The sequence below is a fragment of the Myotis lucifugus genome, unplaced genomic scaffold (genome assembly GCF_000147115.1).
Source record: "Myotis lucifugus unplaced genomic scaffold, Myoluc2.0 scaffold_36, whole genome shotgun sequence".
In the NCBI taxonomy this organism is placed as follows: Eukaryota; Metazoa; Chordata; class Mammalia; order Chiroptera; family Vespertilionidae; genus Myotis; species Myotis lucifugus.
In genome coordinates, this window is record NW_005871084.1 from 2,223,565 (window position 1) to 2,480,005 (window position 256,441).

The 256,441-nt window shown below is 42.8% G+C and overlaps 2 protein-coding genes and 1 long non-coding RNA gene across 11 annotated transcripts; all 3 read right to left on the reverse strand.

The window, feature by feature from the left end:
* Positions 1-7,560: 7,560 nt before the first annotated feature.
* On the reverse strand, positions 7,561-24,028 carry NARS (asparaginyl-tRNA synthetase). 4 transcript variants are annotated; one of them, XM_006087135.3, is made up of 15 exons: positions 23,852-24,028; positions 22,750-22,832; positions 20,664-20,729; positions 20,477-20,569; positions 20,301-20,390; positions 19,251-19,329; positions 18,224-18,294; positions 17,362-17,448; positions 15,382-15,603; positions 15,080-15,279; positions 14,547-14,682; positions 13,658-13,771; positions 10,269-10,400; positions 9,185-9,316; positions 7,561-8,657 (listed from the first exon to the last, which is right to left on the reverse strand). In XM_006087135.3, exons 1-15 carry the CDS (start codon positions 23,892-23,894, stop codon positions 8,526-8,528), a joined length of 1,680 nt encoding a protein of 559 aa, XP_006087197.1. In that variant the 5' UTR covers positions 23,895-24,028; the 3' UTR covers positions 7,561-8,525. The 4 variants fall into 4 exon arrangements, with proteins under 4 accessions (XP_006087197.1, XP_023608394.1, XP_006087198.1 ...); XM_023752626.1 differs by having other exon boundaries at positions 22,750-22,919; positions 23,852-23,989; XM_006087136.3 differs by having other exon boundaries at positions 22,750-22,829; positions 23,852-23,980.
* A 9,416-nt stretch (positions 24,029-33,444) lies between these two features.
* ATP8B1 (ATPase phospholipid transporting 8B1) lies at positions 33,445-143,095 on the reverse strand. Of its 6 annotated transcripts, XM_023752627.1 has the most exons (29): positions 142,063-142,433; positions 115,120-115,255; positions 88,028-88,230; positions 79,174-79,271; positions 77,540-77,653; positions 75,376-75,474; positions 75,198-75,259; positions 73,146-73,218; positions 72,972-73,042; positions 71,220-71,302; positions 70,946-71,104; positions 70,687-70,775; positions 68,448-68,638; positions 65,361-65,569; positions 63,692-63,735; positions 62,907-63,063; positions 56,631-56,819; positions 54,215-54,327; positions 52,132-52,296; positions 51,287-51,398; positions 50,210-50,285; positions 47,284-47,416; positions 46,352-46,640; positions 42,041-42,264; positions 40,699-40,782; positions 39,460-39,705; positions 39,007-39,145; positions 36,633-36,763; positions 33,445-35,118 (listed from the first exon to the last, which is right to left on the reverse strand). In XM_023752627.1, exons 3-29 carry the CDS (start codon positions 88,206-88,208, stop codon positions 34,894-34,896), a joined length of 3,756 nt encoding a protein of 1,251 aa, XP_023608395.1. In that variant the 5' UTR covers positions 88,209-88,230; positions 115,120-115,255; positions 142,063-142,433; the 3' UTR covers positions 33,445-34,893. The 6 variants fall into 6 exon arrangements, with proteins under 6 accessions (XP_023608395.1, XP_014309889.1, XP_006087199.1 ...); XM_014454403.2 differs by lacking the exons at positions 115,120-115,255; positions 142,063-142,433 and adding an exon at positions 142,949-143,095; XM_006087137.3 differs by lacking the exon at positions 115,120-115,255.
* A 41,259-nt stretch (positions 143,096-184,354) lies between these two features.
* On the reverse strand, positions 184,355-187,634 carry LOC111825665. Its single transcript, XR_002828850.1, has 3 exons — positions 187,511-187,634; positions 186,993-187,095; positions 184,355-184,596 (listed from the first exon to the last, which is right to left on the reverse strand). It is a non-coding gene; the product is annotated as an uncharacterized LOC111825665 (long non-coding RNA).
* Positions 187,635-256,441: the final 68,807 nt, after the last annotated feature.

Here is a 256,441-nt window from a genome sequence, read left to right on the forward strand (position 1 = left end):
CCCGGTCCAGCCCCGCCCCCAGGCTCAGGGCTGCGCTCGTGGCCCCAGCCCACCCCCGCCTCCACCGCAAGTCCGTGCCCTAAAGTCCCGCTAGACTCCGGGTCGTCCTGGACGAATGCCCTGGTTGCAGGCACGTGCCAACCTCACTAAGGCAGGAGCCATAGCCACAGCTAAGGACTTTCTAGATATTTCCATTACTGTTACATAGGTATTAGGATGCTTCGACTCAGTTCTCCAGTTTGCTTGCCCGGTTACAGCACAACTGTGCCGACCTTGTTTTGCCAACTTTGTTTTGTTTTGCTTTGTTTTCAAAATAGGCAAAGGAATTCTTTTATACTAGAGACTCATGTCATGATTATTCAGTTTCAAGATTATACTGCTAACATGAGAACATTACGAAAAGTGAAAGCCAGTAAGGCAAATGCAGTTCTTAGAGGTATGGTTTGCGCAGGGAGCACAGGAACCTCCCTCATTTCTAGCCATTCCCACACCTCCGACCCCCCCCCCCCCCCTCCAAACCGTGCCCAGATGTTCAGCGCATCGTGTAAAACGAGACCAACAACCCTTATAATAGAAAGCTCTCGGGTATCATTCGTTCCATTCATTCATTGAACGAGCACTTCATTATTGAGCACTTACTATGTGCACTGAGAAAACAGCAGTGAACAGAACAGACAAGGGCTTTACATGGGATTTAGGGGAGAGACAAAATAATAATAATATGTACTATTTTGGGTGATGATGAGCATTAGAAAGAAAAAGTAAGCGACATAGGGAGATGGGGGACAGAAGACTAATGTAATTTGAAATAGGCCAGAAAAGTCCTCTATAACATGTGGGCAAAGTAAGGCCGCAAGCCAGGTGGAACATTCCACAAGATGAAGTCTAGATTGGGTTGAAACCAATTTCCTGTAGTTAAAACGAGTGCTCTTGATTGGTTTAGTTTATTATTGAAGTTAGCCCTCCTTATGGATGAGCCCAGTGTAAAATGTCTCATTACAGAGATTGCCTTTCCTATTACCTACATGACCTTCAAATCCAAGCAAGAGATGTTTCTTGAAAAGCAGACAGTGAAACTTGCTCCAAGTATCAACAGCTTTCCTATATATACATTTTGCTAGCTCTACTCTCATAACAAGCATTAGTTTAATTTGCCCTTTACAGAGGTGATAATTATAGATAATATACTTCTCTACCTAAAGCCTAAATCTATTTCTTTTCAATAAACTACACAGAAAGACTCTACATTTTGAAATGCTGTGCTGGATAAAACTGTAGACAACACCAGAGAACTAGAAAAGGCCACGGGTTTCAGATGTCTGAGCTACATGGGCTCTTCTCAACCACCTCAGGGAGCCTGGACAAGCCACCCCTCCATGGGGAAGCTGTGCCCCTCCTGCCAGGTGCAGATAACCAGGGCCTTCTGGCCCCTCCCAGGCCAATGCTGGTGATTAGTGACAAGGCATGAAGGTGCCACATCTCACATCTTCAACAGTTGGGAGGGGCTAACTTTGTATCTGACCAGAAAGGAGAAAGAAGCTCACAAAACATACTTTATTAAATATATCGACATAATAACATTTTAAAAAGTGAATTTGCACCATTTCATACATTTTACTCACATCTTGCATTTTCATTTTTACTGACTTAAAAAGCCCAGTCAAAATTCCTCATGTGTAAAACCTCCTGGTTGATGGCCATGTAAAGTACAACATAGGAAATATAATCAATAATATTGTAATAACCCAGCCGGTGTGGCCCAGTGGTTGAGAGTCGACCTATGAACCCGGACGTCACAGTTTGATTCCTGGTCAGGGCACATGCTGGGTTGTGAGCTCGATTCCCAGTGCAGGGCATGCATGAGGCAGCCAATTAATGATTCCCTCTCATCATTGATGTTTCTATCTCTCTCTCCCTCTCCCTTCCTCTCTGAAGTCAATAAAATATATTAAATATATATAAATAATAATATTGTAATAACTATGCAGGGTACCAAGTGGGTACTGGAAATATTGGTGGGAACACTTTATAAAGTATATGATTGTCTAACCTGACCACTATGCTGTACACCTGAAACCAATACAAATGATATTGAATGTAAACTGTAATTGGAAATAAGTGATTTTAATGAAGTACTGATACAAGCAAAATGTGGATGAATCATTATGCAGGGAGAGAAGTTCTACACAAATGAGTACATATTGAGAAATTCCAAATAAATAAATAAAACCTGGTGTGCATATAAAGACTCAGAGGTTATAAATGGAAACAGAACTTCATTATTTTTCCCCTACAGAGAGTACCATAGCAATCGGTATTTCTAACCTATGATTTATTTCTTACAAATATCAAATATAACAGCTTTCCAACGAGTACTTTTTTATCTTTTTATGAAATGAAAGCACATAAAATGTGCTTTATATCGGCTCTTTTCAAAACTGATTAGAAAACAGCCCTTTACCCAGAAATTGTGAATTCTAAATATGGGTTTACTAAGAAAACTAGAAAGGAAGGCCCTTGAAAGACGAAAGACATTTACAAAATTATATGAGATTTATATATATGTTTGTGTGTGTGTGTGCGTACATTTTATTTACATATTTATGTTACATAAGTGCATTTTTTTCTGGCTTACATATTTGTAACAAAATTATACACCACTTCCCTTCGCAAACAGAGGGCCAAAGCAGTCTCTGGACCAACTCAGATAAGCGGCACCCCCACCTTGTGGAGGTTGCCTGAGCTGGTGACTTAATTAGTGAGGAAAGCACTGTCCTGTCACAGACAGCGCTCCCAGTTCAGCCCGTGGTCCTCAATGAAATGAACTTGTTGGTTTCAGCTCAATGCTTCAGGGAAGGGGGGTGAGAGGAATCGCCTAATTCATTATGTGCCGTGATTGGCACCTCTGAGCTACACAAACTAAATTTAGATTACTCAATTCTGTTTCCTTAATCAGAAAAATAGAGCAAGTGGGGGTGATGTTCAATGCAAGAGAAACAGTGGCTGTGTGAGGCAAACAAATGATTACTCGGAGAAATCTGATCGATTGTCCCCACAATTGTTTTATAGCAAAGAGGCCACCTGACCAGGCCAATGTGTTACACATGTTTACTCCTCCCTTAACCCTACAGAGCCTTATGCCCGCTAATGGTGATGGGCTTTTTGGTGCATCTGCACATATTTACTGAGAGTCTACTATGAGCAAAGCAAAGTCAAGGCTATAAAAAAGCAATAAATAAACCAGACTGTCAAGTAGTTCATTCATTTATGAAACAAATACAGTGTGTGTGGAGAGCCTACCTATATCAGGCACATAGTAGGCACTGAGCCTACAGCCATGAATTAGACTTTCTTTCTTTTTTTAAAAAATTCATTTCAGAGAGTAAGGAGAGGGAGATCAAAACATCAATGATGAGAGAGAATCACTGATTGGCTGCCTCCTGCACACCCTACACTGGAGATCCAGCCTGAAACCCGGGCATGTGCCCTTGACCAGGAATTGAACTGTGACCTCCTGGTTCATAGGTCAACACTCAACCACTGAGCAACACCGGCTGGGCTGAATTAGACTTTCATGACACTTACATCCTAGAAGGTCAGGCAGACAATAAACAAAAGCTACACAATATAATATCAGGTATGGCTAAGGAACCACAAATAAAAGTAAATGAGGCCAAGGAGTGGAGAGAGGCAGGAACTGCTAGTTTTGGTGGCATAGTAGGACGTGGCCTCTGCAAAGGTGGGATTTGAGCAGGACCGGTGGGGAGTGAGGGAGGCCCTCTGTGGAAGGGCTCTGCAAGCAAAGGAACCACCAAGCGTGGGTACGCATTTGAGACTTGAATTAGTTTCCTAGGGCTGCTGGAACAACGTACCACAAACCAGGGGGCTTAAAACAACAAAAATTATTGTCTTCCAGTTGTGAAGTCTGAAATCAAGGTATCAACAGGGCCATGCCCCTCTAAAATCTGTTGTTTTTTATACTGTTTTGTTTTAACCTGAGTGTTTTATTTTTATTTATTTATTTTTAAATATATTTTTGATTTCAGAGAGGAAGAGATAGAAATATGATGAGAGAGTAATCGATTGGCTGCCTCCTGCACGCCCCCAAACCAGAATCAAGCCAGCAACCTGGGCATGTGCCCCTGATCGGACTTGAACCCGAGACCCTTCAGTCCACAGGCCAATGCTCTATCCACTGAGCCAACCCAGCTAGAGCTTTACCTGAGTGTTTTATGTTGCAGGAGGTACAGCTACAGCTATCCAACAGGAAGTTTGAGGGGTCATCTATACAAAAACAATTTCCAGAGAAGTCATCATTCCCCTCACTAATTTGTCCTTCCCAATTGCTAATAATTGCGCTTTTCCCCCTTTTTGCTTCTGTCCACTCCCTTTTGCATTGTCTTCAAATACAGAGTAAAGACCTTTGGGTAAAGACAGGGATTCCAAAACATGAATATAACTTCACTCCCTCCCCCAGACCCGACAAAAATATAAAAATATAAAAATGTTGTTGTTGTCAGTGGTGTTTTCAACCCCAAACTTAAAAGAATTGGGGCGGGGGTGGGAGGGGAAGGGAACCATAGCAACATAATTTTGGAAGCTTTTAACGAGTTGGTTAAACAGTTCATGATTTAGCAGACACAAGAAAACTGAGTGCTAAGCTGGCCATCCTAAGACAAGAACCATCCAGATTTACATGATAGATTGGTACATGGTTCGGGGTTGGCAGCACCAGGCACCTCTGGAAGTGAGGATGAGAGAGGAGATGCGAGAATGAGATGGATTGAAAGCCTGTTACAGAAGTAGTCAGATTGCCTAGGTTTCCCCACGGCAGTGGGCGACTGCCCCCACCTACCCAGCAGCAGCCTGGAGGTTTGCTTCCTGGAGAGGAAACAGAGGGCTCTGGACTGAAGATACCAGGCACAGTTCACAGCAGAGAACCACTGAAAAGAACGAAGGTGCGGGGACCCAGCCCTCTTCTCCTTTTCCCCACAGGAACTGGGAAGAGTCTGGAACCCGACCAGCCCAAGGAGACCCAAGGACATTGATATCGGGTGGGGCCTCTCTGACGAAACGGCCCGGGCAGCTCACTGGAAAGAGGTACACATCTCTTACCCACACACTTTGAGCACTTTAACCTCCTATTTGGCATTCTCAGCAGATAACCAAGCACCACCTGACACCAGAAGAAATCCTCTAACAAGCAGAACAGAGACCCAAACAGAAAAAAACAACATGGAGGACACTGGGATGTGGCCATGGCTGCAGGACACTGCAGAGGGAAAGTGAATACTTGTCACTTGAATTGCTACAGATTAGCCTCCTGTCTGTCTCTGAATCTTGGAGCAGGTCTGCTACATCAGCACCGAAGGTAGAGAGGGTTTTGTGTGACCTCAACTTAAAGGGCCACATCAGGCTTCAGGGAGCAGAATCTATATATATATATAAAAGCCTAAGCAGCCCTAGCTAGTTTGGCTCAGTGAATAGAGCGTCGGCCTGTGGACTGGGGAGTCCCAGGTTCAATTCCGGCCAAGGGCACATGCCCGGGTTGCGTGCTCGATCCCCACAGGGCGCGTGCAGGAGGCAGCCAATCAATGATTCTCTCTTATCATTCATGTTTCTATCTATCCCTCTCCCTTCCTCTCTGAAATCAATAAAGAAATATATATATTTTAAAGCCTAAGCAACTGAACGACCTGTCGCTATGATACGCACTGACCACCAGGGGGCAGACGTTCAATGCAGGAGCTGCCCCCTGGTGGTCAGTGCACTCCTACAGCCAACCTCCCATGGCTGGCCAACCTCCCGCGGTCCCTCCCCCTCACCCCCACCGACCCCGATCGGCCCCAATCCTGGCCAGGCCAAGGGCCCCACCCGTGCATGAATTCGTGCACCGGGCCTCTAATTGAGAAATAAAAGCCCAGTGAGAGGAGAGTGCCACGAGAGCAGGGGCTCAGAACCAAGGTGTCTGTGTGCTGGACACTTGGCAGGGATGTGGGAGTTGTGACACCTGGACCACAGCCACACAGTGAAGGGAATGAAAGCCCACCTCTGTAAGGTTTGCTGCTCACTGGGCTCAATTCATTGGCCTGATGTCGCCATGACCTTGACTTCCTACCTCATCTAACCCCACAGCTCTCCCTCAGTACTTATAATTCTCAATTAATTTACACAATTAAAATTTAGGACAATTGAATCTTACCCCTCCACCTAAATTGTGATCAAATGAATTGCCTACTTGAATCCAATCATTCACATTCTTACAAGTATTTTTTATTTAACGGTATAGGCCAAATACACTGCAAATGCCACATTTCCTTCTGTCATTTCACTTACTGCAGAACAGGATACAATTTAATGTGTTCAAAAATAATGCACACAAAAAATTATAAAAAGATGTAGCTAGGACCTACATCTAATTTTTAAAAATCATTCCTTTTCACCCTAACCGGTTTGGCTCAGTGGACAGAGCGTCGGCCTGTGGACTAAAGGGTCCCAGGTTCGATTCCTGTCAAGAGCATGTACCATGGTTGCAGGCACATCCCCAGGAGGGCGTGTGCAGGAGGCAGCTGATCGATGTTTCTCTCTCATCGATGTTTCAAACTCTCTATCCCTCTCCCTTTCTCTCTGTAAATAATAAAATATATTTAAAAATAAATAAATAAAAATCATTCATTACCGCAAATATTAGCAATACCTACTAAATTTAGTAATATCTAACTTGGTATCATAAAATTATACACACACGAAAAATCCTATATAATAAAAGGCCAGCCACCATAAGCATAATGACCGGAATGACCAGAGACCAGAACCACCATGGCCCCTCACTGGGCTGGCCCCACCCCCAAGCAAGTGGTTAGGGGTGATCAGGTAGGCAGACCAGCAGTGAAGGGTGATCAGGTAGGCAGGCAAGTGATTAGGGGCAATCAGGTAGGCAGGCCAGTAGTTAGGGGCAATCAGGTAAGCAGACGGCCACTTGCAGGGCTGGCCCTGCCCCCAGCAAGCAGTTAGGGGCGATCAGGCAGGCAGGCAGAGTGGTTAGGGGTGATCAGACAGGCAGGCCAGCGGTTAGGGGCGATCAGGTAGGCAGATGGCCCCTCACAGAGCTGGCCCCGTCCCCCAGCAAAGAAAGAGGGAGGCCCAGGCCACTGGCGGTGACTCTATGGCAGGTGTGCAGCTGGCCAGCGATCGCCCAACAGAGGGAGGTCCAGGCCTGCCAAGCCATTGCACCCCACGCCTGTCGCCTAGAGGGAGGCCACCAGTGGCAGGGGAGTGGGGGGAGCAGCGCTGCACAGAAGGAAAGCAATGGCAGTGGTGGGGGTGGGGTCAGCTGCCTGCAGCCGGGGGAAGGAAAGCCCCAATAGGCCCTGATCTCAGCAGGCTTAGGGACCCTACCCGAGGGGTCCTGGATTGTGAGAGGGTGCAGGCCGGGCTGAGGGACCCCCTCGAGTGCACGAATTTTCATGCATTGGGCCTCTACTAAAAGATAAAAAAATGCAAACACATGAACTAATGTGAGACAGAAATGTTCAGCTTTAAAAAAATTAAGCCAGCAAAGAGTTTTTATGTGTATCCATTTATTGATTGCTGAGAATACAACCTGAGAATACATGACATGCATTTTGGGGGAGAAATTAACCAAATCTGAAACAAAGCCATTCAAAAAGCCTGCTGAGAGTTAATAAGGGAGTACAGATGAGATATGGGGATGACTCAGTCACTTAACAGTTGTAAGATTCTATGTGCAAATTCTTTGGGAACTTATTCTTAGTTATTTAGGAACTACCAGGAAAGAGGGAAGACCAGTCTCCCTTAATTTAAATTAATGCTAGAAAGGATGCTGTTCACTGAAGCATTGAAAAAAAATTTTGCTCTTCAAATTAAGACAGTTCCATTTTTACAAGTTCTTCCATATCAATCCGTATGCCTCAGAATTACAAGCAGCTACACGGATTTAGAAAAGATTAATAATGATGCAAGAGGCTATTCATTTGATTCCAGCATCTATTGTTAAATTATACTCTGTTCTAATACTAGCAAATTTTTACACCATAGTGTCAATCTTCCCAAGATGTTTAACCCATTGATACAATAAAATGATACAAATTAAAGAATTTCAGTTATAATTAAAAGGACAAAAATCTTAAGTAACTGGAATGTCTTAGACCATAATTAAAAACTGTTTAATTATATATATGGTATATAGGTGCAAAGATTATAACCTATAATTACATAAAATGCTGAAATATATTCATAATAGCACTTACATGCCACGTATTTCTCAATTTTGTAATGGATATTTTTTCTTAAAATGGCAACATCAATGTCACTTTACTGTATGTTCCAGTGTTTTGGATTGCTTTCTGTGGTAGCAGGAAAACAAATAACAAAAGGGGAAAACAGAACCAGACATATCCCCATAGAATAAAAAAGGGAAGATCTTGGCTTTTTGTTCTTTTGGACGAGGCAGTCTGTTGCTCTCAGGAACCATGTGCTGGCCTTCGTGCTTCAGGAGGCACCGGTTACGGCTTGCAGCGCTGGACAAAGCGAGGGTATAAGCATACATCTCGGATGTGATACCTATTCAGAATCCAGGTCAAGAATCGTTCCAAGCCCAAGCCATAGCCTCCATGAGGGCAGGTACCATATTTTCTCTGTTTAAAAAAGAGAGAGGAATATGCTTAATTTACAGTTTTTCCTAAAATAGTTAAAATTTTCTACTGTGAAATGAGTTAGCTTATTGTGGTTAAGAATTCAACCCTTAATCTAAATACCTTCATGGAACACATGTGAAGAAATAATTTGGTATGGAAAATAAAACAGGGATTAAGTGCTACCTTGGAAAGAAGAGATTTCAAACTTTAAAGCCAAGTCAATGTCTTTGGTTATAAGAGGAAAATGAAAGATAGCACTAGATATTGGTCAGATCCAATGACAAATGTTTAAAAGCTCAGTAGCGATGAGCAAGGCCAGCAGTTAAATAGGGTTTCAAATGAAGTTAACATATTATTAGCCAAAACCAAAACTAGCAATATTCACATGACACATTGTTATAATCATGAAACTGAATAAAGTTCTTTAAATCCTAAAGTTCCATCCTGAATCATCACCTTTTAAATTTCAATTTATACAAAACTACTACAATAAAAAAATGTAAAGAGTATTTGAAAATTGTTTCTACCTGATCTGTGTACCAGTAATAGGGTGTGGGGTCAATTCCTTCCCTTTTATAACCTGCCAGCATTTCTTCACTATCCCAGATACGCATGGAGCCTCCCACAATCTCGCCAACATTGGGCATCAACACGTCGACCTTTAACAACAAGTAAATCAAATGCAGTTACGACAGGCTATCAGTCATGACACTGCTCTACAGTTTAAATGAAAATCACAATTAAGCCCTAGCAGGTTTGGCTCAGTGAATGGAGTGTTGGCCTGTGGACTGAAGGGTCCCAGGTTCGATTCTGGTCAAGGGTACATACCCGGTTGCGGGCTTGATCCCCATTAAAGGGTGTGCAGGAGACAGCTGATCAATGATTCTCTCTCATCATTGATCTTCTATCTCTCTCTATCAATGTTCTATCAATAAAAATATATTAAGAAAAAAGAAAAAGAAAATCACAATTAAGCTCCTATAGCAGGGGTGGGCAACCTTTTTGTGAGTGCGTGCCAAAACCAGCAAAATCTGACTCAAAATTCTTCTGCGTGCCAACCCTAATTTTTTGAGAACATATTACGCCTACTTGATATCTCTTAAGGTGTATGTATGTGAAGAACCTTGAAGAAATAATAAAATTCATTCGAGCGACAAAAACACAGTATGTGATGATGAAAAATACATTTATTTTTTAATGTATACATGTTATGTAAACATGTATACATTATTTATTTATCTAAGATGCACGTACACTGAATTTATCTGAAAAATAAAAAAGTCGATATTAAGAAAAAAATTATAAATGGAAGATTATAAGAGAGGGTTTCGCGTGGCAGCAAAAGTTACTGGTGTGCCATGTTTGGCACGTGTGCCAGGGGTTGCCCACCCCTGTCCTATAGCTGAAGGAGTACTATGATCATGCAAAATGCAAATATTCAAATTCCGTAATTTAACAAAGTAAATTTATTAGAGGACAAAAAAAACTTCTTAAAAAAATGTCATTCTAGATTTATAATCAAGTATTTGCCATGAGCTGTATATTATCCCAATAACAGTCTCCACCCCCTTAAAAAACAAAATTATTAATACTGTTCGAATCACAACTGACAGATTCAGTGAGGCGGGAATCCTCAGGACAGCGCTGCATATAGAAGGACTTGATCTCCACAGGAAATCGACACAGCAGGATGGGCTCATTAATGGTGTCCGTCATCAGTCTCTCAGGAGCTTCAGGGATATCCTGAGGTTGAACAAGACTTTATTAACATTTATAGCTCTAAATGCAACAAGACAGAAGCAGCTCTTTCACCTAGTAGCTACCCTTCCTCTTCTTAATGCAACACAGGAAGAATACATACCCACCATCACCCAGACACACAGGGTAAGGGACAATTTCTTTAAAAAACAAATAAATATATTTTAAAAACCCAGTTATTAAATAAACTATAAAATGATCTGCATCCTTCTACAACACAGCTCATGTGCCATGCTGCTTGAGGAATGAACCCCCCCAAAAACAAGCAAAAACCCCCACCCAAGTCATTATCACTGTGACTAGATATTGCTCATTTTGTCAATGGCTAGTTTTATCTAGCTCTGAAGCAGACATGGTCCATTTCATCCCATAAGACACATGATAATTAGTGAATGTTCCAGAATACACCGATATACACACAGTGTATGTTATTAATAACAACAATCTTTTGCCTGGCTGGAGAGGCTCAGTGGTTGAGCGTTGACCTATGAACTGGAGGTCACATTCGATTCCCAGTCAGGGCACCTGCCCAGGTTGTGGGCTTGATCTCCAGTGTGGGGCGTGCAGGAGGCAGCCAATCAATGATTCTCTCTCATCATTGATATTCTTATCCTCTCTCTCCCTCTCCCTTCCTCTCTGAAATCAATGAAAACAAACAAACAAAAACAATAATAATCTTTAAACTCTCCTAGTATCTGCACTTCTTTCCTATAATAATAAATCTGTGTACCTTCAATGATAGTAAGACACCATCATAAGACAAATAGCCAATGTCAAATTTTAAGTGTAACCACACCTGGAATAGTTAGCAAGATTTGTTAGATGATGATGAATCACTTTCTCTCTCAAACATCCTTCAGTAAACCACACATAAATACCACTGAAAACTCCTGTCCCAATAAAAACTGAAGAAAGAACTGGACAAGATGCACTGATTTGTTTAGTGTAGGAACTGAAGTGGAGCTTAGCAATCACCTGGCCCACCTGTTTCCAAGCTCTAGTCCCTCGAGCCCTGTGCCCTCTAAAGTACAGAGAGATGGGAGGTGAGTGGGAGAGCTCTGGTTTCTCAGCTTTTAGCTACTTTGCACCCTAGAGTTCTGCATAAGATTTAATTGAAGGAAGAGGAGTCTTTTCCAAAAGTCTTTAGAATGTTTATCTACTGTAGCATCCTCATGTGTATGGGTGTAGAGTAAGGACTGGCATGTCCTTAGCACTTCCTGTGCCAGGGACCCTCTAGGCCAGCGGTTCTCAACCTGTGGGTCGCGACCCCTTTGGGGGTCAAATGACCCTTTCACAGGGGTCGCCTAAGACCATCGGAAAACACATATATAATTACATGTTGTTTTTGTGATTAATCACTATGCTTTAATTATGTTCAATTTGTAACAATGAAATCGGGGGTCACCACAACATGAGTAACTGTATTAAAGGGTCGAGGCATTAGGAAGGTTGAGAACCACTGCTCTAGGCATTTTGCTCACTAAATCTTCACGACTTTGCAAAGTGGATGTTACCTCCACATCAGAGGTAAGGAGCCAGGGAGCAGGGTCACTGGCCTGCAGTTATACAGCAGTGAGGACATAGGTGGGAGCTAAGCCCACCTGGGAAGCCTTCTTACTCCAAAACTTGTATTCTCTCCACTCAGTCACACCGCTTGGCTAACAGTTCTAAAGTCTTCAGTACAAAATTCTATTATACACCATCAATTGAATTCATGAAACATTAAGAGTAATTTACATAGGTCAAGTCTACTGTCTGTCCTCTCTATAAATTCCTTCTAAAAACAAACAAACCTCTAGCTAGCAGTAGTTACATTTCCTCTGTAGAACAGTTGGATTTGCAAATATTATGCAAGGAATGGTTAAATGCACAGGAAAGAGGACTTAGAATCATGTTAACAATTTATACCCTCACCCTGGCAGCTCAGTTGGTTAGAGCACTATCCTGATATGCCAAAGTTGTGGGTTCAATCCCCAGTCAGGGCACATACAAGAATCAACCAATGAATTCATAAATAAGTGGAAAAACAAATTGATGTCTCTCTCTCTCTCTCTCTCTCAAATCAATAAATAAAAAATTTAATAAAAAATTTAACAAACAAAATATCCGATACCCACTCAGTTTACCTGTCAGTTACCTGGGCCTCAGGCCAACTTCCTTATCAAGGCTTCTCTTGGTTTTGCAATTTAACCAGCGGCTATTTTCTTCTTTGAATCCCCTCTACGTGAAGGAGTTTGATTTACTGTTTTGAGGGGAAGGGATCCTTTTTGCGAAGCCAAATACTTTCTCCAGACAGACAAAAACAAAATATATATACACTAGAGACCCAGTGCCCGAAAATTCATGCAAGGGGGTAGGGGGGGTAGGGGTGTCCCCCCGCCGGTTTAGGCCCGATCCCAGGGACATCCTTCTCACAATCTGGGGACCACTGGCTCCTAACTGCTTACCTGCCTGCCGGCGTGATCGCCTCTAACTGCCCCCCCTGCAAGCCTGATCACCCCTAACCACCTCTGCCTGCCTGATCGCCCCTAATTGCCCCCTCGCCGGCTTGGTCGCCCCCCAACTGCCTCCCCCTGCTGGCGTGTGAGCCCCTTACTGCCCCCCCCCCCCCGTCGGCCTGGTTGCCCCCAACTGCCCGCCTGCCGACCTGGTCGCCCCCAACTGCCCCCGCTGCTGTACCGGTCACCCCACGCAGCCTGCTGTTCAGTCGTTTGGTCGTCCCTCACTAACCCCCCTGCAGGCCTGGTCACCCTACACAGCCTGCTGTTCAGTCATTTGGTCATCCCTCACTAACCCTCCTGCTAGCCTGGTCACCCAATGCAGCCTGCTGTTTAGTCGTTACTGTGACGACGTCCTGGACAACTTGCATATTCCTCTATTATTAGTATAGATGCTAACATTTTGCAGTAAATTTACAGTTTACAACTTTCTGAGGCATCCTGCCAACCTAGAGAATTACAACCAAGCCCATGACTGATCATGGAAGAAGAGAAGAGAGGCAACGGATGAGGTGTGAAGGCTAAAAACTTGCTAATATTTATTGAACACTACAGAAAGGCACTGTTCTAAGGCTTACTCTACATCTATTAAGTCAATGAATCATCAGCGATCCTAGAAGGTTCAGTTACCATTGATTTGATGGCAAGCAGATGCCTCCGGCATCACTGGTTAATTAAGCAGAAGTAGCAATCCACTTAAGCACAATGCCGCCTTTGAAACAATGATTAGAAAGGAATACAAACCTCTCCAAACTCATAGAAAGTTCCATCTTCTTTCTTTATATTGTGTTCTTTGAGCCACACAATAGCATCTGAATAGTTCATCCGTTTGAAAGGTCGTTTGGGGGGCTTGAAGTTCTACAGAAGGAAAAATACAGTGTATAGAAAGAAACCATTAACACTAAAATTCCCATTTTAAGAAAAACTACTTAGTATCATTGTAAAATATTATTTCAGACTAAAAATCAATGTGGACATTTCTAAAAAGAAAAACATATGAACTTCCTCCTAAGTTAAAATGTTATTAAATTATTGACAATTATTTTTTTAATGCATGAATATAAAAACACTTTAATTTTAAATACTTCCACTTTTAAAGTACTCTCTGAAAGGGATGTCAAAAAAGCATTAGATAAAAGAGGTTTCAAACGTTCTGCAGGGCTCTGATTGAGGGGGAGATGAGTGGAACTGACTACTGGTAATTACATAACTGGAATCTTTGTGGTAATACACATGAGAGTATAAACTAACTCCAGCAAACTCATTATTCCCTGAAACCATTGGTGTGAAGTTATATATTGTTGTTATTTCCAAAGGTGATTCTACTTTTATTGAAATGCAGCAGTCACTGAGCACCAACTATGTTGCTTATTACGTAGTCCAGTTAATGTGTCCCTAACAAAAAAAAGCCACAGATGATCTTATCTCTTCTTTGTGTATGTACCTGTATGTTTGAAGCTGTTTGCACATTCTTGGTTACTTACTTTTGAAGTAGTGTGGAGAAATGGCAACTATTAGCCATTTACTTCAAAGCTCGCCAACCCATTTAACCTATAAATACTGAGGGTGAAAACAACATTGCCTTTCAGAAAAGAAATCATAATTTTGTATTTCCATAAAACTCTAGACCTACCGGATTGAGGTCATACACTATGCTTGCTGCGGGTGATTTCAAGACTCTATCTACCACGTCACAAACCAAGTCCTCCAACCGGTTCAGGAGCTCCTCAAAGGTCAGGAAAGGGCACTCTGCCTCCACGTGAGTGTATCTGAAGAACGAGACACTAGCTCAGAGCTGTTCTTCGTTTCTACTAAGTTTCTCTCATACAAGGATTTTAACATTGGGAAACTGTCCAGAAAAGTAAAATTCCATCCTTGCTAAATCTGCAAATTAGTTTTAGCACACACCTACCTTTCCCCTTTAAATAATTAATGTTTGTTTATTCCTTAACACATAAAGGATCAGGGCCAAGTAAAAGGAAGGCCTTAGCTAGCTATGGCCTAAGAGGCAAAACTTTTTACATGGTTTCAATTAATTTATTCAACTGCTCTTCATATATCCTCTTAACATACCAACACATTTACATAGGCATCCTTTGACTACATAAAAATTGCTTTCCTAAACAATTATTTTTAAAATTTTTAAAATAAAAAGACAATTCATACTCAGCCAGGTGCCTTCTTGTTCTGGATTGTTCTGCCCTGTATGACTGTGCAATACAAAAAACATCCCCCAGAGCTGGAATGCAGGTCTCCAGGTACAACTGAGAGGACTGAGTCAAAAATGCCTCTTCTCCAAAATAGTCAAGCTTGAAGAGTGTAGCACCACCTTCCACTTGAGTTTGCACTAAGGTTGGAGGAGTAACCTGTTCAAACGGAAAGGAGTAAAGAAAGCCCACTGTGAGCACCTCTATTCAAGTTGAAGAATGGCCAAAGGTATCATTTGCAAGAGATGAGTGCACACTTACTTCACAGTACCCCCTATCAAAGAAGTGATCTCTAAAGCACCTGGTGACCATGGAGCGAGCTTTCAGGATTTTGGACATGTTTTCTCCTCGGATCATCATGTGTCTGTTGTTGAGCTGGACGTCAACGTCAGACTCTTCGTTGATCAAGTTATCAGCTCCTCCAGCAGGGGCCAAGCCAACCAGTTCCCAGAAGTCGCAACTCAGCTCATGGCCCCCAGGAGCCTACATTTTTTTAAAAAAGAAGGGGAGGAATGAAAGGAAAGGAGAATGAAACAAAAAATTTACAGTAGTAGTAAAGATTTTAATTTATGTCAAAATGTAATAGATTCTAATGATCTTTCTGACACCACATTGCTCGAACCTGCCAGGTCCCATGACATGTGGGTTAGAATCTTCTGCTTAGTCCTGCACACAGGTATGCTAATCATTCAAGGATCTAACCTGTAGCCTAGAAATTACTCAAACAACCTCCCTGCTTGCCACAACTTCCCCAAAGAGATAAGGAAGGTATGTAAAAAAAAAAAAAAAAGTTTATAAAAAAATTGACAGGAATCTTGTGAGTGGGACCAAGATAACTGAAGTTTGCCGAACAAAAGCAAAGAATTTTCACCACCCCCTTGGGCCCTTCTTGGCATCCAGGCGTCTGCAGTCATCAACCACCTCTTGACTTTAAACCCCTCCTGTTTTCCCCTGTCCCCTGACATAAGATGACTGAATTCTGTACTTTCTCAAGATGGTTCTTGAGGACGCTAGTCTGCCTTCTCCTCTGCTTACTGGCTTCCGAATAAAGTTGCTTTCCTTACCCCAATTCCTTGTCACTCGACTTACTTGGTTGTCCTGCAGCGAGCACTTTGAGTTTTTACTTGATTACAAAATTTTTGGTAAGCTATTTCTAAAAATCTCATCATTATTAGCCTACCCTTCTAACAGACCCAATAATTCAATTTTATATTGATATATTTAATATTCCTTTCGGAGTTAATTCACATACAAGTTTTTGAAAAATTAGAAAGCACAAAGTAAAAAATAAAACTATAATCCCACAACTTGGAGTAACTACTAACTACTACTAACATTTTGGTATATCTTTCTAGCCTTTACCAATAATTGAAAGTAACACAATACTCACATTGAAAAGCTCTTTAAATGCAAAGATTTTACTACAAGCTGTTTCTCCTTGGAACATATATATTGTAAAAGTTCAAATTCTCCCTGATAATTCCATTAAAAACAATTCATTTTAGAAGCCACAGATTAAGGAATACATAATTTTCTTCGTGCCAAACATTGGACAGCAAGTAGCATCACAACAATCACTCCATTTCCCAATCACATTAATTCCAAGGAAAATCCAGGGAACTTGGATCAGATATTCACTCTAAATACAGGTTCTTCTTTTACATGAGCTCTGACTCTCTTTAATCAGTATTTCTAGTCTAGTAGGTAGAATCTAGGGGCTCCCTCTGGTGGTTAGTATGTCACCTTGGTTTTCTTTCCCAGCCAAGGAAAATAACCGCAGTAATAGTTACTTGAGCAATAATTACTAACAAGTAACTGTAACTGGTACAGGTTATGTGCCTGTTGGCTAGGGAACAAACATCTTTCTGCATATCAGTTATATTTAACTTTTCTAAGAGGTTCTCAAATTCTATCCAAAAATTTTCGATTTAGATTACTGCTCTTTCCTGAAATTTCTTGGATTAAGTTTTTATTTCCACCTAGCTGAAAAGTTATTCACACACCCACAGCAAAGTGGCTATATTATGGTCCATGAGGATTATTCAGGAATTCTACAAGGTTGGATATCTCTGAGTTTGTTACATCTTCTGAGCTGTACAGTGGGATTTCACAGGAAAAGGAAAAGGCATACTAAATTTAGCAACTGCATCATATTTGTGTGTTTATATGCCAAATACCAAAAGTACGAATTGGAATACAAGCAAACAGCTATTCACCCAGTGAGAAAGTCAATCCACTCACCTGTTTGCCCTTTGGGGTAAGATTTAGCATTCCGTACACTGCAACACTACTCTCAGTGGACAAGACTACTCCATTGTAACACTGACACTATAAAAAGATCAAGTTCAAACTTAGTTATTCACATTTACATTAAAATATTCTAACGTATAGAAAACAAAGGGGATTATTTACAAATTATCTGGTCCAAAACTAGTAAAATAAGATGGCCATCAATTTTTAATATTAATACAGAATAGCTATTTTTATAAAAGATTTATCTCTATATAAATATACACATTTATGTAAATAGATACTTTACATACATACATAGGCATAAATGACATTAGCCCACATCTCTTAAAAATATTTGAAAAATTCATTTTTATTTGAAATTCAGACTGTTAAAATAATACAGTCAATATGAGCTATGATCACCAATACTTGTTAAAATCATTAGAAGAAAGTGATGGGAAACTTCGTAATGGAGGGAGGGACCAGGCTACCAACACCTGAGCCCACAATTCATAAAAAAAAACACACACAAAAACATAAAAACAAAAAACCAACCAGACATTATGTGTTTCACAATATGCAATTGGAAGAGCTTTGCCCATGAAATAGTGGTGCCAAATATCTATATATCTATATAAATAACACATATATATATATATATATAAATTATATAGATAGATACATATGATTAGACTTAACATCCAGCGTATGCAATTGACCAAATCCAGAGAAATTCCACAGGACAAACAACCAGTTTTTCCCCAACAAATAAATGTTTTCCATAATAACAGTTAAAATTTTAAAAACTAACAATAAAGGAAGCTACTGAAAAAAATCGAAATTTTAACCACAAGTAAGAGAAAATATTTACCAAATCATCTGACAAGACACACTGAAGATACCCTGTACCATCCCGCAACACCAGAAACATTAAGTTCTTTCCTGAAAGGAGAAAGAGAAATGTATTGAAAGTTCAGACCTCCCAGGGGCTGCCCTTCCTCTGAAGTGTCCCTGGTTATATCACTGCTCAGTATTTGTAAAGCACATTATCTTCTTAATTGTACTTTCAAATCCCATGTGATCCTCATGACCCACGCAACCAAGGGAAAGCAGACAGTAAGCAACATGAGATGAGGGATTAGTCCTATTAGCCGCTGAAGCCCCAGCAATGCCTAATGGACTGTGCACTAGGCGCGAGGTGCAGAAACACCGTGGTAAAGAATCATTTTTTCTTATTTACATCTCGCCCTTTTTAAATGAACCTTCACCGGAGGATATGTCTTTAGAGAAAAAGAGAGAAAAACATCGATGTGAGAACATTGAACATTGATTTGTTGCCTCCCCTGCACGCTCAGACTAGGGATCGAACTTGCAACCCAGGCGCAACCTTTTGGTTTTCAGGACGACGGTCAACCAATTGAGCCACCCAGCCAGGGCGAATGTCCCATTTCTTTTTACGAAGGATTTGGATTTGATAACCACTTACAATAAAACACGTGTTATAAAGTTATAAAAATAGAAAGAGAAAACAAAATATCAGCAGAAGCAGAATGCAAATATACTAATCATAAGTGTCACGAGTTCTACCATCAGTAAGTTTCAGATTTGGCTCTCCACTTCCTGCTTTTCATTAAAAAACTAAGTTCAACTACACAAATATTTATTGGACACCTTCTGATCACTGTGATTGCTTACAGGTAAAGAGCATTTAAATTTTTTAAAAACTTTTAATAGTCATATTGAATAAGAACAAATTTAGGATATAAGTCACTATCTCCTCTAAAAAACTAGCATCCAAAAATCGAAATATTTCCAAGTAAATGTTTTTACATTACTCTTCATCTAAGACCAGGGATATTTAAAAATAAAAGAGAGAAAAGGAAAGCTATGCCATTTACCTTGCCTTCGCAGCCTATGGACCCAGCCAAACACTTTAACTCTTTGGCCTCTATATCCTTCTAATGCATGAATCTTCACCTGTCAAATTAAAATAAATAACATTTCACTAACTGTGTCATTTATCACATATCAATTTTTCACTAATATTAGATGGATGACAGTAAAGCGTTAAAATTTCAAAAATGGTGCAAAACTACAGATTAGTAACTTTACTGCAGGTTAGAACCAGAAAACTTCACCATACTGCGTGGTTAAAAAAAACCTCTTTCTCTTAGTGCAAAACCAACTGTGAGAAACACCCAGAATTTCAGCTATGGCTACAGAAAATCAGTGAGTACATGAATTCACAATAGCAATAACCCAAATCCACACAGAGCCCTTTCCCTGACCTCACAGTCCCTCCAGACATTCTGGGAGGTAGAAGTTAACAAAGGCTAGCTAGCTTTCTGTTTGGGGGATGAAGGAGAATAGAGAGATGAGTAAAGGGGATGGTGAATACAGCCAAGAAAACAGCTTCCTCACTAAGAAAACAGGGAAAATATGGCAGTTCATCAGCAATCAGAACTGTCTGAAATCTAAGCATGCCCAGAGGCCAGCATCCTGTTCTAGAAAGAATAGAGAAAGAATCCAATTTCATAAAATCACAAAACTTTGTATTTAAAAAATCCTGTCTGACTGGCATGGATCAGTGGTTGAACATCAACCTATGAACCAGGAGGTCACAGTTCAATTCCTGGTCAGGGCACATGCCCAGGTTGTGGGCTCGATTCCCAGCATAGGACTTGCAGGAGTCAGCCGATCAATAATTCTCTCTCATCATTGATGTTTCTCTCTCCCTCTCCCTTCCTCTCTGAAATCAATAAAAATATTTAAAAAAAGAGAAAATGAACCTCAAAAGAACCACCAGCCGCAAAACTATAAAACATTACTTCTCTCCATCCCTTCTTGTACAAGGAAAGACGGACAATGCAAAGGAACAAACCTCGCGGCAGGGCCCTCAGACACAAATAACAGTTTGCCGTGTTTGTGACAACACACATCACACTTACACATTTTGGCTCTGGAAGACTTGGATCGTTTTCAATGGTAATCTTCTTTGCTTCTTCCAGGTTCTTTTCTCTTCTCAAATTGTCTTCTGCCTAATTTTAATGATAAAGCAATTTGTTAACACGGTTCCTAGTGTTCTAACTTTTCAAATGTTCTCAGTTGTGAGTTCATTGCTCACCTCTTTCTTTTCCCGGGATTCACTCTTCATTTGTTCCCTATGCCACATTTTCCTAATGTTCTTCATCTGTGATTTAGAAATAACATCCCACCGCTAGAGAGAAGAATAGATATTTAGTTTTTCAAGACCTCTAATTCTGATGAATACTCAGAAAATAAAATTCTGCAAAGGTTTTCGTTCACCCTACCTCATTTTCTTTTTGTGAATCTACGTAAATGGTAGGAAATGGTTCTTTTCCCACTGTCATCAAAGCCTTGGATGGGGAGAGAGAAAAAGAAAATATCCTTAACATTGTACAATATTTGAGATCAAAATAACACGGTAATTATGAGGCAACTTCAACTGTCTAGAACAGTGATGGCGAACCTTTTGAGCTCGGTGTGTCAGCATTTTGAAAAACCCTAACTTAACTCTGGTGCCGTGTCACATATAGAAATTTTTTGATATTTGCAACCATAGTAAAACAAAAACTTATATTTTTGATATTTATTTTATATATTTAAATGCCATTTAACAAAGAAAAATCAACCAAAAAAATGAGTTTGCGTGTCACCTCTGACACGCGTGTCATAGGTTCGCCATCACTGGTCTAGAACATAATCAAGAGCCAAGAAGAGACCCCAAGAGTTGAAAGTCAATATTGATAGATCGACTGGTTGAAGTACTAAGAACATTTTTTTTTTAGCTCTCGGGTCCTTTTGCAACAATTCTAACAAGTTCAGTGACATGGTATAGAGTTTCCCAGCCACAAGTAGACTAGAAGCAACAGATTTTAAGTGGCGCAGGGGCCAGAGGGAGTTATGCTGACAATAGAGGAGACAGATGATAGCAAAAGCCAGTTACAGATCACATCTAAATGATTAATCCTGGCTAAGGAACAGATAAGCCAATTCTGAAACTCTAGCAACAAAATAATGGCTAAGAACACAAAGGGCTAAGTTTCATTTAATTTTAAAAATTACTCTTATGTAGAATACCTCTTTCATTAATACTGGAACACATCAGCTTTGAGGTTATTGAATACTAGAGGCCTGGTGCACGAATTCATGCACAGGTAGGGGCCGGCCGGGGGAAGGGGCTGCTGGCCGTTGGCGACAGTTCAGCCCCCTAGTTGAACTCCGGTTGAACTCCCAGTAGAGGGGACAATTTGCATATTAGCCTTTTATTATACAGGATTTTATAATTCATATTCTTTTTTTAAAAAAATAGTTGAAAGTATGTAAAAGATAAATGTTTTATTAACTACTTCAAATTTCTTCCAAGTTGTTAAGTCAACCAAGAAATAATTGTAAGGAATAAGATCTAAAGCTTACAAAAAGCTTTCTAAAAGTATAGTTTCCAAACCTAAAAAACACCTTTCCTCCTGTTTTAACAGCAGTTCCAACTCAATGATTGGTACAGAGGAGGGGGAAACCTGGACCTTTTAAAAAACACCCAAGAACTCATGTTTTTAACCATCAGACTTTGTAGGGATGTTTGCAAATCATTAGGAATTCACTTAATACCTGACACTCTCTACTGATCACTCCTTTTTTATCACTGAAATTGAAGGAGCCAAACTGTAATTCCCCAAATCAGAATGGCATGCTTTTGCTAACAGGGACATTCTGCAAACATTCACCTAAACAGTGTTGTCAGTTTGGGGAGCTCAAGTCACCCCAACAGCCCAGAAATGAGAGAAATATTTCCCCCTAAGAGTTAAAAAGTAAGAACTATGTACGACACACCAAAGCATAACTAGAGAGAATGCTCCCGGGAGAGGAACACTTGATCATAACCTAAATAGGTGTTGCAACATAGCTAACACAAAGGGGGATTGGCCAGGTATGGACACAGAACAAAGTGTCAGGGCAGTTTTTCCTAGGGCTGCCCAAGGAGGGAGCTTTAACATTTCGTTACCTGGCAGGTGCAGACATTGCAGTTCAACAGGCAAACCCATGGCTACCTACGGAGGGATCTCTCGACCCACACCTTAACCTGAAGCTGAATATTATTTCAACAAGAACTGAAAAAACTGGCCATCTGACTCATTGGAGAGACACATTCCAAGATGCAATGCCACATAAGGAAAAAAGACGACATTTTTAAAATGTTCAAATAAGCTTAGACTTAGATCTGTTAAAGCTACATTTCTATACACAATCTTTACTTTCCTTTTTCTGAACACTCTCTTCAAAACCCAGTGCTTGAAATGAATTATTGACAAATCACGTAATAATTGACATAAGTCACTCATACACGCAAAGCTGCTCTGCTAGGAGAGGGGACACTACCTTCAGACCGGTTTTAAAAGGCTTCTCCTTGGTTCCGTCACCTGTCGCATCATTTCCCTCTCGATCCGAGACGTAGAGCTCTGCTGTTTTACAAAGTGAGAATGAGTTACACATCTGGACAATAATTATCAGTCATCTCATACTGCAACTACTTCATCCATTCTTTATTTCTGTGAACAGAACAGGCAGCTGAGTTACTATAGTGAAAAACTGCCACAGCCCAAAAGAAGATGGATCACAATTACTTTCCCAGGCCCGTTCCCATGAAATCCATCTCATAAAAACATACGGGTTGCACATGTAGCTTTTCAAAATGAACTTTGATCCCGTGAGTGACCCGTGAGCCTGCTTCCATCTCCCCGGGTTCCCAGTCGTGAGGACGGGCTGTGAAGCGGGCCAGACCAGCCTGGGGTCCTGGGATGTTGCACCTTCACTTCCCAAGCCCATTCCCTTGACGGTAAAATAGGGGAGGAAACAACGCCCGCCTTGACGGCTGCACTGAGGACGAAATCAAGGCACACAGACAAGTCCGGTCCCCCAGCGTCGGCGCCCAGATGTCAAACAGGTACCAGTCCCTTCTGGTCTCTCAGGGAACCCGAAGCTCTGGGGTGAAACACGGTGCAGAAGGCCTCGCGGCCAGGAAGTCTGACGGGGAAGCACGTCGGCTTTTCCCTTTGCTGCCGCTCCAGATGGAGGGCCGGGAAACCTCAGCACAAACGGGGGCTGGGAAAGACGGTTCGAATTCTAAAGGCCTTCCTGGCGATCATTTGGAAGAGTGATGTCGATGAGGGGGTCCCCTGTGAGGTTCGCCAGTGCCTCCCTCAGCCGCATCACGGGATGTTCGGGGGGCAGGGCGGGAGCGGCCGCCACACCCGGCCCGGGGCCCCGAGGGCTGGAGGGAGGCCGGGGCGAGCCCAGCAGCCCGGCCCGGCGGGCCCAGGCCCTGCACACCCTCCTGCGATCGTCTCTGTCTGAAGGGTGGGGGCACGCCCACTCTGCGCCAGGCCGTCTGTAAGTGCTGGTCATCGGCCTGAGCGAGGTTCCCGCCCCGGGCAGAGGCAACGCGCCCCTACACACCCGGGGGTCCCCGAGCCGCACTCACCTAGTACCATCCCTGCGGTCGCCCGGGTCACCTCCAAGGACATCACCTCCCAACACGCCGCCGCCTTGTCACCGCAACGTGCACCGGCGGCTTCCTCGACTCCAACGTTGCATCATATAACGTCGAGCCTAGGTCGCCTCAATGAGTCACCCGAGCATCGCGGCGCCATTGGTTACAGGAGCTTAGGCGACAAGGGCAAGTGTGGCTGCGGCCGCCATCTTTGGGCCGGGCAGAGACAACTTCCGGCCCGGCCGGCGCCCCGCCCCCTGACTCGCCCCGCCCCGCGTACTCCGACATCCGGGGCGGGACTCCTGAACCATCGGACTCGCCCGGGGCAGCTAGTTGCTCCCTTCCGTCTCCTCCTCCCTACTTTCTGCTTTCTCTGGCGAATTTTACAATTCTGCCCCCAGCGGTGGGCTCCAGGGCCCTCTGGGAAACAGGATTCCGGTCCATATCCCCAGATGTGGGCCTGCTTGTGGAATTAGTGTCTTTGTGACCAGAACTCCAGTGGTTTTTCCTCGAGCCTGCCTGCCTGCACGCACTGGCCCAAGGAAATGCACGAGCAGGAGTTTGCAGTATAGAAGGAAAATATAGTTTAATATTGAATTGACCCGTACGGAGGCGGGAAGCTAATGCTCCAAACCACACTCGCTGGCTGTAGGTACAGATTATGTAGGGCGAAATCACAAGACACCGTGAGTCAGGGCTTTGGGTCATGTTAGGAGCTGATGGGTGGGAGGTGAAGGAAGGGTGATGAGTCATTTCTCCGGGTCTTGAGGACATCCCTGAGGTCCTTTCCAGGGTCCCTCTGTCTGGTCTCATGGGAAAGGAGCCAGGGGTTGTTCCGCCTTAGGGCTCCGGACCTGAAGCGAGATGTTATCTTCAGGCTGCCAGAGGTCCGGACTGTGGGACCAATGCTCAAGTCCCAGCCACTGTCTTCTGCTGCCTCCGGATTGCTGATTATCTGGGGGAAACTCTGGGTCTCTGAGGGGGAGAGAGAGGATTTTTAGAGTTAGGATTTAAAACTGAATTTAATCAAAATCACAGGGACCCTCAGTTTCTTCCTCATTAGATGTATTGAGCACCAGCAATAAGGTGGGGTGGGGGTGGGCGTGAGGAACATAGATAAGAGTAGTCCTTGCTCACATGCATTTCCTGTTTTGAAATATGACACTTTTACTTTCTAACTTAAATTAATGAACTTATTTATGACGTGGACAATGGTATATATAATTATAATTTTAAATTGATTTTTAGAGAGAGAGGAAGGGAGAGGGAGAGGGAGAAATGTCGATGTGAGAACAGAACATTGATCGGTGGCCTCCTGCACCCCCATGCCTGCATGTGCCCTGACAGGGAATCCAAAAGGCACAGGATGACACCCAACCAACTGAGCCACACTGGCCAGGGCTGTGGTATATTTTTATTTAAAGTTATAAGGATCACTATAGGGAGGCATAATAATGTTGTGAAAAGAACTAGGGCTTCAAACCTGGTTGGAATTCTTGTTCTGCCTTTAAATATTCTCAACTTAGTGAAATACCAGAGTTTGTCCTTGAGTCAAAGGAAAACATATTTTTCTCATTAAAAAAGTCTAAAAATAACTCTATACACAGGTTCAGAGTCTATCAAGAATATGAACCAAATATTTTTCTTCAATAATATTTCACTTGATTTCATAGATTTTCCCTTCCATCCTTCCTGAATTTTTTGTTTTTGCTTGCTCACATATTAGTTATCTATAACTACAAAGCAATTACCCCAAACTTTAGGACCTTAAAACAACAAACATTTATGACCTCACATACTTTCAGAGAGTCAGGAATTCAGGAGTGGCTTAGCTAGAGGTTCTGGCACAGGGTCTCTCTAGATTGCGATCAAGGTGTCAGCAGGGGTTGCAGTCATGGAAATTTGAGATTCTTAAGTCTCACCTGGGGTAGGTCCTTTTCCATGCTCGCTCAAGTGGGTGTTGACAGGAATCAGTTCCTAATGGTCTGTTAGCCAGAGGTCTCCCTTCATCCCTTGTTATGTGGGTTTCTCCACAGGGCAGCTTGTGTCATCAGAGCAAGCAAGACCTCAAGAGTCTCTTGCAGCCAACTCTTAGAAGTGATATCCCATCACTTTACCATGTCCTCTTCATTAGAATCGAGTCACTCGGTCCAGCCAACACTCCAAGAAAGGGTTTTAAACCAGGGCATGCATATTAGGAGGCAGGGGTCATGGAGGCCACCTTAGCTGCCTGCTATAGCAACCTAATAGGTAAAGTGGCATTTCATCATTTCTGCTATAGTCTACTCGCCACAAAGACCAACCCTAGTGCAACATGACCAAGGACTACACAGGGGGTGAATACCAGGAGGTGGAGCTCAGTGGGAATCATCTTAGGGGCTGCCTACCACAGCCCATCCAGATGAATTTCTCCTCTTCATCCTGTTCTGTGCCTCTAGAGGCTGACTTCTGTGGACCACATCAGTGGGCTCTCTGGGTCTGGTCCCATACAACCCATGGGGAGCACTGGTAGAAGAGTAGAGGGAGGTGGGGAAGTCGGTACTCATTACCCCAGCTCCCTCTTGGCAGGCTGGCTGCAGCTCCTGTCAGGTAGCAATAAAAGACTGGCATTTGAACGGCCCTTCATGAATTTAGTTTTACCTGATCCATAAAATTGGATGTATCGTCCCAGGTAAATGTCCATTAGAAGGCATTCAACATGGAGCAGGTCTCTGTAATCTGTGGACATTGGTCTCTGTCCCCAAACACCCCAGTGTTTGCTCAAAGAAACCACGTGCAAAGTGGCTATAGTAACAGGATGGAGGTTATGCATGGCTCTGACCTCATGGACTGCCCTTCATCAGGCTGATCTGTCTGGCTGCTGCCACTGCAGAGCACCCAACTGGCCAACAGCAGAAGCCAACTTTGAGGACCTGATAGGACACCAATCTTTGGGGGAACCAGGTGGCCACCTGGTGGGGGTGGATTTTTTACATTAGACCCCTAGAGGAGGAGGCAACAATATGCCTCTTGAGTATAGTCATAGTCCACGTAGAGGTGTGCCCTCCCTGCCTGCAGCACCAGCACCTGTGGACTTACAGAATGCTGAGTCCATCTCCATGTACATACTACTTTCTCTAGCCAGGGAACACATTTCAGGGAGGGAAGTGTGACGATGGTTCAATGGTCTAATCATGGGCCTTGTGTTAAATTAGGTTATTGTTTTAAATGTTCACACATGCTCCCCTTTCTAACATGGGAGAAATATACTTCCCTGCTTCATTTATGTAGTGTCTGGCCATGTGGGTTTTCTTTGACCGTAGGATATGTGATGCAATGAAAGCTTTCAACTGTGCTTGTACAGTTGAGCTTATTTTCCTGCTTCTGCCATCATCATGAGAACATACCCCAATCGACCCACTGGTCCAAGGAAGGTGAGAATCTGCAGCTTGGAGGCAAGCCCAACTGAACTCAGGCCAGATCAACTGACCCCTAGATGTGAGAAAAAATGATTGCTGTGCTGCCTCTGAGTTTTGCAGCATTTTGTTACACAGCTTTATTGTTGCAACAATAGACTGATGCATGCCCCATTACCCAGAAGCAGTTGGCTTAATAGAGAACAGCTGCTATTATTTTTAGTTATGACATTCAATGAGTGCCATCTATGCCTTAAACCAGTAGCCAATGCAAGGTGCAATCTCCCTCATAGTGGGATGCATATTATTTTTTAGTATGTTTATTGGCTTCAAAGAAGTCTCCAGGTATTTCATTTACATAAAATAACTGCGATGTCTTTGACCTGCCCTGAAACTAATAGGCAGGAATCTTTAGGGAACACAGCTCCTGCAGACCATCCTCTCTACTCACCACCCTCAGCCTTTACCCTCCCCCGCTCCTTCCGTAATAAATAAAAAGTGGTGGGGTTGCACCGCCTCTTTCCCAGTGGGATTCTCTCCTTATCTGCCCACATCCCGCATGTACTTGCCTGTGCTCACTGGGTCCCCCAGGCCCTTACATGTCCCCACTGGATTGTAGGTAAAATGCGTTCCTGGCATCCTTTCAGGGCATTTAGCACAGAGCCTCGCCCTCAGCAAGCGATTGATAACTATCTTTTAGTCTCCTTTAGTCCAACCTCCCTCTGGAAGCAGAACTTGCCCTACAGCGTCGTTGACAGGGTCACTTCCAAGAACAAACTGAAGTTTGTAGGTGCCGATGAATGCATGCACACATGGAATGAATTGCATGAATAGCTATTGCTCTTCGGTCTCCTCCTCCGACTCTGGCCAGCGCGGGGCGCCCTCTTCCCGCGCTCCTTTGCGCTCCACCTCCCCGCCCACTCAGGGTTGCCCCAGTCTCGGGGTTGATGCCCCTTTGGCTCCAGCTGGCGCTGGATGCGAATCGCCGTCCTAGAAGCGTATTGACTCCCAGGGGCTACCGTAGCGGCCGCCGGCTTGAGCTCAGGTGACGCGACGCTGCCGCCGCCATGTTTTCTCTGGGCAACTTCCTCGCTCCCCTCCCGGTCCTGCCTTTCCGGCTGCCTGGTCCCCCTGCCGGTGAGGAGGGGACCCGCAGGCTGTGCGGGTCGCCGGACCACGGCTCTCTGGGCCCATCGCCTAGCAAGTCAACAGGTGTCTTTAGAGCTTTTTCCAGTTATTTGCACCTCAAAACAGTCTCTGGAGACAGAAGAGGCAAAAATCACTAAGTTCCTCGAGGGCTCGCTCCTCTGTATCGTATCCCCCGGGCCGGGAACGGGGGTGGGTGGGGGGCAGCCTAGTGGTCGCTTAATTAGCGAAGACGTCCACATGTCCAAAAATCTCAGTAATATTTAAACCCGGCTTGAGGCAGCAAACGAAAGTGGGACTTATAGTTACGAGGTAACTATTAATTTAAGGACTTGAAAACGTAACTTTCTTCCCTGTTGTAGAGGTCATTGTCAGCACTTAAGTTTTGCTGGTTAATTTACTTCAGTGATTTCGGGCTCCTTTATGTTTGTGCACTGCTTGCTTGTAAGCTCTTTTTCTAGAATCTTTTCCAAAAAACAAAGATGAGTGAGATGTTCAGGTGCTGCTGCGTGCCCCCCATTAGGGAGGTTGAATAATAATTCTTCTCAGCTGGGCTTGTCCTCAAGCTACCTCGTTTCATTGCACTTGGCTTTATTGCGCGCCACAGATGTTGCGGTTTTTAAACAAATTGAAGGCAAGACCCATCAAGCCCCCCCCCCCCCCCCCCGCATAAAGATTAAGGCGAGCTTTATTGTGATACTCACTGTATTGATCTGGAACAGAACCCACAACATCCCTAAAGTATGCCTGAATATCACCATAGGACACAGGGCTCCTCGACCTGCTCGGGTTCCTTAACCTAAGCCACAGACTTCTTTTTTTTTTTTTTAAATATATTTTTTATTGATTTCAGAGGAGGGGAGAGGGAGAGAGAGAGATGGAAACATCAATGATGAGAGGGAATCATCGATCAGCTGCCTCCTGCACACCTCACACTGGGAATCGAGCCCCAACCCCAGCAGGTGCCCTGACCGGAAACTTATGGTGACCTCCTGGTTCATAGGTTGGTGCTCAACCACTGAGCCATGCCAGAAGGGCACCACAGACTTTTTTTTTTTTTTTTTTTTTACTGTAAAATGATAATAATCCTTCTCTGGAAAGGTGGTTGTGAGGTTGATAAGAGATCAGGTATGCAAAGATGCCTCGTATGTGCTTGGCATCTAGTGAGCCTTCTGAATTAGGATATAAATTATATTAATAGTTAATTACTGTTATTCTTTTGTTCCTGCATGAATCAAACCTTTAAGCCTTCAACCGAACTGCTGAGGGCTGCTGGTGCACCGCCCCATTCCCCACCCTCACCCCACCCCTTCACCTTGGAGAATTCTGGCCAGAATCAGAATGTCTAAGATTCCGCAATCTTTTCCTCTGCTCCAGCTCTCAGCAAGTGACCGGTCTCCTCCATCATGCCGTTAAATAGGAGCTCTCTGACAGCCCTCCCTATAAGCCCTCAAACTTTCCTGCTTCAATGCCCATCCCTTCCTTCTACTACAATGCAAGTAGTACCCTCCCTCCCGTGTTCCGGATCTCTCTCTTCTCTCCAGTCTAATCTCTACACTCCAACCGGGGCGAACACTTACAAACACAAACCCAACCATTCCATCCTCCAGCTGGCAACCTCCCATGACTTCCTTTTGCTCTCTGGACCCACCCCAATTTCCCTACATGCTCAGCAGGCTGCATGTGCCCTGGCAAGTCATTGCTTTCTGAAGACACAATTACCATCAGCCTGAGCTAATTTCTGCACTGCATTATCCTGGTTACAATGTGGGTTTTGGGATAACCTTCAAGAAAGTTGAGGGCAGTCAAATGGAGGAGTTATGTCCTCTGAGCAAAGAGGAAGAACTCGCCCAGCTTAGTTTGAAGAGCACAATCATTGTATCAGTTTAGCAAGAGATGAGGCCCGAGGGTCTCCAAGGCCCTGCTGCTGATTTCTTGATTTAAGAGACTTTTTGCTGTTGGAGCAGGTCATTAAAGTATTTTCACCCCAAGTCACAAAATCCTAAGGAATGTCTCAGTCTTGAACATACGCAGATAATTGAAAAGAGCTCTTCTTGGTCTGCATTTATTCAAGATGTTTGCAATGATAAAATCTTGATGCAAGTTTTCCCAGAAACTTGAACCAAAACTCTACCTTTAGAAATAGTCCTTAGTGATACTTTATTACACTTCAATAAGCATATATCTTCATGTTGGTCACACAAAGTTTAACTAAGGAGCTGAAGGCAGGTGGAATCCCAAAGCGGATGGTAACCAGAAACCTCCTGTAGGATTTCCATAGACTGGCTTATTCATTATGCACCTTGGCTTAGCAGAACCACTTTAGAATGAAACTGCAAGATGACTCCCAGTGGGCAAATCAACCTCTTTTCTAAAGGTTGAGCACCTAGGAGAATTGATTCCTGATGAGAAACGCTAGACTAAAGAACTCTTCCATGTTGGCCTCACAAGCCAGATCCAATATCTTTAATCCCCGGGTGGAAAAGACACAGGGAGACATTCCAGGGTTTATGACAGCACTTCCAGGATGATACTGCTTAACAGTATCAGGGCCAAAAGGAACATTGGTAATCTCTCCAACTGGAGATCCTGAACGGGTTATCTGGAGTGAGTAACCCATATCCTGAATTTGGCAGGAGCATCCTAAGTTTTAACCACCATCCTTGGTTGAGCAGTTTGGATTTCTCTCCATGTTAGAATTTCCCTTCGTCTTACATTTATTGTAAACAGCTGCATTAGGATTTTGTTCGTTTTAAGGCCAAATTCCTGATAATTTTTAAACAGTGATTTCTTCCTGTGCATCTTACTATTACCTGGGTAATCTTAGCTGATGTTTGGACAGCATCAAGACAAATCTGTACTGGTCTTTCAAGCTGGAACATTCTCTCAAATACTGTTGGAGTTTCCACTTCTGCGACATGACCTTAAGATGTGTTTCCCAAGCTTTTTCCTCAGAAATCAATAAAAAAAAAATCTATCTATTTATATATATATATATATATATATATATATATATATATATATATATATAAAATATATCTATATATCTATATACATATATCTATATCTATATCTCTATCATCTATCTATCTATCTATCTATAAGCCTTAGCAACCATTATGACCAAACAACCAGAACAACCAGAATGACCAGTTGCTACGATGCACACTGACCACCAGGGGGCAAGATGCTCAATGCAGGAGCTGCCCTGTGTTGGTCAGTGTGCTCCCACAGGGTGAGGGACCCTCAGCCAGAAGCTGGGCTCATGGCTGGCTAGCGCAGCTGCAGCGGTGGGAGCCTCTCCTGACTCTGTGGCAGCACTACCGAGCAGTGGTGGCTGCAGGTGCAGCAGGCTGGGATGAGCGCTAGCAGCATGGCGCCCAGCCCGGGCTTGGCTCCTCCATGGCCGCCTGCCACTTGGTGCACTCTACATCCCCCGAGGGGTCCCAGATTGCGAGAGGGCACAGACCAGGCTGAGGGACCCCCTCTCTCCCACACGAATCTGTGCACCGGGCCTCTAGTATATATATAAAGGCCCAGCTGGGGTGGCTCAGAAGGTCACGGTTCGATTCCTGGTCAGGGCATATGCTGGGGTTGTGGGGCTCCATCCCCAGTAGGGGGCCTGCAGGAGGCAGGCAATCAGATTCTCCCTCATCATTGATGTTTCTATCTCTCACTCTCCCTTCCTCTCTGAAATCAATAAAAACATACTTTAAAAAAATGTTACCCAGGCTTTTCTTTTTTTTTTTTTTAATATATTTTATTGATTTTTTACAGAGAGGAAGGGAGAGAGATAGAGAGTTAGAAACATTAACATCGATCAGCTGCCTCCTGCACATCTCCCGCAACCCAGGTACATGCCCCTGACCGGAATCGAACCTGGGACCTTTCAGTCCGCAGGCTGAGGCTCCATCCACTGGGCCAAACCGGTTTCGGCTACCCAGGCTTTTCTGAAGGCAAAGAAAACCTGTTTGCATATAAATGGCCTAACAAAGCCCACTGCTCAGTCTATAACCATGAACAGGATGCTACCCAGGTCACCCAAAGGGGCAAAGTAGAGAGCTATGGGTTGCTGCTCTAGAAATTTGTGGGCTAGGGAGATTCTAAGTTTGAGAGGATTTGTAATATTAAGTGGGGAAAATACCAACTCAAACTACCATTTTTTTTTTGGCTTAATAACCATTTTTATTGTTATTTAATTTTTGGAGTTGGTAATATATTCATATGGTTCAAAACTAAAAAAGTTTAAAAAGAAAATTCAATTTTTAAAAGTCTCACTACCCACATATCTCTCTCCCTCCCCCCCCCTCTCTCTCTCTCTCTCTCTCTCTCTCTCTCTCTCTCTCTCAACAGCTTCCTTTGAAGTATAAATGATACACAGGCCTCCCTTGTTGATAGTACAGGCTTGGTTCCAGAGCACTGTCATAAGAAAGTGTTACAATAAAGCAAGTCACACTAATTTATTGGTTTCCCAGTGCATATAAAAGTTATGTTTACACTATAATGTAGTCCATTAAGTGTGCGGTAGCATTATAGCTAAAATAAAACAAAATAATATACATACCTAAACTTAAAAATGTTGCTAAAAGAAGGCTTACCATCACCTGAGCCTTCAACGGGTTGCTTGTGGTGGAGCTCTTGCCTCCAGGATGAGGGCTGCTGAGTGATCAGGGTGGTTGCTGAAGGTTGGGTACCACATCTATTGACTCTTCCTTTCATGAGAGATTTCTCCTTATCAAGTGATGCTCATAGCATGAGACCCACAGTAAATTTTTTTTTTAAATTGGAGTTAATTCTCTCAACTCTGCCATTGTTTTATCAACTACGTTTATGAACCCATACCCTGAGACTTTAAAGTCTGATCACCTTTTCTCAGTCACTTCTCCCCTAACACCTAGTTCTCTGCCCCTACCTTTATTTCTCACCACCTGAGGACCCCTTAGTTCCTGTAGAAATTTTGCAGGCTTAGATTCTTATGTCACCTATACAACTGTAAAAGAAATAACCCAACTTAAAAGATATTTTAAAAGATTATATTTTCCAAAGATTTTACTAAATCATTTATTTTTTAAACAAAAATATACATTAAATCTCAGATTTACAGAATGTAGAAATAATTTATCCAAAGCAATTTTAAAATTGTTAATATTGCACCCCGCAACATAAGTCTTTGACACATTTGCATTCTCAACCTTTCCCACAATTCACAAAATGGGAGAGAAATCTGAAACAGAATTACACAAGCTAACTTCTCTTTACAAACACACACACACACAAAAAACCACTTACAATTTTTTAAAAATTTACAAGATAAAGAGAAGTTGTAAACTTTCAGAAATTTGCTTTCATAAAGAGCCATACATTCTTTTATCAAACCTAGAAAGTGAACGATGTACATGCTGCGATTTCCTCATAGGAATTCAATGGGACAGGTACTGTGAATGTTCACAGCCTAACAAACAGAATTACTGAAAACACTTCTGTGTCTTTGCGAAAATATGGAAACTGAAAAACAGAATGAGAAAAGCTTCTGGAGAAATAACTTTTGCCTCGCAGTCTTAGAAATGTAGCTACCAACAGCCCTTTTCTCTCAAGATCTAACAAGTGTAAAAGAATGAGGTCTCTGTTAAATACTTTACATATCGTAAAGTCTCTTATAAAACACTTTACATATAGGTAGGCACAAAGTTTGCTTTTCAAAAGAAAGCTTTGCAAAATATTTTGCAATTTATCACTGATATCCTCAGTTTTTTTAAACTTTTTTTTTTAAAAAGCCCATACATATTTAAATCCTTTTTTTTTTTTTAAGAAAGTAGGGGACAAACTCACCCAGAACTACAGGAAGTGGCTAAAGTAATATGGAATAGTAAGAGTAAAGGTATGCAATGTGCTATTTTAACCTCGTAGTAAACTAAAACAGACTAAAACGTTGTACTTATGAAATCTGAAGTAATTTTCTTTGATTGAATTATTAAACCAATTTGAGAACATGAAACCATTAGCCCCTTGACAATTCTGAAAAAGCCTTGGACCACTGAGCTCCAGGTGATGAACATTCATGAATCTTTTGTCACTACCATCATAAATGAAAGATCTTGGTTAAAAGGTGGCATATATATCCATCCCTCAGGAAAATTCTCGTTGAAGATCCCAGACTGAAATATCGAATTCAAATTTTATGATGCAATACCATTTGAATTGAAATACAAGACCATTTTCTAATTCTGTTCTAGATTGAGACTGGCTTACAAATTTCCCTTTGAATCCTAATGAACATAAACAGTTGAACAATAGGACTTTTAAAAAGGTATTCTTGGCTTTGCTATTGCTTAATAGTCCAACCCAAGTAGTTTGTCAACAAGATTATGTCTTCAAAATCCTTGTGACAAGTTCAGTTTTTTAAAACTAGTCCTGAGAGTTTCATACAAAAACAAAAAACAAGACATTTCCTCTGGGTGATTGTTTTGCTCCAGGCAGTTTGAGGCCCGTGCATCAACTCTCCACAGTTCGCCTGTACTCTGCCGTCCCATCAGCGATTATTGCGTCCAGGGGCGAGCGCTTCTTGCGGATGCTGCGCCCCGTGGAGATGAGGTCCGCGTAACCCCGCTGGTGGGAGAAGGCGTAGGCCGAGCGTCTGGAGGACATACCACGACGGAACACATACGGCCGCCGCTTCCACTGCTCTTCTGCTTTTAATCGTTTGCGATGCTTCTGAATCTACAGAGGGAGAGAGATGGGTCAAGGCTAAACGGAACGGGCTGACGGAATGGAGATGAAGGCAGAAGAAGCCGGGCCAACAGGACAGGGACAGGATCAAATGTTAATGGAGGACCTATAACAGGCTTTCCCACAACATTCTGAGGCGGGCATCACCACCCTCACTTTATAGATGAGAAAATGGGGAGGGAGGGAGGGAGGGGAAAAGGGAGGGGGGGAGGGGATAGATAGATAGATAGATAGATAGATAGATTAGAAGTGTTATGTGAGGTTTAGATCTTGGAGCTAGAAGATGGGTAACCTAAGCTCTTAAGCTCGTGCTCTTTCCAATTCCTAAATCAGACTGCTTCGGGTTCAGGAGGAAATTCTTTCCCTCGTTGCTACTGCACACACTTGTCGTGGAAAAGGGAGATCCAGGGGTTATGCAGGTTGCCTACCTAGCACCTACTCTCTGATGGAAACTGAATTCATTCAGGTACCCTGTGCTCCATACAGCCGCATTCCTCCTGGGACCTGTGCCACTCCCAGGGCTGGGACTGACTCATCTCCCTTGCTCGGTACAGGCCAGGAATGAGCATGTGGCTTAATTCTGGCCAATGAGACTGGAGGAAAGTGGGCCGGCCCTTCCAGGAAAAGTCTCCAGGCTCCTAAAGGGAAAATGATAGAGTACTTCCCTGGATATAGACATGTCAGGATGCAGCGATGCTGGAACTGCTGTAGATCCATCCTTTCACTTCAAGATGAAAATAGCAGAGGGGAGAGATTAAAAGAACCCCAGTACTTTTTGATGGCATTAAATTGCTCATCAACAGAGCCCAAAGCCAGCTAATTATTATGCGAGTTGTTCAGCCACGTTATTGTTCAGCCACAGCTTTCTTGTATCTCAAAGGATCTAGCTACAAGGTGACATTTTTCTTTAAATGAAGAAAGAAACCCGAACCTATTTGCACGGCAGAATGTTAGTAGTGTAATTGTTAAACTGAGACGATAGATCTATGGGGGTTCTATGCCATTTTCCCTTTCAGGTTTGATGATTTTTGTAACAAAAAGCGAGCAAACAAAAATGCCTACCCCAAAGGACTTATTTGCAAGATGGTGTTAAAGATATAGTAGTCATAAAAAATGTTCATACCAAACTTCAGAAAAGCTTAGACTTGTGTAGGAAAGCTGTTTTTAAGTAATGCTTTTTTCTTTTAATCCTCACCCAATAATATTTTTTCCATTGATTTTTTTTTAGAGGGAGTGGAAGAGAGGGAGCAGAGGAGAGAGAGAAACATCGATGTGAGAGAGACACATCTCTTGGTTGCCTCCTGCTCGTGCCCCGACTGGGGCCTGAGATCTAACCTGCAACTGATGTATGTGCCCTTGACCTGGAATTGAAGGAATTGAACCCAAGACCCTTCTGTCTGCAGGCGGATGCTCTAACCACTCAGAAAACCAGCCAGGGTAGGAAATGCTCTTTTGATTTTTGTGAGGGGCACTCAGAGCTAGGACAAAGAGTATTTTTTCTGTACCTTATCACTTTCTGATGGCCAAATGGTCATGGACAGGAAGCGGATGGCAACGACGGGCAGTAAGCACACTGCCACGGTCAAAATGATGGTCAACCAAATGTATGGCTGTCTCAGAGCATTTGAAGCTGTGCCTGTAAGAAACGTGGAGAAAGAGTCACAGGGGTCCTCCCATCCTAAGGACACAGGTCCTGTTCCATAGTCCATAAATGGATCCCCTGTTGAAGTTTTACAAGAAGCAGATTACCCTTCCAAAACGTCCCATCACTGCTTACGGAATCAACATTTTAAAATCAGATTACCTACCAAATTTTGCTTTGCTTAAAGTCTCTGGAACAAGACAAATGTGCATAAGTGAACAAATAAGGGGAAAAAAAGTGCATTTGTTGACAGGGTGCATTGATTAAAAATACAGAATTAGGCAATCTACACTTCTGAATTTTTTCAGGAACTTAAAACAGCACTTTCCTATTTACAGTTTTGGTTTGAAACTCCAAATACTAACTAATATTGCCACTTGTGTGCTAGGCTTTATCTTAGGTGTATGACACAGATCATGCCATGTAATCAGTTCTGAGAGATGAATATTCCCTCTTTGCCATGGAAGGGAATTGAGTCATGAAGAAGTACCTTGCCCAAGATACCTTGCCCAAGATAAGAGAACTAGCTATGGCAACTCCCGAATTAAGACCCACATCTGACTGACGAGATCCAGGCATTTTCCAGTTGATGTCAGAGGAAGTAACAATTCATTTCTATAATACAACCAGATCATCACAGATACTACTCAATTTTAAAACTAGAGCCAAATTTTTCACACAACATTGTACTTACACTGTAAGTTTCTAAAAATAATGGTCTTTTTTAAAAATTTATTTTTTATTGAATATACGTATTGGGGTGACATTAGTTAATAAAATTATATAGGTTTCATGTATAGTTTTTTAAATGTGGTTTCTACACTGAAAAATGTGTCTGGGTTTAAAAACGAATCCCCATGGGAATAGTCTAAGTCACTAGATACTAACATTTTAAAACCAAGTCACTAAAGAAAAATGTAATCTTAAAAATGATCTCAATCCCAAGAAGAAAAGGGTTACCACAGCAACGGTCTTTTACAAGCCAAAACTGGTTGTAAAAAAAGAAACAACTAATCTTTTACAGGAAACCGAGTTTATGGGGATTTTTTTGCCATTGTAAATCCAAGCTACTCTATTCAAAATAAGAAGTTCATAATTTCCAATTCATGATATTTATTTATAATATTTATATTTATAAACTCAAATTCATTCCAGCATTTGTCAATTTGTCCTATATTTTATACAGCTGTAAACTATTGTATTTTCTGTAACTGTATTTATTGCTCTGAATACATATCTCCAATGTAGCCCACTTAAAAAAAAATTTTTTTTTTAGCCTTAGTCAGTTTGGCTCAGTGGATGGAGCGTCGGCCTGTGGACAGAAAGGTCCCAGGTTCGATTCTGGTCAAGGGCACATGCTTGGGATGTGGGCTTGATTCCCAGTGGGGGACATGCAGGAGGAAGCCGATCAATGATTCTTTCTCATCATTGATGTTTCTATCTCTCTCTCCCTCTCCATTCCTCTCTGAAATAAATAAAAATATATTAAAAAATAATTAAAAAAATTTTTTTTCAGCGAGGAAAGGAGAGGGAGAGATAGAAACATCAATGATGAAAGAGAATCACCAATTGGCTGCCTCCTGCACACCCCTCACTAGGGACCGAGCCCGAAACCTGGGCATGTGCCCTGACTGGGAGTTGAACTGTGACCTCCTGGTTCATAGGTCGACACTCAACCACTGAGCCATACCAGCTGGGCAATGTAGCCCACTTTTGAGTTCTGGAATTCTATCATATGAGATTTGTACTTGGATTAGCTGATTTTATATTCTTAGGTCTTTGGGTTATTTCCATTTTCAAAACATAATTAGAAATGTTGCGATACAATGTTTGTACAGATTACCTTTCCAAAATTTGATGTGTTTTACCTTAGAGTATTTTCCCCAAGTGGAAATACTTGTCAAAGTGTACAAAAAATTGAATAGTTCATTTTTTCCCCAGATAGTGTTTTGGAATAATTAAACTGTATTATTGTGCTACCAGCAATACAGGTATTCTGTTCCCCAATAAGCTACCAATATTAGGTTTTACTGGGGGCGGGGAGCTTTTATCTAACTTAGCAGATACACAATTATATCTTAAGTTTATTTTAATTTGCTTTCCTCACATCACATTACCACCCTTCCAAACTATCACCATTCAATTTCTTCTCAGGACATTAATTTTCCCTAGTAATAACTTAAAATTTGATATTTTTCTGTACATTTATTTTTGGAATTTAGAAAGAAAATACCAACCTGTAAATTTAAATGCAGATGGAAAGAGAACATGTATTCCAGCACTATGTAAGTCAAACATGATGCCAAAATAAAGTGCAATGCTTCCAAAAATTGAAAAAGCATTCACAAAAGTCCAGTAAGAAGTATCCAAGCCAATCTGTTGGGAAACCAGAGAAAAACAGAGCATTCACTTTGTGGAGTTAACAAGAAATAAAGGATCTAAGGATTCTGAAAAACAGAATTCAGCAACTTAGGCATGATTTGACTGGAATACTGACCAATTAAACTATCCTTGGCTCAAGCAAGAAGTAGGAAATGTGTTTGGTTATCAGGAGTGAAAACAGCATTCATATTGTGTAAAATGGCAGAGGCTCAGTTGGAGGGAGAGTGGGAGCTAGCTGGACGTGCACACTGGTCTGTAGAAACACAGGTACCAACAGATACTGAAAACAGGTGACTAAAACCACATACCTGGAAATTGACTGTTATCACGAGAGCAGAGGCAATTGTGACAGCAAAAGATTGGTAATCGGAAGGCGCCTCTCCATCCTGTCCCACGGTTTGTAGATAAGCTCCCAGAGGTATGAAGAAGAGGATCATCGATGTTAAAACCCCATGCAATAAGCTTACGAAGAATCTCTTATAGTTGAATAATAAATCTCTTTGTCCCACTACATATAATCCAGGGAATCGGAGACTCAGTTTGTCACTCACATCCTTAAGGGGGAAATACAAGAAGAGTTGTGTACTGTCCATCAAGAATCAAAGAGCTCAGAGAAAGCTTACATGCTTACATGTCACAAGGTATTTATTTATTTATTTATTTATTTAATTAGAGAGAGGAAGGGGGGGAGAGAGAAAGAAACATCGATTTGTTTCACTAATCTATGCATTCATTAGTTGCTTCTTGTATGTGCCCTGTGACTGGAGATCCACCCAAAACCTTGGCATATGGGGACAACACTCTAACCAACTTAGGATTTCTGAAGGCAAAAACTAAACAAGATAAGTCATGAATAGTTTCACTGTACAGAGATCAACATCATTACATTAGTCTAAGGAAGTATATTAATTTGCTATTTATGGAAAGAAAACAAATCAGTAATGTCAAAAAATGTAGGGAGGCTATTTTTACCTCCTCAGAGAATATATTGTTTCTAATTATTTGGGAAAGTATTTTCAAATAAAAGTTGATGAGCTCATTCCCAATTATTCTTTTTATTAAAGTACTTTCTCTAAGAATTACTACTAGATAAAATGTACAATGTAGTAATCTGGGAATTAAACACATAAGATTTAGAAAGTTTTAAAATAATTTATTTTAAAATGAATAGGTTATTATAGAGATATACTACTAGTATATTGTCAAGTGTCTTATCGAGAAAGTCTTAGTGTCCAAAGGAAAATGATCAACTCCAGTCAGTGATTCAACCCAGGCGCAAAACTTCTCTTTTCTTACCACTCAGCAAGAAGCACAGCAGTTACTCTTGTTGCTGGACACCAGAACTATAATAGGGTTTACTCAGAACCAAGTGAAAACCAAAAGAATGCACCAAAATATTTGCTTTGATTCTCTCTCATCATTGATGTTTCTATCTCTCTCTCCCACCCTTCCTCTCTGAAATCAATAAAAATATATTTTAAAAAAATATTTGCATTGACCTTCTTTAAGAGGCGTACAGAGTATCCCTGTCAGCACAAGGCCCCTACCTGGTCGAGCAGCCCCATGAGGAGCACAGGCAGGCTGGAGTACAGCACGTTGTAGAGGGTGATGAACCAGTCTTCATACGCAGTCTGTGGGGAGATTACAGAGTGTGTTACCAACCAGGAAACACTGGCAGCCTAGTCAACATGTATTCATCTGCTCTGTCAAAGCAGGGATATTCCCAGGTTGAGTGGGACTTCTGCCCTACATCTACACCTGCAGATGGCATAAGTCTGTTTCTATGTAATGGGCAGAATAAAAAACCATTCCACAGACACTAACTTCCCCCTAAATAAGTGGGGAGATGTACCCCAACAAATTTTGGGAAAGGAGTCTATTCTATTTTAATAAAGTTGGAAACCAAGTCAGTGTTTGAATTCTTTTTATGTTCCTTAATGAATGAGAATACATAAAACCCGTTCAAAAGCACATAAATACCATACAAATCTTCTTTACTCTTATCTTGCAAGTCCAGTATTGCCATTCAAACACTTTCTAAAACAGAATTCGGCTGAATATAAGAACTATGCTTCTGAAAGGGATAAGTAGGGCTGTGCACACACCCATCCTCAGGGTGGGACAGAGGAAACCTTACTCAGCACCAGCAGTTGTATATACCGTCCTGCATGGAAACAGGAAGAAGGCCCCAGCCCTGCTCAAGGTCACTCCTGGCCTGGGTTCCTGAGGCTGTTCTGATAACCATTTGTCTGTGACATAGCATCAAAGAGGTTTGGACAATCAGAGACACTGGCTTAGGTTCATTTTTCACTAATGATATTTAACACGTTAAGTGCCCAGCCTGTTTTGTCTTCCGGACGGAAAGTATAGTGTCAGTCACCAGTGACTGACTGGGCGCTTAACGTGTTAACTGCTGTATCACTATTTTGACATATTACATATGCCCACCATTCCTGTTACAGCAAAAACTAAAACTCCAAACAAATGGAGACATAATAGATCTATGGTCATCTAAAATTTGCATAATGCCTTTAGCCTTGGTCATGATATAATTTTATACTTGCAAAGTTGAACAAATTGTTATCACTGTTCTTTAATGGCAAGGTAACTTAGAAAAACATTTAGGGTGAAGGCATAGTCCCTGTCCCCTGTATTAATCACTTCCTGCTTAAAGGACCTCAAAGGGTCTCTTTCCTGTCCTGCACCCTGACTGACAGAAAAAAAAAGCCAACAGACCAGGAACAAATTCTGCCCCTTTAAAGGCAAAATAAGACATTGTTAAAGCACCAGAAACACTTTAGAAAAGTAATCCATATCTTAATCTGTGCCTCAGCTATTAAGAGACAGAACACCAAAAACTGCCAATCATATAAATAATAATGATATTACCTGTGCAGAGTAACCGTTGAAGAAGGAGTACCAGAAATGAACCAAAGTAAATGCAAAGTTTTTATAAAAGAAGTATCGTAGGAACTTGCACATCCTGATGTAAGACCACCGGCCATGCACCAATAGCAGTCTCTGCAGGTATCTGAACTGAGCAAAGGAATAGTCACTGGACATGACAGCTTGCATGCCTTCTTGTCCACTTATTCCAACACCGATGTGAGCAGCTATGGGGCAGAGGGAGAAGATACTGTTAGTCATAAACCTATTTAAAGGCAAAACGTTGATGTGATAATGTTTCCATGGCAAAACAAAAAACTGACATTCATGGAATAATAAATATGAAAATTCTTGCTCTCTAGCCTCCACTCCACCTTCTGAACTAATTTCAAAGTCAGAGGTAGTAGTTATCAAATAGTGCACATGGTTGGGCCTTCATGAACATCTGTGAAAGGATCTCAGGTGAATGCGGAATTCCAGTCAGATTATCTGCCCAGCTCATAAACCATCCTTCTCACCCAAAGGGTGAGCCCTAATGTGTCTCTGACTCCCCAGCCATAGCTGAGTCAGCCATGGGCAGACACATAATCTGAGGTGGATACTATGAATTGTTTCTCAACCTTCATTCCATCCTGTTCTAACTGAAGATGGGAATGCCAATAAAAACCCTACATTGCCCAGACTCCCTTACCACTAGGTTCTTTGTGAATTAAGTTCCACTGTTTCGACCCCCTTGATACATGGAAGAAGTGAATCAAAGCCCAGCATCACTTCCTATTTTGGCATTTCTACAACAGAGTTCGTGTCCATTCTCCGGCTGTCAGATGTTGACTGAAAGAGGTTTGGACAATCAGAGACCTCTTAGGTTCATTGAAAGCTGCAGAGGCTTCTTATTTGAAAAGCTCTGCAGAGGATCCTCACAGTAGAATCTCCTCTAGTGAGGAATACTAGATGTTAGACATGCAGCCTAAAACCAGCTTTTTCAGTCCATCTAGAGCTTTTTTGAGTACTCCGACCCCTGTATTAATCACTTTCTGCTTAAAGGGCCTCAAGGTGTCTGTTTCCTGTCCTGCGCCCTGGCTGACGGAAAACCCAAGCTGGGCCCATCTGTCTCTGGGCATTTGGAATTAGGATTAGGATGTGTTTGTGTTTAAAACTTTAACATGTAAATTCTTGAGGTGTGAGATGGATATATTTCTGAGGGGTTCTGAAGGCAGAGAAATGTCATTTAGAGAGAGGGAGAGACAGACAGACACGGGGTTCCTGGTGAGGCTTCAGGTCCTGGCTCCAACATCTTCTGAGGCCTGGCCTTCTTGGGCAGCATGAGACATCTTTGTATCTTTTAAAATAAATTTCTTTTGTCTTAAGCTAGTGTTAGTTATTCCCCAACACAAGTAATCAAAAGAGTTTTAACTAAGTTACTATTAAACTTTCAAAAACTTATTTATAGCCTATCATTACCTTAAGACACTCTTTTTTTTTTTTTTAAATGTAGTGGGGAAGGTTTCCGGAATAGATAAAAAACGAGTCACAATTTTATCCATCGTTCCAATAGTCTTTAAATTGTGTATTCAATGTAGAGAATTACACATTTTTTCTAGGTCTCAGAAGTCATGAGAGGAAAGACAGACAGTGAGATCATTCAAGAGAACATGTGTTTGGAGAACACAACCTATTACTCAGACCCTGAGAAGTGACTGCCAACCCAGCAGGGTTTCCAACTAAAAGAAGCTCCAAAAAATCCTTCCCCATTTGCAGAACACAAGGTCTGGCAAATTCAAAATGGAGTCATTTGTGCAAACCAAGGTTTTCAACAATATTATGCAATTCTAAAAAATAGAATAAATTGCATCTCATTCAATATTTATGACCTCTTTCAACGCATGCAAATAGTTCACTTGACTGATCATGATTACCAACTACTCTTTCCTATCCAACCACGGCTTTCTTTCCTGAACAAGCCACATAGGGAAATGTTGAGATTATGCTGGAGCTGAGGCCGAGGAATGCCTGCCAAACTTTATCTTCTGAGCAGACCAAGGACAGTGTGTGAAATGATTCACAGGGTGATTCAAGGCAACTGAACAGATGCACTTCATAAGGCCACACTGGCTTTTCCCCTAAAATCTAAATATAGATTTTTCTGAAGTTCCAAATATGGTTTTAAATGCCTCTTCAAAAGACTCCATGATTCCTTAACAAACAGATCATTTCCTCAAGCTTTTTCATTCTCAGGGTCTTAGACCAAGAAAAACCACCCACCAGTCAGTAGACATCTTTAGGCACAAGAGGAGAGGGCAGCATATGAGAGTCCTAGGATCCTTGCTAGGGGAAGAAACATGGTGGGTTGCAATTTCCTCTGCTTCTACTGTACTTACTGCTAAACATGAAACCTGTTAGCCAATGGTCAGATTTTTTCTGACACTTAAATTTCACTCTACTTTTTTTATAAACAACAAATATCCCCCTCACCACTGTATATTGTTCTTGATGCAGTTGAAAGAAATTAGTTTTCTGCAAAGTACAAAAAGGCACTAAAAATACTTGGATAAAGCTGATGACTTCCAAGGAGACCTCAGAGTTTCCTTGATTTTTGTTGCAAATGGATGCTCCATAGGTTATATATAAAAGCACCTGCCATATAACAGCTTAATAAAATTGGTAAAACAACTTAAGAAAAACAAGTCTCTATAAGATCTATGTTGACTTCTGTGATCCCTTGGCTATCAGTTGGTGAACTCAGAGGAACAAAACATTTTCAAGTCTAAATCGTAAACCAGAGGGTAAATCTGTAAGGTAACCCTTCCCGCCTCCCCAAACATCTAGGAGTCTGCAGTATAACTGAATACAAATCATGTTTGAGTTTCTTGCTCTTTTTGGCGCAGCTAGTTGAGTTACTGATATATAATGGAAGAGAAAGAGCTAGGTGCAGAGAAAATAAATCTAATTCAGAGCAAGAAATGCCATTTGCATGGTAGCACAAGCACATGCAAAACACAGTACAGAGGAATTAAACTGGTAGTGGTGACAGACACATAATAAAAAAGCAAGAAGACGTACATCATACAGCTGACTCCTGTTGAAGAAGATAAAGTTGGAATACCCTTAGTATATGTCAAGGAGGAGAAGAGACTCTAAGAAAAGAAAGACAGATTCATGAGTCACAACACAGGCTGAATATAAAATCTAGTTATACATAATGCATTAAGATACCCAGCACAGCAGGATGTGCATATACACATCTATAATAATAAAAATGTAATATGCTAATTAGACTGAACGTCCTTCTGGATGAAGCTGGGGCTGCAAGGGAAGCCTGGGTCCCAGGTGCCTGCCAGCGGCTGGAGGAAAGCCCAGGTCCCGGGTGCCAGAGGGAAGCTGGTGCTGGCAGCTGGGGGAAGGAAGGCCTACTCTTGCACGAATTTCGTGCATCGGGCCTCTAGTGTAGCCATATAATCGCTCATCCTAATAACATCACAAAGCTGGAGGTGACATCAGAGATAATTTTCTTGTTTTCAGATGAGCATGTTGGCAGTAGGATGAGAAGTATTCAAGTCTCCCTAGTTTGGGTATTTTCATTACAAGATCACCCTGAAGTAATATAGGGAGGGGAAAAAGGACCAGGATTCAGACATGTTGATGAGGTTTGGTTCCACATCCTTTAATACCCACACAACTGTGTTTCTCTGTATGAATCCTTTAATTTATGGGAACCTAGGGTCCTACAATAGCAGGAGGACCGTTGGCAGTCTTTCAGGGAGGTCAAGAAGCTGGTGAGACCATTTTGGAGCTTTGCTTCAGTGCCAAATGTGTTACTCTGAGCTCACTGCAGGTCTCCCAATGGTGAAGTTCTAACAGATTTATCAAAGGCAAGAAGAAAGCTTAGGGGAGGGAGAATAATCTCAAAACAAATACAGAAAGAGTTCAACTATGTATACCAAGCTTAGCAGAATTTTTAACAAAACTGATTAAATAGCAGGACTTTTAATAAGCCCCAAAGAAACATGGGAGAAGTTGAAGGAGAGGAAAAAAATCCAAACACATAAAAGGAAACAAGGATAAATTCACCCATATGGAACTTGTCTTCTACTTGGCATTCTGCAAGGAGCATTGTCATGCCTGCTCTCTCCTACTCGATGGGCTGTAAACTACCTGAGGGCAGGGTCACAGGTGTAGCCATCCTGGTAGGGCACCTTTATTAAATATTTGCTTTAGGAAAGCCCGAGCAATAAGATTGGAAAAAACTACCCTCAAATCTGTTCCCGCCATCAATTTAGTAATTCAGGTTTCATTGACTGCCTGTGTAAGACTCACTTTTGATCATGTTTACATCATTGGCTCCGTCTCCAATCGCCAACGTGATGGCTTTCTTGTACCGCTTCACCAGGTCCACCACCATGGCCTTCTGCTTGGGGGTGACCCGGCAGCAGATGACCGCACTGCACTCGCAGGCCAGGTCAACAAAGTTCTTCTGCCTCTGTTCTTTTTTGGCTTCCAGCCTCCTTTTGCTTTGCGTCCGCATTCGTCTTTCTTCTTCTGTCCTTGGGAACTTCAGCTTCAGAATCTTACTTGTCTTGGTCTTTTTCTCTAGAAGAATTTCATTCTGTGAAATCACAAAGGGAAAGAATTACTACCATTTTAGTTTTTATATCAAGAGTCCCATTTCCTGCCCTGGCCAGGTAGCTCAGTTGGTTGGGCATTATCCCATGCACCAAAAGGTTGCCGATTTGATTCCGGTCAGGGTACATGCCTGGGTTGCAGGCTTGGTCCCTGTTAAGGGGCATGCAGGAGGTAGCCAATTGATGGTTCTCTCTCACATCGATGTTTCTCTCTCTCCCACTCTCTCTAAAAATCAATAAACTATTCTTACCAAAAAAAAAGAGTCCCATTTCCCAAGGTTTTGATGATGGGAAAGGATAATTCTTGGCTTATATTATTGATTACATTGTTCTATTTATTGAAAATCTACTATAAACAATTAGGAAATAGAAAAATGTACAAAGAAGAAAATTTAAAATAACCATAACCATTGATTGATAAATCAGGTATAACCACTATCACCAGTTTGCTGTAATTCCTTTCATGTACCATAGAACATTAAGTTTCAAACTTGGGAAACTGCATTTTCATTTATTGGCTAAAAGATTTATGGGCTGGTAGTTAATATGGCAAACCATCTAAAATTGGTCCATAATGAACTGCTTTAGTTTGAGCCAAAGGCACAGACACCCTAATGATATACGTACCAACCAAGAGCCAGTGATTATTAAGGCACGGTTTCCGCCGGGTGGAAAAAAAGGTTCCTGCACCTGGGGTACAAATTTTGCATATACTCCACCTTTATTCCTCTGGTTTTCTATTCTTGTGTTAAGAAGAGCACTGGGGGAAAGAAATTTAAGTGTTTAAAGTACAAGGCTGTAAACAGGCCCTTCACTGTGAGATAATTTTGGCATACTAATATAATCTCTTTTTAACATTTTGGTACAAAAACATAACATAAAATTTATCATTAACTATTTCTAAGTGTACAGTTCAATAGTGTTAAGTATATTCACATTGTTGTAGAACCAATATCCAGAATTTTTCATCTCTCAAAACTGAAACTCTATACCCATTAAACAACTCCCCAATCCTCCTTCCCCCAACCCCTGCTACTCACCACTCTACTTTCTGTTTCTATAAATTCGACCACTCTAGATAACTCATATACATGAAATCATACAGTATTTCTCATTTTGTGACTGGCTTATTTCACTTAGCCTAATGTCCTCAAGGTTCATCTATGTTGTAGCATTTGTCAGAATTTCCTTTCTTTTTTAAGGGTGAACAACATTTTGTGTATCCATTCATACATTGATGGACATTTGGCTTGCTTCTACTCTTGGCAATTGCAAATAGTGCTGCTATAAATATGGGTGTGCAAATATTCTCTTTGAGTCCCTGCTTTTAGTTCTTTGGGATAATACCCAGAGGTGGGATTGCTGGATCATATGGTAACTTCATTTTTAATTTTTTTGAGGAACCATCCTACCATTTCCATAGTGACTGCACCATTTTACATTCCTACCAGCAGTGAACAAAGAGTCCCAATTGCTCCATATCCTTGCCCACACTCAATATATATAATAGCTATCCTAATGGTGTGAAGTGATATCTTATTGTACTTTTAATTTGTATTTCCCTCATAATTAGTGATGTTGAACATATTTCATATGCTTGTTGGCCATTTTTATATCCTCTTTGGAGAAATGTCTATTCAAGTCCTTTGCCCATTTTTTAATGAGTGATATACAACCTAACTAAGTTTTAATTCCTCCACTATGGGGGCACCATGTTCTTGGTGCTTCATTATTTGCCAAAACAGCACAAGAAAGATAAAATTGAAAATATATTCACAAAAACACAGAAGGAAGACAATCTTAATCTGAATTATAATACCGGGGTGAACCCTACTGTATTATGAATGAGGGCTGTTTGGCAGAAAGAAACTGATTTCCACATAAAGTCTGGTTTAGAGAAATGCTCAGTGCTTTCTACCAACACATTATTGAGAAGACCACATATAGCACATTCATGTGATAGCAAAATGAGCACAGGATTTTGGAGTGGAAGGGACTGTGATTATCTTATCCAATCTCTTCATGTTACAAATAAGAAAATGAAGCCTGGCAGAGATGATATGATTTGCCTGCAGCAGGTTGATGGGAAAACAGGAATGAAGACTCAGGTCTCCTAACTCTCAGCCCAGGGCTTTCCTCATTACACACACTGAGCCATTATTTTTCACCTTCAAGAACACCTTTCTCAGCCTTGACACTATTGCAGTCTCAGGCCAGATCATTCTTTGTTGAATGTGGCTATTCATCGGACTGTAGGATGTTTCGAGCACCCCATTGTGATAACCTGACTCCAGACATTGCCAGATGTTCCATGGAAGGCAAACTTGCCTCCCACTGAGAACCACCGCACTAGGGGATTAGTTATCTATCCATTTTCCACATTAATTTAATTTTTATTTTCAAGTTGAAATAAGGAGTGACCCCTAAAAGGCTGGAAGAGAAAAATATGAAGTTACCCATTCAAACTATTCTATAGGATGGCGATCTAGATTCTAGAAAGATGATTCATTTCTGTAAAGGTAAATTGAGCTAAGAACATGATCATAAAATCTGCTTCTTGCATTCACTTTATCTTCTAATTTAGCTCAGAGCCCAACTTTCAACACTTTTAAAAAAGAACAGAAATATATTAAGTCTCCTATCTATAAGAAATAAACAAAACCATATGGTAATTTAGTCAGATTACTTGAAACCAAGAAACTACTTAAGTCAACATATTAGTATTTATTTGTCCATTGCTATTTTTAAAGACCTAAAAGCACAAAGAGGCATGATTTATATACCTCTATTCAAACAGAACTGATCTACTTAAGATTATAAGGCTACCGGTTTTGTTTGTCTAATTTAGCAGTGTGCCTAATACACTGAAAGAACTCAGAAACTCTATCATCATCATTAGAAGGAAGACTAATGACAACCATCAACTCCCTCATCATCTTAACAGACTAGGCTGTATGTTAAGAGCTTAGTTAATTGGCCTTGAGGCATCGTAAGGAAAAGTCTGGAGGAATAAAAGGAAGTAACTCTCAAGCCAGAGGCAAACACATCCTGGTAACTGTGTACAGCACATGTGTAGCTTCATAACAAGTCAGGGTTTTTTCCTTATACATTTCCAGGTCCGCTGCACTCTTATTTAGGGCCAATGAGATACTTCAACTTTGAACTATCAGGCCTGCCCAACTAGACAAGACTACAGATGTAACCAACCCAAAAATTTCCCTCCAGGCAGGATTGTGGGGGCTTTCTTCTATTTTCCCTCGGAAAGGTACAATTCCTAGAAAAGACAATACGTGAATGTAATTCACTTTAATTTGTATCAGAAGACAAGTCCCGAGGACTTCGAAGGAATGGGGAATGATGGCCCCTACAAGGGCAAATAATGTGGTACAACCATGGTAACGCGGAGCTGCCTGTGGTTCTTTTGCTTCATGTAAACAGAGGAAGCTGCCTGCAGTGACAATCTAGCTCCCATCTCCGTATCTGTGTCTTCTACACCTAGTCCTGTGTTTATAAAAACGAGACATTATTCTCATCCTGTAGGCTTGTCACTTACTTTATATCTTCCCCATAGCAGATAGTAGTTTCTTCAGTAAGAAGTTCACAGGCAAATCCTATATTTTCAGCAGTTTCTACAGCAGAAAAAAATGAAGTCAGATGTCATTCCTACTGATGAACTTAATAATCAACTTTATCTAGTAATAATGATTTTTTTCAATTAATAAAATAGGCAGATTCAATCAACTATGCTGTTTTTCCATAACAATGTATAGAAATCACAGTTTAAAAAATCCCTCTTTCTGTAATAAAGTAAGTATAACTCAAAGTCTGGTTTGAAATCTTTTTAATAATAAAATGTGCTATAGCATCAAATACATTAACTGATTATTTAATAAATCATTGTTCACTGAAATCCTAAACACATTCAGTTCATGTGGTTTAATCATTCTGTTATGGGGGGTGAGGAGATAACCAGTTCCATCAACCTTCATTCACACAAGGCTCCTATTGAAGCCTTTTTCCCCTTTTGTATTACCATCCATTGGTATTTTTTTAAGGTTGGGACTGTGCTTCCCGGAGCCTAGCAGAGTGTGGGACCCACTGCTGATGTAAATCAAAGCAAGAGAAATTATCTGGTTTCCCGTGGAATGCTGGGGATTAAAGTATCAGCCCCAACCAACTCTGTTCATTTCTAAATTTAAAATCTTCCCTTGTGTATGAAATTTTAATTATAATTTATTTTCAAGCAATAAAACAAGCAAGAAAATAATAGTTGCTCACTGTTTGTTATTCTAACCCATGCCAACAAATGGCAGTGCTGGGGCGGACAGAAGGGACATGAAGGACGGCCCCTCAGGACAGCAAGCCATGTCTGGCTGGAGAGATAAGACTGACCACAATCAGCAAGATTCAATCAGGAGCTCAAGTATAAGGAATAAATGAAGGAATATGGGGAAGGACACAGGGTGGGCTGGTATAACAGAGAAAAGTTTCTTAGGGAAAGTGTTCATGTCCCAAAGAAAGGCCAGTGTTTGTGCAGGATGGAAAGTCTGAGAAGGTCATCTCGGGCACGTAAACAGGAACTCTGAATATTTGCGAGTAAACAGACATGCTTCCCTACACAATGAATTACCCTTTTTGTCTCCAGTAAGCACCCAGATCTTAATGTCTGCTTTTGCAAGTTTTGAAATGGTTTCTGGGACTCCGTCCTGAAGCTTGTCTTCAATAGCTGTAGCTCCCAATAGCTGCAATGAACATTAAAAACAACAACAACAATGAATTAGCAAATAAGCAATATGTTCTGTAATAACAATTTGCCAACCTACATAGAGAAGAAGGGCTAATTATGTACCCTAGTCGGTTCTCTACTGGAGTGGATGGCTGGCATTAACAGGGAGGGTTGCTGTGTTTCACACCCCAAACCAAAATAACCAAAATAGTTTTTCCTAAAGTAATTGACCAAGTCAACAATGCAAGAACAAAATCAAGGACAATAAAAACACACTTTCATTATGTATATGTTACTTTAAACAGACATAAGTCAATTCTTGCTAAAGGTCATTACTATTTGCTGAACATTTTCCATTAATCTAAACTGTACAGGCAGTGTTTAACTCTGAAAATTTAATTTACAAATGGTATTTTTTTTCTTGTTTCAAGAGTTTGCAAAATAGAAATTATTTCAGTAATTCTCACTATGTACTAAGTATAGTCTGGCTTGTTACTGTGTAAAAATCATAATTTTAATAAGTGATATAATAATCAGAATAGAACCTGTTTTAATGCTTTCTGTTTCTCATAATGGCAACTTGTATTTTGCTTGCTGAGGAAAAAAAACACTCAAATGACCTAATTTCATTGTACCAGTTTCAAATGCTGAAGTTAGACTTATCTTTCAAGAAGGAAATCAAAACTTAATTAAAATTTCCAATTTTGTTTAGAATATCAAGGGGAAAAATTATTAAGGTTAAAACTCACAATTAAGTCTTTTTCAATCTCCTCATACACTTTATCCAGAGCTTCATCCCGGTTGGTTGAGGCCACACTGGCAGCCATGAACTTTTTATTCCATTCTTCAAATTCGTTTTCTTCAATTTCCTTGTAGCAAAGGCACAGGGTTCGAAGAGTCTCATTTGCAAAGACCTGTTTTATTTAGAAGACAACCATCCACACAAAGAATAGTTAACTTTGTGTAATTCAAGATCAAATTTGAGATCTTACTTAAAATAATACAATAAGAGAATTTAAAAAGAGACCATGAAAAAAATGATGGATTTGGACAAATACACTTTATAGAGGAGATTAAACAAATACTTTGTTTTTCCAAGTATCTGTAGGACCCTAAATTAGTTATTTATTTCTAGTTCCCAAATTATTAAAGGGAAATGTAAACCTTTCTTCTAAATCAAGTCACTAGAGTAAAAAAACACACACACACAAAAAAACCTTTTTCTTTTCATGACTAAGAAAATAACAGCCAAAGAAAGATGCCTTGCGGGTGTTAATGAGGTTGTAAACACAGGACTGACAACTTTATAATCTGTTCCCACAAACTGTGTTACAAGCCCAACCAACTATGCGCTCTCAAGTAAGTGTTATTACCTCAAACCAATTCTGAAATACACGAGCCACTGTTAAAGCTGACATGAAACATTTTAATGAAAAGGAGTGTCTGAAAATGTAATCATAGAGAGCAGATTTAAGCTATTTTAAATGGTTTATATATGAGCAGTAAAAATGTTTCATTATTTCACACTAACATGGGTCTAGCCAAGATGGCAGAACTGGTTCACCCAATTAAGTGTCTGCTTTCTAAGGTTCTTTGGAAGGTTCTGCATTTGTTTGATTAAATTTATATCCTCATGAGAAATAATTACCCACTGTAACTGCTTTAATAGCATATCTAATCTCCCCCCCCCCTTATTTTTATTAATTTCAGAGAGGAAGGGAGAGGGAGAGAGAGATAGAAACATCAATGATGAGAGAGAATCATTGACTGGTTGCCCCCTGCATGCCCCCCACTGGGGATCGAGCCCACAACCCGGGCGTGTGACCTGACCGGGAATCGAACCTTGACCTCCTGGTTCATAGGTCGACACTCAACTACTGAGCCATGCCAGCCGGGCAACAGCATATCTAATCTTAAAATGTGACCCCAATTAGTAAACAACATATTCATCAGGCTTCTTTCTGAAGGATCTCTGGGTGGCTTTCAAACTGGACCAGACCCTTAAAGTAAAGGGAATAAACCACCCTTTATTAAGCACTTACTAAGTGCTGGGAACTGTGCAAGATACTTTCCCTTGCAACAACCCTCTATGATAGGAATTATCCTCTTCCTCTTTCACTCGACAATTAATGACTCATCTGAGACATCAACCACCTTCCTTCCCCAAGGACATAAAACAAGTAAAGAGAAAGAATTGGAACACCAGGTCTGACGGAAATCCTCCATACTTCATTGCCATCCTTATATAGAATCAAAAAAACATGAAGATTGGTAGGCAATTCCACAAGAGAATTTCCAGAAGCATTCTGAATAATTGCATTATCACTGGACTAAGTACATAGTCCTCTTAGATAACAAGTTTGAAGGAATGAGAACCAAACCAATTCCCTAACCAAGGTATCAGAACTCAGTCATCCAACACATGGCTTTGTCATGCTTTGTCACACATGAATGCTTTCTTCCCTTCAGTATATACGAGGAGGCTGGTGGAGTTCTTAGGATCCACACAGATATTAAGACTACAGCTCAGTGTGGTTGTGCAGCTTGTTCAAGGCCACTGGAAGAGAGACCAGTCATTCCTGTGGGCCAATCTTGCCATTCCTGCTGACCTGAATATTGGGAAAGGGCATGGTCCATGGTCATTTCCAGGAAGTCAGCAGCAGGGGCAGAACAAGAGCCACCAAATGTTCCTACTTTGGTGTTCTTTCCACTCAACCACACCAAGATTAGGGAAGGATCAACAGTTAACATACAGCTTTCACTTGTGCTTAAGAAACAGTAGCAGAGAGTGAGTTTGGAACCTGTGGCATAAAGAGCGAAGGTGAGACTTACATCCAGGGCATCCTGTGTCTCCTGTTTGGTAGGATTCATTCGATGTAACCGCTCGTAAATCACAGTGTCAGCACCTTTACAGTAAAGCCTGATACTGCCTTCAGGGGTTCTTACTAGTAGCAAGGAAAGGAAAAGCAAAGAATAAAGTTAGGTTTGATTTCTTAATAGAACACTACATTGATAAAGTTAATTTAACTATCACTCTGCTAATAATGCACTATTAGTTTAAACTCATCAATGTACCTGGAAAAATGTTGCTCTCAACAAAGTGGGTAAACCACTACCTACATAGAATGTACTAGTGAAGTAAATATGAAAAGATTTCTTTGGTCACTTAGCTTTCCATATCCTTATTCTTTCAGCAAATACTTACTGACTCCATGCCCTGTGCTAGTTTCTTCCATAGAAGCTTCTTTGTCCATGCTAACCAATAGGACTCTTTCTTGCCTGTAAATTCTTATTGCCTTTGATACTCAGATCATGACATGACTCCTCATGACCTTTTTTTTGTTGTTAATCCTCACCTACGGATATTTTTTTTCCATTGATTTTTAGAGTGGAAGAGAGAAAAGGAGGGGAAAGAGAGAAAAAGAGAGAGAGAGAAACATCGATGTGAGAGAGAAACATTGATTGGTTGCCTCCTACATACACCCCAAACAGACTGGGGATCAAACCTGTAACTCAAGTATGTGCCCTTGACCGGGAATCGAACCTGGGACCCTTCAATGTGTGGGTCGATGCTCTAACCACTTAGCACACCAGCTAGGGCTGTGACTATTTAAAAATTTTTTTTAATCTATGCAGTAATTTAACTATAGAATGTGCCTCACAGTTAACTAGATTTTAAGTTCTCCAAGGTAGATGCCAAGCATGTTAATCAGCCCAAATCAGTGCTAGCCACACAGGAAGTACTCAGCAACATATGCCTAGTCAGAGTTCAGTAGGTAGTTCTGTGTCTTTTCTTGGTTGCAAATTCAGTCTCATAATGGAGAAATCTTGTGGCACCACCTTACAGAGTGATCGAAAGCTAACATCACCAATAACTATGTGCCTTCTGATATGATATGCCGGGAAGGACACAGCATCATCTATATATTCATCCTACCAACTATGTGTAAGCTGAATCCAATCATGGGGGAACATCGGACAAACCCAAATTGAGGGGCTTTCTACAAATAACGAGCCTGTACTTTTCAAAACTGTCAGTGTAGGAAAGATCAAAAAAAGGGAGAGCAACTGTTCTAGGTGAAAGGAAACCAGAGTAACAATCATCTAAGGTAATGTGTGATCTTGGGTTGGATCTTGAATACAAAAGACAGAAAGACAAAAGAAAGGAAGGAAGAAAGGGAGGGAGGAAAAGGGGGATAAGGGTGATGGAATGAGGAACATTTCTGGTAAAATTTGAAAACATTCCATAGATTAGACCAGGGGTCCTCAAACTTTTTAAACAGGGGGCCAGTTCACTGTCCCTCAGTCCGTTGGACTTGTCCTTAGGAGATACCTACGTAAGTATCTAGGGGAAAAGGCATTAGAGCTGCAATTTGCTCTCAAAACGGGAACAAATACAATATTTGTATTTGCAGGTGGCCCGCGGGCCATAGTTTGAGGACCCCTGGATTAGATAATAACATGGTATTACATGAAATTTTCTGATTCTGATCACTACTGTATATATGAGTGACTGTTCTTGTCCTTAGGAGATACCTACGTAAGTATTTAGGGGAAAAGGCATTAGAGCTGCAATTTGCTCTCAAATGGTTCAGAAAACCAGAACCTCTGTAAAATGCAAATGACAGGGAAAATGTGGCCAATGCTAGCAGTTGGTGAATATGGAAGAGCATAAAGGAGTTCTTCAACCATTCTTACAATTTTCCTATAAGCTTGAAATTATTTCAAATCATGGCTTAAAAAATTTCACTATTAGAAAGCAAGCTTATCTCCATTTGACAGCCTATTGTAATGTGCCTGGATTGGAGGTATGATTTTTTATTCCTAAGCACATCCTTGCTGTACTCAGAACTCCTCTCCTGCTGAGTTCTTCCTCCTCTGACATCAAGTGCAGACCAGAGGGGTTTGGAGAGGCTCACACGGTAAAAGCACATGTGGGCCATGCTGCCAGCTGGGCAGCTGCCACCCTGAGCACGCTGCATCTGCCACCCCAGACTTGGCAGCTGCCAGCCCGCATCGTCAAAGAGTGTCAATCAACACTTGCAAGATTCAGATCTCCTGCATTGTCTCTTGGGCAATGGACATCAGCAGAATGAAGGAAAAACACTGGCTTCAGTAAGTCTGCGGAAGTCTTCCGGGAGCCTAGTCCTTCATTCATTGGCTGCTTTCTCCTGATGTCCTAAAGAAAATGTGTGACAGGCAGCATCTGAATGAGAGATTCACAGACATACCCTTGAGAGAGACCTACCAATTATAGACATCCGCTTCCGGTCACTGTTGAAGTCTAAAATGGCAAGAACCGTGTAGGTCCTCTCGGTGCCCATTTCACTGATGGTGATGGTGTTTTGGGTCCGGGCGAGGAAGGCAAAGCCAAAGTCTCTGGCGGCGCTCACCAGAGCGCCCTCGTCAGGAGAGGCTGCCTGGTAGTTGAGCTGACCTAACAGAGGAACAGGGACAAAACCAGACAAGCCATAAGACCCAACCTTTACCGCCAACAGTTCACAGTTCACCTCGAGGTGTACATTGTGGGGATGAGCTGCAGAGCCCAACATTCCCCAAGAAAGGAGTGTGCCAACATTAACACTTGTTAAACTTTCATGGTTTATTTCTAACTATAAACAGTAACATAAACTAGAAGTTTAAAAAAATTGGCCAAGAATAGGAAAAATATTCCCATCATCCCACTTAAATTAGAGGAAAAACAACACTGACATTTTATTACAATTCTTTCCAGTTCTTTTGAAAAAAGCCTATTTCTTTTCTTTCTTTTTGTTTTATTATTACTATTATTATATTTTTTTAAATCTTTATTGTTGAAAATATTACATATGTCCCCTTTTTTCCATCGACCCCCTCCAACTCACCCCAGCCCCCCACCCCAGGCCCTCACCACCCCACTGTCTGAGTCCATGGGTTATGCATATACGCATACAAGGTGAAAAAGCCTATTTCTGTAATAGCTTCTATCATTCTGAATATACACTTATATCCTGAATATTTTAACATTATATTCGAGGATGTTACCATAGCTTTAAAAATTTGCTCTAAACATTATTTTAGTGAAAGTTAACATGTCACCATATTCTTATTTCAGGTACTTAGTTTACTTTCAAAATTTTTTCTTCTCAAAAATAACACTGTAATAACCTTTTGTATGTATGTATAAAACCTCTGGCTTTATATCCTAACTGAGCCACACTTAGTATTTCTTAGCAAAATACTGAGCTAGACAATATTGATAATTTTTAAGCCTATTAGTATATATGACTCAGTTGTTTTCCAAAAGAGTTGTTCACATTTAACTTCCCCTCTAGAAGAGTGTATTTATTTCACTTTAGCTATACTCTCATATTAAAAACACACACAAAACCTCACAATTCACCAATATTTTTAGTATCTTTATGTTTTAAAAGTTACATAATGGAGCCCTGGCCGCTGTGGCTCAGTTGGCTGAAGCATCGTCTAGTACACTGAAAAGTTGTGGGCTCGATCCCCAGTCGCGGCACATATGGAAGGCAGACGATCTATGTTCTCTCTCACACTGATATTTCTTTCTCTCTCTCTCCCTCAAATCAATAAGCAAATCCTTGGGTGAGGATTTTTTTTAAGTTACAAAATGGAAAACTGCCTTATAGTCACAATACATTTTAATAATAGAAGTCAGTCTCCCCATGTGGAGAGAAAGAAGCCAGATGTGCAAGTGCATACTATCTGGCCCCATGTACACAGACCACAAAACTGACCAGGCTAACCTGTGCTATTCAAAGTCAGGACAGTAGTTACCCTTGGAGGGGCAAGGACCGGAAGGGAACCCAAAAGGAACTTCTAGGATAGTGATAACATTCTGTTTTTAAAAATCTTGAGTATTTGTGACAAAAGAGTATTCAGTTTGTGAAATTTCATTGAGCTATACATGCTTGTCTCTGTATACATGTTGCACTTAAGTAAAAAGTTAAAAAAAAAACCTCCATTACTCTGCCTATGCAAGAATTTCTACTCTATTTTTTCTTTTTTTTTCTTTGAATTTATTGGGGTGACATTGGTTAATAAAATTACACAGGTTTCAGGTGTACAATTCTATAACACATCATCTGTATATTATATTGTGTGTTCACCACCAGAGTCAAGCCTCCTTCCAACGCCATTTCCCACCCTCAATACCCTCTTCACCTGCCTCCACCCCCTATTTTTCTACTCGAGTTCTTCTGCCTCAAAGCAGGAAAAAAGTATTTCTGTGGTCAGATGAATTTTACAGAAAAAGGCATTTGGTCTCCAAGGTTTGCCCAGGATGCAAGCCATGGGTGGATGGGCAGCGTTCCCCACCATCAGTCCACGTGGAAGGGGAGGAGGCTGGGGCGTGAAGGGCTGGAGGTAGAGCTGAACACCTCTTCCCTCCCTCCTTCCTTCACAATGCTGCACAGATGGTTCCCTCTAATTAAGTCAGTATTAATCACTTCCCAATTAGTAATTAAAATGATACTTTAGGTTCTCTCCCTCTCTATTTGTTCACCCAGAAAGTCATACAGCAGGAGTGACGAATGCCACTTACTAAATCCAGCCATTCTACAAACATACACACACGCCAGAGGGCATATTTAACCAGAGCTAAACAAGCAGCAGCGAGAACACAGCACCGCCCCCCACCTCCTCCACCAAGCGTAGCAGGAACGAGATATGAATATTGCATCATACGGATGGCAAACTTATTTCCAACAGAGGAAAGAAACACAATGATAAAAGGTGGTAAAGTTCCCAAGAGTAAGAATAATATCTGGAGCAAACACTGATATTTTTATCATTAAAGAAAACCATTCCATTTTGTTCTAGCAATGGAACCACAGAATTACAGACTAAGAGAGGGAGGAACTTCAGAGACCTGGTCCAAATTCCAATTTTATGTTTGCAGGAAGCAACCAGGACTAAAAAATGATCCTCTGAAAACTATTTACTGGACACTCAGAGTCAACCAGAAAGAACTTTTCTTTTTTTAAAAAAGGAATGTTTTTATTGATTTCAGAGAGGAAGGGAGAGGGAGAGAGAGTTAGAAACATCAATCATGAGAGAGAATCATTGATCGGGTGCCTCCTGCATGCCCCCCACTTGGAATTGAGCCTGCAACCTGGGCATGTGCCCTGACCAGGAATCCAATCGTAAGAACTTTTCTTTTAAAGATGCAACTGATGGAAATAAAAAAATGCTCACACTACACAAATCCCATTTCTCATGGCACCGATTTCATAGCTTCCTCCGGTTAGTAACAGCACTCCCAGTATTCTGGTCTCCAGCCTTGAAACCAGTCACCTTTCAGATGACTCTTTCCCCTCAATCATACCTCTCTCTTCAAATCACTTGTCAAGTGTCCCCCACTGTCATGGCTTTCTCATCTTTCTCAAAGCCCCACACTAATCCAGGCCTTCAACTTGTGCATCAACTTCCCATGTCTCCCCATCCAACCTCCTAAAACATAGCTGTCAAATCCTGGTGCACCCAACTTAAAGATTTTTGGGTAAGGAAAGGCCTCCAATTCTTTCACTCTCTGCTCTTATGTGGCCTCTGAGGGAGGCAGGAATCTAAGATGGTCGCAAGGTTCCACACACCTTCTTCCAATGATTTAAGCCAGTGGTCGGCAAACTCATTAGTCAACAGAGCCAAATATCAACAGTACTTCTTCAAAATAGACTCGCCCAGGCCGAAAACCGACTTCTGCGCATGGGCCACGAAGTTTCAATCGCACTGTATGTGCGCCCTCACGTATTTTGTGGAAGAGCCACACTCAAGGAGCCAAAGAGCCGCATATGGCTCGCGAGCCGCAGTTTGCTGACCACGGATTTAAGCAAACACTAATGTAGGTACTGCTGGGAAGGGATTTTGCAGGTATAATTAAGATAAAATCAGTTGACCTCAAGATAGGAAGACTATCTGGGTATTCCCAACCCAATGAGGTAAATCATTACAAGTGACAGGGCACCTGGCCAATGTGGCTCAGTTGGTTGGAGTGTTGTCCCGTAAACCAAAAGGTTTTGGGTTTGATTCCTGGTCAGGGCACATACCCAGGTTGCAGGTTCCATCCCTGGCTGGGCACATGTGGAAGGCAACTGATAAATGTTTCTCTCTCTCTCTCTCTCTCTCTCTCTCTCTCTCTCTCTCTCATCATTAAAAAAAATAAACTACAGCTTTTCTTAGTGAGAGAGCTTCAAAGCATAAAGGGATTTGATGGAAGGGAGATACTTCACTGCTGGCTTTGAAGATGGGGGAGGGAGACCTCTAGGAGCAGAGAGCAGCACTGACAGCCAGCAAGGAAATGGAAACAGTCCTACAACCACAGGAACTGCAAGGTATCAATGCCAAACTAATTATTCTTTTAATCTTCAGGAAAGCCAACTTGTCTCCATGCTCAGTGGCTAGAGCATTTGCCTATCATCTACTGTGTGAGGGAGGATTCCTCAGGATGCAAAACACTCTGCCTTAGCAGAAAGTGGGACAGAGAGCTGCACAGTGTTAGGTGGGAAGAAACTTTGAACTCCTGCCTTCTTCCTGCAACACAGAGGAAGCTGGTGCTCAGACAGAGACCCTCTCTGTACTAAGTGTTATGACAGGAACCCAAACTGGGAAAGCCCATCTCCAGCACACAGTCCAGGACTCTTCCCATTATATCCCGGAGGGAGGGGAAGGAGGAGAGGAGAAGAAAATAGAGAAGTAAGATTAATGCACAGTTGCCTAAGTTGGCTGGTTGGTGCTGAAAATGACACCACCACACACGCAAAAAACAAACAAAAACAAAACAAAACAAAACAAAAACCAAAAACCCTCAGAGAACCAAGCTGCTTAACAATATCATACTTGATCCCCATTATAGGAGTGAAATGTGCTTGGCTAGTCAAACAGACTTTGACCTCTGCTTTGGTCACCGGATGCCATCCCTCTTTATCTACCCCACGTTGCCTGCTAATAGCCCTTTCCATGAATCTACCCCAATATGAATTCTACTGTTATCTCTCTTTATTGCCCTATTAGATTCATTCTTGGAGAATGGGTTCCTTAGAAACTTACTGAAAGATACTACAAATGGCTTCTATACATTTAGTCTTTAATGCATAGTCCTTCTCTGGAGTTTTAATACCTGCTACCTATAACACCCCAGGGCCGGAAAACAGAAAGGGACCTTCCTATGCTGTGCTGATGAAAAGTGGAGAGTTGACAGGCGGACATGCCAAAGGGTTCCTTTTGCTCTTTCTATAAGGTACATGTCTTTCCAGATAATTTGTCATACATTCACATGTGAGAAAACGACTAGTTTTCTTAGACTCTGGACGAATTTGCTGAAACAAAGCTGGCACAAGCTGCATTTCATGCATTTGAGAATTCTGCAAAGGATTTATAATTTATGTTTAATATTACAGGGATCTTTCTGAACTTTTTTACTGGAAGTGAAAATCTTGGGTCCTGATTAATTCTAATACCAGCATTACTATCAGCAATAAAGTTAACCAGTAAAGTTTTAAGATTTCTTTGCAGTAATTTTTGTTCTTAGAATAGATTCCATTAAGGATGTACAGATGGAATATTATAGTCAACATTCACTTGGAATACTTTTTTCCTCTGTATGGATCTTACCAATATGAAGTAGAAACAGGCCTTTTAATTAAAAAATGTAAACACAAGCAGTGTTAAGAAATTGTGTTTAGACTCTTAGACACTAACTGTTTTTATAACTATATTTGCAACAATTTTGTAGGTAAATATCCTTAAGTATATGTTTGAATTTTTAATGTAGAAAAAAAGCTGTTGCTTCTTCAATTTAGTGCATAAAAAACAAAAATTGGTTAAATATTTTCGGGGAGCACAGGATACATTTTTCTTTTGTTACTATACAATAGTAACATATAATCATCATACAAAAATAAGACTACAGAAAATAAAAGTAAAAAAAAAAGAAGAAGAAGAAGGATTTCTGCAAAGGAGCTTATAAGTCAGCTTTGCTTGTTCCCGGGCAAATGCACATTCATTATGCTCCTTCAAATGAGAAACAGGCACCTTAGAGAGGGGCTCTGACTGGTATTATGTTTCAAACCCTAAACATATCCGAATCTAGAAAAGTCTGTCTCTGAAATTATCGTGTAGAAAAGATCGTCCATGTTTAAAGTCCACTTATGATCCAGATAAGATTTGACTCTTCATTCTCAATAAACCATGTAAGTAGTAATACAGCTAGAAGGATTTTGATCCTCCTATTATAATTCAAGAGTCAACCATTTCTTCCAGTGATAAGATTTCATTTACAAAGTGATAAGCACATCTGGAGCTACAGCTGTGGAGAAGATGCCAGTTCTCAGAGGCCGTGACCTTGTTTCATGCTTTGCTACCCCATCTACCATCTAGCGGCAGGTGCCCCTGAGTGCTTACTGCTCGAGTGTGAGACAAACTTCTCAAACTGCTTCATACACATTTGAGTCCCAAAAGCACGAGTTACCTGTAAACTAAAAAAACTGGTCTTTAATATCTGAGGTGCAAAGAAAACACCTACCATCAATTCTATCCACCATGACAGTGTGGCAGATTGCAAGCAGGAAGAAGAATTGTCGCACTTCCGGCTCCTTCCCTGACTGGATTTGCTCGATGAGATAATGGTCATAAAAGGCGAGCTTCCCATCTGCATACGTGTTCCAGCTAAAATCAACTTGCTAGAAGAAAGAAGTGGAAAAGGAAAAGAAAATGTGATTTAAAAAACACACACAATTTGGGCTTAGCAAATGATATGAACTTTTATTTGAAGCTAAGTCTTTATGCAAAAATCACTGTAGGATTTCAACACATTCTTAACTGTCAAAGGTTCACACCTGTCTTAAAGCTAAAAGATACCTTGTGGGTTGGAACTATGGCTCCCAAAAGCTATGTTGAAGTCATAACCCCTGCTACCTGGGAATGACCTTATTTGGAAAGAAGGTCTTCGCGGATGTAATCCAGTTAAAACGAGGTTATATTGAGTTACGGTGGGCCCAATCCAAAGGAAGGACATTGGGACACACACAGGGGGAACACCGTTTGATGACAGAGGCAGACATCTGCAACCCAAGGAAGACCAGGGATTGTAGGCAACCATCAGAAGGTGGAAGGGGCAAGGAAGGGTTCTTCCCTAGAGCCTTCTGAGGGAGTGTGGCCATGTGGACACCTTGATTTCAGATTTCTGGCCTCCAGAGCAGTGAGAGAAGACATTTCTGTTGTTGTAAGCTATCCATTTTGTGGTATTTGTTACAGCAGCCCCAGGAATGAATTCACACCACCACCGATTCCTTAAGTTAAAGGACTCACCTCTATTTTGCTATGATTGTGTTGAGAAGCATCCCGATGGTCTCCTGAAAAGCAAACAGAACAAAACCAGCTGAGTCTCCGCCTATGTCCAGAGTTCCCTCTTCACCTTGCTTTGGGTCTATATTGGTGGTGGTTCTATGGGTCTCATAGCCTGTTTCTGGACAAACCTTGAGTCAAAAATGGTTTTTATTTATATTTTTCAAGAATTGTAAAAAACAAACAAAATATAACAAAGAAGAATATTTGATATAGTCTGCATGTGGCCTGCAAAGGCTAAGGTATCTCCTATCTGGCTCTTTATAGGAAAAGTTTAATGACTCCTGGAAGTTCAAACAGGGTGCCTGTGTCCTCTACACTGCAATGTCCTCTGGGCCCAGACCATGTCCTTTCAAGTTCTTTACCTCCCCCAGCTCACAAGGCACTGTCAGTGGGCACACGAGAATCACTTCCTTAGCGCCCCCCTCCGCCCCCGTGTCCCACCTTTCTTATGGATGCTCATTAGTAAGAACACATTTCCAGTATAAAGTTTGCTACAAGTGGAAAGCATACAGTGTTCTTATTTTTTTTTTTTTTTTTTTTTTTTTTAAATACATTTTATTGATTTTTTTACAGAGAGGAAGGGAGAGAGATAGAGAGTTAGAAACATCGATGAGAGAGAAACATCCATCAGCTGCCTCCTGCACATCTCCCACTGGGGATGTGCCTGCAACCCAGGTACATGCCCTTGACCGGAATCGAACCTGGGACCTTTCAGTCCGCAGGCCAATGCTCTATCCACTGAGCCAAACCGGTTTCGGCATACAGTGTTCTTAAAGCTTTTTTTTTTTTTTAAAAAACTGTATTAAATAAAAGAGCACTCTAATTGAATATAGTATTAGCCTTAATATTTTTATAAGTATACAGCACATTTCAAAATATTAAAATGGAAATCAACTTAAAAATAATTGTGGTGAAATACGGTACACATAACATAAAATTTACCATTTTAACCATTGTTAAGTGTACAGTTTGGGAGTATTACGTGGTAAACACACTGTTGTGCAACCATCACCACCATCCATCTGCATAGCTCTTCATCTGGTAAAACTTAAAGTCAGTTCTCATTGAATAATAACTCCCTCTCCCCGGCAACCACCATTCAACTTTTTGTCTCTAGAAATTTGACTACTCTAGATAAGATACCGCATATAAGTGGAATCATACAGTATTTCTTTCGTGACTGGCTCTTTTCACTGAGTATAATGTCCTCAAGGTTCATCCATATTGAAGCATGTGTCAGAATTTCTTCCTTTTAAAAACTAAATATTCCATTGTGTATATATAGCACTCTTTATCTTTTCATCCATCAACTGACACTTGGGTTACTTCCATGCTTTAACTATTGAATAATGATCCCATGAACATCGGTGTGCAAATATCTCTCTGCATCAATCCCTGCTTTCGATTCTTTTGGGTATATATCCAGAAGTGGGATTGCTGGATCACATGGCAATTTTGAGGGATGTGTGCCTATTTCTGACTGCTGACCTTGCCCACCATGTGTTCCTGATGCCACCAATGCTCTGGCTTCAGGATTCAGCCTAGGATGAGCACCGGGCTCTGCATTGGGAGGGCACTAGCAACGCTGGGAAGGCAGGCTCTGAGGGGCTGAGGAACGGCTTCCACTCACCATATATTTTTCCATTGATGCAGCACTTTTTAAAGGTCATGATATTTTGTGTGAGAGTCCCTGTTTTATCAGAGAAAATGTAATGGATCTGCCCAAGCTGTTCATTCAGCGTAGTGGTTCTTGCCTTTGCAGGCGTGTCCTTCTCAAAGTAGTACATCTGCAGGTCCCAGTTTATGAAGTAGCTCTGTCCAAGACGGATCACTTCCACACTAGGAAGACAGAAGATTACTTTCAATAGAATTCTCAGACACGAGTTGGCAGATGGTGGATTTTATCCTCACTTGTACGTACAGGAGTGAGCTGCTTACCTACAAAGACACAAGCCAGATGGTAGCCCATGTGCCCAGCTTCTGGGTTCTCCTGACCAAACATACCTTTCTCTAGGTTTAGGGCCAAAGTGCCCTTCTCATTCCCACTCACTCCTGAGCACATCCAGCCATGGCCACAGTGCCCCATGTTCCAACACAACCCAGTGGGGCGGGTGACATGGTGGCATGCAGAGGGCACCATGTGGCTATTCTCACTCTCTTTACTCTCATTCTCCACTGTACTTGGGCACAACCGGAATGGCCATGTTTACCATCACCCCAATGCTAGAGCAAGTTCACCAAAGTTACAGACCCAGCACTCTCTCCAGAAGGGAAAAGGGCTCTTGGCAAATAACTCCTAAACTGTGATTCCACACTCTGAAAAAGCACAGTTTTCCCCTAAATTCTTACAGGGCTATTGAAGGTCCAAAATAAGATATTCTAAGAGGATCATCTCAATTCTAAAACCCTAAATGATTACATACATCCAGTTATAAGGAAACTGTTTACATATCCAGCAAATGTTAAGTGGGCAAAGATGCCGTATAACAAGTTCAACAGATGGAAGGATAACTCCCTTCCTCCTTCCATATATGCTTCCTGAGTGCCTGCTCTGACCAGACACCATTCTAGGTACAGGGGACGCATTAGTAAATAAAGCAGACAAACTCCCCACTCTCGAGGAGGTTACCTTCTACTGGAATCAGATAAATAAATAAAAAGACAAGTAAACACATATCAGGTGGTGAAATTTCTCTGGAGAAAAATCAAAGCAGGGTGAGGGGAGATGGAGACCAACAGGAAACAGAAGTGACATTTAAGACAGAGTGGGTGGAAAGGCCAAGTGATCACATGTGGTAAGAGAGCAGAGACCTGAAGGAAATGAAAGAGGAATTATGTAGATACGGACTGAAGGGTGTTCCATAAGAGCAGGCATGAAGGGGCTGGCACCCCGGAGCGTATCAAGGAGGCGAGAGTGGCGGGAGCCCAGAAGGTTTCGGTTGGAGGTGGAGAAGGGCAGAACCTCAGATCGGCTGGGCCTGTGGGTTATGGTGTGGCCTCACTGAGTTTGTTCTAAAGGTAACAGAGCTACTGCAGGTTGAACACAAAGCAGAGATACTATCTGGAATTACCTGATCTGACTCATGCCTTAAAAGGACCTTTATTTCCAAGAGAAATAAAGAAATCCCAGTAGTCATACGACATGACTTTTTTAAACCAATAACTACACATACAGCTTATTTTATAAATTACATTTATAGTTTTAGACAAAATAATCTGTGTATGAGTTCCCTTGACAAAGGTAAAACTCATCTCAGAGTTTCTTTCTTTTTCAAAAAAAATATATTTTATTGATTTTTTACAGAGAGGAAGAGAGAGGGATAGAGAGTTACAAACATCAATGAGAGAGAAACATCGATCAGCTGCCTCCTGCACACCCCCTACTGGGGAGGTGCCCGCAGCCAAGGTACATGCCCTTGACCGGAATCAAACCTGGGACCCTTCAGTCCACAGGCCGACACTTTATCCACTGAGTCAAACCGGTTAGGGCTCATCTCAGAGTTTCTTAAAGCCATCTGCAAACAGATGGCTCCCCTGGGCTTTACTTCATGTTAAAAGGACAACAATAACTACATGTAATAAAATTAAAAAACACACAAATGCACATGTAATAAAATTAAAATAAAATAAATGCTTCTAATTACAGGTGTGTATCTGACCCTGTGTGCCTCTGGGCTATTATCTACTGGAACTAAAAGCAGACTCTGGCTGCTGAGTACATTTCAAGACACAATCCCTCTCCCCAAGGTCTAAAATCCAACTAACCAGTGACAATGAACTTGGATATTAAAGAAGGAAAAAGTAGCCCTCAATGGCATTGCTCAGTGGTTAGAGCACCAACCCACACACCAAAGGGTTGCTGGTTCCATTCCTGGTCAAGGGCATATACCTGGATTGCAGGTTTGATCCCTGACCCCAGTCAGGGCACATGAAGGAGGCAACCAATCCATGTCTGTCTGACTGTCTCTCTCTCTTCTCTCGCTCTCCCCCCCATTCTAGTCCCTCCCTCCCTTCCACTCTCTCCAAGACAACAATGGGAAAAATATCCTCGGGTGAGGATTAACAAACAAAAGAAAGAAAGAAAAAGTAAAAAAGGAAGAAATAGCACAAAACCAGGAAGTTACCATTTGTCAGACGCATGAGTCTGCCCCTTATTGTGGCTGGGATCAAGATTAGGAACAAAACATTTTGAGAGGCTTAAGGGGGACAGGGAGAGTGGCATTCCCATGGGAAGATCGTGGACCGGAAGTCCAATGAGTTTTACAAGGAATGGACGTGGCAGCGGCAATAGGGGAGGGGAGGGTAATAAGGAAGAGGCAGATGAGACCTTAGGACGGCTCCTAAAAAGGAAGCAATTAAATTTTCCCATGACATCCTAAATCTTCACTTTCTCCCAGGCTCTTTCTGAAGCTTGGGTTTTGGAGTCCACAGAGAAGGGATCTTACTAAGCGAGTGATTACAGGAGGAGGGTTCGATCTCTGAACTCTAGTAGTCTTATCGGTAAACAGGCTGAGATACAAGCTGAGCCTGGCACAAAGCAGACAATCAACTGTTCACTTCCTTTCCCTGCATTACCCCCCATTCTGAAATGAAAGTTATTTTCTTACTTGTTGCTTATGACCTTTGAAACAACTATTGCTAGAAAGAAAGGCACCAAGTTGCAAAAACGTACTGTGTTCTTCCTTAAAAGCAAAGGCCCAAGTGTAGACAGCCTTACCTGACATAGAGAGAGATGGGCACCATGGTGTTCAGAACAATGATGTAGCCCCAGAAATTGAGGAACCCACGTTTGGAGGGGCTAAAGTTTTCTCCATCATAAAGGTACCAAGAATGATTGCCAACTTGAGCGTCCCAGTAAGCATGGCCAATGGCAAGACCAGCAGAAATCAGGCTCAGAAGAACAAAGATCTACAAGAAATACAACATTGAAGTGTAGCATTCTGCAGGATTTCCCACTCGGTGCATTTCATAGATACTAACTACTTTACATATTTATGATAATTTAGTAGCCTGTAAAAACAACACAATTAAAATAGAAACAGTGCCATAAGAATGCTTTGAAAGTCTATTTGATTTCTATGAATGATTGATTTATCCTACATTCCATATATGAGGTGAGGTTTTATTCCAAAATTATATTTCTGAAGAGAAGATAGTGTCTTACAGTCAATCCTTAAACACCCTCATATTGTACCACATTCTCTCAGTTACTTTTATTTTAAACAATAACACACTGTTTGGGGAAGATACCTTACCTTAGTATGAAAGATTTTCAAACATTTAATTAGATGCTTATAGCTAATGTTTAATGGGAATGATTTTTTTTTAAGGCAAGGAAATTTCACCCAGATATGGATAATTATTCTTGAAAGTTTAATGATCACGTTATGTTTAAGATCATTTAAGAAACAATATAGTAAGTATTCTGTTGTGGAAATTATGATTATATATCTAAGGGATGAATAAAAAGTCAACTGTTTAGTAGTATTTGGGTACTTGTGGTAGTAACAAAATTTCCAGGGACAGATTTAAATTTCTGGACAGATTCCCAAAGTCCTGTATCTCAAAACAAATTGCCACAGAGGAGAGATGATGAGCTCACTGTGAGTGCTCCAGCCTTAGTCAAGGCAAGATAGTGAAGATGCACATGAAACATTCAAATCAAGTTTTCATGAAATGTGAGAGCAGGGAAAAAAAGAATTGTTTCTTAAATTAATATATGATTTTTATGATTTTAAATATGTATATGCAAGTAAAGTATTATAAGTATTATTTCTTCCCTATAAGAATATATATTCAAATTAAACAAAATCCTATAAAAAATTCGTTCTCTTTGGGAACCTGGAGGAGCACTTAGTATTTGGGGCCACCCTAAGGAGCAGGCCTGCTTGCAAGCTTGGTCTTAGCTGGCATCTGGGAACTTGGATATTGGGGAAGTTTTCTGATTCCTTAATTCTTTCTTTTTTTTAATTAAAAAAAATTGATTTGAGAGAGAGAAAGGGAGAGGGAGAGAGAGAAACATCCATGAGAGAGCACATCGATCAGCTGCCTCCTGCATGCCCCCGAATGGGGGTAGGCCCACAATCTAGGCATATGCCCTGACTGGGAATCGAACCAGATCTCCTGGGTGCGTGGGTTGATGCTCAGCCACTGAGCCACACTGGCTGGGCCTGATTCCTTATTTCTTATGCTCTGATAAGAATGGCTCATTATGCCTCTTTGTGTATGATTTATGCTGACCACCGCTCTCCTTCGGGGAACCTGGAAGTCTGGTGATCCCAGGCTGACAGTGCCTACGTGACCAGACCCCAGTAAAGCCCCAGGCACGGAGTCTCTAATGAGTGTCTCTGGTGGAGGCAACATTTAACATGGGCTGTCACCAATTGTCGCTGGGGGAATTAACTGTGTCGTGTGTGTGACTCAACTGGGAGAGGACTCTGGAAGCTTGTGCCTGGCTTCCTCCAGACTTTGCCCCAGGAGGCTTTTGCCTTTGCTGATCTTAGAGTAATAAGTTATAATAAGTCAGAGCTGGGAGTACAACTATACGCTGAATTCTGGGAGTCCTCTTTGTGAGTCATCCAACCTGGGGGTATGTCTTGTGGATTCTCAACACACCTTAGATTTAGGCTTGCCTTATATTTGGACTTATACAGTGTATGTTGGAAAAAAGTTTGCTTTTAACAGAACTACCCTTATGGGAAACTAACTGTGAAGTCAACCCTACCTTGACTTCAGGAGCCCAGACCCACTAACTTATCTAGCCCCCTGGTTTAGAATGTGGCCTTTCTGAGAAAAAGTGAGGGAAGCCTCTCTCCCCACTCCAACCTTGAAGTGACTCATGCCTTTTCTACCTGGCCTACAGAGGTAGGCTTTCTTTGTATTAGAAAAACATACAACAAACTTAGAACACAAGACAGCAATCTAGCCTCTCATCCACAGAAAAAGAAAATAAATACCGTATAAACCATGTAGTTCATCAAGTAATCAATTTTAGTTCTTTTAAATCTGGTTTTCCCACTATTCTTCATTATTTTAGTGTCGGCACCTAGAAATGGAAAATTCAATATGATCAATAATTGGAAAAATCAATGCACTGGCCTGTGGATAAAATTACTCTTCCTTTGGTTTCCATGGAGAAAGAACAGAAGAGCAATCCCCTACTTTAAATCTTGAAAGTACCTATCATATCAATTTCCCAAGAAACTTCGAAAGTACCTGCAAAAATGACCAATCCATGACAGAAATCGGTGTTCCTAATTACACAGCCACGTAACAAAATTTTATCAGCATCCAAAGAAAAACTTGTGTTTCTCCAGAAGAGTGTTCCTGTAAACTTATCTAGTCGGTTATTGGGTTCTTCGCATTCAATAAAACCTTTAAAAGAGATATGATTCACATAAATACTCACACAACATTTTCTAACTTTAATGAATAGGGACCGAATCAAGCAACTAAAATTTAAAACAAAGGAAGACGTGTTTTCACAAACCATCAAACGTTGCCAATGAATTTTCTTTTTGGAGATATTGGTGTGTGGTTTCAAGTGCCATTTTGAACTTTAAATTGGTTTCTCTAGAGAGAGGGGGGGAAAAAAGAATTAAACAGACAAATTTTAAAGTTCAAACGGGAATATAAAGAAAATTGTTCAAAGTAACATTAGGCAATCCTAGAAGCAAAAGCTAAATAATTAGCTTTTTTTTTTTTTCTTCCAAACTTTTTGATCATCTTGGAACTTCAGATTTGGACAGAAAAACTCCTGACCTGGGGAATGTTGCCAACATTCCTACCAGACGGAGGCACCAGAAATGCTCCTTCCTCCTTCTAACTAAACTCTTACACCAGCCTAAACTATCAAACTGCTGTTTAACAACTTAGCTTCTAATATTTAATCACACTAAGGTGATTCTACAAAACATATATTTTTTAAATATTTTATTGATTTTTCACAGAGAAGAAGGGAGAGGGACAGAGAGTCAGAAATATCGATGAGAGAGATCGATCAGCTGCCTCTTGCACGCCCCCCACTGGGGATGTGCCTGCAACCAAGGTACATGCCCTTGACCGGAATCGAACCTGGGACCCTTCAGTCTGCAGGCCGACGCTCTATCCACTGAGCCAAACCGGTTCAGCTACAAAACATATTTTTTACAGAAAGTGTCTAGATTAGTTGTTCTCAACCTTCTGGCCCTTTAAATACAGTTCCTCATGTTGTGACCCAACCATAAAATCATTTTCGTTGCTACTTCATAACTGTAATGTTGCTACTGTTATGAATCGTAATGTAAATATCTGATATGCAGGATGGTCTTAGGCGACCCCTGTGAAAAGGGTCGTTCGACTGCCAAAGGGGTCTCGGCCCATAGGTTGAGATCCACTGGTCTAGACTGTCAACTTATTGTTTTCCAGAGTAAAGAAGTGGATCCCATGTCTTTGAAAAATAGTCCTCTCTTTCTAATCCCAAATCTTGGCATGTTCTACCCGCTCACTATTCTCACTCATGGGAATAACAGCTGTTTTATAGTTAAGATGGAACATCCTCTGACTGGCTTATAGAACAGAGGAAGATCTAGGTTTTACTCAGCAATTTCAGCTCTCCTTAAAGAGGCATATGCACAGCTGGGCTGTAAGGAAAGGGGTTACACCAGCGGCGTCCCAACTCTGCCACTTACTGTGTGACCTCGGACAGGCTACTTCACCTCCTGGCCTCAGTTTCCTCATGGGTAATGTCAAGGTAATAATATTACTTGTCTCAGACAGTTGTTGAGGAGATTAAATGAGCTAAACCATTAATCTAATGTAACCTAGTAGGCCCTCAATAAATGTACTGAAAAACAGGCCTTTACTCTCTTTCAAGTGGAAGCATAATAATCAAGACTAACAAAGGGAGAATTCAAAACTATCTACTGGCAAAGACTTTAACAACCTGTTCTTTTTTTCTAAAGTAGATTGCATTAATCGTCATTCAGAGGTGTCCGAACCCTGCTCAGCAGTTCACAAAGGGCTGGGTGCGCATTTGACCCTTTCACCTTCCCTGAAAGGTGGGGAAAGGCAGGCGTGACAGCACCACTTTATAAACGGAATCAGACAGGGAGGCTGGTCGATTAGGGACACTGCTGGCCAGAGAGGATGTGGTAGAGGCCAGGCCAGCTCTCAGGGCTTCCATTCCAGGCACGGCTTTCAACGTAGCGGACTGAGCCTTCCAAGGGGAGCTTTAACGCAGGCCCACCTGAGATCCACTTACCCATCCAGTTCGGCCGTTTCGACATAGCAGAGGCTGTTCGGTTCGGAGCTGGACAGCAGTAAGATGTCAGCCTGTTCGAAACCAAACACACCAGTGACACAGAGACCCCAGACCAGACCGAGCGCCAAGTCAGATCTGGGAGAACAGGAATGAGATGCGAGCTTGTTCACTTACTGGAATAAAATCATTTTTCCTCAGACGAATGACATCTCCAACTTGAATGTCCTTCCACTTGGTAACTTTGAATCTAAACATTAAAAATACAGATAGGTTATGGGTGTTTTAAAAAGAGCTACTGGTAAGAGACCTGGCATTATTCTTTCAGGAAGCCAAAGGTTCTGGGAGAACATGAAAATCACAGGAAAAGTTTGGCAAAAGGTTCAGCCATTTCATGACGTAGCCCCATTAAATGGTCATGAGAACCATGTAATCCTCTGAGGAAGCAACAATGATGGTGATGATGGTGATTGTCTTCTTTCCCTCGTCCGTCATATAATTAAGGCTTAAAGGGGGCTACTTAAATGTGTGGCCAGGAGACACACGCCACCCATTTTTTGGTTTTGCTCATGTCCTGTGTTCCCACCACTCCTGTCCTCTCTCTTTTTTTTTTTTTTTAAGGGAAACTATTTTTTGTTGTTGTTGTTGTTAATCCTCACCCGAGGATATTTTTCCATTGGTTTTTAGGGAGAGTGGAAGAGAGAGGGAAAGACAGAAACATCGATGTGAGAGAAACACACTGACCAGGGCCCGGGCTGGGGAGGAACCTGCAACCAAGGTACATGCCCTTGACCAGAATCGAACCCGGGACCTTTGGTCCACAGGCCAACACTCTATCTACTGAGCCAAACTGGCTAGGGTGAAACTATTTTTTTTATTATTGATATTTGAGAGAGAGAGGGAGAGAGAGAAGAAAACATCGATGTGCAAGAGAAACATTGATTGGATGCCTCCTGTATACACCCCTACCGGGGATTGAACCTATAACCTAGGTATGTGTCCTGACCAGGAATCGAACACGCCACCTTTTGGTGCATGGGACAACGCTCCAACCAACTGAGCCACTCGGCCAGGGCTCTCCTGTCTTCTCCATTATCTCCTCAGCTGCAGGTCTGGGTGGTCCCAGGACAACAACATATTATGGCTCCCACATGGGGCCACCAGGAATCCTCATGGAACTTTAAAGTTTAAACTACCTTTTTAATGAGTCTATATCACTTTTACAGTAAGTCTAATAGGGGTATTGATAAAATGTAAAATAAATAAAACGATGACTACCTTCAGCAACAAACTCCATAGGCAATACCCATTTAAATTTCTAACAAATAAAAATTTAAAAAGTTTTAGAATATAGTCTGTTTTAAAGGTTTTTCATATATAGAAAAAGATATTCCCAACAGATATTATGAGCCTACACAATGAATAAACTTAACTTTTTGGAGGCAGGAATTCAATTACTATGTTTGTCCTCCAAGAATTTATGGATTAAAAAGACCTAGAGATTTAAAATACATTTTAGATACATGCTAACATGCTCGTTTCCCCAGTTTTATAAGAATTTATCACACAATTCGTAAGCCCAGGATTTTTTAAAATTGGCTTTCAATAAATAAAATTGTAATTAGTTTACATTTCAATATCTCTAAAATTGTGAATTAGCAATTTGCACATGGGTCTCAAATGATAACTAAACAAGTTAGCACCTTCTTGCCACAGCTCTTTGCAGGGATAGAGGCAATTCCATTGGACTTTTCCACTAGGATGTTCGGGTCCCCTTAGGAGGCCCTTGTTGCCCTGCCCCATCTCTGCTGCTGTTCCCTAACTTCTGCTGTGCAGGGCTTTGCTCAGATGCCCAACACCATCCCCAGTTTTCCAGCTAAAGCGACTCCTTCCTTCACTGAACTCTCAGAACATCTTGTTTTCATCTTTCTGATCTGAATCTCATTTGAATTATTTGTGTGGGCATCTCATCTTTTGTCCCCAGCAGAGACGGGAGCAGCACATTCCAGACTGATGAAGTTGTGTAAACATAGAGCCACGCAGCCCAATCGGCAACCTCCCATAATGCAATTTGGGTAGAGCCTCCAGGTCACAAAGGGAGTATAAAGTCGTAGAAATTTTAGAGGGTGAAGACACCGCTAGACTTTTCTAATGGTTATCTCCAACTATGTTTCTAGACGTATTTACACATTAGAGCCTTGTAACTAGGTTACCATTGACAGACAGTACCTGCCATCCTTAATGACTTCACATGTCCTGTTGTTGACTTCGTTATCCATTTTATGGCGAGCCTTTAGAAGAGAGATGGAGAAAGGTTATATTAATAATCTCAAAATGTAAAGTGTTAATGCCAAACTAAAAAATAAGCTTGCAGCCATGAGGGGAGAGTCTCACGGGAAATCCTTACCACATCATCCACCAGGTCTTTTATCGCCGTGATGCCCAGCACCAAAAGCAAGGGCACCAGGGTGGTGTACCACGCCAGGGTTGTGATCTGAGGGATGGCCTGGAAGAGACAAAAAGGCATACATGTGTGCCCATGAAGGCAAACACACAGGTAACTGCTAATTCTAAGCTTACTGATTTGAAGTCTCATCTTCATCATCACCCACCCAAGCCTGCATCCTGCAGAAAACAGAGAAAAGGCATCTACGCGTCCAGCCAATCTTCCTCTTACCACCTGCCCTCTCTCTACCCTCTGGCCTCCCAGAACAGAGCCCAGAGAACAGTGGCTCCTGAAATTCTCCCATTGTGACCTTAACTGAACACCAAGGAGGCTTTGTAACATGACCCTAGAGAAGTGCTCCACTTTTTGTGTGAAAATCCCAATTAACTGGGAGGGTAGCATGGGGTGTGGGTGGAAGGAATCCTTTCACTTTGAGGGAATGCATAAAGCAGGCTCTTCACTGCTGGGGGCTGAGCCTGGGGGCTCGGAAGCAGGCACAGATGGCAGCGGGTAGTGGCTGGCTCTGAAAGCTAGTGATTGCATGGGGCATCTCTGGGGGCACTAGAAGAAAGCACTTCCTTCAGTGGCATTGCTATTGGTCCAGGCAAAAAAGAGGCTGGCCTTGCAGGAAGCCAGTCATCCATCAAGATGGCATACATTGGAATAACAGATTGGAAACAAAATTTAGTGAAGATCTTTTGTTACTATCTAATTGATCTCTGGGCCATACGTACTGGTTAAAATGGCAGGCCTTACAGTCAAGCTCCTGGACCCAAGTCCTGCCCAGTTCTACCACTATGGGCCACCAGACTTGGAGCGAGTTCCTTAGTCTTGCCAGGCCTCAGTTCTCTGCAAAATGCACGTTACAGTAGTATTCAACTCAGAGCACAAGAATCAAGTGAGGTAACAGTGCAAGGAAAGGGCTATCTCAGGCTGTTCCTATCACCTACATTGGATTGCTGTACTTGAAAGAAATTGGAGCCATTGGAGGAGACGAAGATCATTTTCCACATTATTGTCAATATGTGTAACTAGCCTTTTCCTGCTAGAAGGAAGTAAGAGGAAAGTCACCCACTCATCACAGTGGTACTTTATAATTTGTAGTTTATCTCTCCAAGCCTATCTCAAAGGTCCTTCGTGATAATGTGACCATCTGCACTGTAGAATCAGCAGGTCTTACATTCCCCTAAATCTGATGAGTATCTATTTCTCTCTGTGTGTGTTTCTCTCTCTCTCTCTCTCTCTCTCTCTCTCTCTCTCTCTCTCTCACTCTCGTGCGTGTGTGTGTGTGTGTGCGCGCGTGTGTGTGTGTGTGTTTCTCTCTCTCCCCCATTCTCTCTCTTTCCTTTCCACTCCACGCATCCTCCATCCCCACCCAGACACACCATTCTCACAAAACCTTCCTGGGTGAATCCCAGCAGATGAGACTATTTTCGAGATCCCATGGTTGGTATAAAGAATGTGATAAAACCAAGAAGATGTGCCTTCCTCTGTAACCTGTATATGAGATGCTAACGGGTGACACTCCCAGTGGTAGAGTTCCTGTGATTATAACAGCTCCTAAACAAATAAAATTAATGCTCTCCAGATAAGGGTGGGGTTTTTTTTTTTTTGGTTTTTGTTTTTGGTCACAATAAAGAAAAATTAAAACTCAGGAAAAAATTGGCCTTTTCCAGAGTAAAACAACTTCACAAAAATAATTTATTGAGATTTATGACTAAAATATGAATGGAAATCAATAATATACTTGGGGAAATTAGGCATTTAAGTAAAAAATAAAGGGGAAGCATAAACAATAGATTTAATTTTAAGGTACAAATAATAATTTTACAACGTGAAGATTTTAACTGGATTCATATTAGGGAAGCCAGTTTTAACATTCTCATCAGTATAAAATAGAATGTTTAAAAATACAGAATTAAAATAACATTTTCATTTGCTCCTTTTCCCTATCCATTTAGCACCAATGGAGCCAGTTCTGTGCATAAAGCATATTCCTGTACGAGCATCGCCCTGACGTTAATATAAAAACTTTCAAGGTTAGTAGAGATATATGCGTCCACAACATAAATGTTACTGAGTCACCATAATTCAAAATAGATTTTAAGATATCAAAGGGCATTACCTGTAAGATAAGAAGGACCAGGAAATAGAAATTGGCTGCTCTCTTAAACTGCTCAAACAAATTCATTGGTAGAAAGGTAAAGGCATTATACTTGTACGTTTTAATTGCATTGCTCTGTTGGAAAAAAGAAGAAAGTCATTCTAAATCACGCCACACATTTATCACAATGTACACACATCTGCGAAAGCAGTATAGCCAGCAGTGACACAGAGACGTCATTTATCCCTAAGGAAGATACTGAGATTTCGATTTCCTTTAAGCTTCTAATTCTAATCAGGCCTCAAAATGACTCCTTGGAAGCCTAAATCAGACATTTCACCCAGAAGTCTCTGGCAAATCCAACTGTGACCAAATGTGCCCCGCAATATCCTTGACCCCTAGAGCCTCTTAGAAAACAGAACAAAGGGAGATGTCAACATGGGCGGCAAAGCAGGAGGGGAAGGAACACTTTCTGTTTAAGGGGAGATGGAGGCTGCTATGTGAGAAAGAGTAACAGATACCATTGTGGGCTGAACTGTGTGCCCCAAAAGTTACACTCAAGTCCTACCCCTGATACCTGTGCCATCACCTCATTTGAAAATAGGGTCTTTGCAGATATAATCAAGTTACAATGAGTCATACTGGATTAAGGTGGGCCCTAATCTAATACTGAAGGCCTTAGAACAGCATTTCTCAACCTGTGGGCCAAGACCCCTTTGGGGGTCGAACGACCCTTTCACAGGGGTCGCCTAAGACCATCGGAAAACACATATATAATTACATATTGTTTTTGTGATTAATCACTATGCTTTAATTATGTTCAATTTGTAACAATGAAATTGGGGGTCACCACAACATGAGGAACTGTATTAAAGGGTCGCGGCATTAGGAAGGTTGAGAACCACTGCCTTAGAAGGAGAACTGGGACACAGAAAAAACAAGGGAGAAGTCCATGTGAAGACAGACACAGAGGACAGGGATGCTCCTACAAGCCGAGGAATGGTGAGAACGGTCAGCTGCTGTCAGAAGCTGGCCAGGTGCTTGCAACAGACAATTTCTCAGATCCTCCCGAAGGAACTAACCCTGACAACACCCTCCTTTGGGACTCTGGTCTCTGAAACTGTCGGACAATGCCTTTCTGTTGTCTTCAACCACCAGTGTACGATCCTTTCTTACAGCAGATCTAGAGAGCTAACAGACAACATTTTAGCCCATGCTGCACACGTGTCCTTTAGCATATTTCAAAGGTAATAAGCATTTTTGAGGTGAAAATATCTCCCAAATCTCTAAATTTATCATAGGCAGGAAAGGGAGAGAAAAGTTATTAAGATTCCTTTCAATTTTGCTTACTTTCGAACATAAGGCTTTTGTGATATGATTGTATATTCTGTCATAAGACACGTTAAAGAGAATTTTGCAAATACATAGGGAAATTTTCAATCTACATAATTTTGTTTTGTTTCAAGCCACCCCTAGACAGCCTCAGGGCAGCCAAACTTACTGCAATGACATTCTATAGAGCTAACAATGACTGTCATGGCCCCAGGCCAAGGGTTATCTAGAAGGCAGGTGTCACATGAAGCTGGCAAGCAGGTTGGCCATTGGAGAAAACTGGCTTTTAGTGAAGACAACTTAGGCAGTTAAAATCAACTTACCGCATATTTGCTCTCCTTGATACAAAAGAACTTGGTGTTCATAAAATGAGGCTGTTCATGGAAGCTTCGGTCATTTGCTTTGACTTGCCATGAACAATCTTTAAAAAAGAAAGAAGAAAAAGATCCATGAAGTAGTCAATTAGCATGATGTTATGGGTTGATTTGTGTCCTTCTCAGATTCACTTGCCAAAATCTTACCCTCCACCCCTACCTCAGAATATGACCTTATTTGGAAATAGGATCATAGCAGATGGAATCAATTTAAAGTGAGGTCATTAGGATGGCCTTTGACCCAACATGACTAATATCCTTAAAAAAAAAAAAGTAAATTTGGACACAGAGATACACATAGAGGGAAGATGATGTGAAGTTACAGGGGAAAGACCAAGAAACCAAGGAAAAAGGCCTGGAACAGATTCTTCCCTGAAGGAATGAACATTGTCAACACTTTGGACTTAAACTTCTTGTGAGACAAGAAACTTCTGCTGTTGAAGTTCCCCAGTTTATGGCACACTAATGAACATATTGTAACTTGTCCATAGAACATCAGGATTCTAAAAGAGCAAACTTTGTTTAAATACCCAAACAAAAATCCCAGAGCCCCAGAAGGTTACAGCTAAATTAAATTATTTTTTTGAACTCATTTACTTATCTTTAAACCACCAGTTTGTGGTACTCTGTTATAACAGGCCTAGAAAACTAATTTATAACATTTATAACCCATTATTTAGTGAACGAATAAATCAAAGAAAAAAGGCATAACCAACGAACTCAAACTTTTGAGTTCTGATCATAGGTTAATGTTATGCACTGCTTTATCCCTATCTGAAGTATCTGTCATCTTTATAAGTTCATTTTATGTACTTAATGTCACATCTACCATTCAATCACCACATCTAAATTCCAGGGCACTTCAGAAAGTCCAGCCCTAGCCGGTTTGGCTCAGTGGATAGAGCATCAGCCTGTGGACTGAAGGGTTACAGGTTCAATTCCGGCCAAGGGCACATGGCCCGAGTTGTGGGCTCGATCCCCCAGTAAGGGGTGTGCAGGGGGCAGCCAATCAATGGTTCTCTCTCATCATTGATGTTTCTGTCTCTCTATCCCTTTCCCTTCCTCTCTGAAATCAATAAAAATATTTTTTAAAAAAGGAAGTCCACAGCTTCTCTGTTACTGGGGGGAACATTTCTCACCCAACAGGTTATCTCTTAAAACACTTCTCCCTAACCCTGCCCTACACTAACTCTTTCTAACCTGATTCTCCTTGGGGGTAGTTTTTGCCCGTTATCAGAAGATGTTTCCTGTTTAACAGAACATTTCTCAACTCTGTGGAAGTCTCTTGTGTGTTCCTCCCCCACATTTTCCTCCTTTCTACCCTTCAGCCAACCACATTCCCAACATGTGTGCTCTTCATTCTCTTGTTTTTCCATTCACGTTTACCAAACAAGAGCCCCAAACAATATATTATTCGGGCCTGTTTTTGAGCTATATCATGTGCATTCTGTGAATTGCTTTTTCTCCCTCAACATTATGTGAGTTTCATTCATGTGAAGAACTGCTATTCATTTCCACTGTTCCCTACTATCCCATCATATGCACATACCACAGTTTATCAAATCTCTGTTAATGGGATTGGGGTGTTTGGCTATTACAGATTATTTCACTATAAATATTCCTGTGGTTGTCTCCTGGAACTCATAAGATTTTTTCCCAGGTATCTACTTAGGAGTGGAATTGCTAAGTCTAGATGATGACTTTCATCTTTTGGTTGCCCATGAATCTTGATGTGCCCTTTCTCCCTCTCTTGAATGTCCCCTGAAGGGATATGAGTTCAGTCATCATTGGGGGTGAGGGGAGGGGTGAGAAAGAAAAGGAGAGAAAAGTGGTGATGGTGGTGGTAGTGGTGTTGGTGTGACTTTCAGCTACAGCCTTGGGGAACCAAAGCCAGGAAGGACTGAGGCAGGGCAGTGCCCTCATACAGCTCTGATGAGCATGAGTGTGAGGTGGGGTTGCCTGACTGAAGACTGGGGACTCAGCTTGCAGTAGTGACATCACACAGTTCCCTGGCCACCTTCTGTCCTCTCTATGGTGTCCTCCACTGGCTTTAGACATAATACCCACCTCTCTATCTCATGGCGACCACTGTTTTGTGGTAGGGTTGGCTTTTTGGAAAGGGATAACCCACAGTGGGTCTCTTACTTCCAGAACCTGATGTAGCAGGGGAGGGCCCCTTCCTTGATTTGTGGTATGTCCTAGGATCCTTTGTGGTGGGGCTGTGGCTACTGCCCCTTGGGCTGCTCCAAACTTGTTTCTTTTTGTTATGTCCAAGGGGCCTGACAAAGCTGCCCTGACAAGGGGCAGCTGATAACTTTCTTCTGGATAAGAAACCAAGGGGGGGTTTCATTAAGTGTTTTTAGGATGGGGAGACTGAAGGAGCCAGGAGGGGTGATGGTTAGAAGATAGGAAGACAAGGGGATGGCTGATGGAGGGGAGTGTGGAGGAGGCGAGAGGGAGGGCTTCTCCACTGGGGTGAGGGGTAGAGAAGGATGAGTGAGGGAGGGTATGTAGGGCCTTGAGTTTCTCGAGTGATAAAGCATGAGGTGGCTCAAAGTGGGCACCTACAGGAGAGTGTGAAGGTCTGATCAGCTTTTGAGAAAATGGGAAAGGAGGTAAGAGGTTGGAGTCAAGAATGTATCATGTCTACCTGCTTGATTGTGTGGTTTTGGAGCATTCAGCTCTGTTGCCTAAACAAAAACAACTTCACTCCTTGTTCCTGGCCCTTTCTATACAAAGTATGGACAAGCTGCATCGCCTGAGATCTCGTTAGAAACACAGACTCTCAGGCCACACCCAGACCTCGGGCACCAGAATCGGCATTTTCACAAGATCTCAGATGGATTCCTATGCACCATGACTGTGGGATTAGCTGCTCTTGATCCTAATGGAATCCCCAAGGTTTTTTTTAAATCACTTCCCAAAGCCCTGTCCATCCCTTCTGCTTTAGTCTGGGTGAGCCCAGCAAAGGTCCCAGGTGACCCTGATTTGCAGGTGACGTTGTGATCCACTGCTCAAGAGCAGCATTCCTTAGCCTTTCTCCTGCCTCCAGCACACCTGACAGTGACAGCCCCTCCCAGCAATATACTTTGTCACTAAGCAACACACTGCAGGGTTTGAGCAAAGCAGGACTTTGGGGGTTCAACTGCCTTTTGAAATAAAGGGCCCTCACCCTCATTGGGGATCTTGTTAACAGATCCTGATTGGCTGGTCTGGGAGGAGCTGGAGGTTCTGCATTTAACAAGCACCCAGTGATGCTAGTTGGTGACCACTAGGCTTTGAGGAGCAGGTGTGCTAAGTAGGGCATGAGATGCATTATTCTACTGATTTGAGGTAGAAACTGGTGAATTCATTTTAAAATATGGATTCTCCCCTTGTCTCACTCCAGACCTACTCTATCGGCATCTCCAGGGACTGGGCCCAGGCACCCATAGGGTTTTAAAAGCGCCACGTGATTCTGATACACCAGTAAGATTGAGCACCCCCAGTTAGAGAGAGGGGGAGAGAGAAGGAGAAACGAGGGGGGAGAGAGACTCAGGATCCAAGCAGGCAGTACGAAAAGCACAAGCCATGTTAGGTCTCCATGAGCAAAAGCTCCTCTCCTAAGCTTCAGTCATGAATGACATTACTCAGAAGCAAGCTCCAGAGAAGGAGGTGGCACAGTCTCACAAGCCCTCCCTCTTGCCTCCTCTACACAGTCTCCCCTCCCCCTTACAAATCATTGGCACAGGAAGATCCCCACCCCCTCGCTCACACACCCTTTATTTTACAAGCTGCCAGTTACTGTGGTGTCTTAAGGCTAAAGAATAGGCAGGCAGTTTACAGCCAATTAGAGAAAGAAATTAAGTAATCAGAGTGGAATTTCCACATGTTAGGTAAGTGTCGAAAACTGATTGAGTAGAAGACATCGATCCTCAGCATGCTCCAAGGATTTCCTAGGATTCATTCCAGATAGAAGAGAATTCATAGATGCTCTAGAGAGCCACACCCCTCATTCCCATTCTTCTCTGAAGACAGCATTTCCTCGGGGTTTGCAGCTGCTCTTGTTCTGTTGATGCCACACCCAGTCTGAAGTCACAGGCAGCACACTTCCTCCCTGTGTCCTGATGGTCTCTCTCTCTTTTTTTTAAAATATATTTTTTTTATTGATTTCAGAGAGGAAGGGAGAGGAGATAGAGATAGAAACATCAATGATGAGAGATCATTGATCGGCTGCCTCCTGCATGCTCCCCACTGGGGATCGAGCCCGCAACCCGAACATGTGCCCTTGACTGGAATCGAACCCAGGACCCTCCAGTCCGCAGGCCAACGCTCTACCCACTGAGCCAAACCAGCTAGGGCCTGATGCGCTCTTGGTGATACCTTTAAACCCTCATGATTGAACATTGCATCCTAAAGAGTCAAGCAACACAACATAAAATTCACCCCTACACAAAATTCTGAGTTGGAAAAGGCTTTAAAAGAAGTGCAGTTTTATATTTTCAAGTACAGAGAGCAACCCAATGAGTCAAGAAGAAAGGACTTGGGGGACTCCCTGTACAGTATTATTTAGGTTAAAATGAATGAATGAATGATGTTGAAGCTTTTGTGTGAATCATCTCCAGTTCCAAGTTGTATAGTCAGAATCAGTCAGTTCTAATACGAAGTAGTCACACCTCTTAGAATGTATGCAAATGTGAAGAATGTGTGGATGGGGAGTAGGGGTGGGAGCACTTATGGAAGGAATGGGGGCAGGAACTCACGGAAAAGGCTCCTGTCCTAACGCCCTTACCTGGACTTTCCTCTCCCTAAGAATATGCAACTTACATGGGTACAGCAAAACCCCAAAGTCAGCCAACTCCTCTAAGGACTGCATTCTGGAAACTAAAGCTCAGTGCTGTTTATTACATTGTGGTTAAGCGTTTAAAATTCTGTCACTCTCCAGGTACAAGGCTGCACCATTCTTGTTCATTTCTTACTAGTTTATCCTATACTTCTAATTGCCAGCTAGCAACACAGGTGGCTGTCCCATAAATATATCCAAGTAGTCAGGTTCAAAACAGACCTCTCCTTACCTGCCCCCCCCCCCTCATTACTCATCCCCACAGATGTCTCTGTTATCCACTGAGGCAGAAGGCACTTTCCAAAGGTGGCCACCGCAGTATCTCCCATCCTGCAATGTGACCTTGTGACTCCCTCATCAAGAAGTAGCATCTAATTTCCCTCCCCTTGAATCAGGGCTGGCCTCAGTGGCTCTCTTACACCCAAGAGAACGTAGCACTCATGATGCCGCCTGAATTCTACAACCGGCTTCTGCTTTGATCTCTTGGCACGATGATCCCGCTTAGGACACTCCCATGGCAGCCCGGCGCCATGCCGGGAGAAGCCCAAGATGTTGGGGGTGCTTCCTCCAAAGGCCCAGTTGAGCATTTGAGTTATCCAGCTCAAGGGCCAGACATTGGAATGAAGAAGCTTCCAGATGATTCCAGACCCCAATGGTTCAAGTCTTCACAGCTGAAGTCCCAGATACCCGAGAGCAGACACAAGCCACCCCCACTGTGCCCTGTCTGAACTCCTGACTCAGAATCTGTGAACATCATGAAATCATCATTTTATGCCACAATCTCCATCCAGGGTCCTCCCTCCTCACCATCACACGAGTTTTGTCTTTGAATCACGCATAGAGGTGTGGTGCCTGAAGCAGATGAAAGTGATTAGCTCGCCAAAGGAAGGCCTGTAGAGGGAGAACAGAGGATGAGCGGAAATGTGAACATTTTAAAGGTGCGGGGAGAGGAGAAACAGGAGTGCTGGGACAGGAGGGTATCACCTGCCAAGGAGATCTGTGTTTCCTGAAGGAGAGGCTGTTGAAAAGGTCAAGTACGTCAGAGAAAACAGAGGTTGGGAATAGGTGATTGATAAAAAGCTCACTGGACTTGGCACTGGGGTTCTTGGTGACCTTTCAGAAAGTGTTATCCATAGGCAGCCCACGGAGGGGAAGAACCTGAGAGAAGAGGAGTATGTGGAGGTAGATAAACGGGTTTCCAGAAGCGTGGCCATGAGAACAGGAGACAGGACACCGGCCCCAGGGAGAAAGCAAGATTCAGGTAAGAATCTGCTGTAGCCGGGAAGCTGTGGGTGTATCTGTGAGCCAGCCAGAGCGAGACGATGGGAGAGTTCAATAATAAAGCAACGCTGCCAACGAGGCAGGAGACAGCCTTTCCATTCCATCCCCAGCTCAGAAGAAAGGGCCGATTTGTACTCATCCAGGGACCCCCTCCGGACTACTACCTCTTCCCAAGGACTTCCTCTCTAAGCTGGTTCCCAGCTGGCATAGGGTCACCCACAGAGCTAACCAAGTGACACCAGGATGGTAAACTAAAGAACAAACAAACAAAAAGACCCAGCATTCTAGCGTCAAGGAATTTAAGGAAGCTGTGGCTGAATAGAATTAAACTGGTTTCTTTAAAGCCCAACCTTCCTGGATCCCTTTATGCCAATGGACAACCTTAAACTCCAAGACAAAGATAAAGAATTCTGAGTTTCCGGTCACAAGCCACAGAATCTTGGTGCCCTGGAGCATTCGGTGGGACTGGTATTTCCCAGAACACATTCTAGCCAATACTGTTCTGTGCTAGTATGTTTGTTCATCATGAACAGAGAGTGTTCCAAGTGAGAATAGGGAGGGAAGCAAAGTTAAGAGAGGGGGAGAGAGGGGTGCAGAGGAAGAAGGGAGGGAGAGAAGGGGAGAAGAGGAAGCAGACTGGTTGGGGGCAAATGCCAGGCAGAAGGAGAAAGGAACGGGGAAGAGGTCTAGCACTTACTGAATGTCCTCTGTGTGTTTGGAAGGGCAGACAGAGGTGTCAGAATAATAATATTTTTAAAAGTCACAAGCAAAGTTATTCAAAAGAGGTTTTGAGAAATGAGAACCACCAAATTCTTCTAGAAATATAAGCCCCCATTGGAAAAGACTATGAAGAGACAAGATCAAGCCTGAACTCCCTCAATGCCTGTATTCTGTGGGTAGAAATCGACAAGAAATAAGACCTGCCAACTCAACCATCAGGAAAGAGCCCGGAGCACCAGAATGTGAAGGCAGAGTTGGAAAAAACCAGGGGTGAGAGTTGCCACCCACTACGTGCTTGTCTGGCATTTCTGCAGGCACCCAATCCCAGGTCCTTTGCTGTGTCCTCAACCACAAATCTGATAGCGTGACACCAAGCACCAGCAGCCGAGTTCACCCTTCACCTGTGGAGCCAGCTCACCAGATATCTCTATACGGTAGAGATTCCGAGGTTGTGATATGAAACTTAGAAGGGCAGCGGGAAAGGAATGAGGAAGAAACAGGTTGTGCACTATTTGGGCAACCAGCTAGAACTCCTCGCTAACTTTCCTCATCTGAACTCTACCCAGCCTGGACCTGTTATGACAGAAGCCACATTCCTGTTCAGCTTGGCAGTGATTCCATTTTCATTCAGCTCAATTATCATGACTTGTACTTAGAGGCAGAAAGCACTTAAGCTTAATACTCAATATCAACCAGAAGTCCAAAAGAAAGTCTAAAAACTATACTTAAAAAAATATATTTTTTATTGATTTCAGAGAGGAAGGGAGAGGGAGAGATAGAAACATCAATGATGAGAGAGAATCATTAATTGGCTGGCTTCTGCATGCCCCCTACTGGGGATGGAGCCTTGACCAGGAATCTAACCGTGGCCTACTGGTTCATAGGTCAGCACTCAACCACTGAGCCACACCGGCGGGCTACAAGTTTGATGTGGAAAGCTGAGAAACAGGCAAGCGATATACACATATTGATGGCCTCCGCAGGTTTCAGAGCTGCGGTGGGAGGGCCCTGGTGGACATATGCCCTCCCTCACACTGAGAGCCTCCCCACACAGAAAAGCAGAGGCGCCGTCTGACCAGGAGGAATCACTGCAGAAGTGTGAGGGATTTCATGCCGTGCCACTTTTTCCTCTGGGTGAAAACTTTGAAAAAAGACCAGTTTAACAGGCAGCAGAACGCTGGAAGGAGAGATGAGGGGGTAGGGGGTGACATGAGGGACGCAGGCTTCTGGGAGACCTTGGAAAGGCAGACTGGTGGTGATGGAGACTTTGGAGAAACCAGATAAAACCAGAGGTCATTCTGATGGAGGCTGTGGAGAGGTGTGTCTGGAGAGTCAGAAACAGATCAATTTCATGGAGATTTCTGTGAATAGGAAACCACAGTCATTTAGATGGAATTCTAGGAACCTGGAGGAAACGGTTTCAACCTGGAGCAAATCTGGGGTCCAAAGAGAAAAGGATCAGCTTTGGAAGGGAGAACCAGCAGGAAATGAAATAGAAAAGCCGCGACCAGAAGAGATTTGCCAACCCTCTTCTAGACCCTACCTCAAAGCTGCTGTATAACAGGCCCCACGTGGCAGTCAGAGACCCATAAAAATTTTCCTGGAGAAATAGAGAGCCAAAACCATTTTATAGTCACTAATGACTGAACAGAAGGTATGGTAACTCGAAGGTCCCTGGGCTCAGTAACAAGCAAATTCTTCCACATACAACCCCCTTCTAACAATACAGACACGAAGGAATACTGAAGACCTCCTGTTTCTGGGCAGTATATGTCAGAGAAGGTAGACTAGCCCTATATACTGAGGACGCTGTGCACTTGTCCAAGCCCATCAACCACTCTCCCAGTTGCATCCTGAGATAAGAGAAGGAAGGTGACTCCTGGACCATCTAACACGGGCCATCCGTCCTTTGCAGCCAGTGCCACTGCTCATGTGAGGATGACAAGGATGGCGCCTGGTCCCCAGTCCCAGAGCGGTTACCTTTTTTTAATGTCTCCCGTCTTTCCTCCACTTCTCTGTTGACTCGATTCTGTGTCGGTTCAACCTCAGGCCCCTGGTCCTCAAGTTCATCTTCTGTTTCATCGTCACTGTACGGTACCACTTCATCATTGGGCTGAGAATCCTCCTCAAATGTCGTTTCTGAGTCTCTTTCTGTACTCATTCTGCTGGCAAACTGGAACTACCTGGTTTAAGAGAAAGGGAAACCAGAGTGAATTATGACCCGTGCCCAGTTTTTGGTAGAATTCTGTCTACCTCTGGTTACAATGCCTTTTAACAGACTAGTATCTGACTAACATATAAATACATCTGAATAATGACCCCAAAGTTCAAATTCTTATGCAAATAAGAACCAAACCATTCATTATTGGTGAAATGCTTGGGTGAGAATTAACAACAAAAAGATGGAACTGCAATTTTTTTTTTAAGAGGAAGGATAGACAAACTTTAAGGCTGTATTTCAAGCCCTAACTGGTTTGGCTCAGTGGATAGAGCGTCGGCCTGCGGACTGAAGGGTCCCAGGTTCAATTTGGGTCAAGGGCATGTGCCTTGGTTGTGGGCACATCCCCAGTAGGGGGTGTGCAGGAGGCAGCTGATTGATGTTTCTCTCTCATCGATGTTTCTAGCTCTCTATCCCTCTCCCTTCCTCTCTGTAAAAAGTCAACAGAGTATATTAAAAAAAAAAGGTTGTATTTTAAATTGTGGGTCTTTACCCAGCAAAATCAACTTAACTGGTTCACAACCAACATTAAAAGAAAGTGAAACCGATTCTAAAATCTCAGAGTACAGCACACACAGTAAGAATTAGTACTGCTGGCGAGACAGTTTTACAAAACAATGCATATACACATTTATTTGCATCGTGAGTCTTCATGGAATTGAATTTTGTACTGTGTATTGCTCACAAAATTTAAAAACCATTGCCCTAAGATATCTGGTTTCTGCTAACACTAATATTTTGAGTCTTTACTCCAATACATTAAATACAAGCTTAAGTCCTCAAATTCTGCTAACGACTTCCTGGGAGCACTCCCTAGCCAATTTTCCTAACTGCCACCACCCACTGCCTGTATCTCGATTTTGTATTTGTGTATATGCCACTGTATAAAATGACCGTCCACAAGTAACAAAGACAATCTTAGTTACATTTATATTAGGAAAATATTGACACAAATACTTCAGGACAGACATACAGCTGGGCAATATTTACATAAGCATTACACTGCTATGTGCTCAGTATTGTCAATAGCACCTCACATTTATTTAGTGTTACCAGCACACCAGGCCCTGCCTACATGCATTATAGACACTGACCTTTGAAACTTCCCATACACCTTGGTGAAGGTATTATTGCTATTCCTACTCAACAGAGGAGAAAGCCTAAATTCTGTGAGGTTGAATAACTTGCATGATAATTATTAAAAATTTGCAGCAAAATCATCTGCTTCCCAAAGAGAGATTTTCCATATTCTACTTTTACGTTGCAGTTTGTTATAAATTTTAATGGGGTGTTGGTTGCCTCGTGTGGAACTATTCAGCTGACTGCATGGCTTTATACCAAATCTAGCCTCTTGGACATGTACATATTTATAGTCGCAAGTGTACATCCAGGAACTGTTCAGATATTTATGAGGCTTTTGTCCAGTGTTATTTAAAATGGTAAATTGTGGCCTTTTCATACTATGGGGACAGATCTAAACTAGTTAGATAGTGATCACAAGAGTTTTTAATGACATTGCAAACGTCCAAACACATGAAGTTGAAAAGTGAGTTACATTCCCTATGTACAGCACAGTCCCAGTCATTCACACACACATTTACTCATTTTCTGAATTTCCAACAACTGGCATGCGTGATTTTAAGTGAGATGATGCATGAAGTGCTTGATTCAGGGTTTAGCCTACTGTAAGTACTCAAACATTAGCCATTGTTATTTTTAACAATTATTCCCATAATTATCAAAAAAGTTATTTACAATAATAAATGGGACCATATGGGGATCTATCCCTTTAGGCTTTTCCATCTCTGAAGTTCACTAAAATGCACCTGCCCATCACTTAAAATATTAGGCTATCTATCTATATAAAAGCCTAAGTGACTGACCGGTTGACCAGTCACTATGATGCACACTGACCACCAGGGGGTAGACGCTCAATGCAGGAGCTGTCCCCTGGTGGTCAGTGTGCTCCCACAGTGGGAGCACCGATCAGCTGACCAACCTGTCCCAGCAGCCCACCAGCCCACGGCAGCCAGTCCCTCCCTCAGTAGTCCTGCAGGTCCAATCTCTGGAGAATGGGCCAGGCACCACCAGACCGGTGCCACCGGCACAATCCCAGCAGCGCCGCCAGCCTACTGGAAGTCGGCCTCGCGGACCATGGTTGCTTCCCTCCCTAGACATAAGCAAGGAAGAAACAATATAAAAGTGGCCACCAGGTGGCTCCTGACAACCGGCGCGAACGTCAGCGGGTTGGATCTGGACCCCAGGCTGGCACAGGATGGGCACCAGGCGCATGGCTCATGGGGGGCGAGTGCTGCTGCTGCAGTGTGAGCCTCTCCCAATTGGGACTGACTGGGTCTGAGCCTGCGGCAAGTGCAGTGGGGCCGGGATGAGCAGGAGCAGCAGGCAGGAGTGGCAGGTGGTGTTGGATTGCAGGTTTCAGCCAGATCCCTGCAGGCCACCCGGAGGGACCCCACCGGTGCACGAATTCGTGCACTGGGCCTCTAGTTATAAAATATGAGTCTACTTAAGCATAGACATATTCAGCTATAAAACCTCTTAATTGCAGAGTGAAACATTTTCCCTCTTTCCCAACTGTGGGTTTGTAAATGGATATTTCTTGGGACTTCACAAGTGTTTAATTGGCCTTTTGGTGGTTTCGTAATATAGTGGCATCAATGCTTTAGCTAATATTTAAATTTAATACAGTGTCTTTTTAAAATTCCCAAACTCTGAGAGGCAAATCTTATACCAGAAGTCTTTTAGAACACAAATAATAAAGTGGTTACCACTTACTAAGCACTTACTATGTCAAGCAGGACTAACCTGGGAGGTAGATATTATCATCCCATCTTACAGATAAGTAGACTGAGGCTCAGCTGGTAAATAGCAGGGTCAGGATCTAACCTCTCCATTATAGGGGCATATAAAATATCGTAAAGTCTGAAAGCACTTATACAAACATTTTTTATTGTAGTAAAACATACACAACATAAAATTTACCAGTTAAACCATTGTTAAGTGCACAGGTCAGTGGCATTAAGTGCATTCTATAGAAGCATTTTGTAAGTGAACATATCATCACTTCTAAGCATCTCCATGCTTATTTCGCATATTAAGACTGAGTCCAGTCCTTGAGGTAGGGGGAGGAGGCAAACACACAAAAAGAATGGATTTGACAACCACAAGTATGTAATCCAAAGTAAGCAAGGCCTTGCATAACCAACCAGCTCCCCGCCCGAGCACACACACACACACACACACACACACACACACACACGCAGGCCAGATCTGTGCAGGCGACCTGGTAAGCACGGCAGGGAGCTCAAAGCTGCGTGGGAAGTTCTCTGATGTCTGCATGTGTGTGCAGTCCAGACACAGCCGCACGTGGGGCTACTGTAGCTGTGTCACTTTAGGGCAATGAAAGAAAAATAAGGAAGAAATAATTTCTTTGAAACCCTAGCCAAAGCTTTCCAGTTCCAAACCATGATCCCTACAATGCAGGCACTGTGTACGCCATGGCTTTGGAAACGGGTAACATTCTCACCACCACTGCAGCACACTGCAGATACCTGTGTGTTTACTCAGCCTCCTTTAAGCACCCGCTTGGCACAGGCTACTACACGAGGCCCTGGGAACAGACCCCTTAGCAGTGGTTCTCAACCTTCTGGCCCTTTAAATACAGTTCCTCATGTTGTGACCCAACCATAAAATTATTTTCGTTGCTACTTCATAACTGTAATGTTGCTACTGTTATGAATCGTAATGTAAATATCTGATATGCAGGATGGTCTTAGGAGACCCCTGTAAAAAGGGTCATTCGACCGCCACAGGGGTCGCGACCCACAGGTTGAGAACCACTGTCTTGGAGCAAGCATGTCAAACTCAAAGGCTAACACGGGCCAAATCAAAGAGGCATGCGGCCCATGGGCTGCGACTTTGACATGCTTGCCCTAGAGACTTCTAGGCTATGGAGGAGTACAGATAAATGAACAATGCCTGACAGCTATGAGACATAGTCACTTCTCCCCAAAGACACACCTCCGATCCGTGCTCTTCTACTTCCACAGCCACCACCCTAATGCAGACAACCATCCTCTCTCTCCTAAAACACTACAAGTGGACTCTTAACTGGACTTCCTGCGATGACCTTCCAGGAGGCCACCAGAGCCCTGCCATTCTCTGCAGGCTGGTTCCCACCCCTCCTTCTCAGTGCTCATGAAAGACATAGATTTTCAAGACAAAGACTCAAACTCTATCCCCCAAGGCAGACAAAACTTTTCAGCCCCTCCCATCCACCCCTTACCTGCTCCTCCCTGAGGGAGGGCCCTGAGCTTGCAGCACTAAGGGGGGTCATGTTACTCTATCACCTGTTCAGGCTGCTGTGTGGGCTATTTCCACCTGACAGCTCCAGGTGGGCAACACCCCAGGAGGGGGTCTGCCTTCTAGTACTAACTCCAGTGTCCCTCTCTTCTCTGTTCTGTCCCCAACCACGCAGCTGTCTGGTTAGTGGACTCTAGACCTTTCTATAGGCTTTCTAAAACGAGTCTGGGGTGGGGGAAGAAGGAGAGGGATGAATAGGAACCACAAGGCCTTATTTATACCAGAGCTCGATTAGGGGTTTTTCCAGCATTTAATACAGCAGTGCCTTGTTTCCCATCCTGCCTCCTATAGTATTCAGCACTCTTGGTCATGAACCCCAGATGACAGGAGGGGTAAACAGCAGGATTTCCAAACTTGAACCCCTAACATCCATCATTTGTCATCTTCAAATACTTGGCTATGAAATCCTCTGTCTCCTTTGTGGAGGGAGAAGGTGCTGAAGGAGAGAGAAAAAGGGAATCCAGGCAAAAGGAATAAACTTTCTGCCTTTGCAATAAAACTCTGAAGTTAGAAGGAATGAAAGCTCAAACTTTCATTGCTAACACAGGTTTCCAGATTCCAATAAAGGGAAAATGGGGACAAATATAGTTGAGTTTTTTGGATATAATCTGTGTGCATACACAGCAACAACAAGAACTTGGGCTGGGAGAGGCCAGGAGTCCCTGATCAATGATATCTTTGTTGTGTAACTTGATTTGTGTCCAGGGAGACCCAAGTAAGATTCACAGTATTCATTTTTGTTCGTTCTTTGTCATCTTTTTTTTTTTAACAGCTTTTAAAGTCCTCAACAAGAAAGGATATTTCTGAAATGTGTTTTTCTTTTTAAAAAAAGATATATTTTTATTGATTTCAGAGAGGAAGGAAGAGGGAGAGACAGAAACATCAGTGATGAGAGAGAATAATTGATTGGCTGCCTCCTGCACGCGCCCCCCTACTGGGTATCGAGCCCACAACCCAGGCATGTGCCCTTGATCGGAATCCAACCCGGGACCCTTCAGTCCACAGGCCTACGCTCTATCCACTGAGCCAAACTAGCTAGGGCTGGAATGTGTTTTTCTTCCTTTCATTTGCTTATTATTATTAAAGATAATACAAATATATAACACACATGATATAATAAATTTGTATATTTTTATATTTTCTAGACTCTGCATGCTTTTTATCATATGCTCTATACTAAATATAATAAGTTACAACTCTAGTAGGCAGAATTTAAGACACCTCCCCTGATCCCACCTCTTTCTGTGTAACCCCTCCCCACGAGATGGGGCTGGACATAATGCCTGGCTTTCATCCAACAGAAGAGGGGATGTCTCCTCCATGATTAGGTTACGGGAGGCTGTAACTCCCTTCTTGGCAGCCAGCTCTCTCCCCTTCTTGACTCTGAGAATGCAGCTGCTCTATGGAGAGACTTATATGGCAAGAAACGGAGTGAGCATCCAGCCAAGAGGCAGCAAGGAACTGATTTTCTTCAGCCCAACAACCCTCAAGGAAATGAACTTTGTACATATACAGCATGGTGACCATAGCTGGCAATGCTGTATTGTACATTTGAAAGTTGCTAAGAGAGTCGATCTTAAAAGTTCTCACAAGAAAAAAATGTGTAACTATGTGAGGTGATGAATGTTAACTAAACTTATAGTGATCATTTTGCACTTTATACAGATGTCAAATCATTATGTTGTACACCTTAAACTAATACACATTTATATATTGACTAGAGCAGCGGTTCTCAACCTGTGGGTTGCAACCCCTTTGGCAGTCGAATGACCCTTTCACAGGGGTCTCCTAAGACCATCCTGCATATCAGATATTTACATTACGATTCATAACAGTAGCAACATTACAGTTATGAAATAGCAACGAAAATAATGTTATGGTTGGGTCACAACATGAGGAACTGTATTTAAAGGGCCAGAAGGTTGAGAACCACTGGACTAGAGGCTCAGTGCACGAAATTCATGCATGGGTAGGGTCCCTAGCAGTTGTTGACCACTGGCCGGGGCCTTCCTTCATTCCGTGCCACCCCTGGTGGTCATTCCATGTCATAGCAAGCAATCGAACTTCCGGTTGGTCGAACTCCCGAGGGAACACTTTGCATAGTAGGCTTTTACATATAGACTAGAGGCCTGGTGCATGAAATTTGTGTAGAGGAGGAGGTCCCTCAGCCTGGCCTGCACCCTCTCTCAATCCAGGACCCCTTGGGGGATGTCCGACTGCCGGTTTAGGGATCGGGTCTAAACCAGCAGTCGGACATCCCTCTCTCAATCTGGGACCGCTGGCTCCTAACTGCTTGCTTGCCTGCCTGATCGCCCCGAACTACTCTGCCTGCCTGCCTGATCACCCCTAACCACTCACCTGTCTGCCTGATCACCCCTAACCACTCGCCTACCTGCCTGATCGCCCCTAACCACTCTGCCTGTCTGCCTGATTGCCCCTAACCACTGGCCTGCCTGCCTGATCACCCCTAACCACTCGCCTGCCTGCCTGATTGCCCCTAACTGCTCGCCTGCCTGCCTGATCGCCCCTAACCACTCGCTTGCCTGCTTGATCTCCCCTAACCACTCGCCTGCCTTCCTGATCGCCCCCAACCGCCTCTGCCTTGGCCCCTGCCGCCGTGGCTTCCAGAATGATGTCCAGTCGTTTGACTGTCCAGTCTAATTAGCATATTATGCTTTTATAATTATATATTATATCTCAATAAAACTGGGAAAAAGTAAATATTTTTTAAAGAAAAAAAGGAAATGAATTTTGCCACCAACCACATGGGCCCTTCCTCACTCCAGCCTTCAGATGAGACCCCAGCCTGGGCTGACACCTTAATTGTAACCTTGGGAGAGACCCTGAAGCAGAGAACCCAATTAAGCAGTGCTCAGGTTCCTGATCCACAGAAACTATGAGATAACAAATGTGGGTCGTTTTCAGCTGCCATGTTTTGAAGTAACTCGTTATGTAGCTACAGATAACTAATACACATATCATTAATCATAAATAATAATAACTCCATAGTAATAATAATTCTATGGCCACTATTGTTTCTAAGATATTCTAAAGAACAGCCCCATCTAAGAAGCAGCGGGAACCTGTTACCCGGACACATGCCACACCCTGTTTGGAATCTGCCCAATAGTCTTGAGAGCATAATCTGACAAGCTTGATGACAGTTGTAATTAGACAAAGAATCTCATGAAGCAATAGTAATAAAACATATCTAGGATCTAGATTAAATTTAAACTTTATACTGTTATAGAAACAACGTGATTACTGTTCCCAGGACAAAGAGGGTTATATATTTTATTTCCTCCCAAACTGAAGCCTAGGAAACTTAGAAGCCTGGGATAACTAATGTGAACTAAGCCCAGACCTTTACTCATGATTGAAAAGGCTCCACTGGGTCCACAGCTCCATCCTCTGTTCCTCCGAAAGTCCACCCCGGAACCCTCAGCCACAGAGAAGACTGACCACCATTTCACTTCTCACAGCCTCCATGGTTACCATTGGAAGGCACAGGGGAGTCTCAAATTTGGACCTTCCTGTTAAACTGAAAGGATTTCTGGGTAATGTGGTCCACCTCTGCTGTGGGCTCCCCATCACATCCTACTAATGCTGCTGATATTTCCCGTCAATGTCAGGCAGCCCTTAACAGTTCTCTAAGTATTTTTCACACGCATCATCTCACACAATTATCACGGAATTATTCTGAGATGTGTGGCCAAGCACTATGATGGCCATGTTACCAATGGGAACAGGGAAGGGGTAAGCCCCAAGATTGTTTGGGATTGGATGCGGGCACCTCACACAGAGCTGAGTCTGTCCAGATGTGCACAGTGAACGCATCTGGATTCAGCCTAGAACTCAAGCTCTGTCCAGGGGGCATCAGGGCCTGCTCCACAACTGCTAGTGTCAACTGCTGTCCCCTCTCCATACCAACTTAAAGCCCCATTAGTCACAAGAAAAACTTAAGCAAAGGAAATGGAGAAACTGATAAGCAAAATAAAGTTACCTTTGTAATCTACAGACAGGTCCCTCCTATGAGTGCCCAAATCGTAAATGCTTCCCAATTTCTATCACGATAGAGTGTACATAAGTCAATTTCCTAGGTGTTTTGAGCTGGGTAATACAGCAGTCACAGGTGTGAGCAAGAATTCAGAGGGGATGAGAGAGAGCTTTTCAGACAAGACACAGGAGCAGGAGGGTACGAGTCACCCGCCCAGCTGAGATTTATGGGTACACGAGCTGGTGGAGGCTGACAGGAGTCACTTTCCCTGGTCCATGAGGCCTTGGCAAGGCTTTGTTCCAGCAGCCAGAGGAACCACTGAAGGCGTCTGCAAGGAAAGAAATATGATCCGAAAGGTGCTTCAGGAAGATGAACCTGATAGAGGAGGGAGTGCGGGAGGCCAGGAAGGTGAGAGTCAGGCAGGGAGACCGCCCAGAGGTCACAGTGGACACTGAGAGTCTCCCAGTCACCACTGTGTCATCTATAGAACCTAGCAGCTCTGCAGCGGGGCCAGCAACAACACTCAGTGGGCGCAGCTGCAGCAAGAAGGAACACAGGCCTGAGTTGGGGTGGTGGCAACCAGGAAAATGTGTTTAAAATGAAGACCGGGTGGGGCTGCCATTCTTTTGTCTGGAAAACTAAGAAAAGAAGTAAACAAGAGACTGGAACTGGTTCCCATAGGATAATAATGCCAGAATTCCCAGATGTTTATTTTGGAGACTCAGCCTCAATCCACAATTATTTTTTTTATAAGAATCACTGAAAGTTACCAGGAGAAAAGCATTGTTATTTCCACATTCAAGCTTCATGCTTACTTGTTAGGGATTATGGCTCCATTTTTACTTCATCACTCCTGCCTCCCTGATTAGGCTTATAAATTTTATTCATGCTTAAATAATATAAAATCATAGGGGTTTTACAAGGGACAGCTGCCTAGAAGCAGAACCTCCAAGGTAAAACAATTCAAATTGAATTAATTTTAATGTTTGAAGAGTAACCAAGGCATTGCTAGATGCACTTAACACAGATGACACTACAGGAAAACACAGGAATCAGCATAGTTCTCCAGACCTGAACATGAACCTGGAAATTTTCAACCTACAGAGTGACCACTTATATGCCCCATTCAGATTCAATAGCAGCGGCTGGTTGGAATAAATGGGTAGTAGGAGGGGCAGATGTGATGCGTAAATGGAAACCATGAACACATCTGGGAAAGATTACTTTCCCTAGCAATCAAAGAAAGACAGACGGATGAAAACATCCGATCTCCTTTTATGCCTATTAGGTTAACAATATTCAGTGACAGCATCGAATGCTGGCGGTGGCCAAGTGAATGAGTGTTCACACACACAGACACACACACACACTCTGCTGCTGACATGGAAGCTGCTCTTTCCTTTAAAAAGCAATAGAGCAACACTTTATGTACCAAGAACACTACAGATATTTATAACGTCTGACCCAACAATCTCATCTTCAGAAATCCTTCCAACAGAAATAAACAGTGAAATAACTATTCATGCAAAATGTCTGATTGTCATTGTTAGCTTAAAAAGCAGGAATAAAAGTCACCCAAAAGTCCAATAGGATAATGGTTTTATAAATTATGATGTTAATATAGCAACAGCCATAGAAACAATATTAATATGAAAAGGGGGAAAGACAGAAATCAGAATTGGGTCCTATTACTGCAGCTTTGTAGATAATATGTATGCATACTTTAGAACTGAATGTTTGCTCTGAAAGAAGAGATCCAATGTGTGTTTCTCATTCCAAAATAATCAACAGTTAGTAATAACTCCCCACCCCTTGTTGAAGACTACTGAACAGTCACTTATATGCTGAGCTTACTTTATGGAATCCTTACAACATTCCCAAAAGGAAGGATTACCCTCATTTGGTGGGCCCTATAGAGGTCAGGTGACTTCTCCAGGGTCATTCAGTGAAGTTTCAACCAATTCTGTTTGCCCCCAACTCCCTTAAAACTTGTCACAGAGCTGTTTGAAGGGGAAGAAGAGTTGTATCGGGGTATTAATGTCTTTACTGCCATGCTCACCCACACTTAATCTGCTATCACCCTATCTCTTTGCAAGTGACTGCAAAACCAAAAACAGTAGCATGAAAGCTGGTCCGTTTCACCCAGAGGCCATCTCTGAGCACAGAGATGGGATGGTTTGCATGTCAGGCAGAGCAGGAGAGATGAAACATACCAATTTTTGTCCTTTGATCATCGCTCTTTCCCAGTCCATTAGTACACCTCAGATTCCAATTCTCTCCTCAAGATCACGAGGTGCCTGGAATCCAGTCTGCGTCCGTCTTGTCCTCTAAGAGCCGCTCTGACCTGTACTATGTGCCCGTACAGACACCAAACACTGACTTTCACTAAACCTCTGTGTGTCAGGCACTAAGCACAGCGTTTTGCAAATACTCACGGGTAAATACCTTTCAAGGTCTACATGGCACCATGTCTGATTGGCATATCGAGTATACTTAGGACAACTTCTAGATCTTTTCTAGTCACTGCCATGGTCTCATAAACGCCTCTGATTGGTCACAGAGCCTTATTTCTCATTCCATTTGAAAGTTAACACCTTCACAAATTCTGGGTCCCAGAAGTTGAGGAACAAAAGCCACATCTGATGCTTAATGCTCTCCTCTCTGCTGTATTTAGTCAGCTTAGAGGACTCAACTTAGATTACAAACTCTTCCCAAACAGGTGAATTCACACCTGAAGTTTTGGACCAAGACCATAGAGCAAACATGTGATTAATATTGTATATGTCCCTTGGAAGCCCTGGCATTTGGCTCAGATAGCCTCCAGGGTTTCCTACAGACAGTCACAATGCTAACTGTTCTGGCTGTCAGATTTTGAACAAGTCAATTAACAGGAGTGTCTAAGTTTCCTCAGCCAGACCTGCCCCAGCAAGGGAGTCCCTGGGCTCATCACTGGCTGCAACCCTAACCCATGCTCAGAGGCTTCAGATCTCTCCTCTTCCTTCACCCAGGAGATCTGACTATGGTGAATTTGCAGCTTAGCTTTCCAAAGTCCAAGCCCCATGCACAGAAAACAATTTTGTCCTAAGGATGTTTGCAGATATCACAGGAGGATTTATATATTATTCAAGCTTGTCAGGTTCTAAATACTTAGGCTATCAATAAGGGAGGAATTATTTGAATGGGACGTATGTTTTGCTCTCTAGAACAGGTAAAATACAATTAGTGTTCAATATATTCGGAAATGAATCAATGACACTCAAGTGGGGTTGTGGGTCAGGTGGGGAATCTGAGATTACTCGGTTGTCTTCAAAAGCTGGTGACAGATGATTTCGGACGTGCTTCATTATGGAAATTATTGGAGTTTCGCATCTATATTAGAAATTAGAGGCTCAGGGTATCTTCTCTGGCTCCACCCACCACAGGCTCCTCCCCCTCCATCCACCTCCCGCCTCCACACAGGGGCACACAAAGGCCACAGGCACTCTCATTCTTTTCCAGATCCTCAAATCCCCAAGCAATGGTTTTTTATTTGCATTTGAACAAGTTACTTTCTGCCCTGCCCATTCTCTGTATTCTGCCTTGTATTGTGTTTTTTTAATTTTTTGTCTTCAATAGAGTGTAAATTTCAAAAGCTCAGGACCAAGCCCTGTTTCTCTTATTTCCCAAGTGAGGCAGAACCAGGAAATGGTTAAGGGCTCCCTGTTTGAAGACAGACAACAAGATAGACAGGGCTAAAATCCCAGCTCTACCACTTACAGCCTACAGGACATTGGGACAAATATTCTAAGACCCTTCACTTATTAAATGAGGATAATGCCTACTTTGTAGGGTCCTGTGAAGCTCAGTTTTGATATTATGTCAAACCAGAGTGATCAGTACTGAGATTCAAGATACGTATCCATCCACCATGTGAGCAACTTCGTGATCTATTTCATCAGAAATGCAGCAAGACAGCATAGATATGATAGAATGAGTGATATCTTTCTCTTCAATGAAACTTAAGTAGTTTATTATAAACTAGAGGCCTGGGGCACAGATTCCTGCACCGGTGGGGTCCCTCAGCCTGGCCTACGGGGATCAGGCCAAAACTGGCAGTCTGACATCCCCCAAGGGGTCCCGGATTGTGAGAGGGCGCAGGCCAGGCCAAGGGACCCCACTGGTGCATGAATCCATGCACCGGGCCTCTAGTATGCATATAAGATCTTTGGTTAATCTCTTCCCCTTCTCCCTCCCACCTTCCCTCTGAGATTCATCAGTCTGTTCCATGTTTCCATGCCTGTGTGTTGAGCGTCTGCCCCCTGGTGGTGAATGCGCATCATAGCTACCGGTTGAACGGTTGAATGGTCACTTAGGCTTTTATATATAGAGATTGTTATAAGCCTAGAATACTTGGGAACTGAAGTTTTCAAGTGAAAAGCAGAGTAAGAAAATAAGGGTAATGGTAACCTTGATATTTTATTTCAGAATTTGCAAAACATTTTCACATATAGATCAATGTACTTGATCTATACAATGGCACTGAAAAGTAGATTCTTTTTGTTTTGTTCTCTGTGATATCTTCAAGGCTCAGAACAGTGGCTGACACACAGCAGACCTTTCATAAAGAATTACTAAGTGAATGAACATTATAAATGAAGCATCAAGCTTCAAGGTCAACGTTGTATCCAGGTTCTCAGAGTTCAACAGGGAGAGGACCAGAATCAGGTCTTACCATCTGAGTCCAAGTCCTGCATCCTTTCCCCTCCACCGCCCTGGCTCTTGCCACTGGGGTCAGGTTCCAGAGAACCATATATTTTCTAGATGATAATAGCTCCAAGACCACATAAAAGTGGACCCCAATGAAAACAAACCAACAAAACTATCGCTGTGTGTCATCTGGGGGAGTTATAGCTAGTGATCTAATTATTCAAACTGCAATGCAGATTTTTTCTTTCCTCCAAGTCTGCATAGTAAACAATCTTTATCCTGGTATGACGAAGTGAAACAAACTCAAATTGAAAAACCAGTTTGAATGAAAAGATGCAATGGCTGTGTTTGCTTTGAAATAATATGGGGGAGGGAGACAGAGGTATAGTAGAGGAGTAGCGACATTGGCCATGGCCATAAGCAAAAGGGGTCCATTATACAATTGTTTGTTTGTATATGCTTTTAATATATATATATTTTTATTGATTTTAAAGAGAGGAAGGGAGGGAGCGAGGGGGAGGAGGGAGAGAGAGAGAGAGAGAGAGAGAGAGAGAGAGAGAGAAACATCATCTATCAGCTGCCTCCTGCATGTCCCCTACTAGGCATTGAGCCTGTAACAGTGACTGGGAAATGTGCCCTGACCAGAATTGAACCATGACCTCTTGATTTCTGGGTCTACACTCAACTGCTGAGCCACACTGGCCAGGCTTGTTTTTATATATGTTTAAAATATTCCTCAATTTAAAAAAAAAAAAAAAGGAAACAAGCCCAGCCGGTAAGGCTCAGTGGTTAAGTGTCTACCTATGAACCAAGAGGTCATGATTTGATTCTTGGTCAGGGCACATGCCTGGGTTGCCAGCTCGATCCCCAGTAGGTAGCACACGGAAGGCAGCTGATCAATGATTCTCTCTCATCATTGATGTTTCTATCTCTTGCTCCCTCTCCCTTCTTCTCTGAAATCAATAAAAAATATTTGAAAAATAAGAAACAAAAAACTAGACTTAAAATAAACCAATGTATTAACACTAAGTCACCCCTTATGCAGCACATGTACCCTAATTCACAATATAGGCTCAGAAGGTACCATGTGCTTTGTGTGGCCATTGGCCCATCTTAAGACCTCAGATATTAAATAACAAGTCTTTTCGTAGCTAGAAGGAGAATCTTTTTAAATAAAATTGAATATTTAATATTTAATAAAGTAAAAGGGAATTTCACTAAATAGTTCATGAAGTAAAAATGTCACAGAGTTACAACATTGTCTAAATTCGGGCAGCCCCACCTGGATGGTACCTGAGGAGGCATATTTGCTCTTTGGATCACTAAGAACTTGTTTTCATGCGTTTTAACTCTTTTCTTTGAATCCTTTTTAGCTCAAATACTGTTCCCATCCTTTATCACATTTTTTCCTCCCCCAATATGTGAGTAAAATATTGTCATTATCCCCATTTCAAGGATGAGCAAACTGAGGCTGAGAAAGGTTGTATGGAGTGCCCAAGGTCACACAGTGGGTTGCCACAGGGCTGAAACTGGAGCCAAGTCCCAATTCTCCAATTGTCAAGGTCATTTCACTGTGCAGTGATCCAGCATCCTCAGCCTGCCCGCAGTTCATTCTAGGGCTCTGGAGCCACACTTACTGCCAGCTGGGAGACCTCAAGAAAGCTCATTAAATAACATTGCTGTTCCTTGATTTGCTCATCTGTAAAATGGGTAAAATAATCGCACCTGCCTCTGGGCTGCTGTGAGGATGAAACGAGCCGATATATAGAAAGCTCCTGAAACAGAACCAGACCCAAAGGAAGAGCACAATAAACACTGGTCATTGTTATTCTCCTGGGAGAGGACCAAACACCGGGAGAAGAAATGTGTGAGCAGACCTTCACTTGGGGAACAGCTGAGAAGTACTCCAGCCCATGCCGAGGCTCAAATGTACCTTCGTTTGTTGAATCATTGATAGCCAGGGGAATACCCAGCTCGTAACCTGTTAGGCTTGGGCCGCAGGAAAATGTCACCCTAGTAGTGAGAGAGACATTAAATATTTTACTCTCCCAGCTGCTCACAACAAAGCAGCTTGGGGTGTATCCATTACCTCCTCGTCAGATCTCTCGAGTAAGGGGGGAAAGTCTTACAAAACCCACACTCCAGAATGTAAAATATTTGTATACACCAAACGCCTCGCAGTTCCTAGCTTTGCAGAATGAATAAAAGTGGGATTTTCCAGAAAGAGAAAGTGTTATTTTCAGAAACAGAAACTGTCTACATCCGACACCTCTGCCACAATATACGGTGTACGTCTCGCCAACGAGAGACATGCTACACCAGGCAGCCCAAAATAGTCTCAGGCTGTTTATCAACAATGTGCAATTGTACATTGGAGAACCCGAGCCGAACGTATTCTGACAGTCACACGTTACACTCCTATCGAAATTGCTTTATTAAATGGTTCCTATGGTCGCATCGGAATGTAAAAGTAAAATTCTGTGCATTATAAAAACCACATCAACATTTGGGACAATGAAGATGATAACAGAGACGAAATCTTCTCATTTTTTTTTTCCTACCGAGACAAACATCCTTGATAAAATTTCCTATGGTTTTTGGCAACTTCACATGGACTGCTTCATCAAGTTAATCCTGCATGTTTAACGACTGATTGCTTCACTATCTGTGGGTCCCAGGCTGGGCTCCCTTCCTGATCACCTGATGGCCTCACCTGTTTACACAGGCACGCTCCCACAGGGAGCTTTTCACTGTTAACTGTTGAAAGAATGGGCCGAAGTGGTCACTACCCCAATCATTTCCAGGCCATAAATTCTCTATTCTCCCCCGTCCTCTACAGCCTCAGCCGTGCTCTTCCAATGCCACCAACCCCGACCATCACACGGGAGCCCGACTTCCCGGGACACACGTGGCGCTCGCCCCGTGCGCACTGGAGTTGGAGCAGAAACCAATCCGTGGCGGCTGAAGGCAGCTGTTTGGCTCACTGAGGGTTTCTTGTTTACTTAAACTGTAGTTCGGTGCATTTAAAAATCTGTTGATTCCGCATGAAATCCAGATTTCTGAAATTTTCTTAAATTGGTAAATCTGGCAACACTTGAGCAAGACAACTATCTATGGGGGCTGGGTAGTAACTGCCCCTGTTGAGTGCCACACTCCTCACCCAGCCAGCCTGGACCCCTCCCCCCACCCTAGCCCTTTCAGGAATGGAATTGGGACCCCTCAAATACTCTTACTATTCCTGTTTTGCAGAAAAGGAAACTGAGGCTTAGAGAAGGCTAAGTGTTTCCCTCAATATCATACAACTAGCAAGTGGCAAGCTGGAATTGCATTCAAAGTCTGTTTTGCTCCCAATTGGTGTTTTTAACTCACACACTCTTGCTCTCTTGTCCCCTTTTACTGGTAGCAAGGGATCAAGAATGTCAACCGGCAGGATAGACAGATCTGGGGAATTTTCAAATTCTTTATTTGCCAAAGGCACCCTTTCGGTTAATCATTGTAGGGTGATCTGAATTAGAATAAGATAGCCACAAATTTGTCATAAACTTCTTAAAAAGGTCAAAGAAAAATACCATCTGTGGAACCACGGACCATTTCTACAATAGGAATCTTTTTTTGGTTGACCCAGATTAACCTGTTAACATTTTACACCATTTGCTTTATTCTTAGGTCACTTTTGTGCATGTGTGCAAATTTCCCTCCAAAGCATTTGAGGATACATTACAGCACATTCCTTACCCTTAAAAATTCTTCAGGGGTAGTCTCTTACATTTCCTTACATAGCCATAACCATTAGTTAGTGACATAAGACAATTTATCATTAATAGGCTATCTAATACTCTTTTATCATTGACCCAACAATGTCTTTTATAGTATTACTAGAGGCCTGGTGCATGAAATTTGTGCACTCAAGGGGGAGGGGGTCCCCTCAGCACGGCCTGCGCCCTCTCACAGTCCAGGAGCCCTAAGCTGGCAGTCAGACATCCTTAGTGCTGCTGCTGCACTCGCCAGCCGTATGCCCAGCTTCTGGCTGAGCGGCACTCCCCCGTGGGAACACACTGACCACCAGGGGGCAGCTCCTGCGTTGAGCGGCACTCCCCCGTGGGAACACACTGACCACCAGGGGGCAGCTCCTGCGTTGAGCATCTGCCCCCTGGTGGTCAGTGCACGTCATAGTGACTGGTTGTTCCGCCGTTCGGTCTATTTGCATATTAACCTTTTATTATATAGGATTTTGCCTCCCAGACAGAATCCAGTCTAGGATCAGGAATTACTTTAAATGGCCAGCTCCTTTAATCTGGAACATTCCCATAACCTTTTTTTTTTTTTTTGTCATTGATGACACTGATATTTTTAAAGAGTACAGTCCCCACTCACCCCATCCTTTTTAAAAAGAAACAGACAAAACAGAATGTTCCTCATTTGAGCTTTGATGCTTCCTCATGATTGAATCCAGGAGATGCATCCTTGCTGGAAACTGCACAGGTGATGCTGTATCCTTCCCAGGACATCACATCTAGAGGCACAGATGTCCTCCACTCCTCACTGGTGTTTTCATTTTCATCACTTGGTCTATGTCGTCTGATTTCTTCACTGCATTTTTTTAACTTACAATCTGTGGGGAGACACTTGAAGACAATGCCAATGTCCTGCTCCTTATCAAAACTGGCATCCACTGAGGATATTGCCTGATCCCATCTTTATGATGTCTACGCCAGGATGACACCCCAGCTCCAGCATTCCCTCCACATGTATCAGTTACTTGAGCATTTCACTGTAAGGAGTGTCTCCCTTATTCCCTTTGTCTATTTATCCACTGGTTCTCAGTATGAATGCATATACCCTATTTTTCCCAATGGTTTTTAATAACTTGTTGTCCATAATTACTTTCCTGTTTAACTTGTCCCAGGTTGGGCCAGTGGGAGTCCCTTCAAGCTGGCACATATGTGCTTGACAGGTCCACAACATTCTTTGAGCATTTCTATATACTTTGCAGCAGGAACAATGTGCTCCAGGCTCATTGCATCTCTTCTGCCCAGTCCTGTTACTTCTAGTGGGGAATGATATTAGAGACCAAGATCTGGGCACCAGAGTGCTCATTGCTACTGAAGTGGCTTGAATTTTTGGCCCTTTGATGGACATGTATATGCAGATATCTTACACATACAAACACATGTACATGCATATATGTTACATAAGAATGCTTCTGCATGCACATATTCCAGAAATGAGTTCATACTAAAACTTCCAATTCTAATTGATCCCCACACTTTCTCCCATTCCATATTACCTGTAGGTCCCTTCTTCCTTAGTGAGAAGCCTGGCTCCCCATATCAATACATTTATTCATTTGCTTAATGCTAACATACATCTAGAATTTTTTCAGAATTGCTTTGCCAATATCACTATGAAAAATATACTAAAATATTTTAGGATTTTTTTTTGCCTTTCTCCCAACTTTGTCTAAGACTGAGCATTTATAGTAAAATAATTCCATTGTTCCTTGGATTTTGTTTCTCCTTCTTCCCCTCTTTATCGTGGTTGTGGTACTCATTTGAAATGGAATTGGGTTCATTCCTTTTATTTTGCTTTCAGTTTTAGGGTTTTCCCCACCTTCATGTTTTATTGATTCAAATTTATTTTTTGAACGTGTAGAACATTAACATGCTCCTCAGTCAAAACATTGCTAAAAGGTACTTAGCCAAGTGGCTATTCCTCACATAGCCCCTTCTTGTCCCCACCCACCTCTGGTTGGTAATCAGCTTCACTGTGTTCTGTTTATTCTTTTTATGTTTCTTTTTATAAAGATAAACAGATATATGTATTTCTTATTTTTATCTTTCTTATACAGAAGTTGAATATATGTGCTCCTTTGTACTTTGTTTTTCTAACTTAGAATCTCCTGGAAATCATTAAAATTCACTTTTCAGACACTGATTGCAAACTAAGTACTGAAACATTATAATATGTGTCTAAATCATTGTTATGGAAAACTTTGTAAAGAAATGTATAGATTCCACTATGCTTTGCTCCCTTCCTGCTCTCTGTTCTTTAAGACAGGAGTCATCATCCACCACTCCACGTCCTAAGGTCTGGCTTGCCTTTAGGGACCCAACTTCAGCAGGGCTAGAGTGATTTTTTTTTTTTTTGTAGAGAGAGGGAGGAAGGAAGAGAGAAACATCAATGCGAGAGAGATACATTGATCAGTTGTCTCCTGCACATGCCCCAACTGGGGATCGAACCTACAACCTAGGTATGTGCCCTGACAGGGAAATCAAACTGGCGACCTTGCGGTGCACAGAGCACACCGGTCAGGGCTATAGTGAATTTCTTAATCTCCAGGTAAGATACTCATGACTTTCCAGGGACTTAGGACTGGCTACTTTTTTATCTAAAATGGTGGCCCCAATAGTAGCAACTAAGTAAATATTCACATATAGGAAATAAAAAGGAAAGATCACTTTGCGAACCTTTAAACCCTGACAGATAATCTGGCAGTTGTGTCCAATGGCCATAAAAGGAACCAGGAAAGAAGAGAAGGCATTAGGATGACTCAAAACAAACCCAGCACCACTGCTGGAAAACTCACTCCCAGCCCTGCCCTTGGCAAGCCAACTGCAGTTCAAGGCTAATGTTCTGTGACTCCTCCCAGCCTCCCCACCAAGAAGGAGAGCTGCTAGGAGTTCACCCACTTTGTCACCACACCCAAACTCAAAGGCCTGGAGAGGGCTTGCACTCCAAACTCTCAACTCACCAACAAGAAGGTGGTTAGTATTGTGGTACTTGGCTTTTCCAACTTGGCCAATCTCTCCAGTACACAAAGTCAAGGAGAAAAAAGAATGACTAAACATGATTCCCACCATAGTGATTTTAATGAGCATACAGAAATATAAAGGGAAGAAAGCCACAAATGAAGTTGGTATATTAATATCATAATTAAAAGTCTTAGGGGATTAACATGACACAAACACAATCACTGTCAGATAAGGCCTTGGATGGATGGAATATCTGAGGGGCTCGGCCTCAGTCCCTGTCCTATCTGGTTGAGGCAGAGTCCTGTCCACAAAACCCAATGGCTGGGAACATGACGCTGGGCAGAGCCAGCTGTAGTGGTGCCTGAGGCCTCCCCTATGGCTAGCCCACCTCCACCTTCACCTTCACCTCTTCTCTCTCACTTTCCCTGAACTGAACCCTGGAGGGAAAGAGAAGCCAGTGGCTTTCACAAGAGGAAACTACATCCTGGAGTTTAATCCTAGGCCTGCAGCAAAATCTTTTCCCCTTCATGAACTTTCTGACCAGGAAGGATGGTCATATGCTAGTTATCCTTTTTGTTCACCAAGATGTTTGTAAAAACAGACTTTTAAAAAGTTAATTTTATTGGGGTGATATTGGTCCACATGAACATATGGGTTTCAGGTATGGGATTCTATGTTACAAGATCTGTATATTGCACCATGTGCCCTCCACCCAAAGTAAAATCTTCTCCTGTAACCATAAGTTAGGACCCTCAAACACAAATGTTAAAAGGCCCAAAGTTCTTCCTAAAAAAAAAAAGAAAGAAAAGAAACATACCTAATAGAAATAGACCTAATTCACACACCCAAAGTTGTATTTAATGGATTCTAACTTAATTTTTCCTCTCCAATTAAAAAACTGCTTCTGTTCTACAGAAATTATTTAAAAGGGTCAGTATGTCTGACTGAAATGACATCCTCGAGAATCAGTAATCATGGAGCACCTCTATTACTAAAAGGGGATGATGTCATAAAAATATCTTCACTTTCCCAGATAGGCAACTTGCAGAAAAGGATTTTCTTGAAACAAGGGAAAATAGAGGACTAATCCAGCCAAAAAGGAAGGCTGAATGGTCTCCAGTTGTGTTTGTTGTTGTTACTGTTTTTAAAGAGACTAGGGAAACTGTGCCATCTATGAACACCATGTTCAAAGCAGCATTATCCACAATAGCCAAAGGTGGAAACAACCCAAGTGTCCATTGATGGATGAAGAGATATCTCACATATATACACAGTGGAATATTTTTGCTTTAAAAGGAAATCCTGACACATGCTACAATACTGTGAACCTCAAGGACATTATGCTTAGTGAAAAACCAAGTCATGCCCTGGCCGGAGTGGCTCAGTTGGTTGGGCATCATCCTGTGCACACTACAGGTCGCTGGTTTAATTCCCGGTCAGGGCACATGCCTGAGTTGCAGGTTTGACTTCCAGTAGGGGGCATGCAGGAGGCAGCTGATCTATGTTTTACCTCCCATCGGTGTTTCTCTTGCTCCCTCACCCTTCCTCTCTCTCTAAAAATCAATTTTTTTAAAAAAAGAAAGAAAGAAGCCAGTCACAAAAGGACAAATACTCTATGATTCCAATCAAGTGTAGTGGGTGCTACGATGGGGATCCACCTAGACAGTGGTCGGCAAACTCATTAGTCAACAGAGCCAAATATCAACAGTACAACGATTGAAATTTCTTTTGAGAGCCAAATTTTTTAAACTTAAACTATATAGGTAGGTACATTGTTATTAACTTAATTAGGGTACTCCTAAGGCAAGGGTCCTCAAACTATGGCCCGCGGGCCACATGCAAATACAAATATTGTATTTGTTCCCGTTTTGTTTTTTTACTTCAAAATAAGATATGTGCAGTGTGCATAGGAATTTGTTCATAGTTTTTTTTAAACTATAGTCCGGCCCTCCAACGGTCTGAGGGACAGTGAACTGGCACCCTGTTTAAAAAGTTTGAGGACCCCTGTCCTATGGCTTAGGAAGAGCCACACTCAAGGGGCCAAAGAGCCGTGTGTGGCTTGGGAGCCGCAGTTTGCCGACCACAGACCTAGGATATATATCAGTAGGGGCGCCTGTCTGTCTTAGGAGTTGTCAAGAAAGCTTTTCCCAAAGGAGATACCATAAAAATTGACATCTAAACTGAGACCAGTAAGCTATGTAGGAGTGAGATAGGTGAGGGGAAGGGAAAGGTCATTCCTGATAGAGAGCACAGTATCTGCAAAGGACTCAAGGTAAGAAGGCACACAGCCTGTCCATGCGACCAAATGCAACTCTGTCCATGTGACGGAAAGTCAGAGGGTGACAGCGAAAGTAATGAGCAAGGAAGTGAGAGGTGAGCAGATAACCAAGAGCATTAAGGAGCCTAGAGTTTATCCTCAAAGCAACAGGAAGCTTCCAAGGGCTTTCAGCATTAAAGGATTTACACTCTAAGAACTAAGGCTAGATCATCCTGCCCCAGGGACTGCTTCCATCCAGCAGAGACACTGCCTGGAGAGTTGGGGAGGGGGCAGTGGCCTGTGTCCCATGTCCCTCTGATTCTAGTCTCCCTAGCTGACCCCTATAGAAGCTGTAGCTCTTCAGAAAGCTAACTGATGCCTGAGTTACAGGGTGTTTCAGGTAAGAATAGTCCAGCCCCCTATGAGGTCCCGTGCAGGTAGACACTAGTCATGTGAGGCTATTTCAATTTAATTAACTAAAATGAAATTAAAAGCCAGTTCCTCCATCGCATTAGCCACATTCAAGTGCTCGATAGCTACATGTGGCTGGTGGCTAGGTACAGAGCACCTTTATCTCATCACTGAAAGTTCTATTGGACAGCAGTGGTCCAGGATATACAAGCAGGATTGGATCTAAGACTTGCCAGGCATCTTGGCTTTACTGCATTAAACCAGCATGCAACTGGGTTGGGCATCATTCATGAACACACACATACACACATACACACATACACACACACACACACACACAGCTCTAAATAAATTTTTTAAATTACAGAGTAAAAACCTAGATAACTGGCAGTCCCTCACAATATATATACAAGCTACAAATATTCTAAGATATCACTTACATAAGGAGATACAAGGCATATTTTTTTTCAGGCCACTAAGAAGAATTCTAGAATCACACTCATTCTCCAAAGCCATTTCTAAATCCTCCAAATAATTGGCCAAAGTAATTGAGGAAGGATAATACACCCTGGATTAAAATTATAAAAGGCCATTTTGACTGCTTATGAGCCAAAAAAGCTAACCTTTCAAGGCTTTTCCTCTCTTGTAACTCAATTAGTAGGATTCATATTATTACAGTGCCAATTCTTACTCTAAGTTCTAAAAATAAAAGGCAAGACATATTGCATTCCAAGTGGGTAACAAATCTGAAGCCAAGGACAGAAATGGAAATTGATGCAGGGAGGAAATGAGTTGTGCTGTGAAATGAGACCCACGCCCAGGAGAAAGGTTTAACCCTTCATTTTTAGCTAGCTAACAAACCAAGAAGCCAGAGGTGGGCGATGATTTCTGAAGCCAGAGGTGTTTTTATTTTCCTAGCTGCTCAGGGAGTAACTGACCAGCCAGGCGTAGAGAGGCGACGCCCAAGAGCCCAGTCCCAAGCCTCCATGAAGAATCTGGTAGGTGAGTTCCCAATGATTAGATGGCCCTCCCAGGTTGGCCAAGGCACAGGTGGCTTTGGGAAGTACCCACACAGACCACTTGCGGTCTTTGTTCAGCATTCTCAGAGTCCAGGCATGTTAAAGGGAGGGGCATCTAAGAAAGAAACAAGAGCTGGGTGTCTGCATTGCTCAAAACCACAGACAGGCCCAGGAGAGCCTAGTCACCCTGCTTCCTCCCCACCCCCCACTCCCCCCAGCTGTTTTCTGCCTACCCTCAGGGCAACCCCTTGCTCATGTGCTCCATCTCTGCCTGGATCTGCCCTTTGAGGAAATGAAAATCAAGATCTATTTGGCTTCCTCTTCTGTGCCCTGTGGATACAATCCTTCCTCAGGTTAAAACTATTTCTCTAGAGAGCCTTTCCAAGAACGCCCACGATCGGCTTTTATACTCCAAACCACCAAGAATGGAAGATCACGTATTTACCAATTGCTGGCTTGGTTAAAATCAGGAATGGTAAGACTCACTGGGCGTGCCAGGGTAAAGCAAGAAGAAGGTAGTATATGCTTTATCTCCAGTGTCAGGAAAACAGCCAAGGAGGGCCTGGAGTAGACGGTCGAGATGGGATTTGGAGAAGAAAGTGAACTCAGGAGGAACGGGCATCTGCGCATTCCCCATGCACAGTACATGGCATGGGTCCTCCAAGAATTGTTTGCTTGTAATTCAGATTGAATAATGGATTAATGGTAACACTAGCCAGCATTTATGGAGCTAATCCTTTGTGCCAGTTACTGTTTCAAACACTTAATACATATACATGCATTTCACGCTCACAAAGACCCAGTGAGGTAGGTTCTGTTATTCCCATTTTACAGATGAAGAAATGAAGGCCAAGAAACTTGCTCAGGATCTCACAACCAGTACACAGTGGAGCCAAGATTCCCACCTAGTCAATCTGGTCCCAGCATCCTGCTCACAAAACCGTCATGCCTGGAACTCCTTCAGCTTGCTCTCAGCCTCAGAAAGACCTCAGCCCAGAGGCCTCCCCAGGGGCCCCGCTCACCCAAGCTGCCGATAGAAACTGCAACCCCAGATTTTAGGGTTGGACAGGATATTTCTAGAGTAACCCACAGAATTTTCCTTTGCCTTGAGAGGCCTGTGTTCTACACCAAATGGCACCATCAAACTTAGTCACCAGGTGCAATAATGTTCAGTTTGCAATGTCAGAGCCTCCTCTCCACTCTTCATCTTCCTCACCCCATGACCCTCATGAGACATGAGGCTCCTTCCACTGGCTCCGGCCAGACCACTCTGAGAACAGAGTGCCCCAGAGCCAAACCACGGAGATAAGAGCTTCAAGGGGTGAGAGGGGCTAGAGGAGGAGAGGCTGAGATGCAGACTTCCACTCAACCACTCAGACAGTGGGGCAGCTTGCTCATAAGGGCAAACCAGGAGTAAGAAACAGGTACATCGAGCCTGCCAGCTGCAGCAGATTTCAAGTTCATGGCATTCTACCTATAGGTGAAGACATCCCGACATGTCCTGCTGCTAAAGAGAAGTAGGAGGACAGAAAGAGGGCGGTCAGACATGGGTTATTTAGTGTCTCTGCTCTACTAGGGATATGGACTTTCATTTTTATCAGGAGGAAATTTCGACTCAGTGCTAGTACAACTGATGGGGGAGTTAGATGGTCAATCTTTTAGCACATCCACCTCAAAATAGAGCTATTTATAACCTACTTTAGAGAATAGGTTAGCAGTCCTTCACCCACTCACATGTTTTACTGAGCATGATCTAGTCCACTCCTCAGTACTGGGTTGGGCACATCTCATATTTCAGACAATTCTGTTCTCTGCCTTACTTCATTTTCTTCTTCTTCTTCTTCTTTTTTAGAAAACTCTGAAAGTTTATTTTGTGTCTAAGGAACACATAGGTGAAGTTAGTCTCAGGGGTATGGAATGTCTGGCCCGCAGGCCACATAAGACCCTGGAAATCATTTGGTCTGGCCCTGCCAAGGCATCAGGGATGAGTTAATTAAAATTTGACCAAATATAACAGGCTAATTATTAAGTTGATAATTTTGTCTGGCCCATGAATGATGTTATAAATATCCAAATGGCCCTTGACAGAAAGAAGGTTCCCCACCCCTGCGAACAAAGTGATAGAATAGTTCATTGAGTTCCAAAGGAAGAAGGCCCTACCTCTCCCTTGGGAAACTAGCATTTTACTCTTCTCTGCTCAGGCTCACTCAACTCTACATGGACAGACAGAACCAATTTAAACATGGAGCATGTTCAAAAATACTTCTGGTGAAAGTTTTTTATTTCTACAGGAAAATGTGCTTCAGGTTCTAATTCTGCCTTACTTCCGACCCTTCAATTCATCTTTGTAATTCCCGAACGATCTGAGATAATCAGCTTTCCCTTACTGAAGCTTCCGAAAATCAGGGAGGAGTCATTTTTAGGCATCAGCACTTTAAGTTGATTGTGGAGTTTCCTTTGTGATAAGTGACGATGAGCTGTCAGGGGCTCGTGATTCACTCAGGCCACCCTTAAAGGCAGTCTGCTCTCAGGCTCCCAGGTCTAATTTTACCGGAATCCCTGCTGATGAAAACCAGTGAGCTGATCATAACGCAGTCTCTAAAGATTTGAATGTCCTAACCAGTTTGGCTCAGTGGATAGAGTGTTGGCTCTTGGACTGAAGGGTCCTGAGTTGCAGGCTCAATCCCTGGCCCTGGTTGGGGTACATGTGGGAGGCAACTAATCGATGTGTCTCTCTCACATCGATATTTCTCTCTCTGTCTATTCCCCTCCCTTCCAATCTCTCTAAAATATCAATGGAAAAATACCCTCGGTGAGGATTAACAAAAAAGTAATAATGATGAAGATTTGAATGGTATCAAAGAGACAAGTTAGTTTTCTAGTCACATCAAGAGCCATTCTCAGCACTTTTCTTGAAACAACCAGAAAAAACACAGGAGGCAACACAGCCCGAGGCTGGAAACTGATGATAAAATACCTGGCAGGGAATAGGCAGGCTCTACCTTTAGTTTTGAGACAAATAAACCAGATGGAGAGCCCCAGGTTCCCACTGCAATCCTTCCTGTGCTCTCTGAGGTCTGACCTGTGATTCTGTTGCTTACACCCGTGCTTTACAAGAGTTAAGATTCCTCATAAGGAACATTTCTCCTAAAGTGTGAAATTCCACTGTTTTTTTCTATTAACTCAAAAACCAATGTAGTAAACAAATTATTAGTTAGATATAACGTATATAAAGATAACATCATACAGTATAGAGATACATAAAGACATATAGTATATACATATAGTATAAGTATAGAGAGAGATGAAATATGGCCTGGTCCTCCAATGCTTATGGTTGGCAAATGCCCACCATAATTCGGTGTGACAGATGCAAGGAGGAGAATCCACAGGAGACAGCTGTCAATTACACTTGAGCTGGGACTGTAGAGAAGGCAGAGGGAAGAGGGAAGTTCTTTGAGTTGAGCCTTGAAGGTCCAGTTGGGAGACTGGAAGAGAGAGGAGAAGGGCATCTCAGGAGAGGAAACCGTGGAAGTGAAAGGTCTAAAGCACAACAGGACAGGGGATTCATTGAGTTATTAAAGTGGAGGCGGGTGCAGGAGGAGATGGTTGGCAGAGGGGGCTGCAGAGATGTGGACTAAAGCCTCGCAGGTTAGAGGCATTTGGAACTTGTGTGCTAAGTAAGCACAGGCCACGAGAGGCTTAAGCTTTGAAAACAATTGTCTCCAGACCACAAGACAGATACTCGGGTAGCTGCTGGTAGGCAAGGCATGGCTCCTGTCCTTCTGCAGCTTAAATGGAAGACACGGGCAGGGATGTGTCCCACAGAAGTAAGGACACGGAGATCACCCTGGAATTAGAAGCACATGCAGGGTGACAGAAGAGAGGGAGCACAGTTGTAGGAACTGTGCAAAGGGCCCAGAGCCTCTTCAACAGGAACTGGCCTAATCAGACCTGCATTTTGGAAATGACCCTGACCATGAACTCCAGAGAGAGACAATGCTAATCGTGGCCAAGACAGGCTGCAGGAAGTTCCTCAGTCCTCTGACCTCTGGATGATAGAGACAGGGGCGAAGGCAGTGCAGGCGGAGAGGAGGCCACGGAACCTCTCAGAGGGAGAGGCAGCAGCGGTTCACAGCTCACCTGGTTGGGGCAAGGGCTCAGGCAGGACAAACATCAAGGAAGATTAGGGGTTTCTAGCTCAGGTAGCTGCTACTGTAACCCGAGGCAGAGCAAGCAGCTCAAATGGGAAATAGTCTTAGTTTTACCCTCTCATTGAGAGACCCTTCAGCAACAGCATTTTAATGGGCCTAGCATTTTGCTCAAGAGGAGGTGGCTTCCACATTACCAAAGGAAGCTAAATTTAGAACCTAAACCAAACCTAACCAAACCGGAACCCCTCACTTTCTCTCTCTGAAACCCACTCTTGCCCAGTCTTCCTCATTTCAGTAAAAAGCGACTCCATCCTTCCAGGTGCTCAGGACAAACACCTGGAGTCGTGCTCGACTCTGCTCTTTCCCCACACCCTGTCCCTAAAGCCATCAGCAAACCCTATTGGCGCTGCCTTCCAGATGTTTCCAGAATCTAAAACCTCACCACCTCCATGCTGGCCATCTGGCTGAGCCACCATCATCCTGTCCTGCTTCGTCTGCCCTTGCTCCGTGTCAGCCTAATTTCAGCACAGAAGGCAGACTGATTCTATCAAAAGGTAATTCAGATCGTGTGACTTCTCTGCTCAAAAGCCTGCTATGGATTCTCATTTCTCTCAGAGCAAAACCCAACATCCATGTAGCATTTAACCTCTCAGCCTCACCTCCCCCACCCTCACCCACTCTGCTCCAGCCACACTGCCTCTCCTGCCCTGGGCCTCTGGGGGGCAGGCAGTGTCTGTTCCCTGTGCCTGGAACACTCTCCTGTAGCCACAGCAAAACTCAGCCCCCCATCTCGTCCTTGCCATAGCTCAAATGTCACCGTTTTAGGGGACTTGCCCAACGACCTCTGTACTTGAACTGTGTAGTCCCATCTTCCTGATGCCCCTCACCCCCTTTTACACTGTCCCACACCCCTCACCTCCTAACAGATTCCAAAATGTGTTCATGTACCAGTTGTCTCTTCCCGCCAGCACGCATGCCTCCTGGGGTTTTTGTTCAGATATACTCCCAGCTCCGAGAGCAGAGCCCTGCATACAGTAGGTTTGTCAGAGATACTGTGATTGGATGACAGGTCACCTTGTTAATGAGGCCTCCTTGTGTACCGGCTGATTTTTTCCACTGTGTTTATCTCCAACCGACACACCACTTGTTAGAGGCCTCTTTCTCTGTCTCTCCACTCGAGCGTGTAAGCTCCAGGAGGGCAGGGAGTTTGTCATGTGGGGTTCAGAATGAGCCACCCCACGATGTGCCTCTGTGGTATGTGGATTATTTTAAGCTAAAGGCAATTTTAGCTTCAGGCTCAAGAGAAACCCTGCGCCTCCCTTTCACTACCTGGGAGAACTAGGGGCCCTTGCCCATAATAAGAGATTGTCAGCGATAACCCTTCTGACCCACCTATGGGGCCGGGCAAACTTTCATTTACTACGCATCTGCCCTCATCATCCTCAGTGACCCTGTAAAGCCCCCAAGGAACATGACCTCATCCCTAGCTCAGGAAGTCAGATGTATCTCGACCCCCTTTCTGTCTCTGAACCTCTCTGACTCTCTCATGCATGCGGGGGTTCCTATACATATGCATTAAACTTGGTTTTCTCTTGCTAATCAGCCTCATGTCTATTTGGTTATTAGAGCAGCCAGAAGGGCCTTGGGTAGAGGAGAGTTTGTTCCTCCCCCACACTCAGTTTTTCTCCTGGCTGTATCCAGAGCACCTAGAAAGAACAGTGCCTGGCACTATAGTAGGTAGTTGGTAGGTAGTGAGAGGTTTTAGATTCTGGAAACAGAATCTACATGTTTGGTAAGTGAGTGGAAGGAAGGAAGAAAGAGGGAGGAGGGGGAAAGTTGGGGCGGGGGAGAGGCAGGAGGGAAGAATAGAGGGGAGAGAAATTCTCACTACATATCATCAGGGTCACAGATAAGTGGCTTAAAAGAAAGGAACAATTGGTTCTTCTGGTATGAAAGACATTCTGTCAGGAAGCAGTGAAATAAGTAGGCATTCATTTAAAATCGATCCATTCACAAGTTCCTTTAGTAAAAAAAAAGTGGGGGGAGGAATATCTAATCATGATGGCAGGACAAAGAATAAACAATACCCTGGATTCCAATCAAAAGAATCATAAGTCACTGAATAATAATTATTATCATTATTTCTGGCTGCTTTCTCCTGTGGTTCTCTGAATAATAAATTCAAAGGACTGGCTAATCTCGTGATTTGCCATAACAAGTGAGGTGAACGCACTCTATGACTCAGTTCAATCTGAAGTCGATACTACACATTAAGGAAACAAAACTAACATCTGTGTTCAGTTGAATTCTGGCCAATTACTCTTTTACCTCCATTGCGACTTGTTTGGCATGCGGCCTATAATTTTTAAAGGTAATGACTGTAATAATAATATCACCTCATATTCATACAGAGCCTTTCTTCTAGAGCATTAATTAGTCTTGGTATACCATGTTAATTAGACCTCCGCCATTGTTGAAAGTATTTCGCCACCTGGTTCCAGCGCCTTCACCTTGCAGAAGGGAAACGGAGACATGAACAGATTAAGATGTGTGGCCAAGGTGTCAGGGCCAGCGGGGAAGGAGGCAAGTCCTGTTCGGCAAGCCTGGGATGCCACCCACACAGTTACCAACGGTTACCCAGTCTCCACCACTGGGGCGATAGAAAGAACTAGAAAAGCAGTAAGATTATGTCCTCCCTTCCCTCTTCATACCTGTCCTCAGGGCTCATTCCACTTCTAACCAAGTCAGCTTAGTTCCCTAAAGTGATCAGAAGCAAATCACAGACACCCCTAACTTTTCACAGTATGAAGTTAGGGAGAAGTTGATCAGCTGGAACAATCGTCTACTCTAGACAGTGGTCGGCAAACTCATTAGTCAACAGAGCCAAAGATCAACAGTACAACGATTGAAATTTCTTTTGAGAGCCAAATTTTTTAAACTTAAACTATATAGGTAGGTACACTGTTATTAACTTAATTAGGGTACTCCTAAGGCTTAGGAAGAGCCACACTCAAGGGGCCAACGAGCCGCATTTGGCTCGCGAGCCGTGATTTGCCGACCACGGGTCTAGGACATTTTCTGATCGGGAGTGTATGTTCATCTCTCCCTACCTCCTTCCCCAAAGATCAACAAGGCACTTCACTGAGGAGCCTCTCAAAAGCAGCTCTCCTTGATGTTGTAAATACTGTCCTGCCCCAAGGCAAGTAGGCAAACCAGATGGCTTCTCTAGATGCCACTCCAGCCCTACCGCTATGTGACATGTTATCTTCCTTTCTCTCAAAGGTTTTCAATGGTTTCTTCAAGGTAATTATCTATTAAGTTGAGAGTAGAATCCATTGGCAGAAATTATGTAAGATTTCAACCTGCTGTGTATCAACCATTCTCCTGATTTCAAGTCGAACTTGAAAGTGAAACTCGAAAGTGAAATTCCACTGCCATTTGTTCTGTTTTGGCAGTGGGTGGGGTGGTATGTATGTATGTACACATTTGTAAATGAAAAATTGAGGCTAGAAGGTTAACCAATAAACTGGTAATGGCTGCTGCCTTTGGAAAGGGAAATGGTACTGGGGTGAAAGGGACCAGTTACATTTACTGTACACTTACATCCTTTTGTAGCTTTTGAAGGTTTTATCATTTGCATGTACTACTTATTTATAAAATTAAACTGGAAAACAAAGAAAAAATATGTGAAACAAAACTGAAGCTTGGAAGTTATTTTTGTTGGATCCCTTCATACAAAAATAACCATTGATGATTCCACATCTTGGTTTACCCATGACACTAGACAACTATGGAGCTTACAAGGTAGACGGTGAGCTCCCCAAAGCAGGGAACCCTTGCCTTAAGTCTCTGTCCTTGTATTAGTTATGTATCGCTGCATAACAAATTACCCCAAATTTAGCAGTTTAATACATAAGCGTGATCTCAGTTTCAGTGGCTCAGGGTGTCTCTCAGGGCTACAGTCCGGTGTCAGCCAAGGCTGCAGCATCTGGCCCTGACCGGTTTAGCTCAGTGGATAGAGCGTCGGCCTATGGACTGAAGGGTCCCGGGTTTGATTCCTGGTCAAGGGTACATGCCCGGGTTGTGGGCTCGATCCCCAGCAGGGGGTGTGCAGGAGGCAGCCGATCCATGATTATCTCTCATCATGGATGTTTCTCTATCTCCCTCTCCCTTCCTCTGTCTGAAGTCAATAAAAATATTTTTTTTAAAAAGAAAAAACAAAGGCTGCAGCATCTGAAGGAAGGTTCACTCAGGAAGGCTCTGCTTCCAAGCTCACTCACAGGGCTATGGGCAGGATTCGGTTCGCATGGGCTGTTTGGGTCTTGGCCATGCATGTTTCTCCATGGGGCAGCTCATAATACGGCAGCTGGCTTCCCTTAGAGCACGCTTGCCTTGGAAGTGACTTCCCCTATTTGCCACATTCTATTCATTAGAAGCGCATCTCCAGGTCCAGCCATACTCAAGAAGAAAGGATACCCAAAAAAAGAAGCAGGCAAAAATTACAGTTAACAAGAATCCTGACATTTAACAGGATCCCAAATATGGTAAAAGTCATTTGAGGAAGTTCCATTTGAAAAGTCATATGGAACAAGCATGAGAGGTCTAGTGGTAAATGAAAACCAGAGAGACATGACTTCAGGCAAAACAACATCGACCCGGTGTGGCTCAGTGGTTGAGTGTCAACCTGTGAACCAGGAGGTCACAGTTCCATTCCCGGTCAGGGCACATGCCCGAGTTGTGGGCTAGATCCCCAAGGTGGAGCATGCAGGAGGCAGCCGATGGATGATTCTCTCTCATCATTGATGTTTCTATCTCTCTCTCCCTCTCCTTTCCTCTCTGAAATCAATAAAAATATATTTATATATTTAAAAAACACACACAGCATCAGCAGATGCCAGACATCATGAGCACTCAGGGACGGAGCTGGAGGCATCCAGGGAAGGCAAAAAGACAATGCCAAATTAACTTTTAAAATCAAAGTTGATCTGTTATGCCCACTTTTTAAATTTTGGCAACACTAGACATGATGTTTCTATCTTATTTCTTTAATGATTAAATATCAATTCTTGTATTATGTAATAAGAGAGAAATGAAACAGTCAGGAATAATGTTAAGCATTCTCTTTTTGCTAAGCCCATGTAGATCACTGTGGCATATAAACGTTAGAGTTCGAAAGCTGAATAAATCAACTGACCTTGAAGGCCACATTGCTGATCTTTCTGTTTGATCCGTATGAATTTCAAATTCACAAGTGTATAAAAAACTGTATGTAAAACTGTCTTGGAGACGTCATAGAAGAAAAATTTTAAAATCTGAAGTTGGAAAAGTTAAAGAGAACAAGATCTTTTCTCATCTTTTACTCATGTAAGTAAATCCTTAAAAGTATTAAGAAATATTCAACTGGTCCATTTCTTTAAAAAGTCCTTTGAAAACAAAAATGCAAGAGTTCACATTTACTCTGAACATTGACGAAGGTTTGACAGGATTCGCCCTGTGCATGCCTTCCTCTGGCCTGGCTCCCAAGTCATCACTGCAGCTGTAAGGACATCCTGCTGTATGTTTGCATATAGTAACAGCTTCGGGAACTTAACAATTAAAAGTGTCAGATCTTATCATCTGCTGAACTATGGTAGGCTGGCTTCCAATTCAGGGCTGGGTTGGTGGGAGACCAAGAAAAAGAAAACTCCTCAGAAAATGTGTGTGTGTGTGTGTGTGTGTGTGTGTGTGTGTGTGTGTGTGTGTGATGGTCACAATTGCATCTGAATATGGATTTTCAATAGTTTGGCAATCCTACTCCAGGCCAGAGAAATTACTTAATTTAAATTCTCAGATACACTGGGCCTGATGGGCAGCTCAGTAGTTCAGAGCGTTGTCCTGATATGCCAAGGTCAGGGTACATACAAGAATCAACCAATGAGTGCATAAATAAGTAGAACAACACATTGATGTCTGTCTCTGTCTCTCTTTCTCTCTCTCTCTCTCAAAAAAATTTTTTTTAAAAAGCAAAACCAAAAAAATAATTATCAGATATACTTGCCTAATCCTTACATTTTTCAGCCCTAAAAAATTTCTTTTTAAACAAATAGTTTTTATTCATTTTAGAGAGGGGAAGGGAGAGGGAGAGATAGAAATATTGGTGAGAGTAAAACATTGATCGGCTGCCTCCTGCTTGCCCCCCACTGGGGATCAAACCCATAACCCAGGGATATGCCCTCACCAAGAATTGACCCATGATCTCCTGGTTCATAGGTCAAGGCTCAACCACTAAGCCACACCAGCCGGGCCCTAATAATGTCTTAATTGGCTTTGGCTGAGGGGCTGCCTGATGGAAATAATAAAGTCCACAATCTGTGAAAAATGTATTTCTTTTGTGAACAGTTTTACCCTGAGAAAGATGATGAGGTTTCACACTTCCTTTTTCCTTCTGTATTCCAGAACACCCACGCCTGCTCCTCACCCCGATTAGGAAATGGTTTCTAAGTGGTCAGGAATCCAGGCTCAGCGGCAAGGTCCCTGATTCCATCTTCATTTGGACAGAAGACAACATCCTCGTCTCAATGTGTGTATATGTCTGGCTGGCCAACGCTAGCTGTCAAACAGGGCTGTGTTTGCATCAGCCAGCTGTTTAAAATTCATAAAAATAGAACCACTACTGGTCAGATGTGAGCAATCTCCAGAACGCCAGAAAGTAGGCCTTAACCGCTGGTCGGTCTACATCAAAATCTCTTGGGGAACTAAAGAGAAAACAAAGGGACAAACACAGGAGTCTCTACTTTCTCATTCTCTTGAGGTGAATGAGAAGCATAGCAGTAATTGGCTTACTGGTCTAGGCTGAAGTGGAAATATGAATTTCTGTTCTTGCCAATAAATAGGATCATATTCTTTTTGAGACTGTCCCACACCGGTCTGGAGAGTTTTTTAAAAATATATATATTTTATTGATATTTTACAGAGCGAAGGGGAGAGGGATAGAGAGTTAGAAACATCGATGAGAGAGAAACATTGATCAGCTGCCTCCTGCATACTCCCCACTGAGGATGTGCCTGCAACCAAGGTACATGCCCTTGACCGGAATCAAACCTGAGACCCTTCAGTCCACAGACCAATGCTCCATCCACTGAGCCAAACTGGTTAGGGCGAGCTTTGTGAGTTTTGATAATACTACCACATAGACTAAAACAGCTTTTATTTGAGAGCTCTGAGGATTGTTAAAGAAAATTTCCAAATTCTTCATTTTCACAAGAAGAATCTGGAGCTCAGAAAGATAGGGGAGGCGAATGTGAGGCCTGTGCCTCAGCATCCCCATCTGTAAAGCAGTGATTACTGTAGTAATTCAATCATCAAACAGTTATTGAATGCCCACTAGGTAACAGAGGCTTGGGATGAATAAAATATGACGGCCCTCTTCTGACGGGGAGAGAACCCGTAACACAGGATTATTACAGTTCAATATGGTAAATGCCAGGAAAGGGTGATGTGTTCCCGCTTTGGTGGAAATTTGGAGAAGCCGTACGGGAAGAGCTGGGGAGGCGCTCCAGGCCAGAAGGATGTTGCAGCTAAATCCAAACAATGAAGAATTGTGTTCCCTGGAGAAAGGGCAGAAGGGGCAAAGGTGCCTGCCCTCTCTCTTTGGAATTCTTGTGACAATAAGATATTTCGTGTGATGGTGCTTTGAAATCGGCAAATCCCTGCACAGATGTGAGCTATGAGGTTAAGTGACTTGATCAAGGCCACCTACAGCCAATGCATTACAGATTCCAGTCCGATGTCTGAGTTACACCACTCATCATTTAAATCACTTCTCCCATATGTTCAGATCCAGACATTTCCTGAAACCCAAGTGAATTTCTGATACACTAAAGGCATCCCAAAGAGGTCCAATTCCTGCCTTCCAAACAGCAGTTCTCTGCCTTGACTCACCCCAGATGTACCCCTGTTGGGTACAGAATCTCCAGGTGGGGGCTCAGGCATGAGTATATTTGATGCTGCCCAAGTATTTCTCATGTGAAGCCCAGCTTGAGAGCCGCATTTATTGCAAAGCCAAGAAGGGGCTACACACTCCCACATACAGAAAATTCCTCTGTCCCCTCTGATTTATACATCTTAAAAAAGGCTCCAGGCAACATGAGATCCATGTGTCTTGAGTCTGGACTGTAATATGGTTCTTTTAGGAAAACAGATTTACCCCCTGAATGATGACTGGCCTGGATGAATATTATGCTGTCTTTTCTGAAGAAATTCAGGCTGATAGCGAGTGGGGGTTGCCCAGAAGTATGACGAGAACAGACTGTCCAGACTAAAAATGCTCTGCAGAGAGGCCATAAAATAGATAATGTGCAGATTCTAGGAGAGAGGATGCACCTGAAGGAATGCAGGCAGGATGGCTAAGATGATAGATACTGAGGTGGATCTCTGTTTAATGAAAATACTAACAGCTTCTTGTGGTCCTTTGAAACTGATGACAGGCACGCAACAGGGAGGACTCAAAAACAACTCTTTTTTTATCCTCACCCAAAAATATTTTTCCCATTGATTTTTTTTTTTTGAGAGACAGTGGAGGGAAGAGGGAGAGTGAGAGAGAAACATTGATGTGAGAGAGACACATCGATTGGTTGCCTCCCATGCCCACCTGCCCAGGACCAGGGATGGAGTCTGCAACTGAAGTACATGCCCTTGACTGAAAACCAAACCCTCCATTGGTCTGTGGGCCAACACTCTCACCATTGTGCCAAACCTGCCAGGGCAACAACTCTATTTTTTATGTTTCCATTTCCTTTAATAATATAAGAGGGCCCATCTATAATAATAAAAGTGTAATATGCTAATTAGACCAGACAGCAGAACGACCTTCTGGATGTCATTCTTTATCCAGACGTCCTTCCGGATAAAGCCGCAGCAGTGGGAGCTGAGGAAGAGGTGGTTAGGGGCGATCAGGCAGGCAGACAGAGTGGTTAGGGGTGATCAGGCAGGCAGGCAGGCCAGCAGTTAGCCAGCAGTCCCAGATTTCGAGAGGGATGTCTGACTGACGGTTTAGGCCCAATCCTGCAGGGATCCCTGCAGGATCAGGCCTAAACTGGCAGTCAGACATCCCCCGAGGGGTCCGGGATTGTGAGAGGGTACAGGCAGGCTGAGGCACACTCCCCCATGCATGAATTTTGTGCACTGGGCCTCTAGTGTAAAATGAGAACTTTAAAGATAACAAATAGCCTGGCTGGTGTGGCTCAGTGGTTGAGCATTGGCCCATGAACCAGGAGGTTGAGGTTTGATTCCCAGTCAGGGCACATGCCTGGGTTGTGGGCTTGATCCCCAGCAGGCAGCCAATCAATGTTTCTCTCTCATCTATGTTTCTGTTTCTCTATCCTTCTCCCTTCCTCTCTCTAAAATAAAAAAAAAAATCTATTTAAAAAAATAAAGATATCAAATATGCCTGGTAGGTGCTGCTTAAAATGAAGTCATAAAATTCTTGTTTACATGATGCACAAAAGAAGGTGTAAAAGGAAATTAAATATTGGGGAAAAGACAGAAGCCGTCACCTTGACCACATATCAAAGGGCAAGTGATGACAGAGCTGATGTCCTTTCAACAACACGGCTGGTCTTCCATGTCCTGTGTCCTGGCTATGCAAAGTGAGGTCTGCAGACCAGCAGCATGTACAGCATCGAGAGCTTTTGAGAATTACATAACATCACTACCTGCCAAACCCGGGAGTGGCCTAGACACTGGTTTTCCTGGACACTGGTTTTCCTACATTTTCATAAGATCCCCCAGGAGATTCCCATGCAATTTTGTTTGAGAAGGGACTGGGGGACACTGTGGAAGGAGCCACTTTCTGGAAGATCCCTGACATCCATATGGGGCATGATCAGAGGCCAGATTTTCTTTAATTTCAAGTACTTCCCCCACCCCAGTTGGAACATCTTATTATTTCCCAAGTCTGAAGAACCCCAAATCATTCTTCAAGCTTGCACTCCAATGGAATGCCTTCTTGGAAAGCTTCCTGAACACCCCTAACTGAGTTAGTAACTTCCTTCTCTGTGCTCCCAGAGCCTCATGTCTTCAAGCTAGTCCCCATTCATTCACTCACCCACTTTTACTAAGTAACAAAGTCCAAGAACTTGCTTATTCTCCTTTGGAATCTTACTGAAGGAATGAAAGTCCTAGAGTTTACATGATAAGGCCAAGGTGGGTTCTTTTTATCAAATATAGCCAACTTCGAAGCCTTCTCTCATAGATCATTCTATATAATAAAAGCCCAGTGACGGAAAGGCAGAACAACAAGAATGACCGATTGACCAGTCGCTATGTGGGTGATATGCAAATTAACCACCAACAAAGTTGGTGGCTAATTTGCATACTGCAGGCAGATCCTGCTGCGCTGCCCCAGCGCAAGATCCTGGCCTGCCATGTGCAGGGAGGGGCAGGCGGGGCGGGCAGGGTGGGCGGCAGCACAATCTGAGTGGCTGCTTGCCCCAGCGCGGGATCTGGGCCTGCCATCTGCGACCAGGGGAGATGGGGCAGACACTGAGGGATTGAGCATGCCATCTGCCACCCGGGGAATGGCCCTAAGCCAGCAGGTGGTTATCTCCCGAGGGGGTCCCAGACTGTGAGAGAGCACAGGTTGGGCTGAGGGACCCCCCTCCCCTGCCAGTGCACAAATTTTTGTGCACGGCCTTCTAGTTCTATATAATAAAAGCCCAGTGACAGAAAGGGAGAACAACAAGAATGACCGATTGACCAGTCGCTATGTCACACAGTGACCACCAAGGGGCATACGCTCAACGCAGGAGCTGCCCCCTGGTGGTCAGTGCATTACCACAGTGGAAGTGCCGCTTGGCTGACCAGGATGAGCGGCTGCTCCCGCTGTGAACCCCGGGCCAACGGGCAGGAACCGGGCTGCGATCATGGCCTCCTCACCCCAGGCTCCTCCTCCTTGCTCCCTGCCGCCTCCTCCAGACGCCCACAGGCCACGCAGTGCCGCTGAGCTCGCAGAGCTGACCCTGGAGGCTGGGAGGTGGGTTCGTGGCTGCCGCGGGACTGAGGTCTACTCCTCTGCCTCTCAGTGCTGTTGTCCCTGGGCCCAGCCCCTATCGGGTCTCCTGGACAGGCGAGTGCTCTGGCTCCAAGGAAGATGCCAGACCATGGAGCAGCTGCTCAGAGGGCAGGTCCACAGCCGTTTGGCTGACCGGGATGAGCGGTACTCCCACAGCGGGCCATCCCCGCATGCCACACCCTCCACCAGTGCACAAATCCCATGCACCCGGCCTCTAGTCTTTTAATAATGGCAGCTAAAACCAGTGCCTGGAAGTGTGGGGAAGGCATGCTTCTGGCTCCCTGGTTTACTCTGTAGAACAGCTACTACAATTTAAGCACTGCCTGGGGCCTGGGTTGTTTTAGCAAACCTTAAAAAGCTGCTCTTCTCACCAAGGTCACAGCCTAGTCTAGTCCAAACAGACAAACAGACCAGCAATGACAATGCAGTTTAGGAATGACACCCCCTGGACCCACATCTGTCCTGCTTCTCACCTTCTTAGGGTGAGGTCACTAAGGAATCCTAACACGCCTTTCTCTGCGGTGGCCGGACACTACCTTGGAATCCTTCTCATCAAAAAACCTCTAGGGCAGTGTCTCAACCTGGGGCCAGCATGAGATGCCCCTGGAAGGTGCATTCAGACCCAGATTGCTGGGTCCTACCCGCAGTTTCTGATTTGGTGAGTCTTGGTGGGGCCCCGGTTATGCCCACGCTGCTGGTCCAGGAAAACCAGTGTCTAGGCCACTACTAATACTTAGGCCAAGGTGGTACATGAAATAAAAGCTAGCTACCGTCTCTGGAATGACACCATCCGAGCCGGGACAGGGATGGGACAGACAGGCACCAGAACAAGGGAGGGGCCCCTCACTTTGACCTGGGAGGGAGGGGAGGAGGGAGGGAGGGAGGGAGGGAAGGAGGGAGTGAGGGAGGGAGGATGAGTAAAGCTGAAAAGATCAGGACATCTTCCAGAAGGACGCAGCACCTGGTCAGCAGATAGAGGGGGGTGGGGAAGGAGAGCCAATGCTCTGAGACAGAGGGAACAAGCCCTGTCCCAATAGAATTCTAAGATGAGAAATTACATTCGATATCAGGCAAGGTTAGCAAAAGCAACTGCACCCTCAGGAATAAAAACATTCCTTCTATTGAAAGCATTTTAATGATCAAAGATAGTTGACCCTTCATATCCATAGGTTTTGTATCCTTAGATTCAACCAACCACTGATTGAAAATATTTGGGGGGGAAAAATTCCAGAAAGTTCCAAAAAGCAAACCTGTTTTTGCCATGTGCCAAGCAGTAACACTGAATAATGAAGTGATGTGTAGACACACCCTGCTGTAACCTATACAAACATACCATATCATTGTATACAAGGGACTTGACCTTCTACAAGTGTTGGGGGTCCTGGAACCAATTCTCTGCAGATATCAAGGATGACTGTATTTCATTGTCATCCTTCTTCCTTTTGTACCGAATCCTTGCCTCCTTATACAATAGCCCAAGCTTAAAAGAGTGAATCCCAAAGCCAGGATTATGAAATAATAATAACCCTGACATTTGAATATCACTACTAAGAATATGCGAAAATGTGGGATGCTCAGTTAGCCTAAAGATGGTGCCTGCAACAGTCCAGAAAATGAAGAAAGAAATAAAAAAAATCTCAGGATTACCTTTTAAATAGAAACTGACTGGGACAGAGGGAAGGATCCAGCAAAAGGAACATAAAGAGAGATGTTAGAGCTGGGAATTTTGCTGATTATCTTCTACACTCAGCCCCTTCCTTTCAATAATGACATGTGGTCTTCTAAAGGTTCATGAGAAATAGGAACCCCCCACATGTTAAAGGAAGTTTTAAAAAATCAAGAGTTGCTTGAGTACAAAGGAGAGATACTATCATCTCTGTCTAGTAAGAAAGGTTAAAATACAGCCAGATATGGGCGATAACATTGCCTTTGAACACATTGGAACAGAAAAATGATATGTAATAACTTAGAGCTTAGTCAGACAAATTCTAAAGAATACAAAGGCTGCCAACAGGAAGTTAGAGGAGAAATATTATTTAAAAGATGTGAAACATTCAAATATAAAACCTTGAAGACAATAAATGTTATGACATTCATATTAAATTCAAAGGGTACTCTGGACTGGAGATTATTGCACAATGCCTAAGACAACGTAGCAAACAAAATTTTACTAGCAAGCAAAATGTACTTCAGCTCTTGTAACCTTTATATTGCCTTGTCCTGTGCCAAGTGCAATTAAAGCCATATTATACTTACTGGTTTCCTTACGTCACATGCAAAGGAACTTACATGGAAGAAGACATAACTTCATCAAGTGAGTATTAAGAGCTAGTCCAGAGCACTAAGGCTGGGCAGCCCAGGGCACACTGTGGATTTCCTCTTCTTATTCTCCCTTGGTCTTTGCCATGAGTTTCTTTTCCAAAACTGGCTTTTAGCGCCTTATTGATTGCATAGCTTTACAAATTTTCAACTTTAAATAAAAGGAGTCTTGTCACTTAAAAATGCCCTAAATTTTGTCAAACCTCCATGATCAGAAACATGAATGTTAGTTTTATTTTTCTAAAGATGTAGAATCTCTCAAAATGGAGGGGGGAAAACCTTTATAGTAAAAAGGCCTCATTTGAAATTTTATAAACCTCCAAAAGGAACCTCCAAAAGTATTCATTGTGTCAAGATAAAAATACTTTCTAAATGTGAGTATATGGAATGATCAAAACAGAACCTATTGTATTTATCTGCCATCAGAAAAGCACATGTTTCATTGCCTTCTTAACCTGCAATGCTTGAAATTTACATCACGTACATTTAAAACTGGAATCTTATGGCCAACGACACCACAAAAAGTCATGGAATTACATCAGAAGGGTAACCTGTAAAACATCAGGGCCTTGATTTGAAGCAAGAAGAAATGGGAGCTTAGAAAATGAACTGAAGATGATCACTGAAGTGAAATTTGGGAGTGCTCGAGCCCAATCCAGGCCACTGACCACCCACCCACACCTGCTTTCCCTTGGGTTCCTCATCTGTTCCATGGGGATAATATCTGTCCTATTAGCTCCCAAATGAGAAAATGTTAAAGTGGCATATCAACAATAAGCATTGTTATTACCAGCCAAGGCCAGAGAACTGGAGAATGAGTTGGCCAAATTTGACATCTCTGAACCCAAGCCCTGTTCCCCAATACCAGGCTGCTTTTTATTACAAATCATAAATATTAATCCAAGAGCAGGAGAATAACACCACACAGTCATTTTGAGAGACTAGGAAAATGAATCCTCCTTCCACCCCATTCCCAAATTTCAAAAACTTGCATGAACGATCCAGGAGTGGTCAGTTGGAGCTTAAACATACAGCTCTATGTTCCAGAAGTTCATTCTTGAGTAGTATTGCCGAATGAAATATAGGACACACAAGTAAATTTGAATTTTCAATAAATAATACATAATTTCAGTGTAAGTATGTCCCAAGTATGGCATGGGACATACTTATGTTAAAACAGCATTTGTTTATTTGAGATTCGAATTTAACTGCCCTATATTTTTATTTGCTAATCTATTTCTGTATCATCTGTACTGTTTTTCCAACCATTAGCTATGAGGTCCTGGAAAGAACCCTCACCTTGAGAGTGTAGAAACCTGAGTTCAATTTCTGGTTTTATTAATTACTAGTTCTGAGACTTCACACAAGTTCTAGTTTCTTCACTTACAAGAAGAGGCCAATAAATACCACAGGACTGAGTGGGTAAATGCTACATGTGGAAAGTACAGTATTCCGCTAACAAAGGCAACACCATTTTGTCATATCACCCTATACACACTATTAGAAAGAGCACTTTGGTTTTTAGGTGAGGTCACACAAGCCAATTCAAATACCCTATTTCCCATGAGGAATTCCCTAACTTTAAAGAGTTCCCATTGAATACAAACTGGCCAACTCCTGAATCTGATAAGCATTTTGCTTGGTATATGGTGGGCCTGTCTATAGAATGACCCCGAACTAGCTCTCTATTGTCCTCTTCATCCAGAAAGTAGGGCTTGTGCATTTGCATAAGTGCTTTTATGGTTCAAGTGCTTTATTGCTCAAAAATAGTTGAATGGCCGAAACCGGTTTGGCTCAGTGGATAGAGCGTCAGCCTGCAGACTGAGAGGTCCCGGGTTCGATTCCGGTCAAGGGCATGTACCTGGGTTGCGGGCACATCCCCGGTGGGGGATGTGCAAGAGGCGGCTGATCGATGTTTCTCTCTCATCGATGTTTCTAACTCTCTCTATCTCTCTCCCTTCCTCTCTGTGAAAAATCAATAAAATATATTTTTAAAAAAATAGTTGAATGTGTGATTTCACAACAATAGTCAAAATTTAAAGGCTGTCCCTATAGAGTTCCTCAAACCCAATTCCATCCTCTGTGAGGTTTCATGTCTCCAGCCAAGACTTCTGAATCTGTCCAAGCTTGACCTCTGGCCACTTCTAGGTGTCCAGCAATTGGAACTGAATGTGACCAAAGCTAAATTCTTAATCCTCCAGTCTGGGCCTCTGTCTCTGACACCATTATCTTTAGCTGCTTGTGTTAGAAATTTGGAAATCACTTGACACTTCCCTTCTTGGAGGTTCTCAATCTGATGTATCTCCAAGACCAAGATTCCCATTCTAATTCTAAAATGCAGCTCCTACCCTCCATTTCTTACTCCACTCCTGTCACCCTGGCCCAAACCCCAACATCTCTCATGGGCGCAATAGTCGCCTGATGGTCTTGGCCCTGCCCCCAGTCCATTCCACATCATTGCTGAGTTACCCACTGAAACCAGAAATCACATCTGGTCCCACTGCTTAAAAAATATATTAATGCCTCCCTATCGGCTTGGTCCCTGCCTACACCCCAGGCGTCTTGGCCCCATGATCACTCCTTATCACAGTTCCAAGGTCACACACAGCACCTAGCTCTCACCACAGGGTCTCTGCACATGCTGTTCCCATTGGCTGCACCAGGGAAGCCCTGACGGGCACCTTCTCATCCTTCAGGTCTCAACTTAAGTATAATTTCCTCCAAGAGACCCTCCTGAGCTGTGTGTGTGTGTGTGTGGTTATATATAACATGAAATTTACCATTTTAAAACAATTTTAAGTATACAGTCAGTATAATAAGAAATTCACATTGTCATGCAACCATCACCACCATCCATCTCTAAAACTTTTTCATCATCCTAAACTGAAACTCTGTACCCATAAAATATTAATTCTCCATACCTTCTCCTCTCGGCCCCTGGTAACCCCTATTCTACTTTTTGTCTCTGTAAATTTTTAAAAAATATATTTTTTTATTGATTTCAGAGAGGAAGGGTGAGGGAGAGATAGAAACACCAATGATGAGAGAGAATCATTGATCGGTTGCCTCCTGTACACCCCTCACTGGGGATCGAGACTGCAATGAGGGCATGTGCCCTTGACCGGAATCAAACCTGGGACCCTTCAGTCCATAGGCCGACGCTCTATCCACTGAGCCAAACTGGCTAGGGCTGTCTCTGTAAATTTGACTATTCTAAGTACCTCACATAAGTGGAATTATATAATATCTGTCTTTTTGTATCTGGCTTATTTCACTCAGCATTGTTTTCAAGGTTCATCCATGCTGGGTCAGAATTTCCTTCTTTTTAAAGTCTAAATGATATTCCATTGTATGGATACCCGATAATTTGTTTATCTATTCACCCCTCAAAGGCCATCTCATTTCTCTCAGAGCATTTTAAAGTAAGCTCTCGTTATTATCTTAGTCATGTCTTATTTTCTTTTCAATGCTTCTCACAGATCATAATTCTAATATCAGCTTGTTTCACATCTCTTTTGTTCAACATTTTGTTTATCATCTACTCCTATCACCCCACCCCCAACAACCTTGTAAGTTCCACAATGGGGAGAAGCATGTCTGTGTTGTTCATCCCTGTATTAATCACCAGTTCCCGACACGGCCTGGAGTGTAATAGGTGATTAATAAATAATTGTTCAATCATTGAATGAAAGAAAATCATTAGGCCACCAGAAAGCCACTAGCCTATGTTCCCTGGCAAATTCCATGGACTTTGTATTCAACTGTGAAAGAGAACAAATTAATGTGTGCACACACATGCACGGACATCTTTAATTCTCTGGCACCTTTAATTCTCTTTGTAACGTGGAAGTCAGTCTATTTGTGACAGGCACACAGCTCCACTGCCTGTGTTCTTTTCCAGAATGCATCATGTGCAAAAGTAACTTGCATATTCGGCAATATAAAGCAATCGAGGAGGTATTGATTAATGCTACAACATGAATGAACCTTGAGAACATTATGCTAAGCTGGGCAAACACAAAATACCACATGTTGTATGATGCCATTTACATAAAATGTCCAGAATAGGCAGATCCACAGAGTCAGAGAGCAGAGGAGAGGCTGCCAGGAGCTGAGGGCAGAACAGAACACGGGTGATGGCTAAAGGGCCCAGGCTATCTTTTGGGGGGTGATGAAAATTTCCTAAAATAGATTCTGGGGATGGTTGTACAACTCTGTAAATATACTAAAAACCATGGAATTGTACTCTTTAAAAAAAAAGATGAATTGTATGGACTAGGAACTATATCTCCGTAAATATGGGGGCTACCTGCTTGATAGTTGGGAAGTTTGCCTTCTCAACGCATGCACAGCAGGCGAGGGAGAGAGCAGGGCCCAGCCAGCACCTGCTAGACCAGTGGTTCTCAATCTTGGCTGTACATTAGAATCACCTGGGAATCTTTTTAAAATCCAGATTTCTGGGCCTCATCCTCCGGAAATTCTGTTTCTTTGTTATGGGGTGGGGCCACAACATTAGTAACAAGAAAACAGAATTTCCGGAGGATGAGGCCCAGAAATCAGGATTTTAAAAAAATTCCCAGATGATTCTAATGTGCAGCCAAGGTTGAGAACCACTGTGCTAGACCATCCTCCAAAACATCTTCCCTCCAATACAAGTAGAGGCCACTGCTTCATGTATACCATCATCCCCACCAAAGTAGGAAGACATGCTCAGATGATAAACAGTTAAAGTTCTCTGAACCAACCAAAACCTTATATAAATATACACATTTCTGAAGAGCCTCTTTGTAACCTACTTATGAGTGATCTGAATGCTGCCCATTGAATTTACAAAATCAGATTTCCGTGTACAGCCCAGGCGCTGCCAAGAAAGTTACCTTTGGTTTTTCTTTCTCTCACATCCCATATCCAAGCTGTCTGGAAATTTTGTTGGCTTTACCTTTAAATATATACATCCACAACCTTCCCTCTCAGACACCTCACCCAGGTGAGTCCAAGCCTCCCGAATGACCGCCTACCTGGGAGCCCTCCCCCGCCTGATCTCCACCTAGCAACCAGGAGGACCCTTTGAAAATGCAAGTCAGATCACAGATCACGCTGCTCCAATGGGCAATGTCCTGCACTGATTCTCCCACCACCTTTTGCATAAAGTCAAAGCCAAAGTCCTTCCTCACTAGGCAGCCCTGCTGAGGGGGCTCCCTACCCTCTGCCAGGGACACCTTCCTGGAAACCTTCATGATTCACCCTCTTCTTGGTACGGTCTTTGCTCACATACCATCGCCTCCACTCTACAACTACATCCCGCTCCCTGGGCCTCCTCCCAATCCCCTTTACCCTCTTCTTTTTATCCCTGAAGCACTTAACTTCAAGCACCATATAATCTACCTATTATCTTTATTCTCCCCTCTCTAGAATGCGAGCTCCCTGAGGGCAGGCTCTTCAAGCTTGATTCACTGAGAGGCGCCAAGTGCCTGACACACAGGATGTGCTAAGTATCTGCTGGCTGGGGAAGTGAGGCCTGCTTGTTTCAGAATTTATAAGGCTAAGGGAGGAGGGTCTCTGATGTGGAATGACTGGGGAGACATGAAGTTCCCCAGGAGAAGCCATGAGTTTATTTCTTTAGCCATTCAAGACAGAACTCAGGAAATAAGACCAATAGTTAACTAAGAGATAGGGCCTGGGCAAACTTTCTTCAGCTTTCAAAAGAGTGTTGGTCCGAGTAATCTCAAAGACACATTGGAATTATCGCCATGGTTTTTCTAGGAGCCTAAGACTGCTAAAAAAATCTCAGTGTTCTTAATCAAGTTGAGCTAGACAAAGTATCAAAGCCGAGAGATGAGCCATGTCAGCCCCAACATTCTTTTTTGTGGCTGCTACTGGCATAGGACAGGACGGTGGAATAATAACCATGGATGGTGGTGTTTGCTAATATTAAACATGTAAACCCTTACATTGGCTAATTTTCAGGGCACAGTTTGAGCATAAACTCAGATGAGAGCCTATTGCTCTCTAGACAGTTAAAGATGTCTTTAACGCAGACTGACATCCCATTATAGAAAGGCCTCTGGTTTCATCCTGCTATGCATACAAGCGCATTCTCACACAGATGCAACCTTGGATCATCCAGCCATCCTACAGTCTGAGACTGACCTTTCACCTTAAAGCTGATTTTGAAAACCACAGGTTCTGCCCTACGGTAGAAAAAACTGACTTTTAATTATTCAATTTTTCTAACATTTAAATATCAGTTTTCCTCACATTCTAAACCACCCCCCCACCACCACCACCAAAATAATGTTTTTTAAAATCCAAGTTATTTCTGGAGGAAAGTGAAGGATTGTTTCCCCTCCACTACAGAATATCCTTCCTAGAAGGCAGCTGTGGTCAGCAGAGGTCTCCCGAGCTTCATGCCCACGCTGGCACCCAGCACAGTGGCAGCCACACCTCGGGCAGGTGGGTGATGGAATGCCCAAAGGACTACCAGCTTCATAAGAGCAGCTGCCAGGGAAAAGGAGAAGCGAGTGGCTGCCTTACACGTGTCTTCACACCACCATTCTCCCGAAGCTTCCTGAGTTCTTATCTGCAGGATGTTTTGAAATGGGATGTTATACTAGTATACCACATGTCTCTGCCCATCTTAACCATTTTCTATGAAAGATAATTCTCACAAAACCAGATAAGATCTCAACTACCACCGTGAGCAGAGACTCGTATGCCCATGTTCATAGCAGCACTATTCACAATAGCCAAAGGGTAGACAACACCCCAAGTGTTTGTCGACAGATGAACAGGTAAACAAAAAGTACCATGTATATACAGTGGAATGTTAGCCTGGAAAAGTGGAAGGAAATTCTGACATAGGCTATGATATGGATGAATCTTGAGGACATGACACTAAGTGAAATAAACCAGTCATAAAAGACAAATATCTGCATTGCATGATGTCACTTATATGTGGTACCTTAGAATAGCCAAATTCACAGAGACAAACAGAATAGATGTTATCAGGGGTGGTGAGGAAGGAGAAAGAGGAAATTACTGTTGAATGGTTACAGAGTTTCAGGTGGGGATGATGAAAAAGTTCTGGAGATGGATAGTGGCAATAATTGCAGGATACTGTGAATGGGCTTAATGCCACTGAATTCACACTTTAACATGGCAAATTTCATAAACATTTTACCACAATTAACACAACTCCCAGAAAATAAATTTCTGCCCTAAGGGGAGATCATAAGGAAGCTCCTCTCCTCCCAGAGTTGTTCTAGTTCCAAAAACAGAGGATAGATTTTCACTTAATTCTCACAATTTCTGCACTCTGATATAACCCACACACTATTCTCCTTGTTCATCACAAATTCTAGAGGCTTAGAGGCCCACAAAAGTTCTTAGTGCCTGGCTTAAAGGCCCTCACGCTTGTGTCCATATGAAACCTGACCCATCCATACCCTCATTTTAAACCCCCCACCTCAAATGGTGATCTGTTTTCTTATAGAGAACACTGAACATTTTTTTTCTGGGTCCACCAATCATATACAGATCTCAGAGAATAGTGTGAGTTCACTGTGTCCCAAGAAGACAGAGGAAGGGTTTGTGTACAAATCACATTGCACTTTATAAAATCAATAGGCACCCAACCCATGGAAGCTTCCGGAGACTGTGTGAGGGGAATGCTGGGTGCCTGAGAAGTTCCAATGAGGATATTCCAGCTCAACTCAATATGAGTAAAGGTTAGAAAACTGATTTCAAACAAGGCCTGCGCTAAATCAAACAAACCTCAACTCGGGTGAACAAAAGCCACTCAGTAAAGAGACAAAGCCATAAATGACAGCCCTGTAAATAACGACCTGAGCTACCAACCAAAGGTCAGGCGACACAAGCACTCAATGCAGAAGTGCCAGGCTTCTCAGTCCCGCTGGGCAGGTGGCTGTCGCCACTGAAGGACTGCCCCAGAACAAGGGGGACTTCTGTTCCGCCCCCCCCGTCCCCCGCTCCCCCCGCCAAAGTCAGTGGGCTTCCCACCTTGACCCTCCACAGCTTACAGGCCCAGCTCTCCCTTAGTCGATGCAAATTCACTAGATTTGGAGACTGATCGTGAAATAGAGCTCAGAGCTGGAAGTGACTTGGGCCATCCTCCAGGGTTTAAGGCAACCCTCTCTCCATGCAAGAAGAACAAAGTCCAGGGCAGGGAGAGAGAGAACATCTGATCCACTTTCCTGCTGAAGAAGGACAAGAACACACAACTCAGACCTTCTGAAAACCTCACAGGCTTCCATGAAGCAGGGAGGTAATCCATAGTGTAGTGCCTGGAGAAGATGCTCAAGCCATTTTAAAAACTAATGACTGAATGAATGGGCCTCTGTCATTAGCAACACCTACCAGGCACCATCACTAAGAAACCACATAGGGAGCACAGATCCTATAAAAAACACTCAAGGTTTAGAAAGGGAAGAATAGGTATATGTTTTTAAACGAGGACAGAGGCTGAGGGAGAGGAAAGACAGATAGGAAGTGGGGGATAAAGGAGACACAGCAGTACTCAGGAGTCCCAAAGGCCTCCACTGTGGAGGAGGAGCACCCACGTGAGAGCAACCCGGGACCACGTGCCTGTGACTGAGGGGGCATGTCCCTAGGTCACTGAGCACCCTGGTCCTTTGGGTCACCCTGGGACACCCGTGCTCCAGAACCTCACCCCTACGCTAGGGTGAGAGCAATGTCTGGTGTGAATAGGCATCTATGTTTGCTAAATAAAGACTAACAGAGTGATTCTGGTTCCTCATAGTGTAGGAGAAAGGGAATTGATAAGTGAGCAATAAATATTTACTGAGTGATATTAACAACCCAACAGTAATGCCTACGCTTTATTGAGCAGTGTGCTAAACCTTTTTGATTAATTCTTTCATTTGGAACTCATCATACAACCGTGAGAGGCAGTAACTGCTGCTGTTCCATGTTACAGGTAAGGAAACTGAAGCCAGAGGGAGGGATTAAGTGACTTACTCTAGGTTTTGATGAGACATGTATTCCAAGCTAGGTCAAAGGAATCCAGAGTGTGTGAACCATCTGTATTTACCACTGCCTCTGGGCTCAGTACACGCTGCGACCAGTTATCAAACATACTAGCCCCCATTGGGCATGGTTTTGGCAACAATTTATTTAAAAGTGCAATGCATTGCCCGGATGGAGTGGCTCAGTTGCTTGAGCATCATCCTGTGCACCAAAAGGTTGCTGGTTCCATTCCAGGTCAGGGCACATACCTGGGTTGTGGGTTCAGTCCCCAGTTGGGGTATGCATGGAAGGCAACTGGTTGATGTTTCTCCTCTCCTCTCCTCTCCTCTCCTCTCCTCTCCTCTCCTCTCCTCCTCCTCTATCTAAGTTATGTCCTCAGGTGAGGATTAATAATAATAATAAATTAAAAAGTGAAAATAAAAGTGCAGTGTATTTTAGAAGTACTAGGAACAGTACTTATATGTTCCTAAATGATAAGAGAAAACTTTCTTTGTCTTCTAAGAATAAAAATGAGAAACAAGGCATGAGCATGCACGTGTGTGTGTGTGTGTGTGTGTGTGTGTGTACTCCTCCATAATGCCAGGTCTTCAGGGACACAGGACCTCAAAGATCTTAGACTGGGCATTATTTTTAGCTAGGACAGGGATGGGAATTCAGGAATAACACAGTTAACAGAATAAAAAAGGACAAGCTATCTTTTTTGTGTTATTAAAACTCCTCTGGCAGCAAATTAATTTTCAGTTATCTTAATAAGTAACATAACACCTACAGGCATGAATACAATTAATCTAATTGAATGTTGCCAACAAACAGGCCTTAAAACTCACAAGATACCTAAAGATACCATAAATTAAAACTTCCCAGGAGATTAATCTAGAGGCAAATCTAGAAGCAAATTCTAAAATTAAGTGTTTAAGAAACTTTAACGGCACATCTCTTTAGAGATACAGGTTATGAATGAACCCCATAAAACTTGTTCTGGTGCCTAAAAAGCAAGTTCCTCTGCATTCATAAGAGCATAGGCTTTTTTTATAATGATTGAAACTAGAGAGCAAAGGTAACTAATAGATTAAAATATCTCTGGGGCAGATTATAAGGATCATCTGGATTCCGTGAGTGTTTTTCATGGAAAACAAAATGGAATTCATATTAATAAGGCAATAAACCATTAAAAATACCCCAAATGCCTGGGCATCATACTACTTAAAAAACATGTTTATTAAGAAAGTAAGAAAACAACATTTGAACCTCTACCATGTACAAGAGACTTGCACCTGTTCTCTCATTTAATTTTCTCAATTACCCAAGCATGTTGCTATCTTTTTTACCTCAGCAAATGAGTAAACTGAGGTTCAGAAAATGTAGGAATTCACCTGAGGCTGTACAATTTTAAAAGTAAATAAATATATTAAAAATAAATTGTAAAAATTAACTACAATTTAAAGTAAGGAAAAGAATCAAAGTCTGTGGGAATTTAAATCCACGTGTTTTCCACTATTCTTTGCTTGAGAAGGAAGGAAGGAAAAAGGAAAGAAAGGATTGCAGACAGACAGGGAAAGTAATGGTCAGTGTCATTAGCGCTAAGATCCCAGAGCCTGAAATCCAGGTAAAACATGGAACTAATCCTAAACTTGACTTACACCTGCAGGCTTCTTTTTGGTTAAGCCTTTTGCTTTACCAAATCATTATTTTAAAGCCTCGGTTTAAAAACAAAACAAGCCCGGCCGGCCGGTGTTGCTCAGTGGTTGAGTGTCCACCTATGAACCAGGTGGTCACAGTTTCTATCCCCAGTACGGGGTGTGCAGGAAGCAACCGGTGAATGATTCTCTCATCATTGATGTTTCTATTTCTCTCTCCCTCTCCCTTCCTCTTTGAAATCAATAAAAATATATTTAAAAACAAAACAGCAACAAAACCCCCCTTCTAATTCTATCAGTAACTAACAGGTAATTAGTACACACCTGTATGCATTTTCCTGAAAATAAAACCAGATGGAAAGCTTGAACGTTGAAGGTAGCCACCCCTGCTCTCACACAGATGGCACTTGTGTTCACTGGTATTGAGACACATGAATCTTGTTTGACCCTTAATAACAGACACAAAGAATCACTAAAACTCACCAAAGCACCAACCACTGGGACACCTAAATGAAGAAAGCCTCCCTTACGCAGTGAAAACCATTAGGAGAATTCAAAGGGGTTATTGCAGGCAGGCTGGCTTCTCCCCAGACAGTAACCAGCAAATAACCATTCATCATCCTTTGCACAGTATATACAGTTATAATGGGTTTTAATAAGGCCCGAAACAATAGGCCCAGAGTTAATGAATGGCATTTTAGGTCTAACACAAAAGTACTCTTGAGACCGTGAAAATGAGAACTTCTACTTCACGTTTTGTGTTGTTTCCTCTTTTTATATGCGCTTGTATTTACTACCCCTGCAGACTTGATCACACGTCATTTTTTAGTTTTTGCTCCTAAAAACAGCTACCCTTGGCCCAAAACCTACTGCGTGGCGGGCGGTATTCAAGCACTTCGCCTGTGCTGTGTGCTTTCATTCTCAAGGAGTGAGACAGACCTTGGAAGGCAATGGAGCCAGGAAGATGGGAGACAGTCTCTTCTCCAGCCAACGCGGCGGGCGGTTTCGGGGAAGGGAACTCGGCGGCGTCCGGAGCTACCCAAGTGCTTGTAGCCCGCCAAGGACGGCGCGGGCAGGCGGAGCGGGTCGGGTCGGGTCGAGGGGGGCTCACTGGGTGGAAATGTGGCCAGCTTCCCCTTACTTGCGCTGGTCAACCCCGCTCCCCCCGCCCCCCCCCCGTTCCTAATAATCGTTAAGCGGTTTCTGTCACGAATCTGCATTCCGAGGGTCCCCCGGCGCCCCCCCCCCACCCTTCTCCGCGGGGACCTATGCGCGCACACCCCCTGGGATAAGTTGTCCGGACCATTCAAGCTTTTCTTTCACTTGGGGAGGAGTGGGGACCGGGGAAGTGGAAACACTCGCCATTCTCTGCAACCCCCCTACCCCCAACAAGTTGTCCCTCCGCACACCTAAAACGAGGTGACGCGGCTGGGCACCAAACTGGGAAAAGTAGATGGGCTGTAGTGGGGTCATGGGAGCCGGCGGATACCACCCTACAACCACCGGGAAAATGTGACTTCTTCCCCACCACCTCCCAGCCTGCGTAAAGGCGCGCGGAAGGTGTCCGGTGGGCGCCTGGTCCAGCAGCAGGCGCGGTGCAGGTGCCCTCACCATCCTTCTCCGCAGGTGCGGCCAGGTACATAGGGCCCCAAGGAGTGTTTGGACGCGTTGACATCGGTTCCCAAAGGGGCCTCCAGCAGAACCCGGCCATGGGAACTTCCAGGGGGGCAGCAGACACTGCAGGGAAGCCAGCGGCACGTCCCAGGGACCCGCAAGCCCCACCAAGCTTGACCCTCCGAGCTTAACCCTGGGCATGTGTGTTACCAGTGAGCGAAGGACCCAAACACTTCCCGCGAGTTCCCACTCTTCCCAGCAGGCGAACACCCCGTGGACCTCTCCACAGTGCTGTCTGCCGTCCAGCTGTGCTTCCCCATCTCCGAGGCCGCGAAGGCTCCCGTACTCTCACCCAAGTCCCACCCGTGAGGACTCCGGAGCCCGAGGCTCGCGGACAGCTGCTGCCACCGCATCCCGGATCCCCAGAGAACGCCGGCCCCGGGACAGACAGAAGACCTTCGGGGGCGACGGGGTGGGGAGAGGTCGGAGGCCCCCGACGCCGCGCCCCTACTTACCTGGCGCTCGCTGGGCCCCGGCTGGGGCATCCGCCGGGTGCGCGCCTCTCCGCGCGATCGCTGCGCACCTGGCCGCCGCTGCCGCCCGCCCGGCTCCAGCTCTGGCCGCGGAGTTAGCGCTTCATGGCGCACGGGGCTGGCCCGGGGCCCCGGGAAGCTCGTCCAGTTGGCGGCGGCTCCTCCGGCTCTCGCGGCTCACCAATGGCTCCTCGCCTATCCCCGCCCCGCGTCCGCGCGCCCTCCCTCCGCAGCCGCCCTTTTCTCTGTCCGCTCCCAGCGACCGGCCAAACTGGTTTCTCCGCTCCGGGTTGGTGCCTCCCGTCTCCCTCCGGCAGCCACGGCCGCCGCGCAGGGCAGGGGTTGGGGGCGGGCCCAGCCGTCGGCCCTCCCTATGTCCCTCCTGGAGGCTGAGAGGAGCTAGACAGCGAAACCCAGGGCTGGCAGACGCGGCCCGGGTCGAGCCCCGCGCCCTCGGTGCCCCCAGGCGGCAGGCGGGCGCCCTGGCGGTGGCCTGCGCCTCGCCGGTTCCGCGACCCGGTAGCTGCGGCCGCTCTCGGCTCCCAGATGCTTCCGCCTCCCTGGGGGCCACGCTCGCCACCCCGCCCACCAGCCCCGCGTCCCTTTTCCGCTGCCCTCGGCTGCCCTGGCCGCTGCTCGGGGTCGGTGACCGCGCCAGCCCGAAAAGCTGTCTTGGTCACGGCTCGCCCGGGACCTGAGCTCCCTCGGTAAGGGGAGCTGTACTCTCTCGATGCCAAGTCACGTTCCGCGACAGGTCGCTGAATGCGCGTCGCGCGGAGGGTGGGGAAAGAGACGGTGCCAAAAGATTTCGAGAAACATATTCTGTAATTGCAGCAAGTAGGCTCTTGCTGAGACCAAACTTCCTCACCTTTACAGGTTTGGGGTCAGTAGGAGCCAAGGTGCGGCATGTGAACGGCGCGGTGTAGTTGGAAGTGTTGGGCTCGCAGGCGTGTTTGACAGCTGGTGACCCGGCATGTGAACCGCACCTCCCTGGCAGGACATAGCACACTATGCTCCTCCACACGCCAGCAGCTCCCCTTCAGCAAGTCTCTGGGATAAGAATGAAGGAAAGTCGAAGATGAATCAGAGGTTGCTTAAACTGTAGTAAGGACTCTGGTTACCTGCAGGTCACAGGCTTAGGTTATTGGCCTGAGGGTTCAGACTCACAACTGGGGCTTAAGGAAGACTTCATTGAGGAGGCTGTGCTTGAGGCGGGACTCAAAGATGAACACTTTCAGGGATCAGAGTTGCATGGAGAGGGTATTCCACCATGTGATCTTAAGGTATATGAAAGATTCAACTGATACAGTTAGACCCTAGACTGCCCTGGTTTTCTTGTTCATTAGTCACACTTGATCTTTGTCTTGGTAGTGCTCATCATTTAATTTCTCTAGGACTCAGTTTCCTCATTTGTAAGATGACACTGGACCAGATGATCTGAAATGGTTCCCTCCAGTGCTTATTTTCTAACTCACAACAGAGCAAAGGTACAGAGACCTGGAAACAGGGCCTGTTTAATGACAGTGGGGTAGACCAGTTGGCTGGCAATGCAATGGTACTGCATAAGGCTAATGAGGAAGTTGGAGTTTGGAAGCCCTTGAATGTAGGCAACACCTGCAAACCATTGAAAGTTTATGACCACGACAGTGACATGATCAAGGTTGTGTTTAGGGAAAGTAGTGGGGATAGTCTGGAAGAGGATAAGACTGAAGATGGGAGTACCACTCAGGGGGCTAATACAGTAATAAAAGATGGGCCTGAAGGAGTTGGGTATTGTTTCAAATTAACAAGTATTTATTAAGTGCCTACTATGTGCTAGGCACTGTTCTACTTGCTTGGATGCATCAGTGAACCAATCAGGCAAATTGTATCTGTAAAGGTGACAAATGCTTTGAGAAAAATAGACAGTGGAAGTGAAAATACAGATGCACTTCCAGGGACAGCCTGGGAGAAATGGCAAAGACACAGAGTGGCCAGAACTTGCAACTGACTGGCAGACAGAAGCATGGATGGTGAGCCAAGTTCAGCAGGCTGGGTGATGGCATTAGTAGGAACAGCAGGGTCAGGAGGAGGGAGGTCATTGAGGAGGGCTCTGTAAACCTAGGAATCAAGCAATGACTCGACTAAAGGAAGGATCCCTTCTTCATGTAGATCAACCAGCAAGTGCTCAATCTGTCCAGGAAAACACTGCCTAGATGAGAGACTACATTAAGACACATCCAATCCACACCTACCCTCACATTTTTTAAATTTTATTTTTAAACTAGAGGCCTCGGTGCATGAATTCATGCACAGGTAGGGTTCCTTGGGGTGGCCTGCGGGGATGGGGCCCCAGCACATGTCCCCAGCTTCATAGCCCCACAGCCACGCCTGGCACCACCCCCTCACCTGCTCCACCATCCTGCTTCGGTCTCGCTCTCATCGGGGCCCATTGGGGCCGGCAGTGCCTCTACTGCTGCCACCACGTCACCAACACCTGCCATGTTGCTCACCACCCCCTGGTGGTCAGTGCAGGGTCATAGTGAGCAGTCAAACTCCCAGTCAAACAATTTGCATATTAGGCTTTTATTATATAAAAGGAGTATATGTGTTTTTTTTAAAATATATTTTATTGATTTTTTACAGAGAGGAAGGCAGAGAGATAGAGAGTTAGAAACATCGATGAGAGAGAAACATTGATCAGCCGCCTCCTGCACATCTCCTACTGGCCAACGCCCGCCATGTTGTGCACCGCCCCCTGGTGGTCAGTGCATGTCATAGTGAGCAGTCGAACTCCCTGTCAAACAATTTGCATATTAGGCTTTTATTATATAGGAGGATATGTTTTTATTGATTTTAGAGAGAGAGGGGGAAGGGAGAGATAGAAACAGTGATGAGAGTATTGGTTGCCTCCTGCATGGCACTGGGGATTGAACTCACAATCTGAGCATGTGCCCTGACTGGGAATTGAACTGGCCACCTTTCAGTGCATGGGACAAACACTCAACCAACTGAGCCACACTGGCCAGGGCCCCTCGCCCAACCATTTAACACTCCTGTGTAGACATTGAGACTTCAAGCTAGTTTGCTTCTCTTACAGAACACTGGAGGGGGGAAGTGTGGACAAAGGGAAACTGTGGGTATTGTTTCAATATTAACAAGTATTTATTAGGTGCCTACTATGTGCTAGGCACTGTTCTACTTGCTTAGATACATCAGTGAACTGGTCAGGCAAATTGTATCTTAAAAGGTGACAAATGCTTTGAGAAAAATAAAGCGGGACTGACTGGGAGGAAGCCCCTGAGGGAGCCTTCGAGGTGCTGTAGGAGTTCTCTGTCTTGACTTGGGTGGTGCTTCTGTGAGGATATAAGAGGATTCATCAATCTGTACCCTTGAGATTTCTAGACTATAAAATAAGAAAAATAGAGCAGGGTTAAAAAAAAAGGGGTGGGAGAATGAGTTGCCATTTTTTAAAAAAATGTTTTTATTGATTTTGGAGAGAGAGGAATGGAGAGAGAGAGAGAGAGAGAGAGAGAGAGAGAGAGAGTGAGAAGGAAGCATTGATCACTTGCCTCCCATAGGCACCCATTCTGGGGACTGAACCCACAACCTGGACATGTGTCCTGACCAGGAATCAAACTGGTGACCTTTCAGTATATAGGACAATGCTCAACCAACTGAGCCACACAGTCCAGAGCTTGAGTTGCAATTTTAAATTATGTGGTCAGAGAAGTCTTCATGAAAATTTGCATTTGAAAAAGACTTGCAAGAAAGTTAAGGGGTTTCACCCGCGGTGAGAGAAATTCTTTGCAACCCCATCTCACCAGAAAAGAGCATGTTCAAACCTTGTCCTGGCAAGTTTACCTCACCTAAGCCTCTGTACCTTCTTGGTCGTTGAAAAGAGACTCTCAGAGCATGTCAGGTGATGTTGCTGATAAAAGAAGTAGTTTACCTGGAAGTTCTGACCCTTGTCCTTTCTGAAAGAACTGTGCCAAATTTCAGGGTGACTTGTCAGGTCAATCATTGAACGTGTTTCATGCATGCAGCAAAGATTGATATCGAAATGCATCTGACATGAGTCACTGGAGAGATGGCTGCTTTGCCCAGGCAGCAGCCCTGATCCCACCAGCCCCAGATACTCTGTCTGCATTCCCAGATGGGATTGCTTTGGTTTTGTTTAGAAGACACTGCTGGAGGAAATAATTAAACTTAACAGAAACAGTCATTTCTAAAAGGGTGACAGTGTGTCCTGGCCAGTGTGGCTGAGTTGTTGGGTGTCATCCTGTGCACTGAAAGGGTGCTGGTTTGATTCCTGGTCAGGGAACATGCCCCAGTTGTAGCCTTGATCCCTAGTGGGTGCATGCAGGAGGATTGATGTTTTTCCCTCCCCCTTCGTCTACCTCTAAACACACACACACACACACACACACACACACACACACACACACACACACGGTGATAATGCTTGCTTTTCAGCTTTTGTAGTTTGTCATTTCCTCTGGTTTTTTTGTTTGTTTGTTTTTGTTTTTCCTTTTTTTGGCAACACTCCTGTGCATTTCCATGATATGCGTAGAAAAGCTGGGGAGTTTGCCAAGAGAATTAGCCCAATTTTACTGAAAATTCATTTTCTAGAATTGTCTGCAAGATAAGAGCTAAGGGATAAAAGATATGTTTAAAGGGAGGTGATACTGCCTGTATTCAGATCTTTGCTAAAGTCACTGGTCATTTAAGCTAAAGCATTTAATGCCAATGGAAAGGTAGTCGCGCCTCACCAGGTGTTATTGTAACCCCTGTTTGGCAGTCAAGATTAACTCAGTTGGAAGGTGAATTCTGCACAGCCATTGTCTAGACTAGCTCCAGACCTGTAAACATGATAAGGAGGCACCTCTTACATGAGCCTGTCTTTGCATAAGTAAAATTAGAAGCTTCCACTAGTCTGCCCCACTTTCTTTTAAGTGGTATTTAAAATAGATACAGATGATATATTGTCTCTGCACAAATAATTTTCCAAATTCCTTCAGACTTATATATGTTTGTATAAATAAAACATATTTGTGTGATGTTTATAGGATGTCTCTATTTGTATAACATATAAATATGTATGTATGTTAAAATATTTATATATTATAGATACATAGTGAGATAGCTAACATGAATGGTCATCTCTCCCAATTAAAGAAAAGCAAATCCTATGTAATAAAAGCCTAATATGCAAATTGTCTCCTCTACCTGGAGTTCGACCTGGAGTTTGACCAGGGGGCGGGGCCAGCCAGCCAACCACAGGAAAAGAGACCCTGGCCAGCGGAAGGCAGCCAGGGGAAGGGAGGCCCTGGCCAGCAGCCAGCAGCTGCTAGGGACACTACCCGTGCATGAATTTCATGCACTGGCCCTCTAGCTAAATGCATTAAAAAATGAGAAACAATTTTTCACTTATCACATTATTAAAGAGAAAAAGTCTGGTATTACACTGCATGGGCAATGTTCATATATGTTATATGTGTTACAGGCACTCATCTGTTGTCAGCGGCTGTGCAAATTGTGCAACTTCTTTGGAAGAAAATTCAGAAACACATAAAAAAATTTTAAACACACATGCCTTGTACCCAACAAATTCATGTCTAAGAAGTTATCCTACAGATGTATTACACAAAGGTGAGTGTGTATAAATATTCAATGTGGCATGTTTTTCACTACAAAGATCAGTGGTGGCCTCCATGTCCATTAATAGAGGTCACATCTATACAATGGGATAATACTCAGCCATTTAAAAAAATTTACAGAGATCCAGTTATGTTGTCATTCAGAACCTTTCCAAGACATATTATTACATGGAAATTCAAAGCACAGAAGAGTGTGTGTGTGTATAAAGCATGTGTGTGGTGTTTATAGATTGATTCCATTTGTGTAACAGATAAATAATAAATATGTATTGTATATTTATATGAGATAGATAAACTGGAAAGATACACAAGAAATTGGTTTAAAAAATTCTTATCTCTATGGAAGGAGACTAATTTTTACAAATGTCTTTATATAGCTGAATTTTTTTTTACTGTGTTCTGTATAAGTTTTAATTTCTTATTTTGGTCAAAATAACACATATATGTAGTTTAAAAACTCAAGTAGCTATACAAAGTTTCTAATGAAAGACAAATTCCTCACCCACCACTTCTCACACTCTGTTCCCCAAAGACAATCATTAAAAAACTTTTTTTTAAATTTAGTGATGACAGAGAGAGAGAAAGAGAGAGAGAGAGAGAGAGAGAGAGAGAGAGAGAGAGAGCAATACTGATCTGCTGCTCCACTCATTCATGCACTCATTGGTTGACTCCTGCATGTGCCCTGACCTGGACCAAAGTTGCAACCCTGTTGCATCCATCTGGATGATGCTCCAACCAACTACTCCAGCCAACTAGATCACCCAGCAAGGGCAGACAATCATTTTTTTTAACTTTTAACAACATAGTTGTGTTGCCATTTTTTTTATGTTTTGCTGTCTTAGACTTTATCTAGTGACATCCTGTTATTGGTGAAGACTCTTTAACTGTTATGCATCCCACTCCAGCCACCTGTGCATGCCCACACACTCTCACTCTCCCTCCATTTATCAAAATTAGTTTCCATTTATGACTAAATCATATTCAGTGGGTACATTATTCTGACTATGGAAATATTGTTTGCAGCTACGTCATGTGGAATGTTCTAATTCTATTTCATCGCTCAGAAGGTTTGGGATCTGAAGTTAATAATTGCCCCTTTTTCTCCCCCCTCCTCTCCCCTGCCATATACCATGTTCCTACCATTAATTCAGTCCCCAGATTTCTCACATAACCCCCAAGCTTCTCTCAGGAGAGGCAAACCCGTAATTTATCATTTTGGCTCCCCACCTTGAGGCATCCCCTGCTGTATAACCCTGTGTCATGATTCCCACAAATTCCTCCCATAAGGCAGGCAATCCCCAGAGGCCAGTTCCGGAGGAAGCTCACAGACAGATCGCCTAAGAGCCAGGAGTGAGCACCCCCAACCCAGTACTTTCCTGCTGTCATCACTGGCTCTAAATATGCCGCATCCACCAAGAACCACTGTCTTCTATCAGGCACTGCCTCCTCCCCCCCACCCCACCAGGTTCCCAGAGTTTCAAAACAAGGAAAGCTGTCCTGGGGCTGTGGGAGAAGAAAGAGAAACGTAATGTCTTAGTGGTGAAATGTTAGGCAGTCACTGCAGTCAAGCTGAGAGATCCTTGCACTTTTGAAGCAGGCATTTTTTTTTCAAACCCCTCAAGTCACAAGGGGTCACTGCCCATTGTTCTGGAAGCAATAGACCAACCCAGGTACAAGAGCGGTGTCAACCTGGACACAGGGGAACTTCATCTCACTGGGAATGTCATTCGTACTAACACAATTCAGTGGTCGGCAAACTCATTAGTCAACAGAGCCAAATATCAACAGTACAACGATTGAAATTTCTTTTGAGAGCCAAATTTTTTAAACTTAAACTATATAGGTAGGTACATTGTTATTAACTTAATTAGGGTACTCCTCAGGCTTAGAAAGAGCCACACTCAAGGGGCCAAAGAGCCGCATGTGGCTCGAGAGCCTCAGTTTGCCGACGGGTTTAGGTTAATTGAGCCTGCTAATTTTGTTTGGCTCTGCTACACCTTCCCCTGGGGCCACTAACATCCCAGCCTCCTGATGGACTTACTTTATGTGAAAAAATAAAGTTTTTTGTGTTTAAGCCACTACTGTTCAGTTTTCTCACTTATGGCTGAATATAGTTTCTCACTGTGGTTGAGGTAACACTAAATGATAAGACTTCACCTTTTAAAGAGTCAAGTCAGAAAGTAAAAATATAATGTAATCTATGAGAACTAAAATGAACCTTAAAACTCTCAACCAATCACCTATTTTACAGAAGAAACTGAGGCCAGAGGGCAGGGTGTGGCAGAGCAAACAAAATGGACAGATTCAATGGGCCCTGCACAGCCCACTTCCCCCTTTTAAAGTACAGGTAGGTGTGACTTGTTCCAATTCAATTAATAGCTTTTTAGCTATTAATAATGCCAAATGACACTTTGTCATTGGTAGTGGGTATTTCAGACACTTGTAGCTTTAAAGAAGCCAAAAGTAGGTTAGTATATGTCCATTTTTCTAGATAATGTTTTATTGGGATCTACTCAAGATCTTCATTTAAACCCCAAATCCCAGAAACTCAGACCGTGTATCTAAAGGAAAAAGGTAAAAAATGGACACACCTTCCCTTCAGCATTGGTGGATTATTGCTTCTCCCGCACAGGGCGGAAGACAAGGTGGTCAGTCACATGTCACCCGTGTTACAACCTGGAGTTGTTTTGGAAGGAAGGGAGATTCCCAAAGCATGAGCAGCGAGAACACCATTTCTGCTCTGGGGAAGCATGAGGTCATCTGTATGTGATGATGCATGTTCTCTCTGCACTTGAAGGACCTGGCTCCCGGGTTCCTCCCTCAGACCAATTTCTGTTTCTGCTACTGTGCCTGCAAAATCAAGACTTCATGAGCCATCGTTGGAAAGCTGGGATTTCATCTTCTCTGTGAAGGCATTCAGGGCGGTGTTTGTCTCATTTATGCACTAAGGACTCACTGAGCACGTCCAATGTGCCAGCCCCCAGAGGAGAGCTGGGGTACAGCAGCAATCAGCACCCAGGAAGTGAGTGCCCCCAAGGGGGAAGGCACATGGGCAGACAGGAGGGGCCCCTGACTCATTCTTAGAAGTCACATGAGGCTTCTTGGAGAAGGTGACATCAAAATAGAGATGTGGAGGATGAGTAGGAGTTTCTGTCCTCCCCTTAGTCACTGCTGTTACCTGATATTTCTTTACTCCAGTTTCATCGAGTGAGGTAGGTAGCCATGAGGTGGTTAGAAAAATAAAATGCCTTTTTTCTTCCTTTCCTTGAAGTTTGCAGACAATACCATCTCATTTCCCCTGGAAGAAATCAGAAACCAGGGTCAAGAGAGGGGCTAAGGGCCAGGGTTGTTTTCCTCCCCTGAGGATGCTGGGTCAGGAAATGCCAACCTTGGCACCTTGGAGTCATGCCCATTGGACTGCTCTGGCAACAGTGTTTATGACTGGGATATGCAGGATGTCCCAAAACATGGATACACACTTTGAATAATTATTAATTCCAATGGGTTAAATCTGAAAAGGAAAAAGCATCAATTGAGATATCAGCTGTTAAGTGTGTGTGTGTGTGTGTGTGTATGTGTGTGTGTATGTGTGTATCTTTACTGAGATATAATTTAAAAACCTGTAATTCACCCATTTTAAGTGTACAACTTAATAGGTTTTAGTGTATTCAGAGAGTTGTTCAACCATCTCCACATTCAGTTTTAGGACATTTTCATCACCTCAGAAAGAAAGTCCCATACCCTTTAGCTATCACCTTCAATTCCCCAGCTCCCCTCAGCCCCTGCAGTCACTAACCTACTTTGTCTCCACAGCTTTTCCCTATTCTTAACATTTCAGAAATATGGAATCATAGCCCTGGCCGAGTGGCTCATTTGGTTGGAGCATTGTCCTGATGTGCCAGGTTATAGGTTCAATCCTCTGTCAGGGCATGTGCAGGAATCAACCTGTCAGTTCTCTCTCTTTAAAAAATCAATCAATCAATCAATCAATCTATCAATCAATCAAATTTTAATGGAGTCATATTATATGAGTTTTTATGACTGGCTTCTCCAGTTTGCATAATGTTTTCAAGGTTTATCTGTGTTGTAGTGCATGTGTTTGTTCCTTTTTATAGCCAAGTTATACACATCTATCATTTTTCATGTGCTTCAGGTTGGCATCTGGGCTAACCATCAGTCCTATACATAAAAATATGCCACTGATTATCAACTTGTGCTAAAAACATGAATAGAGCAAATGCCATGTGATGCCTATGGTTTTATGTCACCAAAAGCTTTCTAACTCATCTCCATGTCTCCATCTCCATCACCACCATCATCTGCCTCCTGGACCAGGGAACATATCCAAATGGAAATGTTAGCCAACAGTGACCTCCCTCCCTCAATGTCTTCCCTTGGTCTCCGAATAAAGACAGAACTCCTGGGTGTGACAACAGCACCCCTCCAGTCTGGTCTCCCCAACACCCATCGCAGCAGCTTCTCCCGTTTGGCTCCATCTGTCCCCACCTTCTCTCAAGCCCTCTTACTTGTGGTTTCTCTCCCCGCCCGCCCCAACCCCACCCCCTATCCCATCTGGAGGCCTCTGCCTGGCATAGTCTTCCATCTCTTCCCCTGACTAATGCCTGATTATCCTTCAGATCTCAGGCCAGTTCCAAGGTGGTCATGTTCACATCCCTCATAACTCATATAGCATTCTGTCTTTCCTTTGTCACCAAGCTTAACCCAGGTTCAACTGGACATCTGTGAGTGTTTGATTAAGATCTGCCTTCCCTCTAGACTGAAACTCTTTGAGGGTGGGCCATTGTCTGGTTTTTCTCACAATAGATCCCTTCTACCTAATAGTATCTATATTATCTATATTATAAATACAGAAAGCATGTAGATACCAACATTTATGGAGTGCCCCCATAACCGGGCACTTACAAACACTGGCTCATAAAATCCCTATAATAATCCTGTGTGGAAGGTACTGTCAGCTTCATTTTCCCAATGAGATCAGTGAAGCTGGGAAAGTATAAACACATAACTTGCCCAAAGCTGACAAGAGGAGCCCGGACTGGCTTTTCAGCAAAAGGAGGATTTTATCCTGGGCCTATTGAATTCTCAGTTCTAAGATCTTTCCACTAATACCAGACTGTTTCTGGAATCAATAGCACAAATGCCTTCCATTCAACAGTGATCAGATAAGCCCCTGTTTACAGATGCCTATTAAACACAGAAAAAGAGCAATGGGGCAAAAGTCTGTGCTTAAGGAAAGCATAAACCAAGGGTTGCAGAGATCACCAGATGTATCAGGATGTATCAGGATGGGGCCTTCAGGGAAGCTTCCTGATACTTGAGACTCTTGAGAAGCACCTCCCCACTGTTGGTCAGTTTCATTCTAATTGGCTTGCTCAAAGTCCCTTCCTATGCCTCTAAATGGTGACAGCGTATTTCCTTTGGAATTTTCTTACATTGTTTTAATCTTGGGTGTTACCCTTTTCATTTCAGTCCAGCAAAGAACTCAACTGTTCATTTCCTTTGGGGGGATTTCTTTTCTTTTTTTAGGAGGCAGTACCTCTACCAGGAAACACTGGCTACCAGAGCAGTCCCCAGAGATTGGCTGCTTTTGCATAATTGTCACTGAAGTATTTCCACCGAAAGTTTCTCCGTCACTTTGAGGTGGCCTCAGAGCACGTGAGCCAAGGCTCATGGGTGATCTCATCCTCTGGCCCTGGTCCAGCAGCCGTGAGCTCTGTCATCACAGTGAGGGTGGCTGACTTCTTGCTAACATGGTTAGGTCATTACTAATTCTTTTCCAAACCAGGGATTTCTCAATTAATGATACATGGGAAAAGGATGGTCGGTCCGGGCTCCTGGCAGTATGTCACTGTCATTTCGCAAAGACAGCCCATGTAGGGGAGGAGATGTTTGCTTTACTTAATGACATTTCCTTTTGTCCTGAAGCACTCTCCATATGTTCTCCTATAATCAAAACTGCTGGTACATGTCTGCTTCCCACAGAGATACATTTACCAACATTTATTGTACAGACAATAGAATATTCAGCCTTCAAAAGGAAGGAAATTCTGACACATGCTTCATGAATGAACCTTGAGGACATTATGCTAAATGAAGTAAGCCAGTCACCAATGGATGATTATTATATGATTCCACTTATGGACATTCCCAGAGTAGTCAAATTCATAGAGACAGAAAATAGAATGGAGGTTGCCAGGGCTAAGGGGAGAAGGGGGAATGAGAAGTGAGTATTTAATCGATACAGTCTCAGTTTGGGAAGATGGAAAAGTTCTGAAAATGAATGGTAGTGATAGTTGCAAAAACAATGTGAATGTACTTAATGCCACTGAATTGCACACCTGAAAATAGTTAAAATCATAAATTTAGATTTTATATATTTTACTACAATCCTATATAATAAAACCTAGATGGCGTCATGCAACATTGTCACAATATGGCCACCGCTACGTCATCACAAGATGGCCGCCCCCACATTGCAACAAGATGGCCACTACAAGATGGCCACCACAAGATGGTCACCACAAAATGACCAGCAAGGAGGGCAGTTGTGGGCAATCAGGCTGACAGGGCAGGTCAGTAGGGGGTGATTGGGCCGGCAGGGGAGGGCAGTTGGGGGCAACCAGGCCTGCAGGGAAGGGCAGTTGGGGGGGACCAGGCTTACAGGGGAGGGCAGTTAGGGGTGACCAGGCCTGCAAGGGAGAGCAGTTGGGGGCAACCAGGCCAGCAGAGGAGGGCAGTTAGTGGTGATCAGGCTGGCAGGGGAGTGGTTAGGGGGTGATCAGGCAGGCAGGCAGGCGAGTGGTTAGGAGCCAGCAGTCCCAGATTGGTGAGGGTGCAGGCTGGGCTGAGGGACACCCATCCCCCTCCCATGCACAAATTTTGTGCACAGGGCCTCTAGTAAAAATATAATGTGTTTGAAGATTTTTAAAAAAAGTCTTACCTATTTTTTCTTTCAGTTGCTCACTTGTTGCACTGTCATGGAGCATGCTACCTACTGTCTTCAGCCATATTATTCCAAGAGTGGTCCCTGAACCAGCAGCAGCAGCATCATCAGGAAGCTTGTAAGAACCAGGGCCACTCAGGCTCATCTACACTTACATGATTGTAATTTGCAGTGATTGGAACCTTCTTCCACCCACTAAACCATTAGTCCACCATCCTCTGGAGTCTGGGATCATCAGTTTTATTCACAAGAACATTTGAGACAAAAATAGTAATCTTCCTTTTCCCTGTGTTCAAGTCATACAATTTGTTTGATGTGATATTGGCAAGAAGGTCAGTTCTTTGTACTGCCCTCTCATAATTCCAGTGTATTAAAAAGAGATGGGATTCCTAAGTGTATTAAAGGAATATGATTGAAGGTTTAATGGATTGAAGGCGGTATGATTGAAGGTATAAGCACTTAAAAACATGGAGGATAATGTAAACACCAAATAGTGATTGAAAAGTTTGTGCATAAACACAGTTATATTCCACTATAGAGAAACCCAGTAGACAAAAACAAAACAAAACACAGGAGTACCCAGCTGGTGTCACTCAGAGGTTGAGCATTGACCCATGAATCAAAAGATCACAGGTTCAATTCCTGGTCAGGGCACATGCCCGGGTTGCAACCTCAATCCCCAGTGGGGGGCTTGCAGGAGGCAGCCAATCAATATTTCTCTCTCATCAATTTTTCTATCTCTGTCTCTTTCTCTCTTGCTAAAATCAATAAAAATATAGTTTAAAAAATTAAACAAACACACTCCCCCTCCAGAAGTTACCAAACAAATAAATCAAAGGATTTAGTTTGATGAAACTACATAATTTAGGAGGCCAATGCCTTATCCATTAGGCAACTGGGGCTTCTTGAAACTACATAATTTAAAGAGTGCTTTCTCACTGGGTGTTTTAAACATGTTCTCACGACTTAAAAGTTACTTTATTCAGATAAATGGGCTGCATGGGGGAAGGGGGTCTCCGTTTCCATCATTTGGCCCCACGGTGTCTGTGTGGGTTGCTCCTTTAACCATGTAAGTGATAAAGAAAAATGATGACTCATGCTCTTTTACCTAAGTCCAGGAGCATCTTTCTGCATGTGGGATAGGAAAGAAAGGAGTTGTACGTTTCCTCCCAACAAGTGCCAGAAAAAGTCTCCCTGAGAGAAATCACAAGTTCAAAAGCAGGGCATTTCTCATAGTGACCTACAGTGCATTGTTCCATTTCTTTTACTTCAATGTACTCAGTCATGAAAATAGAAGCATAACATTTGTCATGTTAATTACCATTAAAAAAAATCCAACCAGGCCCTTGCCAGGGTGGCTCGATGGTTAGAATGTTGTCCCACGCACCGAAGGGCCATGGGTTTGATTCCCAGTCAAGGACACATACCTGGTTCGCAGTTTCGATCCCCAGAGGCAACCAATCAATGTGTCTCTTTTACATCAATGTTTCTCCTCCCACCCCCCTCCTCTCCTCCCCCGCTCCCCTGCCACTTCTCTCAACTCTCTCTAAAATTCATTGGAGAAAAATGTTCTCAGGTGAGGATTAGCAAAACAACAACTCCAAAAATAAAACAAAACAAAACTCAGCACAGTCTATAAAAGGCAAATTTTATAAATTGGACCTCATCAAAATTAGGAACTTTTGCTTTGTGAAAGAAGATGAAAAGGCAAGCTTGGGAGAAAATGCAGGGGTGGGCCAAAGTAGGTTTACAGTTGTGAGTACACGAAACACAGAGCTTATTCTTATATTATTTTTATTAATTATTATATTATTTTTCATACAAATAATTGTAAGCCTACTTTTGCCCACTCCTGTATTTCCAAACCACATATCTGACAAAGGACTTGCATCTAGAATATATTAAAAGCTCTCAATACTCAACAGCTAAAAAACCATGACCCAAACAATCCAATCAGAAAATAAACAGGCATTTCACTAGAAAGCATATACAAATGATAAATAAAGCACACAAAATGATGCTTAACATTATTAGCCAGTATGGAAATGCAAATTAAAACTACTATGAGATCATACAACACACCTATTACAAAATAAAAATTAATGCCAACACAAAATGCTGGGAAAGATATGGAAACACTGTCTCTCTCATAACTTGCTGGTAGGAATATAAAATGGTACAGCCACTCTGGAAAACAGTTTGTTAGGTTCTTAAAAAACTAAACATACACTTAGCATATGACTCAGCAATTTTCCTCCCTGGTGTTTATCCCAAGAAATGAAAGCTTATGTTCATGTAAGACCTGTACACAAATGTTCAAGGCAGCTTTATTCATAATAGCCCCAAACTGGAAACAGCCAAGATGCCCGTCAATAGGTGAATGGTTCAGTAAACTGTAGAGCGGCCATGTTATGGGACACTACCCAGCAATATCAAGGAATTTTGTTATTGATACACACAAGTTAGATAGATCTCAAGAGAAAAGCCATTCTCAAAGATTATATACTGTATGATTTCATTTCTATTACACTCTTAGAGTGACAAAGTTATAGAAATGGAGAATAAATTAAGGATAGGAGTAGGAGGCATATATAAGGGCAACATGAGGCAGCCTTGTGGTGATGGAACAGTTCTGTATCTTAGTTGTATTGGTGATTACATGAAGCTAAACATGGGATAAAATTGCATGGAAACACACACACACGAGTGCTTGTAGAATTGCTAAAATCTGAAAAAGCTCTGTGGATCATATCAGTGTCAGTTTTCTGGTTTTGATATTGTATCATAGATGTTACCACAGGGGGAGTCTGGGCAAAGGGTACATTGGACTTCCCTGTACTTTTAAATTTATTTTTATTGATTTCAGAGAGGAAGGGAGAGGAAAAAAGACAGATACATTAATGAGAATCATTGATCAGCTACCTCCTGCACACTCACATTGGGGATAGAGCCAGCAACCAGGGCACGTGCCCTGACCGAGAATCAAACTGTGACCTCCTGGTTCATAGGTTGGTGCTCAACCACTGAGCCACACTGGCCAGCTTTCCTGTACTTATTTCTCCTGTAACTTCTTGTGAATCCATCGTTATCTCAAAATAAAAAAATTAAAAACTGCATTTGGATATAAAATTTTTAAATTTAAAATCACCTTAGAGTATTCATAAACATTTATAGAACTAACTAGAGTAGTGGTCGCCAACCTTTTGGACCTCACAGACCACCGGTTGGCAACAGCTGAACTAGAGGTCTGGTGCACAAAATTCATGCACTTGGGAGGGGGTTGTCCCTCAGCCGGGCCTGTGCCCTCTCATAATCCAGGAGCCCTCAGGGGATGTCCGACTGCCAGTTTAGGCCCGCTCTCCCCCCCCCCCCCCATGAGCTGGGCTTCTGGCTGAGTGGCGCTCCCCCTGTGGGAGTGCACTGACCACCAGGGGGCAGCTCCTGCATTGAGCGTCTGCCCCCTGGTGGTCAGTGCACATCATAGCGACTGATCGTTCTGCTGTTCGGTCGATTTGCATATTAGCCTTTTTTTTGTATAGGATATCTTATAAATATCTAGAGGCCCAATGCACAAAACTTGTGCACGGGGGTGGGAGGGGGTCCCCTCAGCCCAGCCTGTACCCTCTTGCAGTCAGGGACATCCCCCTTGCAATCTGGGCTGCTGGCTCCTAACTGCTCTCCTGCCTGCCTGCCTGATCACCCCTAACCACTCACCTGCCTGCCTGGTCACCCCTAACCACTCTGCCTGCCTGCCTGATCTCCCCTAACCACTCTGCCTGCCTGCCTGATCACCCTTAACCTCTTTGCCTGCCTGATCACCCTTAACCACTTTGTCTGCCTGCCTGATCGCCCCTAACCTCCTCTGCTTCATCCGGAAGGACATCCAGAAAAATTTCCGGTAGGTCCTTTGACTGTCCGGTCTAATTAGCATATTACGCTTTTATTATTATAGATACTAATTTGCTTTGAGAGGTGTATCTACTTATAAATTGATCCTGCCATTCAGTTTCCTGGTCCTGCTCTGCTAAATATAGTGTCAAACAGCACTATTGGTATGACAGTCATGGACTGTTCTATGACTTTCTAGATTTTTGCTAGAGGAATCTAGATATATGGGCAGTAACTGGATCAACTGGTTTGGGCTGTGGTTACTTTTGCAAACACCTCATGGTAAACCTGGCTGCAGCACCTGGGATTCCATGGTTCCCAGTGGTGGTAGTTACCTGGCTGAGCCCTGGGGCAGGGGGAGGGGGGGGAGGGGTTGAGGGGGAGGGGTTATGAGAGTTTCTCCTGGCTGTCACTTCCTGAACTCGACCTTGATGGCATTTTCCATATTTGCTAATAAGTCTGATACATTTGAGGTGTGTCTTTAAAATAATGTGACTTTTTAAAAGCACACAATGCCTTCTGATCTCCTGTTATGTGCCAGTTGTTTTGCATATATTATCTTATTTAGGACTCACCCTAATGCAATGACAACATCTTCCTTTCTTAAAACACAAACATGAGAAGTTATTTATGTGAACACATCATCCGTAAACACTGTTATTCTAGCAACGCTGCTGCAGCTCACAGCACTGCTGACACTCCCCTCTGGGGCTTGTTTTTTGGATTGTGGCATATTCTTTTGACTGCTCCCAGCTGTGGAAATTTTCACCTTTTAAAGTTTAGAATTTACTTATCTACCTACCTACTTACCTACCTACCTACCTACCTATCCATGTAGCCATCCATCCACCCATCCATCCACCCATCCATCCATCCACCTTTATCTATCTGTAATCAAAAGTAATTCAGCACAAATTGAAATAATGAGGTAGTTTTCCACTTGTCTTGTTAGAGAACTTCATCTCCAATACTCGCAAGAATGCTGAGAAACAGGAACTGTCTGCATTGCTGTGGACAGTAAGAATTGCTACAACTCTTTGGAAAGCAATGTAGTGTACGTCCAGAACTTTAAAAATATTCCTATCTTTTAATGAGTCATTCCACTTCTGGGCATGTATCCCATGTTTTAAAAGGTTGATCCAAAGTGTTGTCTGCAGCAAATATCTAATGGAAGGAAATGGGAACCCAGTCCCCTGACTACAGAATGTGCTCCAACCCCCAGTTTACTATAATGTTTTACTTCTGTTATGATGTGCTGCGTGCATTTTTAAAACATGTTGACCCTCTTGGGGCATAAAGTTTATCTTATTTACTTGGTCTCTTACAAAGAACCTAGCACATAGTAGATGTTCTGCATATGTTTTATTTACACATTTTATAACCTGCCTGGTTATAAAATAGGTTTTCCTTTCCCTTTTATACATTTTATAAATGGGGAAACTTGAGGCACACAGAGAATAAGTAATTTTCCCCAGTTAGGGAGATAAAATAAGGTGGAAAGTTAGGCAACCTCGCTTTCAACTCTAGACTCTTAACTTCTCCAGCACGAGCAAACACACAGTGTTTATACATTTTAATTAAATAAATGTGAACTTAGGAACCACAAAAGCCTCAATAGCCACAGCAATCTTGAGAAAGAAGGAACAAAGATGGAGGAATCATGCTACCTGATATAAAATTGTATTATAAGGCCATAGTAATCAAGCAGCATGGTACTAGCATAAAAACAGACACACAGACCAATGAAACAGAATAGAGAGCCCAGAAATAAACCCATGCCTATATGGTCAATTAATATATGGCAAAACAGCCCTAGCTGGTTTGGCTCAGTGGATAGAGCGTCGGCCTGCAGACTGTTAATTCCAGTCAAGGGCACATGCCCAGGTTGCAGGCTCAATCCCTAGTAGGGGTGGTACAAGAGGCAGCTGATCAATGATTCTCTCTCATCATTGATGTTTCTATCTCTTTCTCCCTCTCCCTTCCTCTCTGAAGTCAATAAAAATATATCTTTTATATATATAACAAAGGAGGCAAGAACATGCAATGGGTAAAGATAGTCTGTTCAATAAATAGTGTTGGGGAAATTGGACAGATACATGCAAAATATGAAACTAGACCACCTTCTCACACCATATACAAAAATAAACTTAAAACGGATTAAAGACAAATATAAGACTTGAAGCCATAAAACTTCTAGAAGAAAACAGGTAGTAAAACCTCTGACATTTCTCTTAGCAACATTTTTTCTAACATATCAAAGGGAAACAAAGGGAAAATTAAACAAATGGGACTACATCAAACTAAAAAGTTTTTGCACAGCTAAGGAAACCATCAACAAAACAAAAAGACAATCTACTGAATGGGAGAACATAATCACCAACTATACACTGATAAGGGATTAATATCCAAATTTTATAAAGAATTCATACAACTCAACACCAAAAAACCCAAACAATCCAATTAAAATAGGGCAGTGGACCTGAATAGACACTTCTCCAAAGAGTATATACAGAAGGCCAAGAGACATATGAAAAGATGCTCAACATCACTAATCATTAGATAGATGCAAATTAAAACCACAGTGAGATGTCACCTCAGACCTGTCAGGAAGGCTATCACCAATAAATCCACAAACAAGTATTAGTAGAGACAAAGGAACCCTTGTGCACAACTGTCAGGAATGCAGATTGGTACAGCCACTGTGGAAACAGTATGGAGGGTCCTCAAAAAATTAAAAATGGGACTGCCTTAGGACCCAGCAATTCCACTTCTGGGGATATAGCCAAAGAATCCCAAAACACTAATTCAAAAAAATATATGCACCTCTATGTTCTTTGCAGCATTATTTACAACAGCCAAGCTATGGAAGCAACCCATGCATCCATCAATAGATGAGTGGACAAAAAAGTTGTGGTACATATATATACTGCATATATACAATGAAATATTACTCAGCCATATAGAAGAGTGAAATCTTACCACTTGGGACAGCATGGATGGACCTGGAGAGTATTATGCTAAGTAAAATAAGTCAGACAGAAAAAGATAAATACCATATGATTTCACTTATATGTAGAATATAAAGAGAAAAATAGACAAACATAATAGAAACAGACTCATATATACAGAGATCAGACTGGTGGTTGCCAGAGAGGAGGAGAATTGGAGGGCTGGGTGAAAAAAGTGAAGGTATTAATAAGTACAAATTGGTAGTTATAAAATAGTCATGGGGATGTAAAGTACAGCATAGGGAATATAGTCAATAATATTGTAATAATTATGTACATTGCCAGACGGGTACTTGAAATATTGGGGGGACCACTTTGTAAAGTATATTACTACCTAACCACTATGCTGTACCCCAGAAACTAATACAAAATAATATTAAATGTAAACTGTAATTGAAAAACAAACAAAAAATGGCTAAGATGGTAAATTTTATGTGTATTTTACCACAGGTTTTTGTTGTTTTTTTTTTAATATATTTTTTATTGATTTTTTACAGAGAGGAAGGGAGAGGGATAGAGAGTTAGAAACATCCATGAGAGAAAAACATCCATCAGCTGCCTCCTGCACACCCCCTACTGGGGAGGTGTCCCCAACCAAGGTACATGCCCTTGACCGGAATCGAACCTGGGACTCTTCAGTCCACAGGCCGACGCTCTAGCCACTGAGCCAAACTGGTCAAATTATTAAAAAAAGCCCTCACATTTGAAAGATAAATAAATATGAACCCAGGAATAAATTGAGTAACCATGATGCATTTTCTTGATGAAACATTATATAAGAATTGAAATTATATTTTCAAAAATTACATGTCAGTCTGGATGAATGCTTATAACACTAAACGAAAATCAGGAAGCAGAATAGTACGTGGTTCTGTGTAATATCTTGTGTACAGCAAAATGATTGGAAGGAAGCCCGCCACAATGTCAAGTGGTGGCTGCAAATCAGAGGTGGATTTTCCCATCACTTTTATTTATTTTTTTAGCGTTAATTTCCAGTTTTCCTTTAATCAGTGTATTAGTTGCTAGGGCAGTAGGAACATAGTACCACAAATGAGGTGTCTTAAAACAAATAGAAATTTGTTTTCTCAAAGTTTAGAAGGCCAGAAATCCAAAATCAAAGTGTGGGCAGGGCTGGATCTTTCTGGAAACTCTAAGGGAGAATCTGCTTCCTGTCCTTTTCCTGGTTTATAATGGTTGTGGGCAATACTTGGCACTCTGTGGTTTGTGGTTGTATTACTCCAGGCTGTACTGTCGCCCACGGCCTCCTTAAAAGCACTCCCGTCATTGGATTTGGGCCCACTCTAACCTGGTAGGAGGGCCTCCTCTTAACTAATTACACCTTTTTTCCAAATAAGATCATGTGGAGGTCAGGAGCGAGTGTCCCCAAAATGTGTCATCCTGGCATGTACATTATTTTAAATGGAAATCAATGAAAGCCCAGCAAACTCAGGAAGAACTTTTACTCCCCCTTTTTCTTAAAGAGATTCAGATAGAAACATGTGCTTTAGGAAGGGTCCGTACACTTAATCACCTTCAGAACTTACACGCTAGCATTAGTCGGGAAGACTCCAAGTTTGTTTAGTAGATTTTCCCCCTCGTGTCCCAGTGTTTCTGAGTTGCTTAGCATGAATTTGCCTGCCACGTGTGTCTGCTCTCCCTCAACTCCCTGGAAATTGCCCATTCTCACTTCTGAAATGTAATACCCTGTCCCCCGTTTTCTCCTTTGTCCAAAAATGTCTTATATAACCAAGGTTGCCTCTCTGTCTTAGGCATTTTTATGCTTCTATGAATTCCTCATGCGCACGTCCTGTTAATCTGCTGTACGTTGTTTGAATTAGCCAAACAGAAAAACTAACGGGATAAGGGAACCAGTTCCCCAGTCCCAACAGTCACATTCTGAGGCTCTGGGTGAGTGTGAATTTGGGGGGACACTATTTAACCCGGTATAATGTATCTTTTTCTAGCATTTTATGTTGGCAAATAGAAATTTTAAGAAAACAGATGCCTGAGTCAAGTCTCTTAAGTTAGATGGATGATTGAATCAGATCAAATAGTTGGGACTAAGAGGGGATATGGCTAAAAGTAGAGTTTCAAACACACCTTCAGCCAAAGCGGTATGGCCTCCGGTAAGGAACAGCAGATCTGAAATTTTGGGCCTGGGTTAGGGTCCTGCCTCCCCACCTGCTCCCTTTGGGTGAGCGGCCTAAGCGTTCTAAGCATTAATCTGCACACCTGCACGGGAAGAACACTATTGTCATGTAAGACCTCACTGGAATCTAGCCAGTCAGCTGTGCCTTCTAAGAGGCTGGGCGTGAGTCATTTGGAGGGGGGTGTTACATAGGACTCTGTGATGTCCTCTCTCACTGGAGTCTAGGGGGGCACAGTGGACAGTGGGGAGGGACGGTGTCAAAGCCTTGCCTGTTCCCTTGTGAAGTAAAGGGTCAAGAATAGCCCATGAAGGAAACTGTGTTGAGGTGTGACTTTAAGTATTTTGCACAATGAAGTAAATCCAGTTGAGTTAAGATTCAGGAAAGGTGGCCCAGAAATGAGGGATAGAGTCTGGTGTTCGGGGTGGGGAGCGAGGTCAGAGCAACGTGTTGGAAGCCTTGTAACCTTTCAGGGAAAGTCCACCTGGGGGGGAAGATGGCCACAAGACTTTCAGAACCCAAGGGGAGGGCTGGCCTGGCTGGTGTGGCTCAGTGGTTGAGTATCAACCCATGAACCAGGTGATTAGGGTTTGATTTCCAGTTGGTGCACTTGCCCAGGTTGCGGGCTTGATCCCCAGTAGGGGGCATGTGGGAGGCAGTCAATCATGATTCTCATCACTGATGTTTCTATCTCTCTCTTCTTCTCCCTTCCTCTCTTTGAAATCAATAAAAGAAAAAGTGAAGGCTGTCCATTGCTCAGTATTGGGCTGTTAGCCTATGGAGCTGTAATAAATACCCCAACATGAGGGCCACTGGACACTCATTTTCTCAACTTACGGTAACAATTGTGACACACAAGTGTGTTGTGTAATATTGCTGGGGGTGGGGGTGGAGTGGGGGTGGGATGAAGGAAACACATTCTGACCTGGGGGCCATCAAAGGAACCGATCAAACCAGGCTGCAAATTGCAAAGAGAGGCACTGGAAAAGCTGCATAGCCACATCCCACCCCACACCCTAAAAGTGCGCAAGTGGGATAGAGTTCCAGCTAATTTCATTTGCATCTCAAAGTGCCAGGTATTGTAGCTGATTTCTGCTTTGCATATGTGAAGAGCCCACCACACCACCTGCAGCAAGAGTCAATACATTCTGATTTCCAGCACATTTATCATAGATGCAGGCCTCCCAAGATACTATTTTGATATATAATTTGACAAATATATATAACTTTGATATATAATTTGACAAATAAGCAAGTGAGAATATACTGTGTGTATACACACACACACACACACACACACACACACACACTTGCTTATTTGTAAATCAATCTCATTCAAAGGCTTTTCTTCAATTCCATTGTTTTTACCTTTCTTTCTGTCTCTCCTCTAGTTTGCTTGCTTACATTTTCTAGCAATTTCACCATTCTCTTCCATCCTGTCCTCAAATACAGCCTCTTATTTCAAAAGCTTAAAAAGTATTTATAAATTCTTTCAATATGAAGTGCTACTTAATTTTCCTACATACTTTAAAGGGATCCAGCAATATCTCTCAACATCTACCAATCACCCCTATCTGTGTATTGCCCCTATACCATGTCCAGCCTACTTCCTTTCCTATTTGTTAGAAATATTTTGAAAAATCATAGCTCCCCATACACAATCCCTGCTTAGAAATGCTTCCCTTCCCACAGGCTGGTCAGAGCTCCTCCTACCTGCCAGGTTACTGCAGACTGAGTAAACTGCGAGCAGAGTAGAAGACCAACAAGACTTGGAGACAGCAGCAAAGATGAAATGCTGATGTTGTAGAAGACCGAAGAAACCCAAGCGACGCTCAGAGAAATGGAGTTACACAGCTTTATTATGCCGGCGGTCTCAGAGGAGTTGCCTCCAGAGTCTGAGCAAACCAATATGGTAGAAGCCCTTCTTTTAACCTCTTTTGATTTCTTTGTCCCCCAAATATGGATGGGGAGTTCCAGGCCTTTCGTGGGCTTTGCAAAAAGCCCCGTGGGTTGGGAGGGGGGTCTTGAGATCATATCTAAAGGCCTGGCCTAGCACCAGCGCTGATACCCCCTCGGGGGTTGTGTGTTGTTCATGGTTTATGGCCTCTGTAAAATGTGAGCATTTAGGTAACAGGTCTTGCAAGACCAGATTGTGGAGAAAGGGGTAGTGACTTAATTATAGGTTATCAAGAATGTACATTAGGTTACTGCACAGATACAGATTGCTAGCCCCCCAAACATCAGGGTTACATTGGAATTAGCCTTTTAGCCTTCTCACTAAGGAGGTGGGGGCGGGGGGAGGAGTGTGGAGAAGAGAAAGAGGAAAACTGCCCAGAGTTGCTATTCCCAATCCTAAAGCTCAATTGAGTTCCTTGGGACCCCATTTCTTTATAATAAATCTACCTTTATAGGAACTAGCAAAAGTTGGTTTTAGTTAACTATACCAAATAATCCTTGAATCTGATCCTCAGAGTGTGTCTTTTTTTAAAAAAAGAACAATTACAAAATCTATTAACCATATTAGGAACTAATTCCATTTTTTTCTTTTCTTCTCATTTTTCTCTTTAATACATATTGTGAAATACACCTGAAAGGTGAACATGATGGATGGGGTGTGCGGGCAGGCTAAATAGCCATCTCAGATGGTGACATAAGAAAAATTGAATTTATTTAAGGGGAGGGGATGAGGGATGGAATATCCACAGGGAAGGGCTGCACAGCACTGAGCCAAGGGGACACTGGGTCCATGATGGCAGCACCCGGGAGCTAAAGTTTCATCCTTATATACAGTTACAGGTGGGAAACTTTTGTCGTCAGGGGGTGTGGGGGCTGAGCTGGTGGACTTGGAATGTAGGTGGAATGCAGGTGTGTGATCAGGTGCCTTCAGGACAGTTTCCATTCCTTGTATGGTCTGACTCCTGGTGTCCATGGAGTTTTCCCTGGTCTTTTGTCCTCCTTTGGTGGGGAGCTTACAAATGGCCGTTAAGGATTGTATTACCCTACAGTCCTAACAACACCTTGCATACAAAAAAGTACATACTTCATATGTTTAAAGCAACCTGTGGTTAAAACCACTCATATATGTTTTATGCACTCTTCTGGGCCAGATAGTAAATCCTGTTCAATTAAACCAGTGTCCTCAGATATGTTGAAAGAAAGAGGGTAGACGGCCATCGCCTCCTTAGCCAATTCCTAGCAATCTCTCCTATGGCTGGGTACCAACTACCCTTTTAGACATTCTACATGTCCAGAGATCTCTCCCAACTCAGCCATCTCCCTCTGGATGGTAGACGGCACATTACGGACGGCCAGTAAACTTTAGCTAATGGTAGTGACATTTGAAAGCAATAAAGAAAGTCGGTTGATGGGTTCATTATAGCAATTATATCAGATAGCAATGTCTTGCTTTGCAAATCTAGTTTAATAGATTAAGGCTGTTCATTTATCATCATAGAAAGATTAGGAGATGCCATAATCTACTTTATGCCTGGGAGCTGCTACTTTTCAGCACTGACGCATCTATGTTCCCATTTTACCTTCACAGTTACAGATGCACATTCTCCTTCTCTAAAGCACAAAGAATTCTAGTTTAGAGTTATATGTTAAAATAATAGCGTATCTATTGACACCTAGCCCAGCACTGGTTGGTAGGCCTGGCTATCTCTACTACTGCTATAAATTAAAACCATATACATATGGTTCACTATAATAATTTTCTTACACCCAAAGAAAGGGAAAAAATCCTGGAAGAAGATCACCTCCACTAGGTATGGTGTTTTTTAAAAATAACCCACAGTTTAAAACATCATATGGGGTCATAAACACTAGTATTGCCTAAAGAAATTCTGGAAGAATGTACCTGAAATGGAAAGAAGTCATCGGTGATCGGTGAGAGCACAGAGATGAAAACCACACAGACAGAAGACCCCAAAAATGTCCACTGTAAAGCATTTCATATTCTTCATTTCAGGAACTATGTGCCCTGGCTGGTATGGCTCAGTTGGTTGGGCATCATCCTGTGCACCAGGAGGTTGCCAGTTCGATTCCTGGCCAGGGCACATGTCTGGGTTGTGGGCTCGATCCCACAGTAGGAGGCTTGCAGGAGGCAGCCAATTGATGTTGCACTCTCACATCAATGTTTCTCTCTCTTCCTCTCCCTCTCTCTCTCTCTAAAAGTTAGTAAACTATTTTTTAAAAAGAAGGAATTTTCTATGTACTGATGAGGAGATTTCTAAGACTCGCTGTTAAATTTAATTTTTTTAAAAAGAGAAACTCCAGCAATTATATGAGTCATTGAGAAAAAAAAAAAGAGAGATCCACAGGTATCTGGGTGGACTCAACAAAAATGCAACCTTGACTTTGGAATTGTGTAACTATAGTTTCCCACCCCTGAATGCCTCTTTTGTTGTCCTCAGTCCATCCTGCAGGTGTTGTTGATAACAGGTGGCAAAGAATAAGTTGAAGTTTATGAGGTTCGGTGCAAATAAAGGACACCTGCCCTCCTCACTGTTCTTTGGCAATCTCCTACCCAAAGATAAACTTAGCACATCACAAAGGGAGTGTGCGGCAGTGCTCCGGGGAGGCAGGGCCAAATGAAATCTTCTCAGTGCCAAATGGAACTTTTGAACTTTTTCAACTTTAATCTTTTTTTTTTTTAAACAATCACATAAAAGGAAACTCCAGAGTCTCTCTTTCTCCTCTCTTTCTCTTGTTTTTAAAAAAGCGTTAAAGAGGAAAGTTTACAAATGCGTAAGTCGGAGTTGAACATGGGCAGAGTTAGCCTTCCATGTCCAGAGCACATTTAGGAGGCAGGGGAGGAACTTCAACTCTGCTGTGATAGGATAGTTTCTTCTCAGATGGGCTGTGAAATGCCGATCTGAGCGCTGGCAGGAACCACAGTCTCCTTTAAACTGGAAATCAGCTGGTCTGGTTTATAGACATGCTGTAATCCCATTTTTATTTGGAATTTTATTTGGAATGCAAAACGCAATTTTCCTACAGAACAACATAAAAATGATGGCAAGATTCTGGGGCAGACAAAGGAAGTCCCTGTATTTGAGGGCGACTCGGAGAACCACCAGTGCTTTCTCACACAGAAAGGAAAAAGGATGGACTCAAAAGGAAAGTTTGTTCAGAAAGTATTTTGTTACACTGATACGATAAATTAATAGTGGAATACACTTTTATCAGTTACTTACCTAAATGATTTTATTCCTTCTTATTCTTTTCATTACTGTTGGTTGTATAGCCTTTCCCTCTCACATTTTCTCACAATTTCCATCTTGCTTTCGCTACTTTAAATGTTTTCTCCATTTTTACTATCTTGATTACTGTCAACCCTGACTTTGAACTCAAATAGAACACCTTTAATTCCATCTGTTGGAATTTCAAGATTAAAAAATTGGTGTGGGACTAGATCAAACTAAAAAGCTTCTGCATATCCCTGGCCAGTGTGGCTCAGTTGGTTGAGCATCGTCCTACACACAGAAAGGTTGCCTGTTTGATTCTTGGTCAGGGCACATGCCCAGGTTACAGGCTCTGTCCCTGGTGGGAGTTGTGCATGAGGCAGCCAATTGATGTTTCACTCTCACATTGATGTTTCTCTCTCTTTCCTTCTCCACCTCTCACTCTCAAAAAAAAAATCAATAAAAATATTTTAAAGAATTAAAATTAAAATAAAAAGCTTCTACACAGCAAAATAATAATAATAAAGTAAATAAATAGAAAATTTTAAAGTGAAAGGCAACTTACTGAATGGAATAAAATATTTGTAAATCATATATCTGGTAAGGGGATAATATCTAAAATATATGAAGAACTCATACAACTCCATAGCAAAAAATAAACAACCTGATTAAAAAAAATGGACAGAGGGTCTAAATAGGTAGGCATTTTTTTCCACAGATGATATACAAATGATCAACAGGTACATGAAAAAGTGTTCAACATCACTAATTATAAGGAAAATGCAAATCAAAACCACAAAGAGATATACTTCACACCTGTTAGAATGACTATTATCAAAAAGACAAGAAATAAGTGGTGGCGAGAATGTGGAAGAAAGGAAACCCTTGTGCCCTGTTGGTGAGAATGTAAATTGGTGCAGTCACCATGCAAAACAGTATGAAGGTTCCTCCAGAAAATAAATATAGAACTACCATATGATCCAGCAATTCCACTTCTGGGTGTTTACGCCAAGAAATGCAAACACTAAAATATATCCAACCTCATGTTCCCTGCAGCATTATGTACATAGCCAAGACATAAAAACAGCCTAAGTGTCCACCAACAGATGAAGGATAAGGAAATTGTAGTGTATATACACAATGGAATATTATTTAACCACAAAAAGACAGAATCCTGCCACTTGTGACAACATGAATAGACCTTGAGGACATTGTGCTAAGAGAAGTAAGTCAGACAATGACAACTACCATATGATATCACTTATGTATAAAATCTAATCCCCCCAAAAGAAAACCTGAGCTTTTCAGATTGCCAGAGGCATGGGTGAGGGGTAAGGGTAGGGGTGGAGAGAACAGATTCATGGGGGTGGAAGTGGGCAAAATGTGTATTCTATAACAAGAAATACACATTTCTAGTTATAGAATAAGCAAGCTCAGAAGATGTGATATACAGTGTGATGGCTATATTAATACTGTACTGCCTATTTGAAAGTGACTAAGAGTAAATTTTAAAAGTTCTTAGCACAATAAAAAAATTTTGTAACGATGTATGGTGACACCTGTAAACTAGGTTTATTGTGGTGATCATTTCACAATACGTACGAATATTGAATCATGTTGTACACCTGAAACCAATATAATGTTATATGTCAATTATACCTCAATAAAAAATCTTGCGTATGCAGAACATAGTTCCTTTTGCCTTTTCCTTGAAGGTCTCTGAACCTTCTGGGTCTGAAGTGGTGTGAGCTGTCCCTCCTCTCAACAAGGAACAGAAAATCAACAATGTGACCACCACCACCAAAACCAGTGACAGCAATGACCACCACACAACCACTCACTCTGTCCCAGGCACTATGTTTAAAAGGAATTTTTTTCTCTGTCGTCTAGATCATGAGAATCACTCTTGCAAAAATAAAAAGCAGGGCCAACAGCTGTCTCTGGGTAATCTATTACTTTGTTAGAGTGCCATACAAATGACCGCGGTCCGGGGGTTCACAGGGCAGAAATAAAGTTCTCACCGCTCTGGAGGCGAGAAGTGTGACTTCAAGGCGTGCACGGTTGGTTTCTCCAGAGGCCTCTCTCCTGGGCTTTCGGGTGACCTCCTCTGCCTGTACCCTCACATGGCCTTTCCATCCCTGGTCTTTCTTCCTCTTCTTATAAGGACACCAGTCCTACTGGATTAGAGTCCCACACAGGTGACCTCAATTATTGTATTTACCTCCTCAAAGGCCCTACCTTTAAACACAGTCACATTTGGGTTAGGGCTTCAACATATAAATTGCGTGTGTGTGTGTGTGTGTGTGTGTGTGTGTGTGTGTGTGTGTGTGTGTAGCGGGGAGCAGGTAACATAATCCTGCACATATCTCCTCCCCCTCAGGCTCACACCGTAGCTGATTGGGCTGGCTCTCCTGGGAGTTTGGAATCGGGCAGAGAGGTGACTGTCTTTGCTGAGCGCTTCTTGTCGGGGATGTAAGCTGGCTTGGGCAGGCATGATTGGCAAGTCTACATACCCACAGCACAGCAGCCCATGACGTAGCTTCACATGTGGAGGACATTGTCCTAAGTCCTTCCCTGAGTGGTTTTCTTTAATTCTCACGCTAACCCAGTGAAGTATGTTATTATCTCCAACTTATGGTTATAGAAGAAAAAGTTGAGTCATTTACCCCAAGTCGTCCAGCTGAAATGTTAGCTTTACACAAAGGAGCAGGAAAAAAAAACAGAGAAGGCGAGGAGAGAGAGAGAGAGAGAGAGAGAGAGAGAGAGAGAGAGAGATTAAGAAGGTTCACAAACCAGTAAAGGAAGAACTCTTGTCATCAGACATTGCTATTTGTGGACATGGATGTCCGAGGTCATGATAATTCGGGTAATAATGAGACAAGTATCTTCAGTGGAATGCACAAGCTGATGAAGCCTGGATGTACCTGACGATGCGGGTAAAGTGCTTATCACAATGCCCTACACAAAACAAACTGTAAGTGGATACTGAGGATACAGATACCATTGTTTCCTACTCTTCTTGAAAGCAAATGGATTGGCTTAAACTTAGGAATAAGAAAAGTCAGTCATGGAGTCATTCATTTGCCAAATACTGAGCATGGAGTGTGTGCGGTGTCCTGGACGGGGCAGTGGGATAGGCCACGGGGAAGGCCGGAGCTCAGCGGCTGGCCCAGGGAGACAGGGAGATGGGCAGTTACACTTAGTGTGGGACGTGCCATATGGGGCTGTGAGATCTGGTGGGAGCACCTTGGTCGGTACCTTCTAGTCTAGCAATTTTCAACCGGTGAGCTACAAGAACTTTTAAAACCTGCAATACCTGACTATTTAGTCAGGGACACTGACTTCTTTTTCCTTAAATTGTCAAATAAAAAATAATAATAAAAAAAAGAGACAACAGCCAACACAACAATAGCTGTTCAGTGTGAATAAATCAAAATTATACCTATTTTTTGTCAGATTGGCAAAAAATATAACATTTTTTTGGTGTGCTGCAGAATTTTAGTAATTAGTTTATGTGTGCCATAAGATGAAAAAGGTTGAAAATCCCTGGTCTGGACTTTGAGAATCATATGGAACCTCCCTGGTAGAAGCAACTTCCATTAGGAGCTTAGAAAGACATGCAGAATTTTACTTACTTGTTCACTTAATTTTCATAAGTTTATCACGGGCCTTTTAAATCTGAGGGATTATGCTAAATCTAGGAATACAACAATGACAGGGAGAGATGTGACCTTGCCCTTGTGGGACTTGTAATGTATTGGGGAGACAAATACTAAAGGAATAATTATACAGATACCAGGTCCAGGAGAGGAGGACCAGTCAGCAGGACCAGCAGGGGCCTGGGAGGGAGAGTGTGTCTACTGGAAGGTTCCGTTGAGGAGAGGGGAGAGTTGAGGCTGAAGGAGCGACGGGGTGAGATCACCAACCAGGTAAGTCCTGCTGTGAGTTCAGGGTTTAGCTGGCCACAGAAGAAGATCCCCTGAAGGGAGTCCCAGACCTGCATTTCAGGAAGTTCATGGGCTGCTCTGTGGGTGCTGGATTGGAGGAGGCACCCCTAGAGGCTGGGAGACTGTTGCCACAGACCAGGTAAGATGTGATGGTGGTTTGGACTGGGGTGGGGCATGCCACAGAGAAGGGGACAGGTAACAGATACATTTGTGTTTCAGTAGAAAGTGGTCTCCCCCTCTCCATTCTTCCGTAGGAAGAGATTCTTCCTCTTTCCCCCACTCTATGGGATTCAAGAGACAAGGACCCTGACTCTGTGCCACTCCTGGAAACCAAAAGGCTTTGTCCTCCCTCCTGAGCCAGGGACAGACAAGCTTCTCTCTCTCTCTCTCTCTCTCTCTCTCTCTCTCTCTCTCTCTTCCTCTCTCTCTCTCTGGCAATGAGAGGAGATTCCTTTTCCTCCTTTAATCCCCCTTTCTCTGCAAGAGCACCAGGCAGGAGAGGGCAGGTGCAAGCCTGACTGTAACCTCCCCCTCTAAAGTGAGTGGGTGCCCTTGGAGAGGAAGGGTCGGGGAGCTCGGGGCTGGGGGTTGAGAGGCCTGGGTTCTATTCCCAATGCTACCACCGGGTCTCCTTGAGCAGGTGCCAACCACTTCCCTGCGCCTTTCTTTCCATCACGGTAAAGCCAGCGGCTAAGTTCAAATGCTGTAACCCGTGAGCTAGATTTCAGAATAGCATTCACAGAAAAGAGTCATTTCAGAAGCCATGTTTACTCTGGGGTTTGATAAAAGAACATAAAAGGCCCTGATTGGCGCTATTTAAATATTTGTTCCAGGACTGATATTTGCATTTAGGATGAAATGAATTGATGCACATTATTTATGATTAACTCTGAAGCTCAGAGGAAGGGGAATAATATAATGAGTGAGGAGGCAGATAAGTCAGTCTGATCATGAGTAAAATAAAGCCCCGGCTATCAGCTCTTCCTCTTATTCACAAACCATCTCCATTCTGCTAGTACATTTCATATGGCTTTAAAAACCTCGTCTCAGTGCGTTTAAAGCTTTTACAGCCTATGGGGGAAATACATGCAGTTTAAATAGACAATAAACAGCAAACACCCTCCCCCACCATGAAAAGCTAATGGTCTTTGAGAATAATCTACAACAGATTCAATTTAGCAGCTAATATTCTCCTGCTCACGGCCAATTCACTTTCCACAATGAGGATCAAAGCAAATGGCCTAACATTTTTTAAAGAATGAAGGGTACCATAAATGGACTGCAAATTGTTCCTTTCTCTATAAGCAGCTCTCTCTCAGAGTAACATTTCCAATTGCTAATGGCCAGATTTGGACAAGTGGGGATTTTCCTACTAAGGGACCAGAGAAGGGGACAAAGGTAACGGCTTTCATGGAGAGAGAGCTGGAAGCTGGGACAATGAAATCCTTGGATCTGTAACAAGATTGGAGCCATGAAAATAGTTGGGATCAGAAAATTGTCTAGCCTTTTCTGGTTGAGCCTGGAAAGGAATCTTCTGAATGCCTGCTGCTTGTTTTAATGGAATATTGAGACCAGCATCAGATATGCCACTGCAACCAAGAATCCTGGATAGAGTTAACCAAATCCCTTGGTCTTCCAGAGACATACACAAAAACCACTCTCTGCTCCCCCCACTTTGATCCTATGGTTACTTCTGAAATGCCATTTGATTCATGACGGTAAATAACCCAAACTAATTTACTGATGTGTGACCTGATTAAATACTGTATCAAAAGGAATCCTTTAAAAAGGAGTAACTGGAAGGGGGAAATCAAAGTATCATGGAAACATTATGGAGCTAAATAAATAAATAAATAAATGGGGAGCTCCTTTTCTGAACCCAAGAGCTGAAATCCAGGCTTTGATATGTAATTTCCCTTTTATTATCTCCTGAGTCATTAATTCCCCTTCCTCCTGGATTTTTTTGATCCTAGGTAAACAAACAATTCTCTCCCCCCACCCCTCTGACTCCATCTATGTGTCATTTGACTAATCTCCTTTATATCAAAACTTCTCCAAAGACTGTGGGGGTTCAGATGGAGCCACCCCACCATGTGCCTCTGTGGTACCTGGATTATTTGAGCTAAAGGACATTTTAGCCTCAGGCTCAAGAGAAACTTGCCCCCTTGCTTTCAACTACCTAGAACGGTGGTTCTCAACCTTCCTAATGCCGCGACCCTTTACTACAGTTCCTCATGTTGTGGTGACCCCCAACTTCATTGTTACAAATTGAACATAATTAAAGCATAGTGATTAATCACAAAAACAATATGTAATTATATATACGTTTTCCGATGGTCTTAGGCGACCCCTGTGAAAGGGTCGTTCGACCCCCAAAGGGGTCGCGACCCACAGGTTGAGAACCGCTGACCTAGCACTTGCCCATAATAAGAGATTAGCACCCATAACCTCTTTCTGACCCTGTGTGGCAGGGCAGCTTCCATTTACTAAACAGCTGCTCTCATCATCCTGCAGTGGCCCTTTGAAGCCTCCAGGTGCATGACCTCATCCTTAGCTCAGGATGTCTTATATACCTCCACCCCCTTTCTGTCTCTGACTCTCTCATGTATGTGGGGTGCCTGTGCACGTTGAGATTAAATTTAATTTTCTCTTTTCAGTCTGTCTCCTGTTGATATGATTATTCATCCAGAGGGAAAGGGAATTTTTCCCCTTCCCCACACTGGTCACACTTCCTGTCTTGGCTCCCGGTCCTCCCATTCTCTCTTGTACCTACTCCACTTAGGTGTTTGACTCCACCACTCCCCCCAAATTGCTCTCTTCAAATCCTGACCTTAGTGACAAATCAGAAGCATTGCAACCTGTTGACTGTTGCCTCTTTCTTGGACCTTGATGTGATAAGCCTCTGGACTGTGTTTGAATTATTTCAGATTATTTCCACTGGCAATACTGAGCCAATGGAAAAGTTAATTGAGTTTATTACATAATTGCTGTTATCCAAGAAATGGTTATTAAGTAAACTTGGAAAAAAAAACCTTGAAGATAAAAATTAATTTCCTGTATCCCTGCCCAACAACTTTTACATTTTTATTTCTTTCCTTTAAACATGCTATCATTATGAAGATGTATTTGTTTTATATAGTTGCTGTCACATGTTATTTTCAAATTTATATCCTGCTTTTAAAAAACACACACACACACACACAATATAACTAAAGGGATTTTCCACATGATTTCAAACTCTTTGTTAGTATTCCTTTAAATGGTTATATCATATTTCATTGAGTTGATTTGCCATAGTTTGCTTAACCATTCTTTTCTTGAGCTGTTCTGTTTTTTCTCTGTTAGGAATAATGGTGCAATAAACATCTTTGTTCACAAAATATTTCTTTTCAAAAATATTTTAGATTATTTCCTTAGGATAGGATCCCAGGATGATCAGATCAAAGTATATAAACATTTCTAAAGCATTTCACCAAACTGTTTCACTGAAGGAGTAAAATAACTAGATTTCAATATTTGTAAGATGGCTGTTAGTAAATTGCTTCCCAAACAACCATTGGCCATGGCTAAACTAGAATAAAAGATAAATATTTTTCAATGGGGGGGGGGTGTTTATTTTCAGAAACTCTCAAGCTACCTGTCACGGGAAATATTTAAGACCTCCCTACCTGGTCTTCCTGGGCTCCTGTCTGCATGAGAAGTGACTCCCACCCTAGGTGGATTTGGTCTACATAAGGGTTTACCATCAGAACCATTGAAAGAGTTTTTAAAAGTTAGACTAGATTCTGTGGCTGCATCCCAAACCTGCCTACCTAGATCTGCACACCAGCTCTTATCATTCAACATACTAAAGCTGTGGTCGGCAAACTGCGGCTCTCGAGCCACATACGGCTCTTTGGCCCCTTGAGTGTGGCTCTTCCTAAGCCTTAGGAGTACCCTAATTAAGTTAATAACAATGTACCTACCTATATAGTTTAAGTTTAAAAAATTTGGTTCTCAAAAGAAATTTCAATTGTTGTACTGTTGATATTTGGCTCTGTTGACTAATGAGTTGCCGACCACTGTACTAAAGGAACATGAAGCAATGGAAAGTCTTTGTGTTGGGCAATGAAAGTGTAGGTGAAAATAATTTAAATTATCTATTGTTCTAAAAGTTGTCTTAATAATAAATACTTAAACAAAGTAAAATGGCAGTGGTTTAGCTGGACAATGCAAAACCAGGAGTGCCCCATCCCCACACGCAGTGTATCAGGAAAGAGACTGAGGAGTGTGCACTCCTGTTATTCATTAACTATGATTGGAGCCCAATATCATCAATGCCGTTTGAGAGAAAAATCTTATTAAACACATAGATGCCTGTTATTATTCACTCTCTTAAAGCTGAATTTTATTATTCCGGGTACCCTTTTCCAATATTATCCCTATTAATATTCTTTCAAAACTGTCAAAATAAAATTTGTATTGATTGTAGAACGAAAATAGGTGCTCTTGAAATGGAGAATTAAGATTTTATTAGTAGAGAGTCAAGGATTTATCGCAGTTCATTTGGGAAGAGTTTGCATCTTTTCCATTCTTCTCAGGGTTCCTTTTTTAAATTGTCTTTATTGATTTTAGAGAGAAAGGAAGGGAGAGGGAAAGAGAGACAGAAGCATCAAAGTGCATAGACGTTTCTAAGGTATTTCACCAAGTTGCTTCACTGAAGGAGTGAATTGACTAGGTTTCAATATTTGTCAGATGGCTGTTAATAAATTGCTTCCAAAACGACCATTGGTCATGGCTGCCTCCTGCAACCCCCTCTCCTGGGGACCCTCCACAACTGGGGACCGAGCCTGCAACCCAGGCATGTGCCCCCATCACTTTTTATTACTTGTTTTGTTGATGAAAGCCATTCTCTCAGGTGTAAGATGGTATCTCATTGTAGTTTTTTTAAAAATACATTTTTATTGATTTCAGAGAGGAAGGGAGAGGGAGAGAGAGATAGAAACATCAATGATGAGAGAGAATCATCCATCGGCTGCCTTCTGCACGCCCCACACTGGGGATGTGCCCTGACTGGGAATTGAACCAGTGACCTCTTGGTGCATGAGTTGATGCCCAACCACTGACCTACACCAGCTGGGCAGGGTTTCTAATTTTGAAAAAAAAAACTGGGGATGTTTTGAAATAGAATAGTAATGAAGCAGGAAGACAACTTCTCTATGAGTTTACTTGATCCATTTTTATGTTCTCAGAATTAAGGAAAACAAATGACTTAGTAAATATTTGTCAAATGAATGAATAACTATATGGAATATATATAAGAATATGCATGATGAATATATGGAAATATATGGAAAGCTTGTATGGAAATATACTTATTCAGTATCTGGCAGACCTTTATGAGCTTTGTGATCATTGGGAAAACATTCGTGTGTTTCCTAATTTCACTTTTCACCTGTAAAATGGAGAACATAACACAGAGGGTTGTTATGCAGTTCCAATAAGAGTGCCTGGACCAGTGTGTGACATGAGCTATGACTAGAAGAGCTAAACAACATTTCTTTTGCTTCCCATTCAAAATTTAAAATCATATATTTTTATAAGATATGGGGATCTAAGCTTCTATTTATCTCTAACCAACTCTGTCACATCAACAGATATTGGAGTTGCTGACATTTTGGTAGGAAGTATTTTTTAATTCTGTAATTAATGAAAATAAAATTCAGACCAGTCTTTTTTATGAGACTGACATATGCTAAAAACTTGATTATCTTGAGTCAGGATAGAAAGAATTGCGCCAGAATTGTGCCTAGCTTTTTGTGTTGAATGGAAATGTGGGAGTTGGGGTGTGGGAGGAGAAGCTTGTATTTTTTCATAGTTCTTGGGAATTCTGAGGCATAACCATATTTGGAAACTCCTGGTCCAGCTTTTCATTTCACAGGTGAAGACCTGGAAAGATGCTTACAGATGGTCAAGGCTGAGAGCAGTTTCTTGTTGACCTTTGATCTACCAGACTCATTAGATCATTCATCCAATTTATCATTTCAATGCAAATTTTAACCCTGTCTCTTGTACTTAAGATTTTGGCCCCAAGGCTGTTGTTGAGAGTCTGAAGGAGGAGAGACAATCCTGCTAGCTTTGAGGGCCACCAGGGGCTGTGGCATGGAGCTGGCCTCTGGGCTATGTAAATTCAGCTGCTGGCTCCAGGCCAGTAGTTAAATTCTATGAAAACAAGTCCACATCCACACACTAGCAGAGGAAGTTGGGCAAGGCCCTCTTCTGCCTATTCAAACAGGTGACTTTGCAACTCCTGAGCCTTAGATCAACCACAGGCATTGTGAGAGCTGCTGGAGACCCAGTTGACCTGGACCAATGTGTAACGTGAGCTATGACTGGAAGAGCCCAGATGCTGGGCCAATGTTCCAGCCCCCACTGACTCTCTGGGCTACCTCAGGAAAGTTTTCTCCTCTGTAAAATGGGGATAATAATATCACCCACCTCTTAGGGTTGTTATGAGGATTACATGGGTTAACATTTATAGTGAACCTAGAATAATGCCTGATATTTAGTAAATGGTAGGTAAATGCTTTATTAAACACCTTTCACAGCACTTTCTGAGTGTCTTGACAAGGAGTCCTTGATGACTCTTAGAGGGACGGTGGATTGAACCCTGTCAAAACACATTTTGAAAGTGACTTTCTTTATTGTGTCACTAAATGGTCTGCTGCTCTTCTACCCACTGACCAAGGGGCTAGTCTTCCTTCAGTGAGACAAGAGGGGACCCAGCTATTTTGGAGCCCCCCTAGACCCATGGTCGGCAAACCGCGGCTCGCAAGCCACATCCGGCTCTTTGGCCCCTTCAGTGTGGCCACGAAGTTCAATCGCACTGTACGGTGCGCGCCCGCACGTGGTATTTTGTGGAAGAGCCACACTCAAGGGGCCGCAGTTTGCTGACCACTGCCCTAGACTGTTACATTACATCACACCCACCCCTTTCTGCAGTCAGCACATACCAAACCTTGCCTAGATTCAGAAACACTTGACCCTTTAATTCCCTCCTTTAACAGAGATTCTTCATGTCTAACCCTCCAGGTCAAGACAACAAGAGGTGGCAATGAAACTCACATTTTTTGTGAGTCACTGCCACTGAGTAAAGTCCTCACATCCACCGAGAAAAGGATCTAATTCAGGCTCCACCTCCAGAGCTAGAAAATTAATGTTTAATCAGACCAACATATCATCAGTTATTACATCTGACCTTCCTTAAAGTGCCATAAAGCAGTGAGGACAATGGGGAAACAAAAATCCTAAATTGTACTTGGTGGTGTGTTTTTTTAACCAATTTTAAAAAATATTGATCACTATTCTGACATTTGTGTTAATCATTCTCTTGCTTCTCATAATAGCTTATCATATATGATATACCCAAAAATATATATTTTTTAGTTTTTTGCATGTTTGAACTTTCTATAAATGGAATCATACTCTGTGTACTCTTTTGTGCCTCGCTTCTTTAGCCTCACATGTTTCTTAGGTTCAATAGCATCAGTGAGTATAATCATGTGTTCATTCCATTGTGTAGCATTCTATGGTGTGGCCATATCACACTTCATCTACTCTGTGGTCGACACAAATTTTTATTGTTTCCATTGTTACAAATCAGGTGCATTGCTACAGATCTTGCCTGCTGCCCTGTATAAATGTAATAACTTTCATTTTTTATGAAGACTATAGAATCTAATAAGTGACTGCACTTATTTTTCTTCATTTGGACTTGCAATTCCTCTGTGTGATGACTCTCCTCCCACCAAGGATATGGAAAGCTGGAAAGAGCATTGCTCTCACCCTGACAATAAGAGAAAGCTGGGTAAATGACAGCACCATAACTTTCCTTAAGCACTTCGCACAACTGATGTTGCAAGGCAATGAGGGAGCTGGAATTCCAAAGAGGAAAAGGCCCTACCAAGTAAAGATGGAATGCATATTAGACATGCACGTGGCAATATCAAGTAGACAGTGAGTCTGGCACGTGAGGGAGAGGTGTCTATGAGTTGGACAATAATTGATTTAATTTATGTATTTGTATATATAAAGTCCCATGGCTAGAGGAGACCACTTAGAGAGGGAGTATAGATACAGAGAAAGAAAGAAGAGAAGACCAAGTCTATATAACATCAATACTTGGAGTTGGGGAGCTGAGGAAGAATCGTGAGGAGAGGTCAGTATAGTGGGAAGAGATTCCACAGAGCCTAAAAGTATTTTGAGATAAAGGGGAAGTCAACTGTGTCAATTGCTGCTGAAAGATCTAGTTAGATGAAGATTGAGAACTGACTATTGCCTTTGACGTACAACATGATGACGACCTCGAGAAGTGCCATTTCACTAGAATGGCAGACACTGAGAAAGCCCAATTGGGACAGGTTCAAGAGCTAATAGGAGATGGGAAAGGGAGCAGGCAAGAGATGGAGTAGTTGGAGTGGACTTGGAGTCAAGAGAGAACATTTTCTGAAAGACCATGTTATCCTATCATGTTTATTTGCCAATGGGAATGATCTGGTTGAGGCACAAATCCCTATGAGGGAAGGGGATTGATAATTGCAAGAGTAGAGTCCTTGAAACCAGAAAGGCATTGAAATCTAAAACACAAGTGGAGGGTTTGGCCTCCAGTAAAAGCAGGAAGCCTTCCTCATCTCTAACAGGAGGAAAGTTGAGGTTTATAGGTAGAAACACAGGTAAGGTGATAGACTTGGTGGTAGAGATGAAGCAATTCTTTTTAGACTGCCTCTACCTTTCTTTTTTTAAAAATATATTTTTATTGATTTCAGAGAGGAAGGGAGAGGGAGAGAGAGATAGAAAAATCAACGATGAGAGAGAATCATTGATTGGCTGCCTCCTGCACACCCCACACCGGGCAAACCAGGCCTGTGCCCTGACCGGGAATCAAACCATGACCTTCTTGAGACTTCCATTGAGACTTCTTGAATTGGAATAGTGTGTGGCCTAGTAGTCTGTGCTTCAACAAGCCTTTCAGGTGATTCTGACATTTGAGGAGCACTGGCTTAGGATAGTATGGTGAGTACCATTAACACAATGAGGGTTCTGTTAGGAAGGAGGGAGTGGGAAATAGACCAAATGAGCATCTCAGAGTGAGAGGGAGTCAGCAGAGTTAAGGGTGTTTGCAAGGGAGAGAGTCTAAGGATGGGCCCTGAAATCCAAATTGTGTGAGAAGGGGAACAAGGACACAACGGAATGATGGATGGTGGACAAGCAAGGTTAGCATCATAAAGATCTCCAAGAGGCTGGAGAATTGAAGTGAGCTGGTGGGATAGATGATGTGGGGGCCATATAATGTACTCAAAGGTCTCCAACTACAGGGTGTGTCACTGACCAAGGATTCTGTTTGCACCAAGACCACACTTACTGCTGCGACTAGCCAACTGATAAGTGTGGCGGGGTCACTAAAGTTGGTCTACTCAGGGGCACATACTCCTTAGATGGCTGGCTTTGGCTCAAGGACCCTACTCCCCACAACTTTGATGGACCTTCCTTTAATGGCATGATAATTCAAGGATCTTCCACCCAACCTTCCCTCCCATTCTCTTTCACTCATCTTAGACTTGAACCATGTTCTCCAGCTCTCCTAGCCTTACCCATCTCCCTCCCTATTTTTTCTCACATAGACACTTCCCCTGTTCAAATCCTTACACATTTAATCCCATCTTGGCACCTGCTTCTTGGAGAAACTAGACAGATACCCAAGGTGATGGTTCTTGAGTAGAGTTTGAAACTGAGATTATGTGTTGGGCACTGTGCTATGCTAGTCTAAGAAGTAAACATGGTGCCTAGCCCACAGGAGAACCTGTGAGATAAAGGTGCATAGCTGATCACTGCAGTATAGCAGTCCCAGACACTGTGGGACTCAGGCATCCTTAGCGGTGGTGGGAAGATAATGACTTTCGGTAGGCTGGGTATCCCACCAGCTGAAAACACACCCATTTGTTTAGTGATAGGCCTCTTAGGTGACCCCACAAACAGCTCAGTAAGTATAGCTCAGCTACCCACTGACTGAGCATGTCCTCCGTAGATGTCACCTTCCCAAGGCATTGCAATCACCTACCCTTGTTTCTCTTCACTGTGGCTGCCAGCAGATGGCATCATGGGTGTGGAGAAGAGGGTCGGATATTTAATAAAGATTTGGTTATGATAATGACCTAGTCCCTATTTTCCCTCTGCATTTCTCTAGTATTTCCCTTGGTGGCTGTCACCCTGCACTGAGTGCTTCTGCCCTTACTGATCTCACCAGAGGGCTGTGAGAGATCACGGGATAACACTTGTGAGCTACTCTGAAAACGGCCAATGCCCTGACAGGTGGCGTTTATTACAACTCTAGCTCACATTGGCTGCAGGCACCTGAGGGAAGGATGGAGCTCTGTTCTCAATGGACTCCACACTCCCAGATGAAGGGAATGTCAGCCCCTTTTGGATTCTTTAAAATTTTTTTGATTGATTTTTTTTTTAGAGAGAGAAGGAAGAGGAGAGAGAGAGAGAGAGAGAGAGAGAGAGAGAGAGAGAGAAAGAGAGAGAGGAGATCAATTTTGTTGTTCCACTTATTTATGCCTTCATTAGTTGACTCTTGTATGCACCCTGACCAAGGATCGAACCCACAACGCTGGCATATGGGGATGACACTCCAACCAACTGAGCTACCTGGCAAAGGGCCATTTTGGATTCTTAACCTGGAATCCAGGGCCCTTGACCAGACTTTAGGGAGACTGGCTCTCCTGGACTTGTGTGTGCAGTTTGTATGTGTGTGTGCATTTGAGGGGCATAGAAGGGGGTTGGTTCTATGGCTTTCATTATTCCTCAAGAGTTTGTGACCTCAAAAATACGAAGAGTGAACAACTTACTTTCAACAGAAAAATAATCAAATCAAACCTTAGAGGAGAAGGGTCTGGGTGGTGAGAACTCTGCCTTCAAAGCAGATCTGCTGTTGGGCTCATCCACTTTCACTTTAAAAGGAAGGCCCCTGTAGTGTGTGGTAATACCAGAAGTGTTATGGAACTCTGTGGGATCATGGTGAGAGGATAATGGATTAAGGGACAACTGGGAATTGGTTTTGCTCCTTAATATATCCTATGTCATAAGAGGATTTTTACCACCATAGAACACTGTCTTGGGAATCAGAACTAAATTAAAACGTTTTCTTTCCTTTTTTTTGTAGACAGTTAATTTAGGAGTCCTAAATGTTTTCATATTACACGTGAAAGTTTCCATTAGAATGTAATAGGTACGACGGACAGCTGTTGGAAATTGCATGACAAACTTAACTGTGTTATCAAAAAATGCCTGTTTGTCTGCCCTTTCCCCTCGTTCAACACTAGAGGGAGCTACACTCCACGGAGCCGGCTCCCTTCACTATCCGAACCCGCTATTGTGATACTCGGCTCCCTTGTGGATATTTTGCATTATATACACAGAGATAAGCAAAAACACGGAAGAGGAGTACCTTGTTCCATTTGTCATAAGGAGCCCGGCAGACCCTCCCAGGTGTCTGTTCATGTCAGGAGGCTATCGCCGACCCCAAAGGGAACTTCTCAACACGGAGGGTTGGGCAGCCTGTAGGTCAGTGGTTCTCAACCTTGGCTGCACATTAGAATCACCTGGGAATCTTTTTAAAATCCTGATTTCTGGGCCTCTTTCACCAGCTGTTCTTTTTTAGAATGAAAAGCCCACGTCAATTCCTTAACAGGTGACTGAGCTGTAATTAATAGCTATACTAATAGATTAGTAAACATACTAAGGCATTTATGAGCTCTATTATGATCTTATCGATAAGAGGAAAATGATGTTGATGAGAGATTGACATCTGGTCCATTCACTTATTTTTATTCACAAATTTCTATCGCCTGCTCTATGCTACAGACTGAATGTTTATATGCAAGGTGTACCGACTCAGGCATTGATGAGAGCTGGAGGGAGGTCCTCAAGGGGCTGGCCCTCAGGCTGTTTCTTTTTTTTTTAACTTGTCATAAAATATAAATAATAAAATTTACCATTTTGATTATTTTTAAGTGCACAGTTTAGTGCATTAAACATATTTACATTGTTGTGCAACCATCACCACCAGAGCTTTTTCATCATCCCAAACTGAAACTCTGTAATGCTAACCACTAACTCACCCTTCCCTACTTCCCCCGGCCCTGGTAACCTCTATCCTACTTTCTGTCTTTTTAAAATTGCCTTACTCTAGGTCCCCATATAAGTGGAACCATCCAGTATTTGTCCTTTTGTGTCTGGCTTATTTCACTTAGCATAATGTCTTCAAGGTTCATCCCTGTAGCATGTGTCCAAATCTTGCATTTTTTTTAAATCCTTACCCAAGGATATGTTCCCATTGATTTTTAGAGAGAGGGAAAGACAAAGAGAAATATCGGTGAAAGAAACACATCACTTGGTTACCTCCTGCACGCGCCCTGACCAGGGCCCGGGCTGGGGAGGAGCCTGCCACCAACGTACGTGCCCTTGATCCTTAATCAAACCCTTTGGTCCGCAGGCCGATGCTCTATCCACTGAGCCAAACCAGCTAGGGCTCTCCTTCCTTTTTAATGCTGAATAATATTCCATTGTGGGTATAGGCCACATTTCACTTACCCATTTATCCATTAATGGACACTTGGGTTGTTCCATGTTTTAGCTGTTGTGAATAATGCTGCTATGAACATGGGTGTACAAATATCTTCGTATCTGCTTTCGATTCCTTTAGGCATACACTAAGATTGGAATTGCTAGATCACATGGAGATTCAAAGTTTAACTTTTTTTTTTAGGAACTACTATACTGTTTTTCACTGCAGGTAGACCAGTCTTACATTCCCACCAACAATGCATAAGGCTTCCATTCCACATCCTCACCAACACCTGTTGTTTTGTTTGATTTATTTATTTATTTATTTATTTATTTATTTATTTTTAAATAATAGCCATCCTAATGTCGTCTTGACAAGCTCTGATTTGGACTAGTTTCATTCATTTTATCCATAATTTAGATGGAAGTAAAGAAAGGGTGCTTATCTGACTTGTAAATCAACAGAAGGTGGAAAGCATAGCTGATGTGTTATGTGACAGAATTGGGAACCAAAATAAAATGGATCACTTATACCAGGGGTTGGCAAACAACAGCCCATAGCATAGGCCAACCTGGCCCACTGCCTGTTTCTATAAATAAAGTTTAAGTAGTGCACAGCCACATCAATTGTTTGCACATTGTCTAGGGCTGCTTTTGGGCTACCATGGCAGACTTGATTAGTTGCTCCAGAGACTGTATGGATCTCAGTATAAAATATTTACCATTTGGTCCTTTTCAGAAATGTTTGCTGCCTTTTGGGTTATTCAAAAGGGCCAGATTTAACCAGAAAAGATTTCATCTGTATGAAATAGTTGTATTGGTGTATTAAAAAAATCAAGTACACAATAAAGAATTGGGGACCGATGGCTTCATAAAAAAAGATGTGATTTTTCTTAACAGTAAATTAAATGTGACTCAGCTTTGAGATAAATGAGACTAGCAGACATCGATTGTAACATTGGCTCACATTAATAGGAATGAGCATCTAGAACAGTGCTGCTCCCATCTTGGCTGTGCATTGGAATAACCCAGAAGCTTTAACAGGGGTCCTCAAACTTTTTAAACAGGGGGCCAGTTCACTGTCCCTCAGACCGTTGGAGGGCCGGACCATAGTTTAAAAAAAAACTATGAACAAATTCCTATGCACACTGCACATATCTTATTTTGAAGTAAAAAACCAAATGTTTTCGGCGGGCCGCATGTGGCCTGCGGGCCGTAGCTTGAGGACCCCTGCGTTTAAGATATATTGATATCAAATTGGGGGGGAATCCCATGTAAATGGTCTGGGGTGTGGCCTGGGCATCCGGATGTTAAAAAGCTTCCCAGGTGATTCTAAGGCCCAGCCCAGCCCATGTTGAGACCCTGAGACAGTTCTGTTCTGCTTGGCTCAGGCCCAATCACACATCCGGTTCATCCAGGTGCCCCATTAAAGGGAAATAAAGACAAGCTGGTGTCTATTTGAGGAGGAGTCCGCATTGTGAAAGAACAAGAACTCATCTTTATAAGAGGAACAATTGAGAACATACAAACCTATGGATTCTGGAAAGACCATGGGGCGTTTGTACCCGGCATTCGGTGTGTGAGGGCTGTCTCACGGAAGACTTATTTTTACAGCAGGCTCTGAAAAGAGGAGCTGGGAATAGAGAATAGGAGTTATTAGCTGTTATTATTACTTATTACTTTTTATAAAATAAAACATTAAAAACAGCACTACCCAAAGAGGGAAGCAGTGAGTCCTCTTTTGAGGGACATGCCAAGGGGTCCCATCCACTGGCAGGGATGGGACAGAGCAGGCCCGGGAGTGGATGGGGGACAGAAATAATCAAAATAACCCAGTTCCGACAGCAAGTACTGACTGGGGCTCTCCAGTACCAGGCACTGTTCTGGGGCCTATTCGGTGTTATATGTGACCCACAAGCACCCTGACGGATGGTCTTCCAGCCTGGGCTTCTCCGATTCTAGAACTTACAGCGTGTACATAACCCGAAATACAAGGCTGAGTTTTAGTAATAATGAAGCTGTATTTAAACAAACAGCAGGGAACTCACCTATGAGGATGAGAGGTTGTATTTGAAAGCTTTAGTTTAGAATCCCAAATGTCAGAGCTTCGAGGAAGGTGAGAAGTGATCTAACCCCCTTTCTCTCTCCTCAATTTACAGATGAGGAAACAAAGCCCAGAGAGGTCCTGGGGTTGGTCCCAGGATTGGTCCCAGGTTACACATTTAATATTCAAACAGGTTACACATTTAATATTCAAATAAATCCTCTGACACCTGGAACAGCTTTCTTGCTCCTGTCACCTTAATCAAATACTCACCTCCTCTCAGGTAATTGCTTTCAGAGCCAGTTCATTGGGCACACAGGAGAATCAGTCTCTTTATTGATACATTTTGACTTTGATCCAAAACAGCATGATGAAGCCTCCGCTTTAAGCTCCAGACTTGACTCTGAATGACTCATGACTAATTTGCAAGAATTAAATCAGCCCACAAAGAATGCATAATGTCACGAAGATTTACAAAGAAAGAGCTTTTGTTCTTGAATTGCTTTAAAAGTAACTTCCAAAAAAGGGTTGCCAAAGATATGCTGAGTAATGTCAGTGTCACTGACATAGGGCACATCTGCCTGGGAAAACTCCACTAGAGGGTCCGGCAGTCCGCATAGGTGCATTCTGGTAAACTTGCCACAGATTAGCCACACTGGCTGCCACCTACGAGAGAGGCTGCCACCTACGAGAGAGGCTGCCCTTTGGGAAGAGGCTGATGACCTAGGGTGACATATCTCAGCACCCCACCTCTATCCATCCACCCCAGAGTGAGTGTCACTTCTGGGCAAAGGTGACTGGGAGAAAAGGTGTTCCTTCTCTACTCTGGCTCATTTCCCAGCCTGGCTCATTTCCCAGCAGGCTGTTGAGTGTAAATCACTCCCACGCCCCAGGGGAGGGTGGAGCCATGGGAGGGAAAGAACCTGGGTTAGAACCAGTTTTACACTTTATCTGAATAGGAAATAAACTTTTACCTGTTAAGCCATTAAAATATGGAGACTTATCTGTTATAGCAACTAGCCTAACCCTAATACAACCACCAAAATCTGATTTAACTGAAATGTAAATATAAACACAGAGCCTATCACAGTGCCTGGCACATCATAGACACTCAATAAATGTGTATAGGGTGAATAAATAAGTGAATCTAGTGTATATGATGAATGGTATATTTTGCCAAAAGGAAGTTAGGGAATACTAATAACTAAGGATGCAGAGGGTGTTTGAATGCATGCTGAGCACTGGTTCTTCAGCGGCACATTGCAGTAGTGAGGGAAATGGGTTGCAGTTTGCACAGAAAAGGAGACAGCTACAAATGGAAGGGATTTCTGAGTCAAGTGAGGTTATTTTTATGCACAGAGAGCTTGCAAACAGACTAGGAGCCTTTCCTATGAGGTGAATTGAGGGTTCTACACTGGTCCACGGGTGTAACATAGAGCCTCATGTGGACACAGTGTCATCACTTGGAAATGCTGCCTCCTAGAACCTCAGAGATGGAGCACCTGGCCAGTCCTTTATTTCACAGACGCAGAAGCCACTTCCCAGGAAAGTGGACAACTCACCCAGGGTCCCTTGGCCATCAACAGGTCTGCAACACAAGGCAGGGCAGTGTGGTTAAGGATGGGGAGAATGCTGGCCTTGACATTAACTTAGCTATTAGACCTCAAGTAGGTTGCTTAAGCTCTCATTGCCATGATTTCCTTATCTTTAGAGGTGCACATGGACTTTTCAGAAGGTTCTTGGGAAGGTTCAAGTGATTAAGTTTTTATGATGCTCCACGGAGAGAATGTGTTGCACAGTGGCCCCCAAAGGAGGAAGCCCCGTCCTAGAGCCCAACTGCCTGGATTTGAATCCTGGCCCTGCTCCTTGCAAATTAATTAACCTCTCATGCTTCTATTTCCTCATCTTTTGAATGGGGGTAATTAGAATAGGACCTACTGCATGGGCTTGCTACGACAGTTAAATGAGTTCATATGCTCAAAGTACTCAGGGTCCTGGTGCACAGTAAGCACTAGGGATGGTTCGTGGTTATTATATCGTTACTGTTGAATTCAGATGGCCCCTCTCCTGTGTCAGGGTTCTCGGGCCTTCAGAATGAAGGCATTCAAACCTTGGCAAATGGGGAATCATAATCAAAGAGAGGCTGCCAGGAAGTCCTTACACCAGATTCTCTAACATACAGCACAAGAAACTAAAAACTTGTAGAAAAAAGTATATGGATTGATATTTGGCACACATGGAGTAATTCATGAAAGGAATGGAGAATTCAGACCCCATTCATGTCTCAGGAATGCTCTAAAGAGAGTATAAGAGCTATTGTTCTTTGGCGTATGAAGGAAAAGCAAACGTAAAGGGTATAAAATTAATCCTAAAAAAGAGAGAGCATACCAGCAGCCTGGGAAATGAACGTGGTCAAATACTGCTTTTCTTTTACCTAAATGGTAAGATTACAAAGACATGGACTGTTATGGATTTAATATTGCAAATCACAGAATGCCAGACTTTTATAGAACTGCCCCAAATTGGTTCGTGCTCCATTGAACACAGCACATGTATGGCCCATCAAGCTCCCTTGGCCCAACAACCTTCCTTCCAGGGCGGGATTTAATACATCCATGGCAGATGGCTGTCAACTTATGTTTGGATGCTCAGTGAAGGGAGCCTCGCAGCCCGCTGGTTACCGGGCACCTTTAACTGTTACAGATTCTTCCTTAGATCGAGCCAACACTCTGCCTGCCTGCAATGTTGGCCCCTTGTTCCCACTTTAGCTTCTGGTGTGGAGCGTAATAACTCACGTTGCTTTCTCCCTCTTGATGGGGATAGAGTGGAGTTAGACCTTCCTGGGGAGAAGGCTGGCCTTGACATTAACTTAGCCATTAGACCTCAAGTAGGTTGCTTAAGCTCTCATTTCCATGATTTCCTTCTCTTTAAAGGTGCACATGGACTTTTCAGAAGGTTCTTGGGAAGGTTCAGTGATTAGGTTTTTATGATGCTCCACAGAGAGAATGTGTTGCACAGGGGCCCCCAAAGGAGGAAGCCCCGTCCTAATCCTTGGAAGTTGTGGGTATGACCTTATTTGCTGATGTAAATAAGTGAAGGATCCTGAGGTTCAGCCGTGGGCAAACTACGGCCCGCAGGCCGGATCCGGCCCATTTGAAATGAATAAAACTAAAAAAAAAAAAAGACCGTACCCTTTTATGTAATGATGTTTACTTTGAATTTATATTAGTTCACACAAACACTCCATCCATGCTTTTGTTCCGGCCCTCCGGTCCAGTTTAAGAACCCATTGTGGCCCTCGAGTCAAAAAGTTTGCCCACCCCTGGGCTAGATCATCCTGGATTACTCAAGTGGACCTTAAATCCAATGACAAGCGTCCCATAGGAGACAGGCGGAGGGAGACTTGAGACGTGACAGGAAAAGGCCACACGAAGACAGACGCAGAGCAGGGAGTGACAGCCTAGGAAGCCGTGGCACGCCAGGAGCACCGGGAGCGGGAAGAGGCAGGAAGCGGTCTCCCCGAGAACTTTCGGAGGACAGGTGGCCTCGATGACACCTAGATTGTAGGCTCCTGAGCTCTAGAACTGCGAGAGAACATTTCTTTGGTTTCTATTCACCAAGTCTGTGACAAATAGTTACAGCAGCCACAGGAAGCTAATGCAGAGGGCATTTCCTTCCCTGGTAAATCCCTTTCAGAGTCTGGAGGACGTCCCCCTGGAAAATAAACCACCTCTTAGATCTCTGACGGTTTCATAATCATGAGGAAATAGGATGTGAGGCTTCATATTACGTGAAAAAACGCAAACAGGTGATTAAGGAATTAATCTGTCACAAGTCGGATGATAACATCTAAGTGAGCTAGAGGCATCCCGAGTTCATAACCGTCACGGACAGGGCTGGCCTGAGGGGAAGAGTGCCACCCGGTGACAGGCCTGGCCAGCCTGGGTGCCAGGGAGGCAGGAAGGTGACCGGGCAGCTGGAACGGGCACATGACTGGCAGTCATCCTGGGCCTGGCGCTTTCCTGTTTGCTGGGAAGAAACATTTATCTTCTCTGGCACTCAACTTCCTAAAATGGGGGGAAAATAATGTTCCAGCTCTAAGAATATTGCTGTGAGCTAATTTATTCATGGCCGTGACACATGTAAACTAATAAAATAAAATAAGATGAAATAAAATAAAATAAAATAAAATGCCCTGGTGTGGCTTTTAATAAATAAGCACAGACAACTCGGAGAAGCTGTTGTTTTGACTCTACATGTGATTGTTCCTTTGTATCAGGCAGGGTAGTGTGGGTTATGCTGTGGTAACAGATAATCCCCACATCTCAATAGCTTAAAATAATAAGGGTTGTTATGGGCTAAACAGTGCCCTTACCCCCCAATTCCTATGTTGAAGTCCTAACTCTCAGTACCTCAGAATGTGACCGTATTCGGAGATAGGGTCTTTAAGAGGTCATTAAATTAAAATGAGGTCATTAGGATGGGCTCCAATCCAATAGGACCCAAGTCCCTGAGAAGAAGAGGAAATTTGGACACAGGGACACACAGAAGGAAGACAATACGAGAGAGAAGATGGTCACCTACAAGCCAAGGAGAAAGGCTTGAAGCAGATTCCTCCCTCACAGCCCTAGGAGCAAACCAATGCTGCTGTGCTTTGCTCTCAGACTTCTGATCTCCAGACTTGTGAGAAAATGCATTTCTGTTGGTTAAGCCACTCACTCTGTGGTGCTTTGTTACAGTAGCCCTAGCGAACTAATGCAAAGGCTTATTTCTCGCCCATGTTATGTATCCATTGGGGACTGGTGAGAAGGCTTTGCAAATGATGGTCACTCAGGAACCCAAGCTCATGGGGGCAGCCACCCTCTTGAATGTCACCAGTTGTGCTAGAAAGATAGACGGCTAGGAGGCCTTGCACTGATAAGTAAATGCTCTGGCTCAGAAAGGCAGACACATCACTTGGGTCATTGACCAGAATGAGTCACATGGTCTTGTTCACCCACAAGGAGGTTAGGAAATACAACCCTACATGTGCGGGGGAGGTGATGCCTGCTATGTGTGAAGGGCTACTCAGAACCCCCAGAGCTGGTGCATGAATTCAGTTCACAAATTCTTCTAAGGAAATAGGAATGCATTGCTTTCCTCCGCCTTTGAAAGTCACTAAAATACTAAAAGTCTGCATTTCTCATAAATAACTTCTAAAATATTTCTCAAACTGGCATCCAAGCCCTGAGAGTTCTCTATGAGAAACTATGTTTTCTCATCTTGATAATATTCTATAAAAAATAATATGAACTCAGTTTATTTCATCTGGATTACAAACCATCAAACTTTGTGTGCAAAGGGCCAGATAGTAAATATATTAGGCTCTTTTGGGCCATGTGGTTTCTGTTGCAATTGCATCACTCAGCTCTGTAGTCCAAAAGCTGCCATAGACCATACACAAATGACAAATGAATGGGTGTGGCTGTGTTCACAATAAAACTACTTACAAAACCAGGCAGCAGGCAGGATTTGGCTCTTGGGCCATATTTGTCAATTCCTGATATATGTAATTTTAGTGCCAAAATGTGAAACTGCATTTTTAATCAATTCTAGCCCAATGGAAGCCAAGTGACATAAAACTTTGATGGGTAAGTGAATGTTTCTCAATAGTTCCAGGGGAGAATATTGGTGGGGGAATGGAGTCAGGACAGGGCACCCAGTAGAATCCTTGCTCCAGATGATAAAGAAAATATGTTGTGATAGTTGGCACCACCTTTTACAGCAGTGTCCTTGGGGGATTTACACAAGAGGCTCTGGAGCCAGACTTGCCTGTGTTCAAATCCCAGCTCTGCCACTTCTCTGGTCTGACTTTGGGAAGTTACCTACCTAACCTTTCTGTGTCTCAGCTTCCCCTCATCTGTAAGTGAGACCAGCAGCCCCCTGTTTTGGGGGCTTAGTTGAGTTGATCCCATAAAGTATTTAGAATAGCTCCTGGTACTTATTAAGTACTAATAACTGTTTTAATTACAGGTGAAAATGCTTATGCTTCTCTGTTCATACCAATTGTCAAAGCAGTCCATCAGGAATAACTGTGGTAGTAGCTAGGCAAAGAAAACACTCTTCTGTTCTTAGTACCAGGACTATATAGAATAGCTACCCATTCAATGCTGAGTTTAACAGTCAAACTAGGTAGCCTGTGTTTGAATGAACAAGATAATTTTACAGAGTAATCAGGTGGCTCATGATGAAAACTGGCCTTTGGATTCTGCTTGTAAGAAGACTTGGTATATGTATGTAGTCTTATTTTCAAAACTAGCAAAGTCTTGAACATATTTATACAATTCTTTAAAATACTCTTCAATCATTAACATTCCTGAGAATAAAACACAGAAAAAATTAAATATAGAACCAGACTCCAAGCTATATCTTTCTATAATTAAACCCAATGAAAGCAATTTAATTTTAGAACGCTATCATTTGCTACATGAAAATGTGTTCATTTGAATTTGATCAATTTTATAGTCTTTAGGAAATTTGTAAATGCATTTTGGATTTATAGCTTAAATGCAGTTTATGTAAGAGCCAAAAGCTAAAGGAGGTAAAGAAGATCACATATAGATATGTGTTTGTACATATTCAGGTTTATTTATCCCCAACTAGAATGGACGATAGAGATTTTTGTCTTTTTTTGGCCATGGCCTTCTCTCAGATGCCTAGAACTAAATTATGTTCTAGATACTAAGTATTTGCTAAATTATGTTGACTTAATTGCAATAAAAATAAGTAAGGCTAACTTCAGATATCTGTGAAATGGTAGTTTTTCAGAATAATATCTTCAAATACTGTCTCTGAAATAATAATTGCGGAAATAGGAGAGACTGCTGAATTGTGTCCTTGAGTCCTGGTTAATTGCCTGGAGCTGGCCTTATCTCTTGCCCTGTAGCAGATAATCTATGCTCATCTGGACTTTTTGAGATATTAAGTAACAAATACCTAACTGAATCCAGATTAGAGAAAGGAAGGATTTTATTTTTTAAGGACTTGAACAACCAACTCATAATAAAGGTAGGGGTGGGGGGTTCTTTTAGGCCTCAGAAACACCCAGAATAACACCAGGAATAATCACTCAATCTCAATCTCTCTCTCAATTCTATCTGTACTTCTTTTTTTTTGTACAACTTCCTTCTCATCCTACTACAGACTGCTTCCTCCACATGGCTGGTGCTTACCTGACTATTGGATCTTACCATTGATTCAATTTGGAAAACCTTGGAGGTCTATTTTGGGATGGGCCCTCCCTCTGACTCAATCCACTGTGGCCAGAAGTCAATAAGCTAGCCTAACTTTGTCTCCGATAGCTGTAGTTTTATTAGCTGTGTCCAGGGGGACAGAGCTGAGGAGCACAGGCATGGCCACTGGCCACCATTTTTTCAGTAGTTGTCAAAAGGGAAACTAGGAACCCACCACTATTTATGTTCACACACAGACCTTCCCTTTACTTAGGTTCCTGTCACCGTCTCAGCTTCATAGTTGATTCCTTGATCACCCATCACAGTCTAATCTCACTAATTACCCTCATTCTGCCCTTTGCGGGTCGCTGTCAAGAAATCTCCTAAATTCCCAGAAGTGTCCTATCTTAATGCAAAGCAGATGCCCACCATAAGCTAGGCAGTGTCTAGGATTGGCAAGGCCCAGGGCTTGGAGAAGTGCCACATCACATGCTGGCACTCCGTAGGCCTCATGCATAGTGTTTAATAAAAGGTTCAGAACAAGAGCAGTGGGGCAGGCCCCTGGGCAAGAATGGTCACAGGGCTCTCACCCCTTCAGGTGGGACCTGAGGTCTGAGGTCAGCATCTTTATATCCTGTGGTGAATTTCTCATCATACTCCACTCTTTTCATTTGCTGCACTTACCATGGTTGAACTCTACAGAGTGCAAGTGTGTCTGTCCCTTCATTCCCTCCCCACTTGGTGCTGTGAGCTCCATGAGGGTAGGCATTCTTCTTTTCACACTGCATGCCCAGCATCTAGCCCATTTCTTGGCACAGATCAGCTACTCAGGTAATGAATAAATGGATGATGGGTGATAAGGGCCGGGGGGAATGAAGCAGCAGACTCTACACTGGACTCTGGGAGGAATGCTATGAAGGCTGGACCTGATGCTCAGGTGACAATAGTCTGGTAGAAAGGTGAGGCTCAAAGCTCCAGGCAGAGAGAACAGCTGGGGTAAGTCCTGTGGGCAGAGAAGCCACGTAGCGAATTAGTGCCAGAGCCAGGCCTGGAGTTGGGCCCTGCACTCCCTGCACAGTCAGGAGAGCCCTTGGGTTGGCTTCTGTTCTGGGAGGATGATAGTAGGACACTATTTTTTTTTCAGCTCCAACATGATTAGAATCATTATCCAAACACTTGCATCTTCAGAGGACTCTTAATATTTAATATTCTATTGACTCTCAAGGGGAAACTGTAATTGCTTATTAGTCATATTGCAGCTGGCACCAAATTATGAGGGACAGACAGCATACTCTGTGTGTGTGCGTGTGTGTGTGTGTGTGTGTGTGTGTGTGAGAGAGAGAGAGAGAGAGAGAGAGAGAGAGAGAGAGAGAGAGAAATAGAGAGGTAGAGGGAGAGAGGGGGGAGTGGATAATAAGAAAATGGCTTAAAATGGTTGAGAAAATAGATAAAAAGATTAGTAAAGAAGAAAGCATTGAGTCATTTATTTAAATTATTCGATTGACTCAGAGTGGAGTTAAAACCACAAATGGATAGAGAAGATGCTCTTAAAACCCAGAGAAAACCTTTTATTCACCATCTGTGTTGGTTTAAAAGAGTCCATGCTAATCCAAATGCAATGTGAAGCTGCCTGAAATAAGTTTACAGGCTCTTAGTGCAGCAAACGTCAGGACGGAATCAAGAGAATCCACCACCTACCCAGAGTTAAAAATGCATTGCTTGGCTGAAACCCTTCTTTCCTTAGTGGGAACACCAATGCATTAACAAATATTTAATGGGGACTTAACCACATGCAGGGTACTCACAGAGATGTTTCCAAAAATAGCAACCCAATTTTGGCTGTCCTGGAAGATATCTTCATATCAAATAATTGCACCTTGGATCCATTTGTCAATTGAAAGCACCACATAGCCCTGGCCGGTGTGGCTCAGTTGGCTCAGCGTCGTCACATGCCCCAGAAGGTCGCAGCTTTGATCCCTGGTGGGGAGAGCACAGGAGACAGCTGATCAATGTTTCTCTCTCTTTCCCTCTCCTTTCCTCTCTCTCTAAAATCAATAAAAACATTTTTTTTTTTAAAAACTGAGGCATCTAAAGCCTAGGGTAGGTACGTGGCTTACCCAAGGTCACACAGTAAGCAATTGTGATGCTTGTCTTTGGGCTTCCAGATCAGATCCCTGTGCCGAAGAGGCATCCCAAGTTTCAATTCTAGAAGATGAAGAAGAAAGCAGTGATTGGAGCCGATTGTGCCCTCTATAGCTCAAGATAAAATTCTGTTCTGGGAAGAGGCTCAGATTTCTTAAATACCATGATTTGATTATAAGTCAATGACCAGTCAAAGTACAATAATACTGGATTCTCATCCAGTATTAATCTTTCTACTCATATATTCTAGAGGGTTTAATCTTTCTACTCATATATTCTACAGGATATTACTCAAAAGAGAAAGGTCAAAAAGAGCATGCTTATTTAAAGATTCAAATATGCCAAGCAGCTAAAAGCATAGACAAAGTAAAGCGTTGAAGACCCTCCTGGAGGTGGGTGTGGCTGTCAAGTGCCACGGGAGGAAGAGGATGGGTTCACGCAGGGTGCTGACACTCAGGACCTCTGAGAGGTAGGTTAGCCCTGGGAGCCGTGTTCCCTAAGCCTGGCTTCAGAAGAATCACCCAGGAAGCTTCTAAAACTCCTGATGTCCAAGTTGTACTCAGGACCAGTTACAGCAGAATCATCTGCAGCCGAAAGCCCAGCATTGGGAGTTGTTGAAGCTCTCCAGGTGCACCCAAGGCTGACAACCATCATGTGAGCACTTAACACATAACCACTTAATAAACGTGTTGCATGAATAGATTGATGAATGAATACCAGCAACAGAACTAAAAAAAAAAAAAAGAAACAAATTAAGAAGCTAAACATGGTTCTTACTGGTACTCAGATGGGAGACCCTGAGATCTTCACTCAGAATGACGTTCAGTCTTAATTTAGAAACAGTCCAGTAAGCTTGGATGTCAGGATTCTCAGCCCGCAGCAAGAATGAGGAGGAAGATGTGCTCTCAGAAGCAGATTCACCAACAGCAGCATGAAGGAAAGATGTGACAGCTGGAATGCAGAGTAAGAAATATAAACCCTACACAGCGGGAGACAGAACTGGAGAGTTGTCTGGGCCATATAAGACCAGGGCGCACTGACCGCCCAGCCCCGTTTCCCTGAAGGCATCATTGTATTAGAGCAGAGTGGTAATTGATGTTCATAATGACACTGAGTCATCCCACGGAGGTGAGGTTCTGTTTCGTCTATGCTGAGGCTGTTTCAGGGGGCAGAGTACGGGGAAGAGCAAGGGCTCGCCTCACATGGGGTAAAGCAGGCTGCTCTGACCAGAACCGTGATCTGTTTTTGAAAACCTTGATGGGTTTAGTAGCTCGTAAAAGCGTCACTTTAAGCCCAGAAGCGGTTTCATTCAAGTCTGAATACCCTAGGCACAGAGATGTGGGGTCACCACTTTCCAATGTAATATCATTTGTCCTCCTCAAGGCCACAATGCAAGCTCTTGTGGAAGAAGAGGGATTTTCCTGAGAGGGGTGGCCCTTTTCTTTTCACTGTCAATCCCACTAGCCTGATACTTGGTCAAGAAATGAGGATATGAAGGTGAACTTCAGACAAAGGGAGAAGGAAATGTCCCTCTTTGCTCTGCACGTGTATATTAGTTTTTCTAGACCTCCTGCATAGCAGTGCGGGAGCTGGCACTTATTTAGAAGTAGGTAGAGAACCAAGCAAGGGATTCAGGATGGGTCTAAGCCAGAAGCTCAGCCTGTAGCCACATCTACTTGAAGTTATCGGTTGTTCTTTGGGTTGGATATTTTTCTGTTTCCTGAACAACACTTCAGTAAAGTTTGGTTGAAAGTGATCACCTAGCCCGTGAGATGTTTTGGGGAAATGAAGTAGCAAAGGTGCCCAGAGAGGTGCTATGATCAGGGGTTACCAGCAGAGGGCAGAGGTATGCAGTGGAGCAGTGAGCTCTCCAAGGTGGCGACAGGCAAAGGCACTAGCAGCGGTTCTCAACCTGTGGGTCGCGACTATAGGAAAACACATATAGCATATCAGATATTTACATTACGATTCATAACAGTAGCAAAATTACAGTTATGAAGTAGCAACAAAAATAATTTTATGGTTGGGGGTCACCACAACATGAGGAACTGCATTAAAGGGCCGCGGCATTAGGAAGGTTGAGAACCACTGCGACTAGTGGGTTGACATCCCAAGACAGGCAGGATGGAAGCTTGGGGGGACCGTGCTGCACCTTGGCATGTGGGAAACAGCACCGGCGCTCTCACAGAACTCTCTGGGAGATGCATTGAGGGGTGCTAATTCTTTTTTAAAATATATTTTTATTGATTTAGGAGTTGGAAGGAAGAGGGAGAGAGAGAGAGAAACATCGATGATGAGAAAGAATCATTGATAGGCCGCCTCCTGCATACCTCACACTAGGGATCAAGTCTGCAACCAGGGCATATGCCCCAACCTGGAATTGAACCGTGACCCTCCAGCTCACAGGTCGACGCTCAACCACTGAGCCACACCAGCCGGGCAAGTGGTGCTAATTCTTGACAATTAGAAAGATAGGATTGGAGCCAATATCATTTGAGGATTTGCTGGAAACAATCTATAATTAGGAATTGTTGGGCTTAAACACTTGAGAGATGCTTGGAATCAGAAGAACTATGTTCCAAAGTATATGCACTCTTATTAGCTATGTGACATCAAACAACTCACCCATAGCCACCTATTCTCAGTTTCTTTACATGACAAGAGAGCACCTCTGAAGGTTGTTTTAAGGATCAAAAAAGGTCAAGCTCAAATATATCTTGTAAATTATAAAATATCATGCAGACTTAGAGTATTATTTCATCTTGGAAAGTTTTCCAACTAAAATGATGAAACATTAAAAATTTTTGCCAGTACTGATGATCTTGGTCCCTAACAAGCACTCGGGAGGATTCTATCTGGCAGGTGTGGGAAAGGCAGGTGGCATCTGTTATTAGCTCCACTGTCCTTACCTCTGGGACTGTCCCTGTTAGGGACATGGGAGGACAGAGAGGTGGAGTGAGATGATATACCCATCCCAGAATTACAGGAAAAATAGAAGCTGCCACTAAAGCAAATAAATAAAATGCAGAAAAAGCAGCTCAGCATGTACCCAAGACAACCAAGCAGAGAAACATTTTTTAAGTCACAAAATGACAGTTTGAAAGATGGTAACATTTTGGGTAAAAAGCCATGAGATGAGGCTCCAAGCTCTCCGAGTTTTTACCTTCTATAGCACTAAGCCACACCAAGAAAGGCTGTGGCAGCTGCAGGCATGTTCACCCCAGCAATTGTAGAAAGTGCTTTGTAATTACTAAGCAGAAAACACGTAGTCTGAGAGAATTGGGGGACTGAGTCTTCAAATACAAAATCCACTTTCATTTAGCATTTATATCTAGTCTTTCCAGTGTAATAGGAGGAATAAGAAACACTTTGAATGACTGACCCAATGAATTTCACACAATAATTTTAAAAAATTGGATAACTAAAGATTTTGAACACTTTTTTTGTGGATTTGTTGGCCATTGATGCATCATTTGTCAGCATTTGTTATCTAGTCTGGATACAAGTTCTTTGTCAGATTAGGTGTTGTATTTTTTCCCAGTCCATGGTTTGTCTATTCATTTTCTCAATGGTATCTTTTCAGGAGCTACAATTTTAAATTTTGATGACATCCAACTTCTTTTTCTTTTCTTTTTTAAAATATATTTTATTGATTTTTTTACAGAGAGGAAGGGAGAGGGATAGAGAGTTAGAAATATCGATGAGAGAGAAACATCGATCAGCTGCCTCCTGCACACCTCCTACTGGAGATGTGCCCGCAACCAAGGTACATGCCCTTGACCGGAATCGAACCTGGGACCTTTCAGTCCAAAGGCCGACGCTCTATCCACTGAGCCAAACCAGTTAGGGCGACATCCAACTTATTTTTCTTAACAGTTAGTGCTTTTTATATTCTGTCCATGGACTCTTTCACCCATCCCAATGTCATGAAGTTATTGTGCTTTATTCTAGCAGCTTGTGTCTGTGTGTTACATTGAGGTCGATGACCCATTTTGAATTAACTTTTGTATATAGAGTGTATATAGAGAGGGGGTTGGGATTGAGGTTCAATTCCCAACCCCCTCCCCCCACATTTATCAGTTATTCCAGCAATATTGTTAAAGACTTTCCCCATTGAATTAGTGCCAACAATTGGGAACAATCTAAATGTCATTGACAGACAAATAGATAAATAAGTTCTGGTATATTCATACAATGGAACATGACTCAGCAATAAAATAAAAAAAAGCAAACTGTGAAAACATGCAACAACCTGAAGGAATTATTCAAAAAACATTGTGCTTAATGAAAGAAGCTTAACACAAACACAATTCTTACTGTCTGGTTCTACTTACATGACATTCTAGAGCAGATAAAACTAATCTACAGTGACAGAAAGCAAACCAGGAGTTGCCTGGCTGGGAGAGGCATGTTCTCTGTCTTGTTTTGGGTGTTGCTTCCATGTGCACATACAGTTGTCAAAATTCATTTATCTGAACATCCAAGGACTGTGCATTTCATTACATGTTAATTATATTTCAATTTAAAATATGTTGAAGGAAAAGGAAGAATTAGAATGTGAACCTCCCTGGACTATGCCCAGGCAATACAATGCCCTCCCTCTCTGCAGATGGCTCGCTGGTGAGGCCTGGGAAAGAGTGGAGCCCATGCAGGGCACTTTACCTCTCCCCAGCCCTGAGACTGAGGGATGGGTATTTCAAAATACTGGCTAGGACACTTGTATTCACAACCAGCTGAGTAAATAATGGGACTTCGGTGAGCTGTTTTTCCCCTCTGTGTTTGGAAATTTGAGCCTGGTGCATCTTTCTTGAGCATATTTCATTTAGAAGATAATTTACATTTGCACAAAATTATGGCTGCAGCCCATCTGCTCCACAATAATGTAAGATCCCACACTCATTAGAAAGTGGCGTGCATTGCTCTTGGTGAGCATAAGAACCTGTGTGCTTGGGATTCAAGTTCTTCTAAAATAATCCCCAGCTCCATTCAGCTACCATAGCCTGCCATTTGGAACATCACAGTTAATGTTCATTTTAGGGCAATTGAATCACTGGAGGAGGGTGGTGGCTTTAAATTCTCAATCTCTACAGCAGATTTTCTCTATGGTTAAGAAAGATTGTATTATCAGGGTTGGAGGGGTGTGGGCTAGAGGGGAGTTGTCTGATTGTTTATACCTGCTGTTGCATCACCAAGACAATTTGTGACAGTAAAGCAGCTGGAACTGTGCATGGTTCTCATTAATGTATGCATGTCAGTGGGTTAGGAATGTCATTAGCATAACTTCTACACTTTGGCTTTCGCTCAGGATTGAGACTACTGGTTTATTTACAGTCTGCAGTGTGCACAGCCAGGCCGTCATGTTGCTGCACAGATGGTGGGGCGGGGAAGGCCATGTGCTGTGGATCAGTGGGTGGATGTCAGCATTACAGTGCATGGGTGCAGCTCTTCAAAGCGGCCAGAGCCACGAGGAGCAGGCAGATGACGACAAAGGCTCCTTTCCTCTCCCAGAGTTCGTAACGTTCCATCGAGTCCTCATTTTCCTGTGTCACCTGTCAGAACTTTAGAGAGGAGAGGAATGGAGAGACACAGTGAGATGCCAGGGCCAGGGCCATCAAGGCAGAACCTTGTGGAGGCAGGAACCTGGGAAGAGGCCATCAGACGTGGGGCATTAGCGGAAGCAGGCCTGAGACCCAGTGGGAAGATGGCCTCTGATGTACTAGAGCCAAAGGACAGGCCAGAAGAAAGGTTCACATGCGTGGGAACCTTCATAATAAAACAAAAACCCAAATGAATGGTTAAACCTGAGTGTTTTTTTTTTTTACAGACATTTTTAATGGAAGCAAAATGGGGCAACGGCGTCAGCGCCAACAGGGTCAGCGCCAACAGGGATTGAGGTCAGGCGAGGCAGGGCCGGTGCTATGCCCGGGTCATGGAAGCCACAGCAGCTAGGAGGCACGGAGGGGGGGGGGGGCTGGCCGTGGGGGGCCTACAAGGAGCCCAGGCTGCCAACTTCATCCCTGGGGAGGAGCAGAGGCTCTGGCCCAGCTGGTTCTGCTAAAACCTAAAGGGTGGGCACCTGGCGGATCCGAGTGGACCCTCAGCTTAATTACTTAATCACACCCCACGAGTAATCAATCAACCTACGAGTATTTAACCATAGCCTGCGAGCTGAGTGAGCCTGTGAGCTGAGTGAGCCTGCGAGAGCTGGAGGTGGGCCGGGTGGGAGCTGGAGTTTTGTTCTTGAGATTTAAGTTTTATTTTCATTATAGTAGCTAATAATAATTAAAAAAAAGGGTGAGATGTGGGAAACTTTTATAGGGTTGAGCCTCAGACTGACCTGCTGGCAAAGTCACAAACAAGTCCCAGCTTAGAGGGTTCAGTCCTCTAAGCATAATTAGGCTTGACCTTATAACACTCCCCAGATCTTACCTGGGAAGCTAATGGGCTGAGGGAAGTGCAGGGAGTGTAAACATGATCAAAACAGGTGAAACTCACAAGAACTGTAACCATGGTAACCACTGCATTGTTTACCTCAGACTATAAAAGGTCGGTGTGGACTGAGCACAGGTGGAAGTCCTTCCTCTTGAGTTGGACTTACCCGCCTGGTCCCCCAATATTTCCAAATTATCTCTTGTCTTTTCTATTTCATTTGTGTGCGGCTCCTCTTCCAGATATTGAAGCCTGAATCACGCGGGATGTGGAGGAAACATTTACGACATTTTTTTCTTTTTCTTTTTTCTAGTTATAAAAAATCATGGCAAAATTGTACCCCAATGCCATTGCTGTGATGGTAGTCTGTCCTTTTTCCAAGCTCCTACATGCTTACAGTTACTTCTGGGATCAGATGATGCAGTGTTTATTAAATACCTGGGAGCAGCCCTGATGTGAATTCCAAGTGCAGCCAGGAGGCGCTAGGATTGGTTGGCTCTTAGTGATTTAAGAAAGCTTCACTGTTGCCCAATGGGGGGCAGTAAATGTGAAGGTGCTAAAGGAGCCAGGAATTTCTGGGACCAAGGGTGACAGGAAAGAGTGCATCCCCATTGGAATAAAACACCTTTTAGGAGAGCAGCCTGGGTGCCTTCAGTTGAATTACTCTCTGCCCTGCAGGCTTCCCCTGGTGCCCCCCAAGCACACGATGACAGCGATGATCCTTGTCACGACGCCGAGCCTCCACTACTTCTCCTGCCACGTGAGTGCCTGCACACCCTTCTCTCCTATTTTGCTTACAACCATCAGGGCCTGAGTAGTAGGATCTGAGAACCCAACCTCATAAGGGATGCTGGTTTCCTTTGCCCAATATGGCATGTGACCCTATCAAGCCACCACCTTATTCTTTTTCTGGTCTCTTCCTTCTGACCCACTCCAGGATGCTGAAGGAAGCATGGGGGGCGGGGGGGGGGGGGGCGCATCAGAGCCTGGGTAAAAGCTCCATTCTCTAAGCCAGGGGCTCATGGATCTTTATTCACCCAGGCTCGGGGGGGTCATTAACACACTGACCACGGAGCCAGAAACGAAAGGGAAAGAGCTGATGAAGTTTTTTGTTTGGTTAAAAGGGAAAAAAAGAGCGGGCAGAGAAGTAAGGGACTTACTGCTCCATGTTAGCTCAAGTACCACCCAGTGGTTGGCCAGGGGAAGTACAGCCTTCCCAAGCCACTTTGTGGCCAGCTGGAAATGGGACTCCTCCCTGGACTAGGAGATCCCATAAGGCAGACCTGTAGCTAGTTAGATCCCGGGAGACTCCACACATCCAGAAGGTGCCTTTGATCTCTGCTGTAACCACAGAGGCTGGGCTCCTCACTGCAGCTCTGGGTGGTCTTTTTCTTTCCCTTGCCATCTTCCTCCCAGTTTTCATCTTCCCATCAAATGGCCAGTTTAGAACATACACCTTGCATGTGTCTGCAGGTGGAAAAACTCGAACGGACACCGTTCCCGCGGAAGACCGAGGTCCATGACCAGAAGGAACTCGCCTACGAGACGCGACGCTGGAACGAGGCCCCGGCCACCAACATGCCTCCCGACCACGCAGCGCGCCACCTCTTTTGATGTGGGAGCTGGAGGTGGGCCCTCCTTGCTAGGGCTCTCTTACTTTATCTTTATTGTTGTGTGTGTTTTAGAGGATCACTTTATTTATTATTATTTTTTTAATTGCTTAAAGTATTACACAGGGTATTACCTATGTGTCCTTTTTTCCCCCCGCCCTTGACAATTCCCCGGCTCCCCCTACCCCCCAGTGTCTTATGTCCATTGGTTATGCTCATATGCATGCATACAAGTCCTTCGGTTGATCTCTTACCCGCCTCCCTCCTGCCCCCCAACCCTCCCCTGCCTTCCCACTGCAGTTTGACAATCTGTGTGAGGAAGCTCTGCCCCTGTATCTATTATTGTTCAAAAGTTTATAATGGTCTCTATTATCCATGAATGAGTGAGATCATGTGGTATTTTTCCTTCATTGACTGGCTTATTTCACTTAGCATAATGCTCTCCAGCACCATCCCTGCCGTTGCAAATTGTAAGAGTTCCTTCTTTTTTACAGCAGCATAGTATTCCATCGTGTAGATGTACTACAGTTTTCTAATCCATTCATCTACTGATGGGCACTTAGGCTGTTTCCAGATCTTAGCTTTGGTGAATTGTGCTGCTATGAACATCTGGGTGCATATATCCTTTCTGATTGGTGTTTCTGGTTTCTTGGGATATATTCCTAGAAGTGGGATCACAGGGTCAAATGGGATTTCCATTTTTAGTTTTTTGAGGAAACTCCATACTGTCTTCCATAATGGCTGCACCAGTCTGCATTCCCACCAGCAGTGCACAAGTGTTCCTTTTTCTCCACATCTAGAGGATCACTTTAAGTTGACTGTTTGGTTCTTATGAGCCTCATGAACTTGGATGTCCAAATCTCTCCCCTGACTTGGGGAGTTCCCAGTTAATATTTATTTAAATAAGTGTCTGCCCCTTTCTTTCTCTCTTCTCCTTCTGAACCTGCAACAATTTGCAAATTGTTCTTTTTATTAGTATTCCATAGATCACATAGGCTTTCTTTTTTTCTTTGTTCTCTTCCCACTGGAATATTTCAAAATTTCTGTCTTCTAACTCACAGATGCTTTTTTCTGCTGGATCCATTTTGTTGTTAATGCTCTCTACTGCCACCTTTTTTCTTTTTTTAAAATTTATTCATAGTGTTCTTAGGCTCCAGAATTTTTCTTTGATTCTTTTTTATGATTTCTATCTTTGTTAAACTACTCATTTTTTTAGAGTTTTCTTCACCTTAAGAAGAAACTGAATAAAAGTAAATGTCCATAAACTACTCATTTTTAAATGTATTGTATTACTGATTTCATTGAATTGTCCTTCACTTTCTTTTTTTTTTTTTATAAATCTATGCCTTTATAGTCAATTAATATTTGACAAAGGAGACAAAAAACATACAATGGACTAAAGATAGTCTATTATAAATGGTTCTGTTAAATTGGACAGACATGTGCAAAATAATGAAACTAGACCACCTTCTTGCACCACACAAAAGAATAAACTCAAAATAGATCAAAGACTTAAATGTTAGACTTGAAACCATAAAAAGCCTAGAAGCAAATATAGGCAGTAAAATTTCTGACATTTCTCATTACAATATTTTTTTCTGATATATCTCCCCAGGCAAGGAAAACAAAAGGAAGTATAAACAAATGAGACTATATCAAACTGAAGAGTTTTTGCACAGCAAAGGAAACCGTTAACAAAGTGAAAAGACAAGCTACTTGGGTCCTCTCTCTCTGTTTCTTGGTGAGCCTGGCTAGAGGTTTGTCAATCTTGTTTATCCTTTCAAAGAACCAGCTCTTGGTTTCATTGATTTTATGTATTGTTTTTTTGGTCTCTATGTCATTTATTTCTGCTCTAATCTTTATTATCTCCTTCCTTCTGCTCACTCTGGGCTTTTCTTGTTGCTCTCTTTCTAATTCTTTGAGTTGTAGAGTTAGGTGATTGACTACCATTTTTTCTTGTTGTTTGAGATAGGCCTGTAGAGCTATAAACTTCCCTCTCAGGATTGCTTTCACTGTGTCCCATAGGTTTTGGATTGTTGTGTTTTTATTGTCATTAGTTTCCAGGATGTTTTAAATTTCTTCTTTGATCTCATTGGTAACCCAATCAATATTTAATAACATGCTATTCAGCTTCCAAGTGTTTGAGTATTTTGGGTTGTTTTTATTGTAGTTTATTTCTAATATTATGCCATCGTGGTCTGAGAAGATGCTTGGTATGATTTCAATCTTCTTGAATTTGGGGAGACTTTGTTTGTGACCCAATATGTGGTCTATTTTTGAATATGTCCCATGAGCCCTTGAGAAGAATGTATATTCCATGGCTTTGGGGTGAAGTGTTCTGAGGATGTCAATTAAGTTCATCTGATCTAGTGAGTCATTTAGGATTGCTGTTTCTTTGCTGATTGTTTGTCTAGAGCAGCTGTGGGCAAACTATGGCCCGCGGGCCGGATCCGACCCGCTTGAAATGAATAAAACTAAAAAAAAAAAAAAGACCGTACCCTTTTATGTAATGATGTTTACTTTGAATTTATATTAGTTCACACAAACACTCCATCCATGCTTTTGTTCCAGCCCTCCGGTCCAGTTTAAGAACCCATTGTGGCCCTCGAGTCAAAAAGTTTGCCCACCCCTGGTCTAGAGGATTTATTCAGTGATGTCAGTGGTGTATTAAAGTCCCCTACTATGATTGTATTGTTGTCGATCTCTCCTTTGATATCTTCCAGGAGTTTTTTTTATGTATTTGGGTGCTCCTGCATTGGGTGCATATATGTTTATCAGGGTTATATCTTCTTGTTGTATTGATCCCTTTAGTATTATGAAGTGGCCTTCCTTATCTCTTGTTATGGCCTTCACTTTGAGGTCTATTTTGTCCGATATAAGTATTGCTACCCCAGCTTTTTTTTCATTTCCATTTGCCTGAAAGATATTTTTCCATCCCTTCACTTTCAGTCTGTGTGAGTCCCTTCTTCTGAGGTGGGTCTCTTATAGACAGCAAATGTATGGGTCATGTTTTTTTATCCATTCAGCCACTCGATGTCTTTTGGTTGGAGCATTTAGTCCGTTTACATTTAAAGTTATTATTGAAAGGTACTTGTTTGTAGCCATTTCTTTTTTTGTGTGGCTGTTTTCTTTCTGAGCTTTTTATTTCTTCTTTTTACACCAGTCCCTTTAGCATTTCTTGCATTGCTGGCTTGGTGGTAATAAACTCCCTTTGCCTTTTTTTTGTCTGTGAAGCTTCTTATTTTCCCTTCAATTTTGAATGATAGCCTTGCTGGATAGAGTATTCTTGGATTCAGTCTTTTGCTTTGCATCATTTTGTAAATTTCTGTCCATTTATTTCTGGCCTGATGTGTTTCTGTTGAGAAATCATTTGATAATCTAATGGGAGATCCCTTGAATGTAACTTTCAGTCTCTCTCTTGCAGCCTTTAAGATTCTCTCTTTGTCCTGAACATTTGCCATGGTAATTATGATGTGTCTTGGTGTTGGTCTTTTCGGGTTCACCGTGTTTGGGACTCTCTGTGCTTGTGTGACTTTTTTCTTCCCCACCTCTGGGAAGTTTTCTGATATTATTTCTTCAAATAGGTTTTCTAACCCTTGTTCCTCTTTCTGTTGTTCTGGCACCCCTATTATTCGTATGTTGTTTCGTTTCGTGTTGTCCCATAGCTCCCTTAGGCTCTCCTCCTGTCTTTTAATTTTTTTCTCCAATTGCTGCTCAGTTTGGGTGTGTTTTGTTTCCCTGTCTTCTAATTCGCTAATTCGGTCCTCTGTTTCTCCTAGTCTACTGTTGAAACTTTCAATGGTGTTTTTTATTGCAGCTATATCACTCTTCATTTCTTCTTGGTTCTTACATAATTTATTGATTTTTTTCATCTGTTTCTTCTTGCTTCTTGCATAAGTTGTTGATTTTTCCCTCCATCCGGTTTATGCATTCTAGGACCCTTAATCTGAATTCTTTTTCTGTCATGTTGCATGCCTCTGTATCACTTAGCTGCTTTTCTGGCGAGTCCTCCTTTTCTTTCCTTTGGGGGTTTCTTTGTCTACCCATGTTTGATTGTACCGCTATATCTAGATGTTGAGTCATTCAGTGGCTGCTCCTTGGGTGGCAGTGGCTCCTCGGGCTTCGGTTGCTCCTCGGGCGGTTGTGGTAGCAGCTGCTCCTCAGTTGGTAGCAGCTCCTCTGGTGGGTGCTGTTCACAGTTGTGGTGGCTCCTCTGGCTTGTGGGGGGAGGCTTCACACACAACTGCTGTCCCTCAGACAGAGGGTGTGGTGATCAGGAGGCTCCTGTTCCTTGGATGGGGGTGGGCTACACAAGCCTAAACCCGAGTGTTTTAATGCTGCTGAGGAATAGGAGAGGGCACAGGGTCTGAGGAAAGTCGTGAATTGGGCAAAGTTAGCAAGGCCTGTTTGGATTCTTCTCCAATTCTAGTCCTTCCATTCAGTGAGCTTTCCGGAGGTCCTGGATGATGGCTGTTCTATATTTTAGTTGTAATTTTGATGTGGTTGTGGGAGGTAGCAAGTACAGGCATTTGCCTATGCCGCCATCTTGGTTCTCCCTGGTGCCCTTTCCTCTCTCCTGGCTTCCAAGCTCCATTAGGGGTGCCTGCCTAACCATTCCCAAGGTCCTGCCTCAGCCAGGGACCGAGCACATGCAAGCATGCAGCTGTTCTTTTCTCAAAGTATCTCAGTATCGTTTATGTGTTCCTATGACAGCATTCATTTACTGAGCATCTACTAGGTTCTGGCTAGAGCACTGTGGACTTTACAAATATAACCTCATTTAGTACTCACACTGACCCTAGAAATAAACATCCCCATTTTCAGAAGCAGAAACTGAGACTCAGAAAGTAAGAAACTTGCTGGAGATCAGAGTTGAAATTCATACTCAAGAACCTGTTCTGCCCTGGCTGAGTAGCTCAGTTGATTAGAGCATCATCCTGACATATCAAGGTTGCAGGCTTGATCCCCAGTCAGGGCATATACAGAAGCAACCAATGAATTTATAAGTAAGTGGAACAACAAATCCATGTTTCTTTCTCTCTCTAAAAAATAAATAAATAAAAAATGACCCTATCCCAAAGCCTGTTCTTTTTCCTCTACACTATTCAGATTTCTCTATCATAAAAGCTTTTTAGTTCTCAATGGTTTCCCATTAAAATTAAGTACTCTGGGACAGTATAAAACCCTAAGAGCTAATGTCTCAGTTATGCCAATTAAAGTACAGCTTGGAAGCAAATGGAGAATTAGTATAGACAATTATCAGGGGGCAGCTGAGGGGCAAGGAAGTAATAATCAAGAGAAAGGAGAGAAACTGCGGTTAAGATTGTTTTGTTCTGGTCCACAGAAGTTCAGGAAAAGCCACAGAATACATATAATGCTGTAGGAATCACTTGTCATTCTTTCCTGGCGGTTTAGCCGGTAACCCATCTTCCCATGTTTTGGGTTCTTCACTTTTGAGTTTGGTGGCCTAACTTCCATCGTGGAAGCTGGCATAAGCACATGGCCTAGAACCGTCTGGTCAGACACTCCATCTAAGAGTTTGAATTGGGAGTGGCAGCAGTTTTGCCTTCCTGGGCCAAAGGTGGCAGTGGGCTCAAGGCACTGCTACTTGCAACCTCTAGGACATGGTGGCCAGGGCAGGGTGGCCTTGGTAGACGAATTCTGCACAGGTTCTAGGGCCCTGTTCCTAACTCTTTCCCGAGCATGGCTCTTCGGCCCCTCCAATAATTCTGTGAACCATCCAATCTCTCTCATTTTAAAATAACAGCTACATTGAGATAAAATTTATATACCATTACATTCATTCTTTTAAGGTATACAATTTTATGATCTTTAATATATTTTCAGAGTTGTGCAATCATCAAACCTATCTAATTATAGATTTTAATAATCTCCCCCCTAAAATACATACTCATAGCAATTAATCCCCCATCTCTCCTTCCCACAACCCTTGACAACTACTTTCATCTCTATGGATTTACCTATTTTGGACATTTCATATAAATGGAATCATACAATATGTAGCCTTTTATGTCTGACTTCTTTCAATTAGCATGATGTTTTCAAGGTTTACATATGTGTTAGTATGGAAATATCACAATTTGTTTATCCATTCATCCATTGATGGACATTTAGGTTACTTTTATTTTGTTGGCTATGGTAAATAATGCTACTATGAAAGTTCATGTGTAAGTTTTTGTGGGAACATACATGTTCCTTTCTCTTGGGTATATATTTAGGAGTGGAATTGCAGAATCATATGGTCACTCTGTATTTAACTTTTGAGGAACTGCCAAACTGGTTTCCACAGAGGCTGAAACATTTCTCTTTCCCACCAGCAATGTATAAGTGTTCCAATTTCTCCACATCTTCTCCAACACTTAAAATTTTCTTTTTTATTTTAGCCATCCTAGTAAGTGTGAAATTGTGGGTCTGATTTACATTTCCCTAATAACTAATGCTGCTGGGCATCTTTTCATGTACTTATTGGCTATTTGTATATCTTCTTTGGAGGAATGTCTGTTTCAATCTTTTGCCCTTTTAAAATCTTTTATAATGTTGTTGTAAGGTTTTATTAAATTTTATTGAGTTGTAAGCTTTCTTTATATAGTTTTTATACAAATCCCTTATCAGATATATGATTTACAAATATTTACTCCCATTTTGTAGGTTGTCTTTTTTACTTTCTTGATAGTGTTCTTTGAAGCACACGTTTTTTTCTTTAATTTTGATGAAGTCCAATTTACCAATTTTTTTCTTTGGTTGCTTGTGCTTTTAAGATGTCATATCTAAGAAACCATTGCTTAAGATGAGGTCACAGAGATACTATGCTTTCTTCTAAACATTTACAGTTTTATTTTTTTACATTTAGGTCTATGATCCATCTTTAGCTAATTTTTGTATATGGTGTGAGATAGGGGTCAAAATTCATTCTTTTGCTTGTAAGTATCCAGTTGTCCCAGCACCATTTATTGAAGATGCTTTCTTTTCTCCATTGTGTGTCTGGCTCCTTTGTCCAAAGTGATCTGCCCATATACTAGTACATCTGGTTTTATATTTGGGCTCTCAATTCTGTTCCATTGATCTGTGTGTCTGTTTTCCTGCCAATACCATGCTGGCTTTTATTTGTTTGTCTATTGTTAATCTTCACCCTAGGATATGTTTCCATTGATTTTTAGAGAGAGTGGAAGGGAGGGGAGAGAGAGAGAGAGAGAAAGAGAGAGAGAGACATCAATGTGAGAGAGACACATCCATTGGTTGCCTCCCACACATGCCCTGACTGGGCCCAGGGATTGAACCTACAACCCAGGTACGTGCCCTCGACCAGGAATAGAGCCAGCAACACTTTGGTGTGTGGGCTGATGTTCTAACTACTGAGAAACACTGGCCAGGGCAATCCCATGCTATTTTAATTATCATAGCTCTGCAGTATAATTTGAAGTCATGTAGTGTGATACCTCTGGCTTTGTTCTTTTTTTCTCAGGATTGCTTTGGCTATTTGGGGTCTTTTGTGGTTCCATTCATATCCAATTATTCTTTTTTTAAATTTAAATTCTTTATTGATTAAAATATTACATGAATCTCCTTCCCCTCCCCACCCCCATTGACCTCTCCCCAGTCGCTCTCACCCCCCAGCACATGCCCTCACTCCCCTATTGTCTATGTCCATTGGTTATGCTCATATTTTCCTATGATTTCTTATTCTATTTCTTTTAAAAATGTAATTGGTATTTTGATGGGGATTGCATTAAATATGTATATTGCTTTGGGTAATATGGTCATTTTAACTATGTTGATTCTTCCAATCCATGAACATGGGATATTTTTCCATTTTGTTGTGTATTTTTCAATCTCTTTCGATATGCTTTGTAATTTTCAGTATCTAGGTCTTTCACGTCCTTTGTTATGTTTTTCCTAGGTTTTTATTCTTTTGGTTACACTTGCAAAAGAAATTTTTTTGTTTGTTTGTTTTCATTAAGAAGAGATAATTCTTAAATACTGCAGTCCCCAGGCAGGAGTATTATGACTGGCATATTTGAGGAGGCTCAAAAACGCTATATTTTTGCCCTAGCTGGTTTGGCTCAGTGGATAGAGCATAGGCCTGCAGACTGGAGGGTCCCAGGTTCGATTCCAGTCAAGGGCACATGCCCAGGTTGTGGGTTCAATCCCCAGTAGGGGGCATGCAAGAGGCAACCAATCAATAATTCTCTCTTATCGTTGATATTTCTAACTCTCTCTCCCTCTCCTCTCCTCTCTGAAATTATATATATATTTTCATAGGATTTTGCACAAATTGTTTGAGTCACCCATGAATGCATGTGAGAGTCATAACTATCATTGTGGGAAAAGACCCCAGAACCATGGAAGACTGAGAGGGCAGATAGGTGTCTGCTCACTAACAAACTCTGATTGATTGGTAGTGGCTGCCTGGATGCAGTGTTGAGATAAATTATAAGTCCTTGCCTGGGCTTGGACAAGAAGAAAACAATGATTTAATTAGCAATGGCTACAGGGTGGGAGGGTTGTGAATGTATGCCTCCTATTTGCCATTTTCTCCTAGAAAGATCTAGATATCTTTTCTCATTTTATGATGAGGTATAGTGTACATGCAAAAGACTGGATAGAACTGTAGATGTACACTTTAAAGAACAAAAACAAAACACATCCTTTAAAACATTTCTCCAGATAGCAACTTCCCAAATCTCCTTGAGTAACACGCGGCATTGTCTCACAACTTTTTAAATGGCGCATTTAAATAAATCCCTTTTGGCACAATTTTAAGTCCAGCACCTTTCATTCTACTCAGAGAAAAACAGAACAGCTGTTCTTGCTCTTATCCAATATGCCTCCCTATTTTTAAGAATTCAGTTCTCCAGGAAAAAAAAATCATGAGACTCTTCTATTTTAATGAGTTTTTTGTTTGGTGGATTGGCCTTTTTCCTCCCCCAAGCTCAAAATTCTTGGTTACACAGACAAATTAGAATAGAACATTGAGAATAGAAAGAATTCAGATATCACATCTCTCTTCACAGATGGCACAAGAGGCTCAGGGAAATGGAGGGCCTGGCTTGCCCTCACAGCAGCATCAGAAGTATACTATCACTCAGTCCAGCTACTTGATATGATAATTCAATCCGACCATGATAATTCAACAATTGGTGTGTTCTGAATTGAGAGAATAAGCCCAGGACCCAATGCCAGAAGCCAATTCCAGCATGTCAGCAGGGCTGAATCATCTGGAGATGGCTGAGGGCATTTCCCCAAACCTAAAAAGGATGCATAAAATAATTGCTTGCTGCCAGACAGCTAAGGGCATTTCAATCAACGTGTTATTGCCTCCTACTGGCCAAACACCTGAACAGCCGTAGGCAGTTTTTCCCCAATCTGACAATGGATTCTGTATACCTAACCCTACCCTTTGATGTGTATATCTACCTTGCCTTAGGACAAATTGTGTTAATAAATAGCAAGGGGTCCTGAGACAAGGAGAACTTTGTTCCTTGAGATAAGTCTTCTCTGACTCCCCATAATGCCTTTCAAAATTATGTTTCATCTCTGGACTCTTATTTAATTTTACGCACAGCACCTTCTCCAGATTCCTGAACCCTTCTAGATGCTGGATCAAGACCACCGGTATTGCCCTAACCGGTTTGGCTCAGTGGATAGAGCGTCGGCCTGCAGACTGAAGGGTCCCAGGTTCGATTCCCATCAAGGGCATGTACCTTGGTTGCGGGCACATCCCCAGTAGGGGGTGTGCAAGAGGCAGCTGATCGATGTTTCTCTCTCATCGATGTTTCTAACTCTCTATCCCTCTCCCTTCCTCTCTGTAAAAAATCAATAAAATATTTAAAAAAAAAAAAGACCACCGGTATTAACAAAACATGGGTTGGAGTTTGTTTCCCCTAAACATCAATGGCTTTCTATTTCAAGCCCCTGGGTCTTTTGGCCAAAGGGCTTCAGACCCACACCTGAGGCAAACCAGAAAAACTGGGGGATCAAACCCCCAGGAGAAACCCTCAATGGGTGGTTAAAGACCCCTGATTCCTCACTCTTTCCTTGAAGGGACGATTCTGAGGCATGTGTTTCCTGTGACTTAGAGGCTTCTCAGGAGGCCTGAGCCCCAGATGCCCCACCAGTGACCCTCTGATTAAAGTGCCCTTTATTCACCTTCCTCTCACCCTCTCTCACTGCCCTAGTCTCTCATTGTTCATCTACCAATAAACTATTTGCACCCATATCCTTATTTCAAGATCTTTTGGGGGAAGTTAGACAAAGACCATGCTTTACAAGAAAAGAGCTTTACAACAAGTTTAGCAGGAGCTGGGAATTCATGAAATTGTCTCTAAGTGGATTTTCAATGATGAGTAAGCTCCAGGGCTAGCTTTATAAGGAATGGACCCAGTGCAAAGTGAAAATGCGAGTACTAACAATTTCAAGATGGCGACAGCAGAGCATTAGCCAAAGGCAGAGCTCTTCTGAGAGTGGGCCTGTGTGACCGCACAGCTTGCACACCCCTGACGCTGGCCCTGGAAATATTTCTATGTAAGAATTACTACTGACCATGACGGCACCATTTGCTGAGCCCTGCCTGTAGAGCCAGGCAATGTGCTAAGCCTGTTATATTGCATTATGCCATGTACTTATGATGATCCCATGGAATTGATATCATTTATTGTAAAATCCCTTGTACTGGAGAAGCAACATATAATGAGATGCTGAGTGGGATTTTCCTGTGTTGCTAGAATTGTGACTAAGATTGAAAGCTTAAAAAAAAGATAATAAGTATACTCACTATGGTAAGCAGAATAATGGTCCCCAAAGGTGTCTACATCCTAATCCCCAGAACCTATGACTATTTACTAACATGGAAGAAGGACTTTGAAGACATAATTAAGGACGAAGATCTTGGGATGAGAGGTTTTCCTTGATTATGTTGTATCTGAATACCCTTCCTGGTTAGCAGTAATATAACAATATGAAGCAAAGAGATCCTGCTCCCCTTTATGAAGCAGAGAATGAGAGACATTCCCCGTCATTGCTCCTGGTGATAAGAACGTGGGCATGTACTCAGGCTTGGCCAATCATCTTCGGGGAGCTGTGAGTCTGACCCTCAAGGAATGAAGCACAGATTATGACCAGTTGAGGCAGCAGGTGTCCAGCAGCCCCAGGTGAATGTATGTGGGGTCCTTATGGCAGCTACAGCGTCCTAAGCCAGTGGTCAGCAAACTGCGGCTCGCGAGCCACATGCAGCTCTTTGGCCCCTTGAGTGTGGCTCTTCCACAAAATACCGACTTCTGCGCATGGGCCACAAAGTTTCAATTGCACTGTACGTGCACGCCCGCACGTGGTATTTTTTGGAAGAGCCACACTCAAGGGGCCAAAGAGCCGCTTGTGGCTCACGAGCCGCAGTTTGCCGACCACTGTCCTAAGCAGACAGTACCTCTCAGCAAATTTTGGCAACATTTCCAGTTGCTGGTGTTCTTTTTGTTCCACCCCATTTCCCAAGCATTGCTCCCTAATATTTCCTTTATTTCTATGGGTCACCCATTATCCTGTCATATGTTATTTTTCCTACTTCAGTTTGCCTATGTTGAATTTTGTGTGTTGTCACCAAGAAACTCAGACTGTCACATTTGTCAATTATGATGTTCACAATAATTTGTTTTTAAAATTGAGCATAAGCATTGATTGGGACCTCCATTTCCTGTTAAAACGCTGTTTTATGGGGAAATAAGATAGGACCCATGCGGTGGCTCCTCATAGGAAAGGATCATAACTCGGCAGAAACTCAGCCTCTTCATGAGCTGGGAGTTCTTGGCTTCAATGCCTTTTATAAATACATATTCCATTCTGTTACTGTTGCCTTCATCACAGCTCACTTTTGAGGTTTATTCTTTAAAAATAAAAATCAAACCTTATGTGTTAGGCTTGGGACACCTCTGTGCCCGCATTCTTTGCCCAGAACCTTGGTTTGCGTTGCCCAATTCCATAACCTTAGCTTTCTGATTCTGCTGCCTGCCCCCCAGAACTTTGACCAGATAACTTGTTTTATTTCTCGCCATTGATGGTTTCTCTGAATTTGATTTCCTTCTACTGAGTGTCCCCAATGCCAAGCCAGGTCCTAGGCTGGACCTGCCTCACAGCACTCACCTGCTTTTGCCCATGCCAGGCCCAGCAACACTGACCCAAGAGTCCTCTGAGTCCATTACCAACAAAATACAGGGGCTTTATCAGTGCTCTATCAGAAAGGAAGAACAAAGATGCAAGAATAGAAATTTTCTGAATGATGAGTAATGGAAGAGACTTGCCCTACCCGAAATTATAATATATAAGAAAGCAAATGTGTAAGGTAGAAATAGGGATATTGCAGCAATAAACATGGCAATGGAATAGAGCTTGCAAAATGAGAATTAGAAGCAGGATGGAATGACACATTATTCAGTAGATGGTATACATGGACATTGGCTAGTTGGCTAAGCAATTCAGTGTGCTTGATGGAAAGATGCCAAAAATATAGCCAAAGATATAAAGTTTCTTTGATGGCAGGTGATACTGAAATGTATCTGTAAAAAACAGGACCACTCCCTACAAAATTCAGGGAGCATAGTCCCTGGTGGACACCTTCCAAGTCCCATATGCTCCCCATGAGAACATACATACCTGGATACCATCCTCCTGGCAAGAAAAGCAGGAGGAGTTCTTGGGGAGTCTTTGTACCCCTTGGTCTCTCCTGACTGTTTTGGGAATTCTGGCTCTGTGCCTGGTGTTCACCAAGTCTAAGTAACTTGTTCAGAATGGCTCCTTGACTTTCCTGAATGTTCGCTGCAAGGCAAGGTAAATTAATGATCAGTTTCCTGGGTTTCAGTGAGATGGGACACTTCTTTGGCAGGACTAGGCCTCAGGCCTGTCTAAGGCCTCTTCCTGTAGATTCCCACCTGTCTCCTTATTTCAGAATATCTTCCAGTGAGATTAAAGATCTAAATTTAAATAATGTCAGTAATAATAGTCCTAATGTAGAAAAAGCTCTGAGAAAAGCATGAATGACACATTTGGAAAATGGGAAAAAGATATGAAAATAATTGTAAGAAGGCAAAAGAGTGGCAAAAATATGTATGAAAAGATGCTATAATTCTCAAATAATTAAATGCATTTCCCAACATTGAACCATCATGTTTTGATGATTAGAATGGCAAATATTAAAAATATTGATAATCAACATTGGTGAGAGTGTGGGTAATAGACATTCTTATTCACTTTCGGAGAGGAATTTGGTAATAATACTATTTGAGGTTTAAGAGTATAGTACTGGGCTTTGGCTGGTGTGGCTAAGTTGGTTCGGCGTCCTTTGCACCAAAAGGTTGCCAGCTTGATGGCTCGATTCCCAGTCAGGACACAACCCTGGTAGGGGGTGTGCAAGAGGCAGCCGATCGATGTATTGCTTTCACATCAATGTTTCTCTCTCTCTCTCTCTCTCTCTCTCTCTCTCTCTCTCTCTCTATTCTAAAAGTTAATAAAAAATATTTTTAAAAAAGAGAGTGCATTGCTGGTAGAATTGAAAAATAGTACAACTACTTTGGCAATTAGCCACTTTCTTATAAACATACCTCTACTGTATGATACAATTATTATACTCCTAGGTACCCAAGAGATATGGAAATAGTATCTATACAATGCCATGTACAAAAATATTCATAGCAGCTTTATTCATTATAGCTCATAACTGGAAATAACCCAAAAGTCTATCAAAGGATAACTGTATAAACATATTCTGGCATATCCATGCCATCCTGTCCATCCTCTGAAATCCTACTCATCAAGAAAAAGGAAGGAACCACTGGTATGTGCCACAACATGATGATTCTCAAAGGAAGGCAGACACCAGAGTACATGCTGTGTAATCCCATTTATAAAAAACCTGGGAAATGTAGGCCAATCCATAGTGACAGAAACCAGATCAGTGCTCGCCTGGAGCAGGGAGTGGATGGAGGGACACACGGCAAATAGGAAAAGGGAAATTTCTGGATGACAGAAATATTCTGTATATTAATTATGCTAGTGGTTGTACAGGTGTGTGTGTATATGTAATCTGTTAAAATGGTAGTTATAGAATAGTCACAGGAATATAAAGTACAGCATAGGAAATATAGCCAATAATATTGGAATAACTGCCTGGCTGGCATGGCTCAGTGGTTGAGCATCAACCTATGAACCTGGAGGTCATGGTTCGATTCCCCATCAGGGCACATGCCCGGGTTGTGGGCTGGATTCCTAGTCACAGGCATGTAGGAGGCAGCCCAATGATTCTCTCTCAATATTGATGTTCCTCTCTCTCTCCCTCTCCCTTCCTCTTTGAACGCAATAAAAATATATATTTTTAAAAGAACAATATTGGAATAACTATGTATGGGACCAGGTGGGTACTTGAAATATCGAGGGTCCACTTTGTAAAGTGATTGTCTAACCACTATGCTGTACATCTGAAACTAATACAAAATAATATTGAATGTAAGCTGTAATTAGGAAAAAGCCCCTCATTAAATTGTACATTTTTAAACAGGTGAGCTTATTGTATATAAATTACATTTTAACAAAATTGATTTGAAAAGTTTATGAATGTGTTCCCTTTGATCCAACAGTTCTGCTTCAGGAATTTAGAAGCATTGGCACAACTGTGCAAGGAAGGGGGAAGAGAGGAATGACCAGTCTTTACTTTAATAGCCTCTTCTTTTGCATTAAATTTAGCTAAGTTCATTGCCTTAGACAACTCCAAACTCTTTCTTTTATTCTTTTTATCTGGATTTATTTCCAGGATCTCACATCCCCACGCCAAACCCCAGAGGTGTTTTCAGAACGAATTCATGGGCCTCTGAGGGGACTGGATACAATCTCCTCTGCCCAGGTAACCCAGGAACTGGCTGAGATTGTGTACCAGGCAGATGTCGTCTGGGACACAGAACAAAATGCCTGTGCCACCAAACAACCACGAGGTCTGAACAAACAGAACAAACAGATCGGCTCACCACATAAGCAGCATGTGGAGGAGGGGGAGGGGATGGAGTAGAATTCATCTGGTTTCTGGACCATCAGTTTTCACATTTGTTTGAAATGATTTTATTAGCTCAGAAGCATTTAATTTTTAAAAACAGTATGTATGAACATCTTAGAGCTCAGCCTGGGGGCATACTGAGCATTCTGAATGAGGTAGATGGCAGCAGGTAAAAATCAACACCCCTTCCCCCTCAATCTAAAATGTTATGGAGAACTTGAAAGACTGGAAAAATGAAGTGTTGCTGATGCTTATCTGGTTTTAGTAATGAAATTAAGGTGAACAAAAACTCAAATGTGTGACAAGCTCTGTAAAGATTTATTTAGTCGGGAGAATGGAATTCCCAAAAGGGCATTGTTGTGGCTGGTTCATTAAGAAAATTAGCCTGGTTGTAAATATTACCTGTTGAATCCTTCCGCATGTAACTCTGTTATTCGCACAAAGAGCACATTCAGATTCAGAAGCTGAAAAGGGAACATGGCATATGGTTGACAAAAGCCATGGACCCAGAGCAGACCTTTTCAGGGAGTGTGTTCCCAGCAAACACAACGTCCCCATGGCAGTTCCAAAAGCCTTGAGATAACAGGTGCTGTCAGGGCCAGGGCTGCAAGCTGCAGGGCAGGCGCTCCCCTGCCCAGGTTCTGCAGGGTGAGGTGGGGACCACGGGCTTCTTTCCCACTTTCTCAGAAGTCTCCCCTTCCCCTCACTCAGTTCCACTCGGGCCCTACTGACATTTGTCAAATAAGTCACTGCCTATTGGTCAGTGTTCCCGAGGGAGAAACTTCCAGCATTTATTGTTGGTGGGGGAAGTTAATAACCCAGCAGGTGAATGAACCTGCTGATTACATGCTAAAAAGCAAGATTTTCTGTCCTCTTCTCCCATTTCCATGCAAGGGCATGTGAAGGTGTGCATGCACACACACACACACACACACACACACTCAGGAAGGTGAGCCTGGAGTCAGGAGAATGGGCTTTTGCCACTTCTCTGCCATAAACTGTACGCTTTTGAACACCTCCACACATTTAAGATCTCAGTTTCTTCTTTGATGAACAGAGGGGGACCAGGCCAGCTCTAAAACAACTCAGTGACCCAGACTGCACCTCACACCATTTAGAGGAGAATTCCTTTAGAAATTTCTTATTTCATGATCTGAAAAGTTCTGGAAATTTTCATACCTCTGGATCCTGGGGAGCCACAACTGCTTACTTTCAGGGGGATGGGGGATATACAGCAGAGATGAAGCCCTCTGGTGACAGGGAACCTGTCCAACTACAGGTACCAGCATCCAAAACAGTCTTGGGGACCAGCTGAGTGTGCAAGGCTTTCAATTCCTCGATAAAGTGGCTACACTCCCAGAAGAGGGCAGACACCAGCCAAGAGGTGTGTAGGGCAGCCTTTCTAAGGAGCTCAGGGAGAGAGAGAGCAATTGAGGGCTCTGTCAGTGGACAACAGGGAGGGCCTGGGAGGCAAATGTAGATATCTTACGTATGGATAAAAGGCAAAAAACAAGCTAACGTTGTGGATGGAGTTGGATGGTTATATGTGCATTTGGTGACTTGTTATAGAAGTGACATCCTAAGGGTTGCATGGATACAGATGAATTCTAATTTGAACAGAAGATAAATTTGTAGAGCACACTTCGTTCAGGCAAATCTGATATAGAATATGAAAATCCAGATTTAGAGACAGATTTATCCTGGGAGTGATTATCTGCCTTACAAATGGTTTCTCCATAGGGTTCCCTTATATAGTCAGCTCCCCATATGCAACTAAAATAGCATCCTCTCTTATAGCACATGGTGGTAAGAGTGTATCTGATATACCTGATGCATAAAGAAAGGTAGGTTTCCTGAAATATGTGTTGTTCTTATAGGTGAAGCTGTTACATTTTTTAAAAATATATTTTTAATGATTTCAGAGAGGAAGAGAGAGGGAGAAGAGATAGGAACATCAATGATGAGAGAGAATCATTGATCAGCTGCCTCCTGCCCGCTCCCTACAGGGGATCAAGTCCGTAACCCAGGCATATGCCCTTGACCGGAATCGAACCCGCGACCCTTCAGTCCACAGGCCGACGCTCTATCCACTGAGCAAAACTGGCTAGGACAAGCTGTTACATTTTTAAAAGATGTCTGTTGAGATGGAAAAATGGTACAGGGTATATATTCTCCACTTTTCTCTCCCTTTCAAACCATAAAGGAAACAGATCAGCATTCTGCCCTCTAGCAGGCACCGTTGCTGGGATCAACTTGGATATGATCCAGCCTGGTTCTCAGCACAGCTGGCACCCCCACCCTCAGGTTCTCCAGGATGACAACCAGTACACCACCCCAAGCTTCCTTGACAGTCCTGGTTAATGATAATTCACTGCTCTGCCCATCACAGCTCCCAAGGTTCAGGGTCACCCCAGAAATCTCCGAAGAAGCATGATGGAGAAATATCTGAACCTGAACTCCAGCTGCGTGATTTTCCTCCAAAGCTCTCCCTGTTGTCCACTGAAGGAGCCCTCAATTGCTCTCTACCTCCCTGGGCTCCTAAGAGATACTGCCCCACACACCTCTTGGCTGGTGTCTGCCCTCTCCTGGAACAGTAGTCACTTTATCGAGGAATTGAAAGCCTTGCACACTCAGCTGGTCACCATGCCTGTTTTGGATGCTGGTACCTGAAGTTGGACAGGTTCCCTGTCACCAGTGGGAAGGTCTACAGGCTGGCTTCCTCTCTTCTGTTTCTTTGTAAAATCTTAGGGTTTAATCCCTAAAAGAAGGATACAAATAGCAATTAAGATGTAAAAAGAAGCCCAGTCTCAGTAGTTATGAGAGAAATGCAAATTAGTGTTCCCTGGACACCTGTCTCTTCTGGGTTTAAGTTCTGGACTAGGTGGCTGGCAAGTTTGAGAAGAGAGACCTCAGGGTGCCCCACGCCCTCTCTTCCAAGTGGACCCATGATTACATACCTTAGTGGCAGACAGGGCACAGGTTCTGTCAAAACAAACGCTAAGTAGTTTTAATTTGTGAAAAGGAAATGTTATTTGGAAAAATAAGGTTCTTAGTACTCTGCAATATTTTTACACTGTGGCAGGGCTCAGAGAGCTGCAGAAAGCACTTTGAGATCACAAATCCAGCCACATTATTAGTAATTCATTTGCTTTAGCACATAAGGGAGATAATGCACTCCCTGGCCCTGTGATGCAGGTGGTCAGCTCTGCCAGCAATGATTTGGAAGCACTTCTGAGCTGGGAGCCACGTGGGCTGCTGCCGGCTGGGAGGAGGCTGCCCTCCTGCTGCAGCTGCTGGAGCAGCTGGGCTGGAGGCTTCTCATTTTGTCTGGTTAAAGCAAATTTCCAGCTTTAGCTGACAACAGTGTATTCTGCAGCCCAGACCCAGTGAATCCATATGGGAATGTGCTCAGATGCCCAGGGAGCCCTTCTTGGTGCAACAGTACATTTCCATTTTCAATGTAAGACCTGATTGAGCTCAGTTCTCACTTAATCTAAGGTGCTATCCATGGCTCCAGGCACATGGTGTCAGGACCATAGGGTCAAGAGGGGCACTGGAGTCACAATTAAAAATCTAAAGTGGATTCCTGTGCATTTTCGGCATATTCTGTGCCAGGTTATGAAAATGAACCCTCTAATATGGAAGACAATAATGCTTAGTAAATTCCCATGAAGCATGACTCTCCCTGATCAGTCTAACTTAGACTAATGGGGTAATCTGTCAATCATCAATTTTCACTCAATGTCTCTTAAATTGTCAGTAGTAATGGAGGAGAGCAATGCTATAATCTACTTATTTTGGACACATAGACATCTGATACTTTTAATTGATTATTATACAAATCAGTGGTTGATGAAAAAAAAATCACCTACTAGTCATCTGCAGAGTTGGACTGTATGAAATGGTGGTCTCTCTCAGTTGGTGTGCCTTTCTTTTCAGTGTTTTGCTCAGGCTGGTGCTGAAATGAGCTTGCATTTCCCAGTATGCACCAAGTAATGCTACAGAGAAGTAGCCAGGAAGTGTGCTTGTGAGAAAAGGAATTGAATTTGGGATTAGCATTTGTACACCGTTTTCTTGGGGAAGGCAGAGGCAGCTGGTTTTGTGTCCCATGGAGAAATCTGTTTTGCTCACATGATGGTAGCACTTGGATTCCAACATGCAAAAAATTCTCATACATTTCTTTCTATCCATTCCCCTAACAGGCAAGTGAAAGCTGTGATGTCGGCCTCATAATGGATCACTCAGGGACCAGTGCAATCACCCCTATGGAAGGGCAAGATTTAAATCACTCTAGTCAAATTTATAGGCAGAAGAGAGGAAAGAAGAATCCAGAATCGTGATATGTATATTTACCAGGATCATGGTAAGTCCAAACCCTTCCCTAAGCCATCCCTCCTCCCTGATGTCCCCCTTCTCTGGTCTCTTACTGCTTTGCATCCCCCCTCAATGTTTACTGCAGTGGCAAACTATTCTGTAATGTTTTCATGAGTGTTTGTCTTCACTCGTTCATTCAGTAGTGGGAGACACCTTAGCTTGGATGGTCAGGTCTGTGACGAGGTGATACTGGGCTGACATCTCAAGGATGAATGTTGCCAGTTGGGCTCCTCGAGAAACTGATTCTAGGATGGAGATTAGCACACATGGTGTTGATTAAGGAGTGTGCTTGGGATTAACATCCATGGAATGGAGAGGAAGGAAGTAGCACTGGGCAGACGGAGAAGCTGAGTCAGGTGCAGTCCCAACAAAGGCCTCAATGAGCCCTAGTCAACCCCACAGGGGACCCTATTGCTGAGATGTCCTTTCAGAGTTGCCCTGAGTTGGGGCAAGGGAGGCAGGCATTGGTGCCTCAGCAATAATCAGTCATTTCATGTGGGCTGCTCCAAAAATGAAACATGACCTTGAGAGAGGCAGCTCTCTTTGGCTGAGGCAACTCCCAAATGGGGCTGACAGCTGACAGCTGCCTGCTGACAACACTTTACTCAGTAGGGGAGACACTCCTTCATTTCTGAAGAGGGATCTCAGTGGTGTGATACAACATCCACAGCAATGAATACAAATATATGGAAGAAGAGATTCCAGGTAGAAGAAATAGCAAATACAACAGCCTTAAGACAAGAGTTTGCTGGGTGTGTGCAAGCAGTGGGCAGGAGGAATATAAATACATTAAAGAGAATGTGGTAGAAGACAGGGAGTGGGAGACACAGGGCAGCTGATGGGCCAAGAGTTTTGTATTTACTCTGGTAGCATAGAGAGCCATCTGAGTGCTTTAAGCAGGAGAGTACTTTTGAAGATCGCTCTGGCTGATTTGTAAGTGGGCTGTGGGCCTAAGAGTGGAAGCAGAGAACAGTAAGGAGTGGTTGTAGCAAGTGGGGTGAGATGGTAGTGGCTTGGATTAAGGTTATGGCAATGAAGCTGATGAGAAGTATTCAAATTTGAGATTTATCTTGGGGATAGAGCCAATGGGACTTGGTGCCAGAGGGGTGAGTCCCTAGTTGGGACTCAAGCCCCAAGCCAAGAGGTTTCTTGACTTAGCTCAGGAAAGAATTCAAGAGGTAAGGCAGACAAGAGGTTAAAGTGGAAAAGAAGATTTTTTAAAAAATATATATTTTTATTGATTTCAGAGAGGAAGGAGAGGGGGAGAGAGAGAGAGAGGGAGAGAGAGAGAGAGAGAGAGAGAGAGAGAGAGAGAGAAACATCAATGATGAGAGAGAATCATTGATCGGCTGCCTCCCCTCCTACACACCCTACACTGGGGATCAAGCCCACAACCCGGGCATACGCCCTGACCAGGAATTGAGCCATGACCTCCTGGTTCACAGATCAATGCTCAACCACTGAGCCATGCTGGCCGGGTGAAAAGCAGGTTTTATTGAGCAGATAATACAAGCAGGAAAAGCCACTCCACAGACTGAGTGGCAGACTATCCTTACCAGAGAAGGAAGAGAGACCCCAACAATCTCTAGAGGTTGAGCTTATATCTGTTTGTAATTTCTATGGGAAATTGCTGGTATGGGGAAATAGAGAGTGGGAAAAGGTTGGGATTAAGTTTAACCTTTACAATGTATATTTTGTGGCCTTGTGTTTTATGATATGGGTAAACAATAAAGTATGGGTGAGCAGCTTTAATGAATTTTTGCAGGAATTTTCTTTGTTCCAGAGGCTCTTCGTGATCTGCTTGCATCTCTGGTCAGCCAAGTTCCATGTCAGGCAGCACGGAGCAGGTCCCTGACTTAACTTTGTTTGACTTTAGTTAATTTATATAGTTCTTATTCCCCTCTCCTATATGGGTTCTTGCTGATCAGCTGGACATAGGATGTGAGGAAAAAAAGAGAACTCAAGATGATGCCTAGGTTTGTAGCCCACCAAACTGGGGAAATGTTTGGAGCATTAGACAGGGGAAGACAGAAATAGCTTGATCATATATGTGCATGGAAAATAGAGGGGCACAGGAGAGTTAAGAATTATCATGGAGCCCTGGCCAGCGTAGCTCAGTGGTTGAGTGGTAACCTATGAAGCAGGAGGTTACAGTTTGATTCCTGGTCAGGGCACATGCCTGGGCTGTGTGCTTGATCCCTAGTGTGGGGCATGCAGGAGGGAGCCAATCAATGGTTCTCTCTCATCATTGATGTTTCTATCGTTCTCTCCCTCTCTCTTCCTCTCTGAAATCAATAAAAAAATATTTTAAAAAAATTGTCATGGACATGGTAAGTTTGAGATATCTGTCTTTGTCTTGGTTCTCCAGAAACAAATTGAGACAAGAGTTTGAGTGTAATGATTTATCTGGGAGATGAGCCAAGGAAACATGAGTAGGGAGGTAGGAAGTGAGGTTGAGAAGAGAAGGCAGCCAATAGGGCGTACTTTATCAAGCAAGTTACCAGTATGTTACAACAGGAGCTGAATATCACTGGGGAACTCTGAAAAACAGTACAGAGCATGCACTGCAGAGTGGTCCCACCCAAGGTCGGGTGCTGGAATATCAACAACTGCAGCAGTGCTCCTGGGGTTCCTAACCCCTTGGCACTTCTGACATGCTATCAGCTTGAGCAGAGTAGGCTCTGAGAGCTAGAGAAAGTCCTTAGACGAAGAGACAGCTCTGACAACTGGAAGTCAGGTTGGTGGGCACTGAAATGTAAGGGCTTAGGGTTACTGACGGGGAAAAAGAGATTCAGAGTCAAGGCCTAATTAAGACACTGAATAACACAAGGAAAGGGGCTAGTACCCAAGGAAGCCAAGTGCAAGGGCCAATTTCATTCAGTCTAGAGTCACAAAGAAAAGACAAGCAGCCAGGTGAGGCAGTGGCCGGATCAAAGTGATGCCCATTGGCAGAACTTATTGGCACTGGCACATCTTCTGAAGGCCCCCCACTCAGTATTAATATCGAATTATCTCTAGTTCCAGAATCTCAGTGGATTGATTGGGATTTGAGTGGATCATTGAAGGAGTTCTTCTTCAAGGTTGTCTATAGACCTGAGATTCTATAAGTGACAAATGCAGAAATAGAGGTGCAAGAGATAGGGTTTTTCTTAGACTTTAAAAGTTTGCTGGTTTCTCAAGCTAGAGAACATTGAGCATATATACAAAAGCTCACCTCAGTATTTTTCCCATGAAGGGGGCTTGAATATTTTATCAATATTCATGAAAAAATGACTTTTTAAAAAGATAACAAGCATGTCAAAACACATGAAACCTGAAGGGCACATTTTCAGAATTCTTTTCTTCTGATATCACACTTTAATTCTGTGTCATCTTTCTAAGCCAGTCCAGCACAAGTTCCCAGGCAAGAGTAATTACTCCATTACTTAATTGAGGTCTGAATCAATTTAGGATCTATTATCACATATAATCATCTATTTATTTTAAATGGGCTTTCTTCTCTTCACTAAAACCACAGTAAATGGAAGTGTTGGGATTTTCCTATAATAGTTGGACTTAACCTCTCACTGTTTCCTTTCCCCGACCAGGGTCATCCTATGTTCTGGAACCTGTAACTATTTTCAAAGCATAGGGTCGTTCTTAATTAAAAAGGAGCAAAAGCTTTGCAATTTAAATCTAAAAATTGGGAGATACTCCTGAAGCATCTCCATGACTCCCTGGGTTAGCTGCTTTTTCCTGTCAGCTCTTAGCAGTCTCTGCTTATTCCTTTGTGCTTGTTTGGTTAAACCTTGCTCTTGAAAAGTTTATCCTGCCCAAAATATAAACTCCATCCTTTTGGTTCTCATTAATGCCCAGTCAGGAGCTCCTAACCAGAAACTCATGGAGTCCTAAGAATTCATAGGGCTAAGAATTTATAGATTGGTTTCAAGGATTCCATGGACCATTTGAAATTATACAAAATTTGAAGTGACTCTGCATTTAGGCTTTTCCAGGGTAAAGATCTTTCTACAGCTTCTCAAAAGAATGGGTCACCTAAAGCAAGGCTATAAATCACTTTCCCCCCTATTCACATTTTTAAAAGGATTTCATACAAATAATTTTCCTTTGTTCAGTTTCCCCCCCTTAAAACTAGCTCTTCAGGGCATCAGCCAGGCAGGTTACTCCCCAAATCTTCCCAAGTATAGATACACCATGCTCACATGTGAGATGGAAACAAAGATGGAAATCCTTTCAGAAGTAATTTATACTTTAAATTGAGTTTCAATAATCACCACAGGGTCTTCACTGAGAAGATGATCTTAAAATTCAGAAGGTGGGGGGAGAGTTAGAAATATAGAACTAATGGAAGAAAATAGAGAAATGAATCAACTCATATATGAAACTTGTTTTGCAGCAGAGGTGGAATTACAGATTTTTGGAGAATGGATGTCCCATTCAATAAACAGCCCTGGAATAATCAGTTATCCATATGAAAAAGTAAAAATGGGTTCCTAATCCTATTGAGGGAAAAACACACACACAAAAAGCAGACATAGTGGTCTTGCCAGCAGTCTTTTTGTGGTGAGGCAACAGAAGATGGAAGCTCTACAGAGTAGAGACCAGCACCAGGAAACACCCCTCTAAGGCAGAGGTGCTCAAATTAACCCTAGCTGCATTTTGGAATCACTGGGAAGCCATAAAACATACTTGGAGCCTGCATCTGACCTAACTGGTCTGGGGTGCAGACGGGCCATCTGAGATGCTGAAATACCCCCGGTGAGCCAATGAGCAGCCAAGGTTGGGAACCACTGCTCCAAGTCAATATAGATTGCACTTCCACCCCCATCCCACCCCCCAAACCCATCTTGTACTAAATGTGGTTTCTTTTTCACTGTAGCCCCAGTCTCTGTTTTCTAATACATCATGCTCATTAGTTAATCCACATTACACTCCTGAAGGGCAAGTCAATGTTGTCTATTTTTGATACGAGGAGACCAAACTCTGAGAACATATGTGTAATGTGTAGCGTTGACAAAGTGCATGTCCTTTTAGGAGATGATTTAAATTGTTAAAATGAAAATGTTCTTTCTGTCTCTCTTCTGAGGACAGAGCAAGAAGATTAGGACTTGGTTGACGCACAGAATTATGTGGGGGAATACATGAAAGAACTTGGACAGTTGGGATAGTTAAATGTTGAAATGGGTTCTATTAGGGACCTTATTTTATAAGGAACTTTATATGGGATAGTTTAAGATATTTATATTTAGGGCAAGAGAATTGACCAAATAATCTTTCACATATTTTTCCAAGTCTTTGATCTAAGGATGCCACACATGCACTTTCTTCTGCCCTCTGTGTTTCTCTCCATGACAGGAGTATGTAGGAGTGCATGCATGTGCATGTGTTTGTATGCGTGGGTCTGGATGTGCGTGAATGCTCTTTTAGTTTAGCATCAACAACCACCTGTAATAGAATCTCAACATATTTTCCCCAGTTATATGCCTTTACATCGCCGGATGTCAACCTTTTATGTTCCACAGAAGATTAACAAAATCTTGCACAAATTGCATAAAACAGATGTTAACTTAATTATGAGTTAGTAATTTTTTAAATTTTGAGTTAATCATTTTTATTTGTAACAAAGGCACTCAATAAGAAGATTAAGGGTGGTTTGATGAAGACAAAACACTTTAAACTTTTTATTTGGAAGTAATGTAAAACAAAAAAATTGCAAAAATAAAAATATCATAGAGAATACTATTATTCACCGATTATAAATATTTTACCCTATTCACTTTATCATTTGCTCTCTCCCTCTTTCTATATATACCCTACACTTAAAAAATGTTTATTGATTTCAGAGAGGAAGAGAAAGGGAGAGAGAGACAGAAACATCGCTGAGAATCATTGACCTGCTGTCTCCTGCTCCCCCCGTCCTCTCCCCACAACACACACACACACACACACACACTGGAGATAGAGCCTGCAACCTCGGCATGTGCCCTAACTAGGAATCGAACTGTGACCTCCAAGTTCATAGGTTGACACTCAACAACTGAGCCACACTGGCCGAGTCACTTTTTTTCTGAAGGATTTGAGGACAAATTACATAGGTCATGACCCTTTATCCATAAATACTTCAGTGGATATTCTTAAGGATAGGGATAGTCTATTAAATAATCATAGTACAGTTACCAACTGGATAAATTTACATTGATTCAATTGATTCAATTCTCTACAATCCTTGTGCAAATTTGTCAGATGACCAAATTGTTCTTTATGACATTTCCCCTTCTACTACAGGATCCAGTCTAGAGTCAATTATTCCACTTAGTTTTTAATGTCTCTTCAGCCTCCTTTAGCCTAGAGCACTTGCATTTTCTTTGTCTTTTATACCATTAACATTTTTATAAAATATAGTTCCCCCTCTGCCCCCTCCTTTTGAAAATAAGACATTCCTCATTTTGAGTCTCCCTGATGCTTCTTTGAAATTGGATTGAGGTCAGGTATGCTTGGCCGGAACACTGCATAGATGACGTGTGTCCTCAGAGCATCATGTTTGGAGCTACATGAAGCCCATCTGTTCCTCATCAGGGATGTTAATTTTGATCACTCCGTCTAGGTGTTGCCTGATGTTTCCACTGCATAATAACTTCCTATTTCCTCCCTACAACTGAGACACTTTCTCTGGGGAGACACTTTAAGAGTATACAAAAACTCTGCTCCTCATCAAAATGTCCCCCTAGATTTACCATTCATTCATAATTCTTGCCTGTTCCAGACTTTACCTAAGATGCTTACAAAATGATGATTTTTGGGGAAAACATGTCAGCTCCAGCATGCCACATTTATCAGTTGTCCTTAGCCCTGGTAAACAAAGGAGAGCCCTCCCTCCTTTTTTTCTTTATGTCTGTCTATATCTATCTATCTATCTATCTATCTATCTATCTATCTATCTATCTATCATCTATCTACCTACCTACCTACCTACTAGCTGCATGGATTCATGAATTCCTATTTTTTCAATGGTTTATAAATCATTATTATGTATAATCACTTTGGTGCTCAGATTGTGCTGGATTTGGCTAGTGGCAGCCCCTTCGAGCTGGCTCCAGTGTCCCTATGCTATGCCCATTGTTGTTTGGAGCACTTCCTAATTTCCTGGCATAAAGAAATGTTCCAGGGCAGTACCACCCTCAGACCCTGGCAAGCTCTGGGCTAGTGCCTCAGGAGGCCATCTGCTTAAAGACTGCCCTCCTTGAACTTTTCTAAGTTCTCCTCTGGCTCCTAGGACCTGCCAGGGCCAGCAGTGTCACCTGGGTGGGGCACAGTGTCTCATTTCTCCCCTTTGATGCACTTTCCTGATCTCAATCTCCCTTCCCCTCATTTCCTTCATGGGCTCACTCAAGGTTGGGCCAACCAGCAAGGTGCTGACATGCTGAATTGGGGTGTCTCTCACTCATTTGGACACAAAGTGTGCCTAGAGGTCTGGGTTCACTGCAGACCCTTGGACTTGAGCCCCATGTGGGCCTGCGTGTCAGTTTCTCCCATCCATGTTCTAATCTATAGCACATGGGTCTTGCCTCTCCCTGCTGAGTGTTGTTGAGATCCTAGCTCTGCAACCAGAGTTAGCTAAACTGCAAGGTCTGAGGGAACAGTTCCCAGAAGATGGCCCTCAAACACCAACTGCAAGTTCAAGGAGTTCCCCTCAGGTTTGATGCTTCAGCAGAAGCGCTCACAGAATTCACTGAAAACTATTGTATTCATGGTTACAGTTTTTTTTATAGGGAAAAGAACCAAATTAAAGTGAGTAAAGGGAAGAGCATGTAGGACAGGGCCCAGGAGGGGTCCAACTGCAGAGCTCTGGTCGTGCTTTCCCTGCAGAGTCGTGGACAGCAGGACCTTCATCCAGCCAGAATATGGGACAATGTATATGGAAATTGCCAACCAGGGAAGCACACCTGAGCCTTTGGTGTCCAGAGTTTTTATTGGAACACAACCATATACTGCCCACATGAGTGACCTTTAGTCTCCAGTCCTTCCCAGAGGTTGGGCTAATACCTTTCCTCTCTAGTTCAGGTCAGAAGTGATATGGCATGTCCCAACGTTCCCATCATAGATTACATTGTTAGACTGGAGGCCAAGGCTCACAGGCAAACAAAGACACTCCCATCAGGCAGGACATTCCAGAGGTTGAGAGATCACCTCCCAGTAGCTGAGAGTAAAGGCCAGACCTCTATTTGCTTAACTTATTTCTTCACTACACACTCTGCAATGCCAATGAGCCTTTCCTTTCTATGTCACTTCTTGCCTTCCAGCTGAGTCTTAAGCTGTGCTAGAAGGGGGGACAGACATTTCTTGCATAAATGGTACTACCCTCTGACTCCACCTATAAGGCCCTCAACTATCCTCCCTTCTGTTGGTGGTGTGTGTGGAAGACAACGTTGAAAGACAGCAAGTTCCAGGAATGCAGTGATGAAGGATCTAAGGAGGTCAAGAGATGACATAGTTGGAACACATGTTATTCTACATTTAGGCTATGAAATTCAGAACAGGAAGTTTTTAACATGTCCAGAAAACATGTTTTTATTTTCCTGCATACTTTAGGCACTGTGAATACCATCAATTGGGTCATTGGAAGACAGCATTCATGGGCTGCTCAGTGGATGATGCAGCATCATGATTAAATGGTATTAGAGAGCTACAGAGGCAAGAATATCTATAGTGTTTCAATAAGAACAGGTTCTGAAGCACCCTGGCATTGTGAGTCATTACAGTGTAGCTACCTTTTTTCTCATGGTGAAAGATATATGTTTAGCCAAGGATAGTGCTTTTGACAATACAGAACAGGAAGGGATGGTACCTGGACACACAGAAGAATCTTTATGTGTATTGTTTGAACAAATAACACATACATAACAACCTCTTCTCTTTCAGTTAGTCTGAATATTTGTTGATAAGTCATATACCTTACATGGTCTCATGACTTTCTACTAAAAAAAAAATGTAATATAGACTGAGATCCTACAGAAACAATTTGCCTGCTGTCTCACATACTTAGGAGCAATCCTGTTCCTTGCCCATATTGTATTTCCCTGCTCTAGCCCTGGAAGCAGTTTTTCTCCATAGAGACAGTTTCATGGTATCAGAGACCAAGATCTAGGTCTAGGTAAGTAAGCTCAAAAATGCACAACTTTGAACTTGGGAGTTATGGTTAACAGTTTTGGTCTTTTATCAGACTCACCCATATGTAGTGGACCATTGTCATTTTGGACAGTCCAGCATTCAAGCTTCTCTTCCTTCTATGAGTAACTCATCTTCCATGGGGTGTCTCTGTTGTGTATAGTTGGTGGAAGGTGGTTACTTTATCATTATGGGAACGAAAGGAGCAAGATGCTCCTCCTTACTGCAACAGAGCCACATTACTTAGCCTCAGCCTGTCAGATGCTTTTCCCTGGGAATTTAAATCTTGAGCAAGTATCACAGGAAATAGATAGTCGGAGGTCACCTAGTGGCAATGGTGTACAGTGGAATTTCTGCTGGGGCTCCTGTTGCTTCACCTCTTGAATCCCCTTAGTTTTTTTTTTTTTACCATTTCCCAAGAGGTTTCATTATCTATCTCTTGGTTTTCTGAGCCCCAGTATTTTTGCAATAAATATATTTTCTTTTTGTATAAAATAGCCAGCATTAACTTTGTTTCTTAAAACAATGAATACTGCCCAGCTGGTGTGGCTTAGTGGTTGACATCGACCTATGAATCAGGAGCTCATGGTTTGATGCCTGGGTTGTGGGGGCATGCAGGAGGCAGCAGACCCATGATTTTCTCTCATCATTGATGTTTTTATCTCCCTCTCCCTCTCCCTTCCTCTCTGAAATCAATAAAAATATATTTTTAAAAAACAATGAATACTAATTGAATGAGTATACTATTCATTTCTGGCTTTCATGTTGTTTAGTATAAAAAAAAAGTCCAATTAAGTTTTTGCAAGTGGTAATAATTTAAAAGCTTGTCTTGTAATCTCAGGATACAATTGATAGTTAGCAGTTAACAATGAACACGGTAACAATAACAATGGCAGGTTTTATAGTCTGCTCTTAAATTCCAAAGGTAGACGAAACTGGTTTGGCTCAGTGGATAGAGTGTTAGCCTGCGGACTGAAAGGTCCCAGGTTCGATTCCGGTCAAGGGCATGTACCTGGGTTGTGGGCACATCCCCGGTGGGAGATGTGCAGGAGGCAGCTGATTGATGTCTCTCTCTTCGATGTTTCTAACTCTCTATCTCTCTCCCTTCCTCTCTGTAAAAAATCAATAAAATATTTTTTTTAAAAAAAGAGTTTTTAAATTCCAAAGGTATATTAAGGTAGATGCAAAAAGACAATAGACTGGGTTAAGGTACAGATTGACTTTTGTCAAGGAAGATACCTGCCTACTACCTGACTACCTGCCATGACTTGCTTTTAATTAGGAACTTTTAATTTCAGACCATCATATGTAGTTACTTTAGGTCTTTGAGTTTATAAGGCCATGCACGACTCCCCCGAGCTTGTCAGGTTTAGTATGTGGCCCCTTTCTTATCCACAATTTTGTTTGTCATATTAGGGATAAACTTTGTTTCATTTTTATCTTTGGTGCATTATTTACACATACAAGCATTTTAATAAAGAGCCTGAGGTCAGCACAAAACACGTTAGTCTTTTGGCATACTTCCCATATTGGCAATTGCCGCTTATGTTTAAATTTGTATCTGTCTCATTGGGGTGTATGTGGGTGTCTGCTTTTACAGTTCTGAAAAGCAGTTTTTTTGAAAAAAAATCCATTGTGAAAAAGAAATTTAGATAATAAGCTTTTATGTAGAAGAAATTCTGCTGGAAACCTCAGCTTTGCTGGGAATACTCTTCTGTTTAACTTGGATTTCTCTTGGAGTCCTGCCTTCTTGGAGACGGGGATGCTCCTTTCCTCCGGGTATTGGGAGGGCACTCTCACCTGAGGGTGTTATGACCTGCTTCAGGAGAAGGTCGGAGAGTCCTTCCTGCACCTGCCGGTTCTCAAATTCCTTCAGCTTAAAATACTTAGTATGCCCAGGTGCATATCCTGAGCTCTGTTACTACAAAGCTAATAGGCTCATCATCCTAGGAACATTGGCGTGTTTCAGCAAAATGGAAGCCTCTGGAGTTCTTATGCTAAACGAACTTCTGAGTGAGGCGGAAGCTTTAGCCACTTCTACCATTATGGGAAATGAGAGTCCAGGCTTTTATTACTGACTCTCATGTTACAATCGCTGTTGGAGAAGCCATTTAGAAAGAGAGTATCATTTTATCTAAGTAAATCTGCAAAATGAGGCTGTATTCTCTGATTTTTCCTGCACTCCTAGTCTTCCCAATAGATTAAAGCTAAAAAACTGGCTTGAGTCATATGTACTTTCTCTCGATTTAAAACAACAGCAACAAAAAAACACCTTACCAAAAATATATAACCTCATTCACTCAGACCAGAAATTGGTAGAAATTAATTGACTTACCTATACAAGCAGGTTTTGCTAAGCAAGTTGATTAGGTAAGCCATGGGGGAAATAAGTGGAAAGAGGAGGGCAGGGATTTTAACTACTAAATAGAAGCAAACTTTAACCACTTTCAAGTGCTTTAGAAGCATCTAGTTCTTTTAAAATCATTGGCGCACTGATTTCTTTTTTTGTTCATTAAAGCAGATAAATTATGGGATTACTATTCTAATTACTAAAGATTTATGCAGAATTCCTACAGAGACATGACATGTGAATGGAATTAGAGTTACAAAGTCTGAGCTATGTACAACTAGTCTAGGTGCTGAGTGAGGGGCTCACGCATTTTAGGTGAGATGGCAAGTTCAAAACAATCTGAGGGGTGAAGGGGGGCAATGAAAGAAGATGGGAATACAGATGAAATAAGATTGGCCAAGAGCTAATCATTGTTGAAGCTGGTGATGAATACATGGGCATTCATTATATTACATTCAATACTTGTTTGAAATGTTTAAAATGTCTTAAAAAAAAAAGAACTCCCAGAGGGCAAATTAACAGGAAACTGAGACGGGGCAGCAAAGATCAGACAATAATGTGGATGAGGTTAGAGCAGCGGTTCTCAACCTGTGGGTCGTGACCCCTTTGGGGGTCGAACAACCCTTTCACAGGGGTCGCCTAAGACCATCGGAAAACACATATATAATTACATATTGTTTTTGTGATTAATCACTATGCTTTAATTATGTTCAATTTGTAATAATGAAAATACATCCTGTATATCAGATACAGTGGGGCCTTGACTTACGAGTGTCCCGACTAAGGAGTTTTTTGAGATACCAGCTGTCTCTAGGCCAATTTTTTGCATTGAGTTGATAGAGTAATTTGAGTTAACGAGCTCCTTAACGAGCTCCTTAACGAGCTCGGTCTCCGAACGAATTAAACTCGTAAGTCAAGGCCCCACTGAATTTACATTACGATTCATAACAGTAGCAAAATTACAGTTATGAAGTAGCAATGAAAATAATTTTATGGTTGGGGTGTCACCACAACATGAGGAACTGCATTAAAGGGTCGTGGCATTAGGAAGATTGAGAACCACTGGGTTAGAGAGAGGAAGCAGGCCAGCTGGGCAAGAAGGGATCCAACGAAGAAGAGCAGAAACTCAGCCAGCTCCATGGTAAACGGAAAAGCAGAAGTTAGGCTGGGCTGGAGTGTAAGGGTCAATCAGACCAAGATGGTCAGTTACCAGCGCCATGATGGCCAGCAGAGGAAGCAGCAACCAGGGGGACAGGAACATCACTGCGGAGACCAGAGGAGTCAGAGGACCCCACGCAGATGGACCCTCTTTTCCCCAGTGCCTCAAGGGTTTACACTCCAAACCCAGAGGTGCCATCTGAGAAAGGTGGGGGAGGAGAGGAGTATTTTTCAGATGCTTGCCATTTTTACGTCAATAAGCTGTGAACATTATTGCATCATACTTAGATAACCAGATTAAACGGAAAGTTCATTAATTTTTTTGTTACCCAGTGAGCAGGGCTCTTAGGTAGACCTACATTTTATCTGAACATCTCAGAGCAACATTAGCCACTGTGATCTTACATGTCCAGTACTCACCCCTTGTCCACGGGGGGATATGTTCCGAGATCACTGGCGGATGCCTGAAACCGTGGATAGTACCAAACCCTTTGTATAGTATTATTGTTTTTCCTAAACATGCATACCTCTAATTAAGTTTAATTTATAAATTAGGCATGGTAGGAGATTAACAACAGTAACTAATAGTAAAGTAGAACATACTATAATAAACGTTATATGAATGTGGGTTCCCTCTCAAAATACCTTATTGTACTGTACTCACCCTTCTTGTGATGACGTGAGATGACAAAATGCCTACGTGACTAGATGAAGCGAGATGAATGACATTGACGTAAGGTCAGGCTGCTATTATCCTTCTGACGATCCCTAACGAACACTTTACGGCAGCGGTTCTCAACCTGTGGGTCGCGACCCCTTTGGTGGTCGAACAACCCTTTCACAGGGGTCGCCTAAGACCATCCTGCATATCAGATATTTACATTACGATTCATAACAGTAGCAACATTACAGTTATGAAGTAGCAACGAAAATAATTTTATGGTTGGATCACAACAGGAGGAACTGTATTTAAAGGGCCAGAAGGTTGAGAACCACTGCTTTACGGCTTCTCTGTGGCGCATCACTATCCTTGTGCTTCGGAGCCAAGATGAAGTAAAATAAGAGTTAATTCAACACGAGCACTGCGATACTGTTACAGCCTATCAGATCACTGAGACACTTACCACGTGACTAACCCTCAGGCGTGTGTGCAGCAAGCATGCGGCCCACAACGAATATTTTTGTGGCCTGGCCAATATAAAGGTATGTAAGAAACGTTTTAATAAAAATTTCATTACTCAAGTTTTACAATATACATGATTGTTAATAACGAACTACAACATTCGCTAGTGCCTGATTACTATAATCATGTTGCATTCATTTCCCTTACGCGCCTTACAGGCAGGCGCACCATTTCTCTCCACTAATACTAGCAGCGAATACCAGTATTTTACCAGCCGATTGCCAGGTCATTAGTCTTAGACTGACTTGTTGGGTGTGCACAACAGGAAATAGTTCACTTTCAGAGAACAAGAAAAATAGGTTTATTTGCGTTATGCTTATTAATTTGTGCAGTTATTCAGTGTCTGGTAAGTTAATGTTCAAGAAAAAATATTAATTTTTATTAAAATGTTCTATTATTTTATGTTAGCGATTACTCATTTATTTCAGCCCTTTGTATTCAGCATGTCTCTATCGAAATAAACCTCCGTTTCTATGAAAAGTGAAGCTTTTGTTTTTTTGCTGCTCACATAAACTTAAACCTTGTTTATTTGGCCCGTGTTAGCCTTTGAGTTTGACATGCTTGGTGTACAGCGTGGAGACACCACAAAGAGATGAATGGATGAATCACATTGCAGACCCCTCAAGATTTCATCACTGGCTACTCAGAATGGCACACAATTTAAAACTTATGAATTGTTTAGTTCTCAAATTTTCCAGTTAGTATTTTTGGACCTTGATTGATTGTAGGTAAGAAATCGTGGAAAGCAAAACTGTGGATAAAGGGTAGCTACTGTCTATTTTCTGTGAACTTGGCTTCAATTGTTGCCCTTGCGTAAGTACCAGCTTTATCTCTATAACTGAGGAAGGAAAGGCTGTGGGCACTGGGGCCCTGGACACCCTGCTCCTGCCAACTGTCTCTTCTAGGAAGCTGAGTTCTTCAACTCATACCTTAGCTTCCCATGAATAGACTGACTGTCCACCTCACATGCCACCACCTTGCCTAGATCCCTCCCACTGTCCTTTCATCCTCAATTGATATGAATGCTGACCCTTATCTATCTATCTATCTATCTATCTATCTATCTATCTAATAGAGAAATATGCTAATTAACTGGGACACCGTAACCGGTCAACTGGACAGGAGGTTGGGCACGCAGGGTGGGGGGCGGGGCGGCAGGGGCCTCTGGCACCTGCGCTGGGGGAGGGCCTGATCAGCAGCTGCCACAGCTGCTTCAAGGGCCGGAGAGGGAGGCAGGGCCGGACTGGAGGGTGGGGGGCAGCCGCTTGATTTGGAATTGCACACTGGGCTCCTAGTCATGATAATAAGGACCACATTGTAGCTAACGTGGGCACCAGGCACTGCACCAAATGCTTTGCATTATTATCACTTTAATCTTCACAGTTACCTTGGGAGGTATGTACCCATACTATGAACATTTTCCAAAAGGAAAAAGTGAAGCTTACAGAGTTTGAATAACTTGGCCCCAAATAGTAAGTGGCAGAGCTGGGCTTTGAGCCCTTAGCTCTTAATCACAACACACTTCCACTCACCTACCCTGCAGCTGGGTAACACAAGGTCAGGAATTGCCATGTTGGTTGTAATGTTTTCTGATGTTTGGCCCCCAGACTCGGTCAGTATCCAGCCAGGCGCCACCCCCTCCCCCAGCTGCATCTCCCACAGCAGTGGTTGCTGAAGTCCCTGCATGTCTCCCATCCTTTGTGCTATTTCTACACCTTCACCTCATATTCACGACTCAGATGGCTGACATCACCTCCTTGTGTGTCAAGCTTCCTATGACTTCCCATGACAGTGAGTCATTCTCTCCAGTGCATTTCCATAGCATCTGGCATGTGGATAGTACATCTCACACAGAAATACATATTTATAGGACAGTCACCGAGCTGGACTGGGAGCTCCTCCGTGGCAGGTTAATGTCATACTCATCTCTGGGTTTCTAGCCCAGAGAGGACGTGGAAGAGACTGTGGGCTGCCTTGCTTAAGGCTCTTCCAACCCTCAACCAGCATGTTTTCTGGAATGGCAGAGCTGACATTCAAAGCTGGGTTGCCAATGATCAACTTAGGTCCTGCCAATCAAATGTAATCATGTGAGATTCTGATTCGAGACTGAGCTAAATGGCAAAAAGCCAAGGCAAGGCATTTTCCTGGAGTGGATCTTGGTTTTTATACTTTGACAGCAATTCCATGAATCAGATCTATACAGTGTATATTCCACACATATTTATCATGGGGGAAAAAGAGAACAAATTTAATGAAACTGCTCTCTTAAGGTTGCCAACAAACTTTAGGAATTGATATCAGTCCCCAGCCCACTTAACCTGTTAATCGTTATTTTCTCTCCTGCCTTTTCAAAGAAAGCAGGCTTTGTATTGCGTTTCACTCATATCTTTATAAATTCTATAAAATTCAGCACAGATTCTAGTCATTGGGAAGATAATGGGAAATAACACAGAAAGACGGAATCATCCAAAGGAAGAATTCTTGCTGGGCAGCCATGTCAACAAATGTTCAGTGAATCTCCAAAATCTCACCAAAGAGGCAGGAACCTAAGCTTCCATATAGCATTCAGCCTTAACTTTTATTTGTATAATTTTGATTCTGTTTCTCTCCACCACTAGGATTCTATGCTTCTATGACATCTATGATGTACCAGTAAATCATAAAATGCACCAGGGAAGTGCCTGTGGGCTGTGGGGTGAGGACAGAGTAGAAAGTCTTGGTAGAGTTCTACCAGCGAGGCAAAGGGAGATCCCAGTTTGTGGAATATCCCAGTGAGCTGGTAACCAAATCAATTCTCTTTCTACCGTGCACATTGTAAAAGAGCTGTGTTTTCAATAAACTTCTATGTAGGAGTTGAGAATGGCCATAACAGGCACCCCCAGAGCTAGGGCAAACCTCATGCAAGCTTGCCAGGATTCTGTGCAGTCAGATGGGGAAATGGACACCAAAGCATCAACAGAGCCACGGGAGGTAGAAAGGGGCAGTGAGTTGTTCATAGCATGGGCATTCCTGCATCCTGATGAGCAATGGCACCAGGGATGAAAGAATAATTGTACAAATCTTGGTTGAAGAACCTTAGAGGCCAGAAGCATTGGTCCTTCACAGCTCTATACCCAATGCTAAACATAAAGTCTTAGTTTTGAGGTGGTGCCAACAGTTTGCTGCATTGGTATGGAGGGGCCTTCTGTCAGTGTGAATATTAACATCATGTTTTCAGCACCACTCTCAGCGGGGCCCTACCAAGCATCCGCTTAGTGGGTGTTTAAAGATAACAATGTACCCACACTCGGTCCTTTCTTTAGTGTTAATGGATAGGAGCAAGCTGTATGGCTTCTTAAATAACACAACAGCCTTTTGTGATCTCCCCCTTCTCAGTCAGCTCTTGATGCCAACTCAATTATTAACTTAGAGCTACAAGGAACATTTCAGATGTTACTCAAGTATTCATCATCCACTCGCCCCCACAAATGATATAAAAGGAAAGTAATCAGACACTTAAATAATTGCAATTTAAAGAAATATAAAGTAGAACAGTTTTATTTTAGATTGTAAGTGAAGGTGGATCAATGTTTTCCTTAAAAACATTTATCTGAGAATTTCAGATCACTTCCTGCTTTGCCTCCTGGTATCAAATTCTGCTTTTTAAACTTTGTCTCTACAGATTCACCTCTTCTTCTCCAATCAGTCATTGCCATGGGTCTGATCCTATGTGTCTGTTTAATATACTAGAGAACAAATGTCCCAGGGAAAGTGTGGGGTAGGAAAGTTTAAATGTGTTGATATCCCTCAACCATGACCATGACTGCCATGTCTACTATGGCAGCCCACCACCCACCCTTCTGCAGCACCCCACCTCGTCCCTGCTCCCTCCTGGTCAGCCGTTGAGACTGCCCTCTCTCTCTTCCTGTCATTCCCATTGCCTGGGTCTTCCTGGCCAAGGCCAGTGCCAAGGATTTTGACTTCCTTAGGTGCATCTACCTTTTAAAAGTAGGATTCTTATCCAGAGGAATAAAAGGCAACAATCCAGATACACATCTATCTACACTAATAAAAGAGAAACATGGTAATTAGCGTACGACCGCTACCCTTTTCATTGGCTAATCAGTGAGTATATGCAAATTAACTGTCAGCCAAGATGGCGGCCAGCAGCCAGGCAGCTGGAAGCGAACATGAGGCTTGCTTGCTTCAGTGACTGCGGACTCCAACGTTCCCCGCCTGCCTTGCCGGCCTCTGAGCCGGCAGTTTGAAACATTCTAACAAATATAGAAGCTAAACAAACGGCCGGGATCTCAGAGCTGAAGTTATACATTGTTTTCGATTATAGAACGCTCAGCAGCAGAAGCCTCAGAGCTAGAGCCAGAGCTAAAGCTGGCCCAGAATAAAATAAAAAAACAGAGAAAAAAAAGGAGCGGTTGGGAGCTTCAGTCAACAACCACCAGCCTGAAAGCAGCCCTCAGCCCCTCACCCAGACTGGCCAGGCACCCCAGTGGGGACCCCCACCCTGAAGGGTGTGTGACCAGCTGCAAACAGCCATCATCCCCTCATCCAGGCTGGCCAGGCACCCCAGTGGGGACCCCCACCCTGATCCAGGACACCCTTCAGGGCAAACCAGCCGGCCCCCAGGCCTCTATCCTATATAGTAAAAGGGTAATATGCCTCCCAGCACTGGGATCAGCGGAGCCGAGAGGCCTCCTGGCACCGGATCAGCGTGACAGGGGCAGTGCCCAAACCCCCTGATCGCCCTGCGGCTCTGTGTGTGACAGGGGGCGGGGGCCACAACCTCCCTATCCGCCCTGCTCTGTTCATGACAGGGAAGGTGCCCCAACCCCCTGATCAGCCCTGCTCTGTGCCTGATAGGGGAGAGCTCCCCAATCCCCTGATCGCCCTGCGGCTCTGTGTGTGACAGGGTGCAGCGTCCCAACCCCCTGATCGGCCCTGCTCTGTGTGTGACAGAGTGCGGCGCCCAAACCCCCCCCCCCCCCAAACACACACACAGGCCCTGCCTCTGTGTGTGACAGGGTAGAGCCATAACCTCCCCATCGGCCCTGCCCTGAGTGTGACAGTGGCTGCACCCCAACCCCCTGATCGGCCCTGCTCTGTGGGTGATAGAGGGCGGCGCCCCAACCCCCTGATCTGCCTTGCTCTGTGTGTGACAGGGGGCGGTGCCCTAACTCCCCTATCAGCCTTACTCTGTGTGTGACAGGGGGGAGCTCCCCAACCCCCTGATGGGCCCTGCTCTGTGCATGACAGGGGGCAGGGCCCAACCCCCTGATGGGCCCTGCTCTGTGCGTGACAGGGGTTGGCGCCGCAACCTCCCCATCGACCCTGCCTTGAGTGTGACAGGGAGCAGTGCCCCAACCCCCCAATCGGCCCCACCCTGAGCGTGACTGAGGGTGGCATCTCAACCTCCCGATCCGCCCTGCTCTGTGCATGACAGGGGGCGGCGCCCCAACTCCCCAATCAGCCCTGCTCTGAGCCTAACCAGGGGCTGCACCTAGGGATTGGGCCTGCCCTCTGCCACCCAGGAGCAGGCCTAAGCCAGCAGGTCGTTATCTCCTGAGGGGTCCCAGACTGCGAGAGGGCACAGGCCGGGCTGAGGGACCCTCCCTTCCCCCCAGAGTGCACAAATTTTTGTGCACTGGGCCTCTAGTATATATATAAAAGCCAAGCGACTGGAACGACTGGAACAACCTGAATGACCAGAACAAGCAGTCACTATGATGTGCACTGTGGCTGGCCAACCGGCCCGATGGGGGCAGAGCCAGCTGGCCAACCTCCCGCAGCCCCTCGCCATGGCTGGCCCAGCCCCCAATTGGCCCCCCTCGCCCTGATCAGGGGCGGGGCCATCTGGCCAATCTCCCGCGGCCCCTGCCCCTGGCCAGATCCCACCTGTGCATGAATTTGTGCACCAGGCTCTAGTTTGTTATAAAAGTAATTTATCAATATGAAAACAAAAGTTAAAATATTGAAAAAGGCTCTGGAGTAAAAAGAAAACATCCTCCTCTCTTTTTCCCATTCCACCTCACCCACTCCACAGAAGGGCTGCTTTTGACCATTTGCTCTTGTAAATCATGAGTTATAATTCCATAACTCCAAATGATATATGCCCCTATTTCTTGACTTATCTCTTTAAATAGGAATTTTTGATGTCTCACCATGAAAATAAAGAATTTACTTTGTTTTCTTGAACACTGTCCCATCATCACCAAATTTTTATTATATTTTTATCTTTTCATCCTTCTCTGAGTCACTGTGGAAATATATGAAGACCAACCAAATGAGAAAAGCAAAGGCTATTTATTCTGAGCTTGCTGTAGAAAGGGAGTCGGCACAATCACTTGCGTTTTGGCAGAAACTCAAAGGCAGACAGAAGAATGGGGAAGCTTTATAGTGGTGAAAAGAGAAGGCTTTGATGTTCTCTGATTGGGTTCTGCTGGCCTGGAAAGCTGTAGGCAGGCCAACTAGAAGCAGGGCATCCTATGTGACTGGCTAAGGAGTATTATGGATTGGGTAAGCATTTGGCTTACTTTGGTTTATCTTAAGTTGGAAGTAGGGACAGAAGTTAGTTAGGAAAGCTGTCAGTTATCAATCAAGTCCTGGCCACTTGGGGCTGATGGTTACAGAATTTGTTGTTTAGCATCCTGGATTGTTATTAGAGAGAATATGGCTTCCTGGGTTGTTTATTTTAGATAAGAGGTTGGTTTCCTGGACAGGTTGCTGTTGGTTGTGCTTCAAATTTCTATGTTTTTAATATGGTTTGGCCATTGTCATTTGTATGTGCAGTCTTTCACACTATAGTTACTTTCAATAATGGAATTAAACTTCTATTTCTTGATATTTCAACTGTAAACAGTAAACCCCATTTTGTAGATCCTCCCATCATCTCCTAATCTCTTCCCCTTCACCTCCCAGCTATAATATTCTGCCAGCTATAATATTCTTTTTATGAATTTAAGATTTATAATATTACTAGCCATTTAGGTAAGTATAAATATTCCATGATGTGTCTATAGGAAAATTTGAAAATAAGGAGCCAGTAAGCTGCATTTACAATTATTTATATATATATATATATAAAAGCCAAGCAATTGGAACGATGGAACACCTGGAATGACCAGAATGACTGGTCACTATGACTCACACTGTGGCGGCCAACCAGCCCGATTAGGGTCCCCCCAGCCTCCTGTGGCCCCTTCCCCCCGCTAGCCCGGCCCTTGATCAGCCCCTCCACCCTGATCAGGGGCAGGGCCAGCTGACCAACTGCCTGCGCCCCCTCCCCCTGGCTGGCCAACCCTGTACCCTATCGGCCCCCCTACCCTGATCAGGGGCAGGGCTAGCCAACCTCCTGCATCCCCTCTCCCCCGCCAGCCTGGCCCCAATCAGCCCCTATTGGGGCAGGCAGGCTGGACCCCACCTGTGAATGAATTCATGCATCGGGCCTCTAGTACTAGTATAATATATATGTAAATAATATTTTAATTTATTATAATATATGCAAATAATATATGTATAAATAATTATAATATATGTAAATAATAATATGTAAATAATATAAATATTATTAACTATGTTCAATTATGTTTTTGAGAAAAGTAGTGGGATTCCATCTATAGAGAAGTAACAATAATTCTATGTCCTTAAGCCTGTGCCACTGGTAGGGTACTATTTTAAGCATCAAGAGAAAATTAATTTTCTTTTATTACACTCACAAATCTCCCCTTCTACCTCAAAGGGATACATATCTCATAAACTTTCCTGGCTCTTGAATGTCTGAAACATCATTATTTCAATCTTATATCTGATTGATAGTTTGGCTGGGTACTTAATTCTAGGTTCTAGGTTTAGAACTTTGAAGGCATTGCTCCATTAACATCTACTACCATTACTGTGGATTCAGTGCTGTGTGTGTTTTTAACATCATCCCGAAACTGTGAAAAGAGATTTAAATTTTTTTTATAAAAGAAAATTTCAAGTATATACAAAATTATAGAGAATAGTTAATTTCAGATATTCACCACCCAGCTTCAAAAATGATTAACTCATGCTCAGTGTCAGCAATCACCCATTATTTAGTCTTTTGCGTCTGGCTTATTTTATGTAGCCAGACACAAATGTTTTTGAGATTCATCTATGTTATATCAATATTTTATTCCTTTTTATTGGTGAATAGTATTCCATTGTAGGGATATATCACTTTGTGTTTAACCATTTACCAATTTATAAACCTTTGCATTGTGTCCATTTGCAATAAAGATTTAAAAAGAAAAAAAACAATTGCCAAACTTCCAATAAAACACCCTAGTGATAGATGGATGAAGAGTCAACAACAGCAGTAGGAAGGAGGATAAGTGGCTCAGGGACTCACTGGGATAGTATCCTGTGCTCCAGTTACTCCATGAGGAAAATGGAAGGACCAGTGTTTTGTTGTACCACCTGATTAATGAGAGTGTTTAATAGTGACTGTCCAGAAATATGTATCTCAAACAGAGCTGAAGACCAATGCTTACAGAAGGAAGGGAAGAAGGAAAGAGAGAAGGGAGAAAGAATGGAGGGATGGAAAAAGGAAGGATGTTAGGTTCAATACAAAATTGAGAATATGCAGGGAAAGCATGGCTGACTTTGCTACTCCAATATTATCACTTTTGGCCTAAGGATTATTTTGAACTAAAGACCCTTGAAAAACAGGAGGTGCAAGAAGGGTACTCTGACTTCCCCCTCCCAGGTGAAAGATGACCTCCCTGCCTGGACAGCGTGGCTCAGTGGTTGAGCATTGACCTATGAGCCAGGAGGTCACAGGTCTATGAACCTAGAGGTCATGGTTCGATGAACCAGGGATCACAGTTCGATTCCTGGTCTGGGCATATGCCTGGGTTGTGGGCTCGACCACCAGTACATGCAGGAGGCAGCCAATCAATGATTCTTTCTCATCATTGATATTTCTCTTTCTCTCTCTCTCTCTCTCTCTCTCTCTCTCTCTCTCTCTCTCCCCCCTTCATCTCTGAAATATATATATATATATATATATATATATATATATATTCTTTTTTAAAAGAAAGATGCCCTCCTTGTACCAGGAAGAAAGAAACATTCTTATCACTAGAGGTAGGAAGTTAAAATTGGAAGAAATCCATACCAAACAGACCTTGTTGAAATAACTCTTACCTTTCCTTATCCTCCTCATATATTTTGGTTACTTGTCCATAATCACTACTCTTTGTTTAACCTAATATATAAGCACTCAGGCCTATTTACTTTTGGGGGTCTTTATTGTCATATGGGAGGTCCCATGTATATGTAAGAATCTGTAAATTTTTCTCCTGTTAACTCTATTCTTGTGTCCATTTCATTCTCAGGACCAATTAGAGACCCTAAGAGGGGAATAGGAGAGCCATGGGGCAACAGACAATACCAGGATTAAAATCAGAAGCTATGGAGCAAAATTTTGCCTGTGGGGTAGTTTTGAGGCTTGAAAGCAGCCACACTAAGGGGCAGGAGAGTTGCCTGAAATGGAATTTGTCCTGCAGGAAGTTGAAAATGAAAGAGCGAGTGTTTTGAACACTAGTTTACAAAATATTGTTTCTCCAGAATTCAGGAGATTTAAAGAGGAAAGCTCTAGTTTGTTTGGAAGCGAGACAGGCAGAGCCAGAGAAAAGCACCCATGGAGAAAGCAGACGAGTGAAAGGCAAGCCCAGGAAGGAGCAGCATGTGTCACCAAGTGGAGGCCTTTGAGGCAGACCACCATGCAAGAGTTCCCTGAGTCTTTGACACAGCACCTCTCCCACTGGTTTTAGAAAGAATGGGTGAGTAATAGGGCAGCACGGTGCATGATCAAGTGCAAACTGAGCCGAGAACAATGTGGCAGATGATTCAGAGCTAAAGAGAGGAAACTGAAAGGAATAAAATGGCAAGGATGGTTATTGGTAGGCCAAGGGATGGCCTGAGGGAGGAGGCTTAGTACCTCTGTATCCGTCATCAGCCACTCCATCCCCCATGCTTTGATATGGACATTTGACTGATATTTAATTTGAAGAAAAATGCTATATATTCAGCTTACCATCAAGTGATATAAACAGTTTTCTTGGAGCAGCCTGTATTAGTTTGCTCAGGCTGCCATAACAAAATACCAAAGACTGGGTGGTTTAAACAACAGAAATTTATTTTCTCATAGTTCTGGAAGCTAGAAGTCCAAGATCAAGGTGTTGGCAGGTTTTGTTTCTTCTGAGGCCTCTTTCCTTGGCTGGCCACTTATTGCTGTGTCCTCACATGGTCTCTTCTTTGTGTCCTTTGCTCATTTTTTTCCATTAAGTTGTGTATCTTTTTCTTATTGATTTGTAGGAGTGCTATATGTAGCCAGGATATTTATCTTCCATATTGTATTCATTTCAAGTATTCTTTCTCATGTTAAGTCTTAGGGGGTTTTCATCTAATGATGTTCATTGTTGCACAGTTTTATCTTTTCATGTAATTGATTTTTATTAGTATTTTCCTTTAGGTCTGTATTTTGTATAGCGTATTGAAGAAACCCTTCTCTGCTTTGAGGTCATTAAGATGGTCTTCTAATTTTGAAATAATTTTTCTGGGATTGAATTTTATGTAGGGTACAGAGGTAGGGACCTGATTTTATTTCCTTCCATATGAATAAACCAGTAATCTCAGCACCATTTATTTATTTTATTTTTTAAATTAAAAACAATTTTTTTGTTGTTAATCCTCACCTGAGGATATTTTTCTATTGATTTTTATGGAGAGTGGAAGAGAGAGGGAAAGACAGAGAGAAACATTGATGTGAGAGAAATACATTGATTGGTTGCCTCCTGCATGATCCCCTACCAGGGCCCAGGCCAGGGAGGAGCTTGCAACCAAGATTCGTGCCTTTGACAAGATTTGAACCCAGGATCCTCTAGTCCACAGGTTGACACTCTATCCACTGAGCCAAACCAGCTATGGCACCACTTATTAATTTAAAAATATTTTCCCATTGCTGTGATGCATTACCTCTGTCACTTTTGAGTCAGTCTTTATGCTTTTGATTCTGTCCTATTGGTCTATTTGCCTGTGTCTGCCATCTCTCCATTTACTGCTAAGGCTTTTAAATAAGTCTTGATTATCTGTTAGAACAAATTTCTCCACCTTGTTCTTCTAAACTCAACTCATTTTTTTTGACCCCTTTGTTCTTTCAAGTAAATTTTAGGATTGGCTTGTCAGGTTCCAGATAGGAGAGTGATCTCTGTTGGGATTTTAAAATTAATTTGGAGTAATTTATTGACTAATTGATTACCCAGACTGGTTAGTTGTCAGTCTAATATAACTACTTACCTTCCTGTCTCATGTAACATGATTTATGTCTTTCTACTTGGTTACCAGGTTCCTACCCAAGTGAATGTTTTCCTGCCCCCACACCAAGAGGCCTGATCACACTAGCTATATTAAGAGTTTTGCTTTGTTACTGAGCTAAACATATCTAGATTCCATGATGATGGACTTGTTTCCCTTTTTATGTCATGGCAAACCTCTGACATAAGTTGTTTAATATGCGTTGCCATAACAACCATGCAACTCAGATTTTCTAAGTTAACGCACACACTTGCTATTCTCATTATACCTCAACCAGCTCTGGTGAGGTCAGAATTATTAACATTATAATACCTAGGATTACATACATTTTAAATCCCAAGAGGTGTGGGAAGGCTTTAGTCATGGTATCCAACTTTATCCACAAAGCTCAAAACTTAAAATATCTAAGTGTTCTGGCTTTACAATTTATAGACCTTACTTCACACGTCAAATTAATCTATTTGGTGATGAATAGGAATTTCATTGGAGTTCCACCCAGTATGAATTGATATGGAATGAATTCATAATAACATAACAATGTAGATTAGTAAATAATCCACATAATAGTTAACATTTTTTTTTTGCTACAGAAAAATCTGGGTACTCAATGTGTACTATGTCTAGATTATATAATTGAGCAAAGCAGGTAAGCAAGTGTTTGTGCAATCCAGTAGCAATGAAAAGACAGAAGAAAAGAAAAAATATAATAGAAGCAACAGGCCAATACTGTACTACTAATTCTCCCCGGAGAAAAAGTTCTGTGTCTGGAGAATCTCTTAAAGTCCTTAAAATGCCAGACTTCTCCTCCTTCCCACCCCTATATAACTTTGTTATGCTGTCCTCCTAGTTTGAAATGCTTTCCTATCTCCTCTCCTCTCCTCTCACCCAAATCCAGCAAATGCCTTTTTTAAAAAAATATATTTTATTGATTTTTTTACAGAGAGGAAGGGAGAGGGATAGAGAGCTAGAAACATCGATCAGCTGCCTCCTGCACACCCCCTCCTGGGGATGTGCCCACAACCAAGGTACATGCCCTTGACCGGAATCGAACCTGGGACCCTTCAGTCTGCAGGCCCATGCTCTATCCACTGAGCCAAACCGGTTAGGGTAGCAAATGCCTTCTTGATGTCAAATTCAAGCTTCTCCTCTTCTATGAAGCCTTCCAAGCCAATATTATTCTCTTTCCATTCACAGCATTTGTAATTTGGGCTATATATTTTAGCACTGGATAAGTTTTTTAAGGGCAAAGATCTTATCACACAGGTCTTTGATTTCCATACAGCAAAATAACAGATTCATTCATTCAACAGATTGAGCATTATATACTGAGTTAGGTCCAGAATTACAAAGACACTGATCTGGAGGAGCTCATGGTCTGATGGGGCAACTAGATATGGAAACAGGTATATACGTTCTGATATATACATAAAAGAGGTAAGGCTGCATGTTGTGGGGGCTGTCTGAATCTTACCTGTGTGCTCTAAGAATGGTTCTATTGGATCAACGTGGGAATAATGTACAAGATGCGGTATCCACAGGGAAGTCTGCCAGACTGGTTACCAAGGTCCAGAAGCTAGAAAGCAAGAATGCGATGGGTGCTCAATACCAAGAGGCTAGAAGCCATCATCAAAAGGTATAGAAAGTCAGGGAAACATACCAGAAAAGGCAGGTCAAAATAAGTGGGGAGTCACTCTGGAAAATTACCTATACCTGTTCTGGTTATTTTGGCTGCATAAAAAATAACCCCCAAATTAAGTGGTTTTAAACAACAATCTTAAATTTTGCTCATGAATCTACAATTTGGAAATGGCTTAATAGGGACAGCTTGTCTGTGTTCTACTTGGCATCATGTAAGGGGACTCAAAGTCTGGGAGCTGGAACCACCTGAAGGTCCATTTACTAGTACCTATCTGGTGGTTGATGCTGGGAAGCAGGAATAGCTAGGCTCCTTGGGCTGTCTCTGTGGCCTTTGCGTGTGGTCTCTCCAGCATGGTGACTTCAACGCACCCAGGTGCATTGGCTTCCTATTGCTTCACTGCAAATTACCTCACACTTAGCGACTTAAGCAGCATTCATTTATCTCAGGATTTCTGGTGGTCAGGAGTCTGGACATGGCTGCCCTGGGTCCTCTGCTCAGGATCTCATAAGGCTGCAATTAAGGTGTTGGCTGGGCTGCACTCACTCTCAGCTGGGGGGAAATAAGCTTGAAAGCTCATTCAAGCATTTGGCAGAATTCATTTCCTTGTGCTAGAAGACGGAAAGGGCTGGCTCCTGGCTTGTTGTCAGCTGGAGGCCAACATCAGCTCCTGCCCAGACCCCCGGGGAAGAACACATAGACCCCACCTCAGAGGAAGGAGTGTTGGTCACATTATGAGAAAAGTATGTGAGGATGCACAGCTATTGGGTCACCATCCTCAGAAGATACAGTCTGCCGCTGCTTGCCCTCTAGCCACAACAATTCTCGTGCCTCCCACATGCAAAATACACTTATCTCCTCCTCTTCCTCCCAACCCTGTCTTTGATTTGCTTACCAAGATATGGCATGGGAGAGAGCTGCTGCATGTTCAGAGCCAAGTGGGGGGAAATAAATGAACATAATCTGGGGGGAAAATTTCAAATGGGGGTTTTCATCTGAGCTGACTTTGGAAATGGGACTTGGCTAGTGCTGTATAGGAGCTTGTTAAATAAATGGTATTCCCTTTAGTTTTCTGTGTGTCTGGTTTATCTCGCTGACACGACTATAAACTGTTAAGGGAACAGAGACATTGAGTTTTATGTCTTCTATATTCCTTGAGTAGTGCTCGTCCCAAGAGAGGGACTTGGCTCATTCTTCCTAAATACATGCATTCCTCAATTCTCCTGAGGTCCCCGTGTATAAATTACTGCCAATTCTAAAAAAGTCTAACCTGAAAAGGTGTCTTTTTATCAACCCCACATTCGTAACAGCCCTTTGCACCAGGAAACACTGTGATTTTGCGAAGGTGTCCAATAAATTTCTTCCTTTTAGGAATGTCTCCACAGGAGTGGGAGGGAAAAGGAAAGAGAAGCATGCTGAGGCAGTTGGCTGTGCTCACAGATGCGTGGCTAGCTCCGTGGATTGGTTCTGTAAAACGTCTTCAAGGGCCTTCCTCCACCCACCCCGCCCGCCCGCTGTGGAAGCAACTTCTAGTTTGAGGAGTTGAACTGGTGAGGTGGCTTAAAGAACAGTTTCATTTCTTCCTTGTTTGGAAACACCTCTAAAAGGATGTTTTGAATCTTAGCTTTTTTTTTTTTAATGTTAAGTCAAAGCTAATCCTGAATGAAGCTTTGATAAAAAGGTTTTCCCCAATGCATTCTACCTCCCCATTTTTGCTATTTTTTCCCCTACATTTATCTTGCACCAGAACCATTACAAAATACCCTCCTATATTTTAACCATAGGTTCTACTTCTTCCTCTTAAATTAATACAAATGATGGTAAGGAAATAAATAGAAATCTACTCGCATGAATATGTGAACAACTGATAATTGCTCAAAGCTAGATCCTCAAACTTGACAGTGTCTAAGAATCACCTAAGCAGCTTTGTAAAGTCGCAGATCCCGGGCCTACCCAGGCCCCTGAATGAGAACAAGTGCCTTAGGGACCCCAGCAACAGCTTTCCATGCTCCTGGTGCAAATTTCCTCCTCCTTTTTTACATCCTAAACTTGCATTCAAGAAGAAAAGCAAGCAGGGGGTAGGGCCAACTGATAAGAATCTTTCTTGCTCTGATATCTACGATTCTATTTATTATATCTGCCCACGGTTTCCAAATGTTCATAGCCTCCCTTCCAGATTGGATTTTTCTCTTGAAACCAAGCTGGGCAGCCACATGTGTTCTCCTTTCACAGGTTCTGTTCCCTGTGGAAACACTTCTGATTAAATCCAATTCCCAATTAAAATTAAAATTAGCGTTAGGGATTTTAATAAAAACTAGAGAGGATCCCAAATCTGCTCATTTTCTTTCCCTCTTGGGGTCCTTAGTATTATTGTAGCATTACTGACTCATCTCGATTCCAGAGGAACCTGAGCACTTTAAAAGTTCCGGGATTGAAACTGCCTCTTACTAGCCCTCTGGTCTACAGCTTCTGCACCATCCACTGGAGACCTGCCTTATAGCTCCTGGAAAATCCCCTTGACAGCACTGACTTCAGTGTGTCTGATTATTTTCTATTGTTCTGTGGTAACAATCATTCATTCATTGCACCAACTATTCAAAGGACAGTGGAGGGAAAAGGTGGAGTAAAAGATAGGTCTTTGTTTTTCAGGAGTTTGTATTTGCTCCATCCATAGGGATAGAGGGTGTGATCAGGGATCCACTTCTTTCATCACAAGTAAAGATGGAATTTTGTAACGGTTTCCATTAATTATATGGATCATTAGGGTCAAAATGGACTTAGAGTGTTGATCCCATCATTCGGCAGATGATGAAACGGAGACACAGGGAGATGAAGTAACTTGCCCAACATCACACAGCCTGTCTATTGTCTCCTAATCCACTCTTACTGCTATAGCAACAAGCAAGCTGAAAGAAGACAATACTTGCCAGTCCTTCATATTAAAATCTTCCTGGTTATACAAATAGAAGCTTGGCTACTTCTTTGGTAAAAATTTCCATCATATTTTTTGTTAGGCAATCTAGAAAAAAAATGTTACTCATCACCAACCATAGAACTTTAGAATTTAAGAGACCTTCCCGATCAACCACTCCCTTTAGAAACCTGGCTATAGGGGAGAGGCAGAGGGACACAGGAATCCTGAGTCCAAGTTCACATCTGCTCTGATGCATCTCTGAAAATTTCATCTCAGCGTTGACCCAGAACATGTTTAACGCTTTATTTTTCTAACCTTTGTGTGTTTACACCAGGACAGTGTTGACATATTTTGGTCCTTAGTCCTGGTACATGGTGATGTGTCTCAACAGTGGGCAGGGATGATATTAAAGGGGAAATGGCCTAAAGTTACTTTAAAAATCTCCCTAAGAGGATACTCTAGAAATGAATTTCTTAAGGATTATCTCAGAGCACAAGCCTGCAGCAGATCCAATACTTGATATAATATTACAACTAGTTTAAAATCCATGCACAATGAGAGAGAAAAAGGCACCTCCTCTGTTGACGAAAATGAGCTGAAGAGGACAATGTGTACAGACCACACCATCATCTACAGCCTGGTTACTCAGTGTGGTCAAGCACAACAGCTTGGCCCCACTGGGAGTTTGTTAGAAATGCAAATCTCAGGTTTACCCCAGACTTGCTGAATCGAATCTCCATTTGCACAAGATCCCCAGGGGACACGCATGCAGGTGTAGTTTGAGAAGCATTGGTCTGCAGTGCTCTATTAATGAACAAAGCAGTGGGCAGCAGTAAGGGCCATACGGTGGAATAGCTGGGAAGTCTTGCAACTCAGAGTTCTACTGTTCCATGTGTAGCCCTTGCAAATAACCTAACTTCTCCAAGGATCACCTTCCTCTAGTATAAACTAAGGCTTTGGTTGTAATGAGCTTCTGGCAAAAAGCTTTTTTCAGTCTAAATTGGTAGGACAGTTTGTGTGATGAGAATTGAGTGACATGCATATCACACATTTCGTGCGCCCAATGAATTCTATTAATGAAAACATGAATCACCAATTTTACTCCCACCTACTTCCCTTCCTAGGGAAGAAACTGTATCCATTGTGCAATTCATTGAATTGAGCAGCCTCAGTCTCATTTTCCTGAAAAAAATCCCAAGAGTCAGGCCAGTAAGGGCTTCACCAGGAATCCTGACTCAGGTTGCCAAAGCAGCAGTGTTGCGGTTAAAAGTCAACATGTGACTTGACTGCTTCCTCATTACATTGCTTCAGTCCCTCCCTGTCTGAAGCTTCTTTAATCCGAGGGCTTTCAGCTCCACCTTGAAAGTTTGGACGCATTATTGATCCCAAAGTAAATACTGACTAAGGTGGCGGCAAAGTCAACATATTCTTTGAAAGGCAATTAATCTGGGTGTTGAATGAAATCAGATGTCAGCAACATATACATGTTGTTAACAGTTGTATTATACAATGAGGCTTAGGAGAATTCCTGTCTCCAGGTAGTAACTACATCAGACCAGCTATTCTGGATGAAGAATGGAATCTATGTTTGGCAAGGACTAAGGAATATTTGACTTCATCAATCAATAACTGTTCTCCAACTACTATTGACCTCTGATCAGCAAATCTGACAGCACGGTGAGGTTATGGCAACTGTGCTGCTGGTAAAATGCAAACCTGTTGGTTAAACATTTGCTGAAAACCCTGCTAGTGACCTCTGATGAAAGAGAAGCTAATTTGGCCATGTGGTTCGTGCAGTGATCCGGGGCGTCAGGAGGAAAATTTACATAGTGACAGTTACTCTTGTTAACTCTTCCCAAGAGCCTCAAATGTTTTTTCTTCTCGAGCTTGCTCCCACCTCCACACAAAGAAAGGGTACAAGAATTATTATTTTTCATTCCTTCATCCCCTTTAATGCCTAACATAGTGTTTTGTACGCAGTGCCTACTTAATAAATAAACAAAAATAATAATTAAAAAAACTGTTTAAAGCAGTTTAGGTTCACAGCAAAATTGAGAGGAAGGTACAGAGATTCTCCATATACCCCTTGCCCCGACAAATGAACAGACTCCTGCTTTTATCAACGTGCCCCATAAAAGTGGTACATTTGTTATACAACCTACATTGACACGTCATTGTCACCGCAAAGTCCATGGTTTACATTAGGTTCGCTCTTGGTGGTGTACATTCTATGGGTTTGGACAAATTTATAATGACATGTATCTACTTTTATATTATCATCAGAGTAGTTTCACTGCCCTGAACATCCTCTGTGCTCTGTCTATTCACCCACCCCACCCCACCCCCAGCTCCCAAAACCCCTGACAAGCATGAATCTTTGCCCTGT

What these genes read in the sequence shown, in the direction of transcription:
- NARS (XM_006087135.3), bottom strand. Translation starts at nt 23,894, where the DNA reads ATGTCCTTGGAGGTGACCCGGGCGACCGCAGGGATGGTACTAG. An exon ending in ATTCACAAAAAGAAAATGAG is followed by an intron (nt 20,570 to 20,663) that starts GTAGGGTGAACG and finishes TCTTCTCTCTAG; the next exon opens with CGGTGGGATGTTATTTCTAA. An exon ending in CCATAGGCTGCGAAGGCAAG is followed by an intron (nt 18,295 to 19,250) that starts GTAAATGGCATA and finishes TTCTCCTTTCAG; the next exon opens with GAAAGAACTTAATGTTTCTG.
- ATP8B1 (XM_014454403.2), bottom strand. Translation starts at nt 88,208, where the DNA reads ATGAGTACAGAAAGAGACTCAGAAACGACATTTGAGGAGGATTCTCAG. An exon ending in AGACACAGGATGCCCTGGAT is followed by an intron (nt 52,297 to 54,214) that starts GTAAGTCTCACC and finishes TAAATAAAACAG; the next exon opens with GTCTTTGCAAATGAGACTCT. An exon ending in TGCTATGGGGAAGATATAAA is followed by an intron (nt 47,417 to 50,209) that starts GTAAGTGACAAG and finishes TCTTTCCCCCAG; the next exon opens with TGCTCTTCTTAACACAAGAA.